General features: G+C 45.9%; 3 protein-coding genes across 23 annotated transcripts; 1 reads left to right on the top strand and 2 right to left on the bottom strand.

The window, feature by feature from the left end:
* Positions 1-30,215: 30,215 nt before the first annotated feature.
* AHNAK2 (AHNAK nucleoprotein 2) lies at positions 30,216-128,816 on the top strand. Of its 8 annotated transcripts, none has more exons than XM_083516541.1 (14): positions 30,216-30,285; positions 95,532-95,599; positions 97,121-97,216; positions 98,094-98,156; positions 99,433-99,574; positions 100,825-101,006; positions 106,104-107,778; positions 108,502-109,172; positions 109,881-110,387; positions 111,111-111,164; positions 112,581-113,450; positions 114,897-115,604; positions 116,313-116,834; positions 117,543-128,816. In XM_083516541.1, exons 1-14 carry the CDS (start codon positions 30,231-30,233, stop codon positions 126,273-126,275), a joined length of 14,346 nt encoding a protein of 4,781 aa, XP_083372667.1. In that variant the 5' UTR covers positions 30,216-30,230; the 3' UTR covers positions 126,276-128,816. The 8 variants fall into 8 exon arrangements, with proteins under 8 accessions (XP_083372667.1, XP_083372664.1, XP_083372665.1 ...); XM_083516538.1 differs by lacking the exon at positions 111,111-111,164 and adding an exon at positions 111,774-111,872 and having other exon boundaries at positions 109,881-111,065; XM_083516539.1 differs by lacking the exon at positions 111,111-111,164 and adding an exon at positions 111,774-112,194 and having other exon boundaries at positions 109,881-111,065; positions 112,903-113,450.
* A 3,298-nt stretch (positions 128,817-132,114) lies between these two features.
* On the bottom strand, positions 132,115-153,111 carry PLD4 (phospholipase D family member 4). 4 transcript variants are annotated; one of them, XR_014529491.1, is made up of 12 exons: positions 152,750-153,111; positions 152,226-152,315; positions 149,047-149,234; positions 146,362-146,545; positions 145,545-145,665; positions 141,436-141,563; positions 139,530-139,730; positions 139,209-139,348; positions 138,255-138,420; positions 135,218-135,314; positions 134,121-134,516; positions 132,115-133,851 (listed from the first exon to the last, which is right to left on the bottom strand). XR_014529491.1 is itself a non-coding variant. In XM_083518872.1 (11 exons), exons 1-11 carry the CDS (start codon positions 152,795-152,797, stop codon positions 134,290-134,292), a joined length of 1,590 nt encoding a protein of 529 aa, XP_083374998.1. In that variant the 5' UTR covers positions 152,798-153,111; the 3' UTR covers positions 133,901-134,289. The 4 variants fall into 4 exon arrangements, 3 of the variants coding, with proteins under 3 accessions (XP_083374998.1, XP_083374999.1, XP_083375000.1); XM_083518872.1 differs by lacking the exon at positions 132,115-133,851 and having other exon boundaries at positions 133,901-134,516; XM_083518873.1 differs by lacking the exon at positions 132,115-133,851 and having other exon boundaries at positions 133,901-134,516; positions 152,229-152,315.
* Positions 153,112-154,451: 1,340 nt separating this feature from the next.
* On the bottom strand, positions 154,452-239,644 carry CEP170B (centrosomal protein 170B). Of its 11 annotated transcripts, XR_014529077.1 has the most exons (21): positions 239,157-239,633; positions 233,627-233,763; positions 226,437-226,526; positions 221,560-221,638; positions 215,229-215,287; positions 211,069-211,207; positions 193,083-193,199; positions 192,074-192,550; positions 189,715-190,484; positions 188,671-188,850; positions 186,579-186,714; positions 183,733-185,505; positions 176,653-176,899; positions 173,500-173,659; positions 168,723-168,761; positions 165,844-165,987; positions 164,400-164,488; positions 162,608-162,701; positions 161,670-161,721; positions 157,440-160,503; positions 154,452-157,394 (listed from the first exon to the last, which is right to left on the bottom strand). XR_014529077.1 is itself a non-coding variant. In XM_083516769.1 (20 exons), exons 2-20 carry the CDS (start codon positions 233,729-233,731, stop codon positions 160,265-160,267), a joined length of 4,989 nt encoding a protein of 1,662 aa, XP_083372895.1. In that variant the 5' UTR covers positions 233,732-233,763; positions 239,157-239,633; the 3' UTR covers positions 154,452-160,264. The 11 variants fall into 11 exon arrangements, 10 of the variants coding, with proteins under 10 accessions (XP_083372895.1, XP_083372904.1, XP_083372898.1 ...); XM_083516769.1 differs by having other exon boundaries at positions 154,452-160,503; XM_083516778.1 differs by having other exon boundaries at positions 154,452-160,503; positions 176,653-176,794.
* Positions 239,645-257,154: the final 17,510 nt, after the last annotated feature.

Raw genomic sequence — 257,154 nt, 5'->3', positions numbered from 1 at the left:
AATGTTCATTTTCTTTATTTTATTTTCAAATCCTGGTTTATTTCAGGCCAGAGATACGGAACAACTACGTGATGGCAAAGTTCCTGGATGAAAGGCTGCCTTAAGGAGACAGCAAAACGTGCACCTATTTATTAATAAATAATATGACCCCACTGATGGGCTCCTGTTTTACGATGAATTCACATCTGCTTTCCTTTCATATTTGACAAGCTCGTATAGTTTTCCCTCATTGGAGTTTATAATGGAATCTCCGGTTTCCTGACTCAGTTAGCTTGTGAAGTTATATTTTCCTTGAGTCAAGATTTCGAGAAGTGATCATTAACCATCAAATTATATGTGGTCAATACATCAAAGGCACTTTGCTCTGACAGGAACAACTGCTTCCCCCCCCCCTCCTTTTTTAAAAAAATGCAGCAAAATTCAACTTGGGCAGGTGAGCGAGGAAAGAGAAGTAAGCTCCCCTGCCTTATTATCTTTAGAACAGTTATCTCACATGGCATAATGTCTAAGGTGAATCATCAATTGTTGGTACCCAGGCTGATCCTCAAATCAGTACCACATGGGAGAGCTGAAGAGCAGAGCCAGGAGTCCATCACATGATTTTGCAGTTCTATGTGCAAAGTCTCCTTTCTCTAATTTTGACAGAGGAGCAAGCCACAGAATTCTGAGGACACCATCAACTTCGTTGGAGTGGCCGCTGTTTGCCCCCACTTAAACTCTTATATATTGGGAAGTGGGTGGTGCTGTGGGTTAAACCACAGAGCCTAGGACTTGCCGATCAGAAGGTCGGCGGTTTTAATCCCCACAACAGGGTGTGAGCTCCCATTGCTCGGTCCCTGCTAAGGCCAACATAGCAGTTCGAAATCACGTCAAAGTGCAAGTAGATAAATAGGTACCATTCTGGTGGGAAGGTAAACAGCGTTTCCGTGCGCTGCTCTGGTTTGCCAGAAGTGGCTTAGTCATGCTGGCCACACGACCCGGAAGTGGTACGCCAGCTCCTTCAGCCAATAAAGTGAGATGAGCGCCGCAGCCCCAGAGTCGTCCATGACTGGACCTTATGGTCAGGGGTCCCTTTACTTGTAAAACTTGTAAATAATTGTAAATCAAGCAAAATATTGCAGAAACGGCAAAAGTCTTTGGTGCACTGCTCTGAGAATGGCAGTCACCAGTCATGATGGTGATGTTCTACCTCCACCGTCAGAATCAGTACTCCACAGAATGCCAGTTGCTGGAAAACACAAACGTGGAGGACGCTGTACCACTCTTCTTCTGCTCACAAACTTCCCATAGGTATCTGGTTGGCAGCTGTGAGAACAGGGATCTGGACAAGATGGGCTCTTCTTACATTACAAAACTTGGCATTGCAGTGATACCTGTTCAGAATGAGGGAAATGCTTCCTGCTCTCGCTCTGATTTGGCCTCATGACATGAGCACTTAGCCAAATCTGACGTTAGGATAGCCACCAACCAGGAAGGCCTGGAAAGGGGCTTAGATGAATTCATTGAGGATACAGCTATCAATGCCAACTAGCTATGGTGGATGTGGTCTGCCTCCACAAGTAGAGGCAGTATGGCTTTGAATATCCATTGCTGGGAACTGCAAGTTGGGGAAATGCTATTCTTCTCATGTCCTGCTTTCCAGCTTCCCATCAGCATCTGGTTAGATATTGGGAGAACAGACTGCTGGACTATACAGTCTTTGGCCTGATTGAGCAGAGCTCTTCTTAGAATCATAGAATGGCAGTTGGAAGGGACCCCAGGGGTCATCTAGTCCAACCCTCTTCAATGCAGGAATCTCAACTAAAGCATCCATGACAGATGGCCATCCAACCACTGCTTAAGAACCTTTTTCCAGGCTAAACAAACCCAGCTCCTTCAACCACTCTTCATAAGGCTTGGTTTCTTGTGCTCTGAACATCCTGGGTTGTACATTTTAATGTTCACATGAAATAATCTCTACAGAATAATGAGTATAGACCATTTTCGCATCACTGCATTCTTTAGGGAAACTTTGGGGGCAACACTTTTTCTAACATTTGCAGAGTTCTGAAGCAAATCGCAAGCCACTTATTTATCTTAGCATCTACTCTCCCCTCCCTCCTTTCAAAATCTGCTTTTACTGGCTATTCTGAACACTTCTGTCCCATTTACTTTACACAGAAGGCTATTTGGAGGAAAGGAAGCATCTGTCTTGATTTCTCATCTTATTCAATAGTCTAAGAGACATCATTTTATTATGCTGGTGATCACCTTCGACCCGACAAAATGACACACCGTCCTCTATCGGATTATTATTTCATATTAATCGGATTCTGGGAATAGAAGAAAAATGAGTGTTTGAAACAGAATGGACATTCAAGGCAATTGCTGAAAAGGTTTCTCAGTGGGTGTTCTCATTTGCTTGTTTCAAGAGAGCTTTGGTTTTTGGCATATATAATAGTCGCCTTGACTATTCAGCCATTTCTAACAAATCGGGGGAGAAAGAACCACAGAGCATGACTGGTGGAGATCAAAACAAGATATTGATCTCAGGCTCTTGAATGGGGAAGTGGTAGAGAGTCTGCCTTGGATGCAGAACGTCCCAGGTTGTGGGCTTGGTGGACCACAAGTTTTACATGAGTCAGCAGTGTGATGCAGCAGTATAAAAAGCAAATGCCATTCTAGGCTGCATCAACAGAAGTATAGTCTCCAGATCAAGGGAAGCAATTTGTTGTTGTTTAGTCGTTTAGTCGTGTCCGACTCTTCGTGACCCCATGGACCAGAGCACACCAGGCACTCCTGTCTTCCACTGCCTCCCGCAGTTTGGTCAGACTCATGCTGGTAGCTTCGAGAACACTGTCCAACCATCTCGTCCTCTGTCGTCCCCTTCTTCTTGTGCCCTCCATCTTTCCCAACATCAGGGTCTTTTCCAGGGAGTCTTCTCTTCTCATGAGGTGGCCAAAGTATTGGAGCCTCAGCTTCAGGATCTGTCCTTCCAGTGAGCACTCAGGGCTGATTTCCTTCAGAATGGATAGGTTTGATCTTCTTGCAGTCCATAGGACTCTCAGGAGTCTCCTCCAGCACCATAATTCAAAAGCATCAATTCTTTGGCGATCAGCCTTCTTTATGGTCCAGCTCTCACTTCCATACATCACTACTGGGAAAACCATAGCTTGAACTATACAGACCTTTGTTGGCAAGGTGATGTCTCTGCTTTTAAAGATGACTCTATTCTGCCTTGGTCAGACCACACCTAGAATACTGTGTCCAGTTCTGGGCACCACAGTTCAAGCAAGATATTTGACAAGCAGAGGAGGACAACCAAGATGATCAAGGCTCTTGAAACCAAGCCTTATGAGGAATGGTTGAAGAAGCTGAGTATGTTTAGCCTGGAGAAGAAGAGACTGAGTGGAGATATGATAGCCCTCTCCAAATATCCTAGGGACTGTTACATGGAAGAGGGAACAAGCTTGTTTTCTCCTGCTCTTCAGAGCAATGGCTTCAAGTTACAAGAAGGGAGATTCTGACTACACACCAGGAAGAACTTTCTGAGAGTAAGAGCTGTTTGACAGTGGAACGGTCTCCCTCAGGAGGTTATGGACTTTCTTTCCTTGGAGGTTTTTAAGCAGAGGTTGGATGGCCATCTGTCATGGATGCTTTCACTGAAATCCCTGCATTGCAGGGGGTTGGACTGGATGACTCTTGGGGTCCCTTCCAACTCTACAGTTCTATGATTCAACCCCCAGTATCTGCAGCTAGGGGTGGGAGACGTTCCCTACCTGAAACCCTAGAGAAGCCAACCAGCTTCTTCATCATAGGCAGCTTCCTGTGTTCCTGTGATGCAGAGCAAGTGAGCTCCAGTTCAGACATTTTGTCCTACACCCCTTCCATTGCCTTGCCTTGATTAAATGCCAACAGAGCATTTGTTAGAGGCAGTATTGCACAGAGTGTCAATGTTATTGGCTTTAACGGAGCACAGCCAAAGGAACCGAGAATTCCCCAGGGAGCCATGCCTGACTCCTCCCATCTTCGTGTGACTCATATCTAGCACTCCTCTCCCCTCCCTTCTTTCTGGGGATCATGGAAACCTTTGCTATAGAAGCCAACTCATCACTGATCTAACACTTGGCTGTACAACCCTGGGCAGGAACTGCGAAACCTCAGCAAAGGTGTGAAGCTGCATTGATGCCAAACAAGCAAGGCTGTTAAGGCCCATGAAAACTCGACAACATGGTGTGACAGTGCAGTCCTGTAGAGGCCTGTCCCCAGCAAACCACAAGATCCACCAACTTTAAGAGGTGGTGTCCTGCTTTGTATTGGCACGTCAGTGGTATCTTGCAAATGATACCTTTTTAAGCTGGGACGGGTGATAGCAATCTGCCCGTATTCAGTTGGCCTTCCTCCGTGCTGAGTCATTCCAGCCGTTGCAAAGACAGTTTTCCAAAGCCGCAGCAGCAACTATCTTCTGCTGATGAGTCAGTAAATATATCTCAGGTGCCTGCAATTATAAGATGGCAGAAAGGAGTCAAGTCATATGAGGAATAGCTTCTGGATGCATTTAGCCTAGAGAGAGTTTCAAGTGAGAGGGAAGCATGTTATGGGCCCCTGCAGGTTGGTGCTTTAATCTGGGGGCTCCTTGACCCAATAATAGTGCATGGATGGTGGGTTTATTCTGCTTTTGTGTCTTCTGCGATGCTTCCCAAGGCTCCCAGAGAAGCGGACATGGAGCAATGGATCCAAACTACAAGAAAGAAGATTCCACCTAAACATTAGGAAGAACTTCCCGACAGTAAGAGCTGTTTGACAGTGGAATTTGCTGCCAAGGAGTGTGGTGGAGTCTCCTTCTTTGGAGGTCTTTAAGCAGAGGCTTGACAACCATATGTCAGGAGTGCTCTGATGGTGTTTCCTGCTTGGCAGGGGGTTGGACTCGATGGCCCTTGTGGTCTCTTCCAACTCTATGATTCTATGATTCCCACATTAGTGCTTTCCAGAGGGGCTATAGCACAACAAATGTAGGAATAAGACAAACCAAGAAGTCGTGGTATAGATAGCAGGAAATCAAAAACTAAAAGGCAGCCACCTTTTGAAATGTGCTCTTCTCTGCATTTTGCAATGTACTTCTCCAGCCAAGCAATGCATACAAAAATGCATTTGCTAAGGTAAAGTGTGCATAAAAGTGCATATTTCAGTGCAAATAACATACAAAAAATGCACGGCATTAGGAGAAACTGCTGTGCAAAGATGTGTATATTAGGGGAGATTGCATACAAAAATGGATATATTGGGAGAAATTCCGTGGTGAATTTTTGTGGTGACTAAAACGAAAAGAAAATAAATCACAATCTGATGTGAAAATGAGGAGAGCTGAACTTAAGTTTGGAAAAATGAGAAACCGAGAAAAACTGAAATATGTGGATTCACCCATGCCATTTTTTTCCCTTGTTGGAATTATGTTTGCTCTATAACAAGATGTTCCAAGAGGCCTTGCCTGCTGCTTTTGGCTATAAATTCGTAGGGAGGTGTGCAAGGTCTGTTGAAAGGAAATCAGTTACAACAGTAAAGGAGGAGATGGCTCAAAAGATAAGAAGGAACAGGAGCACACTAGCTGAAACCTCTGAGAAAGAGGAGGCGCAGGCAGTTGGCCCTGTGCTAAGAGCGTTTGCTTTTGTTAACCTCCCCAATGAGGAATGTTAATTTGCCGCTGACTCGCTTTCATCAGCAGCTCACTGTGTGAGGCTCTTTTTCATTCAACAGATGAGAGAATAATATTACCCCATTTCTGCTTCTCCGGAGGGGGGTTTCATGCTGCTTTCCTCTGTGCAGATAATAATTAAGGACAAGAATAAACGATCTTTCGTGGCACCAGCCTCCTCTAGTTATAAACTGAATTCTCAAATTATATCTCTTTCCCCCACCCTCCTTCTCACACAGGAAACCCGATACACCTTTAGGAATTAATGATAACAACAACAATTTTCTTAGGTTTGCTCGGCTTCTTTGATCCTGAAAGATCTGATGGAACATCAGAAGGCCTTGCTGCAAGCACTTCATCATGTTAAATGATGGTGTGCCAAGCCACCTGGACCCTTGCCAGGGATGAAAGCAACTCTTTTCTCCAGAAACGTTGGGTGAAAATTGGGAGCTAAGACTCGCCCTCTTCCCCCCCCCAATCCTTCCAGATTCAGGGCCCACCTTGACTCTCAGCCTGCAACATCAGACACCCTTGTGCAAATTAATTGAAACAAACAGTGTAGTTTATTGTACAAAACTCACATATACATGTACAAAACTCACATTAGTAACGGATATGACCTCCACTGTTTTTAAGCAGCATTTGAACACGGTTTGGCATGGAGTCTACTAGTTTCGAACAGTCATTGTTGATTTTCGGATCCCTGTACCACACTTGAATCAGCGCCTGAATGAGCTTCTCTATAGTCATACAGTCTACATCATGGAGGCAACTTTTGCATAAAGCCCACAAATTCTCAATGGGATTGACGTCCGGGGAATTCCCTGGCCAATCAAGTACCTGTGTTTGCTGTTCTGTCATGAATTTCTTCACCACTTTCAATGTGTGACAGGGGGCTAGGTCCTGCTGCAATATCCCAGTACTGTCAGGATACAGAAAGCCAGTGTGGTGTAGTGGTTAAGAGCAGTAAACTCGTAATCTGGTGAACCGGGTTCGCTTCCCTGCTCCTCCACATGCAGCTGCTGGGTGACCTTGAGCTAGTCACACTTCTTTGAAGTCTCTCAGCCTCACTCACCTCACAGAGAGTTTGTTGTGGGGGAGAAAAAGAAAGGAGATTGTTAGCCACCTTGAGACTCCTTCAGGTAGTGATAAAGCAAGATATCAAATCCAAACTCCTCCTCCTCTTCTTCTTCTTCTTCTTCTTTTCCAGCTCTGAAATAACTCTCTTTCATAGAACCTCAATATATTGTGGTGAGCGCATCATTCCTTCTATTGGCTGCAGGCTTCCGACACCATAATGATCAACTGACTTTTCGTGTTTGTTTTGAGTACAGCATTATGAGTAAGATAGGAAACATGCTTTGTTTCAATTAATTTGCACAATACTAACAGCAATCTCGATTCTCCTAAACATTGTCCTTATGTTCCCCAAATGCACAAGAGAAAGATCTTTGAAGGCTTGGGAGAACCCCAAGGTTTGCTGAAATACAAAAGAGGGGGAATTACAGGGGAAATCCCAAAAAATAGCTTGATGCAGACTAGAGATGGGCGAATCTTCCAATTTTGGTTTCTCTCCATTTCTCATTTTTTCCAATCCTAAATTCAATTCTTTGTATTTCTACAGCAATGTGTGGGTTTTTATTTAAAAAAAAATCCTCACAAAAATTCACCAGCATTTTATAATTCCTCCTAGTCTGCACATTTCTGTTTTCAGCAATATACACATTTGCAAACAATTTCCCCTAATATGGTAAAGCTGTGTATTCCTCCTCCTTTCATTTTTATGCATCCTTTCCACTAACACATGCATTTTTGTAAGTATTGTTTTGTCGCGAAATTGCACCACAAAATTCAGGGAAGTGTGGATTTCAAAGGATAGTTTCATTTCAGTTCTTGGTTGGTTCAAGAAGCACGATTTAGGTAGCTTCTCATTAAAAGGCAAATAAAATTCTTTCCCTACCCAGTATCCACAATAGCCAGAGAATTCTGACTTGACTGTGGGGAGGCAGGATGGAAAATTTAGTGACAGGGGACCAGAATGAACATCTTGAACATGGGTAGGCAAACTAAGGCCCGGGGGCTGGATCCGGTCCAATCGCCTTCTAAATCTGGCCCACGGGTGGTCCAGGAAACAGCGTGTTTTTACACAAGTAGAATGTGTCCTTTTACAGTGGTACCTCAGGTTAAGAACTTAATTCGTTCCGGAGGTCTGTTCATAACCTGAAACTGTTCTTAACCTGAAGCACCACTTTAGCTAATGGGGCCTCCTGCTGCTGCTGCTGCGCCGCCGCCGCCCGATTTCTGTTCTCATCCTCAAGCAAAGTTCTTAACCCGAGGTACTATTTCTGGGTTAGTGGAGTGTGTAACCTGAAGCATATGTAACCCAAGGTACCACTATATTTAAAATGCATCTCTGGGTTATTTGTGGGGCATAAGAATTTGTTCATTTCCCCCCCAAAAAAATATAGTCTGGCCCGCCACAAGGTCTGAAGGACAGTGGACCGGCCCCCTGCTGAAAAAGTTTGCTGACCCCTGATCTTGAACAATGGTATCTGCAACACAATATGGGACTTAACTGCAACACTTTAATATGTATTTCTCTAGCTCGGTCGCCCCCCCCCCCTTTCTCTCTGTCTTTTGCCTCATTGAACTATGTGGAACTATGCAGAATGTAAGAAATAACCTCCATATGCACTATACATTTAAAAGCAGCATCATTCTATTATTATTATTATTCTCCCAAAGAAATTTGGGGACTGTGTTTTGTCTGAGATTCTTTCGGAAATCCCTATAGCCCAGGGTGGCTCAACCCTAGAATCATAGAATCATAGAGTTGGAAGAGACCACAAGGGCCATCGAGTCCAACCCCCTGCCAAGCAGGAAACACCATCAGAGCACTCCTGACATATGGTTGTCAAGCCTCTGCTTAAAGACCTCCAAAGGAGGAGACTCCACCACACTCCTTGGCAGCAAATTCCACTGTCGAACAGCTCTTACTGTCAGGAAGTTCTTCCTAATGTTTAGGTGGAATCTTCTTTCTTGTAGTTTGGATCCATTGCTCCGTTTCTGCTTCTCTGGAGCAGCAGAAAACAACCTTTCTCCCTCCTCTATGTGACATCCTTTTATATGTGACATCCAGTGCCTCTTGCCAGGGAACTTTAGCAAGGATGGGAAAGAGACTGGCCTTGGGGGTTGGGGGTCCTGAGGTTTCTAGGAGGCCACTGCCCCAGTTATCCAAGCACACCAATTCCCCCTGCTAATAACACTCCACAAAAAGTGGTACCCACATTCCTGAGTCTTCAGTGGGACTTTGTGCTACGTCAGCACATGACTTTGTCATGTGAAAAACACACAAGAGGGAGCAAGAGACCTTTGTCTCACCCACCAAATGCTATTCTTTGTAACGATTATCAATCCCTGCCGCCGCCACCGCCTTGTATTTCTCCCATATATGTGAGGCTAGCAATAAGTGCACATTACCCAATTTCCTGCACATCAGCATCTTGCTTGCTGGATATCTTTTTCTTTAATGCTGCTGCCTTAAGTGCCCATAAAAGTTTTCTATTTTAGAGTGGTCTTTTATGCTGATAATGATCCCCCAACATGTGAAGACCCAGTGCAGCCGCACCGATGGTGTGGTGGGGGCAGGAAAGACACAGCCACCCAGGCACATGTTGAGTAGAGTGGCACACCTGGGTGAGGCTGGCAAGGGGAGAGGCCCCCGGGCAGCGCCTAAACTGGCTGACTACTGGAGCCAGGCCTGCAGTCCAGCATTCTCTTCTCTCATTGGCCAGTTAGGATATGAGAGCAATAGCATCTGCCCATTCATGACCCCCAGCAAAGGGAATTCAGAGGCGTATTGCCTCTGGTGTCGTTAGAATGACTGGCAGCTGTTGATAAGCTAATATGCTTTTCAAAGGCCCTTCAAAAGCTTAAATAAAAAAATTCCTTCCAGTAGCACCTTAAAGACCAACTAAGTTAGTTCTTGGTATGAGCTTTCGTGTGCATGCACACTTCTTCAGATACACAGTATCTGAAGAAGTGTATCTGAAGAAGTGTGCATGCACACGAAAGCTCATACCAAGAACTAACTTAGTTGGTCTTTAAGGTGCTACTGGAAGGAATTTTTTTATTTTGACTATGGCAGACCAACACGGCTACCTATCTGTAACCTTCAAAAGCTTGTCTTCATTCTGATCTCATTGGGGGAGTGAAGAGATAAGCCCAGGGGTCAGCAACTTGCGGCCCATGGGCCAGATGCAGCCCACGAAGATCGTTTTACCGGTCCACGAACCGCCCCTGAACCGAGCCGCCCACTCAGCAAATCCCCTGCGCACTGCCCTAAACCAGCACAGCGTGGCATGGGGACTCACCGAGCACACCGAAAATCGCGTCTGCGCATGTCCAGACACTGAAAATTGCTTCTGCGCTCGTACGATTTTTGACGTCTGGGCATGCGCAGAAGCAATTTCCGGCACCGCGGACATGCGCAGACGCGATTTCTGGCGTCACACTGCTCCAGTCTGGCCCACGGACAATCTCTGTGGGAGTGATCCAGCCCATGCCCGGTAAACCTTGCCGACCCCTGGATACAGTGGTACCTCGGGTTAAGTTTGTTCCGGAGGTCCGTTCTTAATCTGAAACTGTTCTTAACCTGAGGTACCACTTTAGCTAATGGGGCCTCCCATGCCACCGGAGCACGATTTCTGTTCTCATCCTGAAGCAAAGTTCTTAACCCGAGGTACTATTTCCGGGTTAGCAGAGTCTGTAACCTGAAGCGTATGTAACCTGAAGCGTATGTAACCCGAGGTACCACTGTAAGCCACTTTCCCAGCAAAAACCAGGATCCCCCATTTCAGTCAAGGAGAAAGAAACCATACAGCTGCCTCGTATATGTTTAAGCAATTGTTTATGTTGGGCTTCAGCATGGGTGCCATGTTGAACAAAATATTGGAGGGCCACCTATTCTTCTGCCCTGCCCTTCTGTGGCGTGCACCTTCCTCCGCTGTGCACAACTGGGTGCTGGCCTCCCCTTTCCCTGCCCCACCCACTCGCCTTTCGCCCCTTCCCCCGCATGCAAGATTTTTCTGCCTGCTCATCTGCCTCCTGCCCTCCACCCCATCTCCACCCATCTCCCAATTGCCTCTCCCCAGCTGCCCCAGGCCCAGAAGTGATCTGAAATGGGTTCAGAAGCCAGAAGGCAAGTTGGGAAAATAGGGCAGTACCTGGCTGGGGGTGGGTAGAGCTGGCTAGCCAAGGGAGGGAGAGGCACCAACTTGCACAAGATATTGGGGGGGGGCACCGCCCCCTAAGAATTGGGGGGGCAAAGGTACCAGGATCCCCTAGAGTTAAGTGCCTAAAGCCCTGAGCGATGCAGCCAGAGTTCAGTAGGAAAACGTTTGTGACTCAAAAGTAAATCCTTGTGAATAGACAAGACATGAGAGAGATCCATAGTCAGATCCTACAATGTTTTCCTTTTTTTAAAAAAAATGCAACTGGAAGGAAAATGTATGTGAAGAATTGGATCAGGACCAAAATGCTGACAAGGGTGTAGAACCTGTCCCCTGCACCATATTCCCAATCTAAATTGCAGCGCGTGCCCCCAAAAGTTGTCTTTTGGTCTCCAGTTTGTACCTGTGGGTCCAAGCAGGGCAAATAGCTTTCATTGGTGGCTGTGGGGAGGGGCAGCAGCTTTTGACCACGAAAATGCTGAAATATACTCGGAATCGAGTGTGGATTTCACGCTCTTTATTCAGCTCATAGTGGTGAGGAATGCAAGTTCCCCCAGAATGTCTGCTTTATATACATTATTTACACAATGGGCCCCACGTGATTGGCTAATTCCGGGATTCTCCTGTAGGCCAGTCAGGCTGTGGATTCACTTCCACCTGGGGCTGGATTGGGTGGCTCCTGCGGACCAATCAGATTGCTGCATTCTGGTTCCTATTGTTCTAGGACCAATCAGACTGCTGCATTCTGAATCCTGTTGTTCTAGGACCAATCAGACTGCTGCATTCTGAATCCTATTGTTCTAGGACCAATCAGACTGCTGCATTCTGAATCCAATTGTTCTAGGACCAATCAGGCTGCTGCCTTTTGGATTCTATTCAACTCAGTACATAACAAATGCAATAGAGAGAAAAGCATTTTAAGAAGGAGAAATCATCCCCAAACAATGTGTTCCCAATCCAAGGTTGCTTTGAAAGTGGGATTGGGGGTGAGGACATGTAAATTGCCCACATTTTCCAGTATAGACCTTACTCTCCCGAAAGTGTGCGCAAAATTGCAGCCTAGCTACTGAAGCCAAACTGGCTACGCTGGATTTGAGCAGACCTTCCCCCTCCTTCTCCTCGATTGCCCACATTGTGAACAACTGAAAAACAGGATGAGGGCCTGAAGTCTGTCCCTGGTCCAAGGGATGTTTATCTTCTCCACTCTCCGTCTGTTTTCATGGAAACTTTTACTTCTGCAGCTCAACGTCAAGCCAATTTCCTTGCTTAAAGAGTTTTTGACCAAGGACGTCCTTAGGTGTGGGTCTTAATTGTTGCCGCCAGCTTCCGGAACAGGCTGGTCCCGGGAATGGTTTCCTAAGTGTAGCCATAGAGATGGAACCAAAAGCTGCCCAGTGGTCTTTCCCAACAACTTAGCTCCTTTGCATTGGAGTGAGGAAGAGAGTAACCTTTCCAAGAATCTGCCTGTTTTCAGGTTCTTTTTCCATCATCTGGTTTGGAGAATCTATCGCTGGCCATTTGCCAAACTCTTTATAAGGGAGGCTTCTGTAAATCAGATGACTCCCCCGGTCATTTGATGCTTCCATAGCCAATGTGTGCTGAGTCACGAGGATGGGGGTTACATAGTGTCGAGTTAACCAGGCAAAATGAATTACTCAAGAAATTCCTCTTTCAAGGATGGTTGGAAACCCTACTGATACATGTTTGTGTATGTTATGGTTTGTTGTTGTTGTGATTTAGTCATTTAGTCGTGTCCGACTCTTCGTGACCCCATGAACCAGAGCACGCCAGGCACTCCTGTCTTCCACTCCTCCCGCAGTTTGGCCATGTTATGGATTAAGAGGACATTATTTGAAAATGATATATCGTTGGTACCTAACACCAAGTAAACTGGCAAAAAAATGTATAAATCTAAATCAAACAAGTGCTGGAAGTGTAAAGAGAAAGAAGGTTCTTTTTATCCTATGTGTGGACTTGTAGTAAGGTTAAAGCTTACTGGGAAATGATATATAACGAATGGAAAAGGATGTTCAAAATAACCTTTGTTAAGAAAAAAAACCAGAAGCTTTGGGGGGGGGATTATACTTAAATTGCATAGAAAATTATTTATGTTATGTTATGTTACTCACCCAAAAATGGAAAGAAGCAGAAGTCCCAACAAAGGAAGAATGGATACAAGAACTTGTGGAATATGCAGAAATGGCAAAAGTTACCAGAAGAATAAGAAATCAAGATAACAAACTTTTTATAAAAGAATGGAAATGGTTTATGGAATATTTACGGATAAATTGCTAATAATAATAATAATAATAATAATAATAATAATAATAATAATAATTCATTATTTATACCTCGCCCATCTGGCTGGGTTTTCCCAGCCACTCTGGGCGGCTTCCAACAAAAGATTAAAAATACATTGAAACATCAATCATTAAAAACTTCCCTAAACAGGGCTGCCTTCAGATGTCTTCTAAACGTCAGATAGTTGTTTATTTCTTTGACATCTGATGGAAGGGCGTTCCACAGGGATAAAACAGATAAGAACATTGGCAGGATTATAGTAATAACCTGCAGTTTCATAAGAGTATATAGTTAAAGTAGATGAATAAATGAGCAAATTAAATGAATTTGGATATGCAGAAGATATTTCAAAATAAATTTAAGGAACCGCAGAAAGAGGAGGAAGGAAGTCACACTTTGAAATGTTAAAATGATTGGAAAAATAATGAAATGTATAAACTTGAAAAGTATAAATAAAAACTTTTTTTAAAAAAGATACATGTTTGTATATCATGGAGGCATCACAGTGAAGAGCGAAAGCAAGTACAGTGGTACCTCAGGTTAAGTACTTAATTCGTTCCGGAGGTCTGTTCTTAACCTGAAACTGTTCTTAACCTGAAGCACCACTTTAGCTAATGGGGCCTCCTGCTGCCGCCGCTCCGCCGGAGCACGATTTCTGTTCTCATCCTGAAGCAAAGTTCTTAACCTGAAGCACTATTTCTGGGTTAGCGGAGTCTGTAACCTGAAGTGTATGTAACCTGAAGCGTATGCAACCCGAGGTACCACTGTACATTCACAACCCATGTGGCTACACATTAGTGCCTTGCATTCCATGGCTCAGGGATGCTACATCCACCTTGCTCTTAAAAGGTTCCAGGTTAAATTCTTGACATCTCCCGGTAAGATGGGGAATAGCCCCTGTCTGAAACACTGGAGAACTGCTACGAATCAGTGTAGACAGCACTGAGTTATGTAGACCAATGTTCTGACTCGGTATAAGGCAACGTCCTAATTTCCTTTTTGATGTTGCTGTCATGTACTGGTTAGATGCAAAGGAATAGGGGGAGGCACCAGCTGATGATTCCCCGAGGGAAGAAGGCTCTGATACCGGTGGGACGACGTTGAGTGGTAAGATGTATAAGACTGAATCAGATAAGCGCTGGAGATGCACTGAGGTTGAGGGAATGTTCTTTCGTATGTGGTGGATCTGTTAAAGGGTAAAAGAGTATTGGGAAATGATCCATAACGAATTGGAGAAAATGTTTTAAAAAAACCAGAGTCCTTTCTGTTGGGGATACAGCGGTACCTCGCAAGACAAATGCCTCGCAAGACGAAAAACGCGCAAGACGAAAGAGTTTTCTGTTTTTTGAGTTGTTCCGCAAGACGAATTTCCCTCTGGGCTTGCTTCGCAAGACGAAACGTCTTGCGAGTTCTTGCGAGTTTGTTTCCTTTTTCTTAAAGCCGCTAAGCCATTAATAGTCGCTAAGCCGCTAAGCCGTTAATAGCCACTAAGCCGCTAATAGCCGTGCTTCGCAAGACAAAAAAGCCGCAAGACGAAGAGACTCGCGGAACGGATTAATTTTGTCTTGCGAGGCACCACTGTAACTCAGACTGAAACTTTCAGCTGTCAAAAAAGGTTATTTATGTATGCCACAACTGTACTGTAGGGACGCGGGTGGCACTGTGGGTTAAACCACAGAGCCTAGGACTTGCCAATCAGAAGGTCGGAGGTTCGAATCCCCGTGACAGGGTGAGCTCCCATTGCTCGGTCCCTGTTCCTGCCAACCTAGCAGTTCAAAAGCACGTCAAAGTGCAAGTAGATAAATAGGTACCGGTCCGACAGGAAGGTAAACGGTGTTTCTGTGCACTGCTCTGGTTCACCAGAAGCGGCTTAGTCATGCTGGCCACATGACCCGGAAGCTGTACACCGGCTCCCTCGGCCAGTAAAGCGAGATGAGCGCCGCAACCCCAGAGTCGGCCACAACTGGACCTAACGGTCAGGGGTCCCTTTACCTTTACTGTACTGTGGCCCATGTTTTGCTAGCCCCAAAATGGAAAACAAGTGATGTCCCAGCCAAAGGAGAATGGCAACCTAAGTTGACACAATATGCACAGCTTGCAGAGTTAACATATAGAATAAGAGAACAAGAAGAACATACGCTTAGAGAAGATTGGAAAACATTTACTGAATATATGGGAAATAACTGTGTACAGCCGAAAATGTTGGCAGCATTAAGATGAATTCAACAGTGTAAATAAGTTATGATGGATGTAATAATGGAATACTGAATGGTTTCTGTAAAATATGCAGGGATTTATGATGTGTAAAATGAACCGTGGAAAGAGAAGATGGGAAGACATTGATATTTTGAGGATGTAAAAAGGAGTACAGTGGTACCTCGGGTTAAGTACTTAATTCATTCCGGAGTTCTTAACCTGAAACTGTTCTTAAGCTGAAGCACCACTTTAGCTAATGGGGCCTCCCGCTGCTGCCACACCACCGGAGCACAATTTCTGTTCTCATCTTGAAGCAAAGTTCTTAACACGAGGTAATATTTCTGGGTTAGCAAAGTCTGTAACTTGAAGCGTCTGTAACCTGAAGCGTATGTAACTCGAGGTACCACTGTACTTTAAATTGCAAAAAAGAAAATTTATTAAAAATTATATACAAAAAAGCAGAGACATCACCTTGCCAACAAAGGTCCGTATAGTTAAAGCCAAGGTTTTCCCAGTAGTGATGTATGGAAGTGAGAGCTGGACCATAAAGAAGGCTGATCGCCGAAGAATTGATGCTTCTGAATTCTGGTGCTGGAGGAGACTCTTGAGAGTCCCATGGACTGCAAGAAGATCAAACCGATCCATTCTGAAGGAAATCAGCCCTGAGTGCTCACTGGAAGGACAGATCCTGAAGCTGAGGCTCCAAGATTTTGGCCACCTCATGAGAAGAGAAGACTCCCTGGAAAAGACCCTGATGTTGGGAAAGATGGAGGGCACAAGGAGAAGGGGACGACAGAGGACGAGATGGTTGGACAGTGTTCTCGAAGCTACCAGCATGAGTTTGACCAAACTGCGGAAGGCAGTGGGAGACAGGAGGGCCTGGCGTGCTCTGGTCCATGGGGTCACAAAAAGCCGGACACGACTAAACGACTAAACAACAACAACATATACAAAAAGAAAAAGACTGGGAAGAGGAGATGTCGGAAGCTGAAAAAGTAGCAGGGCTTAGTGAGCGGGGAGAGTCTGTGGCAGATCAAAGTCCAGAAGCGGAGGCAGAAGCGGAGGCCAGAGAGGAGGGAGGCCAAGAGACAGAAATGAGTCAGACTGATGGCAATCAATGGCTGCTAGCTAGGTTCCGCCTCCACAGTCAGAGGCAGAAATGCTTCCGAATACCCATTTGCTAGAAACCGCAAGAGAAGAGACTGTGCTTGTGCTCAGGTCACACTTCAAGATTTCCCACGGGCTTCTGTTTGGCCACAGTGGGAACCGGATGCTGGACTAGATGGGCCAGTAAGCTCTTCTTAGGTTCTTAAAAGCCAACGGACTGCTGGCAAGGGGACAGAAAGCCAAGGGAGGGGAGGGAGAAAGGAATGGAGTATCCTGGAACAGGGCAAGACCGGCAGGCTGGAAGCCTCACTCCCTGCTGCAGCTTTGTGTGCCAGGCCCCTCCTTCACTAGGAAGCCTCTTGCAGTTACAGTGGTACCTCGGGTTAAGAACTTAATTCGTTCTGGAGGTCTGTTCTTAACCTGAAACTGTTCTTAACCTGAAGCACCACTTTAGCTAATGGGGCCTCCTGCTGCTGCCTTACCACTGGAGCCCGATTTCTGTTCTCATCCTGAGGCAAAGTTCTTAACCTGAAGCACTATTTCTGGGTTAGCGGAGTCTGTAACCTGAAGCGTATGTAACCCGAGGTACCACTGTATAGGTATGAGCGACTTAAACCGCACGGTCACAGAGGAGGAAGGCTTCTGCTCCACTTTAATGTGTCAAATGACATTGTCTTCAGACTGCCTCGGGTTGTTTCTCTTTCGCTGGCCAGCAGTTTAAATCTGACATCCCTGGTTCCACACCCAAGCCCACGAGAATGATATAGGTAGCCTGGAGAGAAGGAGTTAATGAACCAAGCGGAAACGCACCTCCATAGAGCTCCCCTCCCACCCCCACCCCTAAGGCGCACTGGCAGCGCAAAGCATGTCTCAGCAATAAAAGTTCTTGTTCCCTGCAATGCTGGAATCTCCTTCAGAGGCTGTGGGAGTTGGCGAGGGAAGGACGGCTCTGAATGCTTAGAGGTTTGTGCCATCCGGCAAAATTAACGTTTGTTCGCTGCCTGCGTGCCGAATTTAGATGAGGATCTCCTGGGGGCAATCACAGCGCTTTCCCGGCGCTGCACGTACTACTAGCAGGGCAGCCTTGGCATATAATACAGGATACAGTACAGAAGAAAGGCTGTTAACCGTGTCCATCCCAGCTGAGACGGAAACACAAAAGCCACTGGCTTTCAAGCACTGTGGTATTCTTGCAGAGAAGCTGGTAAAATGTGAGCTAGATGATGTTGCGTGAATTTGTAGCTGGTTGACGGACCAAAGCCAAATAATAATAATAATATAATAAATTTCTTATTTATACCTCAGCCAGAGCCGGGCTCAGGGCAGCTAACACCAGTAAAATTACAATAAAAATATAATGGGGGGGACCACACAAAAAAAACCCCACCAATTTATTAAAATACAGGTTAAAATACAATTTAAAATGCAGCCTCATTTTAACGGTAGCCCATAGATCAAAACCATGTTGTTGTTTAGTCGTTTAGTCGTGTCCGACTCTTCGTGACCCCATGGACCAGAGCACGCCAGGCACTCCTGTCTTCCACTGCCTCCCACAGTTTGGTCAAAGTCATGCTGGTAGCTTCAAGAACACTGTCCAACCATCTCGTCCTCTGCCATCCCCTTCTCCTTGTGCCCTCCATCTTTCCCAACATCAGGGTCTTTTCCAGAGAGTCTTCTCTTCTCATGAGGTGGCCAAAGTATTGGAGTGTCAGCTTCAGGATCTGTCCTTCCAGTGAGCACTCAGGGCTGATTTCCTTAAGAATGGATAGGTTTGATCTTCTTGCAGTCCATGGGACTCTCCAGAGTCTCCTCCAGCACCATAATTCAAAAGCATCAATTCTTTGGCGATCAGCCTTCTTTATGGTCCAGCTCTCACTTCCATACATCACTACTGGGAAAACCATAGCTTTTACTATACAGACCTTTGTTGGCAAGGTGATGTCTCTGCTTTTTAAGATGCTGTCTAGATTTATCATTGCTTTTCTCCCAAGAAGCAGGCATCTTTTAATTTCGTGGCTGCTGTCACCATAATGGGGGGTGGGGAAACATAAGGGTCAGACTGAGTCCAAACCAAAGGCCAGGCGGAACAGCTCCGTCTTGCAGGCCCTGTGGAAAGATGTCAAATCCCACAGGGCCCTGGTCTCTTGTTAGAGAGCATTCCACCAAGTTGGGGCCAGTACTGAAAAGGCCCTGGCCCTAGTTGAGACCAGAGTGCTCGCTAATGGTTCCTCATTGTCCTGGGAAAAGGTGACCAGTGGGGTCCTGTCCTGGGAAAGCTGTTGCAAAAGAACAGGGCTTTCAGAGCACATCCCATCAGCAGATTGTCAGTGCCCACAATGAGCAGGGGCATAGCATGGGCAGGCAGGGGGTGGAGTCCCAGGCGCACAATTTTTAGGGGGCAAGAACCAGGCACACGCACCCCAGGGATCGCCATCCTGCCTTGCCTGCTGCTGGAGGTCTCTGAGCCCCAGAGCCCGGCCTTGCCTAGCCGCCATGTCCCCAGCCCCCTTGGCTGCCTGGAGAGCATCACGGAAATTTGCCTGCCAAGGCCTGGCTGGGCTCCTCACTGCACGGTCAGGCAGGAGAGCAGCGCAGCGCTGCTTTGCTTTGGTGACCAGCGCTGAGCTGGCGCAGGGGCTCCATGAATCCTCTGTGCCCTGCGCGCATGTTCTTGGCAGCTTTGGCAGTGAGGCTTGGCCTGGTGTGGTGTTGGCCTTGCACCCCCACCCCCCCACCACCGTCCCTGCCCAGGCACCAAAAAAGGATGCCACACAGCTGATAGGGAGCAAATGAAAACCTGCCAGCTGGAATCATTGTGGGATTTGCTGCCCCCACCTACCTGTCAAACTTGGCCCATGCGTGATGAGGGTGGTCAGGATCTGGCCTCCAGGCTAGTTATGCTCCCTTCCCTAAAATAAGAATTGGGGCAGATCCACACGATACACTTAAAGCCCATTCAACAGACATTTAAAGCCCATTACACTCATACCTCATGTTACGTTTGCTTCAGGTTGAGTGTTTTCAGGTTGCATCCTGCGGCGACCCGGAAGTACCGGAAAGGGTTATGTCAGGGGCTCAGGGACAGAGGCACAGGGGAGAGAGGAAATGGAGAGCGAAGGGGAAGAATCTGAGGGCAGCGGGGGGGGAGAATGACAGTGACCCGAGAGATTCCATGAGCTTCTCCAGCGAATCAGAAGATTCCCAGAAGGAGGCGCCGATGGTCAGGGCAAGGGGGGTCCCAGGGGGGACACACCAGAAACAAGGGGCCAGCGGGGACTCCCAAAGCAGCAGCGGGAGATCAGGACCAGCTTCCCCACCAGAGCGTAGTGGGGGGGGAAGAGTCCCATGTGTCAGGGCCAGCGTCTCCTCCAGCAGGGGGAGAAGATGAGTCAGGGCTGACCACGCCTCTATCGGAGAGTGGGGGAACGGAGGGGAGGTCAGGTCCAGCTAGCCCCCCCGAAGGGGGAAGCAGTGACAGGAGCAGTGTAACGGTCAGGAGGAAGGTTGCCGGCTGAGCGCGCGCGCCAAGTTCAAATGTAGAGGCGCGTGGGACAGCAGAAAACCCGGATTGGGAACCAGGTCCTAAAGCCCGCCGGAGGCAGGGGGAAGACTCAGGGGACTCAGCGTCAGAAGAGTCTAGGAAGGGCGAGACCCCAGCTGACAGGCGGGGCCAGAGGAGGAAAGAGCAAAGGAAGAGGTGGAGCAAGGCTAGAGTCTTAAACTGGTGTCTGGGGGGAGGAGATTCAGACGGAGCTGCAGCGTTCTAGAGTTTCAGACGTAGAGCTGCACGCTGCGGCTGTGAAAGCGAAACTGAACTTCAATAAAGACTTTTGTATATAACGACGAACTGGCATTGGTCCTTTGTGAGCTGGGACCTCGGGCAGCTCTGACAGGTTACTTCCGGGTTTTGCTGCTCGCACATGCGCAGATGTGCAAAATGACATCATGTGCATGCGCAAAAGCAGCGAATCGCAACCCGCGCATGTGCAGATGCGGGTTGCATTCTGCTCGTGCTGCGAACGGGCCTCCAGAACATATCCCGTTCGCAACCAGAGGTACCACTGTACTTTCCCCAAAGAATTCTGGGCATACTCTAGTTTCCCACTCACGGAACTACAATTCCCAGCATCCTTAGCGAACTTCGGTTCTACTAAAACGGCAGACTCCTAATGGCGCAGCCTTTGTGGCTCCGGCTCAAAACGAAACAGAGGCTGCTGGGTAATGCAGGGCCACGCTCTGCTCTCAGGCTCAGGGGGGAGCACCTTGTTGTCGCTCGATCTCTCCGATATAGCTGATTAAACCATCATGCCCCGGTGCCTTGAGGGACCATAGATGCATTTCTTGGCAGCTCAGGCATGGTTTTCCACAGCAGATTTCCTGTAGAGATTTAGATGCTGAACGTGAACAGCATGAAGTAGTGGCTATAAAAACTGACCCAGTCCGGAAATGATAAGTGACTCTGCAAATCGGGCTTTGGATTGGGGCAGCCAGCTGTTTATGGAGCAGCAAACATCAGTCAGAAAGAGTTTTTGCGTGACAGGAGGCAAGCAGTCTGCTGACAGAGAGCAGCTGTGAACACTGTTAAGAGCCTGCAGGATCAGTGGCCCAAGGTACGAAATGCACCTGGGTGCTTTGGAACTAACCTTCCCAGGGGCTGCTCCAGACCGTCTGTTTGTTGACCATTCATCCTGAGTTGCTTGCACAAAGCCTCTGTGGAGGTTAGACAAGATCTGGTTTTGATTTGCTCCCATCTCTTTGCAGGACAAAGTGAGGACAAAGAAAACAATGAGAGCCTGCTGGATCAGGCCAGTGTCCCATCTGATCAGGACCACAATACCTGAAGGACTGCCTCTCCGCATATAAACCACCCCTGACTTCATCATCTGAGGCCCTTCTTCTTCATGTGCCTCCTCCACATAAGGTCCAGAGGGTGGTAACATGAGAACGGGGCCTTCTCTGTAGTGGCTCGCCGTCAGGCACCAAACTAAAACATTCCTCTTCAACCAGGCCAATTTGGGCTGATTACTATTCCACAGTCTTTCCGATGTGTTTGTGGGAGGGGGGATTATTGTTTTGCTGTTTTGTCTGCCCAGGGCTAATGGCGTCACTTTGTTTGAGACGTGGTAGATTAAGGCTCCTGTGAGCAGAAACTGAAAATGGAATTGCTGGACTGTGGAAAACATCAGGGAAAAACATTTCACACAGAATTAAGAAGGTGAAAGTTGAACAGGCCAGTGGTTGTAAAAGTAAAGGGAAATTATATGAAGGATTAACATCGGAATGGTTTATTGATTAACTAAGAAATGCAATGTGATATTTTTTTTTTCAAAAAATGTATTGGTTTTCTCTTATAATACACAAACATAAACACAGAAGAGAACATTACATTTAACACAACATAAAAACTTAACAACAATAAAAGTGCAAAAGATAAAAGAAAAAAAATAGTTTTTTTCTATCCCTTAGCCTAATCTGTTACTTCTATGAGTTTCTTAATTTATCTTATATTGCAATACCTCACTAAATAATCTTTAAATTTCTTCTAATCTTCTTGTGTTTCCTCCTCTTTCTGGTCGCGGATTCTTCCAGTCAGGTCAGACGTCTCCGAAAAGTCCATCATCATCTGCCATTCTTCTATTGTCGGTATTTCTTACAATTTCCAATTTTTGGCTAATAAGTCTTGCTGCTATAGTGGCATACAAAAACAGTCTAACGATCTTCTTGGGCAATTCCAGTCCTGTTATTCCAAGTAGAAAGGATTCTGGTTTCTTAATAAATGTATTTTTCAACATTTTTTTTAATTCATTATAAATCTTTTCCCAGAAGTCTTTCACCTTGGGACACATTCACCACATATGACAAAAAGTGCCTTCTTTCTCTTTACATTTCCAACATAGGTTATCATTAGTGTGGTAGATTTTTGCTAGTTTCACCGGGGTTAAGTACCATCTATACATCATCTTCATAATATTTTCTTTTAATACAGTACATGCCGTGAGCTTAACCCCTCAGAAATGCAAAGTGATATTAGATGATCAGCACTTCGCGAAATTCCGAGCAACCAAAGATATAAAATTCGGCATTTATATTTGGCTTTAAAAAAATAATTGTATTGTAATTTGGAATGTTTTAATGTGGTTTTTATTGGATAATTAAATTGGAAAGCTTAATAAATATTATAAAAAATAAAAATATGGTTTTGCTGTTTTGTTTTACTTATTTATTTGTATTTCTCCTGTATTTTATTCCGTGAACCATCCTGAGAGCTTATGATGAAGAGTGGTGTATAAATGCAATGCAATCAATCAATCTCCATCCTATTCTCATGATGTCCAATCAGATTCCCGTGGGAATTCCGCAAGGAGGACCTGATCCCAAGAGCCTTCTCCCACCTGCCATTTCCAGCAATTGGCTGTGCATTCTTGTGATGTCATAACAATCATTGAGTTATCCTGAGTGGTTGGAACCACCCTTATGGCTAATTTAGGGGAAAGGAAGTCTCAACAGCCGGAGGAGGCAAAAGCACTGAACAGGGAGAGGAAAATATATGTATATTCATTGATATCTGTACTTATCAGAGGCAGGATTCTTTTCCACTGAAACTGCTAAGTTTCTTTCTTCCTCCAGTTGGAAACTAGGTACTATTCAGCACAGCTATAATTCAAATCATAGCCCAACCCTAAACTTAACGGGTGGCTTTCAGCAAAACTGTTATCTTGCAGGATTTGTTTATTTTGTAATCCTCTGCTTGTTAAAATGAAAATAGCTGATGGGGCTGTTGGGATGAAGAATGAGATAAGAATTCCAAAGCATTTCCCGGCCAAAGTTTGCTATATAAATTACTTGCAATCTCTTTTTTTACTGGGGGGGGGGGGTTTACAAAAGGCAATTTTCGAGATGTTCACCTGGGTCTATTTTATGCCTCCCCAACATATACCCGCAAGCAGAAAAGTAATTAAAAAGCCCTCCTAGTTGAAGGGGAAGCAAGTTTATATATCATCATCTAACACACACCCACACACCCCATATGATGGTTATCAAAGGAAAACTCTGGAAAACCGTTTTCTCATCTAAGCAAGCAAGGCATGGCAGGTTGGTGTGTTTGCTGGGATTTCCTCAGGGAGGAAAAAGGGGGAGGCGAGACGCAGGAGGGAAACGTTTTGAGGTTTTGCTCAAAGGAAATTCCAGGAATAATTAATAAAGCAAATAACGTTGCCTAAGGACCCAAGAATGCCAAAAGCCAGCTAACTGCTGTAAACAATGATCTCGCACATCGTGCTGATGTTCTAACCGGCTTCATCACTGTCCTACACTGTATGACACAAAAGCCAAATGGAAGCCAGAACAGAGTTGAGGGAGCTGGGGCACTCGAGCTGTTGCTGGACTCCAACTCCCACCAACCCCAGTCAGCGTGGCCGGCAATCAGGGTGGATGTAGTTGGAGTCAAGCAACATCTGTGAGGTTGCGCAGCCTTGAGACAGTGCATGGTTTGTCTTCATTCTTGTTCTTGTTTTCATTATGTACAGTGGTACCTCAGGTTAAGTACTTAATTCGTTCCGGAGGTCCGTTCTTAACCTGAAACTGTTCTTAACCTGAAGCACTACTTTAGCTAATGGGGCCTCCTGCTGCCGCAGCGCCGCCGGAGCCCAATTTCTGTTCTTATCCTGAAGCAAAGTTCTTAACCTGAAGCACTATTTCTGGGTTAGTGGAGTGTGTAACCTGAAGCGTATGTAACCTGAAGCGTATGTAACCTGAAGCGTATGTAACCTGAAGCGTATGTAACCTGAGGTACCACTGTATCTTGTCTTCTCGTTTTGTATCGTTATGTTGTGTACTGCCCTGTGATCCCAAAATTTAACAAATCAGAAACAGGAAGTTAACGAACGGGTTCGTTGGCAGGACACATAGAACCAGCTGGCGTGTCAAACCCCTGTTGGCAGAAGTGTCCCAGTGGGAACATGATTCAGCTTGTGGGCAAGAGAGCACAAGCACTGAGCACCTATGACAGCCCAGCCAAATGCCCCTCTCGGGAATTGCAGAGAAGTGCATCCTTTGCTGCTGGAGCAGCAGCATCATTTGAAGAAGAACAAAAAATAGGAGAAGAGATTGTTGCCTTGTTGGACATCTTGTGGTGGCAAGGGAGCAGGGTGCCTGCTCTCCTCTTAATTCCCTTAATGTTCTGGGGGTGATTTGTGCCCAAGTGACTTTTATTGTGGGGTAGGAGAGGGGGCATGGAATGGAATGAAGATGCCTTTGGGTGTCTTTCTATTGTATTTTGCAGTTATATAGATCATTTCTGTACCCCTTAACATACCAAGTTATCTCTAAGTGGTGTGCGGAAAACTAAAACAGCAGCAACAGACAACTTAAACACTGATAAATGTCACAAAAACACAGTTGCATAAAACTGTCACATCAGTATCAAATTACTAATGCATGAACTCAACATTGATTCCTTCTCCTTCTGCATCCTTCCCTCTCAGCATCCTGGCCCCCAGCCAGGATTCCACCCATCCATCCAGGACTCTCAGCCAGGGCCCAAACAAATTCAGAGCTCACCCATAAAAACCTGAGAATGAGGAGGGTTCCTGGAACCTGCTGACATCGCCCAAGTCTCCCACACTAGGCTTGGTTATGGAAGGGCAGGCACTGAGGCAGATGGAGAGTCCTCAGGCTGCCCAGAGCTGTGTACCACCCAGCAGTCAGCTGCACTCGCCCCATCCACTTCCAGGTGGTGTAGTGGTTAAGAGCGGTGGACTCGTAATCTGGTGAACCGGGTTCGCTTCCCCGCTCCTCCACATGCAGCTGCTGGGTGACCTTGGGCCAGTCACACTTCTTTGAAGTCTCTCAGCCTCACTTACCTCACAGAGTGTTTGTTGTGAGGGAGGAAGGGAAAGGAGAATGTTAGCCGCTTTGAGACTCCTTAGGGTAGTGATAAAGCAGGGTATCAAATCCAAACTCTTCTTCAGGTACAGCAGGTTTGGTGAGTTTCCCAGAGGGTCCCCAGAAAGGAAAAATAATATAATAATAATTTATCATTTATACCCCACCCATCTGGCTGGGTTTCACCAGCCACTCTGGGTGGCTTCCAACAAAATATTAAAAATACAATAAAATGTCGCCCCACCACTCACATTTCTTCCTCTAGCTTCTGCTCCAGCTTTTGGCACACCCATGTTCCTGTTCACACTGGTGTGCATTGGGACCTCTTTTTGCATGTGCCCAGGGTTTATTTTTGCCTGCGAAAAAAGGGGGAGGGATGCACAGACCCTCCAAGTATCCCTATTTTTCCAGGACAGTCCTGGATTTACAAAAGCCATCCCTGTTTCTGATTTGATCCCAGAATGTTCTGCTTTTCCTTAGGACATCCCTATTTTCATCAGAGAAATGTTGGAGGGTATGGAGTTATCTGACCCTCAAGACATCTGAAGGCAGCCCTATATGGGGAAGGGTTTTTTAAAAAGTTTAATGTTTTATTATGTTTTAATATACAGTGGTGCCCCGCAAGACAAATGCCTCGCAAGACGGAAAACTCGCTAGACGAAAGAGTTTTCCGTTTTGGAGGTGCTTCACAAAACGAATTTCCTATGGGCTTGCTTCACAAGACGAAAATGTCTTGCGAGTTCCTGTGGTTTTCCCCCCCCTTCCCCCCCTTTTTCTAAGCCGCTAAGCCGCTTATCAGCTGATGCGATCAGCAGATAAGCTGCTAAAAGCCGCTAATAGCGCTAATAGCGCTAATCCGCTAATCCGTCAATGGGCTTGCTTCGCAAGGCGAAAAAACCGCTAGACGAAGAGAATCACAGAACGGATTCTTTTCGTCTTGCGAGGCACCACTGTATGTTGGAAGCAGCCCAGAGTGTCTGGGGAAACCCAGTAAGATGGGTGAGGTATTATTATTATTATTATTATTATTATTATTATTATTATTATCATTATTGACATCCCTATTTTCATCGGATAAATGTTGGAGGGTCTGGATGCATTCCCAAAGGGCAATCCAAATCTTTTTTTCTTGTTTTCCCCACCCCCTTTCAATTCACACAATTCTCTTCCAAGCAACTGTTTGCTACAGATTGGTGGAAACCAAGGACAGTTGTGTGGCTTTGAGAGTGAGACTGCATGCGATATGCAACCACAAGTTGTGATGGGTGCAGCGCAGCCTTTTCTCTTAGTGATAAACCAGCAAGAGCAGCCAACTTGAAACCACACTTGAGTGGTGAGCAGCACCAGACCATAGAGTGATCGGGGCAGAACTGTGAAGTTTAGTTCATATTAGGGTTGCCATTATTATTATTATTATTATTATTATTATTATTATTGGACTTCTGCTCCCATACCTTAAACAGCTGCCCTGATTAATTGCTGATTATTGGCCGAAATGACTGGACTTCAATAATGTATTTCTAACTTTCATTTTATTATGAAAAATGTTAAAAGGTATATGAACCCTACAGTTTACCTGCAGCATCAACCTAACCCATATAATACTCATTGTTTAGTCGTTTAGTCGTGTCCGACTCTTCGTGACCCCATGGACCAGAGCACGCCAGGCACTTCTGTCCTCCACTGCCTCCCGCAGTTTGATCAAACTCATGCTAGTAGCTTCAAGAACACCATCCAACCATCTCATTCTCTGTCGTCCCCTTCTCCTTGTGCCCTCCATCTTTCCCAACATCAGGGTCTTTTCCAGGGAGTCTTCTCTCCTCATGAGGTGGCCAAAGTATTGGAGCCTCAGCTTCACGATCTGTCCTTCCAGTGAGCGCTCAGGGCTGATTTCCTTCAGAATGGAATAATACTCATTATGTAATGCCATGAACCTCACTGGATGATCTTGGGCCAATCACTGCCACTCACTTTAACCTACCTCACAGGGTCGTTGTGGACATTGAACAAGGAGGTGGAGAACCATGTGTATTGCCTTGAATTCTCTGGAGAAATGCAATAAATAAATAAAATAAAATGCAGTGGAAAATGATGACTCAGCTGAAGCAATTCTCGTGGGAAGGGGACTTGTAACACTTAGGATATAGGTTTCCGGCTGCCAATTCTCTCCTGGGATTTTCTTAACTTAAACAAGAGTTTGGCAATACAATCACTCTTTGCATTTCAGGGCTGGACTGCAAGTTGATGAATGTGACACCTGCATTTTAAAGTAAGAATTTAAAGAAATCACCGGCCACCTTGCCATTGTTTTACAGTGTTTGCCACTCTGAAGAGACAATAGAATGGGAACAAACTGACCAGGAACTGATTTATCAATAAGAATCAGGTGACTTTAAACACAAACTGAATGGTGATTCTCAGTGGTTCGCCTCCTGCAGGCAATACTCAGCTGTTTCTCTTGGATGACATATAAGTCTTCACATTGCTTAGCTACTCACTGCAATCACCTTATCAGCAAGGTCGGCATCATATGGAGCGCAGGGCCGGCTCTCCCATTGGGCAGAGTGAGGAAATGGCCTCAGGTGGCAGATGTGGGACAAGACAGGACCGTGTGTGATGCGTGGCCTGCTACAACAACCTGATGCCCTTGGGTGCTTTGGGGGCTGCCATCCCATCACCCGTTTCATATGCCAGTCCAGTCAGATTCTGCCCGTGGAATGGAGGCTGCCATCTTGTTCTGGGTTTCAGAAGATAACATCATCTTAAACTATATATCTAATTTAGGGGGCTTGGCACATGGTCAGTGCAAATGGATTCCCTGAGCCCTTACACCTGCAAAAAAGATTAATGTGGATACATTGGCTGAGCGGGGGGGGGGGGAGGCTTCCTTTGATCCATGGACAGACGACATGACAACCTTTGCAACCTATGAAAATTACATATGGACAAATGTAATGATATTTGGAAATTATTTATTGGAAGCATAGTGACTCATGAATGGGTGTATACACAAGGGACATAATAAGTCTATTTTATATTATTATAAGATATATTAATATATTAAAATATTATTATTATTATTATTATTATTATTATTATTATTATTAGATACTGCAGGGGGTTGGAATAGATGACTCTTGCGGTCTACCCCAATTCTACAATTCTATGATTCTAAAATTACATTTTAATGGTATTTCATTATTGTTGTTGTTATCAGGGCCAGATTTAGGTATGATGAGGCCGTAAGCTACTGAAGGTAATGGGGCCCTTTATATGTCCAGCTGTCCTTTGCCAACAACAAATTGTCACTGTTTTTTGTGTTGAATACAGTGGTACCTCGGGTTAAGAACTTAATTTGTTCTGGAGGTCTGTTCTTAACCTGAAACTGTTCTTAACCTGAGGTATTACTTTAGCTAATGGGGCCTCCTGCTGCCGCTGCGCCGCCACTGCACGATTTCTGTTCTCATTCTGAAGCAAAGTTCTTAACCCGAGGTACTATTTCTGGGTTAGCAGAGTTTATAACCTGAAGTGTCTGTAACCCAAGGTACCACTGTATATGCTATATGGTAATTTATGGACCTAACAGGTATCTAAAGCCATTTGCATGTAACAAAATATGCATTTTATCAAAGTAATTGTTGAACCGAAATACAATTAAGAAGAAGTATATTAATAGTGAAATACAATTAAGAAGAAGCATATTTGGGGGTAAGGGACGCGGGTGGCGCTGTGGGTTAAACTACAGAGCCTAGGACTTGCCAATCTGAAGGTTGGCGGTTCAAATCCCCGTGACGGGGTGAGCTCCCATTGCTTGGTCCCTGCTCCTGCCAACCTAGCAGTTCGAAAGCACGTCAAAGTGCAAGTAGATAAGGGGGTACCTGGAAGATACCTTCCAGGGGGAAGGTAAACGGTGTTTCCGTGTGCTGCTCTGGTTCACCAGAAGCAGCTTAGTCATGCTGGCCACATGACCCGGAAGCTGTACGCCGGCTCCCTCGGCCAATAAAGCGAGATGAGCGCCGCAACCCCAGAGTCGGTCACGACTGGACCTAATGGTCAGGGGTCCCTTTACCTTTATCTATATTTGGGGGCGGGGGCAAGAGAGTGGGGCCCTAAGCTATAGCTTGTTTAGCTTATATGTAAATCCGGTACTGGTTTCTTCCTTGCTTTCTTTTTCTGTTTTTCCTTTTCCCCCTTTTCCCCTTATTCACTTTAATCTGTTGTAAAAAATTTCCATAATTCGGGACTGAGCATAAGCAAACCCGCATTTAGGAAGCTTTGGCATCTCAGGGATTCGAGTTTCCCATCTCGCCATGCATCTCTGGCAATGGGATGACCCTACACCGTCGTCTGATCTTGGCGAGAGAGAGAGAGAACAACAATCGCATCCTCTCCCAGTGCGCCAGTTCGCTCGCTCAGCTTCTGGTTTAATAGGAGAGCCGCAGCCAATCAGGTGAGCGCATGCAGCTGGGCATCCTCAGCCCATTTCGCTGGGAGTCTTTTCGGTCCCTGCAAGGCGGCGGCGGCGGCGTCTCCACCCCTCACCACCACTCCCTTCCTCTGCAATGACCTAAAGCACCAGCTCTGCAAGGCTGCTGCGATGGAGCAGGATTGCAACGCAGGGCAGACCTGGACCGTCTAGTAGTCTCCAGTGACCGGCGGAGAGTGCCAGCAGTTTGCTCCCACCTCGAGCCACTTTTTCCTGCGTCTCAAAAACCTTCCATTTTCTGCGCTGGGACTGAGCCTACAGCAGACAGGAGGCTTCTTTCCTCTCTCTCTCTCTTTCTCTCCTCTCTGTCTCTCCTCCTCTCTCTCACATTGCTGAGCCAAGCCAAGCCACCAAGATGTGTGACTGCTTTCATCTAGTACTTCCAAACTGGCCGGGATCGCCAGGCAGTGGTGGGCTTAACTGTTTTTTCTACTTTCCTTCTGCGCCTCTGCTGCTGCCGCCGCTGCTGTTTTGAAATGCCTTTGCTAGCTGCGAACCCTCCCTCTCTGATACCCTCCTCTCCCTGCAGCTTCTTAGGGTGTGGCTTTGCCCAGATAACTGCATGCATCAGAGTTCAGAGCAAGCCTGGAAATATTCACACGGGCAAAACTTTCCTTCGCCTTCTTACAACGCGACAAAGTCACCTCTGAAATCGCCTGCAATGTGTACAATTAAGTCAAGTGCTCTTTTTGTGGTTCCTGTCAGAATATGTCAGGTTTTTTAAACTCAGACTGCATGGCTTCAGTTTCACTCCCCACCCCTTCCTTTAGCAGTCAGGATGCTGGAGCACTGTGCATGACAAAGCTGGCTTTTTGACTGCAACTGAAAATATGTGATATACACGCTTTGAATGTGTACTTTTCAACATTTCTCATGCTTACTGTCAAGAGTTTATGAGTGATCGCGGTGAAAGTTAATGGTTTTTTCAGGCACGGCATAAGGTCTAGCAGAGTTACAGTAATGCCACCATAAGCTTTTAAAGTTTCATAAATAATTTCAAACTGTGTTCCCATAATCCTCTTGAGGAAGGAAGTGGAATTGTTTTAAGCTTTTTTTTCTTTTCTTTTTTAAAAGGAGGTTTCAGGATTCAATCTTGTCTGGAAGCTGTGCTCCTAAATCCTCAGTATTGGGGGGAGGGTACAGGTGCCCAAGAGTGGCCAGAATGCACTCTGTGCATGCCTCAAGCTGCTCCTCTTCATTTCGTATTCCTTCATGTGTTTTTCTTTAAAGAGCAATATTGCTGAAGAATGATGGTGGAAGCAGGTTAGCAGGTGGAGTTTAGAGAGAAATGTTTAAGAGCAAGAATGAACAGAGAGCTGGCTAGAGTTTTATTTTCCTGTTTATTTTCTGACAAGCAACAGTGGCTCTTGACTTGTCCCCCCTCTCCCAAAAGGCAAAGTAGATCTTGTTATTTTTGCATGATAACCATCACCCAGTGTGGCATCTCCGAGAGAGAGAAAATTAAAAGGGGGAGGCAATGGCTATTGGCTGATTCATCCCAAAGGCAACTTTTCAGAAACAAGCGCAATTGTCTGGGAGGCAGGCAGGCTGGCTGGCTGGCTGGCTGCCATGTGTTTGATATATTGCAAGTGTGTAGTGAATAGACAGAGAAGGTCGGTATCAAATTAGAGTGCCCGATAAGTGAGATATTTATTTCTTGCAAGATAAAAGCAAACATCAAATCTTTTCCTGGTGGCTCATCTTGTGTTAGCCTTTTAGTGATTCAAAGTGTTTGCACACACAAGAAGACATGCCTTTTGAAAGACTGCAACTTGTGAAAAGCTTTCTGAGGAGGGTGGGGTGGAGCGATCTTAAGGGTGTGTGTATTGAATAATGCCTGGTTTTTTTGTTTGTTTTTTACAAGTCTCTTATAATCCTGTTTCCTAATGCGTTGGAATTTATGGGGCTGGCTTTATCTCCCCTTCCTTCTCATGCAGAGTAGTAACTTTTACTGATTACGACTCCATGGAGCTGGGGGCTATTTTTCCACAAGAGAAAAACAGAGCTTTAGCTCTTTCCCCTGACCCCAGGATAATATTTTGATTAGATGAGCATCATCCGAACAATAATATTTTCCAGCTTCGCATTTTACAACAGGGATGGCCGTTTGGCAACCTGAGGGCTGGATTTGACTCCTGGAGCAACTTTATCCGGGCGCCCCAGAGACCCCACCACGTTTTGATCAAGCTGTGATAAAAGGCCTTGCTCATAGTTTCACTCTGGTGCAATAGGAGCGACTCCATCTGTGTTTCATAAAACTCTATTGTATTGCTGTCTTTTCTTGTTTACTCTGGATGTAAGGAGGGACTCTGCTTCTCTTTCTCTCTCTGAGAACATTTATTCCTGAGGCTCCCACCGCAAGTGATGGTTTCATTTCTTCTGAGCACATATGCCTTATACTTGGGAAGCCTCTTAACTGCTAGGGGGTCCCACAGTTATTATAGAGCTCTCACCCGCACTATTCATTTTAAAACGGTATCATGCCACCCTAAGCAGTCATGGTTCCATGCCCTCCTCCCCTCCAAGTCATGGAAACTGTAGGAACTTGTTAAAGATGTTGAGAGTTGTTATAAGACCCCTGTTCCCCTCTCAGAGCTCCAATTTCCAGAGTTCCCGGTGAGAAGCGGGATTGACTATTATACCATTCTGAGAATTATCTCTCTTTGAGGGGAATACAAGCTCTCAGCATCCATAATAAACCACAGTTCCCAGCATTCTCCTTGGGGAGCCATGACTGTTTAAAGTGGTATGATACAGATTTAAAAGTCCAGTGGTACCTCTGGTTACATACTTAATTCGTTCCGGAGGTCCGTTCTTAACCTGAAACTGTTCTTAACCTGAAGCACCACTTTAGCTAATGGGGCCTCCTGCTGCTGCCGCGCCGCCAGACCACAATTTCTGTTCTCATCCTGAAGCAAAGTTCTTAACCGGAGGCGATATTTCTTGGTTAGCGGAGTCTGTAACCTGAAGCATATGTAACCTGAAGCGTATGTAACCTGAGGTACCACTGTATAGCAAAAATGGAGCCAAAGTCTGACTATCCATGAGAAGTTATGTCTTTTCTGGACGTTTCTGGGTGTTTTCATTGATGTTTCTGAGGCTATGTACACACCTCACAATTCAAACACATTCAAAGCACATAACTTCCCCCCCCCCAAAAAAAATCTGGTCTCTAAGTGTGGGAATTGTGGCTCTATGCTGGGTGAACTACCGTTCCCAGGATTCTTGGGGGAGGGGAAGTCATGTGTTTTAAATGTATGGTGAATTCACAGCCTGTTGTTTCCTCAGATTATGTGGTTACACAGAGCCTGGTGCTGTGATTTGAGCAGAAATGTGTTCCTGTTCGTCTTCTGCCATTGCCTCCAGTCTATGCTTGCCAGAACCCTCAGCTAAGGTCTTACTCACCTGGTTGCAGGGAAAGGCCGTAGCTCAGTGGGAGACGGTCCCAGGTTCAAACCTTGGCTTGTCCAGGGCTAAAACCCCAGAGAGATACTGCTAGCCGGTTCAGAGACTACTGAGCTCGTTGGATCGATATTTCAAGATATGACAGGCACCCACAATCTCCACTTTCCTGAAACAACTGAAAACATTTTTCTTCTGGCGGGCTGCCCTAGCTGGATAAATGAAACTTTTCCACACATATTTTGTATGGTTCTAGTTTTGTTTTACATTTATTTGTTGCTTTGTGCTTTTTAACTGTGTTTTATTTATTTTAATCTTACATCACCTTAAGACGATTGCATAGAAGGCGACAGATAAATTAATAATAATAAGAGTTAACGTTCCTATATGCACTAGTTCAGTTGTGCCAATCTTGATGGATGGGAAAGATGGAGTGTATCTTCACACAATTCCAATGGTGTGAGTCATGATAGCTCCCTGGTAGCAGGACGCCTCTTGCACCAGTCCTATCTATTTTGCATCTTTCACTGCAGACTGCAGGATCAGAGCCTTCATCTTAATTCCAAGCATTTGTGGCTTAATTGAATTACAGATCAGGCTGCCTGAGCAGTAGGTGGAGGTCTTGCAATAAGTTACCGTAAGTTGCCATGTTTTTGTAGGTTTCCTTTGAAGCAGAGATTAACGGCTTGTCCAGTGCCAAGGAGCCAAGAAAACCTAAGAGATCTGCTGCTGATTTGCTAATAATTGACCTCTCTTGCACCTGATTCATACCAAGGAGTCAAGGCTTTGCTGATAGGTAAAGGGACCCCTGACCATTAGGTCCAGTCGTGACCGACTCTGGGGTTGCGGCGCTCATCTCGCTTTATTGGCCGAGGGAGCCGGAGTACAGCTTCCAGGTCATGTGGCCAGCATGACTAAGCCGCTTCTGGCGAACCAGAGCAACACACGGAAACACCGTTTACCTTCCCGCCGGAGTGGTACCTATTTATCTACTTGCACTTTGATGTGCTTTTGAACTGCTAGGTTGGCAGGAGCTGGGACCGAGCAACGGGAGCTCACCCCGTCGCGGGGATTCGAACCGCCAGCCTTCTGATCGGCATGTCCTAGGCTCTGTGGTTTAACCCACAGCGATTTGCTAATAATTGACCTCTCTTGCACCTAATGCATACCAAGGAGTCAAGGCTTTGCTGATAGAAACCTGTTATTGCTTAGCATGAGTTACAAATTACTTCTAAAAGGTAGGGCACTCAAGCAAGTTAGAATTGCAGGCACATGCGCTAAACCCTGTCTGTGGTGCCTACCCTTTCCCCCAAATGTTGAGACCAGAGACCAGAGTATGGGTTCAAATTGGCCACAACTTTATTGCGCTTCAGAAGTGGGAACTTGGCACAGGCCTTGGCAGGTAACCCTCTCAGCCCGTCCGGCTGAGGATATGCAGGCTGATGAGATGCAGTGAGAGGAGACTGTAAAGCACAAACTTACACAGCATGCCCTTCCACTAACCTCATCCCGGGAGTTTGACCTACATGCCAACGCTCTAGGGCCAGGGACTCCCGGTTTTGCCCTTTAACAGGCCCTGCAAAAGCACTGCTGCAAGGGAAGGGAGCATGAATGCATCCCCCTTGACTTGATGATAGGCTAAAGGATACCTTGCCAAGGCCTAAAACCACCAAAGTTGTGGCGAAATGCTACAGGGAAGGCAAAACCTGCCAAAATTCATTCCCGATTCTGAATACAGCAACCATCTTATGACACGCAGCAGCGCCTGCTGACCTGGAACGCAAAATATTAGTCTGTAAGGGGAAAGTATCATTAACTTGACGACCGCTGACCAAGGATGGAATTATTTAGAGGCAAGAAATTATTAATTTGAGGGAGGGTGGGTGGGTGATCAAAAGGGTCAGCTTCTTTTCTTTGGCCTTAGCCCCACCCCCAGCCAGCCGTCCATTGTCCTCCTTGGCCGAGTGCAAGTCAAATGCCAACCCAAGCAGGTGAGAGGCACCCGTCCAGGTGAGCCCCCACTCGGTGCCACAAACCCCGCCCACCTGTAGGGAAGGGAGGGCGGAAATTGCAAGAGAGGGTGTGTGTGTGGATATTGTGTTATTGGGTTTTTTCCCTTGTATGATGCTCTGATCTCCCTAGGGAGGAAGAGCAGGATGAAAGCAGAAAGCAGATTTTAAATGAAATGAAATAAAATAAAATAAACTTGCACCCCAAACATAATGCTCCTAAGTACAATCACTTCATAACCATTCATCTGAGAGAGATGCTGAAAATTCAGGTTTATTATGGGTGGACTGGCCCATTGCTTTTTCCAGTCAATAATATAATAATAATTTATTATTGATACCCCGCCCATCTGGGTAGGTTTCCCCAGCCACTCAAGGCGACTTCCAACAGAATGTTAAAAATAGAATCAAACATTAAAAACTTTCCTAAACAGGGCTGCCTTCAAATGTCTTCTAAAAGTCAGATAGTTGTTTATTTCCTTGACATCTGATGGGAGGGTGTTCCACAGGGAGGGTGCCACCACCGAGAAGGCCCTCTGCCTAGTTCCCTGTAACATCGCTTCTCGCAGTCTATAGTTCAGGGATAGCCAACATGCAGCTCTCCAGATATTGTTGGACTACAGATCCCATCAGCCCTGTCCACTGATGGGATATGTAGTCCACAACATCCAGATCATACTGCATTGGCCACTCTTGGCATACTTCCAACTATTTTGTACTTGAGAGGTAAAATGTATGCAATCAGATCCCAAACCCTGCCTGCCTGCTTGCCTTCATTTATTTATTTATCTAGCAAAATTTAAATATGGCTTGATTGAAGAAGAAAGCTCTAAGCAGTTCACAGAAATATAAAACAAAACTTAAACATTCTCAATAAAAAAATAAAATAAAATTCTCAATTAAAAAATAGTTTAATCAGTATTTAATAGTATTGAAATCATCAGTAGCTAAAAACACACAAGAGGCAAAAGAGATGAAATAATTATACATGTCTAGACAGGCTTGCCCAAATAATACAGCAAAGGCGCTTGCCTGATGTCAAGAGGCAAGCAGTTCCATAGGTGCTGCCACACTAAAAGTTTGATTTCTTACAAGTGTGTGACAGGTGATAAATAGCACTTGCAACAATGTCTGTTCCACAGATTGAAGTGGTCAAGAAGGCATGTGTGGGGTAAAGCAAGCCGCCATTAGCAACCAGCTCATATTCACTGTGATACCAAATCAACTGTGTTCCAGCAGGAGCTGAGATTCTGCATTGTCTCCTGATGGAATGATGCTAGGCTGCTTGGCAAGGGAGGCCGTTGAATTAACCACCTGAGGTGTATATACCCCTCAAAGCCCAAGGCCTTCCCTGTAGTACTATATCTGCATTTCCATGTTAGTGTGACTAAGCTTGTCTGCACATTGTGTAATGTATGCAATAAACCTCAGTGTTACAGAGCACTGTAGTCAACAAGCGCTCTCTTTATTCATCACTTGGGCAGAGCAACATGCTTGTTTTATACTTAACTGGGCAAAATAAGGAGGAGATGTGCTTTTTGGTGGAATGATGCATTGCGGTTGCCAAGAGTTATGATTCAGTAGGGAAGTGGGCATCATGACTTAGTAATGATTCCAAGCTGCCCAAAAAAGTGTATTTGTGTTCTCTTAGTAGGTCGTTTAGTAGCAAGAAAGAAAAGTGCTGCCTTTTTTAAACCCAAAGAATTCATTCATTAATTTATCGCCAAAATCTCTGTATTGGTCCTTATTACAGGTATTGAGAAACGTGAGACAAATATAAGCTGCAGTCTTCTGTGCATTTGGATGCAAATCCTATGAACCTTTACTCAGAGGAAAGCCTCTTGAACCCGATGGCACTTCCTTCTGAGTAAAACATGGATGGGATCCAGCTGAAAAGCTGCCACTTCTTTTTAAAAGACAAAAACTTCATAATAATGAATTATGTACTTTGGGATAGCTCAGTTGGCAGATCATGAGACTCATCATCTCAGGGCTGTGGGTTCGAGTCCACCTTGGGCAAAAGATTCCCGCATTGCAGAGAGTTGCACTAGAAGACCCTCATGGTATCTTTTAACTGTATGATTCTATGATAACAGAGTGCAATGTCTATCAGGAACACTTGGAAAAGTCCAAAGACTAGTAATTAAACTGAATATTTGCATCATGTGCTATGCAAGTCATCATCTGTCTCAATAATAATAATAAGTCAATAGTGTGTTTACAGCAGGACTAACCAATGTGGTGCATGCTAGACATTTGGGACTACAACTCCCATCAGCTCCAGGCAGCATAGCCAATGGTCAAGGATTATGGTAGTTGTAGTCCACATCTGGCCATTGGCTGCCCCTGGTCCACAGCACTTTGCCAGAGGATCTGCACAGAGCAGCTCAGCGTTTGTCCTGCTGCACAATGCAATCCTATGCATAACTGAGTTCTCTGAGTGGTTTGCATGCCTCTTCAGAAGTAATTGAGCCAGTGTGGTGTAGTGGTTAAGAGCAGTAGACTCGTAATCTGGGGAACTGGGTTCGCGTCTCCACTCCCCCACATGCAGCTGCTGGATGACCTTGGGCTAGTCACACTTCTTTGAAGTCTCTCAGCCCCACTCACCTCACAGAGTGTTTGTTGTGGGGGAGGAAGGGAAAGGAGAATGTTAGCCGCTTTGAGACTCCTTCGGGTAGTGATAAAGCGGGATATCAAATCCAAACTCTTCTTCTTCTTCTTCTAATTCCCTCTGAGTTTATTGAGGCTTACTCCCAGGTAAGTGGGTAGAAGATTTCAGTGGGTGATGGTATTTCCCCAGTTGTCTGGGTTCCCTAGTTTCTTTCTGGCCACAGTTCAAGGCGATGGTTCTTACCTTTGAAGTCCTAAATCGGGATGGAGGAGACAGATTATGTTCCTCCAGATGTTCGATTCTGACTCCCATCATCAGACCATGTTGGGTGGGTCACATGGGAGCTGGAATCCAACAACATCTGGTCTGTACCAGGTGTGCTCCCTCTGCCCTGAGAAGGCTAGGAGCAAGATACCTACATATCCAGCCTCCGATAAGGACCTGACCATTAGAGACAGAATTATTTGCCACAGTATAGACGTGGTGTTCTAGGAGAGACTCTGCAGGGATCTGCAGGGCAGCAGCAGCAGCCAAGGTTCATGCCAAGAAATTGAATGGACCCGAGGTGTGGTCTATGCACAAGACAGAAAGCAATGCAGCCCAAGAAAGTTGACTCAGACTATGAGATCTTCTGCTATAAATGCGACAGAGAGAGAACAAGGAAAAATGCTCATAGCTGGCGTGGAACGCAATACAGCTTTAAATAGTACACAGCATTTGGAAAGGTTTGTCGTATGAATAATGAGTTTGCACAATGCTATAGTTACCCCAGATAAACAAAAACCAGGAATGTTGCTTCCTGGTCTTGGGGCAAAGGACAAGCTGGTGCCCTCCATTTCATGTGCAGAATCCAACCTGTTTGGCAATTGAACCGATGTCAGCAGCACTGACAGGGCTTCCCCTGCTTATTGTAGGGTCAAATATGGCTAGTGTTGGAAGAGATGCTCCTTTACGAAATTGGGTCCCTAGCTGTTTGGGGCTTCGTGTGCTAGTGCCCCGCAGCTCAGTGGCAGCCAATGCAGCGCTTCCAGGGCCACTGACATGTAATCCCATTAGGCTGCCCCCTTTACTGACCTAGCAGCTGCATCCTGCGGTAGCTGTGACCTCCAGACCATCTTCAAGGGCAGCCCCACATACAGTGCATTACAGTAGTCCAGACAGGACCAGAGCATGGGCAACTGAGGCTCGGCTATCCCATTCTAGCTGTAGCTGGCAAATCAGTCTAAAATGGGCATAAGCATTTCTAGCCATGAAGGCACACAACTCCTGCGATAGGTTGGAATCCAGGAGTACTATACTGCTTAAGAGTGATTGTGTCTGTTATGTACTGAGTTGAATAGGATCCAAAATGCAGCAGTCTGATTGGTCCTAGAACAATAGGATTCAGAATGCAGCAGTCTGATTGGTTCTAGAAAAATAGGATCCAGAATGCAGCAGTCTGATTGGTCCTAGAACAATAGGATTCAGAATGCAGCAGTCTGATTGGTCCTAGAACAATAGGATCCAGAATGCAGCAGTCTGATTGGTCCACAGGAGCCATCCAATCCAGCTCCTGATGGAAGTGAATCCTCAACCTGATTGGCCTACAGGAGAATCCCGGAAATAGCCAATCACGTGGGGCCCATTGTGTAAAAAATGTATATAAAGCAGACATTCTAGGGGAACTTCGATTCCTCCTCACCACTATGAGCTGAATAAAGAGCATGAAATCCACTCACGACTCCGAGTATATTTCAGTATCAATATTTCAATTAGACCAGAAAGGAATCAGCTCCCAGTGAGGAAGTTGCATGGAGCAGCAGCTGCATTTAAGCTGGATCCCAAGTTAATATTTTGCCAGAGCCAGATTATGAACAAATAAAAGCGAGATCAAAACCCTTGCCAACCAATATAAAGCGAAGTGTTTATTCAGAAGCAAATGTGCCAGCAAAAGGGAAGCGCCTTGCTAGAATTAAGTATGAAAACAAAGCAGACAGCCCTCCAATTGTGGGAGTATGAAAGAAGCTGACACCAGTTTCAAGCCTGGGTGCTTATGGGAAGCTTGAGAAACTGGTTTCGTTATGAAAAGAAAAGCCTTGTTGCTGATGGATTCCACTTTACCCCGCAGTGTGACGATTTGAAAGCAGATGAAAATGGATACAGATCACTGGCGGAGGAAGAGGAGTGCGGGGGGAGCGCATCGACCCCGGCAGCGCAATCCCAGTGGGGTGCCATCGCGGCTCCCCCCCCCGCCTGAGCTGGGTGCCCCGCCCCAAGGATGAGCGCCAGCCCCGCCCCACCCCGTCTGCTCTCCACACCCCCCGCCCCGCCCCTGGTGCCGGAGCATGAAGCTCCGCCACTGATACAGATGGTCCCACCAACATTTACCTGAGGCGTCTGCAGGGAGGGAAAAGCATGGATAACCTAATAAGGGAGAAGTTTTTCCAATGTGCACCAAGTAACTGCATCCATCCCTGTGGATGGCAGGATCTATAGCCAAACTAGATTGAATGGCTCCCAGTACATTTCCAAGCACAATTCAAAGTGTTGGTGCTGACCTAAACGGCCTCAGCCCAGTATACCTGAAGGAGCATCTCCAACCCCATTATCCAGCCCGGACACTGAGGTCCAGCGCCGAGGGTCTTCTGGCGGTTCCCTCCTTGTTAGAAGTGAGGTTGCAGGGAACCAGGCAGAGGGCCTTCTCGGTAGTGGCATCCGCCCTGTGGAACGCCCTCCCAGCAGATGTCAAGGCAATACACAACTATTTTACTTTTAAAAGACAACTGAAGGCGGCCCTGTTTAGGGAAGCTTTTAATGTCTGACGCTGTATTGTTTTTAATATTCGGTTGGAAGCTGCCCAGAGTGGCTGGGGAAACCCAGCCAGATGGGCGGGGTATAAATTTATTATTATTATTATTATTATTATTATTATTATTATTATTATTGGTGCTTTAGTTGACATTCCTGCATCATAGGGGGTTGGACTAGATGACCCTCAGGCACCCTTCCAACATGTATGATTCTATGAAAGAAGCGTGTTGAAGATGAGCACGAATGATTCCAGACTGGGGGAAACTACCATATTTTTTGCACCATAACACTCACTTTTTTCCTCCTAAAAAGTAAGGGAAAATGTCTGTGCATGTTATGGAGGGAATGCCTACGGGTGGCATGCCAACGGATTTTCCTCCTCTAAAAACTACGTGCGTGTTATGGTCGGGTGCGTGTTATAGAGCGAAAAATACGGTACATTTTTGTGCTGCAAAGGGGTTAGTGTGCATGCAGCCTCAGCTGACTTGTGAGTGATATGCCTTCCATTGAAGGAGTTCACCCTATAAGAAAGGAAATGCAAGCTCTTGAAATCGTCCTCCTCGTTTTATTTGTATGCCGCCTTTCCAGGGTTACAACCGTGCTCAAAGTCAACAGCCGGTGTGAAGGATCAGAGCCGCTCAGTATCTTGTGTGTGGTCCCCTAACACTTTGCAGACACGCTCCTAAAAGTGCAAAGCATGACTGTGACAAGCTGGGCAGGACTGAGAGGAGGAGGCAGCGTGCCCCACCCACCTGCTTGTCAGAAAAACAGAGAATTGGTCGAGAGTACATTTGGTGGCGGGTCTGTGCATGTTGGCTTGAGCTGCATGACACAGCATCCTGCCTCAAGCTCTGATAAAAAAAAATGCAATCTGTCTCCAGCCTTAATGCAAAACAACCAATGGCCAGTCACCTTCACATCCCCTATAATATAAATCAGAAGTGATGGCAGATGGGCTGTACAATCTGGGAAGATTTCCAAACTTTTTCTTTTTCTTTTTTAATAAAGTCGTTTAAACAGGCTTTGGCAGTGGGGTGTGAGCAGCACTGCAGATGTGCTCTCTGGATGAGGATTAAGCTAGAGGACAGGTAGGGAACAGAATCTGGCAGCAAACTGCTTGGTTTCCTTTATCCAGCTCTTTTTTAAATACACTCTGGCCTGGAGCTGAACCCAGATGTGATTAGGGAGAGGAGATAATGTCATATTTATCCCATTCTGATGGGCAGGAAACCCGGCAGTTCTGCAAAGGTACCGTATTTTTTGCTCTATAAGACTCACTTTTTCCCTCCTAAAAAGCAAGGGGAAATGTGTGTGCGTCTTACGGAGCGAATGCAGACTGCGCAGCTATCCCCGAAGCCAGAACAGTAAGAGGGATCACTGCTTTCGCTGCGCAGCGATCCCTCTTGTTCTGGCTTCTGAGATTCAGAATATTTTTTTTCTTGTTTTCCTCCTCCAAAAACTAGGTGCGTCTTGTGGTCTGGTGCGTCTTATAGAGCGAAAAACACGGTAACTTGCAGCAAGAGTTCTGGGCACACAACTTGCATTGTTGATATTTTGCTTAGACAAAGAATACTTTTGAGAATTTTCTCTGAATATTTTCCATCTTTTTGTGGTACCCAGTGTTGTAAACAAAAATTTCCCTTTTCCCTTATGGGGTATCCAAGAGCCGAGACAGAGTCCTTACATAGGTTCCCTATTAGTAGGAGAGAATATCAGAGGCCAACCAGAGAATATTGAGAAGCAAAGCAGCTAGTAAGCTTGATCTTTATTGATCTGTTGCAACAGGGTGCTCCCCTCACCCGCAGGGGAGAAGGAGGAACCCAGAACAATGGCGCACAAGGCCTTATAAAGACTTTTGAAATTGCCACCCTGTAGATCAAGACCACCCCCAGAAACATCATACATACATCACAGAAGGGGTGTAACCTAAGACCACCCCTCAGATACACCATACCTACATCACAGAAAAGGCGGTCTAAAACAGAAATTTGAATGTTTTTCTCCTGTCGTTGTTTATCTCCTGTCTGGCAGGTTACTTGACTGGATTGCCTGGAGAGCCTGGCTAGTCTTTTGTAATGATAAATACTTAGTTCCCGGGCCATGTCACAGGCTCACACCCTATTCAAACACAGACATACCCTTAAGACAGGATTGGTGAGGAAAGAGACAATGGGGAGGTTTCCCACTTTGACCTTACAGAGAAAACATTTGCTCAGTTTAGGAATCAAAATGGTTCCAGGTTGGTCTTCCTGTGCTGATCTATGTACGTGCTTGGTTGGTACACTTATGAACATTACCATATATCTAAGACCATAAAATTCCTATCACACCAGGTTGCCAAATACACAAACGGGCCCTAGTGTTTGTGCTTCTTAGGGTTGACAACATGCATATCATCCAAGTGCCCCTATTTTCCAGGGACAGTCCTGGAATTAGAAAAGCCGTCTTGGCTTCTCAATTTGATCCCAGAATGCCCTTATTTCCCCCGCCAGGGCGATAAGCCAGCACTTCTCCTGAGTAGCAGTGGCTGCGAGGGAGCATCCTGTTGCCTCTCCAGGTTCTCTCCAGGGCCACTGCCCCTGGCCTCCTCCCTTGGTCACCAAGGCTCAGCCCCTTGTGCCATGCTAGCTCTGAGGTACAGGCAGAGGGCAGTGCCCCCCTGGGCTGAAAAAAGGGGTAGCAGAGTAGAGCACTTTGTGCATTTGTTTCTATAAAAAAAATGCTTTGTGCAAGGAGTCTTGATTTTTTTATTTTAAAAAATGCTTTGTGCATTTGCATCTAATCTTGCCTCTTCTAAAATATATTTCCTTTTGTAAATATACCAGAATAAGACATTAAAAACCATGATGATCAAAACATAGATAAGAGTTTTTAAAACAAATTTGCATGTTCATTTAGCAAGGCACATTTTTGCACATAAACAAAACACAGAGAAGCGCATAAAATCCTGCCAGGATTTGCATTCTGACCGGCAAACCCAGCTCCGGCTTCAGAGAGCTCTTGCTATGGTTCCTGGGAGTATGTGAAGCACGCCAAGGACTTAAAATGCTCTGTATGAGAGCCAAGCTGTATTATTATTAATAATAAATATTTTAAGTGCCTAAAATAGCCGGGCAGTGTACTGAGATAAGATAAAAGACAGTCTCCACCTTAAGGTTTACAGCCTTCAGGAGGCTGGGGGACCGGTTGTTAAAAAAGAGAGAGGCAGCAGACCACAAGTGCTAAAAGCATCATTTGTGGGAAGTGAGAGACATTTGAAGGAGTTTTTTGTATAAAGCGAGTCAAGAAATAGCCATGTGTAAGATAACAAGGAGGAGGGGCTTCCAGTAAAAGGGAACATCAACTGGGAAGTGTCATGTTGGAAAGAGAAAACATGGGGCGTGGAGGGGATCAGAGCCAGCAGAAAGTAATGTAGCATTTAACGTATAAATGTTATTGAAACTGCACAGTGCATAACCAGATAGGACCTCCCTTGGCACTACTAGGCGAGGGCTTCAAATTGGTCTAAGGCGCTGATGTCTTTTGATGAAACCACAGGTGCAAGTCGGTGTTGTGCAAATTCTCTCACTCCATCAGTGCAAGGATTTCTGATGCACAACAGGACATTCTCCCTTCTCTTCTTCTTTTGCACACCCTTAATCTATTCTGAGGGACGCGGGTGGCGCTGTGGGTTAAACCACAGGGCCTAGGACTTGCCAATCAGAAGGTCGGCGGTTCGAATCCCCGCAACGGGGTGAGCTCCCGTTGCTCTGTCCCTGCTCCTGCCAACCTAGCAGTTTCAAAGCATGTCAAAGTGCAAGTAGATAAATAGGTACTGCTCCAGCAGGAAAGTAAACGACGTTTTCGTGCGCTGCTCTGGTTCACCAGAAGCGGCTTAGTCACGCTGGCCACATGACCCGGAAGCTGTACACCGGCTCCCTCGGCCAGTAAAGCAAGATGAGCGCCGCAACCCCAGAGTCAGCCACGACTGGACCTAATGGTCAGGGGTCCCTTTACCTTAATCTATTCTGAATGCTCTCCCAATCCTCTGCAACAGATTTTATAGAATCATAGAATTGTAGAGTTAGAAGGGACCCCCAGGGTCATCTAGTCCAGCCCCCTGCAATGCAGGAATCTCAGCTAAAGCATCCATGACAGATGGCCATCCATTCTCTGATTTAAAACCACAGGGAAGAAGAGTGCACAACCTCCTGAGGGAGACCGTTCCAGGGTCAAACGGGTCTTACCGTCAGAAAGTTTTTTCTGATGTTTAGCCAGACACTCCTTTCTTGTAACTTGAAGCCGCCGGTTCGAGTCCAACCCTCCAGAACAGGAGAAAACAAGCTTGTTCCCTCTTCAGATATTTCAAGATGGCTGTCATATCAGTTGCCTCTTTTCTAGGCTAAACATACCCAATTCCTTCTTCTGCTTTTTTGTTAAATCGTTTTTATTAATTTTCCAATAAAAAACTACCTATTAACATATCAAATCATAATCCAATAAAAATAAAATTAAAAATTAAGAAAAGATCAAATTATCTTCCAAATTATAATTTTTAATTTTGGGGGCTTCCCATAGTCTGGACCTTGAAGCATATCTCCAAATCTCAATCCTGCCTCTCGTCGTTATTTCCATATTTCCACACCTCGATTTTAACGCTCTAAACATACCCAATTCCTTCAACCATTCCTCATAATGCTTGGTTTCCAGACCCAGATTTGGGAGATTCTGAGGATGTGCAGAAGGTGTCCAATGGGGGTTGCACAATCACAATTACACAAGTGGGGATGCTCACACTGATGGGACATGACAGTTGAGTGCCACCCCTTTTTTTCGAGACTGTCAACTTATTTGTGTTTGATCCCAGAGGAGGACTCCAGTAAACTGGTATCCGGATCCCCCCCCCCTTCCCATTCTCCGGCACAACCCTTGCATTATTTCCAAATAAAGTGGGTCTTTATAAGTTGAAGAACCCTTCCTTGTCTACACTATAGATGAGGGATGGGGGAAGCAGGGCACTCCATATGTTGTTGGACTACAGATCCCATCATCACTGACCCTTGATCATGCTGGCTGGGGCTGATGGGAGCTGGAGTCCAGCAACATCAGGAAGGACACAGAGTCCCCCAACCCAGCATCAAACTACAGTTGTTGCTGCACTTCCATTCAAGTCAGGGTGCATTTTTAACCGAGAAAGGCAGAGCACGATCTGTAAGAAGAAGAAGAGTTTGGATTTGATATCCCGCCTTTCACTCCCCTTCAGGAGTCTCAAAGCGGCTAACAATCTCCTTTCCCTTCCTCCCCCACAACAAACACTCTGTGAGGTGAGTGGGGCTGAGAAACTTCAGAGAAGTGTGACTAGCCCAAGGTCACCCAGCAGCTGCATGTGGAGGAGCAGAGACGCGAACCCGGTTCCCCAGATTACGTGACTACCGCTCTTAACCACTACACCACACTGGCTAACTGATTTGAATGCCTGTTCTTCCCACTGGTTCACAGATACCATTTGCATACTTTCCAGCTTGCATTATCTGGGGATAAACGGAAAGCTATTACGTAACTGCTGGGTGATGACAGCCAGCGTTCTTGTTCTTTCTGCTGAAACACAAGAAGGAGAAGGTGGAGGCCGAGAGGAGTGATCTCTTGCTTGTGATCCTGTGGCATTGTTTCTGTAACGAGCTGGTAGATCAAAATGCTCTTGATTAATAGGGGTAGGGAAAATCAGGATTTGCAGTAATGTCACTTTGGAGAGGAGCCAGCTTCAGGGAGTGGAGCTGGAGTAAAGTTTCCAAGACTATGAGAGCAACACGAGAGCATGCCTTGCCACTGGTGGTGGGTGAATCTCTGTGGCTCAATTTGCTAACAGCATCGCGCTGATGTCAGAGGGGCAAAAACACAGCTAAGAAGCTCAAATCATGCATATAACTGACACTCTTCTTTGAAAATTAAACCAATGTCCAGACTTTCACATTGAAAAACTTTACTTGCAGAAACTTATAGATGAATTATAAGATAATATCTAAAGTCACATGCTTCTCCAAGCATGGGCTTACTTACAGTCTCTTCTTCTAACTTCCAAACAACTGTATTTTCCTTGCTTTCCAGAGCTCAGCACTTTCAGCTTTCTGTATCCCTGTTAAAGTTATGCCTTGCAGCTCCTATGAGATTCCCACTTTCACCTTCTCCTGCAGTTTTGCTCTCTTTCTTCCAAGTGCTCCAACACTCGATTCAACTTAGCAGTGTTCACAGTGGATTCTAAAACACAGTCATCTTGCCACACACAAAACAGAGTCTGTCCTTCACTGGATACCTCCCATGTGACCAACGTTAGCCAATCACATAAGAACTACTAGAGAACTCTCTAGAATTCAGCTACCAAGCAGTCAGATTTAAACACATAGTAATGCACACAAGCATTTACAATTTCAGGAATTAAATTACTATACTTAACACAGTGACTATGTTCTTACTTCCACTGTTGGAGGCAGAATGCCTCAGAATACTGGCTGGTTGGAGTCTATCAACATCTGGAAAGCTCTATAATGGCTGCCTTATGGTTATACGTGGGTAGATATATCTTGAGCAAAGTTTGGCAAACCTCCATAGCCAAAGGACTTACTGGGTAAACTTCCTCGTGCTTAGAAAAGGTGGGACTTTATTCTTTTCTTTTGCTCCTTAGTGCTGTCCACAAATTTAACAAAGTTATGCAAAAGTTAAAACTGTGGAATGAGTCGAAATCCAGGTATGAATTTGTGTACGTCGCGGAATTTGAAGTTACAGAATTTGAGTTAACTCAGTGCAGAATTTGTGTTTTGTCTGACTTCTCTCACTGTTTCATGCCTCTTTTTGACCACTTGAGGGACATACCTGGTGAGCAGTCTAGTTATATTGTAGAGAGCTACTGTGTTCAAATGGGATGATGCAACATTTCAAGGTGGGTGTGACCGCCATGCTTTCAGCATATGCACTAGTTTCAGTTTAAGGGACTAGGTGAACCAAACATGGACACCGAATTCGTATCCCTGTGATGTGATCAGTCATAAAATCTAGTTTACGTAACAATGAGAAGTGCTTGTCAGCAGAGGAGCAAATTGGGCCAGATATTCAGCTGCCGAAAAATGAGTATAGATTTAAGTTGGAGCACTGGTCTGAGAGCAGGGCACACCCACACCATAACTAACCGTCACGCCCCCCCCAAAAGCCTGGGAAATATAGTTTCTTTGGGGTGTTGAGAGTTGCTAGGAGACCCCCTATTGTCCTCCTAGATCTACAATTCTGAGTGTTCTTTGGGAAGCAGGATTGACTGTTACCAACTCTGGCAATTTATTTCCGGCATTGGCATGAGGTTGGAGCAGAAGACCTTTGGAATCTCCCCCATCCTGTGGTTCTACTCATTAATTTCCTGCAGTAAATGAAATGCAGATACCTTGTATCTCTGGGCACCCCTGGCGGGTCAGACCAAAGCCCCATCTAGTCTGGCATTCTGCTTCCTCAAGCAGGTGTCTCCAGGAAGTCCACAAGAGGGCATAAAGTCCTCTGCTGTTGTTCGCTGCCCGCTCATAGTCTGGGTGGCATGCCGCCAGTGACATACTAAGGCGGCGATTGCCTTATTTTGTTCATCAGAATATTTATATACTGCTGTACGATACAAAATAACAAATCGGTTCTCAGTAATATCTACATATAACAAAATCCTGTAACTATTTAAGAGACCATCCATTAAGTTTTATGGAAAGATGTTTTCTTAATTTCCTGAGTGAGGCTGGTGAAATAGAAAAAGTTTTCAGCAGGGATTTTAAGACCAAAAGAGAAGGTGGGTGCTCAGTCTCTGTTGGCAGAGCTTTCCACAGGACTGGATTGATGAGATTCTTAATAGCTCAGTCGGTAGAGCATGAGACTCTTAACTGCAAGGTTGTGGGTTTGAGCCCCATGTTGGGCAAAATTCCTGCCTTTCAGGGGGTTGAACTAAATGGCCCTCATGGTCCCTTCCAACTATACAATTCTATGACTCTATGACACTAAAGGCTCTATTTCACCAACTCAGGAGACAACCAATGACACTCCTACAGTAGATCTCAGTGATTGAGCTGGGACATAAGGGTTCAGGTGGCCCCTAATTCCTTATATAGCCAAGGAAGTCACAGTGCTCTACAGCAGAGCTTCTCTAGCAAATTCCAGAGTTCCCAGAAGCCTGATCCACAATAACCTGGAGCAGGGCTTTCAGTGTGGCTGCCCCTCTTCTGTGGAACAACATTCCTGCCATGATACAACAAGCACCTGCTCGCCGTACTTTGCAGAAACAAATGAAGACCTTTTTGTTCCAACAGGTCTCTGCCATAGTCTTCTACCTTCTATTCATTCTAAATTCATATTGTGGGGGGTTTTGTGTGCTGTTTTTAAGTGTTTGGGGGAGGTGGGGTGGCTTTTTTTCAATTAAGTTTTGTGCGTTGCTTTGACATATATGGGTGGAAGAAGATGCAGTCATACCTCGGGATGAATACACTTCGGGTTAAGCATTTTCAGGTTGCGCTCTGCAGCGACCCGGAAGTAACGGAGCACATTACTTCCGGGTTTTGCCGCGCATGCATGCGCAGACCACCAAAATGAAATCACGCGCATGCGCAGAAATGCTGAAATGTGACCCGCGCACGCGCAGACGTGCGGACATGGGTTATGTTCGCTTTGGGATGCGAACAGGGCTCCGGAATGGATCCCGTTCGCATCCCGAGGTACCACTGTATAATTATGGTACCTCTGAATGTGCTTCTATGCATCTGATCAGAAAGTACTGTGGTTACTGTCAGGGCCGTCTTAAGCATATCTGACACCGTGGTGCAAAGATCCCTTCGATGGTTCCCCCCCCCCCCGTTTCCCAGAGTTGCCGACCTTTTTAGGGAGGACGGCACTGCCAGCGACGCGCCCAGCTTTGCAGGGCTGGAGGAGGTGGGCAGTGGCTGGAGGGCAGGGAAGAGGGGAGGCTGGACGCAGTGGCTCCTGGCTCAGCTGGCCGCTTCATGCTATGGTGGCCATGGCAGGTGGAGGCTCCAGGCGTGGCGCTGCTTTGGCACAGCATGGCAGAGGCGGGTGAGGGAGGTGAGCTGATGCCGGGAGGCGCTGCGTCCAGCCTCCGCCTGTTCCCTGGCGCCCTCCAGAACTTAGTGCCCTTGCGCCCAGCACCACTAGCCTCTATGGGTAAGACGTCCCTGGTTACTGTGGCTAAAGCCAGGTAACTTTTCCCAGTCATTGTGCAGCAGAACATTTTCCAGCGGGAGTTTTTACCTCTTGGGATATAAGTCCTTCATCCGGCACACAAGAAACACAATTGCTGCACACGGTAGGCGACATGGCTTGCTTCATGCACACCTTAATGGTTACAAACAATCATTATGGCTCCATTATGTTAAATCCTTCCTGGGGCCCTGAAAAGAACAATGGGCAATGTTGTTTCACCGCCCAAGAGGATCGTGTCCACACCCACACAAATTGTGGGTCCTCCTTCATCAATCATAGTTTGTGCCAACAGACAAAAAGACATTGATTTGTCATGTTTATTCATAGTAAGTCCCATTGCATTCAGTGGGATTTACTCCCATGCAAACATGCATAGGATTGCAGCATAAGGAAAAGAGCACATTAAGATGCTTGTACATTCCTTCCTATATAGCACCCAGACTACCACGCCATGTGCGAGCAGTGAAGATGCTCAAGTCCGCAAAGAAGTCCTGGCAGAGAACACTTTGCTTCAGACTATACTGAATATTCAGAAGGGATATTAAGACTATGATTCTATGATTCTGTTCACTGTGCGTCAGAGGCGCCATGTGCTGCACTGTGCATTTAAAGCTGTATCATACCACTTTAGGGATATGGGTGGTACTGTGGTCTAAACCTCTGAGTCTCTTGGGCTTGCCAATCGGAAGGTAGGCGGTTCAAGTCCCTGCAACGGGGTGAGCTCCCGTTGCTCTGTCCCAGCTCCTGCCTACCTAGTAGTTCGAAAGCACACCAGTGCAATATAGATAAATAGGTACTGCTGCGGTGGGAAGGTAAATGCTGCTTCCGTGTGCTCTGGCTTCCATCATGGTGTTCTGTTGCACCAGAAGCGGTTTAGTCTTGCTGGCCACATGACCTGGAAAGCTTTCTGTGGACAAACAACAGCTCCCTCAGCCTGAAGCGAGATGAGCGCCGCAATCCCATAGTCGCCTTTGACTGGACTTAACCCTCCAGGGGTCATTTAACTTTACATATCACTTTAAATAGTTGTGGCTTCCTTCCCCCATGGAATCCTGGGAACTGTAGTTTTTTAATGGGCTGAGAGCTATTCCCGTCACTAAGCTACAATTCCCAGAGTGATTTAACCATCTTTTCCCATGGAACTTTTGGGAATGGTTGCAGCCACTCTGACTGAGGCTGATTGCAGTAAAAACACCTGGAAGGCACCATGTTGACTGTTCCTGAAGTCTTTGCTGGGGATGTTGGGCAATTCAGACAAAATGGAAATGGGAGCAGAAATTGCCAACATTCCCTTATTCTTCCTATGTCCAGAATGGAAACCAGCCCAGTGAATATTATTAGTATCTGTCATCGGTGTTACTTTCAATCTGCCAATGATGGGTAATCTATTATACCCCCCCCCATTCGCACTGGTTCCCCCCCTTTTTTTATGAATGGGGTAGAATAACGTAATTACACAACTGCTGCAGCAGCCAGTGAAACAAATAGCAGAAGGCAGTAGTTCTGGGCAGAAGGCAAACTACAGCAGAAGGGAAACAGGACTGTGTGCGAAAATACAGGGCAGAAAAGAAAACTATCTCCTTACATCCCTGAATCTAACCTCTCCTCCTCCTCTGGCAACTGAACTAAAGCTAAATTATGCATAACTGCATTTGCTCACAATCATTTCTCATAAGCCCCCCGCACCTCCCCACTATCTAAATTCAATTGCAATCTCCCCGAGCCAGAAGTATTTCCTTTTGCTTTATTTCATTCTGCTGGTACTATATAAATACTGAGCGGTATAAGGTTTCCCAGCTTTGCATGCAACAAGCTGTCAAGTTCTTTTAATGCCATTCTCATAAAGGGAGGAATTCTGCCAACTAACCAATGTTCGGTCCACATGTGTCCTTGATTAGATTAACAAAGTGATTTGTTGAAAGAGCCGTCTCTGTTGGCTCTGCGAGTTGAAACACCGCTTGATTTTAAATCGGGCTTTGCTGCTCTCAAAGCAGTAATTGGGAGGCATGAGTGCCCCTCTGACAAATCGGTCCAGGGGGGCAGCAATTAGTAGGTCCCAGGACATCCTTTTTGGACACACACATTTGCCACCATCTCTGTGCTTCCTCAAATGACCATCTCCATATCCACACCACACATTTAAAGCACATTCAACCCACAAGCACATGGTTCCCCCCCCCAAAGAATCCTGGGAACTGTAGTTTCCAGAACTACAATTCCCAGTATCCTCAGAAATCTGCAGTTCCCAAGATTCCTTTGGGGGCAGCCATGTTTTTTAAATGTGTGTTGAATCTGCTATAAATGTACAGTGCGGGTGTGAGCTGAGAGATTGAGGTCATTGCTCCCAGGTTCAGCCCCTGGCATTTTCACATTAAAGCAGCATTTCCCTGTGTTTTCCAGATGTTTTGGACTACAACTCCCATCAGCCCAACCCAGGACAGCCATACTGGCTATGGCTGATGGGAGTTGCAATCCAAAACTTCCAGAGGGCACCAGGTTGAGGTGGGCTGCCTTAGAGGAAGTGCTAGCAGAAAGACCTCATAACCGCTGCCAGACAGAGTGGACAAAGAGCTTCACTGGCATAACACAGCAGCTTCCTAGGTCTCCTGTCTTTATCCCAAAACTAATGCTTGTCAAACTTAGGCCACATCTGCACTACGGATCTGAAGCAGAATAGAATAGAATAGAATAGAATAGAATAGAATAGAATAGAATAGAATAGAATTTTATTATTATGGTCACAGACCAGTTCCAGGTCACTTACAGTATCAGGAAAATCATAAAACACAACATCTGAAGCAGTATCATTCCATTTTTAACACTCTTGGCTTCCCCCAGGGACCCCCAGGGAACTGTAGTTTGTTAAAGAGGCTGAGAACGGTTAGGAGACGCCCCCCCCTCCTTTCACCCTCATAGTGGTTTAACAATCAGTCCCTCTTCTGAGGAAACTCTGGTAATTATAGCTGCTCTGTGAGGTGAATTGGGGCCTCCAAACTATTCTCAGCACCCACAACCAACTACAGCTTTCAGGATTCTTTGGAGGAAGCCATGACTGCTGAGCGGTATAATTCTTCTTTTGATGTATAGTGTATTATTTGGCTTCAGAGGGTTGTCAGCAAACATTCCTGCTGCAATGTTTCACCTTGATTCCAAATTTTGATTAATCGGTGTCAAGCACCTTACCATTTCCTGTGTTGTGAGCAGGGCCTATATCCCTGCCAATGCCGCCTTGTTTCTGTTTTTTGTTTTTATTTATTGAATTTATATCCCGCCCTGCCTCCTGAAGGAGGAATGTTAAATAGTACTTCAATTACTCTGGATTACTCTGGCTCCACGTTGACTTTGCCTCCACTGCTGTGGAACCCAGGGCACTCAGCTCTGCATATGCAAAGGCATAACAAGTTATCATTGCAGGTTGCCAAGTGCCCTGGAATGTATAGTAGCTGGTGGCAAACCTGGAAGGACTGCATCTGAATTTCCAAAATGCAGGGCGGGTGGGATGAGTAATCCTATGAGAATTATAAGGTCTCAGATATAAAATAAACATTCATAAATGTACCAGGCAAACACATACATAAATATATAAACCACGTGTCTGAAATAGTACAGGAGAACAATCCTGAAGCCATTTTGACTCTCCCAAATTGACCTCAAATATTTCTCTGCAAGGAGGAAGGAAATGGGAAAGGCTCTCCCATTGCCTTTGGACTGTAGGGGCTTACACCTCCCTTTTCAAATACAGTCCGGCAAGTATCTGTTAAGCTGGGCAAACTATGAATATGCGTAAGAGATTCAGGAACTAAAGCATTTACCATCTCAAAGGAATGGCCAGGCTACCCAGAAAAGGCAATCAGATAAGGCATTATCAGGTATCCTGGCAGACAGGAGAGAAGCAAAACAGTAATAAACCTGCAGGCACCCAATTTGCAGAAACTCGCAGCAAACATTGCTCTGAATGCATTTGTTGTTGATGATGTTTAGTTGTTTAGTCATCCGACTCTTTGTGACCCCATGGACCAGAGCACGCCAGGCATTCCTGTCTTCCACTGCCTCCTGCAGTTTGGTCAAACTCATGCTGGTAGCTTCAAGAACACTATCCAACCATCTTGTCTTCTGTTGTCCCCTTCTCCTTGTGCCCTCCATCTTTCCCAACATCAAGGTCTTTTCCAGGGAGTCTTCTCTTCTCATGAGGTGGCCAAAGTACTGGAGCCTCAGCTTCACGATCTGTCCTTCCAGTGAGCACTCAGGGCTGATTTCCTTCAGAATGGAGAGGTTTGATCTTCTTGCAGTCCATGGGACTCTCCAGAGTCTCCTCCAGCACCATAATTCAAAAGCATCAATTCTTCGGCGATCAGCCTTCTGTATGGTCCAGCTCTCACTTCCATACATCACTACTGGGAAAACCATGGCTTTAACTATATGGACCTTTGTTGGCAAGGTGATGTCTCTGCTTTTTAAGATGCTGTCTAGGTTTGTCATTGCTTTTCTCCCAAGAAGCAGGCGTCTTTTAATTTCGTGACTGCTGTCACCATCAGCAGTGATCATGGAGCCCAAGAATGTAAAATCTCTCACCGCCTCCATTTCTTCTCTGAATGTATACCCTCCAACATTTCTCTGGGCAGCTTCCAACCTATATAAAAAACATAATAAAACAATAAACTTTTTTTTTTAAACCCTTCCCTATACAGGGCTGCCTTCAGATGGCTTGGGGGGGTCAGATACATACAGCCCAACATTTCCTCTGATAAAAACAGGGGTATCTTAAGAGAAAGCGAGACATTCCAGGATCAAATCAGAAACTGGGATGTCTTCTGTAAATCTGGGACTGTCGCTGGAAAATAGAGACACTTCGAACGGTCTGAGAATGTCAGGACAAAAGTTGTAATGACAACAGCAGCAACAATAGCAAATTCATTCACTTATATATTGTTGAATTGCACCATTTTGCAACGCAATGACACAGAATTGCAGAGTTTCAAGGCAGCTTGAGGGTCCAGCCCCCTACAATGCAAGACTCCATGACAGCTGGCCATCCAATCTCCACTTAAAAACAAGCTAGGCTTCCTAGCTCTTAAAGGCAGCTGTCCGACCAGCTTCTCACACTGTGTTTCAACAAGAACTTCCATCCTTCATGAAAACGCTCGCTGATTTGCAAATGAAATGGAAAAGACTTAATGACAAACACATGCAAAAGTGGCACGAACTGGAATGAGACGGATCCGCCTGGTCCTCCATTCATTCCAGCAGGCCCCTTTTCCGTTCTGGTGGTGGCTGCACTGGACCTTTTCATTTGGAGGGGAGGAGGAGTCATTTTCATCCCATGGGCCACATTCTCTTCTGGAAAACCTTCCAAGAGTCACATGACAGTGATGGCTGCACCCAGAGGCCAAAGTGGGCAGAGCCGTAATTATAAGTTTCGTGCAGTAGGCTAGTTTCTGCAAGCAGACACCTACACCTCCCCACGCCCTTCGCTCTCTCCTCCATCCAAGCAAGGAAGAAGCATCTATGGGTGGCCATCTGCCGTGGATGCTTTAGCTGAGATTCCTGCATTGCAGGGAGGTTGGACTAGATGACCCTTGGGTGCCTTCTGTTGTAAACAAAAATCTGCCCTTTTCCCCTTATGGGGTATCCAAGAGCCCATATAGAGTCCTTACGTAGGTTCCCTATTGATAGGAGAAAATAACAGAGGCCAAACTTTTATCACAAATTTTTATCTATCATTTTATCACCACAAACTTACCACACAGAAAAGGTGGGTGGTCTAAAACAGAAATATGAATGTTGTGTTTCCTGTCTGCCAGGTTATCTGATAATGCCTTATCTGATTGCCTTTCCTGGTATTCTGTCACCCATTGAAATGCTGATTCCTCAATTCCTGAGACAATGGGAAGGTTCCCTGACCCCCCCTCCCTCCTTGCAGAGAAACATTTGGTCAGTTTGGGAATAAAAAATGGTTTCAGGTTGATCTTCCTGTGCTGATCTATGTACACGATTGGTTGGTGCATTTATGAACATTTATATCTAAGACCTTAAAATTCTTATCACAAGTCCCACAACACTTGGTTATCTCTTGATATTGTAGACTTGGAACTGGTTCAGAATCATAGAATCATAGAGTTGGAAGAGACCACAAGGGCCATCGAGTCCAACCCCCTGCCAAGCAGGAAACACCATCAGAGCACTCCTGACATATGGTTGTCAAGCCTCTGCTTAAAGACCTCCAAAGAAGGAGACTCTACCACACTCCTTGGCAGAAAAGGGAGCAACTTCTCTATAAGGACAGATTCAACCTCTGTGAAGGAAAGAGAGTCTCCCACCTCTACTCCACTGTAGAGCACCTCTTACTATCAGAAAGTTCTCCCTGATATTTATTCGGAATCTCCTTCCTTGTAGCTTGAAGGCATGGGTTCGAGTCCTACCCTCCAGAGCAGGAGAAGGCAACCTTGTTCCGTCTTCCATGGGATAGCCCTTGAGATATCTGAAGATGGCTAAGACGCTGTTTGCTTTTGGGGAGATGTTTAAGTATTACGATTCTAGTAGTTTACAGACTATTCACTGCTTTGAATAGAAAAAAGACAAGTGTGCTAATTTTAAGTGTGCTCTATTTCTTTAGATGGCAAGGCTGTATGCACTCAGGTAATCCCCCCAAATTCTGTTGGAAGTGGTAAAGGCCTGTACAGTATCAAAGAAGAAGGGGGGAACCAACGCCTTTCCATGAGGTGTTCCTGAACAGTAGAACTCGGCATCAACAGAACCAACATTTGACTGTCGTTTGTGGCTCATTGATTTAAGTGCATGGAGAAGCTCAACAAGATAGCTCAGTTGGTAGAGCATGGGACGCTTAATCTCAGGGTTGTGGGTCCGAGCCCCACGTTAGGCAAAAGATTCCTGCAAATTCAGCGGGTTGGACTGGATGACCCTTGTGGTCCCTTCCAATCTACAGTTCTACGATTCGCCTGAAGTATTCGGCAAAGCCAAATGTAAGCAGGTTTGGGATTTAAATCCCAGAATTCAGGGGAATCATGCCATATCTTGCCACAAACGAGCAGCATGCATGCACATATACTTGCTATCGTATCTTGCGGCCTTTTGCTCTGCCGCCATAACATGCTGGCAGATCGTACCAAACTCCTGCATTCCTAGTGTGTGTTCAGCAATATTTGCTCTGGTTCCAATCTGAGTTTCGGGTGGGACAAAAAGGCTGAGCCACTGTGCTTCCTTTGAGATGATGATCCTGAGGTTTGTTTGCTTCTGGCATTTTATCAAAGAAGTTGATCTCCTGTTTCTTCCCCCCCACCCGCTGCACTTCCCCAAAAGGGGAATCACTGGAGGAGGGCCGGAACGAAACTTGAACAAACCAGTTTTCTACCAAATGCTAAGCAACATTTCTCACTTATGAGTATCTTGGATGCAGAACCAACACACCCTGACCTAGACTTGCAATAATATTCCAAGCGAATGCATATGCCTGGCTGCCGGCTCCCAGTGTTAATTGAACATGAATATTCCACAGCCGTAGGTTTTTAAGTCCTCAAAGTGTTAAAAAACTGCAGGAGGCACAAAATGAAGGCAATCCATTGCAGAGTTTCCTAGGAGTTAGCCCCATTCACCATAGAATCATAGAATTGGAAGGTACCCCTGCAATGGAGGGGAGCTTTCCCTGGGTGAGCTCGAACCACCAACCTTCTGGTTAAGAGCCAGACGCACTGCCCCATTGTGCAACAAGAGGAATTAGCATAATGGGCCTTGTTTCAGAAAAAACACATGGATAGGATTGGTGGGAAGCTGTTATTAGACAGGCTTAAAAGGGGGATTAACCAACATTACAGAGGACCCACCCATCAGGGTAGGATCTTCACACAATCCTGCTCACGGTGCAATCCTTCCCATCTCTGCTCAATGTCCCATTGAGATCAGTGGGGCGTACTGATCCTACCTAAGGTAAAGGTAAAGGACCCCTGGATGGTTAAGACCAGTCAAAAGCAACTATGAGGTTGCAGCGGTCATCTTGATTTCAGGCTGAGGGAGCTGGCGTTTGTCAACAGACAGCTTTCCGGGTCATGTGGCCAGCTTCTGGCACAATGGAACACCATGACGGAAACCATAGCGCACGGAAATGCCATTTACCTTCCCATCGCAGTGGTATCTATTTATCTACTTGCACTGGCGTGCTTTCGAACTGCTAGGTTGGCAGGAGCTGGGGCAGAGCAACGGGAGCTCACTCCGTCACAGGGATTCGAACCGCTGACCTTCTGATCGGCAAGCCGAAGAGGCTCATTGGTTTAGACTACAGCGCCAGCCGCATCTTAGTTTAGGTGTGCATAGGATCATAGCTCAATTTACAGGTGCTATCAACAACAACTAGTGAACCTGTCCCAGTGGCTTCAACAGGATTTCATCATGGTTGAGCTGGATCCCAGCTAGAATGTGTGTTTTTGCACTGTCCTGGCCCCAGTTGTGCGATGGTAAGGAAGGTCTGAAACACACATATTGCCAATCTATATGCTGATCCCACGCGGCCACGCCCCAAAACCTTGGGAGCTCCACCATCGCAGGCCCGCAGGTGTGTGATCCTTGCATCGCGCCAGGCAATGTGATGATGACTCATGCACGCACACACACACCTGCACACGTGGCCACAACAGGTATGCAAATCTGGCAAGAGACTGTGTGATTAGGCTGCAATCCTGAATCCTGAGTCCACTGGTGCTAAAATAGCAGGGTTGCAACAAATTTGCTGGATCAGCCTGAAAAAGGATGTCTAAAGGACACCATCGGTGGCAAGATATTTAACTATGGCCCTTGCATGTGTGCTTGTGTGTGTTCTTGGCTACGTGTGTGTTTGGTGAATACCGTGACTCATTGCCCTGAGGCCAGTTTGGAAATGAATCTCAGGAAGAGAGATGTTTTGTTATGTGCACTTTCGTTCCCAATGCATTTGCAGCCACAGGGAAACTTCTGCGCTCTCTCTCTCTCTCTCTCTCTCTCTCTCTCTCTCTCTCTCTCTCTCTTTTTTCTCCACCCCTGGATCCACATTGGTGCTTGCAAATGTAGGCTTAGAGACAGAGTCCGTATTGAAATCCACCCGCCCCAGTCTTCTCCCTCCATGCCTGAGGGTGAGTCACAGACTCGGCAAAAGGCACGGAGAGTTGCTCCAGCCCTGAATGAAGCAGTCCAGCTGTTGCCTTCCTGTAGGGGTGGGGTAGGGGGGTCGGAGCTGGATATCACAGGCTGCCTGAGCTGCAACTGCACCACTGAGCGTGGAGTGGGGCAGGCCAGGAGGACTCCTGGCGGAGACTACGAGGCAGCTCTCTTCCTAACCTGATGGGAGGAACTCCCTGCTCAGCCTGACTTCTGAGATTCAGCAACAACACGTTTGTTTTGCTGAAGTTCTGCGTGCCTCACTTTGCAGAGGGCTGCTTGGAGGAGCTAATCCCGCACTGGCAGCCTTTATCTACAGAACCATTTCTAAGAACTTTTGTTTCTTTGTTTTGGTAAGTCTTTTTTCTTCCCACCTTCTCCTGTTTTGTTGGGGTATGTGGGCTTGCAGCAGCAGACTGCAAACCCAGACTTGAGCTTTTGGGTTCGGGGATGGTTAACTGTCTGCATGCACTGCGATTTAAAGAGAGAGCGTAAAGATTGCATTCTCAAGCTGGACAGTGCTCCAAGGATGTGATGAGGAAAAGGTACGGAGAGTATGTTGTGCGCCCACCATCAAGTCTTGCTGTGTTGCAGAAGTAAAAAACCCAGAAATGAACACCTCAGAGGTTGTGGAATTGGGCTTTTGGGTAACTTTGAGGTGAGGGGCTTTTGATCAAAAGTATAGCAAACAGTGATGACTGAACAGATTACTTTATGAGTTCAGAGATAAGGGACAACTTTTACAGGTGAATGAGATCTGTATCAGTAAGGTTAAAAAAGTTTTCTGCTCAAGTTTTCTGCATGTTAGATTCAGAAGCAGAGTCCCATCAACTTCAGTCAATTTTCTTCCAGGGGCGTGTTCACAGGGTTGTATGCTGGCAGTGAAGTCTTGTGTGTATCAGGAGAGCATGGTGGCTCAGTGTGGAAGTTGAGCTCCAACGCCTTTGGTTCAGTTTTTACATATAAAGGTTAATCTATCAAAATCCAAAACAGTGGGAACCAAAGCACCTTCAAAATTTGCATTTATCTTAATTTTCTGAAGCAAATTAATTTTCTCCAACCAAATAAGGTTTGCAAAAAATGCATGTATTTAAGGAAAGTGTGCCTAAATAGGAATGCATTGGTGGAAGTAGCATACAAAAATGGATTATTAGGAGAAATTGCTTGTAAAAAAAAAAAGACAAAGTTGCATACATCAGGAGAAAGTCATACGTACTAAAATGCTGGATAATTTGCAAGATGATTGGTGGAGTGGGGGGGATTGCAAATTGCAGCACATATGTGGAGAACCAAATTTAAGATTTGGGGAAATGAGAAACTGAGAGGATGGGAATTGGCAAATCCTTTGATCCCTAGTCTCCATGTGCACAGAGCAAATAGGCACAGCCAGCACACATACACCCTAAAATATTTGAGAATGAGCAGGAGTGGTCTTGCTTGTCAATGGCTGGGGGTGAGGGGCCTGCTGCAGACTTAGCCCCATCCACTCGCTCAGCAGGGTCTACAAGTTACACCATGCAAATGAGTAGTTGTCATACAGCCATTCTGACCACTGCCTTTTGAGACCATGCGTGGAAGTCAAAACAGGCACTGCACTTGGATGTGGGAGAGGAAGGCGTGTCCCTCTGTATCTAGAACACTGCTGCCTTGCAGCCAGTCAGTTTAGGGCTGTTTTACACTGAGTGGCAGTGGTAGTAGAGTTTCAGACAACCATCATTCCCTGCCCTACCTGGAGATGCCAGAACTCGAACTCGGGACTTCCTTCGTGCAAAGTGCTGCCACTGAGCTTTGGGTCCTTCCACAAGGACATGCTGCCTGTACAGTTCCTTACAATAACCAAGCCTTCCCTACACACCCAGTTAGCTTTCAATGGGAGGGGGTAACATTGCAGCCTTCCCTTATAGAGTTGTCACAAGCACGGATTCCCCAAAGGTTTCCTACTGCCCTGAACATGCCCGATCTTGTCCAATCTCAGAAGCTAAGCAGGGTCAAGCCTGGTTAGTACGTGGATGGGACCCTGTCTGGGAATACTGGGTGCCATAGGCTTAGAAGCCTGGATAGCTCAGTTGGTTAGAGTCTGGTGCTGATAATGCCAAGGTTGCAGGTTCGATCCCTGCATGGGACAGCTGCGCATCCCTGCACTGCAGGGGGTTGGACTAGATGATCCACAGGGTCCCTTCCAACTCTACATTTCTATTATTTCTATAAGATGAGGCGTGGTTGGCTTCTATTCTGTTCTTCTGTTCTCTGCATCAATCTGTAGGGAAATTAAATGACCATTGCATCTCCTTGCAGGCCCCCTTTTAAAAAGAAAGGGGGGAAACTATGGAAAATACGTGCAAAAGAAATGTTAGATTTGTGGTGCTGGTCCATTCAAAATTAAACATTTGTGTGGCCTCATCCTATACATGTTGGCTCACAAGTGAGTTCCATTCAGTTAACTGGGATGTGTTCCCTAGTAAATGTACTTAGAACTGCAGACTTACAAAGTCCCTGCTGTCCCCAAAGTCAGTAAGGTGGGTGTTTGTACTTTTTGGTGCGCTGTGGATTTACTGCCTAAACCATGTTTTGATTTCAGTGCTTCGTTTTTCTTTTTGCACGTTCCCCAGAATACTTTTCTAGAAACGCAAGATAAAAAGAAGCAAACAGATATAACCTCCAGAATTTGCAGATGCTAGAGATAGGGCCTTCTCCGTGGTGGTCTCTCATCTGTGGGAGTCCTTCCCAGTGGGCAAACAGCTGGCCCTTCAGTTCTGGATTTTAAGTGGGCTTTGCAGCAATTGTTTCAAACTGCTTTTAGCTGCCTTGTCTTCTGGCGAATCACTTGGACGCGTTTTGACTTATCCCAGTGGCTCTCCTGCAGCTGGTTTGAAGTGTGTTCTAAATCGTAATGTTACCGGTCGCTTGGCTGGACTTCCCTAGCTACTGTTTCAAATTATGGCCCTTTGGTTGATATTGTGCTTGTGTATGTTTTATAGCTGAATAGTTTTATGTAAGCCACCTTAAGAGGGCTTTTTGGCCCGGAAAGGTGGCTTAGAGATCCTTAAGATTAAATAACTAGAGGACTCTTGCAGAGTTTCTGTCGCTGTTTGTACTGGAGGAAGAGAGTCATTTTGCTCGGCTCGAGGGGAGTTGTATATTTGGCTATATATTTGTATATTGGCTGAGGTGTATATTTGTTTAACAGAAGGGGGGTGAAACGCAGGATTGAAGGCTCTGCCCTGAGCCAGCTTGGGAGGTTTCAAAGCCTTTGGAAGCCAGATTTGACCCCAGGGCTTCCAGGTGCCTATCAGTATTGCAGATTCCATCAGAGCATGAAACAACAACTTCTGGTTTCCATGTAGGAATGGCAGGCCAGACAAACCCAGCCCAGCCTGCTCCTGTGCAGCTGGAGCTACAGCCATGAGTTTGCCAAGAGAAGCTCTTATTTTAACCTCTTCCTTGCTGCACTTTAGATGACTAGTGAAAGGACAGCTGCAGGGGGCCAGTCTGCAAGTTCATAAAAGCATAGAGTTGGGAGCAGGGATGGGCTCAGTGCACATTTAGAGTCGAAACTATTAAACGCACACTCTCAGAAGCAGCACACAAACTGAAACTGAAATTCGCACCTGTCTGAATTTTTCAATGCCGGTTTCCAACCAATGTGTACAGAAGTGCATACCTTAGGAGAAAGTGTGCATTAAACTGAAACTGTCAGTGAAATTCACATACAAAATGGCATTCTATCAGGGAGAATGGCTTGCAAAAATGTGTACGCTGGTCAAAACCACATGCAGAAATGTGTTTATTGTGATAAAATTACACTAAAACACTGATGGATGCTTATGATGGTTTTTTTTCTTAAAAAAACATGAATTACTGCAGAAATGTGAAATACTGAATATAAGGCTGGAAAAACGAGCAATTGAGAGAAGTGAAATCAGCAAATCCTTCCATTCGTGGTTGGAAGGGATTTTGGGGGTGCGCTAGTCCTGGCATGGGGAACCTCAGGGCCAGGGTCCAAATGTGGCCCCCTGAAACACTCTGTCTGGCCCTTAGAACTCTCCCCGCAAACCACACCCCTCACTGGACATGCTCTGCTTCCCAAATCTTTTTGCCCGGTTGGAACATGGCCCTGAACTCACCCCTTGTTTGGATGGAGAATAGAGGGGGCCGTGCAGAAACTAGCCTGCTAAAGTTCCCCAACCCTCAGTTAGGTTAACTTTTGGTCTGGCTGTCATGTCCTCAGATTTGGGTCTTCAAAGATGGGTCTGCCCTGAGCAAATTGTGTGCAAGGATGGGGTAGGATTTACAGCACAGAAAGGGCTGCGTTGGTGGGGGATCCAAACCTGGGATCTAGATGTGCTTATTCTCCCCACGCAAACCAAGGTTTGCTCTTGGCTCGCTGCTCTGAGCCTCTCAGCTGCTGTACTCCATGTCCTCCTTGACTGCCTTTGACCAGGATGTGTGCTTGAAATCCCTCTTGCTTGCATGGACGATGGATGGAGAGATGCAAGAGGGCTGTGGCTGGAAACCTCTGAAATGTAGCCTTCTGTACAAAGGTAAGAGTCACACCTGGCACCCTACCCTGCTTTTGCCTCTGGCCCTGTCCGCCACTGGCATGTGGCCCCTGGAAGCTTGCCAGGGAGGCAATTTGGCCCCCAAGTTGAGAAAGTTCCCCCACCCCTCTTCTGGGGCACCCACAGCTCACAATTGGTGCTGCTCAGGCAGGTGGCGGAATCCTATCTGGCTCAGCTCTGAAGCTGCAAGCCCTGGCGGAGGAAGAGAGTACGGGGGGAGTGCACCGCCGCCGGCAGCGCGATTCCGGTGGGGTACCATCACGGCTGCCCCCTGCCCACGCTGGGTGCCATGCCCTTGTGGGAGGCGCGCCATGCCTCGAGGACGCACGCCACACCCCTGCAGGTGGCACGCCACGCCCCCAGGACACATGTGAAGCTCCGCCACTGGCTGCAAGCTCCCCTGGAGTCTCCTTCCTGGTCAGTTCACCAAACATGTGTTTTACCCTCTCCAGCAATCTCTAGCTGAGCAGGCAGCTAGCAGACTGTCAGGATCAGTCAGACATCTGGCCAGCAGAACCCTGGCACAAGGCAGAAGTCTGGTATTGGAGCTCTGATCAAGCAAAGCTGTTTCGCGGCTATAGAGGACACTCCTTTTAAAAGAAATCATAGACCACAGAATTGTAAGGTTGGAAGGGAACACGAGAGTCATCTGGTCCTGCAATGCAGGAAACTTTGGCCCAAAATAGGGTTCGAACCCATGACCAAGAGACTAAGAGTCTCATGTTCTACCGACTGAGCTATTCAAGATGGATGGGTCTGGAACCCTGAAGGCTGCAGCCCCGAAGGCAAAAATCTCCACCCGGGGTCCACAGGAGAGGATTCTGTTCATTTCTGAAGGGAAGTGGATTTCCATAATTGGAAGGATTCTGAGGGCCATCTGGTCCAACCTCCTTGCAGTGCAGGAATCACAGCCAAGGGAGTCCTTAGCATATGCGCTGCTGGGGTGCAAAGATCCGGACAGCACCCCCAAGTCTGACAAGCGCCGCTGTTGTGAATGACAAGCGCGCCGTGTCTTTGGCAAATGAGCGCACAAAGTCGAAAGTCCTCTAGTGAAACAGTAGGTATACATTTTGTTTTTCTAGCTTGGTCAAAAGGATTTATTATTTCATAACAGGTAGATAGTTAAGAGCTTAGGCGACTTCAGCAGCAGGCGTCAGGCGCCCCCCAGAATTCAGCACCGGGGTGCCCTGCACCCCTCGCACCCCCTGGTAAAGACGGCTCTGATCAAAGCTAATACAAGCAGAGCTTTCACCACTGTGGCTCTTTTTTTATGGAATACCCACCTTGGGGAGGCCTTCCAGGCTCTCATCCCTCCAAGGATTTAGAAGACCGAGATTTTGCGGTTATGGGCGGCTCCCAGTGCGATGTCAGGCTACCACCCACAGCTTATCATTCTGGTGGTTCTGTTTTGATGGGTGGGGCAGGAATGGTTGAGTGTAACAGATGGGAACCAAACAGCTGCTAAGAGTTGGTAGGCAGGTACAGTTTTAAGTCGAGAAGCTGCAGGCAGGTGGCGATGCATAACCCTTCCCCTGCCTGCCGCTTTCCTCCTATGTCCCCTTCTCCCTGCTGCCTAATTGCCAGAGCAGAACAAATATGGTTAGTAATCTGGAAAGCAAGTCCTATAAGGAAAGATGGAAGCAACTGAGGATCTTCACTTCTCCAAAGTGAAGGCTGAGAAAGGACAGGCTAACCCTCTTCAAATACCCAAAGGGTTGCTACATAGGTAAAGGTAAAGGGACCCCTGACCATTAGGTCCAGTCGTGACTGACTCTGGGGTTGCGGCGCTCATCTCGCTTTATTGGCCGAGGGAGCCGGCGTACAGCTTCCAGGTCATGTGGCCAGCATGACTAAGCCGCTTCTGGCGAACCAGAGCAGCACACGGAAATGCTGTTTACCTTCCCACCGGAGCAGTACCTATTTATCTTCTTCCACTTTGACGTGCTTTCGAACTGCTAGGTTGGCAGGAGCAGGGACCGAGCAACGGGAGCTCACCCCGTCGCGGGGATTTGAACCGCCGACCTTCTGATCGGCAAGTCCTAGGCTCTGTGGTTTAACCCAAAGCGCCACCATAGAAGAGAGCAAAGACTTCTTACCTGCTTCCTGCCAAGGCAGGACTGGATCAGGGACAGAGCTATCTGCTCCGGTACCCAGAGCGGCGCACATGCTGTGCACCTGGGGGCGGGGCTAGCTGCCGTGGGGGCGCCACCCACAGCGAGTGGTGAGCATCCCGGGGGGTGCTGCCTACAGTGAGCGGCCCAGGGGGGTGTGTGACGATGTCACTCCCCTCAGGGAGGACACCTGGGGTGGGCCACACCAACTACACCCCCTTCCTCCACCAGTGGACTGGATCTAAGGCCATTTCAAGAAGGGTAATTTTGGTTGAACATTAGGAGACACCCCGATGTTTAATGGGAGAGCAGTTCACCCATGGAATCAACCTTGCGGTGGTGGGATCTCCCTTGCTGGAGGTCTTCTCTTTGGAATGCTCTGGGTCGGAATTCTGTGTATCAAGCAGTGGGCTAGCCTTCAGGGACCCCTTCAACTCTAGGATTTCCCTGCAAAACAGCACGTCCAGAAACTTAGCTGCGGCGGGGCAGGGTTTCGCAGGGAGAAAGTGGCAGGTGGGGAAGGGTTAAGCACCCCATTCCGTTCATTGCTTCTCTGCTTCAAATCATGCCCTCCCCACTCTGCTTTTCAACTGTTCAGCAGAGAACCAGATTCTCTGCAGAATGTCTCATTCCATCCTTAATGGCCAGATTTTACTTGATTCTGTCGTAGACTGCTGTGGGAGGGAATCATGTGAGCTTGACTCTTTCATTCCCCACAAGCCCTATTTTTCCTGGCATTCCCATTCAGCTGTATGTTAGTGCAGGTTTGGTAGTTGATACAGAGTAAGCCAGCTTCCTTTGATCTGTCTGCGTTTACCTCTTTTCTTTTCTTTTACTGTTTTTGGTATAGCACTTTCCTAAAGTAAACTCAGCCCTGTGGATGGGAGGCTTATATAAATCTTATTTGGGGCAAGTGTGTTAAAGATGATCTCAGCCACTACTTAAAAGCAGTTCGCTGAAGATGGCTGCATTCCAGTCTGCAGTACAACTGTTTTTCATGCAAAATGCATCAAGGGTATATATTTTTTTCCCCAGTCTGGGAAGAGTGCTGGCAAAAGTTCTCTTTGGGGATATTCTTCTGGGCCCTGGTGATAGGGAATATTTTAAAATTATAGTATTCATCATCTTGTTAGGTCAGTTTTTATTCCCAGCTATGAGGTCAGTGTGCCTTTAGTTATCTTTGGCCAGGTTTGCTGTTAATCGCCAGAATCAAGTCCAGCGATCAGAGGATGATACAGTGAAATATATTGAGGCCCGGTGATTGGAATTAGCATTCAGGGCAGAGCAGCTTATGATTCACGAAGTGTGATGCAGATCAGGAATTGTGGATATGTGAGAAAATAAGAAGAGCCTTGCTGAATCAAGCCAACACCCATCAATTCCAGCATCTTGCTATCACAGTTGCCAACCAAGTGTCCATTGAAACCCTGCAAGCAAGACCTGAGTGTCCATTCCTGGGTTTTCTGCAACTAGTATTCAGAAGCAACAGTGAAAGTAGAACATGGCCACCTGGCTAAGTAGCCATTGGTAGTCCTCTCCTCCTTGAATTCGCCCATTCCTCTTTTAAAGCCATTCAAAAGCAAGCCTGATGAGGAACAGTTGAAGGAATTGGGTATGTTTAGCCTGGAAAATATTTATGGGGGGGGGAATACGGAAAAGTGGGATAGATATAAGATATATGTTCAAAATGGTACATTTATGAACATTGTATATATATATATATATATATATATATATATATATATATATATGCTTTCGTAGATTTTCACGGGTACAGGAATGCAGGTTTTGGTGTCTTCGGGTGTCTTCCCGTGTAAGAGTTGGGGTGTCTAGGCGACGTTTCGACGAGGTCTCACTCGTCATCTTCAGGCTGGTGCTTTCGGCTTCTTGTTACTGGAACAGAGCAGGATCTCAGTGTTTGAGTTCCTATAAATACTGTTGAGGGGGTGTGGTGTATAGCCTCCAACGTTCTGGGCAGAGAGGAAGTTCCCAGGTTAGTGTGCCTTTTCTTCTTTTGTTCCTTAATTACTTGAGGGATATCTTGAGTGATTTCTTGAGTGATATTCTGAGTACCACTTAGGTGGGTCATTAAGTGTGGATTAGTTGCTAAAGCTTTCGTGTCTTGACCTCTTGAGCTTGTGAAGAGTTTTTCTGAGAAGATGGCTGTACTGCACTTAGTTGTGCTCTGGCTTGGCTTCGTGTATAGGGGCGAGCTGTGGTTTTGTGCCCTGTGCCAGCCAGATCTGTGTAGGGATTGCAGGGGGGTGCAGCATCCGGAGGTGCCACTATGGTTTGGCTACTGGATGGTGTCTGTAATTTATCTGTGGAGAGGGTCTGGGTTTGGGTCTGGTGTGGTTGATTGGTGATGGCGTTCTGTGTGCCTCTGGTTCTGGTGTCGGTTTTTGTGGGGAGGGCTAATTTCCAGATGTCTGGCAGGCGGGACGTGTCGTCACGCTTGTTCATGTTGTGAGGGTGTTTCTCTATCTCGATGGCTTCCATGATTATTCTCTTGTGGTGATGTTCCATGTTAAAGAGCAATTTGGAATCTGCAAAATTAATTTCGTGTCCTGTTTCTTTCATGTGTTGGAAAAGAGAGGAAGTTTTTTCTTCTTTTTTGACGGCATTCTTGTGTTCTGCGATACGTGCATTTATTCGTCTGTTTGTTTGTCCAATGTACGTGGCTGGGCAGACTTTGCAGGGTATTTCATAGACCCCTTGGTTTTCCAACTGGATTTTATCTTTGGGGTTTCTGAGGATATTGGCTATTTTTTGGTTGGTGCAAAAGGCTGTTTTGATATTGTGTTTATGGAGGATTTTGCTAATTTTATCTGTAGTGCCCTTGATATAAGGAAGGAGGGCCATGCCATTGTTTTCTTCTGTGTCTTGGTTTTTGGGGGGTGTTTCTTTTTGGATTAGCTTCGTAACCCTGTTTTGCTGGTATCCATTGGCGATTAACACATTTGAGAGATTCTGTAACTCAGTTGTCAAGTGGTCTTTGTCAGCCAGGCGTTTGGTTCTGGAGATGAGAGTCTTGGCTACGGAGTTTATTTGTGCAGGGTGGTGGTGTGATTGTGCATGTAAGTAGCGGTTGGTGTGTGTTTTTTTCCGGTAGATAGTGTGTCCTAGGGAGCCATCAGGTTTTTTGTAGATTAGGACGTCAAGGAAGGGAAGTTGGTTGTTGGCTTCTATTTCCATAGTGAATTGTATTTTGGGGTGTAGGCTGTTGAGATGTGTGAGGAAGCTATCTAGTTTTTCTTTCCCGTGTGGCCAAATTACAAAGGTGTCGTCAACATATCTGAGCCAAAGTTTGGGTTTGTGTTCTGACTTGTCTAAAGCATTGGTTTCAAAGTGTTCCATGTACAAATTTGCGATGACCGGTGAGAGGGGTGATCCCATAGGTGCTCCTTCTATCTGTTTGTATCTTTGTCCATTGTGGATGAAGTACGTGTTGGTTAGGCAGTGGTTGGTCAGGTCCAGGATGTATTCGGGGGGATTGTATTTGTTTTGAATGGCTGTCAAGGCTTCATTAATGGGCACTTGTGTGAAGAGAGATACAACATCGAAGCTCACAAGTAGGTCATCGGGATGTAGGTTTTGCTTCTTTATTGTTTCTATGAACTGGAAGGAGTTAGTAACGTGTGAAGCGATGGATTCTGCATAGGGCTGAAGTTGCTTAGCGAGAAATTTAGCGAGATTTTGTAGAGGTGAGCCTATGGAGCTGACTATTGGTCTGAGTGGTGTTCCTTCTTTGTGTATCTTGGGGAGACCGTAGAGTTTGGGGCATCTGGATGATTTTTCTCTGGGGATGATTCTTAGCTGGATTTCTTCACTGATAGGAGAGGCTTTTATTTTGGATTTGGTGGTTTTTTCCAGATAGGTGGTGGGATCTGTTTTTATAGGTTGGTAGGTAGGGTCTTGGAGTAGATTTGATAGTTTTGCTTGGTAGTCCGATGTGTTCATCACAAACAGATAGAAGGAGCACCTATGGGATCACCCCTCTCACCGGTCATCGCAAATTTGTACATGGAACACTTTGAAACCAATGCTTTAGACAAGTCAGAACACAAACCCAAACTTTGGCTCAGATATGTTGACGACACCTTTGTAATTTGGCCACACGGGAAAGAAAAACTAGATAGCTTCCTCACACATCTCAACAGCCTACACCCCAAAATACAATTCACTATGGAAATAGAAGCCAACAACCAACTTCCCTTCCTTGACGTCCTAATCTACAAAAAACCTGATGGCTCCCTAGGACACACTATCTACCGGAAAAAAACACACACCAACCGCTACTTACATGCACAATCACACCACCACCCTGCACAAATAAACTCCGTAGCCAAGACTCTCATCTCCAGAACCAAACGCCTGGCTGACAAAGACCACTTGACAACTGAGTTACAGAATCTCTCAAATGTGTTAATCGCCAATGGATACCAGCAAAACAGGGTTACGAAGCTAATCCAAAAAGAAACACCCCCCAAAAACCAAGACACAGAAGAAAACAATGGCATGGCCCTCCTTCCTTATATCAAGGGCACTACAGATAAAATTAGCAAAATCCTCCATAAACACAATATCAAAACAGCCTTTTGCACCAACCAAAAAATAGCCAATATCCTCAGAAACCCCAAAGATAAAATCCAGTTGGAAAACCAAGGGGTCTATGAAATACCCTGCAAAGTCTGCCCAGCCACGTACATTGGACAAACAAACAGACGAATAAATGCACGTATCGCAGAACACAAGAATGCCGTCAAAAAAGAAGAAAAAACTTCCTCTCTTTTCCAACACATGAAAGAAACAGGACACGAAATTAATTTTGCAGATTCCAAATTGCTCTTTAACATGGAACATCACCACAAGAGAATAATCATGGAAGCCATCGAGATAGAGAAACACCCTCACAACATGAACAAGCGTGACGACACGTCCCGCCTGCCAGACATCTGGAAATTAGCCCTCCCCACAAAAACCGACACCAGAACCAGAGGCACACAGAACGCCATCACCAATCAACCACACCAGACCCAAACCCAGACCCTCTCCACAGATAAATTACAGACACCATCCAGTAGCCAAACCATAGTGGCACCTCCGGATGCTGCACCCCCCTGCAATCCCTACACAGATCTGGCTGGCACAGGGCACAAAACCACAGCTCGCCCCTATACACGAAGCCAAGCCAGAGCACAACTAAGTGCAGTACAGCCATCTTCTCAGAAAAACTCTTCACAAGCTCAAGAGGTCAAGACACGAAAGCTTTAGCAACTAATCCACACTTAATGACCCACCTAAGTGGTACTCAGAATATCACTCAAGAAATCACTCAAGATATCCCTCAAGTAATTAAGGAACAAAAGAAGAAAAGGCACACTAACCTGGGAACTTCCTCTCTGCCCAGAACGTTGGAGGCTATACACCACACCCCCTCAACAGTATTTATAGGAACTCAAACACTGAGATCCTGCTCTGTTCCAGTAACAAGAAGCCGAAAGCACCAGCCTGAAGATGACGAGTGAGACCTCGTCGAAACGTCGCCTAGACACCCCAACTCTTACACGGGAAGACACCCGAAGACACCAAAACCTGCATATATATATATATATATATATATATATATATATATATATATGAATGACCTTAATTTTTTTATTTCAGTTAGAACGTGGTGCTGATAACAGCAAGGTTACAGGTTCGATCCCCGCATGCGATAGCTGCGTATTCCTGCCTTGCAGAGGGTAGGACTAGATGATCCTCCGGGTCCCTTCCAACTCTACAGCTCTATGATTCAACGACAGGATTTCCCAATCTGTCAACAGGCATTCAGTAGAACCCTGGGGCAACACTGCAAGAACAGCTATTCTCTCCCAGGCAAATATTAACTCTGCTTTGCTTTTGATGCGGTTCAATGGATGCTGTCTCCGCACCATTTAACTTGGTTGGTTTTTGGTAATGCCTTCATTGTTAACATGAAACACAGACAATAAGGCATGAGCCTCACATTACTTTTAAAAGCATCATTTGACCTGCTTAGAGTGGATTCACTCAAACAAGGAAGCAGCGTCTGTATGAAATTCAACCCATCAAGGAAGGCCATAGCCCAGTAGGTGCATGCAGAAGGCCTCCGGTTTGCCATGGCTTTCTCCCGAAGAAACTTGGGAAGTGTACTTTGCGTGGCGAGTTCCCGCCCCCCACCAGGATAAATAAAGACACGAGACACCATGGTTTAAGGTTAAATGGGCGAATTAGGCCACAACTTTATTGAATTCAGGAATGAGAGGCATTGGCTTAGGCACTGGTCCTAACGACTATCCGGCTCCAGCCCATTTGCTGGAGACACGGGGAAGGGTTAACACTATATCGGGGGAGTCTCCCGCTGAGGCACGTCGACTAGGAGCTCCCCCAGGACCAAACATTGGGGAGAAGGGGGGATGAAGTTTCTGCCTGTGATGAACAACAGCTGATGGACTACAGCTCCCATCATCCCTGACCATTGGCCACAGTGGCTGGGGCTGATGGGAGTTCCTGTCCAACAGTGTCTGCAGTTCCACAGGTTCCTCATACCTGCTGAATTCATATTCATGGAATTGTAGAGTTGGAAGGAACCCCGAGATCATCTTTCTAGAGTTAAACCATGCTACATGATTGGGGTGTGCTAAGCTCATTGTGTGATGTCTACATGTGGCCTTTGTATATGTTAAGCCCAGTGTGCTTGAATTACTGAAGAAAAGGTGTGCAGGGGCGCGGTCCTTTAAGAAATCCCAAGAACATGGGAATGTAGCCTATCAGCCTCTTCCCAGGCTAGTAACTTTTGAATGTTATTTGCAAGGGTGTATAAGGTCAGTCCTTATTCCTTTCTATGCTAAAACTCATAGGCTAGAGATCATGGGGTTTGGGTGCCAGTGAAAACAAACGACGGCACTGTCTGCCACATAATACAGTTTTAAACAAGGACTTCTGAGAGATTAAAATCTATCACTGTGCTCCGAAAGAGATACCGTTTCCATGTGACTGCCAACATTTCCTGTTCCTAGCAGAAGAGCATTTCCTGTTTCTAATATCAGCCCAATGCAGAAGGCCCAGCGATACACAAAAAATAAGCCTGGCATTTTGGAAAGAAAGACAAGGTTGGAATGTGTGTTGTTCCCTGTAGTTCAGGAAAAAGATGGTCAGTGTATTATTTTAATAGAACTGTTTCCATTATTCCAGAGGAGCTAATTCTAGCCATTAAACTGAGCTCTTGATGAGATTTATGAACCCTGGAATTATGCACGTAAACATCAACATTTCAGGCTTCCTTGAAAGCAAACAATTGTGTCATCATTGCGCAAGCAAATATGTGTAATTACAGAATCTGTGCTTCAGGAATTCTTGAGGAATTCATTCTTTGCAAATTCCTGAACAGACCAGCCTGATTTGCAGCTCCAGGACTAATGAGTGCACTACATTCCTCCAGATATCGTGACAGATATCTCCTCAAAAACTGTCCCCTTTTTTATTTTAAAAATCTGCATTTTGGAATAAACTACAGCTAGAAATGCATAACGTGAGAGAAAATATATATTTCAAATGCATATTTTTGCGAGAAAACGTGTATCTAAATATAATTTCTGTGCTTTTTTTATTTAAAAAAAATCGCAAATTAATGCAGAAACAGAATGACACAGACTTATGAATGAGCACGTGCAAAGCTGTTACAATCTGGAATTAGTTTTAGCCATCCATTGCTATGTATAATTAGAGTACAATATGTGCGTTGAAAATTGCCTTCTGTCAGATCAGACTATGCTTCTCTTGCCAATTGCTGTCTATTTTGATTGGCAGCAGCATGCCAGAGCCTCAGGTGGGGGCCTTTCACATCCCTTTTATCTGATATCCTTTTAATAGCAAATGCCAGGGAATGAATCTGGGACTTTGCACATTTAGCATAGTTACTCTGCCTCTGAGCTGCAAGTCTTTCTTCCTTCCTTCCTTCCTTCCTTCCTTCCTTCCTAGAATCATAGAATCATAGAGTTGGAAGAGACCACAAGGGCCATCGAGTCCAACCCCCTGCCAAGCAGGAAACACCATCAGAGCACTCCTGACATATGGTTGTCAAGCCTCTGCTTAAAGACCTCCAAAGTAGGAGACTCCACCACACGCCTTGGCAGCAAATTCCACTATTGAACAGCTCTTACTGTCAGGAAGTTCTTCCTAATGTTTAGGTGGAATCTTCTTTCTTGTAGTTTGGCTCCATTGCTCCGTGTCCGCTTCTCTGGAGCAGCAGAAAACAACCTTCCTTCCTTCCTTCCTTCCTTCCTTCCTTCCTTCCTTCCTTCCTTCCTTCCTTCCTTCCTTCCTTTTTCTTGTACCACTGCTGGCAAGATCATAGAATCATAGAATCATAGAGTTGGAAGAGACCACAAGGGCCATCGAGTCCAACCCCCTGCCAAGCAGGAGGAGCTTGTACAGCAAAAGTGTCAATACTGATACAGTCATACCGCGGGTTACAGACACTTCAGGTTGCGTGTTTTCGGGTTTCGCACCGCGCCAAACCCAGAAGTACCAGAACAGGTTACTTCCAGGTTTCGGCGCATGTGCAGAAGTACTAAATCGTGCTTTGCGCCATGCGCAGAAGTGCCGAATCACAACCCGCGTGTGTGCAGACGCAGAGCTGTGGGATGCGAATGCTGCGGGTTGCCAACGTGCCTCCCGCATGGATCACGTTCGCAACCCGAGCGTCCACGGTAATGTAGTAGGGAACGAACAGCACTTTAACTGTGTGGGAGCTGTGTAGAGCAGTGGTTTTCAACCAGTGTGCCGTGGCACCCTGGGGTGCCTTGAATGATGGTTAGGGATAGAATCATAGAATCCTAGAGTTGGAAGAGACCACAAGGGCCATCGAGTCCAACCCCCTGCCAAGCAGGAAACACCATCAGAGCACTCCTGACATATGGTTGTCAAGCCTCTGCTTAAAGACCTCCAAAGTAGGAGACTCCACCACACTCCTTGGCAGCAAATTCCACTGTCAAACAGCTCTTACTGTCAGGAAGTTCTTCCTAATGTTTAGGTGGAATCTTCTTTCTTGTAGTTTGGATCCATTGCTCCGTGTCCGCTTCTCTGGAGCAGCAGAAAACAACCTTTCTCCCTCCTCTATGCCACGGGCAACACTGGCCTCTGTCCCTGTTTCCTTCCCTCCCTCCTCTGATGCCCTCTCACATCTCTGCCTGCCAAAGTCTTGCACAGCTGTTTACTGCAGCAGCCCTAGCTACAAGCTCCCCAGGCAAATGGAGCCTCGGGGGCTGGCTAAGGGGTGCTGGCTACCAGGAGCTGAGGCGGGCCTCAGAGTAAGCAAGCAAGCAGACAAGGGAGCCCGGCCAGTCAGTCCACCATCCCTTGCTGTCAGGAACAGACAGACAAGTCCCAGGCCCCTGTGGGGCAGTGTGAGGAGGCACAGTTCTTTGGGGCTGGGAGGCGGGGTGGGAAGCTCAGAGACTAGGACTCTGAAGGAGAGGGGAGAGGAGAGGAGGCTGAGGGAACCCTCCACAAGGGAGGGTGTTTGAAAAAGGGTGAGGGGCTGCCAGCTCTGCAGGCAAGGGGTGACACAACTGGGTTCCTGAGCCCCACAGGAAGAACGTAGTTGTTCAAGGGAGCCGTGGACTCAAAAAGGTTGAAAACCTCTGGTGTAGAGGCATCCAGTGTCGGAGGGAAGGAACCAAAGGAGCCGGCCCTCTCCTGGCATTGATAAGGCAGGAGGGCTCAAACGCTTTAGGGGCCCTAGGGATGGAGTAGACATGTGATTCGGTTTGCATTTAATAATAATAATAATAAATTTTATTTATATCCCGCCCTCCCCAGCCGAAGCTGGGCTCAGGGCGGCTAACAACAATCAAATAATCAAACAGTCAACTAGTCACACAATCTAAAAATATTTCATTATAAAAATTAATTAAATCAAATTGATGGCAACCAATTAAGCAAAATTCTGTGCAGGTTGCCAGAGGAGGGAGTCAGGCTGCGCCCTGACCAAAGGCCTGGCGGAACAACTCTGTCTTGCAGGCCCTGCGGAAAGATGTCAGGTCCCGCAGGGCCCTAGTCTCTTGTGACAGAGCATTTCACCAGATTGGAGCTGCAGCCGAGAAAGCCCTGGCTCTGGTTGAGGCCAGCCTAACCTCTCTGAGGCCTGGGACCTTGAGGATGTTATTATTTGCAGACCGTAGGTTCCTCCGTGGGACATACCAGGAGAGGCGGTCCCGTAGGTACGAGGGTCCTAGGCCGTATAGGGCTTTAAAGGTTAAAACCAGCACCTTAAACCTGATCCTGTACTCCACCGGGAGCCAGTGCAGCTGGTATAGCACCGGGTGAATGTGATCTCGCAGCGAAGACCCCATAAGGAGTCTCGCAGCGGCATTTGAAGGCAAACATCCCTAATTCAAAACAAAACAAAATAATAAAATAAAATAATTCCTTCCAGTCGCACCTTAGAGACCAACTAAGTTAGTTACTGGTATGAGCTTTCGTGTGCATGCACACTTCTTCAGATACCTAATTCACAAATTCTGAAAGAAGACACAAAACAAAACACAAAACGCCCTTTGAAATTTGCCCCCTCTCAGAATTTTGCTGTGCAGTCCTCCAGCCAAGTAATGTGTACTAAGATGCATATACTAGTGTAAATTGTGCAAATAAATGCACATTTTAGTGAAAATAACATATCTGCAAATACGCATTATATTTGGGGAAACTGCTTTGCAAAAAATAATAATGTGCGACTTGGGCAAGATTGCCTTGGAGAAGAAATCTGTGCTAAAGTTAGCTGATGAATTTACATGAGGACTTCTTAAAAAAACCTCTCACAAACTGATGTGGAAATGGGAAGAATTGAATGTAAGGTTGGAAAAATGAGAAACTGGGAGGGGGGGAGAAACACCTGAAATTGACAAATCGGCCCACCCCTAAGAGTTCTGGGGACACGTGTATCAGCCTTGTCCCCCACCCCCAAAAAACCTTTTAGGAATTCAACTGAAGACAACTAGAATCTCTCCAAAGAATAGATCTTCATGTTCAATATGTAAAAGGCAAAAAGGGTCGGGACTGGTGTGCACAGGCAATTAGGGGGCTGGGGCATGCATCTCTACACAGATTGAGTAATCGTACATATATATTTTTTAATGTCTGAGCAGGGTTTTAGTAAGCTTGAGGGGAGGGGGCCTGGTTTGATAAAGTGTGCAAAACTCTGAGTTAGGGAAGGAAACTATAAATGCCTTAATATATGTGAATATATTATATGTGAATTTATTTGCCAAATGCTGTTTACTTCTTTTTGTAAGCTGTTAGCTCTCAGGCAAGGCATGATATTAGGTATGGGTCTACCTTTTAAGTATGCTGATTGATGCTGTGGGAAAACCCACAAGGATTTATTTATTGTGCGTGGTTGGCTGCAAACACGCTGTACATTTACAGCTCCCCATCCCCCCCCAAAAAAGAATAATGGGAACTGTAGTTTAAGGGTGCAGGAAACTGCAGCGCTGTGAGGGGGAAACTATAGCTCCCAGGATTGTTTGGGGGAATCGATGTGCCTTTAATGGGACTTAAGTATATGGTGTGTGCACAGCTTTATTTGTTTCTAAAGAAAGGACTTCCTTCAGCAGGCTGGCAGCCGTCCTCTTCAGGGATTACTGGCCACACATAAGGGGATGTTTTGTGTTCCTGAGAGAGGCTTTGCCCTCCCATTGTTCCTTTCAGCCTCCTCACCTTGAGAATTCTGCTGAGCCTGATTCAGCAGAATCGCCCACTAATTCACATACCAGTCTGTCAGGTTCCACGGGAGAGGTCTCCTTCTCTACTGCTAGAAGCAAAGATCTCAATAATGCAGGTGTGCCCAGTGATTGAGAGTTCAAATGTTGGCTGTTGAGGAAATGTTGTGATTCGGGGAGTCTCTGGCTCTGAAGCTGCTGCCCCAGTTCATACATTCAATATTCACCATGCAGAGCAGACTCATCACCATAGTCCAGGGGTGAGGAACTTCTTGTGGCCAGCAAGCCAGATCCTTATCTCCCCAACCAACCCCCACGATGGGCCAAATTTGACATTACCTCGACACCTGGCATTACTATGACATCAAGTGATGCTGCCCTTTGAAGCCCCAAATATTGGTTCTTCAAAGTGCAGCATGGGGCTGTTTGAAAGCCCTTTTGCAAGCAGCCTCACGCGCTGTCCATACGGGCGTCTGTATGGGCTGCCTCTTGCATGGCGACCGTACGGGATGTCGTGCATGCGCACTCCGTACTGGATGCTGCACATGCGCAGTCCGTAGGGACATTGCACGTGTGTCACTGGGCCATTCGCCCTGCTCCTTGGCGCCCTGCCCCGGGTGCTGGAGAGGGTTCCTCCACCACTACCTGAGAGGTGCCAGAACTGAGTTCCGGCTGACAAAACAAGCCCTGATAAAACATTTAGAAACATTTAGGGCTGCCTTCAGATGTTTTTTTGGAGTGTCTGCAGAGCCAGAGGCAAATGTGATCAGAGCAGCCAATGTGAAGGTACCATAGACCTGGCAATCCAAAGTACTTAAGATAAAATTCAACTCCTTCTTCCTCTGGAAAGAACCTACATTCCCCCAGCCTAGGAAAGAACAAGGAAGTCTACAAAGAGGCAGGGAAGGCAGGGAGAATGTGTTAGCAAACGGTTGGCAGATGACAAAATGCACACAGCAAAGAATCTTCTCCCCGGCTTGTATTTTGATTTCTTTCGCTCTCGTCTCCTCCAAGAGCTCAAGAGTAATTTCCAGTCATTGCAACTCCCTCCTGGCTGGGGTGGAGCTCTGGCTGTGCTCAACCAAGACGTCTCAGAGTGTAAATCACTCTCCTCTCCAAGCCTCTTTGCAGTGGCAAACTTCAGCTTCTGGAAGTAAGATGCCTTGCAGCCAGGAGGAGGCAAATGGCAGGCACAAAAATAGTAAGATGTCATGAAATAAAGACACCTTTATTTACGTTACCTAATCTTCTTGAATTGCAATGTTGAGCTTGTTGCAGAATTGAAAGACAGCATTGGGTGACGGCAGCTGAAAGACAGGGAAATATATGTACTGTATATGCTCAGTTACAGGTGTTGGTCTGCTGTAGTCGAAACAAAATACTGTATTTTTTGCCCTATAGGATGCACCTAGATTTGGGGGGGGGATAAAGGGGGGGAATTATTTTTTTTTTTCCCAGGCGCAGGGCTGGGGCAGGGGAAACCTGAGCTTCCCCCGACCCCAGCCCCCAGAACAGGCAGCTCTCCACAAGCCATGGGAGCCCAACGCGAAGCTTCTGGGTGCAACGCGAAGGCTTCTGGGTGCAGGGACTTCGCAGGGACTTCGCGCAGCTCTCCCACGGCTTGCGGAAAGCTTCCTGAAGCCTGGAGAGCGAGAGGGGTCGGTGCGCACCGACCCCTCTCGCTCTCTAGTCTTCAGCGAAAGCTTTCATTCGCCCCATAGGACGCACACACATTTCCCCTTCATTTTTGAAGGGGAAAAAGTGCGTCCTATAGGGCAAAAAATACGGTTAAAAAAATTCCTTCCAGTAGCACCTTAGAGACCAACTAAGTTTGTATCTGAAGAAGCGTGCATGCACACGAAAGCTCATACCAATAACAAACTTAGTTGGTCTCTAATGGAAGGAATTTTTAAATTTTGTATATGCCCCCAAATATTCTCTTTGGGGGCTTCTGCCAGCTCAGGCATTGCCAAACTTCTCAAACTTTATGAGTGTATTAAAGGCAGGGAATGCGAACCAGGTCTCAGGTTAAACTTCTGAAATCTCCAGGTAGGGTTGGGAATGTTCCTGGTCTAAAATCCTGGAGGGCAGCTGCCAGTCAGAAGCAGCTTGTCGTGTTCATCTTAGGGGAGTCAATGTTTTTTCAGGCCTGCTCCAAATTGAAGTCGGAGACCACTAGTCCTGGGCGAGAACAAGCCCCAAAGCCACATTTATGCCAACAGGGCTTCTGCTAGAAGCCCAGAAGATACTATGAGCCACCTGCTGCGAAGCTGAAATTACGTCAAGCCACCTTCACAGCCTATCAGTAAGGAGGTAATAAAACACCCACTGTCTGCATTTCCTTGTTCTTTTGACAACAGAACAGCTTCTGTGAAATATTATTCACCTCCGGCTGAAAAAGCTCCCAGCAGTGGAATTCCAACAGGCCCACAAAGCTTGCTCTTCTGGCATTTCTTGATTTTTTTCATTTCTAAAAGCAGGTTGTACAAGGTGTTTTTTTTAAAGAACACTTTCACTGCGAAAAAAACAGGAAAGCATCAGGGAAACAGCCCTGTCCTGTTATTTATGGGCTCGCCTTTTCCCCAGACTGTGCTTTAGCCCAACACCTGTTTGAGCGGCATTCATGCAATGGGAACAACTAGGAGTGTTGTCGGCGTAGAGTTAAGCTTCATGGAGTTCAATTTGTCCCAGGGCACAGGCTCCAAAGAATCTGTTCTCAGCACTAGGACTTCGCCCTGGGGTGTGTGAAGTGCTGAAAAAGATGAGCACCTCTGAATGTAAAATGAATTGATAGTAATCAACCACAAGCAAAATTGTTCTCCCTGAGATGCTAGTTTGCAGCTATGCGTTATTCTGTTTTCCACAGAGAAAATCATTTGTATTTGGAAAGAGTTGCAGCCTGACAGCAACGTGCTGAATGCACAAAAAGTCTCAGGTTAATAATAATAATAATTTATACCCTGCCCATCTGGCTGAGTCTCCCCAGCCACTCTGGGCGGCTCCCAATCAAGTGTTAAAAACAATACAGCATTAAATATTAAAAACTTCCCTAAAGAGGGCTGCCTTCAGATGTCTTTTAAAAAGAAGATAGCTGCTTATTTCCTTCACATCTGAAGGGAGGGCTTTCCACACGGCGGGCGCCACTACCGAGAAGGCCCTCTGTCTGTTTCTCTGTAACCTCACTTCTCGCAGGGAGGGAACCGCCAGAAGGCCCTCGGAGCTGGACCTCAGTGTCCGGGCTGAACGATGGGGGTGGAGACGCTCCTTCAGGTATACAGGACCGAGGCCGTTTAGGGCTTTAAGGGTTCAATCCTTGGTGAAGACTCTGAATCTCAGCGTTGTGGGTTTGAGCCAAAGATTTTGGGCAAAAGATTCCTGCCTGGCAGGGGTTGGACTAGAGGACCCGTGGGGTCCCTTCCAACTCAACCATTGTAGGGGCTGGCGTCACCCCGGGCACAATCAAGACACACTCCTCCGCTGCCTTTAAATGCTCCCCCCTTTTTTTCTCCTTTTGCTTCTCTATCCCATGAATCCTTTGTGCTTTTCTAAAGAAAAGGGAGGGGGAAGGCTTTTAAAAATGCCATTATCCAAGCTGACCTCAAAGCCAGGAGACCTCCAAGGTCAAAATGCTGACAAAACACAGTCCTGATAAAAGCTCTGTCCTCAGGAGCATTGTACACGCTGCAAACCTTTGGGAGGGGACAGAGGTTAATTTGTGAATAGAGGTTAGTGAGAAAACTGGGGACCAAGCAGCTAATGTCAACAAGGGGCTGTTGGTTTTTCCTACGGATGAGACAATGCCTTTGGAAAGTTTTCTTTCAAAAACCGAAACTACAGTTAAAAACTGATCTCATGTTGCAGAATGTGTATCTAACGGGGAATGATTCCAGATGCAGAAATTGCTTAATCATGTTTTCTTAGATTTCACCGAATTAGGTCCTCGATCAGACATAGCCAGATGCTTTTCCTTTCTTTCTCGGAACTAGCAAACTTTTATTGTTTTCCTTGGATGTAGGGTTGTTTAAAAGTAATATTTTCTGTATGCTGTAAAATGGTTTTAAGAACGTAAGAATTCCATGGCAGAATGACAACAAAGTACATATAGTCCAATATTGACTGGTGTGAATTATAGGCCAGAACATTGAATTATAGAATTGTAGAGTTGGAAGGGACCCTAAGGGTCATCTAGTCCAACCCCTTGCAATGCAGAAATCTCAGCTGAAGCATCCATGACAGATGGTCATCCTTCTAGAAGGGAAGGTTGCAGTAAAGCAGTAAATTGGCTTCCTTTGAACACTCTACATCAGAGGTAGCAACGAGCTGCCCTTCAGATGCTACAGGACCAAAAGTCACACCAACCTTGACGGCTGGTCAATCCAGCAGAGGCTGATGGGAGTTCGAGTCCCACAGCACTTGGTTATCTCATGATATTGTAGAGTGGGGAAAGGTTCAGAAAAGGCCAAGCGAACATGACCAAGCGGGTGGAGCAATTTCTCTACGAGGAAAGCTTGCAGTTTTTGGAACTTTCTGGTTTCAAGAAAAGGCAAGCGAGAAGAAGGGGGCATGATACATCATTCATGACATGGACAAAGCGGATCGAGGAAGGTTTTTCCTCCCTCTCTCATAACACTTGAAGATTCAAATGTTAGAAGATTCGAGACAGATGAAAGAACTTCTTCACACAGTGTGGAACTGAACTGTGGAACTCACATCCACAAGAGACAGTCGTGGTGGTCTTCAACACAAATGGCCCTAAAAGAGGACTGGACAGATTCATGGAGAATAAGACTGTCAATGGCTATTAGCCATGATGACTATGCTGTGCCTCCAGGATTGGAGTCAACAAAGCTTCTTCTTTTTTATAATAATATTTTATTGATTTTCCGCATTTTTAACATCCTCACAATATTCCTTTTTTGTCTCTGCTTATTAGGTTCTTTTGAACCTTTGAACTTCCCTCCAAACCCTCCTTGGGTTCTTTCTTTATCCCATAATTAACTGCATCTTTTACATTTTCTAAATCATTATGTCAATCAAAAGTAGAATATAGTAGAATTTCACATTCCTGCCAGTGTCTTTAAATTTTTACAGTGATCTTTTACAAATCTGTTCCAGTCCTTTTCAAATGCTTGGTCTTCCTGGTATCGGATTTTCCCCGTCAGTTTCGCCATCTCTGCATAGTCCATCAGTTTTGCTTGCCACTCCTCTTTCATTGTCACTTCATCTTGCTTCCATTTCTGGGCTAGTAATACTCAGGAGGCAGCAAAGCTTCTGAAATCACAAAAGGAAAGAGCACTCTTGTGTTCAAATTCTGCTTCAGGAAAGCTCTGGCAGGCTTCCAGAGAACGTTGAGATTCCTGGGCACAGAATTTGACAGCCACGTTTCTCCAAGGTTCTCGAATTATTATAAATAAACCCCTCTTTACCTCTTTTTAAAAATCATAATTTTGTGGGCTGTCCCTTTCTTTTAAGGGACACGGGTGGCGCTGTGGTCTAAACCACAGAGCCTAGGACTTGCCGATCAGAAGGTCAGCAGTTCAAATCTCTGCAGTGGGGTGAGCTCCCATTGCTCGGTCCCTGCTCCCATTGATTCATTGGAGTGGCCGCTGTTTGCCCCCACTTAAACTCTTGTATACTGGGACGTGGGTGGCGCTGTGGGTTAAACCACAAAGCCTAGGACTTGCCAATCAGAAGGTCGACGGTTTGAATCCCCACGACGGGGTGAGCTCCCGTTGCTCGGTCCCAGCTCCTGCCAACCTAGCAGTTCAAAAGTGCAAGTAGATAAATAGGTACCGCTCCGGTGGGAAGGTAAACGGCGTTTCCGTGCGCTGCTCTGGTTCGCCAGAAGCGGCTTAGTCATGCTGGCCACATGACCCGGAAGCTATACGCCGGCTCCCTCAGCCAATAAAGCGAGATGAGCACCGCAACCCCAGAGTCATCCGCGACTGGACCTAATGGTCAGGGGTCCCTTTACCTTTACCCTTTCTTTTGGTCATTAATAAAAAATAAAAAATGTTCTCCTCTGTTTCTGCATTCTTCTCCTTTTTTTAATGCTCACAAAGATTTGGTGCCCCAGAGGGTGTTTCCTTTCCTAGGCCTCCTCATATTGTTTCCTCGGTTCCCATTTTTCAGCCCTCGGAGACACAACGTTGCTCATAAACATGCTTTCGGCTGGTGGATTCATGTGTGGTTCTCTATAGCAACAAACAAAACCATGAGTCAGAAACTGGCATAGAGCTATAAACACGTTGTCCGTCCCCGCCCCCCGCCCCCCCCCCAGACATTGCCCAGCGTTTTCTTAATTTCTGTGGCATGCTGCTGAGTCCTGCTGTAGAAAATGAAGTTGCCCCTGATATCTACTCTGAGTCCCTAACAGAAGTACACCCCTTTTTCTCAGCCCTCCATCCCCAAGGGGAGGGGGAGGGGTGAACTGAGTCTGCTGAATTTCATTCTGTCATGCAATTTTTAAAGTTCTCCAGAGCCCCCCATCAGAAAATTTGCAGACGCCATGTCAGCAGCATTTTAATTTTGTGTTGCACTTGAATGACTGAAAAACAGGTTCGGTTCTTCTTCCTCACCCCATCCCACCTCCTGAACCCAACTCCTGGAAATTAGGAACAGAGGAGCCAGATGCAAAAGGGGACAGGATTCCTGCACCTTTAATAATTTACTAGCATGGCATCCAGCCAACCTAGGTAGGAAAATCACATAGGTACCTTCGGCTAGCCACTGGCCTGGTCCAGATGCAAAGTTCTAGATCCAACAGCTCACATGTTAGAGCAGATCCTCCAACTGTCCCTATTTTCCATGGACGTCCCTGATTTAAAGAAGCCATCCCACTTTCTGATTTGATCCCAAAATGTCCCACTTTTCCTTGTTGTTGTTTAGTCGTTTGGTCGTGTCCGACTCTTCATGACCCCATAGACCAGAGCACGCCAGGCACTCCTGTCTTCCACTGCCTCCCGCAGTTTGGTCAAACTCATGCTGGTAGCTTCAAGAACACTGTCCAACCATCTTGTCCTCTGTCGTCCCCTTCTCCTTGTGCCCTCAGCCTTTCCCAACATCAGGGTCTTTTCCAGGGAGTCTTCTCTTCTCATGAGGTGGCCAAAGTATTAGAGCCTCAGCTTCAGGATCTGTCCTTCCAAGTGAGCATTCAGGGCTGATTTCCTTAAGACTGGATAGGTTTGATCTTCTTGCAGTCCATGGGACTCTCAAGAGTCTCCTCCAGCACCAGAATTCAAAAGTACCGCTTTTCCTTAGGATGTCCCTATTTTCACTGGAGAAATGTTGGAGGGTGTGGAGTTATCTGGCCCCTGAGCCGTCTGAAGGCAATCCTATATAGGCAAGGCTTTTTGAAATGTTTAATGTTTTATTATGTTTTTATATATGTTGGAAGCTGCCTAGAGTGATTGGGGCAACCCAGTAAGATATGTGGGGTATAAATAGTAAAACTATCATTATGGAATGGGACGTCCCTATTTTCATTGGAGAAATGTTGGAGGGTATGTTAGAGAAGGAACAAAATCAGGCTTCAAGAGCTCTATCTTTTCCCCCTTTCCTATGCCCGCAGCAAAATCACAGTTTTGTGGTTTGGATGTTGCGAGGAAAACTTGATTTAATAGGTACCAACTCAGTATTTGGCAGATAGAGATCTCTGTAGTAGCAATTTATCTCTGGAACTCTCTGCCACAAGGAAGTGCATGTGGTCATCACACTTCCTTCCCTGGCAAAGAACCCCTTGCAAAATGACTGCTGCCTGTAAATAGTTTTAATTGGATTTTGGATAAATGTGCAATTAATTGTGGCTGTTTTGAATTTTATTTTGTTATTATCTTCCTTAGTGTGTCAGGCAAACCACTATTCTGAGTCATGCTTTTTTATAGAGCAGGGTAGGGGGCACTGGGGGTGAATATATGCAACCAAGGTGGCAGCGGCCCCCAAAAGTTCAGAAACCGCTGGTCTTGGGCAAATGTTAAATGTGTTTTCATCGCTGATGAGATTATATCTCATAATCCCTAAATGTTCTTCTTGGTCACTTGAATATGATTAGTTCACTCTGGGCAACATGACTGACTGTTGTTGAACATTCCTGGAACATAAAGAAGGTTTTTTGTTTGTTTGTTTGTTTTCCTGCATCACATGCTTAAGCAAAAGCACTTCTGGCCCAGCGTGCTTAGGAACATGCCTCGGAAAATGTCAAAACTCGCTTTCAGACACTCTGCCAATGTTTTGTGTAAATACAGAAGCCAAACCCCAGAATTCAATTGCAGACTATGAATGAGATTCATAAACTAAAATAAGAGCATATGAAGTGCTCTGCTGGATTAGGCCATAGTCCCATCTAATCCAGCAGCATCCTCTTCATCATTTTTTATATTTCATTTATGATTTTCAGTTTTATACATTTCAATAATTTTATAATCATTTTAACATTTCAAAACTCTACTTCCTTCCCCCTCTTTCTACAGTTCCCTAAATTTATTTTTTAATATTTTGTGCATTTCCAAATTAGCTTAATTTGCTCATTTATTCATCTTCTTTAAATATATACTCTTTTAAAACTGCAGGTTATTACAACAAACCTGCCAGTGTTCTTATCTGTTTACAGTTTGTTTGTAAATAGTCCATAAACCATTTCCATTCTTTTACAAAAAGTTTGTTATCTTGATTTCGTATTTTTGGGGTAAGTTTCGCCATTTCTCCATATTCCATAAGTTTTTGTATCCATTCTTCTTTTGCTGGGACTTCTTTCCATTTTGGGGCAAGTAACATTCTTGCCACTTTAATCGCATACATGAATAAATTTCTGTACAGTTTGGGTAGGTCCGTCCCTATAATTCCCAAAAGGAAAGCTTCTATAATTCCCAAAAGGGTTGTTGTTTTTTTACAAACTTTATTTTTAAACATCTTTTTCCATTCATTATATACCATTTCCCAGTAAGCTTTAACCTTAGTACAAGACCACCACATGTGATAAAAAGAACCTTCTTTCTCTTTACATTTCCAACACTTAATTAGTTTGGATTTATACATTTTTTGCCAATGCACTCAGTGTTAGGTACCATCGATATATCATTTTCATATAATTTTCTCTTAGACCGTAACATGCTGTAAATTTTATATCCATATTCCACAATCGTTCCCATGCCTCCATATCTACCGTATTTTTCGTCCCATAGGACGCTCCATCCCATAGGAGGCACCTAGTTTTTTGGGGGGAAATAAAGGGGGGGGAATTTCCTTTATTTGCCCCCAAAACCAGGTCGGGGAAACGGAACCAGGTCGAGGAACAGCGGGATGGCGGCGCTGCGCCTCCCTGCTGTCCCCCGAGCTTGTGGGGCTGGCCGATGTCTGCCCGGCGCAAGGGGCGCTCTGCTTCAGGGTTCCCCTCGTGCCGGGCGGCAGGCTGCTATCCGCAGCGAGGGGAGCCCTGCGGGGAAAGCAGAGCGCCCGGCGCTCCGGGGAGCATGCTGCTATCCGCAGGGCTGCCTAGGCTGCGGATGTGCACACCGACCCCTCTCGCTCTCCAAGCTTCAGTGAAAGCCTGCATTCGCCCCATAGGACGCACCCAGATTTCCCCTTCATTTTTGGAGGGGAAAAAGTGCGTCCTATAGGGCGAAAAATACGGTATATTATGGTCAATATCTATTGTCCAGTGTATCATTGAGGATTTTACTTGCTCATCCTTTGTCTCCAATTCCAATAATATCTTACACATTTGAGACAACAATTTTACATTACATTCCAACAGCTCTCTCTTCAGTTCTGATATTTGTTTTCCCAACATCCTCTTCTTACAGTGGCCAGCCAGATGCCCTGTGGGAAGCCTGCATATAGGGCCTGAGCGCAACAGCACTTAGTGGTACCTTGGTTTACAAACTTAATCCGTTTCGGAAGTCCATTCTTAAACCAAAGCGTTCTTAAACCAAGGTGTGCTTTCCCATAGCAGCGGGGGACTCAATTTACAAATGGAACACACTCGACAGGAAGCAGAACATGTTCTGCTTCCAAGGCAAAGTTCACAAACCAAAACACCTACTTCCAGGTTTGCAGGGTTTTTAATCCAAGTTGTTCATAAACTAAGCTGTTCTTAAACCAAGGTACCACTGTACAGTGGTACCTCGGGTTAAGAACTTAATTTGTTCTTGAGGTCCGTTCTTAACCTGAAACTGTTCTTAACCTGAAGCACCACTTTAGCTAATGGGGCCTCCCGCTGCCACTGCACCGCTGCTGTGCGATTTCTGTTCTCATACTGAAGCAAAGTTCTTAACCCGACGTACTATTTCTGGGTTAGCAGAGTCTGTAACCTGAAGCATATGTAACCCGAGGTACCACTGTACTAGGGTAAAGTGTGTGCATATAACTGTATATATTCATGCATAAAACATGCAAAAGTTCATTATGTCGGCAAGTCCTAGGCTCTGTGGTTTAACCCACAGCGCCACCCATCAGCACCTAAATAAGCAGGCCATGAGGGATGCAGCTGGAAGCACCGCTCCATGCAGTACAAAGCTTCCTCTTTCAATTTCTGCGGGTCACAAGGCTAGGCCAAGGTGATTTTTTTCAGGTCAGCTTGCAACCCCATCTGCTCATGAGCAATTGCAAAGTGTGCTTCTGTCAGCAGTGAGTCACTACAGAGAACACACACACACAGCACCAGAGAGAGTTTTCCAGACAAATAGGACTTTTATTTCTATTCAAGGACAGATTTGAACTCTGGTAGCTCCTTTTCTCTATAAATTAAAGGGCTGATTCTACCAATTGTCTAAACTCATGATTCCCATAAATACCTTGTCTCCAAGCTTCCTTATTAAATGCCTGGTTCTCATTGCCAAGCAAGTGTCAAGGGTTTTTGTTGTTGTTTTTTTGCAAGCAGTCATGCCATTTATGGTGATTTTTACACAGAGGCTAGATGTTTCTTCTCTAGAAACATCACCAATAAAACCAACAGACTCGTGACAACTTCTAAACTTACAGAAGTACATAACTCCCCCAACCGCCTGATTTCTCTGATCTTGTCAGAGTTCCTCTCAGCGTGGCCAATAACAAATTGTTGGTCTGGTCTAAAATAAAAGGCACCTCTTAGGACAGGGAGGAATGGACGTAGGAGGGAGACCAAAGCCGTAAGCTTTCATAAACACTGTTCCATGAAAATCTTGTGCCATAATAGGGGGTCTCCTAACAACGCTCAGAGACTACAATTCCCAGGATTCTTTGGGGGAGGGCCTGAATGGTTAAAGAGGCATGATACTGCTTTAAATGTGCTGTGGCAGATGGGACCTTTGAGTGTGTCTACCCAGCTGTCCTTGAGCTTTAACAGTGCCTTTTGCTCGCTTGGATGAAGAGGGTGTGCACTTAGAAACCGCTGGCTTCCATGTAGTTGGAATGTGGCCTCTTGCACAAGGGTAGCCCATTGGTTTCATCCCACATTTTTACCTCTGGGAATTCCCACTGTGTTTTGGCTATGCCCACCATTCACATGTGGGCGCCCCTGAAGGTTGCACCCAAGGAGATACTTTAGTCAGGCAGGAAAAGGCCCCACCTCCACCCCTGTACTAGACTCTAGCTGAAACAGAAGCACTAGGGCTGTCTTAAAGCGCTTCTCAAAAGTGCTGTTTGAAACAGCCACATACATCTTTCATGTAAAGGAGAAGGGGGCAGATGCTTCAAACAGCACTTTTGCAAAAGGCTTTAAACTGCACATTTGGCAGGTGTGCACATCCCTGTCCCCTTTTCAATCCTGTGATGACATAATGCTGTCATGTGATTGGCAGGTTGTTAAATATGGTCCACGGGGTTTGTCCCGAAACAATAAGGCTCCACCCACACCCATGCTAAAGGATAGGGAATAAGATGATCAACCGCATCTAATTGGCATATTTATTAGCCAGCAATCTCTTGTTTGGCCTTCAGAGATGGAATACATTGGCATAGAAATGATCATTCAACAGAGCACCCATGAGTCATTTAAAAACCGCTTTTTTAAGTGAGGATTTCATTTGACCAAGTGTGATATCAGTTCCCTCATGGGACAAATCCAGTCATAAGTAATTGTTTGACATTTCCCCGTTAACAATGGACACAAGTGTGCAGCTAATACATTGGGAATGTGGCAGGATGGAAAGAGGCGAAGCAAATTCTGAATAACAAATTACCAGCAACAGTTGCACAGCTTCTAAAACAGGAGAGGGAGTATTTTTTCAGCCTGGGGTCCACCTTCCCTTCTTTTTGTGGGGCCAGAGGTAAAAGTGCGTGTAACAATGGATGTGACTATCCCTTGTGCAGTAGATTGTGATTCAGCCACACAAAATTCAGAGGTTTCTACTCACATACACACTTCTCCATCCTCAGCCCAAGCGTTATCATTGCTCAAAGACAAATTCTAGTAAAATGTTTGAGAGGGCATGGATTGGGGCCAGTGAAGAGATGTGGCCTGGAAATAGGTGTGGTTGTGTGAGAGTCCCAATGGCCAGATAGAGAGCATGGAAGATCACATTTGGTTCTGGGATTGAGGTTCCACACCCCTGTTCCTTGGGATACCTATACAGTGGAACCTCGGGTTAGAAACGCTTCAGGTTACATACGCTTCAGGTTACAGACTCCGCTTACCCAGAAATAGTGCTTCAGGTTAAGAGCTTTGCTTCAGGATGAGAACAGAAATCATGCTCCGGCAGCGTGGCGGCAGCAGGAGGCCCCATTAGCTAAAGTGTTGCTTCAGGTTAAGAACAGTTTCAGGTTAAGAACGGACCTCCGGAACGAATTAAGTACTTAACCTGAGGTACCACTGTATAGCAAAATGTGATCTATACAGGATGGGGGGGGGACCTTGGCCCTCCAGTTGTTTCTGGACTATCCCCTCAATGGTTGGCAATGATGGCCGTCTCATCTCAGTAACATCTGGAAAGCCAAATGTTTCCCACGCCTGCTGTGTGGCGACTGAGCCTCCAAAGTCAAACTGATTTGCGCTTTTGGTGAAATCGGGCAACAGCAAAGGGATGCACAGAAGCCCCTCTGTGAAACTTTACTTGCCAAAGCTCTTTTGGGTACCCATGAAATTGCTTGTGGCACAATCCTAGAGCTATCTACTCACAAGTAAGCCCTGTTGAGTTTATTGGACTTTCCCCCCAAGTAGGTAGGAAGGCAGGCATAAGATTGCAGCCTTAGATGTTTCATCCGGGTTCCACACACATGTCTAAACATCCTTGAGATTGGGAGACCAATTGTGGCCCCACCTCGATTTAACACAATTAGAAGTTGCCATATACCTGCCAATGGGAGAGGAAGGAGAAACAAACCGGTGCTGCTTCCCCACCCCCCACCCCACTTCCACAAATGGGGAGTGGAAGTGACCTGTGACCCAGCAGATGTTTCCGTACTGCAGTTCCAACCATCCTTGACCATTAGCTATACTGGCCAAGGCTGATGGAATTTTGAGCCCAGAACATCTAAAGGGCCATAGACTTCCAACTTACAACACAGAACATCAATTTTCCCCCATTTAAATAGTATTTATGTATTTATATTAAATTTGTATACTGCTCTTCTTCCAAAGATCTCAAGGAGGTTCACAGCATAAAAAAATACAAAATAAAAACACAAAGGACATAATAAAAAACAAGAACAAAACAAACCCATTACTACACCATTCCTTCCATGAACATATTTTAAAGGACATAGTCTGTTAATCAGCCAAAGATCTGGTTGAAGGGGAATGCTTTTGTCTGGCTCCTAAAGATGTATCATGAAGGCGCCAGACAAGCCTCCTTGGGGAGAGTATGCCACAACTGGGGAGCCACTGCAAAAAAGACTCTGTTCTTATATTGTCACCATCTGGACCTGTCATGGAGGAAGGACACAGAAGGTCCTGAGGTTATGATTGATGGGGAGAGGTGGTCATTGAAGTCACTGCCAGACTATAAAATGCTTTTATTATGGTTTAGCATAAGCTGCATCACATGTTCTAAATGGTATGTCTTGAACACTGTAGTTTCAGAAAGCAAGTCCATTGCGGTTTGCTTTGGTAACTGAAGATCTAAGAGCTCATGAAAATGTTGCATTTTGTGCTATTTTAATATAGCATTAGGTTGCTACTTCCATTTGTAATTGGAGCTGAAGACCCTGAACACTGGGGAAAGCAGAAGATATTGAAATAAATTGATGTTGATGACATCAAGTGAGAAAACTATTTTTGTGTTCTTCGTACCACAGAGACAGCACATTTAGCCGACAGAGAGCCAAAGATTGCGCATCCCAGATGATGCACTTGGGAAAAAGAAAGCAATTATATACATTCATACATCTCGCTCGCCATTCAGTTCTGCAAAGTGGCCCTGCAGATGTTGTTGGACTCCAGTTCCCATCAGCCCCAGAAAACATTGTAAATGGTCAGAGATTATAGGATTTGTAGTTCAAAATAAAAAATCTGGAGGGCTACAGGTTGCCCAACCCCAATCTAAATAAGAGATAACATTTAAATACTGCATATACACACGTCCTCTTTTGTCTTCTCTCTCTCTCTCTCTCTCTCTCTCTCTCTCTCTCTGCGTGTGTGTGTGTGTATGGGTGTGTGTGCGTGTGTGTGTGATGGTCTTATGATATTTAAATGTTCTTCTGGTCTGTCTTAACGCCTACAGACTTCTTTCAAAACTATTCCCTTGTTTTGAAAGCAGTCCAGTGGCTACTGGAAATAGTTACAGCCACAAATTCCATCAATGCCTCTCAGAAGGAGGTTGACACAAAGCATCAATTGTCAGAGATTTATTTAAGGAGTGAAAACTCTGGAAATGTTGTCTGCATTGAAAAGTGACTAACCAGAGTGAGAGTTTTTACGTGTAATTTTGTATATAGGAAAAGAAGCGAGATATGCTCAGTGTGTGGTGTGGTTCGTTCTGATTTCCGGAAGCCTGATTTTGAGCCCCTTGTGGTGTGAGGCTGCATAGTCACAGAACAGAACAGCTGATGGAGAAAACCAATTCATATTCAGTCCTGCAAAGCCACTCACCAGGAAGAAAATGCCACAGATTCATAGGCGCCGACTCCATGGGGCTTGAGGGGGCCCGAGCCCCCTCAAAAATTCGTTTGGGGGGGCTCTGCCCCCCCAATAATCTCTGGCGCCCCTCCAGCAGAGCACCACCGCCGCCCCTCCCCCAGCCCAAAATGCACAGGGTCGGGCTGCATGCCTCCTGCCCTCCCTCCCGAGCAAAAGCTCCACCCAATTTCCTTCGGAGCTGATTAATAGGCGCAGCACGCTCTCCCCTATTCGCTCACGAGGAGGCGGCGCCACTTTATTTGCATATTCATGAGCTTATTTATTATTCATTAGCTTTCCCAGCCCCCCCCCCAATATTTTTTATAAGTCCGCGTCGCTGCACAGATTCATCCATACCGTTCATTTCATGTGGATTGTAAGATTCCCAGCTCTCTGTTGACCATATTACTTTCTCCTCCAAATCACTGCCTTCCCACGTTTGCCCCTTTCTCAATCCATATTTTCTCATACCCTGGCCTTTTCATAGTATCTCTAGTATGAAAAAATCCAGAGGTCAGGAAGCTTACTATCCACGTTAAACAACAGTATGGCTGGGCCCTGAGTAGATAGCCAACGTGATGTTTCATCAATAGCTCAAATCCGTGCCATTTGTGATCCAGCCAGAGCACACTAGCCTTGTATCTTGAGCTATGGTGCAGACAGGGAACCGTTCTGGACAACGTCCCAGGGGCCACATGCTGCTGGTGGAAGGGGCCAGAGGGAAAAGTGGGGCTAAGCAACAAATGTGACTTTCACCTTTGGACAGCAGGCTAGTTTCTTCTTCACTCACATGCCTCTCTGACCTTCATCCCGGCAAGCAAAAAGCATCATCAGAGATCAAGGTCCTATAGTAGTACGGCTAAATCGCTCAAGGAGGGTTCAAAGCAGGGCTGTGGCTAGGAACAGATAGAGAGACATATGGACCTAACCTTCCCCATCCCTGTCTTGCATAAAGGTAAAGGTAAAGGGACCCCTGACCATTAGGTTCAGTCATGGTCGACCCTGGGGTTGCAGTACTCATCTCGCTTTATTGGCTGAGGAAGCCGGTGTACAGCTTCCGGGTCATGTGGCCAGCATGACTAAGCCACTTCTGGCGAACCAGAGCAGCACATGGAAACGCCGTTTACCTTCCTGCTGGAGTGGTACCTATTTATCTACTTGCACTTTGACGTGCTTTCGAACTGCTAGGTGGCAGGAGCAGGGACCAAGCAACGGGAGCTCACCCCGCCGCAGGGATTCGAACCGCCGACCTTCTGATTGGCAAGCCCTAGGCTCTGTGGTTTAACCCACAGTGCCACCCGTGTCAAATCTCCTGATTTTGCAGTCCCAGGGAAACAGCAAAGAAGTTCAACATGTCCACGCTGGAGAGCTGCATTCCCCGAGGTGTGCAGGCTTGCTTCAGTCAGTGGTTCTCAGAGAGCAAGTCAAGAGAACCCTGAATGGGCAGTGCCTTCCATTTGTTTTCTCACTTTCCAACAAGTATATACCTTGAGTCTTCCAGAATGCAGCAACCCAAACCATTGGTACAATACAGGAAGCTGTATGTGCCTTCGTTCCTTGCGTTGACTGTCGGCAAGAAGTCATTTGTTTCAGCCAACCTATCAGGAGCACATATAAACTAGTTACATAGATTTGTTTTTATTTTGTTAAATTTATTTGTATGTCATTGATAATTGTTTTATATCATTTTATGTAGATAGATAATTTATTATGGTCAAAGACCAGCTCACATAACATAACACTATAAAAACTGTGTTCATAAAGATAAAATACACAATCAGAGTATCTGAAGAAGTGTGCATGCACACGAAAGCTCATACCAAGAACTAACTTAGTTGGTCTTTAAGGTGCTACTGGAAGGAATTTTTTTATTTTGACTATGGCAGAGCAACACGGCTACCTATCTGTAACAATCAGAGCAGATTGCAGCAATAGCTCATGAGTTAAAATTGAGATATATACATACACCCATACAACTGAGATTTGGGCTACCATAAAAAATTGACCCTGAGGCACCCCAAAGGGCAACTTCAGCATTTCCCTATTAAGCTATTTTATTCTAGAGGATGTTCTGTGCCTACAAATTTGGGCGCAGAATCTGGCTACCAGCCAGGTTGTCTTATGATCTTTGCCTAAGAGGAGAGAATTAAGTTTAGACTTGTCTGAAATATTGGTGAACCTCTTCAGCAAAGGATCAGTGGTGTCTCTACGAATCTCAACACAAAAAGGGCATCTAAAAAATATATGTTATAGCATTTTATGTACAACAGTTAGGGGTTTTTAAATTAAGTTTTTAATGAATTTTTTGCAAAAACAACAAATTGACATAACCCTCTAAATTCTCCCAGGCTTTGCACTTCAGAGAAATCCTTATCTGTGGACCCGAATGACTCTGTTTGCTTTGAGATGTAAATCCCTGGAACTGGATTTAAAGTGAGCTCTTCCAGATGGGATGGTCTGTCATTTTTCTCCTCTGTTCTCACTTGACGCTGCCCAGGAGCACAGAAGTGTCCAATCTTGGGTTTATGTCTGGCAGGGTGTGAACGGGTTAACTACCTGAAAAGTCAACATTTCTCAATTTCATTTTTTTAAATTGTTCATTTAATTTTTAATTTAATTGAGCACTTACTGTTCCCAACCCTAACCCTGCGGAAAGCCATCTAATTAGACTTTAATTTGATTTTGACCTGTTTTTAGGAGGTAATTTAATTATTGATTTTATACCAATGTTATATATCTGATGTTAGCCGCCCTGAGCCCGACTTCAGTCGGGGAGGGCAGGATATAAATAGAAGACGATGATGATTTTATTTTAAAAAGCAGGCACTGTTCAGACAGAAAGCAGTGTTCACATGTTGCATTCAGCGAGTGTACGAGGGCCACCTGGTATTATATTTGAGTAGTTGCCCATGGTGCCCACAGGTGGATCAGGACCACGTTGCTTGGGTTTTGGGGCATATTTCAATTCCATATCTGTTATGAGGTTAATAGCCTTTGTTTTTCACTCCTGCGGGTGGGACAATTGTTTGATGGCTTGTTTGATCATTCCAGCTTCGGGGAGACAACTCAGACCAGAAGACACTGAGGCTGACGGCGAGGCTGATGCAGAAGATGACTCTGTGAGTAACACCAGTTTTGCAGCCACCACTGAAATTTCTCAGCATCTTTTCCTTTACGACAGGAACCAAAAAGAACAAGAAGTCAAACTAAAGCCTGAGTTTAATTCACAAACCATACTGACTCCCTTTTACGCCCTAAACTGGAATAGAATACGCAATTTTATTTGAAAGTCTCCAGTCCATATTAAAAGTAACCCAGAGCAGAAACCTAAAAATTGGGATATGACTGCCTGGTACTTAAAAATAGTAAATATAAAGGTAAAGGGACCCCTGACTATTAGGTCCAGTCGCGGACGACTCTGGGGTTGCAGCGCTCATCTCGCTTTATTGGCCGAGGGAGCCGGTGTACAGCTTCTGGGTCATGTGGCCAGCATGACTAAGCCGCTTCTGGCAAACCAGAGCAGCGCATGGAAACGCCGTTTACCTTCCCACCAGAGCGGTACCTATTTATCTACTTGCACTTTGACGTGCTTTCAAACTGCTAGGTTGGCAGGAGCAGGGACAGAGCAACGGAAGCTCTCCCCATTGCGGGGATTCGAATCGCCGACCTTCTGATTACATATATTACATATATCTCTGATATATGTAATAAATAATGGTTTGCATAGTCGATTTGAAAATTTTGGCTGTGGAAAAAGAAGAAGTTAGGTATGTCCGAAGAGTCCTGCTGGATCAGCTGAAAAATCCACCGTTATGTCAGTGGCCAAGCAAATGACTTTTAAAAACTCACAGCCCTGGTATGAAGGCATATGGCCTCTCCCACTGTTTGCCCCCAGGAAATGTCATTCACAGGCATACCACCTTTGATCCTGGTTTTACTGCCACTGCTTTACAGATACACATCTAATTCTTTTTTTAGTTTTGTCAGATTTTGCTGTGGGGAAGGTGATGCACTGATTTCAAAGGATTCCCTTCCTCTGCTGCTTCCTCTGCTTAAATTAGGGATGGGGAACATTTTTTAAGCTAGTAGCCACATTCCATCAGGAAAAGTGGGGGGAGGTTGCAAATGCAGGGGAGGGAGAGAGCTAAGGGTGGACAGAGCTGCAGCCAAAAGTGGGCAGGGATACCTTAAGCTCTCTCTTTTGCCACCTCTTCTCTGGAAATGTCTGGCTTCTGTGCTGGGCACTAAGAAAGAGGCTCGTTTCCTCAGCACCCATTGCAAAAACATAGTGGGCTGTCAGAGGAACAATAGAGTGACCTTGGGGGTAGAGGCTAGGAGGAGAAACAGAGACTGGGAAGGAAGGGATGCAGGCTAGACAAAAACCTACCATGCACCAGAATCTTGGCCCTGATTTAAACTCTTCAAATTGGCAGCGTCCATTGTTCATCAAGTAATATTGACTAGGGGGTACCTGTCGATGGTGGAAGGGGCTCCCTTGAGACTGCTTCCCTTCATTGGGGGTTTTTAAGCAGAGGTTGGATGGCCATCTGTCATGGATGCTTCAGTTGAGATTCCTGCCTTGGGTTCCTTTTCATCTCTACAACTCTATGCTAAATTCTGTTGTTGTTCCACTCCTACAGGTCGACGAAGTGACAACTGAAAACATACGACCAAGACCACAAGGATCCTCTCCTGTTTATGAGTATTGCATAGAAGATGAATATTTTAACAAAAAGGCAAGACGCGACACAATGGGATTTTGTCTTTCACTGTTTCGCTAGTGTCAAATTCTCAGTTCTTTTGGACCATCGAGACAATGGCTTCCTTAGCCCTTTGAAGTTAAAGGCAAATGACATAGTGTTGTCCCAAATTCTAGAGGGAAAGCCAATGGACCATTAAGGCAGCTAAGCCCTGCAAGGAAAGAGTGGTGGTAGTGAGACCTTAATCACCATGATTATAAAGATAAGCCATCCCTCACTTGGCCGAATACTTGGCTAAGTACTTTGGCCCTGCCCTAGATAAAACCATTGAAACCAAGCATATATGGCCAGCTGGAACATCTGAGGAAATAAAAGTGTATTTGCCTGGTGACAAAATGGCCCTATAGTTTATTTGCATTTTATGTGCTATTTATTTTTGACAATTCATATACTGCTTAATTACACCTTCATTGCATATCTTTAGGCACCATGTGCCTCTCCACCCACCCAAATCTTTGGCTAATTAAACAATGTAGGGCTTTTTAAACTAAACATTGTTTTCTGTGCTATTATGTTATTAACAGTGTTCTGTATACCCCCTATGATCCTTGAATGAAATGCAGTATATAAATGTGAATAAATAGGTTTTTTTCCTGGTCCCTGTGTGTGGGTGTGTACACACACATACATATATATCTTTGAAGTCTGGAGAGAGGTGATAATTGTGTGCAGATAACTGATTATCGCATGTTTCAGAACCCTTGAAATGAATTGTCCAGCTATTGTTAACTGCAATGCCACTCCCACCACAGAAAAATAGCTAGTGACTACATAATGACAGATGTGTGAGAAGTTTGGCATGATCTGTGGAAATCCATTTTAGCTAACTTAAAAATTACACCTCTGTTTGCAGCTTCAGCAAGATATAGAGAACAGACAAAGACGGGATTCTTCTATCAAAATGAGTGATTCACAGGTGAGCTTAAGGTGTCTGATAAACACTAGGTACGCCCTTCTGTACAGAAGAGCATTGTTTCGGAGCACTACAAACTGAATGATCTTCTCATTGATACCTGTCCCTGGAAGGGAATGCAACCACAGATTTACAAATACAAGCTTTAACTGTTACTTGCCAAAGAATACTTCCCAAACTGGTTCTAGTTTGCGAAGCCACAGAGGGCCAGTCCATACAAGTCTTGGGTGTGTGTAAGTTGTATGTTTGGAAAATATGCATGTACAGATCCCTGCAGATAGGTACGCACTCACACAACTCGGTCTACACATGGTGTGGGTGTGTGCCTGAAATACGCATTCAAGCCTCACTGCAGGTGTGAACCAGCCTATAGACCAAAGTCCCCACCCACAGATTCTCACTTACACAGCGCTGAAGATTCTATGTATACATATCCAGGGCTCTGTTGTACTCCATGCTAAGAATAATAATTAAATATCTATGTCCAGGACATCCAAACAATGATGCATTCTGCAACCAATAATTGCATTATTTATTCTACAATGTTTTCTTTTCTGCTTAGTTTATTTTGGTGTTGCTTGTAATGGGATGGGAAGAGACATGGCCACTTTCCCCCTTGGAAGTCATCTGAAACTGGAAAACACTCTACCCAGAAAACCTTTATGTTGACTCTGAGTATGTGCAAATAAGCCCAGCAGTTCCACAGTTGTCAGTGTAGTTTGCTGTTTTCTGGATGCCAAGGGTTTCAACTATTCAGTATAATGTCACGCTGAAACCAAATTGTGTGGGAAGATCTCCACATAGATTTTTCACAATCAATCAAACTGTTTACCCAAGTTACCTTGGGGTTCAATTAATTTGCTGTAGAGCAGCCACACCTGTGAAATGAAACAGGATGTGCAGGTGGCTGGAGCTGCGAAGAATGATATTGAATATACCCGTTGTACACCTAAGTGAACATTCGTTTTTCAAAAGGAGCCGGTTTTAATAATATTCAAAGCATTGCAATAGTTGTGCTACTGTCTCTGGATGAGAGACTACTGACTTGAGGCGCAGTTAGTGTTCTGTTTTGGTTTAAAACCTGGATAAGGAAACTTTTTAGCCTTTCAGGGGCTAGAACATTCTAGAAGCTTTTGTAAATCTACACAATGCGCAGAAGTGCGCCTTCGATGCAACCACCCTTCAGCTGATGTTTACATGTTATGACAGGAACGGCTTGAAGTCTTCAACATACAGTATTAGAAATGAGTTTCGATAATGTACTTTTTGGTCCGACTAGGAATCTATGGAGGTTACCTTACAAACGGAAGTCGAATCTGGTGCAAGTGGATTTAGTGTGGCTGGTGGAGGAACCGAAGGATTATTTGTGAAGCAAGTGCTCAAAGAGTCCCCAGCATCAAAGTTATTCAGTCTGAGAGAAGGTACAGTAAAGTCTTATGTCACATTTATTTTTGTAAAATTAGCTATGAAAGTGAAACCTGGCCAGATGGGCAGGGTATAAATAAATTATTATTATTATTATTATTATTATTATTATTATTATTATTATTATTATTATTAACCTAATTAAAAAGTTAATTAAAATGTTGGTCAAATTTATGCAACCTTTTTTTTAAAAGCACATTGGACAATCTATAGAGGAGGAGACAGTGGGCTTTCTCTTTTTTAAACAAATGGCTGAACAAATAACAGTAGAAGAGCCGGGACTAACTTACTTACAGTGCAATCCTATAAATGTCTACTTAGAAGTAAGCCTTATTGAATTTAATAGGCCTTACTCCCAGGCAAGCTGGTATAGGACTGCAGTCTTAGTCCATTGGCTGTGATCTAAAATTATCTTGACGGATAGCCAGCTGTAGCTGGAGGGCTTAGAATCTGTAAAAAAAACAACTGTACAAATAAAATCCTGCTCATGAATGCTCACACAACCTAAGGGACAATTCAAATGATCAGATACAGCAGTTTTGTACTCCAGGGTGATCCTCACACACACGAGACAACAACCTGTTTGATGGTCACTTGCAACCTGGTTTTGTGAATGCATGCATAAAGTGCCTTCGCTGCAGGATTATCTGAAGATCTCTCTGAAAACCAGCTTGGCCACAATTCTGCATGCACAAGTTTGGGATGCTTGTTATTTCCATCATATGACCTGATTTCTTGCAGCAAGGAGAGCTCCGGTGTCCATGCAGAATTACTGTAACTGGAAATTCTATGCAAGATGTCAATACTAGCATTTATTTCTGGGAGATATTCTGTGTAAATATTTTCATGAGCAGGTTGTTGAATCAAGACAGTAGAATATGCGTTTTTTAATGTAAAAAAAATCCTTCCAGTAGCACCTTAAAGACCAACTAAGTTAGTTCTTGGTATGAGCTTTCGTGTGCATGCACACTTCTTCAGATACCCTTTTTTAATGGTACAACAGGCTCCTTTTCAACGGATTTAGAAATGGCCACATCATAGTTGTCAACGTTTCCCTTTTTTTAAGGGAAATTCCCTTATTCTGAATAGGATTCCTTGCAAGAAAAGAGAAAAGTTGACAGCTATGGCCCGGGTGGGTGGGTGGGGTGTTTGCTGTTGTTGATAGATGTCTTTGCATAAACAAGGCATCTAATTAACGAGCCTGATATTTTGACACCCAATTAGTTTCTGCTGCCTCTTTTCACAGGTGATCAGCTTCTAAGTGCCACGATCTTTTTCGATAATATCAAATATGAAGATGCACTCAAGATTCTGCAGTATTCCGAGCCGTACAAAGTACAGTTCAACCTCAAAAGAAAGCTCGCCAGGAAGGAAGATCTTGAAACAATGCATTTTGCAACACAATCCAAAAAAGAAAAAATGAGTCAGGTAATGCACAGCTGTAAAATTACACTTCAGATCAAGGCATGGATGTTGGGGGAGGTATTAAACTGACCATCACTTGTGTAATTTTAGGACAGTGGTCTAGATCCGGTGATATATTGAGCAAACCGAAAAGCATTTCTGCTAGACCAAGGTAGCCATGTCAAATTATCGCAATTTTTTCAACCCCACTGCAGCGCCTCTCCACTCCATTGCTGCACCACACATTTCTCCAACAGTGAGCCAAGAAACCTCCATCATGCAAACTAACACCCACTCATCTGTCTCTGGATCCAACCTTCAGGGGTGTGTTTTTTTTTAGTGGAAGTGAAATTTGAGGGGATGCGGCCTTTGAGGCATTGAATTATTGAAGCCCTTTGTGTGTGTGTTCTTCAGTTTCTGTAAAAACGCAGAAAGCCTCTCAGAATAGGGTGCAATCTCTCTCTCTCTCTCTCTCTCTCTCTCTCTCTGTGTGTGTGTGTGTGTGTGTGTGTGTGTATCACATTGGGTTGTCGGGCGTCTATTTATTATAATTTATTTATTGAATTTTATACCGTCCTATACCTGGGGGAGGGGGTGGTCCTCAGGGCGGTTCGCAGAATGAAATCAAGATATAAAACCACAAAATAAATTGTAAAAATAAAAACATCCCAATATCCCCCCCACACACACACATAAAAAAACACACTTTAAAAGGGCATAGGATGTCAGTCAAATGAACCAAAGGCCTGGTTAATGTCTTGAAGACTTTTTAATTCTTGAGCAGCCAGTCATTTAAATGTTTTTTGGGGGGTGAGGATTACTACTTTTTAAATGTGCTTATATTGCTGTATACTGACCTGATGTTTCATGGGAGGGTAGTATGTAAATACTTTTATAAATAAAACAGATACATAAAGGGGGTATTTTTAAGCCCAAGGACAACTTTCCTTCATCGACAACTTCCTGAGGGACCTGACAGGCCAGCAGTAGACAGGGCCTGAGGTAAAAGTGGGGGCAGCCATAGACATACTTTGATGAGGAACATGGCTCTTTGTATAGCAGGCCACATTTTTATCCAAAGTAATATGGTGACAGTAATAATAATACAACAAAACAACAACAACACAAACTGGCTTATAAGTATAAAACCAAATCTACTAGAATAATAGCTAGAATAGAGATAGACTTGTAACCATTCAAACAACAAACATACTAAGGTGCCAAGACAAAACGTGGAGACACTGTAAACCTTTCAGTGGATAAATGTACAATTCTATCTTAACAATGTAAACGTTATACAGACTGGATAAATGAACCGTTCAACAAGTAACGCAGGTCCAGTCATAGAATGGCAACCTCGTGCCGCCACAACAGCAAGGGTAGCACACTGGGAGAATATGAAAAAGTTTCAAAATACAGTCTGTATAATGTTTGCTGCACGTGTAATTTGTTAAAATAGAGTTGGTGGCTGTGTTTCTGGAACCAATGAGAGGAAATAAATTGCAGGAAACTCTGCAATAGTTGCTACGTTGAAATTGCAGAGGAATATTGTAACTGGAGGGCAAGAATGATGCCGAAACCAGGTGGAATCGGCACACGTTTTAAAAAATGCTGTGAAAACGTTTGTTGTTGGTTTTTTTAAAAAAAGTTTTTTTTTTGGGGGGGGGAAATGCATTGAATTTGCCATAGCTCACTGCCGCCATCTAGTGTCACATTTGTATAGTGCACTTAAAATGTTTTATTTGCAGCTGTATAGCTGAGTCCCCAGTCTAGCATCAACCTTTTGCTGATGCATGCGAGTAAAGGCATTTCAGCCACACCAACTCGCATCATCCAATGTCTTAGCCTTTTGCACCAAAGTGGAGTGGAGCCCTGGCCTCATCAGTGCTGCTGACAGCATTTTGTTTTCTGAGGAGACAGAGCCTACTCCTGTTCTGTTTGTGTGTGGTCAGCTGCTGTAATGCTAGGCCCGATCCCCAGGTTAAGGGGTTGAGAAACAGGCCTCCTGTCAGCAGCTTCACGTTGAATCACAGCACTTGACAAGCTGAAGACAACTGGCATATTAGTATGGTGCCTAAGGACACTTTTTTGGAGCAGAAGTATCCCTCCCCCCCCCCGAATTAATCGCTTCCTATGAAGCATCTCAAAGAAATTTCACGATACGATAAAAGCCACAAACAGAACAGCTGGTTACGTAAAGACAGTTGAAACAATTGCTTATATAAAAGCAATTTAAACAATTGCACATAGAAAGCGATTCCAAATAAATTCAAATACCAATTGGAATGAAAACCTCCACTTAGAAGGCTTGCGGAAAGAGGAAAGCCTTCAGCTGGCACAAAAAAACACAATAAAAACCAGACCTGTCTGATAACTGGAAGAAGTTCAGTGCTGCCACACTAAGGGCCTATTTCTGATATTGTGCAGAGCAGACATCCTAATATGATTGTGTCAGAAACAGAATTGTAGAGCTTGAAGGGACCCCCAGGGTTATCTAGTCCAACCCCCTGCAATGCAGGAATATGCAGATGGCCTATATATATAATAATATATAATAGTAATATTTTTATTTATACCCCACCTCAGGTTGCCTCAGGTGGCTTCCAACACACAAATAAATAACAATAAAACATCAGGTATCTGTGCAGGTATCTGAAGAAGTGTGCATACACACGAAAGCTCATACCAAGAACTAACTTAGTTGGTCTTTAAGGTGCTACTGGAAGGAATTTTTTAATAAAACATCAAGCATTAATAGTAACAATCAGATTCTATAGTACATAAAAAAGTCACAATAACTTTAAAATAAGAAATTTATATCAGATAAAGCACTATTCAATAATCCAATAGTAAACGGTAAAATTAAACATCAGCAGATAATAATTTAACGGTTTACACTTATCAATTCCAAGAAAGAATTACTAATCTATAATCAATAAAGTAACAGCAAATGCATAAAATAACAGCAAACGCACAAAACCATGTAAAAGGGTCAAACTGAGAAACAAGGACACACAACTAAGTTTTTAAAAAACTATCCCTGAACTCCTCTCTTCCCAGCTGCTTTTGCTGTTCTCACAGTCATGGTCTGGGAAAGGCTCTTGGGGACGGAGGTTGCGACAAGGCAGGTGGAAAAGCCATTGCCTGCAGAAAGTCTCTTCCCCCCTCAGTTCTTCCTCTGGAGCAGAGCAGGTCTCCTATAAATATAGGTTGTGGTGACCTATGGAACACAATGCACACTCCAGTTGTGAGATGCAAGGATGCAAGACAAAGGTCCTCTTACAAAGGGTAGGCTTATTATACACCCTTGCGCAAATTAATTGAAACAAACAATGTAGTTTATTGTACAAAACTCACATATACATGTAGAAAACTCACATTAGTAATGGATATGACCTCCACTATTTTTAAGCAGCATTTGAACACAGTTTGGCATGGAGTCTACTAGTTTCGAACAGTCACTGTTGATTTTCGGATCCCTGTACCACACTTGAATCAGCGCCTGAATGAGCTTCTCCATAGTCGTACAGTCTACAGCACGGAGGAGACTTTTGCATATAGCCCACAAGTTCTCAATGGGATTTACGTCCGGGGGATTCCCTGGCCAATCAAGTACCTGTATTTGCTGCTCTGTCATGAATTTCTTCACCACTTTCAATGTGTGACAGGGGGCTAGGTCCTGCTGCAATATCCCAGTACCATCAGGATACGTTTTTTCCAGCTCTGCAATAACTCTCTTTCGTAGAACCTCAGTATATTGTGGCAAGCACATTATTCCTTCTATTGGCTGTAGGCTTCCGACACCATTATGACCAAACTCATTTTTCGTGTTTGTTTTGAGTACAGGATTACGAGTAAGATAGAAAACATGCTTTGTTTCAATTAATTTTCACAAGGGAGTACACCTTCTCTTATTAACAGCTTCACACTGTGTTGTAGCGGCTAGGAACATTGCATCTAGGTTTCAGGAGGGGTACATCACTGGGGAATGGGAAAAGACTGCAAAATTGAGTAAGTTGTATTATCTACATGATATTTTTCAGCAAGTGTTTGTCACCTTGAATTGCTAGAGGGACCTAATGGTCAGGGGTCCCTTTACCTTTTTACATTCCCGGAAGCATGAGGCTTTTATGGAATGTGAATCAGTTGTTTTGGAGACTCGTGCACACTCCTGTTTGCTCTGCTTCCAGCGACCTCCCAGCACTGGTTTGTGAAGCCGTGCATGCACTACGTTGGCTACAAGTCACATCTGTCCTGTAGTTCCCTGAGAAATACTGCATTTTGATGTGTTTTCTCCCTAACCAGCTGCAGTCTGATTTGAAAATGTAAGCCATATGATGACATCCATGCCCCCTCTCCACTCACTGACGTGGGCAGGCAATGGGAGACTTGGAAAAACATCCAACCTTTTATCTCATTGTATTATGAAATAAGGGAGGCGGGTGGCGCGGTGGGTTAAACCACAGAGCCTAGGACTTGCCGATCAGAAGGTCGGTGGTTCAAATCCCTGCCACGGGGTGAGCTTCCGTTGCTCAGTCCCAGCTCCTGCCAACCTAGCAGTTCGAAAGCACGTCAAAAGTGCAAGTAGATAAATAGGAACCACTCCGGCGGGAAAGTAAACGGCGTTTCCGTGCGCTGCTTTGGTTCGCCAGAAGCGGCTTAGTCATGCTGGCCACATGACCCGGAAGCTGTACGCCGGCTCCCTCGGCCAATAAAGTGAGATGAGCGCCGCAACCCCAGAGTTGGTCACGACTGGACCTAATGGTCAGGGGTCCCTTTATCTTTTACCTTTATTATGAAAAAGCTTTAATAAAAATTATTATTATTATTAAAGGGAAATACACCCAACCATGCTGACGTGTGCGATGATGTCCAAATGTGGTTTGAAATGAAGCAGAGGGAAATCATCCCACTGTGTTTTAAACTGGTAATGTGTACACAGCCCAAGTCTCTCTGTTAATTTAGTATGTTTTATCGTTTTGGGGTTTCTTGTTGCTATTTATTCATTTAAACATTCTGATGTACATTGCTTTCAACAATTTTGAAGATGCAAAGGGGTGGGGATTAAATACATATGTAATAAGTACTACAACCATTTATTTTGGAAATTCTATTTCTCAGGGGAAGGAAGCACTGGAAACATCAGAAAAGACATTCACAGAAGAAGATAAAGCAGACTTAATTGTAAAACAAAGAGTTGGAAGACCAAAAAGATCCAAGAAGGACAGACTTTCCTGGCCAAAATTCCAGTCATTAAAAGGTAAAAAGATACTGGGGCAAAGGAGATCTCGTAGCACGTCAGACGCATACGAACATGCGATTCCGGATATTTCCCCAACAAGCACAGACACAGAATCACAATTTCAGCCAGAAGAAATTCATGCAAAAGTTAAAAGAGGAAGTCAAAAGAAACTAAGATTCCCCAGTATTGGATTCAAGATGCACAGAACTAAACAAGAACCAGAGGAGAGGACAAAATACGAAGTCAAACCTCTCACAGACTATGAAAATGATACTGCGCAGGAAATCCCAGAATTAATAACAGTGCAATATTCTACTTCTCGGGCTAAAGAGAAAAAACTGGAGGAAATACAGGAACCCAGAAAAGATGTTAAGGAAACAAAATTTGAACTGCCATACCATACAGGTAAATACCCTGAAGTTGAATTAACAATTAAAAAGACGAAAGAAAAGAAATCCAAATCCAAAGCCATCACAAAAAAATCAGAAACGACAGTGATAACAACACAGATAACAAAACCTATATTGCAAACCGGTGAAATACAAGATGTACAAATAAAACAGTTAACACCACCAAAACAACGAAAAAAGAAGCAAAAGGGATCCACAGAAAAAATGTACACAAAATTACAAATGGACAACGAACAAACAGAAAAAGAAAAAAAAGACATGGATGGCATCCAAGGAGTAATTAATCAAAATGAAGAAGATTCAAACGTCATGATAGCAACAACTGACATACGTATGCCGACAGCCAAAGCTTCTTTGGAACTTAAAACTCCACACATACAACTAGAGACACCATCAACTGATATGTCTCTGGGTGCTGCTGAGATTAAGAAAGAGGGCATGGAAACTACGTTTAAAATGCCAAAATTCCAAATGCCCAAACTTGGAACAGAACTGAAGGCTCCAGACTTAAAGGTTGAGGCACAATCGGCTGATATTGCTGTAGGTGGAGTTGAAGCTAATCTGGAGGGCACCGACAGTAAATTTACGATGCCAAAACTTCAAATGCCCAAGTTTGGAATGTCACTTCCAAAAGGGAAAGCCACTGCAGAGGGAGATATCACCTTACCTTCTGTGGAAGTGAATATCTCCAAACCAGAACTGAAAGGGGAAGTGACCCTGCCCTCTGTGGGCATCGAGACTGACGGGAAATTGCCCGCAGCTGAAATGAAGGCACCTAGTGTGGAGTTGGAGGTCGCTGAGAAGGGCAAAATCAAAACACCTGATGTCAAAATGCCAAGCGTCAAGGTCCCAAAAATAAAACCTCCTCAAGTGGGAGTCTCACTGCCCAAGATTGAGGCAGACATCTCTGCTCCCAAAGCAAAAGTGGAAATTCCAGAGGCAGAGGTCTCTGTTAAGGTACCTGATGCAGAAGGGAGAATCGAGAGTGGAGGGATGAAAATACACATGCCAAAGTTCAAGATGCCCAGCATGGGTTTCTCCAAACAAGAAATCAAAGGTCCCAAAGTCGATGTGGACGTCAGCGCCCCCAAGTTTGACATTGCTCTTCCAGACGTCAGTGTAACCAAGCCTGAGATCAAAGCAGGTGACATTTCAGCAGACATCAGCCTCTCGGCACCCGACATAAAGATTCCAAAGGGGGAGGCTTCCTTGGAACTGAAGGCTCCAGACCTCAAGCTTGAGGCACCATCGGCTGATACTGATGTAGGTGGCATTGAAGCTAAGCTGGAGGGCACAGACAGTAAATTTAAGATGCCAAAATTCCAAATGCCCAAGTTTGGAATGTCACTTCCCAAGGAGAAACTCGCTGCAGAGGGAGAAATCACCTTACCTTCTGTGGACGTGGAAATCTCCAAACCAGAACTGAAAGGGGAAGTGACCCTGCCCTCTGTGGGCATCGAGACTGATGTGAAATTGCCTGGAGCTGAAATGAAGGCACCTAGTGTGGAGTTGGAGGTCGCTGAGAAGGGCAAAATCAAAATGCCTGATGTCAAAATGCCAAGTGACAAGGTTCCAAAAATAAAGACTCCTCAAGTGGGAGTCTCACTGCAGAAGGCTGCGGGAGACATCTCTGTTCCCAAAGCCAAAGTGGAAATTCCAGAGGCAGAGGTCTCTGTTAAAGTGCCTGAAGCAGAAGGGAGAATCGAGAGTGGAGGGATGAAAATACACATGCCAAACTTCAAGATGCCCAGCATGGGTTTCTCCAAACCAGAGATCAAAGGTCCAAAAGCTGATATGGACATCAGCGCACCCAAGGTTGACATTGCTCTTCCGGACGTCAGTATAACCAAGCCTGAGATCAAAGCAGGTGACATTTCAGCAGACATGAAGTTCACAGGACCTGACGTACAGTTTCCAAAGGGGGAGGCTTCCTTGGAACTGAAGGCTCCAGACCTAAAGCTTGAGGCACCATCGGCGGATGTCACTCTAGGCGGAGTTGAAGCAAAGCTGGAGGGTACGGACAGTAAATTTAAGATGCCAAAATTCCAAATGCCCAAGTTTGGAATGTCACTTCCCAAGGGGAAAGCCACTGCAGAGGGAGAAATCACCTTACCTTCTGTGGAAGTGGATATCTCCAAACCAGAACTGAAAGGGGAAGTGACCCTGCCCTTTGTGGGCATCGAGACTGATGTGAAATTGCCAGGAGCTGAAATGAAGGCACCTAGTGTGGAGTTGGAGGTTGCTGAGAAGGGCAAAATCAAAATGCCTGATGTCAAAATGCCAAGCATCAAGGTTCCCAAAATGAAGACTCCTCAAGTGGGAGTCTCACTGCCCAAGGTTGAAGCAGACATCTCTGTTCCCAAAGCAAAAGTGGAAATTCCAGAGGCAGAGGTCTCTGTTAAAGTGCCTGAAGCAGAAGGCAGCATCGAGGGTGGCGGAATGAAAATACACATGCCAGAGTTCAAGATGCCCAGCATGGGTTTCTCCAAACCAGAGATCAAAGGTCCCAAAGTCGATATGGACATCAGCGCACCCAAGGTTGACATTGCTCTTCCGGACGTCAGTGTAACCAAGCCTGAGATCAAAACAGGCGACATTTCAGCAGACATGAAGTTCATAGCACCTGACATAAAGATTCCAAAGGGAGAAGCTTCTTTGGAAATGAAGGCTCCAGACCTAAAGCTTGAGGCACCATCGGCTGATATTGATGTAGGTGGCATTGAAGCGAAGCTGGAGGGCACCGACAGTAAATTTAAGATGCCAAAACTTCAAATGCCCAAGTTTGGAATGTCACTTCCCAAGGGGAAAGCCGCTGCAGAGGGAGAAATCACCTTACCTTCTGTGGACGTGGATATCTCCAAACCAGAACTGAAAGGGGAAGTGACCCTGCCCTCTGTGGGCATTGAGACTGACGTGAAATTGCCCGAAGCTGAAATGAAGGCACCTAGTGTGGAGTTGGAGGTCTCTGAGAAGGGCAAAATCAAAATGCCAAGTGTCAAGGTCCCAAAAATAAAAACTCCTCAAGTGGGAGTCTCACTGCCCAAGATTGAGGCAGACATCTCTGCTCCCAAAGCAAAAGTGGAAATTCCAGAAGCAGAGGTCTCTGTTAAGGTACCTGATGCAGAAGGCAGCATCGAGGGTGGAGGGATGAAAATACACATGCCAAAGTTCAAGATGCCCAGCATGGGTTTCTCCAAACCAGAGATCAAAGGTCCCAAAGTCGATGTGGACGTCAGCGCAGCCAAGGTTGACATTGCTCTTCCGGACGTCAGTGTAACCAAGCCTGAGATCAAAGCAGGTGACATTTCAGCAGACATCAGCCTTTCAGCACCTGACGTGAAGTTTCCAAAGGGGGAGGCTTCCTTGGAACTGAAGGCTCCAGACCTAAACGTTGAGGCACCTTCAGCAGATGTCACTCTAGGTGGAGTTGAAGCGAAGCTGGAGGGCACCGACACTAAATTTAAGATGCCAAAATTCCAAATGCCCAAGTTCGGAATGTCACTTCCCAAAGGGAAAGCTGTTGCAGAGGGAGAAATCACCTTACCTTCCGTGGAAGTGGATATCTCCAAACCAGAACTGAAAGGGGAAGTGACCCTGCCCTCTGTGGGCATCGAGACTGACGTGAAATTGCCCGCATCTGAAATGAAGGCACCTAGTGTGGAGTTGGAGGTCGCTGAGAAGGGCAAAATCAAAATGCCTGATGTTAAAATGCCCAAAATGAAGACTCCTCAAGTGGGAGTCTCACTGCCCAAGGTTGAGGCAGACATCTCGGTTCCCAAAGCAAAAATGGAAATTCCAGAGGCAGAGGTCTCTGTTAAGGTGCCTGAAGCAGAAGGCAGCATCGAGGGTGGCGGAATGAAAATGCACATGCCAAAGTTCAAGATGCCCGGCATGGGTTTCTCCAAACCAGAGATCAAAGGTCCCAAAGTCGATGTGGACGTCAGCGCACCCAAGGTTGACATTGCTCTTCCAGACCTCAGTGTAACCAAGCCTGAGATCAAAGCAGGTGACATTTCAGCAGACATGAAGTTCACAGCACCTGACGTACAGTTTCCAAAGGGAGAGGCTTCCTTGGAACAGAAGGCTCCATACTTTAAGGTTGAGGCACCATCGGCGGATGTCACTCTAGGCGGAGTTGAAGCGAAGCTGGAGGGCACCGACGCTAAATTTAAGATGCCAAAACTACAGATGCCCAAGTTTGGAATGTCACTTCCCAAGGGGAAAACCACTGCAGAGGGAGAAATCACCTTACCTTCTGTGGACGTGGATATCTCCAAACCAGAACTGAAAGGGGAAGTGACCCTGCCCTCTGTGGGCATTGAGACTGACGTGAAATTGCCCAAAGCTGAAATGAAGGCACCTAGTGTGGAGTTGGAGGTCTCTGAGAAGGGCAAAATCAAAATGCCTGATGTCAAAATGCCAAGCGTCAAGGTCCCAAAAATAAAACCTCCTCAAGTGGGTGTCTCGCTGCCAAAGGTTGAGGCAGACATCTCTGTTCCCAAAGCAAAAATGGAAATTCCAGAGGCAGAGGTCTCTGTTAAAGTGCCTGAAGCAGAAGGCAGCATCGAGGGTGGCGGAATGAAAATACACATGCCAAAGTTCAAGATGCCCAGCATGGGTTTCTCCAAACCAGAGATCAAAGGTCCCAAAGTTGATGTGGACATCAGCGCACCCAAGGTTGACATTGCTCTTCCGGACGTCAGTATAACCAAGCCTGAGATCAAAACAGGCGACATTTCAGCAGACATGAAGTTCATAGCACCTGACATAAAGATTCCAAAGGGAGAAGCTTCTTTGGAAATGAAGGCTCCAGACCTAAAGCTTGAGGCACCATCGGCTGATATTGATGTAGGTGGCATTGAAGCGAAGCTGGAGGGCACCGACAGTAAATTTAAGATGCCAAAACTCCAAATGCCCAAGTTTGGAATGTCACTTCCCAAGGGGAAAGCCGCTGCAGAGGGAGAAATCACCTTACCTTCTGTGGACGTGGATATCTCCAAACCAGAACTGAAAGGGGAAGTGACCCTGCCCTCTGTGGGCATTGAGACTGACGTGAAATTGCCCGCATCTGAAATGAAGGCACCTAGTGTGGAGTTGGAGGTCGCTGAGAAGGGCAAAATCAAAATGCCAAGTGTCAAGGTCCCAAAAATAAAAACTCCTCAAGTGGGAGTCTCACTGCCCAAGATTGAGGCAGACATCTCTGCTCCCAAAGCAAAAGTGGAAATTCCAGAAGCAGAGGTCTCTGTTAAGGTACCTGATGCAGAAGGCAGCATCGAGGGTGGAGGGATGAAAATACACATGCCAAAGTTCAAGATGCCCAGCATGGGTTTCTCCAAACCAGAAATCAAAGGTCCCAAAGTCGATGTAGACGTCAGCGCACCCAAGGTTGACATTGCTCTTCCGGACGTCAGTGTAACCAAGCCTGAGATCAAAGCAGGTGACATTTCAGCAGACATCAGCCTTTCAGCACCTGACGTGAAGTTTCCAAAGGGGGAGGCTTCCTTGGAGCTGAAGGCTCCAGACCTAAACGTTGAGGCACCTTCAGCAGATGTCACTCTAGGTGGAGTTGAAGCGAAGCTGGAGGGCACCGACGCTAAATTTAAGATGCCAAAATTCCAAATGCCCAAGTTCGGAATGTCACTTCCCAAAGGGAAAGCTGTTGCAGAGGGAGAAATCACCTTACCTTCCGTGGAAGTGGATATCTCCAAACCAGAACTGAAAGGGGAAGTGACCCTGCCCTCTGTGGGCATCGAGACTGACGTGAAATTGCCCGCATCTGAAATGAAGGCACCTAGTGTGGAGTTGGAGGTCGCTGAGAAGGGCAAAATCAAAATGCCTGATGTCAAAATGCCCAAAATGAAGACTCCTCAAGTGGGAGTCTCACTGCCCAAGGTTGAGGCAGACATCTCGGTTCCCAAAGCAAAAGTGGAAGTTCCAAAAGCAGAGGTCTCTGTTATGGTGCCTGATGCAGAAGGCAGCATTGAGGGTGGCGGAATGAAAATACACATGCCAAAGTTCAAGATGCCCAGCATGGGTTTCTCCAAACCAGAGATCAAAGGTCCCAAAGTCGATGTGGACATCAGCGCACCCAAGGTTGACATTGCTCTTCCGGACGTCAGTGTAACCAAGCCTGAAATCAAAGCAGGTGACATTTCAGCAGACATGAAGTTCACAGCACCTGACGTACAGTTTCCAAAGGGGGAGGCTTCCTTAGAACTGCAGGCTCCAGACTTTAAGGTTGAGGCACCATCGGCTGATATTGATGTAGGTGGCATTGAAGCGAAGCTGGAGGGTACGGACAGTAAATTTAAGATGCCCAAATTCCAAATGCCCAAGTTTGGAACGTCACTTCCCAAGGGGAAAGCCGCTGCAGAGGGAGAAATCACCTTACCTTCTGTGGAAGTGGATATCTCCAAACCAGAACTGAAAGGGGAAGTGACCCTGCCCTCTGTGGGCATCGAGACTGATGTGAAATTGCCAGGAGCTGAAATGAAGGCACCTAGTGTGGAGTTGGAGGTTGCTGAGAAGGGCAAAATCAAAATGCCTGACGTCAAAATGCCAAGCATGAAGGTCCCTGAGCTGAAGACTCCTCAAGTGGGAGTATCGCTGCCAAAGGTTGAGGGAGACATCTCTGTTCCCAAAGCAAAAGTTGAAATTCCAAAAGCAGAGGTCTCTGTTAAGGTGCCTGATGCAGAAGGGAGAATCGAGGGTGGAGGGATGAAAATACACATGCCAAAGTTCAAGATGCCCAGCATAGGTTTCTCCAAACCAGAGATCAAAGGTCCCAAAGTCGATGTGGACATCAGCGCACCCAAGGTTGACATTGCTCTTCCGGACGTCAGTATAACCAAGCCTGAGATCAAAACAGGCGACATTTCAGCAGACATGAAGTTCATAGCACCTGACATAAAGATTCCAAAGGGAGAAGCTTCTTTGGAAATGAAGGCTCCAGACCTAAAGCTTGAGGCACCATCGGCTGATATTGATGTAGGTGGCATTGAAGCGAAGCTGGAGGGCACCGACAGTAAATTTAAGATGCCAAAACTTCAAATGCCCAAGTTTGGAATGTCACTTCCCAAGGGGAAAGCCGCTGCAGAGGGAGAAATCACCTTACCTTCTGTGGACGTGGATATCTCCAAACCAGAACTGAAAGGGGAAGTGACCCTGCCCTCTGTGGGCATTGAGACTGACGTGAAATTGCCCGCATCTGAAATGAAGGCACCTAGTGTGGAGTTGGAGGTCTCTGAGAAGGGCAAAATCAAAATGCCTGATGTCAAAATGCCAAGTGTCAAGGTCCCAAAAATAAAAACTCCTCAAGTGGGAGTCTCACTGCCCAAGATTGAGGCAGACATCTCTGCTTCCAAAGCAAAAGTGGAAATTCCAGAAGCAGAGGTCTCTGTTAAGGTACCTGATGCAGAAGGCAGCATCGAGGGTGGAGGGATGAAAATACACATGCCAAAGTTCAAGATGCCCAGCATGGGTTTCTCCAAACCAGAGATCAAAGGTCCCAAAGTCGATGTGGACGTCAGCGCACCCAAGGTTGACATTGCTCTTCCAGACGTCAGTGTAACCAAGCCTGAGATCAAAGCAGGTGACATTTCAGCAGACATCAGCCTTTCAGCACCTGACGTGAAGTTTCCAAAAGGAGGGGCTTCCTTGGAACTGAAGGCTCCAGACCTAAACGTTGAGGCACCTTCAGCAGATGTCACTCTAGGTGGAGTTGAAGCGAAGCTGGAGGGCACCGACACTAAATTTAAGATGCCAAAATTCCAAATGCCCAAGTTCGGAATGTCACTTCCCAAAGGGAAAGCTGTTGCAGAGGGAGAAATCACCTTACCTTCCGTGGAAGTGGATATCTCCAAACCAGAACTGAAAGGGGAAGTGACCCTGCCCTCTGGGGCCATTGAGACTGACGTGAAATTGCCTGGAGCTGAAATGAAGGCACCTAGTGTGGAGTTGGAGGTCGCTGAGAAGGGCAAAATCAAAATGCCTGATGTCAAAATGCCAAGCGTCAAGGTCCCAAAAATAAAAACTCCTCAAGTGGGAGTCTCACTGCCCAAGATTGAGGCAGACATCTCTGCTCCCAAAGCAAAAGTGGAAATTCCAGAAGCAGAGGTCTCTGTTAAGGTACCTGATGCAGAAGGCAGCATCGAGGGTGGAGGGATGAAAATACACATGCCAAAGTTCAAGATGCCCAGCATGGGTTTCTCCAAACCAGAAATCAAAGGTCCAAAAGCTGATATGGACATCAGCGCACCCAAGGTTGACATTGCTCTTCCGGACGTCAGTGTAACCAAGCCTGAGATCAAAGCAGGTGACATTTCAGCAGACATGAAGTTCACAGGACCTGACGTACAGTTTCCAAAGGGGGAGGCTTCCTTGGAACTGAAGGCTCCAGACCTAAAGCTTGAGGCACCATCGGCGGATGTCACTCTAGGCGGAGTTGAAGCTAAGCTGGAGGGTACGGACAGTAAATTTAAGATGCCAAAATTCCAAATGCCCAAGTTTGGAATGTCACTTCCCAAGGGGAAAGCTGTTGCAGAGGGAGAAATCACCTTACCTTCTGTGGAAGTGGATATCTCCAAACCAGAACTGAAAGGGGAAGTGACCCTGCCCTCTGTGGGCATCGAGACTGACGTGAAATTGCCCGCATCTGAAATGAAGGCTCCAAGTGTGGAGTTGGAGGTTGCTGAGAAGGGCAAAATCAAAATGCCTGATGTTAAAATGCCCAAAATGAAGACTCCTCAAGTGGGAGTCTCACTGCCCAAGGTTGAGGCAGACATCTCGGTTCCCAAAGCAAAAATGGAAATTCCAGAGGCAGAGGTCTCTGTTAAGGTGCCTGAAGCAGAAGGCAGCATCGAGGGTGGAGGGATGAAAATGCACATGCCAAAGTTCAAGATGCCCGGCATGGGTTTCTCCAAACCAGAGATCAAAGGTCCCAAAGTCGATGTGGACGTCAGCGCACCCAAGGTTGACATTGCTCTTCCGGACGTCACTGTAACAAAACCTGAGATCAAAACAGGCGACATTTCAGCAGACATGAAGTTCACAGGACCTGACGTACAGTTTCCAAAGGGAGAAGCTTCTTTGGAAATGAAGGCTCCAGACCTAAAGCTTGAGGCTCCATCGGCTGATATTGATGTAGGTGGCATTGAAGCGAAGCTGGCGGGCACCGACAGTAAATTTAAGATGCCAAATCTCCAAATGGCCAAGTTTGGAATGTCACTTCCCAAGGGGAAAGCCGCTGTAGAGGGAGAAATCACCTTACCTTCTGTAGACGTGGATGTTTCCAAACCAGAACTGAAAGGGGAAGTGACCCTGCCCTCTGTGGGCATTGAGACTGACGTGAAATTGCCCGCATCTGAAATGAAGGCACCTAGTGTGGAGTTGGAGGTCTCTGAGAAGGGCAAAATCAAAATGCCAAGTGTCAAGGTCCCAAAAATAAAAACTCCTCAAGTGGGAGTCTCACTGCCCAAGATTGAGGCAGACATCTCTGCTCCCAAAGCAAAAGTGGAAATTCCAGAAGCAGAGGTCTCTGTTAAGGTACCTGATGCAGAAGGCAGCATCGAGGGTGGAGGGATGAAAATACACATGCCAAAGTTCAAGATGCCCAGCATGGGTTTCTCCAAACCAGAAATCAAAGGTCCAAAAGCTGATATGGACATCAGCGCACCCAAGGTTGACATTGCTCTTCCGGACGTCAGTGTAACCAAGCCTGAGATCAAAGCAGGTGACATTTCAGCAGACATGAAGTTCACAGGACCTGACGTACAGTTTCCAAAGGGGGAGGCTTCCTTGGAACTGAAGGCTCCAGACCTAAAGCTTGAGGCACCATCGGCGGATGTCACTCTAGGCGGAGTTGAAGCTAAGCTGGAGGGTACGGACAGTAAATTTAAGATGCCAAAATTCCAAATGCCCAAGTTTGGAATGTCACTTCCCAAGGGGAAAGCCACTGCAGAGGGAGAAATCACCTTACCTTCTGTGGAAGTGGATATCTCCAAACCAGAACTGAAAGGGGAAGTGACCCTGCCCTCTGTGGCCATTGAGACTGACGTGAAATTGCCAGGAGCTGAAATGAAGGCACCTAGTGTGGAGTTGGAGGTTGCTGAGAAGGGCAAAATCAAAATGCCTGATGTCAAAATGCCAAGCGTCAAAGTTCCCAAAATGAAGACTCCTCAAGTGGGTGTCTCACTGCCCAAGGTTGAAGCAGACATCTCTGTTCCCAAAGCAAAAATGGAAATTCCAGAGGCAGAGGTCTCTGTTAAAGTGCCTGAAGCAGAAGGCAGCATCGAGGGTGGCGGAATGAAAATACACATGCCAAAGTTCAAGATGCCCAGCATGGGTTTCTCCAAACCAGAGATCAAAGGTCCCAAAGTCGATGTGGACGTCAGCGCACCCAAGGTTGACATTGCTTTTCCTGACGTCAGTATAACCAAGCCTGAAATCAAAGCAGGTGACATTTCAGCAGACATGAAGTTCACAGGACCTGACGTACAGTTTCCAAAGGGGGAGGCTTCCTTAGAACTGAAGGCTCCAGACTTTAAGGTTGAGGCACCATCGGCTGATATTGATGTAGGTGGCATTGAAGCGAAGCTGGAGGGTACGGACACTAAATTTAAGATGCCAAAATTCCAAATGCCCAAGTTTGGAATGTCACTTCCCAAGGGGAAAGCCGCTGCAGAGGGAGAAATCACCTTACCTTCTGTGGACGTGGATATCTCCAAACCAGAACTGAAAGGGGAAGTGACCCTGCCCTCTGTGGGCATTGAGACTGACGTGAAATTGCCCGAAGCTGAAATGAAGGCACCTAGTGTGGAGTTGGAGGTCTCTGAGAAGGGCAAAATCAAAATGCCAAGTGTCAAGGTCCCAAAAATAAAAACTCCTCAAGTGGGAGTCTCACTGCCCAAGATTGAGGCAGACATCTCTGCTCCCAAAGCAAAAGTGGAAATTCCAGAAGCAGAGGTCTCTGTTAAGGTACCTGATGCAGAAGGGAGAATCGAGAGTGGAGGGATGAAAATACACATGCCAAAGTTCAAGATGCCCAGCATAGGTTTCTCCAAACCAGAAATCAAAGGTCCCAAAGTCGATGTGGAAGTCAGCGCCCCCAAGTTTGACATTGCTCTTCCAGACGTCAGTGTAACCAAGCCTGAGATCAAAGCAGGTGACATTTCAGCAGACATCAGCCTTTCAGCACCTGACGTGAAGTTTCCAAAAGGAGAGGCTTCCTTGGAGCTGAAGGCTCCAGACCTCAATGTTGAGGCACCATCAGCAGATGTCCATCTAGGTGGAGTTGAAGCGAAGCTGGAGAGCAGCGATGCTAAATTTAAGATGCCAAAATTCCAAATGCCCAAGTTTGGAATGTCACTTCCCAAGGGGAAAGCTGTTGCAGAGGGAGAAATCACCTTACCTTCTGTGGAAGTGGATATCTCCAAACCAGAACTGAAAGGGGAAGTGACCCTGCCCTTTGTGGGGATCGAGACTGACGGGAAATTGCCTGGAGCTGAAATGAAGGCACCTAGTGTGGAGTTGGAGGTCGCTGAGAAGGGCAAAATCAAAATGCCTGATGTCAAAATGCCCAAAATGAAGTCTCCTCAAGTGGGAGTCTCACTGCCCAAGGTTGAGGCAGACATCTCGGTTCCCAAAGCAAAAATGGAAATTCCAGTGGCAGAGGTCTCTGTTAAGGTGCCTGATGCAGAAGGCAGCATCGAGGGTGGCGGAATGAAAATACACATGCCAAAGTTCAAGACGCCGAGCATGGGTTTCTCCAAACCAGAAATCAAAGGTCCCAAAGTCGATGTGGACGTCAGCGCACCCAAGGTTGACATTGCTCTTCCGGACGTCAGTGTAACCAAGCCTGAAATCAAAGCAGGTGACATTTCAGCAGACATGAAGTTCACAGGACCTGACGTACAGTTTCCAAAGGGGGACACTTCCTTGGAACTGAAGGCTCCAGACGTGAAGGTTGAGGCACCACTAGTTGATGTTGATTTGGGAGGTGTTGAGACAAAGGTGGAAGGCATGGACAGTAAATTTAAAAGGCCTAAATTCCAAATGCCCAAGTTTGGAATTTCATTTCCCAAAGGTAAAGCCAGTGTAGATGGCATAGGCACCCTACCTTCTGTGGAAGTAGATGTCTCCATACCAGAACAGAAAGGCGAAGTCATACTGCCCTCTATGAGCATCGAGACAGATTTGAAATTGCAAGGAGTTGAAATACGGGCACCTAGTGCGGAATTGGAGGTCTCTGAGAAAGGAAAAATCAAAGTGCCCGATGTCAAAATGCCAAGCGTCAAGGTCCCCAAAATGAGGACTCCTCAGGTGGGAGTCTCACTGCCAAAAGTCCAAGCAGACATCTCTCTTCCCACAGCAGCAATGGAGAATCCAGAGGCTTCCGCATCTGTTAATGTGCCTCATGCAGAAAGTAGCATTAAGAGTGGCGGGATGAAAATGCACATGCCAAAGTTCAAGATGCCCAGCATGGGTTTTTCCAAACCAGAAATCAAAGGTCCCAAAGTCGATGTGGACGTCAGCGCACCCAAGGTTGACATTGCTCTTCCAGATGTCAGTGTAACCAAGCCTGAAATCAAATCAGGTGACATTTCAGCAGACATGAAGTTCACAGCACCTGACATAAAGATTCCACAGGGGGAAGCTTCCTTGGAACTGAAGGCTCCAGACCTAAACATTGAGGCACCATCGGCAGATGTCGCTCTAGGTGGAGTTGAAGCGAAGCTGGAGGGCACTGACACTAAATTTAAGATGCCAAAATTCCAAATGCCCAAGTTTGGAATGTCACTTCCCAAGGGGAAAGCCACTGCAGAGGGAGAAATCACCTTACCTTCTGTGGAAGTGGATATCTCCAAACCAGAACTGAAAGGGGAAGTGACCCTGCCCTCTGTGGGCATCGAGACTGATGTTAAATTGCCCGGAGCTGAAATGAAGGCACCAAGTGTGGAGTTGGATGTGGCTGAGAAGGGCAAAATCAAAAAGCCTGATGTCAAAATGCCAAGCGTCAAAGTTCCCAAGCTGAAGACTCCTCAAGTGGGAGTCTCGCTGCCGAAGGTTGAAGCAGACATCTCTGTTCCCAAAGCAAAAGTGGAAATTCCAGAGGCAGAGGTCTCTGTTAAAGTGCCTGATGCAGAAGGCAGCATCGAGGGTGGCGGAATGAAAATACACATGCCAAAGTTCAAGATGCCCAGCATAGGTTTCTCCAAACCAGAAATCAAATTTCCGAAAGTCGATGTGGACATCAGCGCACCCAAAGTTGACATGGATCTTCCAGACGTCAGTGTAACCAAGCCTGAGATCAAAGCAGGTGACATGTCAGCAGACATCAGCCTTTCAGCACCTGACGTGAAGTTTCCAAAAGGAGAGGCTTCCTTGGAACTGAAGGCTCCAGACCTAAATGTCGAGGCACCATCGGCAGATGTCGCTCTAGGTGGAGTTGAAGTGAAGCTGGAGGGCACCGACACTAAATTTAAGATGCCAAAATTCCAAATGCCCAAGTTCGGAATGTCACTTCCCAAAGGGAAAGCCACTGCAGAAGGAGAAATCACCTTACCTTCTGTGGAAGTGGATATCTCCAAACCAGAACTGAAAGGGGAAGTGACCCTGCCCTCTGTGGCCATTGAGACTGATGTGAAATTGTCTGGAGCGGAAATGAAGGCACCTAGTGTGGAGTTGGAAGTCACTGAGAATGGCAAGATCAAAATGCCTGATGTCAAAATGCCAAGAGTTAAGGTTCCCAAAATGAAGACTCCTCAAGTGGGAGTCTCACTGCCCAAGATTGAGGCAGACATCTCTGCTCCCAAAGCAAAAGTGGAAATTCCAGAGGCAGAGGTCTCTGTTAAGGTACCTGATGCAGAAGGCAGCATCGAGGGTGGAGGGATGAAAATACACATGCCAAAGTTTAAGATGCCCAGCATGGGTTTCTCAAAACCAGAGATCAAAGGTCCGAAAGTCGATGTGGACATCAGTGCACCCAAGGTTGACATTGCTCTTCCAGACGTCAGTGTAACTAAGCCTGAGCTCAAAGCAGGCGACATTTCAGCAGACATCAGCCTTTCAGCACCTGACATGAAGTTTCCAAAAGGAGAGGCTTCCTTGGAACTGAAGGATCCAGACCTAAATGTCGAGGCACCATCGGCAGATGTCCATCTAGGTGGAGTTGAAGCGAAGCTGGATAGTACGGACAGTAAATTTAAGATGCCAAAATTCCAAATGCCGAAGTTTGGAATGTCACTTCCCAAGGGGAAAGCCGCTGTAGAGGGAGAAGTCAGCTTACCTTCCGTGGAAGTGGATATCTCCAAACCAGAACTGAAAGGGGAAGTGACCTTGCCCTCTGTGGGCATCGAGACTGATGTGAAATTGCCTGGAGCTGAAATGAAGGCACCTAGTGTGGAGTTGGAGGTCGCTGAGAAGGGCAAAATCAAAATGCCTGATGTCAAAATGCCAAGCGTCAAAGTTCCCAAGCTGAAGACTCCTCAAGTGGGAGTCTCGCGGCCAAAGGTTGAAGCAGACATCTCCCTTCCCAAAGCAAAAGTGGAAGTTCCAGAGGCAGAGGTCTCTGTTAAGGTGCCTGATGCAGAAGGGAGAATTGAGAGTGGAGGGATGAAAATACACATGCCAAAGTTCAAGATGCCGAGCATGGGTTTCTCCAAACCAGAAATCAAAGGTCCCAAAGTCGATGTGGACGTCAGCGCACCCAAGGTTGACATTGCTCTTCCGGACGTCAGTGTAACCAAGCCTGAGATGAAGGCAGGGGATATTTCAGCAGATATCAAGTTCTCTGCACCTGATGTGAATATTCCAAAGGGGGAGACTTCCTTGGAACTGAGAGCTTCAGACCTACAAATAGAGGTACCTTCTGCTGAGATTACTCTGGATGGTGCTGCCAAAGCGAAAGGTGCAGATGAGGAGATCACTTTTCCATCTGTGGATATTTCTGTTCCAAAATCAGATGCTGACATCCAAGTACCAGATTCAGAAGGCAAAAATATTAAACGTGAAAGCTATGAAAAAGAAATTGTTGAAAAAGAAAGCAAATTTAAAATGCCAAAATTCAAGCTTCCATCATTTAGCTGGTCTCCAAAGAAAGAAGCAAGTGTTTCTACTGATATTTATGCAAATTTAGAAGATCCCTCAGTTCCAGTTCCAACAGGTGATATTGAATCTGAATTAACACTCACTGTAGAGGAAGGTGAAGTCCACATTGAAGACCTAGGGGGACATATATCTTTTGATAAAGACAGTGAGAAAACCAAAATCAGAAGGCCTCATTTTAGCATGCCAAAGATATCCCTTCCAAAAATGAAAAGTCATAAAGCAGAAATATCTGTACCACAGTTGCATGCTGACATGACAGTATCTACAATAGAGGATGAAGGAAAGATGTCACTACAAATGCGGGATACAGATATCAGTGGTAGTGATTCTAGAAAAGGCATTAAAATGCCCGAAGTTAAGCTTCCAAGCCTAGAACTTTCCAAACCAGAACTTAAAGTTCCAAAAATGGACATGGAAATCAGCTTACCTGAAAGTGATGTCAAACTTTCTATACCTGATGCCAGTCTTTCAGAAGCAGAATTAAAATCACTTGATGTTGGTGATAATGTTAGTAAAACAATGGCAGAAATTAAAGTCCCTGTGGTGAAAGGCCTAGAAGTAGGAGTTGAAGGACCGTCCACTGATATCTCTGTAGATGGAACAGAGATAAAAACTGAAGGAATGGATGGGAAGATGAAAAGGCCTAAATTCCAAAGGCCTAAATTTGGAATCTCATTTTCTAAAGGAAAAACTCCAGACACCGAGATTAGTTTACCATCTGAAGATGCAAAAGTTCCTCAGTTGAAAACGACTGCAGATATTGCAGATATTGCAGTAGAGGCTCCAACACTTGAAGGAGAAGGTGACTTAGCTGGTACAGGAAAAACCGGCCCCGAAGGGAAAATTAAAATGCCCCCAATCCCTAGAGCCGACATGAAGATTCCAGCAATAGACATAAAATTACCATCAGTGGGTCTTTCTGTGGCACAGCCAGAGACGGAGGCTCAAGATTTGGTTGCTGCAGCAAAAGATGCTAAATTTGAGGGAGATATAAAGACTGGAAGTATAGATGCAGAAGAAAAAGAAGGGCATTTCAAAATGCCAAAATTCAAATTGCCATCATTTAATTGGTCACCTAAAAAGGAAGCAAGTCTTAAGACTACTGCAAAGGAACCTCTGGAAGAACCTAAATTGACTATCTTATCAGATGATACAGATGCAGAACTAACAGCAGTTCTGTCAGAAGATCAAGAAGTCCACATGGAGCTAGATGCTGAAATAGCTACAAAAAAAGGTCAGATGAAAAGGCCTCATTTTAATATGCCCAAAATCTCCCTTCACAGGCCAAAGCTACCAAAATCGCAGGGTAGCCTGCCAAAAGTGGAGGCGGATATTACTGTGGAAAGAGAAGGGGCTTTGGTACACATACCTGATATAGAGAGCAGTTTTACCACACAGAAAGAAGAAGAAACTGAAATATGCATAAAAATGCCAAAGGGCACATCAAAAGTGGAAATCAAAGCTCCCCAAGTAGATACCGATATTAAAGTTGATATTAAGGAGCCCACCATAGATAGTTCAGTTGAACTGAAAAGTGCAGAAATAGGATCTGAAGGTGAAATCAATGTGGATAGTGGAAGTATGAAAACTGATGTTGCGGAGGGCACAATTAGAATGCTAAAACTCCAAATGCCAAAGTTTGGAATTTCGGTTCCAGAAGGAAAATTGCCAGAGACTGGGGTCACCTTACCCGAAATGGAAACTGAAGTTTCTCATCTACAAGCAACAAAAGACTTTGAGAGACTTTGCAGCGAAGCTCCAACCTTGGAAGTAAAAGCTGAACCTGCTGATGCAGGAATAAAGGTGTCAGCTGGAGAAATACAGCTGCCCGGAGTTGACATTGAAGTATCTGACATATCTGTTCTCAGCCCTGCTGAGCAGGATGCAAAAGAACAAGGAGAACATGAAGCAAAGTCTGGAGAGAGTCAAACTGAGGAGTCTCCAGGTTGGTTTAAAATGCCAAAGTTTAGGATGCCTTCATTTGGCCGATCATCTTCAAAGGGGAAAAAAGGTGATGCTGAAGGAGATGGCAGTACAGGAAAAGCTCCTCTTGCTGAAGTAGAAATAAAAGCTCCTGAATTGGCAACCCAGTCTCCCCATGTGGTTAGTGAATTGTATTCTGGACAGGACATTTTAGAAGGCAAAGTCATGTTTCCTCAGGAGGACATTACAAAAGATGGAGTTTCAATACAGAAGGAAAAGGACTTCAGAACTGGCCTGTTAATGGGGGAAGGCAGTTTTTCACAGGCCTCAGGAAAAGCTGATGATACAATAAGTCCCCTGGGGTCTAAAACTTATGCTGATGTAGTTAAGCAAGGTGCTGAAGGACAGATTATACAGATACATAAAACTTCATCCACTGCCCCCACATCAGAAATCAGTGTACCAAATGTGGATATTGACATGACAGTGGCTGAGACATATGCCACTAAAATTACTGTGGCTGGAACAGAGGAAAAAGTTGTTGCTATCATTACAGAGGCAAACGTCGCTGAGCAAAGCCCTGATGCAAAGACTGAAAAGGAGAGCCAAATAAAATCACCCAAAAAGGATATTCAAGGAAAAGAAAGCATATTCAAAATGCCAAAGTTCAGTGTACCTTCTTTTGGATGGTCAACCACAAAAACCACCAAGAAAGTTGATGATGCTACATCTGACTTGCAAGAGCCTGATGTTAGACCACCAGAAGTTAGAATGGATGTTTCAGTCACTGATGAAGACTTTGAAATAATAGAGTACCCAATAGAAGGCTTTGAAAAAGATATGCCCATGGAAGGAGAAGTGAAAGCAGAAGGGACAGATGGCTCAAGTAAAACAAAACCATCAAAATTCAAGATGCCAAAGTTTGGCAGTTTGCGTACCAAATCACGAAGTGCAGAAGTTGATGCTGATCCACCAAAAACAGAGGCTGAGGTGTCACTAGATAAAACTGAAGGACAGATATTTGGAATCCAGGCTCAAAAAGCAGAAGAGTTTGTTGACATGAAAAGTAGAAAATTCGACCTTGCGGAGAAACCAGGAGACACCACAGGCAAACAAGATTTTGAAGCTTCAGAGATAAATTTCCATATTCACAAACTTAAAATACCCAAGTTCACATACAGCACATCTGTAGCTGAAGGACAAGTGTTGACTTCAGAAGACACAACACACATGAAATGTGCTGCTACTGATACAGATGGTGATGGTGTCCCTCAACAAGAATTCAGAACTACATTCCTCGATAAGAAGGTAGAAGACATTGGTTGTAATATCCAGAAATCAACAGTCAGAATTACAACATTGTCTGACATCCAAAGAACACAAGTGGAAACTAAACTGCCATCTACAGATCCTTCTTTTGAGGAGACAACAACACTCATACAGAGGCCAATGGAATTCAACATTAAATTTCCTACAGAAAAAATAGACACCATGAACGGTAAAATCCAAAAATCAGTAGCTAAAATTACAACACTGACAGAACCAGATATTCAGACAACACAACTTGAGTGTAAACTCCCATCTACTGAGACATTTATTCAAAGTTCATCACTGCACATTGAAGGACCATACTTTGAAGGAAACGAAAAAAAGCTACAAGGTAAATCTGCGTTTGACTCCTGCGATTCTGAAAGTCAGGAATCTTTCTCAACTCAGATAGTGAGAGAATCAGAGATTCCTCCATCAGAAGTTCAAACTGCCACCTATGGGTTTTCTCTTTTAAAAGTGAAAATTCAGGAATCACTTGTGAACTTGGATATGCCAGTCAAACTGTCTTCCACAGAATATACGAGTGAAATGTTTGAGAGTAAAGATCACCAACCTTCAGGTGAAAAGGCAAGAGAAACAACACAAAAGACCAGCTTTGCTGAACTGAAAGTATCAGACAAAGGCCAAGAACTTACTGAAGAAGCATCTTCTACTACTAAGCTGACAAAGCTGAAAGCATTTGCAGTTGAAGTACAATCTTCTGATGAGTTTGCAGACAGTTCAATGATGTCTGAATCTGCTGTAGAAATTACCGAAGAAACTGAAGTTGCAAGTGCTGAAGAAGAGTCAACAACAGATCCAAAGGAAAAATCTGATAGTAAGAGATCTTCTGGCAGGTTTAAATTTTGGCTTCCAAGTCTTGGGTTTTCTTCCTCTGTTGATGACACAGGCGCAGATTCGAAACCTGAAGTTCAAAAACCATTTCAAGAAGAGACACAAGTCGAGGTCCCATCCACATCAGACAGTGACACTGCCAAACAAACTGAAAAAGCTGGGTGGTTTAGATTCCCTAAGTTAGGTTTTTCATCTCCAACAAAAAAGGGAAGGGAAACTGATAAAGTAGAAGAGACAGATCCAAAAGAAGAAAAACCTCAGGATGAGGAAAGTCCAACAGAAAAATCAGAAACTTTTTTTGATGCACAAGAATCCTTGCCACCTAATGAAACAGTCGCAGAGAGTGAAACCTCAGAGACCACAGCCATTGTTTCATCTTCCGCAAGAACTGAATTGATACTGCTAGAGAAAGGGAAAGCTCCACCCCAAAGCGTTCCTGAAGAGGCATAAAAATAAGATGGTTTCTTTTCCTTCAAAATTCAGGCATACATAAAAATGTGATGCAACACTTTTCTAGGCAGGTGAGAATTAGAAAACTCATTGCCTTCTTTCCAGCAAAAGAAAATAAAACATTACATTAAAAGGAGTGAAGAAATGTTTTGTTAAAAATTACAGTACTGTTTTCAAGCTCATTGAAATATAGAAAAATAGTTCCTAACAAAAACACTTGTTGCATGGGACATAAGGAAACAAAAATAGACAAAGGAAGCTACTGACAAGAGACATCCATAGTTCTAATGAAACCAACAAAGACCCTTTCTATTAATTTCCACAAGTGTTCCTTCTTCAGACCTACTTAGAGGAATAAAGACTGGACAAAAGTTTAAATATAATCATTTGAGAATCAAATCACAGCAATGATTTTGTTCTAGATTATTTGCAGAGTATTAGGAAGCTAGTGCTGGGAGAATTAGGAGACATATTTTCTTTTTTAGATTTTATTTTTTTAACTGTATTTCTGCTGCTATCTTATGAAAAGTATATATAAATATATTTTCATTATCTTTGAGCAATAGGCATATTTCAGGATTGTTTTGAAGCATAGACCAAATGGAAATAATACTGTAAATGTTACAATGCTTATTCTTCCTTTCCAGTCACGAAGCATCTTGCCAGTTTTCAAGACTATCAGTTAAACTGAAGTATTGGCACCTAAAAGACATTGCGTATCAGTCCTAAACATTTTGCAGAACAACATATGTAAATGTTACTTCTGAAATTTCTTTTTAATGACAAAGAATCTTAGCACCAGTGTCTTAAGATATATGTTAGCGTGCCTTTTGAAGTTTTATATATGTAAAATATCAGGACTAGCCAACATCTGGTCACCTGAGGTGAAAAGTAGCTATAAGAAAAATATTGCTTGCCTTCATGCTTGTCCTGTGGCAAGTTGGGTAAATGCATTTGCCACTGTACAGAAGAAGCAGTTTTAGCTATGCCCCTGCAAATCTTTTTTTCAAGCCTTTGCACTGGGGAGTCAAAAGCTGAACCCGGTACATGATGCACACAGCCAGTTTCCTACCGACTGGAGGCCAACAAACACAAAATTCCTGTGGCTACCATGCCTGTAACTGATTGCCTGAGCAGATCACATGTTTTATGGTGGATGCAGGATGAATACAAATGACTTACTATGTGAAAACTTGCCACGGTGCATATTTAATTGGTGCCTGCCAAGCGGCGAGAGTTTGACCCACACTCCCTCACATTTCTAATCAGGTAGAGAAATGCGGCAGAATCCCTCATGCAATTTTGCAAGACAAAACAAGCCTCTTCTGTTGTTCTTCTCTCATTATTGTGTGATGGGGGAGAGCCAGCTCAAGACATGTTACCTGAGGTGAAAGACAAGATGCCCCCCCTTCCCCTATTCCTCACACAGAAGCCAAGCAGACTGCCGACTGAACCTTACTGCAACACTGCCAGCAGGTAGAACAGTGCATCTGAGGGCAGAGGGCTCACCTACAGGGGACACAGGGCAATATTGTGGCACACACAGCTCTGTCCAACACCTTGCTGCTTGTCTCCACCACCTAGTATATGCCTGAGGCAATCGCTCCACTCTGCCTAATGGCAGAGCCAACCTTAGGGACCCTCCTGTACACATTTCGGCTGCCCGTGTGATTTCGAGCATTGGATTCGCCAGTGTTCTAAATTGTGCAAGGGATTCAGAAGGATCCCTGGCGCTGAAATATTTTTCTAAACGTGGAGGACAATGGTGTCAGTTGCCAGGTCATGACAGACTGGGTGGGGTAAGGTCCATGGGGTCATCCCCACTTCAGCCATATGAGGCATGAAGGGGGTTACAGTTGACGTGAAAATGCCTACATCATAAGTTATGACTTGCCAACCATAATCTGTATTCATTTGTTGACACTCATTCACCCCAGGGTGACTCATTCGCCCCAGTGTTGTTTTGTACCCTTCTGCTGAGCAGTAAAAGCAAACCCCCACAGGCCAGGTACAGATATGTAACCACATGATCACCAGTAATCACTCTCAGTCCAAAGACATGTGTTGGGCAGACCAAAGCCGTCACATTCATTAATCCATCTAACCATTCAAAAGCGGCATTCGTTGACTCCAATCTTAAGACAAGGGTCATAAGATCCAACTGTCTTGATAAAGAGAACCTTCTGACCACAACAGTACCCCTACAGAATGGGGGCTGAAGTGGCTTAAGGTGTGTACTTCAGTGTGACTGGATTGTAAACTGGCGTTCAAGTGACTTCAGAAATAAAACTTAATAGTCAGGCGTTTAGTGCTTGGATAAGAGATGGAAGGGAGCATATGTAAGTGGCTTTAACTTTCCTAAGGATATAGGTTGTAAATAGTTATTGTTTGCCTTTTGGATTATATGAATGCTTGCTACACGTATGCAGCCAACAAGATGGTACACACATGCCTGTGAAACATTGTGCTTATGTACGGCAATAATGTTGATTGTATCCTGGCAATGCTCCTCCTGATACAGAAATAAAAGTAGTACCATTAGTATTGTGATCGTCATTCTGATTCTGAAGAAATACTATCCATGCTAACATGCCGATGTGGCTATCTAAAATGTCTGGGAAAGTTGGGGGTTGGGGAATCTCTGGTTGTTTGGACTAGGATTCTGAGTTCATTTGCAAAAACAAACAAAACAAAACCCTAGAATGTCCCTGAGATGGAACTCCTTCCCTTCCATCTGCAGATTTGGGAATTATCTGCAAATCTGGAAATCTTCTCCTGCATTCAAGTTTAGCAGTCTGACAATGACTGTTAAGCCTGTACTGTAGATAAAGTCTGTAGGGGGACATGGGACAATTTCCAGAGTAGTAGGTGAAACTACTACTGTGCCATGTGAATTGCAGATGTCAGAAAATACCTGAGAACAACAAAACCTGAGTTGGGTGGGTAATTTGTCAGTCCTCTATTCTCTTGCCAGTTACAGCCCATTTATGTTGTGCCATAGATTTTAATGATAACTGCTTCAAGGTTATTTATTTGTTTATTACAATCAAGCCACATGTAAATCTTGTGACGTAAATAAGCGAATGATCGCTAGCCATCAGGGTCATTTTCCGGATTTAGAGAGTCCAGGGCAATATGCCAACTGGTCTTCCTCCCCACAAGGCAGTGTGGCACTGAGAAGCTAGAGGGAGTCAAATTGCCCTACCCACAGGGGTGGGCAAGTGACCGGGGTTGTTGTTGTTGCTGCACCGTGGAAGCTCAGGCCATTGGTGAACTCCCCCATGAAATTAGGGCCTTAGTAATGTCCAGCGGGTGGCACTGTGGGTTAAACCACAGAGGGCTTGCCAATCAGAAGGTCAGCGGTTCAAATCCCCACAACGGGGTGAGCTCCCATTGCTTGGTCCCTGCTCCTGCCAACCTAGCAGTTTGAAAGCACGTCACAGTGCAAGTAGATAAATAGGTACCACTCTGGCAGGAAGGTAAACGGCGTTTCCGTGCGCTGCTCTGGTTCGCCAGAAGTGGCTTAGTCATGCTGGCCACATGACCTGGAAGCTGTACGCCAGCTCCCTCGGCCAGTAAAGCAAGATACCGTATTTTTCTCTCTATAACACGCACCCGACCATAACACGCACGTAGTTTTCAGAGGAGGAAAATCCGTAGGCATGCCACCCGTAGGCATTCCCTCCATAACATGCACAGACATTTCCCCTTACTTTCTAGGAGGAAAAAAGTGAGTGTTATGGTGCAAAAAATACGGTAAGCGCCGCAACCCCAGAGTTGTCTGCAACTGGACCTAATGGTCAAGGGTCCCTTTACCTAATTTCCTGAAGATGTCAACCCCTGATGCAGCAGCAACAACAATTTAATGATATGCCAACCTTCTGACTGGGTTGCCCTGTGGCAGGGGTCGGCAAAAAATTTAGCCACAGGCCAGTCCACTGTTCCTCAGACCTTGTGGCAGGCTGGAGAAGCGGCACCGGGGAGGGGGAGCTGCAAGAATAGGCAAGGGGGGCAAGTAGTCCTCCTCCCCAGCCCCAGCTGCTGTGCTTACCTTCCCAGGGGCTGCCGCCACTGCTGTTTCTCGTGGGTAGGCAGAGGGAGCTTGTTCGCTCTGCTCTCTGGTCCACAGGAGCACCAGGGCAGTGGCGGCGGCGGTGGTGGAGGGAAGAGGGGCTGCTTAAAATGGTGCTCAGCCAGCTCAGCCCAGCCCCCTCCCTCCTCTAGGCAGGGCGGGGAGAAGCCAGGAAGAGGGAGGGAGGAGGTGCTGCCGCAGTGTGGGAGAGGGAGAGGGGGGAAAGGAATGGTGCGGGGGGGGATGGCGCAGCCCGAACGAACAGAATCCTCATACCGATCCACGGAGAGTCCGCCAGACAGATCCTGAAGGCAGTTGGGCCTGATCCGGCCTCCGGGCCTTCGTTTGCTGACCCCTGCCCTGTGGTGTTGATTAAAAAAGCTTTTTTAAAAAAGCCTTTAAAACCACAAAAGTAGAAAGTGTAAAAGCAAGTCCATTTAAAATGATATAATGCCACACAAGGAGGTTACTCAAAGCAGGTTGTTGTTTTTTAGAAAAGGACTTAAGTGTTCGGCTTTTCAGCTACCCTGGCCTCTATTCATTTCCAGATATCATTCAAAGTGCTTGTAATTGCTGTACACTGACCTGATATTTCATGGGAGGGTAGTGTATAAATACGTAGACCTTGGGCTTAAAAATATTCCTCCACCCCCCTTTATGTATCTATTTTATTTATAAGATACATAAAGGGGGGTGGAGGAATATTTTTAAGCCCAAGGACTACATTCCTTCATGGACTACTTACTTCCTGAGGGAGCTGACAGGCCAGCAGTGCTGGATTTACATATAAGCTAAACAAACTATAGCTTAGGGTCCCGCTCTCTTGGTGACCCCCCAAAAAAAATTAAAGGGGAAAAAACCTGGATGTACATTTCCAAAATATAAGATAAAAAACAAATAAAAGAAAACCTACATACAGCAACAGTGTTTTGTGTTGTGTAGGCGCCTATGATGTAAGTAATGGGCCCCGCCTGCTAGCCTGCTCCCTAAAATATCACTGGTTTGCTCATTTGTATATAGGGTGCCTACATTCTGCATGTGCAAATGGTTTTAGATACCTATTAGGTCCATAAATTACCATATAGCATATATTCAACACAAAAAACGGCGACACTTTGTTGTTGACAAAGGACAGCTGGACATATAAAGGGCCCCATTACCTTCAGTAGCTTAGGGCCTCATCAAACCTAAATCCTCCAAGCCAGAGCTGGGCATTGAAGCTGAGGATCACCTGGCAGGAATTCAGTTAGACAACCATAAGTTGTGGTCCAAGGAACTCTGGCTTTCACAGGAATTAACTTGGGGACAGGCTCCTCCACCCTATGTAAAGGTAAGGGGACCCCTGACCGTTAAATCCAGTCGCGGACGACTCTGGGGTTGCAGCGCTCATCTCGCTTTATTGGCCGAGGGAGCCGGCGTTTGTCCACAGGCAGTTTTTCCGGGTCATGTGGCCAGCATGACTAAGCCGCTTCTGGCGAACCTGAGCAGCGCACAGAAACACAGTTTACCTTCTTGCCAAAGCGGTACCTATTTATCTACTTGCACCTCGACGTGCTTTCGAACTGCTAGGTTGGCTGGAGCAGGGAGCGAACAATGGGAGCTCACCCTGTCGCGGGAATTCAAACCTCCGGCTTTCTGATCGGCAAACCCTAGGCGCTGGGGTTTAGACCACAGTGCCACCCGCTTCCCTCCATTCCACCCTATGTAGACATACCATATTCCCCAGATATCCAGATTTTTTTTATTTGTTTATTTATTTAGAAAACGTAAGTTTCTAGCATCTGCAAAACCCGAGATACGATGTCCACGTATGCCCGTGCCAAGGAAAGAACTACTGAGTAACCATTCAAACCAGGAAACAAGAAGAAGGATTCACTCTGGCCATAGTTTATAGATCTGGAGCAATAGGAAGATGGATCATGTGATCGAAAACACGTCTGTTTAGTTGAGGCTCATTCTGCATGGTGCCTCCAAAACACAAATCATCAAAGCAAAATATATATTCATATGGTTTCAACACAGAAAGCTGAGCACAGGTATATATGTGCAGAAAATAGGTGTAAAATGGCCTTATAAGTAGTTGGTGACAATATAAATACGCACATCACCCACACCAAAATGTTTATTTATCTATATTTACATAATTATATCCCACAGTAATGTATACAGAAAACATAATAAAATTTCCATATTCAAGCCCATAGCCAGCTTGGACACAAGATTAACTACGCAGGCCTGGATCAATTCACTTGACTTCCAATACAAGGCAGATATAACTATTAATGTTACTAGCCACCTTGAAATTCAAAGAACAGTAATACAGAAGGCCATAGAAATCTAATTTAATAAGCAACTCTTGCCGGCAACAGCAGACAAAGCTTTTTAAAATTGCTATTCTGCAGCTGCCTTTTTCAGGCAGAATTGAGGGTACAGTCTTCAAACCTTTCTGAAGCAGTGCTGATGAAGTCAGTTCTGAACTGAGAAACAGAATGTTAGTGGTTTATGAAGCACAGCTTTTAATGGGCGGGGGGGGGGGGAGCAGAGTAAAGGAGGCCATAATTTTCTCAAACATTGCCACCTTGTGGAATTTTGCTAATGCAACAATTAACCGGTTGCGTAACTCTATTTTGATCTCTGGGCTGCAATTTGAAATTGTACAAGCAATGAGTATTTGCAGAATTTCAGCGCAGTACAACTAAAGAATTAGCTTTCCCTTCTTGGGGTTTATTTTTTTGAGTGTGTTGGCTTGAAATCACTTTTTTAAGGGTGCAGACTAAAAGGCACACCACACCATAGAATAGCATTTATTAATAAGGATAAGGATCAAGTGTCGACAAGTGATGGCCAATTCTCATGTACCCTCTTATAATACATCTTCTAACCTAGCCATTAAACAATACACAATATTGGATCAAAGCTGCAGATACGCATAGCCTGGAGAGGATAAGATTTAAGAGGAGTCATTATAGTGGTCTTCAAATATCTGAAGGACTGCTGTGCAGAAGATGAAGCAGACAGGTTCTCTGTTGCTTTATACAACATGACTACAGTGGTACCTCTGGTTATGAACACTTCAGCTTACAAAATCCGCTAACCCGAAAGTTGTGAACTTTGCCCCAGGATATGAATGGCAATTGCGCATCAGAGGCGCACATGCAGCAGGAGGCCCCATTAGTGAAAGCGTGCCTCAGGATAAGAACGGTTTCAGCTTAAGAACGGACCTCCAGAACAAATTAAGTTCGTAACCAGAGGTACCACTGTATAACCAGTGAACAGAAATTGCAGGGAAGCATGTTTCAGTTAAACATTAGGCAAAACTTCCATGTCAAATAGCTCTTACTGTTAGGAACAGACTTTCTTGCGAGGCAATGGGCTATCATTCACTGAGTGCATTTAAGTAGATGCTTAATGGTCACCTTCCAGGGACACTGAGGTTGCATCCCGCATTGTAGATCCTGCACTGAGCAGTGTATTGGGTTAAATGACATCCAAGTTCCCTTCCAGCTATACAATTCTGTTAAGTTGTGGGTGAACATATCAGAAGACACAGCGATTCTTCAAACAGCTCTTGTTTATTCACAGGCCAGAGCAGAACTGAGCTGAAGGGTTCAGCCAGCCTGCTTATATAGAGCTCCACTACAACGCAACTGTAACCACTTTCTGTAACTATCCAATCACTGAATGTCACTTTCAATCCCCTATTTGCATATGTGGACCTGAGTGAAAACTATCTACAGTATCCCCCTGCTGGCCCAGGGTGAGAACTTCAGTACATAACAGATTCCATAAAAATGAAATTTGTGAACGGGACTACTCCGTGATCAAGGTTTGATACATCCTGAACTAAAACATTCATCATCTGGCAAATCCACAACGATCCTAAATTTCACACGCAGAAAGCTCATAACTGAATTCCCATTAGCTATAAAAAATAAAAATAATTTAGCTTTTAAAAGAACTTTTAAATCCATCTTCCCAAGCACAGTCTTTCTGCCCTGGCAGGTCTTCCATTTTTACCGAATATTTGGAATTCCAGTCTCGTTCAAAGAGAGCCCTCAGTTGTTCCTGTATTGTAGGGCTTCTCTTTGTGGCGTCTGTTGAAGACTGCTTGGCAACCAGCCCCACACCTGCCGTGATGCTGAAGTATTCTTCTGACCAGTTAGAAGTTCCTAGAGATGTATAAAATGCAGTGTATATAAGGGTGCGATTTTAATTTATCTAGTCACCCCCCCAAAAAAAAGCTCAAATTTCCCCATTGTGGCAAACGTATAAGACTTCTGGTTTCAAACAATTGAAAGCACTATTGCTAGAATATTCACTTGAAGCAAAAGCTGCAGAGTTCAAGGAAGAGGGAGAGGAAAGAGACTGAAACAGGCAGGATCCAGTGTCAAGAAAAACCCATAAGGACCCTCAAAACTAATGTGAATTACTAGGAGTGCTTTTTACCAGCTTATGGCTATTCTTGGACATGGTGATTCATGCCCTAGTAACCTCAAGACTTGATTATTGCAATGTGCTCTAGAGTGGAATCTAGACACATATTTAAAAATGTTTTTTTTATAAAAAAAAACTTTCGGAAAAATATATTGAATTTGCCATAAGCTCACCATCGCCATCTAGTGCCACATTAGTACATGTTTTTTTTTTTCTGGGGGGACGCAGGAGGACACATAACCCTAAACATTTTGTGAGTCTACGTTTGGCCTATTTGAGGGGCGGTATTTCAATATGAGTAGGAAAATGAGAGTACCCCTAAACATTTTTTTAGAAAAAAGCACTGCATTTGTATAATGCGCTTAAAATGTTATATTTGCAGCTGTATAGCTGACTTCTACGCAGACCACAATCTCTACCAGGCCACAACACTTACCAATATAGACTGCCTTGTCAGTCACCATATATTTGCTGTGATTCAGCCTTGCAAAGGGGATGTTTGTGTGATTTCCAACTGGAACAGTGAAGATTTTCTGGTAAGATGTAAATATAAAAACATGTCTACAATGAGTGAGAATTAAACACAGATGACTTTATGAGTTTCCAACAATTGCCTGCCTTTCCCAAGTAATGGAAATAAAATAGGAATAGCTTTTGGCTAAGCTAGAGTAGACTTTCCACTTCCATTCGCCAGTAAAAGAAAAAGGAAAAACCCACTGCTAAAAATTATAAGAGAGCTTTGCATTTAATAGTGCCTTTTGGGTGCACATCATCTCAATTGGCACAGATGAGGAGGGCAACGAAGATGGTCAAATGGATGGGAAAGAAGATCTATGAGGAAAGCTTCGAAGACTTTGTTGTATTCAGCCTGAAGAAGCACTCTTCAAACATAAAAAGAGCTGTCGCATAAAAGAGGACAAATACTTGTTCTCTGCTATCGCAGATGGCAGGACTTCATCTAATGGGCTTGAGCTACCGGAGGATAGATTTTGGTTGAACTTTAGGAGAATCCTGGTTTGGCAATGGAACCAATGGTTCCCTAGAGAGGACGTAGGCTCTTCATCACTGACAGTGCTTTTTCCCCAGGGCGTACTCAAAGGTACGCAGTACTAGCATCTCTTTTTGTTGTTGTTAAAAAGTGTGGCACTTAACTGTAATAACTTCATGGTGAGTACCTGCACCTCTTTTTCAAGGAAAAAAAAAAAACACTGGTCACTGGATATCTTCAAGCAGAGACTAAATGGATGGCCAGCAAGACCTTCTGCCACTCTCTGATTCTGTCAGTGGCCTGTTAAGTTGTGGGCGAACATACAGTGGTGCCTCGCAATACGAAATTAATTCGTTCCGCGAGTTTTGTTGTCTTGCGATTTTTTTCGACTTGCGAAGCACGGTGTCGGGAAAGTTTTGGAAAAGCTTCAAAAATCACCAAAGTCTTTAAAAACCTCAAAAAAGGCTACCACACCACGTTCTATGAGTTGCTCCTCGAAGTCAAGTCGCAACTCTATTAACGGTGTTAAGAAAAAGGAAACAAACTTGCAAGACGTTTCCGTCTTGCGAAGCAAGCCCATAGGGGAAATCGTCTTGCGAAGCAGCTCAAAAAACCCTTTCGTCTAGCGAGTTTTTTGTCTTGCGAGGCACTCGTCTTGCGAGGTACCACTGTATCAGACGACACAGCGATTCTTCAAACAGCTCTTCTTTATTCTGAGGCCAGAACAGAACTGAACTGCAGAGCTCAGTCAGCCTGCTTATATAGAGCTCCAGAACAATGTAACTGTAGCAACTTTCTAAAACTATCCAATCACTGAACGTCACTTTCGATCCTTGATTTGCATACAACTATCCAATCACTGAACCTCACTTTCGATCCTTCATTTGCATAACTATCTACAGTATCCCCCTGCTGGCCCAGGGTGAGAACTTCAGTACATAACATGGCCAAACCAAGACAGTTGTCCTGTCAAATGGTAAAGAGGTTTTTTTTACCACAGATCAGGTGGCCGTGACTGAATTGGTCATTTGTAGTGTCAAGCGGAGGTAGACAACGGGGGGCCCTCCACTGCAACTCCCATGGCGGCATGGCTAACGAAAGAGGATGTATTTATTTCATAAAATTGATATACCACTTGCTTGTAGAAAAAAAACCTTCAATGTGGTTTACAAAAAAGGATGTTAGGCTAAAATATATGTGCAGAGACACTGTCTGTAGTCACTATCTGTATCATCCTGTCAAAGAGCAAGAAAGATTTTACTGCACATCATGTGGTAAAATTACCATTTATATCTACACGATGAAAACCCATATCAACACAGCTTTTTAACCTGGATGTAAAGCACATGTACCAATGTGCTTTGAGCTCATTTATTTTTAAAACCATTTTGGCTCTGCTACATGAGGAGGAATGGGAAACATTTTGGCTCTGCTACATGAGGAGGAATGGAATCCGTGATCAGGGAAAAGAGACGGCGGAAGAAGAATGGAGAAAATTTAAAAGCTATCTTAAGGACTACTATAAACTTGATGAATGCTAGAATGTCGAGGTTTTCAGGAAAAAAGGGCTACAGTGATATAAGATTAGATTATAGAAAAGATCAAGATGACAGAGGTTGGAAAGGAATATTTAGAAGTTGCTAAAAAATTATGGACATTGGGATGCAGAAAGGGGGGGTATGGGGGAGTCCCGGAAAAGAGGTTTATGAAAAAACGTTATGAAACTATACGTGTTTGTATGTCTTTTTAGGTGTTTGTTTGTCTTTAAAAAATTCTGTAAAACCAATAAAAATTTATATAAAAAAAAGAGGAGGAATGGGAAACGATCCGTATTACTAATTTTAACCAAAATTTATTTTTTCTTCTTAACTGTGAGAAGAATTTTTTGTTTATTAAATTGTGGCTTATTTCCTGCTTTGGGGGGGGGACACACTTTAGGTTTAGCGATCTATAAGTTTGCTTACATTTTAAAATTTATTAATTTATTAATAAATTAATTATTTATTAATTTATTGATTGTTGACATTTGCCCATCATCATTGCTAATACCTAAGTTTACAGTTTTTACAGTAGGGGGAAATAACTTTTCAGCTCATTTCATCCTGAGATTTTTCCCCATCCAGCAATGTAACACTTCCTCTTTCCTTCTTGTGGCATTAGCACACACAACACAAAAAGTGCATTTAAGCATCACTCCCACTATTCCTATGGGAAGAGATCCTACATGGATAGGAAACAGAAGGAAAGCATTCTAAAACTGCAGTCCAGTTCTAGCCAGCGTAGGTTTTTAAAAAGTTGGCATTATAGGTGCAGAAAAAGCAACAGAGTCTGAGAGTTGTCATGTTCACATTTGACACTATGATATATGACCCAGAAAAGACCCTTAAAACTCAGTGTACAAGCTACATAAGTCACTGTCAATACCAGGAACATGACAGATGTGCATCTGTAAGGAGCCTATGGCCCAAAAGCATGCTTCTTTTACCACTTCGATTGTGATGTTGGCATGTTGATCACTAAGGACACTCAGTGACTCCAAGAAACGAAACATGGAAGAATCAGTATGGACCCAGCAGTTGATTAAAAGCCGTATGTGTATATTTTGGTGTAACGCCACACTTCTCAGAGCATTGTCGATGGGTGGCCAGTATCTACAAAAACAACATTGTAATTAGTGAAGGTAGAACCATAAGGGCAAATGGGTACTGCCCCATTAACCTCAGTTTCAGCCCCCCACCTGCCTGCCTTCTTGCTTACAACCAAGCCAGAGGGTGGTACTAGCTGTCAACTTCCTCCTGCTTCATCTCAGTTGCCCTTGTAGAACTTGGGAGGAGGATGGGAAGGAAGCTATTGGCTCTGGCTCCACCTACTGTTGGCCTCCTGCCTTACACCTCACCAGTCCAAGTGAACAGCAGCCACAAGCGCTTGTAAAACAATCAATGGGGAGTTTTATAGACACAAGAACTATTCAGTTTTGGGCTTCCTACTAAAGCAGAGAAGTAACAGCTTCTGGTGCTAGCTAGCTGTCTTTCACTACATTATTGTCCCATGAAGCCCAGGCTGACCTGCATTGCTTTTACAGTGTGACACCCCAAACCCTGTGTAATTTAGAGCTGGTGGTACAGGGAGCAGTCATACAACTAATTAGCAAAATAAAAAAATTCCTTCCAGTAGCACCTTAAAGACCAACTAAGTTAGTTCTTGATATGAGCTTTCGTGTGCATGCACACTTCTTCAGATACACTTCAGGGTGTATCTGAAGAAGTGTGCATTCACACGAAAGCTCATACCAAGAACTAACTTAGTTGGTCTTTAAGGTACTACTGGAAGGAATTTTTTTATTTTGACTGGCAGACCAACACGGCTACCTATCTGTAACTAATTAGCATTTAGCTAAGAATATAAAAGGGTGCACATATATTCAGGTTTCACTTCATACCTTGGCGGGTGTCTGAAGCGGCTTGTAGGGAAGTAATCCATCATGGAGACATAGACAAATTTTTCTGCATCGGAGATAACATCGAGAACTGCCACGAGATCAAAGGTGCGACCCCCTGGACAAAAGGAAGCAGGAGAAGCCTAGAGCAAAGGAAAAGTTTAATTACTACATCATCTATTGATCCCCATGTTTTTTCAATGAGAATAAACATTTCCTACAGAAGGTTTCACTGTAATCCTATGCACACTTAGTAGAGAGTAAATCCCACTGAATTCAGTGGGGTTAATCTGATGAAAACATGCTTAGGAACTGTCTGCTTACAGAAAAATAAGCTTCAGTGCTGGTTCCATTTAGCTGCACTTCCAAAGGACTGTGGCTGTTGATATTGGTAGAATAATTGTTTGGCCATGGAGATGGGATGGTGGCGTTTGCTTCCCCAAGATCCCAGTAGGTTTTGAAGGTTTTCCAGAGATCCTTAGCTAAGCAGCTGCAGTTGCTGATCAAAACCCCCACTTCTTTCACCTGCAGAAAGAGAGAAACTGGAGACCAATATGCCAAACCAAACCTGGAAGAGGAAGAAACAAAGTGAGGTTTGGCCGAAGGGATTGGCCTCTTTCCCTTGGCCTTTGCCCCACGCCCAGCCGGACGTCCTTTGTTCTCCCAGGCTGGGGCCGGGACGATAGCCACCCTGACCCAGGTGGGAGGCACCAGACCAGGTAAGCCTGCTTGGTTTAGCAAACCCCGTCCACCTGTTGGGAAGGGACAGCAGAAATTGTTGTTTTCATTCTTTCTTTGTACTGGTGTGGTAGTATATCTAGCAAGGGCATAAGTCTGAATGAAATCATAGAGCAAAATACAGAAAGCGGAAATGCCCTTTTACAAGTGCTTCGGAGCTCAGCAGTTCAACACCTCTGCAGTCGCATAGCACAACCTGGGTTCTGGGGATCGTAACCTGGAGAGCTGCTGCCAGTCCGAGTAGGCAATACTGTGCTATACGGGCAACCAGCCTGACCACAAGGCAGCTTCCTATGATAACGTGTGTGAAATATTAGAACTCTTGAGTTCTTAGGAACTTGTCAGGGGTCACCCAAGTAGGGTAACCCCAGAAGCAGGAGAGCTCTCTTGCATGAGAAGCTAGGCTTGTTGAAATTCCCTCTTCTATAAAACTATTAAAGAACCCCTGAGCGCTCGCTCTCTCTTTACCTAATCACTCCATCTTCACGGAAAGAGCAGTAACAATGGACTAGCTTTCCTGATGGATAAACCTGCCCACTAGAACTGATCTTTCTCCATAACATGCAACCATAGAGGGATGTTAGGTGTCTCCAAACAGCGGCAGAATTGGGCTCTCAGATTTCATCAGTGCCCTGTTTGACACTATAATTCAGTGCCCACCCACCACCCCACCTCTCGTACTCTGTTCTACAAGATTGTTTTGGCGCCAGTCTGTAGGGCAGCGCCTAGTGCAACTGCACCAGGCGCCTCTGCTGCAAAGGTGCAATCTGAGGTCCCAAGTGGGTGTGACATTGGAGATCTGGGTGGACCAGAGCATTTGGGAAAGGAGAGTTAACCATACGGTATGGGGAAATAGCAGCTGGGGTGGGGGGCTTTGGGGAAATAGTGCAGGGGAAGGGATTAGGCAGTTTTCCCTCAATGCCATACTCCCGATCCAAACTGCCCTGCAGCTAGAAGCGCTCTAAAAATTCAATTTGTAGATCTACCACATCATGTCAAGTTTGGCCCTTAGTTGGCACAGGATGACAGTGGCCCAAGAACCATAGCAATGCCATGTGTGAATGGAGTGTGTACCCAGAATCCTGTTCAACACACAGCCAAGCTGGAGCAGTGCCTTGGCAGGCAACAAGGAAAGAGTCCCCTCAAGGCAGAAAAATCTGAAAACCACCGATGTAGCGTAACAACTTGAGTGGCTATGGTTAGAAACAGAAATGTAGGACAAGCTCGTTTGCATCTTTAGATAGATAGTATAAGACTAACAAAATGTTCCGACAGCTGGAAGGAAAGAAGACAACTGAGCTTGGCCAGGTAAGCAGATGGACTCTTTAAGTTTTTATGTTCTCCCCCAAATAAAATCACCCGTCTTAACAGAACTGGTTCTCAGGATGTTTCCGTGCAAATTTAGTCATCTTGTTAAGTATTGTGAACTCAGTCTCCCCACTCCCACTCCCACCCCTGTGCCGCTTCAGCTTAATAGCCTTAAATCTCTCACCTGAGTCAGGGCTCTCCAGTCTATGTTGGCACTACCAAGAAATACGTGTTTCATGTCTACAATCCAGAATTTGGTGTGCATGACACCTTTGGTGAGCTGTCCAAAATTAATCCTTTTTATGTGGGCTCCTATGGAAAAAATGTTGTTGTTTTTTAAAATAATTTTTTTTTCTTCCAGTAGCACCTTAAAGACCAACTGAGTTAGTTCTAGGTATGAGCTTTTGTGTGCATGCACACTTCTTCAGATACACTGAAACAGAAGTTGCCAGACCCTTCTATATAGTGAGAAGGTGGGGAGGGGTATTACTCAGAAGGGTGGTGGGAATGGGAGATAGGCAGAAAGCTGAGATGAGCCTGTTGACGACTCTTAACGACTGCAATAGGTCTTACAGGAAAAGGCAAGGGGTGAGAAGGTGAGAAATGGCTTAGTCATGTATAATGAGATAAGAATCCAATGTCTCTGTTAAGACCAGGTCTCTCCTTGGTTTTAAGTTTGGTAATGAGCTGCAATTCAGCAGCTTTTCTTTCCAGTCTATTTCTGAAATTCCTTTGTAGTAAAACAGCTACTTTGAGATCTTGTATAGAATGTCCTGGGAGATTGAAGTGTTCTCCTACTGGTTTCTCTGTTTTGTGATTCTTGATGTCTGATTTATGTCCGTTTATTCTTTGGCGTAAGGTTTGGCCTGTTTGTCCAATATAGAGAGCTGAAGGACACTGTTGGCATTTGATGGCATACACAATGTTAGACGATGAGCAATTAAATAGTCCCGAGATGGTATGTGTGATGTTGTTGGGGCCAGTAATGGTGTTGTCCGGGTGTATGTGGCAGCAAAGTTGGCATCTGGGTTTATTGCAGGCTCTGGTGCCAGTGTCCGTGTTAAGTTTGGTTGTAGTATTATTGTGGGTTAGGAGTTGTTTAAGATTGGGTGGCTGTCTGTAGGCAATGAAAGGTCTTCCTCCCAGAGCTTGAGAAAGAGAACTGTCATTGTCCAGGAGAGGTTGTAGGTCTCTGATGATGCGTTGTACTGTTTTAACTTGGGAGCTGTATGTGATGACTAGAGGTGTTCTGTTATTTTCTTTTTTGGGTCTGTCTTGCAGCAAGTTCTCTCTGGGTATCAGTCTGGCTCTATTGATCTGTTGTCTAACTTCATCTGCTGGGTATTTTAGTTCTAAAAAGGTTTGCTGTAGATCTCTTAGGTGAGAGTCTCTGTCTGTAGAATTGGAACAGATGCGGCTGTAACGTAATGCCTGGCTATATACAATGGACTGTTTGGTATGTTTGGGATGGTAGCTAGAGGCATGTAGATATGTTTGTCAGTCAGTTGGTTTACGGTATAAGGTGGTGTCTATGCGCCCATCCTGTATTTTTATAGTAGTGTCCAAAAAATGTATTTCTTGCATAGATTGATTCATTGTCAGGTTGATTGTGTGGTGAAAATCATTAAATTTCTGGTGAAAGGTGTCCAGGGTCTGTTGACCATGTGTCCAGATGATAAAAATATCGTCAATGTATCGCAGGTACAAGAGAGGTTTGAGTGGGTAGGAGTTTAGGAAACGTTGTTCTAAATCTGCCATGAAGATGTTGGCATACTGTGGGGCCATGCGGGTGCCCATTGCTGTGCCGCTGATCTGAAGGAACAGGTCATCACCGAATTTGAAGTTGTTGTGGGTAAGGACAAATTGGCAGAGTTTGGTGGCAAGGTCCGCTGTGGTTTTATCTGAAATGGTGTTCCTTATAGCTTGTAAACCATCGTTGTGTGGGATGTTAGTATACAGAGATTCCACATCCATAGTAGCTAGTATAGTATTGTTGGGAAGATTATTTAAAGATTGTATTTTCCTCAGAAAATCTGTGGTGTCACGTACATAGCTGGGAGCACTGATGGCATATGGTTTCAGAACAGAGTCCATATAACACCCACTGTAATAGTGCCAATACCTGAAATGATGGGGCGTCCTGGATTTCCTGGTTTGTGTATTTTAGGTAGAAGATAGAAAGTTCCTGGTCGAGGTTCTGTTGGTGTGTTGGTGAGGATCTGTTCTTGGATGTGTGGGGGTAGCTCCTTAACAATCTTGTTCAGTTCTTTCTTGTATTCTTGTGTGGGGTCTGAGTCCAATTTTGTGTAAAAGGCGGTATTGGAAAGTTGTCTGTGAGCCTCCTGAATGTAGTCAGTTTTGTTCATGATGATGACAGCTCCACCTTTGTCTGCTTCTTTAGTTATAATGTCTGGGTTGTTTCTGAGATTATCTATGGCTCTCCTTTCAGCATGGTTTAGATTTTGTTGTAAGTGATGGTGTTTTCGGGTCACATCTGTTTGGATTCTGTGGCGGAAGCAGTCAATGTACAGGTCCAGTGTGGTATTGCGTCCATCAGGAGGGGTCCATGTGGAGTCCCTTTTTGTGTAACACTTTTTCGGTGGTAGTTGGTGGTCAGTGTTCTGTTGGGAGGGTGGTTGTTGTTCTCCAGTGGGTTGAGAGGTGTTGTGTTGTGAAGTTGTTGTTTGTTCTGATTTGTCTTGTTGTTGTGTGTGTTGAAAATACTCCTTCAGGCGTAAACGGTGGAAAAATGCTTCCAAGTCCCCGTAGAACTGGATCATGTGTGGGGATTTGGCAGGGTAGAATGACAGTCCACGTGAAAGGACTGATTCCTCGGCTGGGCTGAGTGCTTGCTGTGAGAGATTGACAATATTGTTGATCTTGTTTTGATTAGTAGCCTGTAGGTTGGAAAGGTTAGAGAGTTTCTTGTTTTTCTGTTTTTTCAGTAGCTCCAGTTGAGAGTGGTAAATGTTTTGTTTTTCCTTTTGGAACTCTTGCCAAGCTTGGTGGTTCCTGATAGAGTTGTCCAATACAAGGACTTCCTCCTTTATTAGCTTCTGTTTAGAGTAGAGAACGCTGATCAGATGTTTGAGCAGCTTCTTAGAGAAAGTGTTGCATAGTTTTCTTGCATATTCAGTGGGATACGTGGATTGTAGAGGGTTCTTAATTCTAAGACCCTTGGGTTGTTTTTTAAGAGATCGAAGAACTGTTTCTTGAGACGCTCTCAAGCCGTAACACACATTTACTTCACTGGAAGCCCTTATGCAAATTCACTAAATACCTCCTACAGAGTTGCGGGACTGAGGTACATAGTAAGACTGTTGATCTCAGAAGGATCTGGAAACCAAGCCTTATGAGGAACGGTTGAGGGAGTTGGGTATGTTTAGCCTGGAGAAGAAGACACTGAGAGGAGCTATGGTGGTGATCTTCAAATATCTTAAGGGCAGCCACATGGAGGATGGAGCAAGCTAGTTTTCTCCTGCTCCAGATGTTAGGACTTGAACCAATGGATTCAAGAGAGATTCTGACTAAACATCATGAAGAACTATCTGATAGTAAGAGGGGTTGGACAGAGAAACAGACCCCCTTGCGGGATGTACTCTCCTTCTTTGGAGGTTTTTAAGCAGATGTTGGGTGGCCATCTGCCATGTATGATCTAGTTGAAATTCCTGTAGGGGGTTCAACTAGATGACCCTCGTGATCCCTTCCAACTCTACAATTATATGTTTCCACGATTGTATGAAATATAATAACAAAACAGCAACTAGCTTTCAGAGGCAGTACGTAATCATCATGACTAGTAGGTGCTATGTACTGAAGTTCTCACCCTGGGCCAGCAAGGGGATACTGTAGATAGTTATGCAAATAAGGGATCGAAAGTGACGTTCAGTGATTGGATAGTTTTAGAAAGTTGCTACAGTTACGTTGTACTGGAGCTCTATATAAGCAGGCTGACTGAGCCCTTCAGTTCAGTTCTGTTCTGGCCTCTGAATAAACAAGAGCTGTTTGAAGAATCGCTGTGTCATCTGATATGTTCACCCACAACTTAACAGTAGGCTTCATTTAGTTCCCTCTTTGCTCACCTTTTGGTGTGCAACAAAGATATGGCAGTTTTAAGAGGCCCTGCAGCTTAATACTTGTGTAAGATTTTTAGTTGCTGGATTTTATGTTTTTTCAGTGGGATGGGGGGTTGTAAGCATCTTATGACTGTTTTCATGTATTTCGCTGCTGGGAGGGGGGTGGGTGGGCTGCTCTGCCAAAAGGCAGAACAGAAGTATTTTAATAAACAGTTACCTCTTTTCTCCAGGACTTCAAGATCAGTTGAATGTTTAGCCTTAGATGGCACGCTTGTTGCAATAAACACAGACACGTTCTTCAGAAGCAGGCTTTTGAATTTCTTGAGAACATCTTCACCCTACAGAAGGCAAATCACTTACTTGTATCGAACGAGGGGCGGCACATGCCAAATTCTGCATGGGAAATATCCCCCCAGATCAGGGGATGCGAGACTGGTTGGTTTGTCGACAACATGGTGGTAAAGTCTTCCCATCCTTGAAAATCCTGCCTACACACAGCTGCTGATTTTATTATTATTACCGTATTTTTTGCCCTATAGGACGCACTTTTTCCCCTCCAAAAATGAAGGGGAAATGTGTGTGTGTCCTATGGGGCGAATGCAGGCTTTCGCTGAAGCCTGGAGAGCGAGAGGGGTCGGTGCGCACCGACCCCTCTCGCTCTCCAGGCTTCAGGAAGCTATCCGCAAGCCTTGGGAGCCCGCAGGAGTTCCCGCCAGTCTCCCAAGGCTTGTGGAGAGCTGCCTGCATCCCAAAGCCCAGGGCGTGCTGAGTAGCGCACCCCAGGCTTTGGGCAGATATCCGCAAGCCTGGGGAGACCGGCGCGACTTCCCGCCGGGCTCCCTAGGCTTGCGGATAGCAGCCTGTTCTGGGGTCGGGGGAAGCTCGGGCTTCCCCCACCCCAGCCCCACGCCTGGGGGGGAAATAATTTTTTTTCTTTATTTCCCCCCCAAAAAACTAGGTGCGCCCTATGGGCCGGTGCGCCCTATGGGGCGAAAAATACGGTATTATTAAAAAACAACCCTTTCTTATCTCACCTGCTTAGACGATGTGTCATTTACTCCAAGGTCTTCTCCAGTCAAGCTCCAATAATAAGAAGCCACATGAATGCTTTCCTGGGTTATATTTAACAACTCCATCCATGCTTGGTATAAAGGCTTTGCAGCACTGCTGTTTGGTCCATAAGGCATGTCCCAAGGAAGGCTTTCCACTAGCTGGAAACTGCAAGAGGGAAGGGGTAGCAGAATACTTCGCAGTCAAAACAGTTGCCGCCAAGACAACCTGAGCTAAGTCCCCAGTTCACAGGGTAGACTTCAGGGTGAGAGAAAAGCTTGGTAACATTTTTTTTTCTGAATTAGCCACATCTGTATCATAATGTCAGACCAACCAGCCTTCCGGATTGTTTTCAAAATGGCTTGTGTAAAAGGCAAGATGTCGAGTCCCCTTGCCAGATTATATTTCACTTTTAGCTGCAGTAGTGGAAGTTAGAATCAGCCTTCTAGCGTGTGCATGATTGGTGTGCTAAATGTGTGCTAAAGAGCCAGTTCAGGAGTTCAGTGATGCATTCCAGCCACTCAGGGAGGGAGCAAAACAATCCCTCTGCTGTGTGTGTGTGTGTGTGTGTGTGTGTGTGTGCCTGCCTGCCTGCCAATTTTTGTGTGTCATAAGCGTAGCAAGAGTTGGTGTACACGTCAATGGGTTGGCGGCAGCCATCTTTGGCACACGGCCATCAGAGGGGTGGCCAACCCTTAAAACATCCCTCAGGCTGAAAAGGTTTGGCCACCCTTGACTGAAGGAATTTGCATACCACCCTTCGTAAACATTTATTCCAGGGTAATTTACAAATGAACGGGATAATATAGAAAAGATGCCCTTTGGCTTAGTAAGAGACATGCTGTCTGCTGCCTCAGATTGAAAGAAATGTGTTGTTCCGCTTGTGTCAGACAGTTTCTGGCTGCTCACACACAGGACAAGGGCTGAGGCCCAGTGGCAGAAGATCTGCTTGGCACACAGAAGATTCCAGACTCAACCACTGGTACCTCCAGGTAGGGCTGGGAATGTTCTCATCTAAAACCCTGGAGAGCCACTTCCATTGTCAGTGTAGACTGAACTAGATGAACCGATGGTCTGACTCCATATAGGGTAGCTTCCTATGTTCCAGGCTTTGCAATTATGCCAAAATTAACCTATCACATCCAAATTAGAGAAGGAAGGAGTATGTAAAACAAATTCATTCCAATATAGGTGACAGCTGTAATTTTGATGAGTTCCTTTATTCAATCACATACACTTTTCCCTATAATGAATGTGTGTGTATAGGACAGTATCTCTATTATAGATTGGTATTGATTTTGTATTGACTAGGAGAAGAGGGCCTTCTCTGTAGTGGCCCCCTTTCTGTGGAATTACTTCTGCCTTGAACTCGTACAGTCCCAACACTTTTGGATACTCCAGTGGCTTTTGAAGGCATCTCTGTTCCCAGGTCATTCCTGTGAGGTAGGACTGCCATACATCTTGATTTTCCCAGACATTACTGGGATTTCAAAGGCAGAGGGAATTTCCAAAAGGTGGCGCTTTGTCCTGAATCTCAGGCAAGTCAATAGAAAAATCATGGGATTTTTGGAGGTGTTTTTATTTTTAAAAAGCTCAACAACTTTCGGGGTGTCCTGGTTTTTACTTTTTGAAATGTGGCAACCCTATGTGGGGTGGAATTATGCTGCTTTTGCCCTGGATCACTGTTGTATCTTAGTTGTCAAAGATTTTAACACTGCTTTAATGTGTTTAACGAACGATTGCATATTTTCTTTTGTGCACCGCCTTGGAATGCTCTGTGAAAGTCAATATGCAAATACCTAAATAAACACACAATTTTTTTAAAAAAAATAATAAGTAATCTTACATGCTGTATCAGGCACATTCACAACACTTACATTTTAAAAAGAGAAAGGTGGCAGCTACTAGCCACAGCAAGTGTGGGAGTGGCCACCGGGACCACATAACACCGGTCCTGAGAGATCTGCATTGGCTCCCAGTATGTTTCCGAGCACAATTCAAAGTGTTGGTGCTGACCTTTAGAGCCCTAAACAGCCTCGGTCCTGCATAACTGAAGGAGCGTCTCCACCCCCATCGTTCAGCCCAGACACTGAGATCCAGCGCTGAGGGCCTTCTGGCAGTTCCCTCATTGCGAGAAGTGAGGTTACAGGGAACCAGGCAGAGGGCCTTCTCGGTAGCGGCACCCGCCCTGTGGAACACCCTCCCTTCAGATGTGAAGGAAATAAGCAGCTATCTTATCTTTAAAAGACATCTGAAGGCAGCCCTGTTTAGGGCAGTTTTTAATATTTAATGCTGTATTGTTTTTAACACTCGATTGGAAGCCGCCCAGAGTGGCTGGGGAAACTCAGCCAGATGGGCGGGGTATAAATAATAAATTATTATTATTATTATTATTATTATTATTATTATTATTATTATTATTATTATTATTCCATGCTCGAAGGCAGTGTGGCTCTGAATGCCAGTAGGTGGGAACTGCAAATAGGAAGAGTGCTGTTCCTTTTTGCGAGCTTCCCACAGGCATCTAGTTGGCCACTGTGAGAACAGGATGCTGGACTAAATAGGCCACTGGCCTCATACTGCAGGGGCACTTCTTAAGCTGGGACCAAAAAAGGCACTGGAAACACACACACACCCCAGAAAAAAAAACCCTTCTTTGCTTGTCTTACTTGCATGAATCATTGCATCTAGGGCTGCTGTCCTTCTCAATCACTCTGTCTCTTTCTGTGTTTCGGTCGTCGTTATTGTGGGTGTTGAGAACCCAGTCTTCCTCTCCCAGAGAAACTGCAGTGGAGGGTTTCATGACATGAATTCTTATCACAAACAGAAGCCCAGCCGCTGCAAGCAGTCCAAACACCTGGAACATGGAAAGAACGCGCATGAAATGTTGTCTGGCAGCACTCCTCCGAGCCTGTAGTGATGTATGGAAGTGAGAGCTGGACCATAAAGAAGGCTGATCACCGAAGAATGGATGCTTTCGAATTATGGTGCTGGAGGAGACTCTTGAGAGTCCCGTGGACTGCAAGAAGATCAAACCTCTCCATTCTGAAGGAAATCAGCCCTGAGTGCTCACTGGAAGGACAGATCCTGAAGCTGAGGCTCCAGTACTTTGGCCAGCTCATGAGAAGAGAAGACTCCCTGGAAAAGACCCTGATGTTGGGAAAGATGGAGGGCACAAGGAGAAGGGGACGACAGAGGACGAGATGGTTGGACAGTGTTCTCAAAGCTACCAGCATGAGTTTGACCAAACTGCAGGAGGCAGTGGAAGACAGGAGTGCCTGGCGTGCTCTGGTCCATGGGGTCATGAAGAGTCGGACACGACTAAACAACCACAACAAATGAAAGATGGAGGAGGGACAAAAGAGCCTTGCCTTGAACAGCCCAATAACATTCTGGTACTGCTGAGATTTAAATCAGGAATCTTGTAACTCCTGCTCTTAACCACACCAGCTCCTGAGATTGAGTAGCCTTTTGGCAATGTCTATTAGCCCATAGGAAGGTTAGAGTGTGAATCTGTTCCTTCATAGGTTTTATATAGTTAAGTATATCAGATTTAGGATTTCGATTCTATTCCTTCGGTACACACACATAATCCATCCTTTTACCACATCTGCAATTTGGGGAGGGAGGGAATGGATTTAAGTCTCATTTCAGTTCTCAAGCTCAAAACCAGTTTCATTTATTAAACAAAGTGAAACTCTGCTAACCATCCGCCTGTGTCATATAGCAGGTGGATGAGACTTCCTCTTTATATTTTCATCACAGTGCGGTTATAATAAAGTACAGGGAAATGTCAGCGCAGCCCACCTGCAGGGCTGGAAGCAAAACATTTTGCTGCCTGAGGAGGACTTGCAAACGGTGCCCCCTCTCCCCGCAAACCAAAGTGTATGGTACTCAAGGTTAGGTGGGTTATTTTGGCACCTGAGGCAGAAAACTCCACAAACACCTCTCCCGGGAAGTAAAAAATAAATTAAATAACTAACAATTTGCTGGGCTTTCATTAAACAACCAGAATAGGCAACCTGAGGCAGCCAGGCCACTTCACAGCGACCAATGGCAGAGGCGGCCCTGCCACCCAGATCAGATGATTCTGCTTGGTATCTAAATTTGCTTGCACCTCCATGGCTTTCCCTTTTGTATTATGCTAGCTAGACTGGGAGCCTGTGAGCAGGGACTGTCTTTTAAAAAAGGTTAAATGCTTTATACATAGTAGCAGCACATAGGAAGCTGCCTTATACCACTGGTCAGTATTGTCTACACAGACTGGCAGCAGCTTTCAGACACAGACTCCAGCACCGGGGTATGGCCCTTCTCCACTGAGCTACAGCCCTTCTGAGTAGTAGCAGTAGTTGCAGTAGAAGTAATCTCTTTTGGGGAGGTCATCAACCATTACTGATCTCCCTGAGGCAACATTTAGAACCCAGGTTAAACATCCTTAATTTCTTCAACATTTCATCATGGGCCCTGTTTGGGCTAACATTTGCTGTACTATTCAGACATCAGTTCCTGACATCAGATAATATATAACCCCCTCCCCCTTTGTCATGTACTGGCTGGATGCAGAGGAATGGAGGGAGGTACTAGCTGGAGAACCCCCAAGAGAAGAAGACTCAGAGCCCAGGGGTTGGTGGTGTTGTGCAGCGGGAGAAGAACTGGAGGAAGAGGCATCAGAAGCTGAAGAGGTAACGGGGCGTAGTGAGCAGGGAGAGTCTGTGGCAGATTAAAGTCCAGAAGCAGAAGCAGGAGAGGAGGGAGGTCAATAGGCAGAGATGAGTCAGGCCAGTGATGAAGCCAAGGTGTTGTCCCCCTCCTGGTGTGACAAGCTTCCCTCCCCTTGGGTTTCCCAGAACCAGCTAAGGTATGAAGAGGGACGAACAGAGACAGACATGCTGGCGGAGTCTCAGATTGCTTGGGAAGGACCCAGGAGAGGCAGCTATGGAAAGGCAAGGACCTTCAGTCTCCATAACTGCTTCATAGGGGCAAGACTTATGAGGAAGAGTTGCTTTGCTCATTAGACCGGGCATTCCTGAGCAACCTTGTTTCTTCTGGTAAAGAGTTGACTTCACTTACTCTGTGTGTTTTATTGCTGACACCCTTCACTGTGTAGCCTGAAGGTTGCTTCATCCTGTTCTCTGGCAACTCAGTAACAGGATTGTCCTTCTGCACCTCCTGAAATGGTGCCTGTCTCTTTGTCCTTCAGTAGTCCCTCACCCCACCCATCACATGAATGACGGTCAAGAGTCCAAGAGGAACCTGACACTGAAAGACTGGAGGGGACATTCACCAACCTATTCCCACCCCTCTCTGACCACCCTTCTCTGCTGGCTGATGACTGGAGTGAAGGAACCAGTTTTGAAGTAAGGTAAAGGTAAAGGGATCCCTGACCATTAGGTCCAGTCGTGACCGACTCTGGGGTTGCGGCGCTCATCTCGCTTTGTTGGCCGAGGGAGCCAGGTCATGTGGCCAGCATGACTAAGCCACTTCTAGCGAACCAGAGCAGCACACGGAAACACCATTTACCTTCCCGCCAGAGTGGTACCTATTTATCTACTTGCACTTTGACGTGCTTTCGAACTGCTAGATTGGCAGGAGCAGGGACTGAGCAACGGGAGCTCACCCCATCGCGGGGATTCGAACCACCGACCTTCTGATCGGCAAGTCCTAGGCTCTGTGGTTTAACCCACAGCGCTACCCGCATCCCTTTTGAAGTACAACCCTCCTAAAGACTTGACACAGAGGGTTATATTCTTCAACCACAGGACTAAGATTCTGTCTTAGTCAAGCTAATTCAGAGAGACATTTTATTCACCGCCCAGTAGGTGCAACTTGGTTTTATTCTGGTACTTACCACATTAATGCACCTTTGCTCGCTTGGGTGCGATTTCAAACAAAAGGGCCTGTTTGTCCTCAGTGGGTTCATCAGGGAGTGTTTCATGATCTATAACACAGAAACACATGGCAAGGAACTGGAAGAAATAGAGTGAATGGCTTCAGTGCTCCCAGAAAGTCTACTTCAGATGAAATTGCCTTCGGCAGAGTCAGATAGTTGCACCATTTAGCCCAGGGATGGGGGACCTGTGGTTGTCCAGGTGTTGTTGGACCCCAACACCCATCAGCCCACAGACAATATGACCAATGTACAAGGACAATGGCAGCTGGAATCCAGCAACCTCTGCAAGGTTCAACACACCACAGGTTCTCCACCAGATCTACCTCAGCTGGCAACAATTCTCCAAGGTCTCATGCTGGGGGTCTTTCCCAGGACCTGCTATCTAAGACCCCCTTCATTAAGAGGAGTTACTAGGGACTGATTTTCTGCACACAAAGACATGCCCTCTGTTACTGAGCACCCCAACCCCAACCATCTCTTACCTTCACTAATGCATTTAAGTAATCAGTGACCAATTGTCTCCGAATCATTCATAAATGCTCACCGTCTTAGGTCGTTCCAGCTAGAAGTCTTTCTACCTCCTTCAGAGGAGCAAGTAACACTCTGCTACTGTTTGAGCGGGGTTTCATCAACTGGCCACAAGCCGTGCGTGTTGCTTTTCCTCCCCCACAGTGCCACAAGTGGAACTTCCCCTTTCAAACCAGAATTTCACAGCTGCTAGATTTGAATAATAGAGACTATCTATCTGTGGCTATCTGTGCTACACACACTGCCTCAAGAAGTGAATAGTTTCGCATTAAATCTCTCCAAAAATGCCAGGACCATTGTAGAGGGATCACTGCCCTTAAGTGTATATACTATTGTCATCTCTGGTCAAACAGGTTATAATAAAATATTATTATTATTATTATTATTATTATTATTATTATTATTATTATTATATTTATTTATACCCCGCCCATCTGCCTGGGATTCCCCAGCCACTCTGGGTGGCTTCCAACAAAATATTAAAATACAGTATATTATTTTCAGCAGGTTTCTGAAAGGCTGCAAAAACCTAATTGCCAGAGTACTTTGTGGGATGAGAATAAACACCACAAGCAAATCATAGCACTTTGCATAAACAGGGGCTGGTCGGGAGGACGTAATTTTCCTCTTGAGGCACCCCTTTGCAATGCCCACGTTTGATGCCATCTAGCAAAAGCTGGTTTTAAACAAGATCCCAAATCAGTGCTCGATCTGGGAGAGAGCATGAAGCCACTGTAGGAGTTTAAGGAGTGGGGAAGGAATCGGGCAGCAGGGTGATGAATAGAAATGACACAATAGAAGGCTAGAAAGGAGATTACAGTAGTCAGGGGGGAGAGTTCAACAAGTAGGACCTGCAACAAAATGTGGAATACTTCTTCTGTTCAGGGTCCCAGCCACCCATCCCCCTTTCAAGAATACTCCATTCCATTCTGCCTCACCCTCAGATTTCCTCCCCCCCCCCGCCCCATCGACATGTGAACACTGAGCATGCTCTGTTCTCTTCAAACTGATTTTTCGCTCCCCCATCCATCGCTTTTCATCCCCAACTTCATCATAATTCTGCAACCTTCCTCTTGGGAAGTCCTCAAGGTTGTGGAGCAGGGCCAGTCAGGAGTGTGGCAGCTTGGGGAGATGATGCAAAGCTTAGATAAAGCCCTGGGGACCAGTTAGGGAGGCCTGGAGTACTGTGCTTGTTCCCTGAACCTGAGGTTCTCCACTCTTGTATCAAAGGATAAGGTACTAGCCATCATAGTCATCTAAGCCTTCCCCCAAATTTACATTTGATCCAGGTTGGCTGTGCTCCCAAAACTGAGGTGTATATATTTTTAACCCTTTTTCATCCTTTCCCTAACGTTTACAGTGGTACCTCGGGTTACAAACGCTTCAGGTTACAGACTCCGCTAACCCAGAAATATTACCTCGGGTTAAGAACTTTACTTCAGGATGAGAACAGAAATCATGCAGCGGCGGCGCGGCGGCAGCGGGAGGTCCCATTAGCTAAAGTGGTGCTTCAGGTTAAGAACAGTTTCAGGTTAAGAACGGACCTCCAGAACGAATTAAGTTCTTAACCCGAGGTACCACTGTATTTCAATTTATTAAAATTAAGTCTTAAAAGGACTTGAGAAAACATTTTTGGAGATGAAAGAAAACCTCTCGTGGAAAACAAAAAAGAATGATTTATTATAGCAAATTTATGATAAAATTATATAAAATAACAATTTATTTTGTTTTTAAAGACATCCACAACATCACCTTGGAACAAAAATATACAGATAAGTTGCCTATCAACCAAATGAAATAAATTACCTTTTTTTAAAAAAAAAAAAGAAGAAAAAATAAGGGAGGATGGGAAATGCCCCACTATGTACGAATTGACAGGGGTATTCTGGATTAAAATTATACAGAGTATTTCAAGAGAGGGTGTGGAAACGAAAGAAAAGACAAGTCACTGAAACAGTTTTGAATTATACAAAGTTGAATTTCTGCTATACAGCCCAGCTTGCATTTGTGTCGCATGCAGATGGAATGAATGACTCCATGAACAGTTTGTGTGTGTTTCTGAACAGCAGAAAATGATTTCAGCAGCATAACAACAGCATATAGTTAGGCACAATTCAGCAAGGGGCACATCAGAAAGTGAACAGGTAGTTAATGTACATTTTACAGCTGCAATGTATACATTTGCTGGATTCAAAATAAAAGAGAAAGACCTCGCATCAGTTTACCAATATCAGTAGCATCTATGCACTCATACACTTTTATCTTTAAAGTAGGAATCTGTAAACGTTTTCTTTAACTCATTGAAGGATGAGCCAGGGGCCATTCACACATTATGGGTTTTAGGTTTACACCTAAGACCTGTTAAGTGCATCCCAAAATAACGAAGTGTGTGTGAGAGGAAAAGAGGAGAATAGGTCTACCATGCTAATACAATCAGTGCACGCTCCCGTGACAAACCTTATTTTGCCTGTAATGTGTGAAGATTCCCCACGCCCCAGCTGATTTGCAGGTCAAGTTTTCTCAGGTTCATCAGCACAAGCCAATTCCACTTCCAACCTCCCCCCAATGGACATGTTTGGTCACTGAACCTGTGAACAAAGCTCCAGAATTTAGGGGTGGGGGTAGAACCCTGCAGGGTGAGTGTATCTCAAACATCTTGGGCTCATCATCTAGGCACATGCCGAATTGTTGGAAGAGAGTGTTTCGAACTTGTGCAAAGACTTTGACCTGGTTAAAAATGGCCCTGCGAATTGCCACTTAATTCAGCTTTGTCGTCATCAACAGCATGTGAGTGACAGGCTGCACATTATATGCTCAATGCAACCAGGTGTGCTCACTCTCTCGCTCTCAGATATATACATCCATTCCATCATTATGAACAACAAGAATGTAACATGTTAACATACCCAAAATAAAACTCACTCCCCGCCCCCCGCAACATATAGAACCAAGCTCAGTTTCCAGAAAGAATCCTGAGGCAAACTGATACCCACCTCACCACTTAATTTCAACGGGATATGGGCTTTTTATTTCTCTGAAAACTTACGAGCCAAAGATAGATGTTTAGCATAAACATTTGAAGAAGAAAAAAACAGAGCATGACAATACACGTGAAAACAGGAAGGGATCATTGAGCCAATGGATTAATCCCGAGACACTCTAGGAAAGAAAGAAACCACAAAAGTTGACACCCTAAAGTAAATAGGATCTGGACTACTCAAGAAGTATCAGGACAAAGACTTAACAAAGAGTATGCAGCATAAAACTGGGGATTTACGTATGTATATGTCAGAGGGACCCAAAGCTGGACAGAGTTTAGAGTCATAAGGTTTCCTCTTTGGCATAACTACATGTGACAATTTAATACAGCCCAGGCTGCAGGCCCTGTTTTGATTAACCTGTAATGCAATGTGCAGTAGGAAAACAGACTGGATCACCCTTTGCCACCCAGATGCTAGAGTCAAGAGAATATCCACATGTAAATGTAGTACCTGCCTAGCATGTGTGCACACAAAAATACCTCACATTTAGACCTGAATGACAGGACCACAGCCCAGATTTATTTATTTTTTTAAAAAAGGTAAACGACAGTGTAGTTTGGGTCTACATCTGTAGACCCTACGAAAGCATTACAACCTATGTGGGAATATCCAAGAAGTTGGCAGGTACTATCCTCCTTCCCTAAGGGTGTTCTAAGCTTGTTCAAACTAAGCCTGTGTTAAAAAAAAAAAATACAGCATTATATTAAGAGAGAATCACATTTAGACTTGGTGTTGGCAAACACAAGAGTTGTGTTGCATCTCTGTTTGATCATGGGGAAGAACTGGGGAAGTGATACGGTTGTGTAATCCAGCCACCTCCTCTGGGTTTGCTCATTACTTCAAAGTCCTGGACTAATGTCCTGGAATATATTACTGAATAACTTTATCAAGGGGGAGGCAAAAAAAAATTAATAATCTCTCAGCCTAAAAAGCCAAGTGGATACAAACATGCATTGCCCAGGTTATAGCCTCTTCTCAGCCTCTTGTGGGACAACCCAGTCTGAAGTAGGTGTTTAGGTGAATTTGATGTGCTCCACCATTCCCATGTGGTTTATTGATTTCACAGACAGGAACAATTCGGCTAATCACATGCCGAGATCAACAGTTGACATCTCCTCAACGTAAGCTGAGTTGGCAAATACCACCCCCCATGTGGAACTGAAGGTCCGATCCACACCATATATTCAAAGCACATGGCTTCTCCCAAAGAATCCTGGGAACTGCAGTTTGATGGGAATCGTACCTCTGGAAAGGCTAAAACTACAGTTCCCAAGAATCTTTGGCGGAAAGCCATGCCCTTTAAATGTATGGTGTGGATTTGACCTAAATAACTGAATGTGTAACTTGCTGGGTCCTTCTGTAAATAGAAAGAGCTTTGGAAACCTTTACTGCTGTGTCTCAACAGCAATGGCAGCATTCTAAGGTACACAACCAACTGATCTAAGAAAGACACATGCCATATAACTAAAACCAGTTAGACATCATGGATCTTCCACAAGCCGTTAGAGAAACACAGGGAGGCTGCATATGTTGTTCTCTTGCCAGACCACTTTGCCTCCTGCCATCTTATAGCATTGTTTTAAACAAATTCAATTTAATAGACTAGCCATCTTCTCTACTGAATACAGCCACTATCCCCAGGCCCACATTACCAGTAGGTTCCCACCTACAACAACAACCCCCTTTCCTAACCCCCGTCTACAGCAACTGGGGATCATCAGACTAACAGCGCTCCTCCCCCAGAAAATCATTCAGTTTCATTCATTTTCAAAAAGATGCACAAGAGATCTACCCCGGCAGCATTAAGACATTTTGCGTACAATTTCACAGACTTAGGATGAATACATGAAACCTACTGCTTCATAAATAGCTATTGCAGGGCTGTATGTACAGTCCTCTCTATCACTCTGGCAAGTGATGAAGGGAATTTGACTCCACATTTGCACCTTGTCAGGAACCCAACCAGACCGGGGAGTAGTGAAATTCTCCTTGTCAACTGCCAGGGCCATGCAGATAACCTGTTTGTTAACCAAGCAACACAACAAAGTAACCTAGCAAACAGTTGTTAGGATAAAGAGCATTACCTCTTTGCAAATGCCCAAGATGTTCTAACTGCAATTGCTTAGATTTCCTGTCTTCTCTCCTTACCCACATAAGTCCCATAAGAGATGGGGGTTAAGTATACATAACTGGGGGAGAACCTGAGACTACAGAAGTCAGTTCCAAAAAGAATTATCTTTCTACCACCAGAAATCATAGACGGTGCTGGTTTGCATCATTAGGTCCACCTAGCTTAGCCTTCCCCAGCCTTCCAGATGTTTTAGCCTACAACCCCCATCAACCCCCAGGAGTTGTAACACAAAATGTCTGCAGAGCATTGGGTTGGGAAAGGCCAAGCTAGTTCAGTACTGTCTTTTTCACAATAAAGACGCACGTTCCTTATTTTATTTTTTTAGCTACTTAGGGAAAAGAGGAATATTGTAATAGAAAAAAAATTCACTGGCATCTCAATAAGTGCAGCCCCCTCCCAGTCAGCAAGCACTAATTTGGCAAGTAGGAGTGGGAAATAATGAATTTTTTAAAATTATTATTATTATTTTAAAAATTGTGTTTTTATTAGCATACACCTCAGAATTGCTGCAAAACTATCCTTGGCCTTATCCGAGATTGTATTGGTGGAAGCATTAAGATCATTTCAATAATACTGTATTTAAAAGCCAGCCACTTCACTCACTTAATTCTTACTAGCCAGAAGGGCTCACATATCTGGATTCAACAGTGACAGGCTGGCCACAGTGCTTGAAGTAAACTGAGGTTTCAGCTGTTTGTGCGTGTTGCAGGAGGAGAGCGAGAGCAATACATTCACCATTACAGTTTGTCCAGATTTGCCAGCTCAAATTCCCCATTCATCTTGGTAGGAATGCTTGACACAACATACAAAATGGGACCAAATAAGGTAACAGAGACAACACGAGGGTGAACTCTGAACCCACCTATGGAAACCCCAGGTGGGATGCTTCTAAGACGGACTCCCGAAATCCACATTCATGCGATCAACGTAAGGCAGTACAAAATTGGAATCTCACCACGATTTGCGGCAACTTTTGTTATTGCCAGCCTGCATTTTGGGGTATTGCAGAAGGTGCCGTGCCTGCGATCAGTGATTGACAAGCTGCCAAATGATTGACAAGCTGGCCATTTCCTAGAGCACAAAAGAGTAGCCCAGGGTCTTGCTGGCTCAACAGAGCTGCATGAGACAATCCTCAATTTGCACCCCTCAAGCTCTATGAAGGAGGCCTCCATTTAGCATGCCTCGCAGGGTGAGGAACGAGGCTCAAGACAGGATTCCTGTGAGTGCAAAAAGCAGCTCAACTCTTACACTCTTCAACTTCCTGTGCATGTCAATGAGGTTTAGAAGCACAGGGTGGTGAATTATGATCAAAATCTTAATTGCTCACACATGGAATACTCAATTCTTTAGCGCCTTCAGAATTCTATGCTGTAAACAGGAGACTTTGCGGACTGCATTAAAAACACATTTTGACCACCCGAAAACTTAGTTATGAAACAACTGCCATGAAATAGTACAAATTTGGCAACTTCACTATACAAAATCCTGACCTTGTGACTAATTTGCCGCCTCCTCTGCACCTGAATTTCTCCCCCCACCCTCTCTTTTACCGATTACAATAAGGGAATCAAAAATGCGAACTTAATCACTGCCTCTCCATCATCTGTACTCTTTATTACACATTCCCAGAGGAATCGTAAAAGCTGTGTGATTGGAAGCGGAATGATTCAATGTCATCTTGGTTTCCTTTTTGGAGATGTTTGCAAGTTAACTACTCTTGGATCTCTGAAAGGAGAAAAAAAAGACTTCCACGGTGCATTGCTCAGCTGACAAGCATGGGGGGGGGGAATCAGTTTTGGCTGAACCATTTAACGATTTGTATTTAAAATTAAATATACAGCAACAGCCAGCCAGTGCCCCCAAAAGGTACATTTTCAAAACGGAGCCTCTATACAACTAAAACAGACAGCTATAAACAGGCTAAATACAGTAACATATCAGAGCTTCGGCAGTACAGAGTGAAGAATACGCAAAGCCTGTTTGCTATGGCACATTGGAGGAATTATGCATCACTTGCTTTCTGTTAAAAAACAAAACAAAACCAGAGTCTGCCTCTGTGCTGAGTATGTGCTGTTCCAAAGTGCTAGTCCATTTTTCCCCTTCCAAAAGGCCTATACATAGGCCCGCCACTCATGCTCACACAGCAGAGATTGTACCTTTTCTTTTCCTTTTCTTTTGTGCAATGTGTTAGCAATCTAAACAACTGCTCCACACGGACTTCCCCACAACCACTCGTACACAATACTAACACCACGGCAAATTACATACAAGAGGAAAAGCGACAGAAAACTTTCTTGCTAGATCACGTATTTCTCCCCATCCGGAACAAACGTAGTATCCTGCAGGCTAGCAGAGCCAAAGTTTGATTTCTGCACGTAACTTCTCTTCTTGACAGGAGACAACGCCTCCAACATGGACCCGGGAATGTTGTTAGCAGTCCTGATTTTAGCCGCCACAGACTGTGTTGTAGCAGAAGACATTTTGTTATTGGCGAGCACATCCAAGTTTCCACTTGGGTCAATGATGGCATTTATAACTGCAGAAAAGAGGGGAAGAAAGCCAAGTCAGACTTAAGATGGATTTATAGGGCTACACATTCTCATTCCTTCTCTCTCTCTCTCTCACCACTCAACGCTAACACCCAGTTACTTCACACTTGACAGCTGGCAGTCAAGCAGATCAAAGTCTTCTATTTTATTTTGTTTGTTAAGTATTATCTGTTTTATCACATTATTATTATTATTATTATTATTATTATTATTATTATTATTATTATGTTGGGAGCCACCCAGAGTGGCTGGGGAGGCCCAACCAGATGCGCAGGGTATAAATATCAACATCATCATCATCTCCAAAACAATGCCAGGTGATATAAAACCTGGAATGCAGGGAGCTGGGCAGCAGGTGGTGCTATAATAATATAATAATAATTTATTATTTATACCCCGCCTATCTGGCTGGGTTTCCCCAGCCCCTCTGGGCGGCTCCCAACAAAATATTAATGATAATAATAAATAAAAAACATTAAAACATCAAACATTAAAAACTTCCCTAAGCAGGGCTGCCTTCAGATGTCTTCTAAAAGTCAGATAGTTGTTTATTTCCTTGACATCTGATGGGAGAGCGTTCCACAGAGTGGACGCCACTTCCGAGAAGACCCTCTGCCTGGTTCCCTGTAACTTTGCTTCTCGCAATGAGGAAACCACCAGAAGGCCCTCGGAGCTGGACCTCAGTGTCCCGGTTGAACAATGGGGTGGAGACGCTCCTTCAGGTATACTGGACCGAGGCCGTTTAGGCCTTTAAAGGTCAGTACCAACACTTTGAATTGTGCTCGGAAACATACATATGTTCTTCTTTCCCTTTTATCTGTGGTTGGATCTACACTCATGGTTTATAATGTTAAGAAAGAGTTAAGGGATGATTTTCAAAAGGTAAGGGTCACATTACGTTTTGCTAAGAAGGTTAATAAAGCTGCAGAACAACCAGGAACCGAGCAGTAAGGGGAACGGCTGTTACAGAGGAATAACAATAAGGTAATAAATGTAATTTTTGCAGTATGCCCTGTAACGTTTCAGAACAGCATAGGCAATATCGCTCTAATGATGTTTAAAAAGGTCAGTGTAGATCCAGCCCAGCTCTTAGTACAATAAACTGCATTTAACGCAAATCAAAGAGAAACAGGGAAGTCAAAATAAGGCAAACCTTCTAGTTGTTTCTGGACTCTGCGGAGCTCCTTCAAAATAGAGCTGATTTCCTAGTAATAAAGAACGATATGTTTAGTAATTCAAACCCTCAAGGACTGAGAACGCGTTTATTCTATCAGTGAAAGCAATTTCTGTTTAGCTCCAGATCTGTTCAACTTCCCATATTAAAACATAAACTGGGGCAAAGCTTCTAAATTTGCCTCTATTTTTTTTTCTATTTAAAGGTTTTTAAAGTTATGTTTGGTTTTTGAAAGCTTCACCCCACCCGCCCTCTAGTAGTAGTAAAACTCAATATTTTGACCTTACAAATTGTGCAGATATTGCTGTTGACATTTAAGAGCAGCCATGTACCGGTACCCTTTCGGAAAAAAAGAAGTGTGAAAAAAGGAGACAAAATTAAGAACCAAAATCTGTAACGAGCCAAGTTTCGAGATTTCCGCTTCAGATGCACATTTCAATGAACGTAACAGAAGAAGAGGCTGCCTAGTCCAACATCATATTCTCAGTGGCTGAAAAGATGCTTAGGGGAAGATCTTGAAAGTGACAGCACTTTCTCCAACTGTGATTTCCAGTAACTGATCATCAGAGGCATAATCCTCTTACGAAGTGACTCAAGTTGGTGGTTATTACTACATCTAGTGGAAGCACTTTCCATAATTTAACGATGTGCTCCCTTAAGAAATTGCTTTCTTCTGTCTGTCCTGAACTATCCACCATTCAGCTTCGTTTTGCTGGCTGTCCCTGAGTTCTCGCATAATTTTATACACCTCTATCATGCCCCCCCCTGCACTCATTCTAGTGCCCTGCATTCATCTCAACTGTGCCATCAATAAATAAAAGAAGGAAGGTAGGTTTGCGCATGTAAGTCTAAGGGTTGCAGATCGACAAAGACTTCTTGTAAAACCAAGCACACAGTTCAGGGCAAATATTCCCCACCTTGTTTGAGGTCTTTAGAATTGGCACTTCATTTTCAGAGTTAATCTTGGCCTCCATCTCCTCCCATGTCCGCTCAGTATTCTGGAACAGAATTCTGACACACAACATAAGACAATATTTTGTCAAAAAAAGGAACATGCTCAGGAATAATTATCTCCAATACAGTAATAAACTAGGGTGGTGTCAGGGAACTGACATCGGAGACCAGCAGAGAGAGAAGTCGCCCCGATAGTGCAGGAGAGGGAACCAGCAAGGAGAGAGAGAGAGGGTTTCCGAGGGGGAAGGGAATCAAGGGGACACCAAGAAGAAAGGAGAGGATGAGAGCACTTTGGAGGGAAGGCTCAGGGACTCTTCCAGTGAGATCAGCGGGGAGAGTGCCGGACCACCACTGGGCACGCCTACTCTGCGCAGAAGGCTTCCGCGCAGAGAGGCTAGGTGGAGACTGGCTGTCAAGGAATTCTTATGTTGGAAAAAATTTAGGAAACACCCACTAACGGATTCTGCCAGTGACTGAAGCAGACGCACAGGAGGGCGCTTCAGTTAGGGAAAGGCTTAAACAAACAAGCAGTTTAGGAAAGTCGGTGACTTACACACAAGCAACTACAATTCCCATTACAGGTGGAGAACCTGGGGCCCTTTTGGTCTCCACTCTCTCTCTCTCTTTTATTATGTATTTTACCTTCTTCTTTTGTATTTGTATGTTGTGAATCGCCCTGAGATCTTTGGGTGAAGGATGGTCTACACTTTTAATAAATTAAAAATTAAATTCCAAGCTGATGATGGGGGTGATGGGAGTTGTAGTCCAACAACAACTGGACAACCACAGATTTCCCCACCCCTGGCTTATAGATTTCTACCTCCCACATCTGCCTGTCGATGCATTAAGATCATCCTTAGTTACGAGAAAGGAGATTTCAATGAAACATCAGGAAGAGCTTTCTGGTGGTTAAGAGCTGTTCGCCAGTGGAATGGTCTCCCTCGGGAGGTTGTGGACTCTCCTCTTCCTTGGAAGTTTTTATCAGAGGTCAGAGGCCACCTGTCACGTGTGATCTATTGAGATTCCTGCATTGCAGGGGGTTGGATTAGATGACTCTTGGGGTCCCTTCCAATTCTATAATTCTATGATTCTATCAAAGACCGTTCTCTGAGCTCCCATGCATTCTGAAGTCAGGGGCATTGGGAGGGAGGCAGCAGTTCCACTTTAGGCTTCTAAATGAGCCCACAGAAACCGCATTATAAAGAGAGGGAGGGATTGACATGTATAACGACCTGCTACAGTGCACATTCAGAAGGCCTCGAGGAGAATGTGCACATAATATTTCAAGAAGAAGAAGAGGAAGAAGAAGAGGCGGAGGAGGAGTTTGGATTTGATATCCCACTTTATCACTGCCCTAAGGAGTCTCAAAGCGGCTAACAATGTCCTTTCCCTTCCTCCTGCACAACAAACACTCTGTGAGGTGAGTGGGGCTGAGAGACTTCAGAGAAGTGTGACTAGCCCAAGGTCACCCAGCAGCTGCATGTGGAGGAGCGGGGAGGCAAACCCGGTTCACGAGATTACGAGTCCACCGCTCTTAACCACCACACCACACTGGCTCTCGAATTGTCCACATTTCTCTGGCAATATACAGTACATTATCTCTAACAGGCCTTGGGAAATGTGCAGATCTTGGCAGGCAAAAACCTTGCTATTTGAATCAGTCATCTCCTCAAGACCAGGAGCCTGAGGTAGCGTGCAACAGGGTTCCTCCACAGCTTCACCGCTGTGAAGTTTAGACTGAGGGCATCCACTCACTTCATTTTCTCCGCCAGGTTCTCTGTGTGTTCCCGGATGGTGTGGGATAACTGGGACACTGGATTCAGCATCAAGTTGTCAAAGATTACCTGAAACGCAACACCACAAACAGCAACATTTCGTTCAGCAGAAGCTGGTGTTTATCAGAAGTGATTCTACAACAGGATTAGACCCCTGCGTTTGGAGGATATATTCATGGTGTTTTCCCAAAGGAAACAATGTTTTGTGTTACTGACAACAGAGAAGGGATCAGGTCTTCTTGTAGAACAGCGGTTCTCAACCTGTGAGTCCCCAGATGTTGTTGGACTACAACTCCCATCATCCCTGAGCTCTGGCCGTGCTAGCTAGGGGTGATGGGAGTTGTAGTTCAACAACATCTGGGGACCCACAGGTTGAGAGAGGCTGTTGTAGAACTTCACTGGCAGATTATAACCTGATATGATAAGTGCCAATAGGCTGAATACAAATGGTTGCATGGGAAGCTTGGTGTAGACATTTAGAACTTCATAGGATCCTAGCCAATGTACTTTTTCCACACAAGCTGGTTTTAATCTGCTGAAGCAGATTTAAAATCCATGATTTTAAAAACAATTTAAAAAAATAATCACAAAAAAGGCTACTGCTCGATCAGCCAAACTGAAACAGGGATAGGAAACCTGTGGCCTTCTAGATTATGCTAGATTGCAACCAACATGATCCCTGACCATTGGCTCATGTTGGCTGGGCTTGATGGTATACCTGAAGGAGCATCTCCACCCCCATCGTTCAGCCCGGACACTGAGGTCCAGCTCTGAGGGCCTTCTGGAGGTTCCCTCACTGTGAGAAGTGAGGTTACAGGGAACCAGGCAGAGGGCCTTCTTGGTAGTGGCGCCAGCCCTGTGGAACACCCTCCCATCAGATGTGAAGGAAATAAGCAGCTATCTTATCTTTAAAAGACATGTGAAGGCAGCCCTGTTTAGGGAAGTTTTTAATGACTGATGTTTTAATGTATTTTTAATCTTTTGTTGGAAGTCACCCAGAGCGGCTGGGGAAACCCAGCCAGATGGGCAGAGTATAAACAATAAATTATTATTATTATTATTATTATTATTATTATTATTATTATTATTATCCAGGATCTAGAAAGTCATAGATTCCCCATTCATGAATTAAAACAAGCTGCTGATAAATGAGGCACAATTCATTTATTTTTGAAGAGCTATCATTTTTAACACTAATGCGCTGCTCCCAACCGACTGTCTACAACAGCGGTTGGAAACCTCCAGGTCCATGGGCCTGATTAGAACGCAAGACCTGAGCCCCACCCAGCTTCCTTACATGCCCTGGGGATCAGCTGATCAGCTTGCCTAGAGCTGTGCTCTATGCGACGTCAGGTGACTGACAGGTGGGCAGCCCTGTAAACTATCTGCTGTGTGGCTTGTGAGCACACTTGACAAGAACTTACCTCTTCCCTGTTTCTTATCCTTGTTTTCCTTGTGAGATCCTCTTCTCGGCTGTCATTCATATTTTGGTCATAATCGTGGAATCCCATTGAGCCAGGAGGCACCTTCTGGTAGTTCAGGCTTGCTTCTGGTATGTGCTGCACCAGCTTTGAAATACATAACGAACGATGAGAGAATTTATTGTATATCGCCGTTCGGGACAGAGGAATAAAAGTGTAGGGTAAAGCACATAGATCAGTGATGTCCAAACTTTTTTCAAAGAGGGCCAGATTTGATGAAGTGAAGGGCCATGAGGGCCGACCAAAGTTGACAACCTTTTTTATAGGATAGAAATTGTTCACCTTTTTTATAATTTTACCCCAAAATTATAAAATTATGAGAGTATTTTTGGGATTTTACCCCTGAAAATAAACTGCCACAGGGGATGGATTAAACCATCTGGTGGGCAGGATTAAGCCCCCGAAACAGACTCTGGGCATGCCTGACATAGGTGAACACTATGCCGTGCTTCATCTAGGCCGAACTACATGTTACATGTGTCCCAGGGAAATGCCTGGAAATGGCAGCCCCACCTCTACTTCTTTCCCTCTTTAATGCGTACGAACACCCTCCATGTGACCCAATGACATCGCACAGCCCGTTTTCCTGCCCCAGTTTGACAACACCAGCTACAACCACAAGAAAAACTCATAATGTGATGGTGTCCCATCACAGGTTGAGTAGGGAAGAACAGATTATCGATGCAGCGACACTTTCAACAGCATTCCTATGTCATGCGTCTTTTCAGCCTTAGCCATTCCAAAATTTTGAGGCCTTTTCCCAACGCCCCCATTAGGTTTAGTCAAAATTTCACTATCAAAATAGCACAAGGCATTCTGCACACCTTTTTCTATTCAGCTCACTGCTCAGTTAACCCGTTTCCCAGGCAGTTCTTACATTTGTTTGCATCTCTCCAGGGATGGAAGGAAAAAATGTGTTCAGTTCGCAATTTAACATGGAGCTACCCAACTCGCCCTTTCCACGCAAATACCCAAAATGTGACAACCAGTCGTTCACCGAATTTTGCGGTGCAGCTCTCCCACCAGCAAAAAATGCTTTCTTAAAGAAGTGTACATTGGGGAAAGTGAGGTGACAAAATGGTTCTATCAGTGCACAAGAAAGCATCAAATTTGGGGGGGGGGAGTGCTTGCAAACAAGAAAAGTGTGTATTAGGCAAAATTGCATAGGAAAAATGTGTACATGAGATGAAAGGGACACCAAAAATGCCTACAAATTTTCATGTGGTCTTTTTTTTTTAATGTAAACTGATGTGACAATGGGGATAAACAAATTGGCAAACGTGAAACAGAGAGAAACCAAAACAGACAGATCTGCACATCCCTACATCGCAGCTGAACTGGGTGAAGCCAGCCATGTGGCAGGCAAGCATGCTCCCAGTCTGCACATGCTTGTTGTCATGTATTAATAGCGCATATCAGCTTAGGTTACCATGTGCATAAACCTAAGGAACATACAACCCTTACCATTTTTCAAAAAATGCCCTTCGCATTGCAGGGGGTTGGACTGAACAGCCTTTGGGGCCACTCCCAACTATACAATTTTGTGATGCAGGAACATGCAGAAGAGGGAAAGGGGCTGCGCCCAGGGACCACGGGCTCTGCTTCCCCAATCTCTGCGTGTGGGGTGGGAGGTCTGAACGAGAGGCCTACGTGGGTGCAGTGCTAGGTTCCTTAAAGCAGTTTGGGATCCGTATTGTGCAGGGTTGCCAGCCGTGTGAAGGAAACAATGCGCATACAAACAGCCGGCTCTACTGTTAGGTATAGCTGCCTCAAGTGGCAGATGCTGGGGCCGGTGTGTGTGTGTGAAAGACACAGCTCTGTGACCACACAGTCTGCCCTAATCTGGCCTGTAGAGCTTAGGTGCAGCGATGGACACTGTCTGGTCCCCAGCGCTGAAGTACCGTATTGGCCCGAATATAAGCCGCACTTTTTTTTTCCAAATTCCAATCGTGAACAGTTAAAGTGCGGCTTATATTTGCAACCTTACGCTGCCGGCAAAGCGGTGCAGCTCTTCCCCCCCCCCACCCAGGAAGCACCCCAGGAGCGTAGGGCAACGGTGTCTAGCCCGCCTACCACTCCCAAGCCTCCCCCAAGCCGCCGAATTGTAAAGGTGTGGCTTATTTGCAAGTGCAGCTTATATTCGGGCCAATATGGTAGTACAATTCAGCTGTCAGTCCAGGCAGCTTCTCTATATGAAAATTGTCCTTTGTTTCATGCAGTCAAATGGCTTGAAGTAGCCCGGGATATACAGTTATATGCATGCAGGCTTTCAGTTCGGAACTTCCACCAAACAAGCAGAAATTGGGGCAGGGGGTGGCACGTTTTCTTTCGGAATGGGGCTATCAAGTTCACTCCACTTTCCACAAACCAGTGTTCTGAAAAGCCCAATAATGAAAAGGAAAAGATATCACAGGCCTGGCATAGGTGAACAGAACTCTAAGTGCATACATGCCATGTAGATGTTGTGTCAAACATACTTGGGTCATGGGTGGGGAAAGTTGGGGCAGGAGCGAGGAGGAATAATCGGCTCCCGATTGCATCTTTTCCTAATTGAACTTCATCTTTAATAAATGTATAACATAACCAGATCAAAGAAATGCAATTAATGCAATGCTAGAAAATGCAGGGAAGGAAAACAAAGGCAGAGAACGGTGATGCCATAAAGATTAGCCAAATAATAATATTTTTTTCAATTAAAAAAAAAACCCTACATCCCTAACTTAAAACATATTAATTTAAATGAGGTTTTTTGTTGTTGTTTTTTAAAAAAGCAACTTTAAGAGCGCTTTGAAAAGTAGAAATAAGTGGGATGGAAAATGCACCTGAGATGGAATTGCTGCCCGCAAAGATGAATGAGCAATCTGCATTTAAAAAAAAGAAAAGAAAAAGAAGAGATAGAAAGAGAGAGATCAATGTTGATCATAAGAGCAACAGAATCTGCACACACATATACAGAGAGGGTGAGCCAAAAGGCAAAAGTACAGAATAATGTAACTGAGAAAGCAAGAGGCGAATCAAAGAAGCGGCAATGTTATCATAGAAAGTTCAAACATAGCATTCAAGCATGCAAAACTGCCTCCTATTGAGTTAGGATCCATGTTGTGCAGAATTGTCTGTTCTGATTGGCAGAACTGATGGCGGCTCCTTCCCAGCCCTGGTACCCAAGATCCTTTTAACAGGAAATGACACTATGGTGAGTCAAGATTTACTAACCAAGGGATTCTCCGGGGGGGGGGGGAGACCATCACGAATGTGTGTAGATTAAGCTACCCTTCTGAAAAATTATGGAAAATAGAAAATTGTGCAAGATATGGCTTTAAGATGGCAGGGACTCTCGGTTGCTTTTAAAGAGCTGTGTTTAGACACCAAAACTGGACTGGAGCACAGAGAGAGGCACTCAGCAGATGTCCCAAAGCAACAGAGAAAAGCCCTTGAAGTGCTGCTAAAATCTTACACTGAGCATCTTTTAAGGACCCTGTAGGGTGATCTTTGGACTTGGGGTGGGAGTCAAGCCTGCAGGCTGCTGGACAGCAACTAGTGTTAAGGGAGGGAGGGACAAAACTCCCCAAGTAGACTGACAGCATCAGCCACGACCTCTTGTCTCCGGGTTGGTGATGGGAAAGAGGAAGCTTTTATTCTGGGCAGGGGGTGTCCCCCTTTCAGGTCCCAGGGTGAAATCCAAACCCACTTTGTGCCAGGCTGGGGAGGCTGGATTGCACAGAGGCACTCCACTGGCATAAAGTTCCCCATTATGCCCGCCAAATGTGCAGGAGGAGGGGGCATTGCTGTTGGCAGGTTTTCTGCTGCTGGGGGCAGCCAGCCAAAAGCCCCAACATGGGGGTGCAGAGTGGCTGAGCTGGCCCCACCCACCATCACAGGATGGCATTGGGTTCAATCCAGACCCAATTGCTGCACCATCTCCATTAGTTGGGGTTAGGATTGCACCTATAGCTCAAACAAACAAACAAACAAAACGTTCAGGTAGGGGTTATCATATTTTAACGGTGTTTTCCTTTGAACTTTAACATCTTAGTTCTCCAACCTTTCCAGCAGGTATCCTTATTTATAGAAACAAGATCAAGTCCCATAGTTTACAGACCACCACATGCATCTAAGCCAAGCTTGCTTGTATGAGAGTGGGAGCTACAGGGTTTCTGTTCCACCTACAATTCACTGCTATTTCAACCAGATTTTAAAGGTGGGGAAGTACAGCAGGTCTACAAAACACCACACACACACAAAGACTTCTCTATACTAATCTATTTCTATTAATATTTTACTTACAGGCAATAAAAAGTCCATATGGAACTGAGAGATAAGAGGGAGAATGGTTATTTGGCAGCTTCAAACAACAAGATCTGCAAGTAAGTAATTTAATAACCCAACGTTACCCATTCTCTGTTGGGAAAGTATCACCCTCCCAACTGAGTGCCCCAGGCTCTGCCTTGGTAAATCATAATATACAACCACCAGATGAACATAACGACAGAACTAAGGCCTTTCCAGTGGTTTACAGTAGGGGTTCTAAGTCCAGTGTGAGGAGGCCAAGACACTACATATACATGTATGATTATATTTCTACCCTAAGGTCATTGAGCGGGCTTCATGGCTGAGTGGAGATTCGAACTCTCGTCTCCTGGGTCCTAGCCCAACCCTCTAACCACTGCACTGTGCCAGCTGTATTATTAATTAGCTAAACTTTTCCTGTCTTTGCTTTCAGAGGTGCTGAATTGGATTTGTTGGCAGTACCCTTGAATAGCTATTGTTGCTAAAAAGAGGAATTGCTCTTCTCAAAACTGCCTTGGCAGAACAGGCTCCTCCTGCTCAGGAACTGAAGGGGGCAACCATCGGATGGAGGTCTCAAACTAGAGAGATGCAGGGCTGTGCAAGCGAAAGAGATTTCAGTTGCAAAGCAATCACGTTTAGTACCTCCCGGTTAACCATGTCCTCTGGGCAGTCCAGAAATTGCATTTCATTGAATTTAAATACCATCACGAAAACAATCAATATACCGTATTTTTCGCCCCATAAGACGCACCGGCCCATAAGACGCACCTAGATTTTAGGGGGGGAAATAAAGGGGAAAAAAATTATTTCCCCCCCAGGTGCGCTGCGCTAATCCAGAAGCTTGGGGCGTGCTGAGCTCAGCACGCCTCAAGCTTCTGCATGCCGGCAAGCAGTCCGCTGCCGCCCCAAGCCTCCCGCACCCGGCAGGAGGTCCCGCCGGGTGCGCGAGGCTTGGGGCGGCAGCGGACTGCTTGCGCGCACCTAGAAGCTTGGGGCGGGCTGAGCTCAGCTGGCCCCAAGCTTCTAGGTGCGCGCAAGCAGTCCGCTGCCGCCCCAAGCCTCGCGCACCCGGTGGGACCTCCTGCCGGGCGCGCGAGGCTTGCAGGCATTCGCCCCATAAGACGCACCCCGATTTCCCCTTCATTTTTGGAGGGGAAAAAGTGTGTCTTATGGGGCGAAAAATACGGTAAAAGCAGCACCTACATAAAATGAGCAAAAACCAGCGAACAAGGCAGCATAAGATCAATGCAACAACACTAACAACCAACCAGGGGAAAAACAAAGTAGTTGCAAGAACTAAAAATATGAAAAGGTCTCCCCGCTATCACTGAAAATTCCCAATGCAAACTCCAGGCCAACCTCTCTGGGGAGAGCATTCCAGGAACAAGGCACCACCACTGAGAAGGCCCTATCCCTAGTATCCATCCAGCTCACTTCACTAGGTGGGGGAACCTGGAAAAAGAGTCTCCAGTGAGGATCTTATAGTCCGGGCAGGTATGTACAGGGGAAGCGATCCTTCTGGTATCCTGACCTCAAGCCATTTAGGGCTTTAGACATTAATCCCTGTACTCTGAATTGGCTAGAAGCCATTGAAGGTGATGAAACATTGATGTAATGTCCTGATCTTGCCCCAGTCCCCATTAACCACAGTTGCATGCTCCAAGAGTTTTAGTACTTTTGTTTTCAAGAACAGGAGTCTGTTACCCCTTCCCTCCCTGTCTCCTCTCTCACTTCCTCCTGTGTTGAATTTCTGGTTATAAGCTCCTGGAGGAAGGGACCAATTTGCTCAAACTCTGTAAAGCATGATAATGGCGCTATGGCAGAGAATGCAGCTGGGAAGAAGTAGCTCTTACTCCGTCCTTAACTGAAAAGATACACGTTGCAGCTTTACATATGGATGTGCATGCAAAATGAATGATCGTGGAGTATAAAACTTGGATGTAATGTAGAAAAGCTAGCCGGTTACTGAATCTTAGTGAGAAAGGGTGTGTGTTTGTGGGGAGTGCACCATGTCATATAAAAATCCCAAAACGAAGGCTTGACTTTCAGTGGGGAGAGCTGACAGCAGAGTTCCAATATCCAGCACAAGAATGGAGATTTCCAATATCCAGCACCAGAATTCTTTGTGAAAGGGAAACTGATTGCAAAACATAGGGAGGAACAAGACATAACATCACGGCATTGTGCATGTTCCGACCCCAATCTAACAGCAACCAATAACCAGCCACAAGGAGTGGGAGCAGAGAAACACAGGGTGTGATGAAGACAGGTCACACATTTCATGTTGAGGGTTTCAGAACTCACAGGGTTAAGGAGTTCTGAGTGACGTCTCTTTCCTGAGGCGTGGTTACAAACACTTACGGGAGTGGTTTGACTCTGAGTGTTTCAGTCTGTCTGTGTACGAGGGAGAGAATGGGCGAGCTTTCGCCAGGTCTGATTTATGCTGTTACGCTACATGATTAAAGGCTAAGAAGATAAGGAATGCCTTGTGTCTGTTCTGAATTTATTACCCACACGCTGCAATTGCTTCTCCCGCTGTGATTGCTCTGCTACCGGCCAAAGAGGCAGAAGGACTTTTGGATGGGCACGGATGGTTTGCAAGCTGCGCAACGGAAGAGTGCTGGACTCCATGTTTGGCCTTTCGAGGCACTCATGGCACTTTTGGCCTCTTGGCCGCATATTTCAGGAACCAAACGTCACTTGGAGAAGAGGCGGAACTGGGCACAGGACTGCCGTTACCACCACCCCATGCCTGGCATCCCATCGCAGTCCCTGTTCCTGGTCCCCATTACTGGAAGCTGCTGAGTGGGTTGCGGAAATACGGCAGGAGTCTCTGTAACGAAACATTTTGGGGAGAACTGGTTTTGTGTCCCAACAGCTTTTGACCTCATTTTGCTGCAAAAGAAAGAACTAGCAAAAAGGGCATAGGTGGGGTGAGCTAAAGTTAATTTTACTAAATTGAGAGGGCTTGAGAGCGTGGCATGTGTTTTTCTTCCCCTGCTCCCAAGAAGGAGAGGAAATCAAGGGGAAGGTAGATGGGCCTTAGCAAGTACAGATTTTCTGAAACAGGGATGGAGTCGACTGGGAGCCTCTGCCTCAGCTTTTCCCAAACTTGGGTCTCCAGCTGTTGTGGGACTACAACTCCCATCATCCATAGCTAGCAGGACCAGTGTCAGGGATGATGGGAATTGTAGTCCACAAACAGCTGGAGACCCATGTTTGGGAAACGCTGCTCTGACCTAATGAAGCTTCCTCTAACCTCTGTATTTTGCTTGCATTCACTACCACATAGGTCTTAAGCCGCCGTCTTACCTCTTCCCTTGCTGATATGGTAGAGGCAGGGGTGTTAGGCACAGAACTGTGGGAGGTGCTTGGCCCCGTTCCCGATGAGCTCTGGGAATCTCCATCTCCAGCAACGTCATGAATCTCTCGAGCAAGGATCGCTACGTCCTTCACCAAGGTCTGGCTCAATCTGGAGGAACAGCATGGAGAACTTAAGGACTGAGGAACGTTCAGCTACAAAGCCATCATGCTCAGCCCTTGTCTTCATCTTATCTAGACAGGGGATATACAGTGGTACCTCGGATTACATACGCTTCAGGTTACAGACTCCGCTAACCCAGAAATAATGCTTCAGGTTAAGATCTTTGCTTCAGGATGAGAACAGAAATTGTGCTCCGGCGGCGCGGCAGCAGCGGGAGGCCCCATTCGCTAAAGTGGTGCTTCAGGTTAAGAACAGTTTCAGGTTAAGAACGGACCTCCAGAACGAATTAAGTACTTAACCCAAGGTACCACTGTACTCAAGAAAAAACTGAAACTATAATTCTCTCTCTCTCACTCACTCACTCTCTCTCTCACACACAAAGGGAAAGAGCCTTGCCCTTGAAAAATGCAATTTAGCTTTGCAGTTACACTTATTAAATTATCAAATTGCAGAACGTCTATTTTGCTACCTCAGGACAACACATTAAAATCTGGTTCTTGCATCATCTCTTCTGTTGTCTTTTGGGGGGGGGGTTTAATTGATCATCGTTTGTTTCTAACCAAAGGATTTATTAATCAATGACATGTAAATAAATTGGAATTTCCGAACACCTTTCTGCGATACTAAATGAAGCATGAGTTAAGTCACAATTTGATCAAAACTGTTACTTGTCATTACATGGAAATGTCAACTGTTAACATTTTCTTTTTAAAATGCCTAATTGGTGCAACAAAGCAGAATAAAGATAATCTCAGAAACTAGGCAAGTGTGCTCTGAATGTTCAGTTTCACTGATGAAAACTGGTCTCCTGAAAATTTATCAGCTAAAACTTTAGTTGATTAATTTACCAGCTAAAGGGATTGAATGTTGCAGTCCTGTTTTCTATGCAGTGAATAAGATTCCGCAGAAACATGCAAGGTTATAGAAATACGGTACCTTTCAGCTGTTTCCTTGGAAACAAAAAAGGCACAAGTGAGCTAAAATGGAGTAATATTCAGAACTGCATGACTAATTGAGTGGCTAGGTTTGTCTGGGGCCGAAGCAGTTTCTTCTGATGCCTCAATTACGTGATTAAGCCCAGTGTAAACAAGGGGGACTAATTTCCCTTTGAACCCTCACTTGCTATTCTAGACTGTGCCTCCCTGTTGATTCAGAAGCCGCGGCAGAGGCGGGAGGCAAAGACTGCAATTATGGGGCGGCCTTCTTGCAAAATCCGGCAGAGCACTTTCTGCCCCTGACGCCAGACGGATCACAGGCAAGCATGCAGCCTTAGCTTCTGCAATCTGTGAGAGCTGGCTTCTTAAGCAGAAAGTATTTATAGAACACAGAGAGCTGTGTAATGCTTAAGTTCCTGAAGAGCTACCATCCCAGCTGTGCCATTATCAAGAAGACAATGAGCCGACCGCCAGATTTATTCAGCAACTACAACGGCAAGATTGTGTAACGCAACCTTCCCACAAGGCTTCCCCGTTAACAGCTGTGCAACCTGAACTTTTCCTACGCGTTTTTTGACGCATACAATTTTTTAAAAGGAGAATGCTAATAATATAATACTTAACCTTATTATAGTGTTGAGGGGGATTATCATTATCTCAGTAAGCCTTGCAGCAACCTTTCATATTGGTAAAGAAAGTTGCCTTACACTGAGTCAGCCGAGATTGATGCTTACGCTACAATAAATCTGCTTGTTCTTAAGGTGCCAAACGAATAGTTTGGACAGTAATAGTTTGGAGAACAGGCCCTTTTGCTCAAGCACACAAAACCCTTCATTCCTCCCTTTGCATCATGAGCAACCAGGCTTCTAATTAACCATGGTTTCCCAGAACCATGGTTGCTGTCATATCCACCGTGGGTTGAGTCAAAACCAAAACCTATTGTCCTCCCAGACCTACAATTCCCAGAGTGGTTATCAATCACAGAATCCTAGAATTGTAGACTTGGAAGGGACCCCAAGGGTCAGTGGCGTAGCGTGGGTTGTCAGCACCCGGGGCAAGGCAAGTAATTTGAGCCCCCTAACCCGTGGATTTGCGCCCCCTAACCCGTGGATTTGTGCCCCCTAAACCTAACCCCCAGATGTTGCGCCCGGTGCGGCCGCCCCCCCCCCCCGCACCCCCCACGCTACGCCACTGCCAAGGGTCATCTAGTCCAACCCCCTGCAATCTCAGCTAAAGCATCCATGACAGATGGCCATCCAGCCTCTGCTTAAAAGCCTCCAAGGAAGGAGAGCCCACAACTTCCCAAGGGAGGTTCCTCTCTCCAGGCAACACTGGGAATTGTGGCTCTGTGAGAGGAACAGGGGTCCCCTAACAACTCTCAGCACCCTTAACAAACTACAGCTCCCATAATTCTTGGGGGGGGGAGCCACGACTGTTAGAAGTGGGGTGGGCTTTAAATGTCTTGTTATAGATTTGGGGGGCAGGGCTAAAGCCAAGAAATTAATAAATGGTAGGATTTTGATGATTTGGGATGTGAAGGGTGAAATACAAACTACAGAGGAATTCCTGGGCTAGAATATGCAAAATGACCTGGCCATGCTAGGGCCACTAAGAAGCGATCCAGGGCCATTGAGAGCCATTGGCAATGCAAGAGAGCTGTCCTGCCCTGCTGCCCTTGGTTGTGAACAGAGACTGGAGGTTTCCCAGTGTGTCCATCTTGGGCAGGCTGTCTGGAGCCGGAACTGGTCTGTGGCCGTAATAACAAAATAAAATATGTGTAGTGTGCATAGGAATTCGTTCCTTTTTTATTTTATTTTATTTTCAAAATATAGTCTGGCCCCCCACCAAGGTCTGAGGGACAGTGGACCGGCCCCCTGCTGAAAATGTTTGCCGACCCCTGAGCCCAGCTCTTTCCACCTTGCATAACACTACACAATATTTCCCCCCCCCCATTCATTCCTACCTTCTCTTCTCACCTGACCCACAGTGTGCCACCAATGGATTAGGTTCCAACGACTCAACACACTGCCGCAACCCGTCCCTCACCTGGCAATTTCGGCAATCTCCGCCGTCTGCGCGATGAAGTTGTAGGGGTCGTGATCGTCGTAGTCTTCGTCTTCCGTCTCCCTGCTGTTGCTGTGCTTCTGCTTATTGAGCCCGGAGCCCCGAGTCCTGGGCGTCTGGGTGGCTGTTGAAGTATGGGAGCGTTTGTGTTTAGGGGAGCTGTGGTTTGAGCCATACTCCTCCTCGGAAGTGGAAGTGTAATCTGAGCCCTGCGGCCGCCGCCTTGAAGCTTATAAGAAATGAATTGGTTTCGGGCGGTGGTGGTGGTGGGGAAGAAGAATAGGAAGGAGAGAAGGCAAAGAAAAAGACTTTTGAGATGGGCTTCAAAAGGTTAAGAAACAAACAAAAAACCGCGAATGCAAAAACAGCCCGAGGAGCAGGAGGAGCAGGAAGGTGAACTAGGAAACTCCTGTGCATCCCACCAAATGGAGAGAACTTTGGAGGAATAAAAAGATGGAATTGTTTGCATTTTTACTGTGAGTGAATACAGATGCCACCTTTTAAAAAACAACAACAACCATATAACGTAATCGCACTTCCGCATCTGATCTTTAATTGACTGGCATTCTAACTGCCGTTGGAATTTTATAGATTTAACGGGTTTTCGTTTCTTTCGCATTGCCCCTTTGTAAACCGATTAGGGGACTTCTGCAGTTAAGCGGCATATAAGTTGCTTAAACAGATAAATAATAAAATATGTGGCTCCCTTGACAGGAGCTCATTTGTAGCATAGGGGCAACCTGAGGGTCTAACCTGGGCCTCTCAGGCTTCCCCCACAAACCTGTCAGACTTGGTCCCATTGGCCAGATCCTGCCCCCCACTTCCGCCTTAAAAGCATTAGCAGGAAGACGAGTGAGAATATGGCACCACATGCCCATTTGGATCATGTCAAGGAACCTATGTGAGGACAGCTGGCTCCACCTTCAGATTTCTGCCAGACAGGCGGACGTTTGGAGGGGTGAAGCTGAGCAGACAGATGATAATGAGGGCTGTGTCTAGGGTGAAGCCCCATCACCCTCTTATTCAGACATTAAAGTTTTGTTTCTCTGGCACATGAATAAGACAAGGAAGATAAAGGCAGCCACACCACAATCGGGCAGAGAGAGCTTACCCTGTGGTCGCAGCAACAGTGGAGGGCTATTTCCACCAGCCAGTCAAATAGTAAGGAGAATTTTTTTACCACAGATCAGGTGCAGATGTGTGATCATTTTTTTGGCGAAATGGCCATTTGTACCCGCCCTCCGCTTCCACAAATTAACCAGTCGCAACAGAGAAGGCTGCTGCAATTCTATGGTGGCAAAATGTATACGCTCCTGTTACAAATTTCCTGTGTGGAAGGCACCTTGCGTGAATCCCTGTACGGAAGCGCCTTCCACTGGAGGAATTTTCCAGCGTGGGGTGTGGTCCTGAATGGCCACATGCACAGGAGGCCCCAGGAGGAACCGTCAGGCAGGCTAGACTCCCAGGTGTCCCCCCTCAGCAAACCACCAGTTCAGGTGACTTCATTTCCGCACAGGTTAAGGACTTCCAAGATGGAGAGCAGAAACAGCTGGCTTGTTTACACACTCAGGAAACCCCTGGTCTGTTTACAGAGATCCAGTGTTGTCATCCTTAATCCAGTGGTTCTCAAATTTAGTGATGGGCACAAATGGTATGAAAGGTGGGGAGTAGAGGGGCTGAGGTGCTTGCATCAGGTACATCCAAATACACTTTCCTCCCAATAAACGGATGAAGATGTGTACGAGTGAGTACATTTGGTCCATGTATCTCACAGTCGTCTTCACTGACTGGCAGGGTTTCTGGCAGGGAGTTTCTTCTAGCTCTAACTGAGGAGGCCAGAAATTGAACCTAGGACCTTCTGCATGCAATGCAGATGTTCTACACCACTGGGCTATTTCCCTTCTTGGCAGGTTCCCCACCCTGATTTAGGCCAGGGTCCCTAAAGCTGGAGCGCCCTCATACCACTCATGGCCTGCTTACTGAAGGAACGTCTCCACCCCCCATCGTTCAGCCCGGACCCTGAGGTCCAGCTCCGAGTGCCTTCTGGCGGTTCCCTCACTGCGAGAAGCCAAGTTACAGGGAACCAGGCAGAGGGCCTTCTCAGTAGTGGCACCCGCTATCCTGTGGAACGCCCTCCCACCAGATGTCAAAGAGAAGAACTACCACCAGACTTTTAGAAGACATCTGAAGGCAGCCCTCTTTAGGGAAGCTTTTAATGTTTAACTGACTGCTGTATTTTAATACTTTGTTGGAAGCCACCCAGAGTGGCTGGGGAATCCCAGCCAGATGGGCAGGGTATAAATAATAAATTATTATTATTATTACTTACATTCCAAAAAGGCCTTCCTGAACCTGGTACCCTTCAGATGTTTTGGACAACAACTCCCATCAGCCCCGAAGGCATCATAAAATCATAGAATGGTAGAGTTGGAAATGACCACAAGGGTCAACTGGTCCAACCTCCTGCAGGAATCTCAACTAAAGCATCCATAACAGGCATCCAACCTCTGCTTAGAAACCTCCAAGGAAGGAGAGTCCACAACCTCCCAAGGGTGGTTGGATGGCCATGTGTCATGGATGCTTTAGCCGAGATTCCTGCATTGCAGAGGTTGGACTCGATCACCCTTGGGGTCCCTTCCAACTCTACCACTCTATAATTCTATGAGTCTGTTCCATAAAAGATCTCCTGATTGAAATTTGCACAATGCTGGCTGGGGTAGCCCAAAATATGTGAAAGGCATCACGTTGGAGAAGGTTCTTTCCAAATAGAAGAAGAAGAAGAGGAGTTTGGATTTGATATCCTGCCTTTCACTCCCTTTAAGGAGTCTCAAAGCGGCTAACATTCTCCTTTCCCTTCCTCCCCCACAACAAACACTCTGTGAGGTGAGTGGGGCTGAGAGACTTCACAGAAGTATGACTGGCCCAAGGTCACCCAGCAGCTGCATGTGGAGGAGCGGAGACGCGAACCCAGTTTCCCAGATTACGAGACTACCGCTCTTAACCACTACACCACACTGGCTCTCAATATATCATAAGCTGCCTTCCAGCAAGCCAGATCACTGGCCCATCTATTATTGTCAACTCTGACTGGAAACTGCTCTCCCAGGGCTTCAGGAGACAGGGGTCTTTCCTAGCCCTCTTGCTGCGGATAGAACCTGGGACATTCTGCATGCCAAGCAGGTGCTCTACCACTGAGCTAGGGGCCTTCCCCCTGAACCTCTGCCGCATCTCTTGACACCCAACGAAACAGCCATGCTAAGTTACTATATGTGATTATTTGCCTTGAGATAGAACAGTGGCAAATTCAGAGGCCTGGTGGTTGCAGAGGGATCTTCCCTTACTTTTGACTTGCTTCATGCACACCATTTAACAACTCCATGAGTATTAATTGCCTCGGGATTATCGACTGTGTAAACAAGCTCAGCCAAGTGAAAGAGGAAACTTCAACCAGAAGGGCAGCCCCATTTGGAGATTGCTCACATCATGTTCATGGTCGTAATTATTTCCATGAGATCCCTGGGTTTGCCCTGCAGCATTTATACGCCGCATTTGGCTGCAGTTTACAGGCAACACCCTTATACACCCAAAACAGATGTTCCTGGTCAAGGGGAGAGAAACCACTCATTTTGTTTCCCTGGAAATTCTTTTACCGGGCTACGGAAAGATCCTTTTTTCAGCTTCAAAGTTATTGTGCTTTATCAGAGTGCACCAATTCTGATAAGTGATTATCAGCGGCTTTGCGGTGTTTACATTTCTCCATGTTGACTTTTTTCTCTTATCCATTTGCTCACGAGAAAAAAGACACATAACTGGGAAGCTGGAACACTGTCGTCTGGTTTGCACAACACACCACACCAAACCTTGGCTTAGTGCTCTTGCACAGGCTCTGGTAGAGGAGACTGCGACCGCTTTGCTCACCCCTGGTCATTCTGCTGCTGTGCAGAGCCCACAGGAACATATGAAACTGCCTTAAACTGAATCAGACTATTTGAGTCAATCTAGCTCATTATTGTCTACACTGACCGAGTCTCCAAGAACTGAGGCAGGGTTCTCTCCTGGCGACGCTGGGATTGAACCAAGGATCTCCTGTGTACAAAGCAGATGTTCTACCCCTGAGAGCGCCTGGAGAGAGCTAATCCACAAGCCTGGCTTTGGAAGGCACGCTAAGGCAAAGCGTGGCATAGCTCAGCACAACAGTGGGACAAGCAGCGAGGAGCAAAGCGGCCACAATCTCCTCTCCCAGACTCTTGAGTGTGTGTGTAAACAGTGGGGAACCTCCAGCCCATGAGCCAAATTGGGCCCACCAGCCCTCCCCATTTGGCCCAAAAGGCTGTTTCAGCCGAACCACGACCAACATGCTCCACCTCTGATATTTTATATGACATCAGGCATGGGAAAGGTAAGGACGAGGCTTGGCCAAAAGGGGCTTTGCAAGCCCCATGCTCAGTGCTCCCCAAGTGACAAGCACAGGGCTTGCAAAGCGCTTCTGCACTGCCCCAAAACAAGCCAATTGTCAGTACTTGGGATGTGCTACCCAAAGGGTTTTGCAGGCACAGCCTTTCTGCCAGGGCCTGCCCTTATGTGTCCCACACCTGGCACCATATATGACATGAGAACCAAGCATAACGCCTGCACAAGGTCCATAACCCCTGTGGAATTAGTAGGTTAGTCGTGTTAGTCGTATACTGATGCGTAGTAACTCCCAAGGTTAATTTGGCACTAAAACCCGGTTAGCCGTTGGGGCAAAGGAAATGGAAGACAAAACCAATTCATTTGGAACAAGATTAGGCACGGTTAGGATGGGCCGTCGTCTCTCAGCAAACATGACTCGGCGGTGTTCCTCGAGGGAAGTCATGGCGATTAAACCACTTCAGCTCTGCAGTACCAACAATGCACACCGCGATCCCCACTTTATTATGCACACAGCACCATTAAATCACAGTGTCATCTGCAAAGTTTAAATCATTGTAGCGGTGAACGGCTTAAGCATTATCCAGCAACAAGCGGCAGCTACCCATAAATTAAAAGGAACCCAGGACTCAGCCACTAGGAGTACAGCAGGTCAAAGGAACTTCCTGCAATCTCAGTTTGTGCTTGTGCTGAATGAAAAGTAATAGGAATTAACTCCTGGGAAGAGGGGGAGGTCAGTTTGCAGGATGCTGTTGGGAGTCCCATTCCTATCAGCCTCAGTCAGCATGGCCAATGGCCAGGGTTGTTTGAAGCTGTCCCGAGAACACCTGGAGGGCCAGACATTCCCCAGCTGTGCTCTACATCAGATGGACTATTTTCCCCATGTTCAATGCAGATGGGTGGGGAATTAATGCTGGGCGACTCTTGCAGCTTGCAAACGTCTGACAAGACATATGATTACTAGGGTTATAAACCTTTTTTACAACCTCGTGTTCCTGTAGATTAGTTAGATGAACTTTCCCCTAAAAACAAAGGAATGAACTGTCATTTCCAAATCTTTTGAAAAGAAAGGTGACCCCGAAATCAATAAATCATTTTTTGTATATGTAACTCTACAATGTATTATGTTATATACATAGCACGTACACAGGAAAAATAGGGCTTGCAAACTTTCTAATACTTGTACAATGTTTTGTACAATGTACATTATTGCTTAGAATCAATCAAGGTTACAGTTTGCCTTTGTTTCCGGTGCAAGCACCATAAAGTTCCCGCATCACTTTGACTGCACATTCTACACACTGATTATTTCTTGGTATCTGGAGCATGGATGGCTCCTGCTTCCAGTGATTCTCCAACACAGTTTCAGGAAGTTCCAGGCAGCTGTAAAAGTTCTACACAGTTCCATACACTTATTAAAAGTGCTAATACTAATATGAATAGTAACGGTTACATATATGGTGAGCCCAACTTTTCATTTTGGGGTGACCCGCCTTTTTTTTACCACTGAGAAAAATTAGTCCCTTTTTCAGTGTTTCTAAGCAAAAGTTCATCCCTTTATGATACAGGAAATTGGGGGGGGGGGGTTGGGGGGGAGTCAAAAAGTTATAACCCTAATGATTACATGTATTGTGTCCCACCCACCCAAAATAGACATACAAAACATTTTCCTCCGAAGATCTGACTTTATGTAGAGCGAAAAAAATAACCTACTGAAGATAGCCTTGCGAAAAGAAAGTTCTGCAAAAATTGCTGGTCCCCAAGTATTTTACTAGCCTAAGAAATGTTTGTGACTGATTAGCACATTGCTGGCTGAAAAGTTTCAAAATCTAACCTTCCTGCAATTCCACAAGTTCCCCTGTCTGGTTGCCAGGAGAAGATCTGTACTCACCGCAAGCGACGAGGCAAGCCTGGCGTAAGAACAAGCAGCTAGTGAGTATTCAGAGGTCACAGAGCAAATCAAAGCAAGGGCACTGAGAGTATATAATAATTACCTTATTGCAACAAGCCAAGAGTCCACCCCAGTTCAGCGTTTTCTGTCTATACCACCAGATGATTCAGGAAGCTATCAAGCTGGGTTATGCTAGAGAATTACCAGATGTTGGGCTATCAGAGCTTCTGCATTGCAATGGCAGCCAAATTTCGCCACAGATACAAACCAAGGGAGAAGGCAACTCTCTTTGGGTTATAAAATCCCAGCGCTTAATATTTAAAAAGTACAGGGCTCTGTATCTGTTGCAAAGGGCTGCAGATTTATTTCCAAATTGTTTTCTTCTGGCTTGGAATTTTTTTAATGGAAAACACATGTGGAAACATAGGAAGTTGCCTTATAGCATAGTCCAGGGTTTCCCAAACTTGGGTTTCCAGCTGTTTTTGGACTACCAGTTCCCACAATCCCTGGGAGTTGTGGTCCAGAATCATCTGGAAATCCAAGTTTTGGAACCCCTGCGCAGTCAGACTCTTGGGTGCATGTAGTTCAGTAGGGTCTACACTGACTGGCAGCAGCCCTCCACCATTTCAGACAGGTGACTTTTCCCCAGCCCTACCTGGAGATGCCGGGGATCAAACCTGGGGACCATCTGCACGCAAAAGAGATGCTCTACCTCCAAGCAATGGCAGAATCAAGCACTCCACACACACACAGTTACTCACTAGAAGAAGAGGAGTATTTGACACTGCTGGAGCGTGTCCTGCTGAAAGGCTGCTTCGAAGCAGCAACTGCTGCCGCCGTTTTCCTAGCAGCGTTCCTGGCTTCCGACACGGGGGGCTTCCGGGTAGAATAATACGACTCTGCGCTGCGCCCGGAGAACGTCGGCCTGGTTGGCGCGCTCTCCGAGTCGCTCGGCACGGTGAAAGACCCCGCCCGTTTCCTGGGCATGGCCAGGATGTCGAGCCTCGACAGCTTCTTGGCCTCCGCCGGCTGCTTGGAAGGCGCCGCCGTTCCTTCGTGGTGAGGCGTCGCTTTCTCGGTATCGGCGCTCTCATTGTCCGAGGTGTCCCCCAGCCGGGCCCGGCGAAGTTTGGAGGCTCTAGTGGGCCTTGGGGTAGACAAACTATTGGACCTGGTGAGAACCTGCTGGATCTTTTGCACCGTGGGCGTCACTTTGCTGTGCTCCTCTTTGGTGGACTGCGAGAAGGGCTTCTTCCTGGAGATAGGCCTTGAGGTGGATTGCTCATGGTCAGATGAGGCGATTTCATTCGCCGGCAGATATGGGAGGCTGCTACTTCGTTCATCATCTGTATAGTCCAGGGAGCCCCCGGTCCCTGGGCTACGCTTAACTTGGAAGCGCCTCGCGTTTTCGCCTTTGCTCCCTGCCTCAAGCGGAAGAGTTTTCCGCTTCTCTGAAAGCCTCTCCCTTGCGCTGGGTTGAAGACTCTGATCTTGGGCAGAAGGCGTGGGAGAAGTCTTCTCTTTTTGGGAGGTTGTCACGGGTTTGCCCTTCGGCGAGTGGCTGGGTAAGTTTTTGCCGCTCACCAAGCTGACGGTGCTAGCTGTGTCCACGTCAGATTCTCCGGACAAGGAGTCTTCCAACTGCCCCGGCGAATTCTCCAGAGTGTCGAGCTGGTTGGTTTGGCAGAGTATTTTGGCTTCCAGGGCGGCCAGAGCAGTTTCGGTATCTTTAAGGAGGAGGTGGGTGTCTGGGTTATAGTCCATGCGATTTGCTCGGGTGACATCGAGATCTTTGAGCAGAGGGTGGCTTGAGATATGCGGCAGCCGGTTTTGAGGAACGTTGCTGCTCGATTTCTCTTTGGTAAAGCTTTCCTGCCGGACAAAGGACGACGCTTCTTTCGCAGCCGCGACTTCTTGCTCTGGAAGTGGAAGCCCCTGGTGCAACGAAATCACCATTTTCCCATTGGAGCTGACGTAGGTATTGCTGACACCTTTGGCCGCCGGCTTCCCACACTTGAAAAGAGCCTCTTCTTTTTCCGCCTGAGTAGGAGAAATGCTGGAAGGAAGTTTCGAAGGAACCCCGACTTCCTCTTCATCGTCGCCAATATAGAAAGATGTCGACAGCGGGTCACTGGAAGCTCTCAGACCTGAAAGTTTCGGCACTGTGTACTGGTGGTTTTTGGCTTTCACGTTTTCCGCCTTTCCCTGGTTCTGCTCCAGTGTTTTGGTGCTGTTGTGGCTCTTCCTGCGTTTTTCCAAGCCAAATCCGTCGTCAGATTTGCTGGCGTCACTAAGGCTATCGGGATCCAAATCTTCCCGAACCACCAGTCGGCTGGCAGGATCCACAAACATTTCTGCTACGTGGCTGTTAGCAGTGTTCCTTGGTGAAAGGTCGGAATATGCCTCTGGACAAATCAAAATGGTTGGCGTTGGGCTTTCTGGCTTGTCACCAGGAGGGAGCTGAGGAAGAAGACGCCTCGTCCGTAACGCCAGGGAGCTCTCAGACTCTGCCACTCTGGGACCGCAGTCCTTTTCTAAGGGGAATGAAAATGCATTTACTGAGACTATGCAGAACTAGATAAATTAACAGGAAGGGTTCAAAACCTGTGGGATCAGAGATTCTTAGAAGACTGGAGTAAATATACGAACTATTTGAAAAGTAATTGTAATGAACAGATTACGCTAGTAGGACTGCAAGAAGTTTTGTAAGGAGGATTATCTGAAATATTGCAAGAAAGACTATGAAGAGAATTATAATTAAGAGTAATAGATAATTATAATTAAGAGTAATAGAAAGACTATGAGGAGAATAATAATTAAGAGTAATAGAGAAATTAAGAAATGCAGAATAAGTGATAAAGAACAAAAAATCATCAGAGGTGTTGACAGAAGTCTAAAACATTGTATAAGATAAGAAGTTATGTTATATGATTGTTGGAAATATGTTTAAAAAACCCCCAATAAAAATATATACCCCAAAAAAAGAAAATACATTTACTGAAGACAACAAAAAAGGCAGTTTAGTGATGATGATGATGATGATGATGATGATGATATAAAACCTTTCATCAAAAGATCTCAGGACAGTTTACAACATAAAATTACAATATAAAAAACACGAAATGCAGTCATACCTTGGAAGCTGAACGCCTTGGCTCCCGAACGATCGAAACTCAGAAGTGAGTGTTCTGGTTTTCAAACAATTTTCAGAAGCCAAACGTTTGGCGCAGCTTCTGATTGGCTGCAGGACGCTCCTGCACCCAATTGGAAGCCACACTTTGGTTTTCAATCGATTCCGGGAGTCTAACAGACTCCTGGAACGAATTCTGTTCAAAAACCAAGGTACCAAGAATGTTTCCGCCTGGCGCCTAAAGGTGTATAATGAAGGCAACAGCTGAACCTCCCTGGGGAGAGCATTCCACAAACAGGGGGCCACTGCAGAAAAGGCCCGTTCTCGTGTTGCCCCCTCCAGACTTCTCAGAATAGAACATTGGGCCTAAGCATCAAGCAGCGGAAAGAGGAAACACGAACAGGGGCACTTGTCACCTGTCCCTTTTTAGGTAAAGTCCTTTGGCAATGTGAAAATGACTCCAGGTGCTGTACTTACCTATGCCAGCCTGAGAGAGGGGCCCCTGCAGGTGAGCATCCCCAACTCCAGGAGCAGATCCTGAGTCTGTATAGCTATCTGCAAGGCTTGCCCATCTCGATACCCATTTCTGACCACCTTGAGATGCCAGAGGTAACTGCAAATAGAGAGAGGAGGGGAAATCCCACACCTTTCATACAAACGCTCATCATAATGCACAGTATTTGGCCATTTTGTTTTTGGCAACATTTGCTATGGCTCAATTCCCAGCAGGAAATGCTATGCTATGCCAATATATAATCCTTGAAAAGAACTGATACAGTGGTGCCTCGCAAGACGAAAAGAATCCGTTCTGTGATTCTCTTCGTCTAGCGGTTTTTTCGTCTTGCGAAGCAAGCCCATTGACGGATTAGAGGATTAGCGCTATTAGAGCTATTAGCGGCTTTTAGCGGCTTATCAGCTTATCGGATCAGCTGATAAGCGGCTTAGCGGCTTACTCGCAAGACATTTTCGTCTTGCGAAGCAAGCCCATAGGAGATTCATTTTGCGAAGCACCTCCAAAACGGAAAACTCTTTCGTCTAGCAAGTTTTCCATCTTGCGAGGCATTCGTCTTGCGGGGCACCACTGTACCTGGATCCACGAGCCTTCTGTAACCAGAGGGGCGCTATTTGTCTGCTTGGTTTATGTTGAAAAACTCAAAATCACCCTTCATTAAAAAAGATCCCAGGGCAGTGTACAATTGGATACAACCCATCATTGCCTGAGGATGTCTACAGAAAACAAGCATACATTATGGGGCAAGACTCAAGTTATTATTTGTGCTAGCATGAGCTGGCGGAAGTTCTGCTATCACAATGGGGCTTTCCTCCTCCCCGATCTCCCCCTTGGAACTGGCTTGGAGTGGGTGGGAGAATGTGCAGAACAGCGCACAGAGGGAGGGGAGGGGAGATCTGGAACGCAGAAATTCTTGAGCCGATGGAACGATGCTAATGTGCAATGCTGAATTCAACCCTACGTGCCTACTCAGATGTAAGCCAAATTTGGATCCAACAGGATTATATTCATTTATGTATTTCATTTATTGGGAAAAAATATATACACTGATTAACTCGACAAAAGGCTCTTAGTGGTTTATGTAGAGCACGGTTTCCCAAACTTAGATCTGCATATTTTTTGGTTTTTGGGGGGACTACAATTCCTAACATCCCTGACCATTGTGGTCCCGCTAGCTAGGGAAGATGGGAGTTGTGGTCTAAAAACAGCTGGGGAACAAAGTTTGGGAAACCCGGATACACAGCAATATAAAATATTTGTTGAAAATGCTGATAAAATCAGATTGACATGAAATCATATCAAAATATAAGCAAAATCAATAGCTTTAGAACATAGATACAGATATATAATCAAATTGCATGCCTGTACAGGCTTGCCGAACAAAGAAGTTTTTAGCGGGTGCCGAAAGCCAGCTAATTAACTGTTGTTTGGTAATTTTAAATTATTAAGGTTTCAACATGCAGGCAGGGCTTGTGTGTGCCCTCTGTTCCACCTAGGCTCAGGAAAGCGCTAAACTCTGCTACCCGTATAAATGATGCAAATATATCTACTTATTTCACATAATTTATTCTATTCCTGCAAAGCATGGAGAAGAGTAACAAGCTATGAAGGGCACTGAAGTCTTGTTCCCTGATCTCTTCTGCAAAGCCTGCACCGTCGCCAAACTGCCTTGGGCGATTTAGCAAGATTTACAGTTCCATTAGGTTGCAAGCCTGCAGGCAGGGCTTCCGCATTATTCACCACGCAATACTTGGGAACAAATAGTGATTGTTACTAGCAAAGTCTCGCTCACTTACTTTCACCTCTAATAAAACCGCTAGTCTTTTTTCATGTAACTTGTTTTTAAAAGTTTGCTTCTATAGGTATTTTTAACAAGTTTTTTCTAAATCGCTTACAGGTCTTTCATTTGAGGACCAGTCAATGAGGTCTACAATTTTGTTCAGTAAATAACAAAACGAAACCTTCGCAGGCCACGAGGGCCAGAAATAGGCATGCGAGTTGCCCTCAAGCGCAAGGAAAGTCAAAGTGAGAGCTGGGCCCTTCACACATTCACTGTACCTGCATCTCCGCGTGATGCTCACTGGCAACTTTGGAAGCGATGACCTGCATCATGGTAACCTTGGGGCTTGAGCCATTTTCGCCCATCAAGTGAGCCAGCTCCTCCTTCTCACCTTTTATGACGGGCCTGAAGGCAGGGGAAATTCTGGAAAATACCGGAGACTCCAAAACGCCAAACACCTGATAAACCCAAGAGATGGGGGGGAAGGCAGCTTAAAACAGAACAGTGAATTTCCTATCCACGAGGTCAACAAGCATTACATTTGTGATGCATGATCCATGTGACGGTCACCTCCAGGCTTGACTACTGTAATTCGCTCTACACGGGGCTGCCCTTGAAGCTGTCCCAGAAACGCCCGCGGGTGCAGAATGCTGCAGTGAGGCGCCTCACGGGGTCTCTGCCATGGGAGCATATTCACCCAGTGCTTTTCCAGCTGCACTGGCTCCCGGTGGAGTACAGGGTCAGATTTAAGGTGCTGCTTTTGACCTTTAAAGCCCTTCACGGCCTAGGACCCTCATACCTACAGGACCGCCTCTCCCGGTATGCCCCACAGAGACCCTCAAGGTCCATAAATAGCAACACCCTAGTGGTCCCGGGCCCTAAGGAAGTTAGATTAGCCTCAACCAGAGCCAGGGCCTTTTCAACACTGGCTCCGGCCTGGTGGAACACTCTGCCTCATGAGACCAGGGCCCTGCAGGATCTGATTTCTTTCATTACATTTGCCCTGGGCCTTGCTCTGTTTACACCAATTGCTGCAACTATCAAGGGGCCTTCTCGGTAGTGGCGCCCGCCCTGTGGAACGCCCTCCCTTCAGATGTGAAGGAAATAAGCAGCTATCTTCTCTTTAAAAGACATCTGAAGGCAGCCCTGTTTAGGGAAGTTTTTAATATTTAATGCTGTGTTGTTTTTAACACTTGATTGGAAGCCGCCCAGAGTGGCTGGGGAAACCCAGCCAGATGGGCGGGGTATAAATAATAAATTATTATTATTATAAGGGGGCCAAACTACGCAAAGTTCAATTTTCCGAAGAATGGCAGGCTCACCTGATCGATCATTTTCCGAGCCTCTTCGACTTCTTTATCTTGCGACTCCGTCTCAATGGTATATGTGCCCGTTTCACTCAAGCTGTCGTCTTCCTCTTGCTTCCTCGCTTTGACCAACTTAGGATCGGCTGCCACTGGCTCAGGGACTATTTCGGGCGCTGGTGGCGGCAGTGGCGGCGCTACAACCCGTGGGGTGAGCGGCGCCGGTGTCGGGGCTGGTTTCTCCACGCTAGCCTTCCCAGCTTGAGAGCTCTCCCTTAAACACTCGGCAGCAAAATCCTGAGTGATCTTTGACTTTCTCCCCACGCTGCCATGGTTCTTTCCAGAGGTCCTCGACGACGAGGAGGAGCTGATCCTCTCCTCCGTCTTCTCCCGCTTAAAGGATCCGGCTCTGGGGGCTGTGAAAGAGTTGCTTGGCCCCTTGGTTCCCGCCGCAGGCAGATGGGATGAGAGCACAGAGCTCCCTGGTTTCTCCGCGGGCACTGTAATCTTGCGCTTCTCAATCTTGGTCTTCAAGGCGGGGTCCACGTCGTTCTGGTTGGACTGGCCGCTGTGCGTGAAGGACTGCGACCTCTTCTTCCGAGGCGTGTCGTCGTCGAAGAACTCGATGACAAAGGCTTGCTGGTTGTGGAGCATCTCCTGGGGGTCGCGGCGGATCTGGCGCTGGAGCCGGGCTTGTTCAGCCAGATGTTCTTTACTAGGTGTCTCATCCTCTTTGGGGGCTACTGGGTCTTCAGAGTCGCTCTGAGTTCCATCTTCATGCCTGTTCCCTGCAAAGTGGATGTGCAATTAGAGTTGTCCTGGGACAGAGAGTACTTACTGCTGTGCCACTGCCCCAAACATCAACAGAGGAGCCCATCTAATCCTGCATCCTACTCTCTCAGTGACCAGCCAGATGCCCATGGCAAGCCAGCAAGCAGGACCTGGGTGGCCCAAGCACGTTCTCTCCATTTGCGATTCCCAGCAACTGGGATTTGCAGGAATACTGCCTGCAGCAGGAGACGCAGAACATAGTCATTACAGCTATTATCCAATGACAGCTTTATCTTCCATGAATTTGTCCCCTCCTCTTTTTAAGCCATCCAAGTCGGTGGCCATACCTACATCTTGAGAATGTGAATTCCATGGGTTAACCATGCACATGGTTTATTTCCCTTAGGAGACAACTTGTTTTTTCTGAGCTTACTCAGTGAACTGTCCCCCAGAAGGGCTTCTAATCTTTTCTGGGTGGAGGGATACAAGGAAAGCAACCCTTCCCCTTCCTTGCCAGTCTCCCCACTTCCAAGCGGACCTATGCTTCCAAAGGACAGGCAAACTCCTGGCAGAGAAGACTCGTTGAGACCACAAATGGTCTTGCAGACTTCTGTTTAAAGGTAGACAACATCTGCTGCTGGGGTTCATGGCTTTCTGTGCCTCCCAGTTCATGTTTGTGAGGAGTCACAGGACCATAGCTGTCAACTTACAGATTTGAAAATAAGGGACTAGCAACCTCGAAAATAAGGGATCAGCAGCCAAAACAAGGGATTTTCCAAGCACAGGTATGTTCAACTTCTGAGCCAAAGGCAGAAAGCCCAGCCAGAAGCCAAACGAAGCCTCAAGCAGTGGTTCCCACAGTGCAGCAACCCGACAAAGGGGATGCAGCAAGGAAAACCACCGTCACCTCTCCGCTGGGAAGCGCTGAGCAAAGGCGAGTCCCCAGGCAATGCAGCCGATTTGATCAGCACAAGGCATGCAAGCTCCACCCCCCAGTCGTTCTTAGACTCCTTATTGGGTGAGCAACGCAGCCAAGCAACACAGTTGGAGCCTCCCTCCTCCCTGGCCGGCAGGGAGGGAGGGAGAGGAGCTGCTTCCTTTGAAACCCGGGAAATTTAAGGGACATCATCAATAAGGGACAGCAGCGGGACACGGCGCTGGGATAAGGGAGTTTCCTGCCAAATAAGGTTGACAGCTATGCACAGGACACTACAAATCCCATGAACCCTGGCGGGATGATGCTCCCGAGCATGCTCACTAGCATAAGCAGACCTGCAAGATTTCTTGTGCACCCAAAAGCAAGACCACCCAGCTCCAAGAAACTCCTCCCTCGCTTTGGGAAGAGTAAGTATCCTTGGAAGGATGGGAAAAATGGAACAGAAAGATGGCTGGTAGCAGGACAAACCCCATGACGAACAAGGGCCTAATGAAGAGAATGAAACTCAAGTTCACAATGTAGCAGGGATTTCCAAACTGTGCAAGTTCACATTCCAAATGTCTGCAATTTCAAATGCGCCCCATCCCTTCAAAGAAGAATAAGGAAGGCATCTATAGCCAACGAACGCCCTGGACCACAGCTAGCAACTCTAGCAACACTGGCATTTACCTTTCAGAGTCCTGACGTGAACTGGGAGGTCGCTTTTCGTACTGTACACGTCCTCTCCAGGGGACGGCCTCCTCATGAGACTCGGGTCGTTCTGCACCAGCCAATCGGCCACTTTGCTCTCGGCCGAGATCATTTCGGCGTGGCCCCCTTCTTTGCCGAGGTTCCTTCTCTGCCTGAGCGAAAATTTGGTGACGTGATCTTTTATCTTTATTTTACCCGGGGTGCAGTCGTCAAACTCTATGGTGAAAGAGGCGTGGCTCTGCACGACGGGCAGCGCCACCGCGTCAACGTCTTTGGTGGGGATTTCGTGGACTTGGGCCTCTGGAGTTTTCACCGGCTGCTGGAATTCTTTCGTCGGGATTTCAAAGTAACTAGGCTCCCTTCGGAAGGCGTAGACAGAGTCGCCTTGAGGATCGCTGTAGCCGGTGATGTTCCCATTGATTTCCTCCACGTGCTGACCTATGTCTTTTGTTCTCTCTGCGGGGTAAAGGGGGAAGGGAGTATTATTTATTCTTTTAATTTGACATCAAAGCTTTTTATTTTTATTTTATTTAATACTTGCCTTCCACTTTTCCAACAACAAACACAGAGCAGAAAGCAGCTCACAACAATCACAACAGAAGCATAAAAAAACCCAACAGCAAACATCACAATATCAAAATCAAAGTCTATGTAGAAGTTTTGAAAGTTTCTACGAGTTTGAATCCGTTTTAGTCTATTCTATTGCAGTTTTAACTTTCTGTAGGTTTTAAAATATGGTTGCAAATATTTTAGTGATCATTTTATTTCTTTATGCCTTGAAGTGTCCCCCCCCCCACAATCAAATGGTATATAAATTGTTTGAAATAAATAAAATGAACCAAACACAGTAGCATACAACTAAAGCACACAACAGCAGCAAATTACTCAAAATGAATTAATACAATTCAATAAAGTCACAGTTATGTAAAGTTCCTATTCACACTATTCACCCTTAACTGTTGAAAAGAGAAGCAGCAGGTATATTTACCTGGATACGGCTCTTCTGGCCTTCTGTCATCTGCTGACTCCAACTTATTGTTTTCATCATCTTCCCCCCACCATGATGGCTGGCCGTAAAGGGGTGTGCGGTAAGTAGTTGTCGTCTCTGGAGGTAGAGAACACACACACACACACGGCAGCATTAGTTTGCTGGCAGCTATTGCTATCAGGTTCAAGATGCTGGCAAAGGGACGCCTACTCCAAAAGACACCTTTTAGAAAACTAAGGGCAACAATATTTAATGAAAAGTGTTCCATAAACCAACTGCTCACCGCTTAGGCTTCTGAAGTAGTCAGACTGGCTTTTAAATGGTGCTACCAAATGCAAAAGGGACACGGGTGGCGCTGTGGGTTAAACCACAGAGCCTAGGACTTGCCAATCAGAAGGTTGGTGGTTTGAATCCCCACGATGGGGTGAGCTCCCGTTGCTCGGTCCCTGCTCCTGCCAACCTAGCAGTTCGAAAGCATGTCAAAGTGCAAGTAGATAAATAGGTACCGCTCCGGCGGGAAGGTAAACGGCGTTTACGTGTGCTGCTCTGGTTCGCCAGAAGCGGCTTAGTCATGCTGGCCACATGACCCGGAAGCTGTACGCCGGCTCCCTTGGCCAATAAAGCGAGATGAGCGCCGCAACCCCAGAGTCGGCCACGACTGGACCTAATGGTCAGGGGTCCCTTTACCTTTACCAAATGCAAACTTTGGTTCCAAATCTTGGTTATTTGGAATACCTGGCAAGCTAAATCATGGTTCACTTGAAGACACGTACCGTATTTTTTGCACCATAACACTCACTTTTTTCCTCCTAAAAAGTAAGGGGAAATGTCTGTGCGTGTTATGGAGGGAATGCCTATGGGTGGCATGCCTATGGATTTTCCTCCTCTAAAAACTACGTGCGTGTTATGGCCGGGTGCGTGTTATAGAGCGAAAAATACGGTATGTAACCTGATTTTTATTTTTTATTTTTTTAAAAAAAAATCATTGCAAGGCATATACTGAAAACACAGCACAACACACAGTCAGAAGTCTAAAATGTAGACTATTATTTAACCTAGACCAACCAAAAAAGTCTCGATTGCCTGCAGAAGTCCTTTATTATTATTCATTAAAACAGTACCAGTGAGTTTTAAATGAGTCTCTGCGTCTCTGTACTTCAGCTAGCAGTATTTTGTTTGGTCACTTTCTCTGTCAGGGCCAATTGCCAAACTTTGTTAAAGCCAGTTCAATAAGGACGCCCGTTCCAAGTCTTTCCAAAACCGGGCTGTTGACAAGTCCTGATGCTAACAATGTATTACCAATAAGAGATTTAAACGAGACAGATATATACAGTGGTACCTCGGGTTAAGAACTTAATTCGTTCCAAAGGTCCATTCTTAACCTGAAACTGTTCTTAACCTGAGGTACCACTTTAGCTAATGGGGCCTCCCGCTGCCACCACACTGCCGGCGCACAATTTCCGTTCTCATCCTGAGGTAAAGTTCTCAACCCAAGGTACTATTTCTGGGTTAGTGGAGTTTGTAAACTGAAGCGTCTATAACCTGAGGTACCACTATAGTTTTAAACCTGCAGAAGGCTTATAAGTATTCTTTTACCCATCCACAGATTTCTTACAGCACAGACAGAGCAATCCTACATGGGGTCAGGAGAGGAGTGGCGTGGTAGATCTAGCATCACATCCAAAACCCTGCCAGTTCACACCAGCCAGGGAGATAGTGGCTTAAACCATGCATGCAAATGGGCACATGGGCGCTTAAATAAACAGCTTCAGCTACTTGAGAGCCATTTCCCATGCAGAAATAAGCAAGGGGAACAGGAAATACAGGTTCCTTGGTGTTAAGTCGTGGGTTGACATAGCAGGCGGCACAGCGATTTCTTCAAGTAGCTCTTTATTATGGTAAGCTGGAATAGAACTGACTTGCGAACAGCTCAGCCGGCCTGTATTTATAGGCAGCCGGCTGTCAACATTGTAACCACAACAGCCCAGAGTTCCCGCCTAAAATAACTGCCGTGGACCTGAGTGAAAACTATCTACAGACCTGAGTGAAAACTATATACAGTATCCCCCTGTTGGCCCAGGGTGAAACTACACTACATAACACTTGGGCTTCCAGTCATCATAACACACCCCACTAAAAATACACACAAGCACTTATTGTCATATTGGGAGAGCCGTGCAGAATCACCTCTGCATCCCAACAAGCAAAAAGGTACTCTTACAACTGCTTCCTTTGTGTAGCAAATTCAGGCTGCACAAAGACATTCGCTCTGGGGGACTGGCCCTCCTAGTAACCCACCAACCCCTGAACTTTATCTTCAGAAGACCGAGGTTGGTTTGTGGGGACCAGCATAAGTGGTTTAAAAGGGGGGTGAAATCTTCAGCACAGGGGCCTGCTTCAGCCTGACGTGCTCAGTGACTGATTTACGTATAAGCTAAGCAAGCTATAGCTTAGGGCCCCACTCTCTTGGGGGCCGCCAAAAAAAATTAAAGGGGGGAAAAACTGCATGTACATTTCCAAAATATAAGATAAAAAAACAAATAAAATAAAACCTACATACAGTTAGAGCTTAATCATTATTTCACTATTAATATACTTCTTAATTGTATTTCACTATTAATACACTTCTAAATTGTATTTCAGTTCAACAATTACTTTGATAAAATACCTATTTTGTTATGTGCAAATGTCTTTAGATACCTATTAGGTCCATAAATTACCATACAGCATATATTCAACACTAAAAACACTGACAATTTGTTGTTGACAAAGGACAGCTGGGCATATAAAGGGCCCCATTACCTCCAGTAGCTTAAGGTCTCATCAAACCTAAACCCAGCCCTGGACATGCTATGTACCCTTTTAAAATTATAATTCACACCCCAAGAGTCGAGGATAAAGCAAGCAAGAACTTGAAACACATAATTACTGCTCTCTTTCTGGATGCCTCCCCTGAAATCTCTTTCCATGATGTGTACCGACTTGCCCATCCTTCTTCCATCATTATTAATAAAAGCAACGCTTTTTGTAGCACTTTAATCTCACAGAAGACTGCTGTACTCTACTGTTTTGCCATAAATCAGGGATGGGGAAGCTCTGGCCCTCCAGATGTGATTAAGGACGATGGGACTTGCAGTCCGACAACATCTGCTGGGCTCCAGGGTTCCCCATCCTGGTCTTAAACCACTGCTTTGAGGTAGGTCATCATTATACCCATTTCACAGATAGGAAGAGGGCCATTAAGCTCATGTTCTGCTGGTGGGCTTCCCAGAAGCAGGTGGTTGGCCACCATGAGAAAGCCATGCTGGACTAGATAAATCTTTTGGTCCAATCCAACAGGGCTCTTCTTATGGAGACCAGGGGGCAGGGGCCGGAAGGGTCAGGTTAGAAATTACTCTACACTGGGGACAGGCAATATGGTGCCTCCAGATCAGGGGTAGGCCGGATGCGGCCCAATCGCCTTCTCAATCCTGCCCGCGGAGAGTCCGGGAATCAGCGTGTTTCTACACGAGTAGAATGTATCCTTTTATTTAAAATGAATCTCTGGGTTATTTGCGGGGCCTGCCTGGTGTTTTGACATGAGTAGAATGTATCCTTTTATTTAAAATGCATCTCTGGGTTATTTGCGGGGCCTGCCTGGTGTTTTGACATGAGTAGAATGTATCCTTTTATTTAAAATGCATCTCTGGGTTATTTGCGGGGCCTGCCTGGTGTTTTGACATGAGTAGAATGTATCCTTTTATTTAAAATGCATCTCTGGGTTATTTGTGGGGCATAGGAATTTGTTCATATTTTTTTTCAAAATATAGTCCGGCCCACCACACGGTCTGAAGGACGGTGGACCGGCCCACGGCGGAAAAAGGTTGCTGACCCCTGCTCCAGAAGTTTGTGAGGAGGAGGAGGAGGAGTTTGGATTTGATATCCCGCTTTATCACTACCCTAAGGAGTCTCAAAGTGGCTAACAATCTCCTTTCCCTTCTTCCCTCACAACAAACACTCTGTGAGGTAAGTGAGGCTAAGAGTGTGACTAGCCAAAGGTCACCCAGCAGCTGCATGTGGAGGAGCGGGGAATCGAACCCGGTTCACCAGATTACGAGCCCACTGCTCTTAACCACTACACCACACTGGCTCTCACTTGTGGACTCCTAACTTCCATCATCCCTGACCACTGACCATGTTAGCTGGAGCTGTTTTTATATTGTGATCCTCGGGTGAACGGTGTTATAGAAATTTTAATAACAACAACAGTTTGTGCTTTTATATTGTAAACCACCCTGTGATCCCCAAATGAAGGGTGGTGTACAAACTGAATGACTGAATGGGCCCATGGGCTAGAGGTTCTCCACTGCTGTGATAAGACCATCAAGTCCAGATTCTAAAACCACCGAATTGCACCACTGCAATAGGGTTTCCGGGAAGTTTCCTATATCCCAAGCACTGATCTCACCTGGACCTGCGGAGGCTGCATTCATGCCCTGGAGCCAAAGGTTACAGCCTAAACCCCCTAACCCACAGCACAGAAGAAGCCTACGTAAAGAGTCAACCGGCAGTGCCTGAAGCTTCAGTGAAAAGTAACTAAACAGATCTGTCGTCCTAATTGTATTAGAGCCAGTGTCTCCGAGCCTGGCTCATTAGGCACCCATCCGCCGCCCCAACCCTCTGCCACAACTTTTTATGCCAGCCTGTCCAGATGGCTCCAATTCATTCAGGCACTTTTCTTGGCTCATCAATCTAGCCAGACAGCCCAGGGAGGGCAAAGTGGGGAACAGCATCCCTTTAAATGACAGGATCGAGGTCACTAGTCTAGATAAACATTGAACTGTTGGGTGGCGGCAGCAATGCTACAAACACCACACCGACATTTGGGGGCGGGGAGGGAGAGAGAGTGGGATTAACAAGATAAAAATGGGCAAGGAAAAATGAAGAAAAGAAAGACCAACAGAGCACCGCCAATCAAAATTATCAAGTTCCAGTAGATTGTATTTAACCCAGCAAAGCATTATGGGAGTTCCAGAATAAGGTGTCATCCATCATGTATATACTAATAATGAACTTAATTCTCCAGGAGCCAATTATTAGGTAGCCAAAGAAGGGACAAGAAGATGATGGGGGAGAATCTCAACATTTGCAGAAATACAAGAAAAGTTGGGTGGTAGAATCAAGGCTTGAGAGGGGAGAATCCACAAGACTGTGCGTGTGTTCAGTGGAAAACTGGTGGCGGAGGGAGAGATGGAATATACTGGGGGGGGAAGGCATGACTAGCTCACACCCTGAATAGGAGCACTCCATGCTGCAAAATTTGGCTGCAGGTCCCATTTGCCATCACTCACAGCTCAAGACACTCAAGGACTTCCTCTCCCCTTAAGAACCAGCCTGGACCCTGCAATCCTCCTCCATGGCCCTTCTTTGCATGTTTCTCCCACAAGAGGTCTGGAGGGCAGCAATATGAGAACGGGCCTTTTCTGCGGTGGCTCCTTGTTTCTGGAAAGCTCTCCCCGGGGAGGCTTGCCTGGCACCTTCACTACATATCTTTAGGAGCCAGGCAACAAGGTTGCTCTACAACCAGGCCTTTGGCAGAGCAAACAATTGGTTTTGTATTGTTGTTCTTATTAGATCAGGAATTTTTGTATGGGGAAGTTATTGTATTGGGAAGTTTTTAATGTTTGACGTTTTATTATGTTTTTATATCAAGGGAAGTAATAGTGCCACTGTATTCTGCTCTGGTCAGACCTCACCTGGAGTACTGCGTCCAGTTCTGGGCACCACAATTCAAGGAGGACACTGACAAACTGGAACGTGTCCAGAGGAGGGCAACCAAAATGGTCAAAGGCCTGGAAACGATGCCTTATGAGGAACGGCTAAGGGAGCTGGGCATGTTTAGCCTGGAGAAGAGGAGGTTAAGGGGTGATATGATAGCCATGTTCAAATATATAAAAGGATGTCACATAGAGGAGGGAGAAAGGTTGTTTTCTGCTGCTCCAGAGAAGCGGACACGGAGCAATGGATCCAAACTACAAGAAAGAAGATTCCACCTAAACATTAGGAAGAACTTCCTGACAGTAAGAGCTGTTTGACAGTGGAATTTGCTGCCAAGGAGTGTGGTGGAGTCTCCTACTTTGGAGGTCTTTAAGCAGAGGCTTGACAACCATATGTCAGGAGTGCTCTGATGGTGTTTCCTGCTTGGCAGGAGGTTGGACTCGAAGGCCCTTGTGGTCTCTTCCAACTCTATGATTCTATGATTCTATGATTCTATTCTATATGCACTGGAAGCAGCCCCAAGTGGCTGGGGAAACCTAGCCAGATGGACAGGGAATTATTAATAACAACAACAACAACAACAACAACAACAACAACAACAACAACAACAACAACAACAACATAACAACATACCACTGAGCCATCCCGATTTAAACAGGGCACCCCAGAAATTCAGAAACCACCCTGGCTTCTGAGTGGATCGTAGAATGTCCCATTTTTTGGTCCAGCGCTATGGTGCAAGTCAGCTTGCTCCTGTGAGAGCTTGGGACCAACCCCCCCCCCCCGAGTGCCCCAATTTGGATCACCTGGATGTTGGAGGGTACCTTATATATGCATTCTGTGTTTGCACATTTTAAATTTATTCTGTAAACCACACTGTGAACTTCAAATGAAGGACGGTGTATACATTTAATAAATAATAACAATAATCACTGAAGTTAAAGCAGCTTTGTCCCACGAATGAACAGTGCTGCCTCACCTGAGCCACGGACGGTTTCTTCCTGGCACTGCCAGCACTGACTGGCAGCATCTCTTGAATCCACCTCCCTCGAGTCACAAGGGGTTGGGGGGCAGAGTCCTTCCCAATCCTGGTACTCCTGAATTTCCAGGATGCCCTGTTTGGTTTTTTGGATTGAACTCTTTTGTTCAAGCTCATGGGAGAAGGAATTTGAGGGCCACTGGGGAAAACAGTGCTAACAAATCCATGGTACAAGCTGATTGCAGGAGGGTGACAGCAGGGTTAATGCACAAAGGCAGCAAACTGCGGTTTTTGGGACTTGAGTGGGTGACGGCAACCAGAGGGCGCATCACACACTTGAAAGGGCACAACGTGTTGGATGCGCTTTACATCTATGGCGTGCAAGTTCTGTGGAGTTTGGAATTCCCCAGCAGATGTGGCAGAAAGTGGTAAAGAAAAAGAGGTGGGGAGCCATTATCCATAACTGGGACGGGAGGCCAGGAGCCACGTTAGATCAACCCAGCAGTGCGTTAGGAGAAGCAGAGCGGCACCCAACCCCCTCTCTGTCCCACTAAAAAGTCAATAAAAATAAAATGAGTGATTGCCAAGAGGGCACTGCACCAGCTCTCTCCAGACAATGAACTTGAGTGCTGATCTAAAAATACCGTCTGGGCAGATCAGAGGAAGGAGAGCCAGGCATTGAAATAAGGGCAGTTGTCCCAAGAGACGGCTTTTAATTGATGGTTCCTGCAGCTTTGATCATGGCAGCGGCTCACTCTATTTTCTTTGAAACCAAAATATTTCTGCACATTCCCCCCCCCCAAAAGTAGCACACAAACACACACACATACGAGTGCCTGGGCTGCCAATGGAAGTTTTTAAGTGACCCCTCTCCCCCCCCCCCCGGACACACCCCAAAGAAAGGAAAAGCATCCTTCAGAGAGACAAAGAAAAAGTGGCGGATTGTAACAAAGGCATCTCTCTCAAAATGAAAATCCATACCACTGCAGTCTAGCCTTTCCCCCATTCATTATTAACAGCTTCCATCTCCAGCAGACACAGATAACGAATGGACTGGCAGTGAGGGGAAAAAATAGCAGAAAAGCAGGGTGGGGAATCTGATTCAATCTTTGATGGTTTAAATCACAGGTCTTCAACGAGGGGGTCGGGAGCTAAAGGTGGATCATGGGGTCACAACACCAAGTGGATGCTGTCATGTTGGACTCCAGCGAAGGCCAGCTGGACCAAAGGAGCATTACACATGGTGTCCTGGCCAGGGCACGTTCCTCTGATGAGACACTCATTCAGTTTCCATGTGTACTGCAAGTGCTTGTGAAACATGGACCACTTATAAAAGCCATCTCCAACTCCTCGAAAGATTCCATCAATGGTGTCTCCAAAAATTTTTGCACATCACTTGGGAAGACAGGCAAACTAATGCCAGTGTACTGGAAGAAGCAAAGATCACCAGTGTCGAAGCAATGATTCAACATCAACTTCGTTAGGCTGGTCATGTTGTGCAGATGCCTGATTCTCGTCTTCCAAAGCAACTACTCTATTCTGAACTTCAAAATGGAAAGCGTAATGCCGGTGGTCAACAAAAGAGGTTTAAAGACTCTCTCAAGACAAATCTAAAAAAATGTAGTATAAACACCAACAACTGGGAAACACTGGCTTGTGAGTGCTCCAGTTGGAGAACAGCTTTTACCAAAGGTGTCATGGACTTTGAAGACGCTCGAACTCAGGACAAAAGTGAGAAATGTGCTAAGAGGAAGGCACATTTGGCAAACCCTCACCATGATCAACACCACCCAGAAACCTATGTCCCCACTATGGAAGGACATGTGGATCCAGAATTGGCCTCCACAGTCACTTATGGACTTACTGTGGAAACCATGTTCATGGAAGACAATCTTATTTGGCTACGAGTCATCAACAAAGAAGTAGTATCATAGAATCGTAGAGTTGGAAGAGGCCCTTGTGTTCGTCTAGTCCAGGCATAGGCAAACTCAGCCCTCCAGATGTTTTGGGACTACAACTCTCATCATCCCTGACCACTGGTCCTGTTAGCTAGGGATGATGGGAGCTGTAGTCCCAAAACATCTGGAGGGCTGAGTTTGCCTATGCCTGATCTATTCCAACCCCCTTGCAATGCAGGAATATGCAGCTGTCCCTTACAAGGATCAAACCTGCAACCTTGGTATGACCAGCACCACACTTTAATCAACTGAGCTATCCAGCTTAAAGAGCAGGGCTTTTCAGCAGGTATGTATTTCTGGCCAACCACTGCCCCCACTTTCCTATTGCTATGCCTAGAGTGAGGAAGCTCTGCATGGAGAAGGGATCACTTTCTGGCCTCTTTCTATGGCTTTCTAGACTTCTCCTGGAGTGAGCAGAAGCTGTGGTGGGGAAGTCTGGTTGCCTGGCAGTTTCCATCATGGCAGTTGCTGCGGGGTTCAGAACATGGTGAGGGGGGAAAGTAGGTGCTCAAGCCTTCCCCCTCTCCACCTGTCCCTCAAGAATTAGAGGGGCAGTTAATCTTTTACAGCTCAGGGGACGTCCAGTCGCCTCCTCCAAGAGTCCAGTCACACACAGAGATATGCTCATTCACATATTTTCAGACACACATCACTCTCGCTGGTAGGAGAGGAACTGCATCTCGAACTTCAGGGATTAAATCAGAGATTTGTCCTACCGGCCACAATGTACCAGCCACACATCCTTTGTGTCCAGGCAAAACAGGTATTGCAGGGTTTTTTAAACAATACCAAAGCCTTCTTAGCAGAAGGAAGAACAGGAGAGAGATGATAGATAGATGATAGATAGATAGATAGATAGATAGATAGATAGATGATAGATAGATAGATAGATAGATAGATAGATAGATAGATAGATAGATGATAGATAGATAGATGATAGATAGATAGATAGATAGATAGATAGATGATAGATAGATAGATAGATAGATAGATGATAGATAGATAGATAGATAGATAGATAGATAGATAGATAGACAGATAGATATAGATAGATGATAGATAGATAGATAGAGATAGATGATAGATGATAGATAGATAGATAGATAGATAGATAGATAGATAGATAGGATAGAGATAGATAGATAAATGATAGATAGATGATAGATAGATAGATAGATGATAGATAGATTAGATAGATAGATGATAGATAGATAGATAGATGATAGATTGATGATAGATAGATAGATGATAGATAGATAAGATAGATAGATAGATAGATAGATAGATAGATAGATAGATAGATAGATAGATGGATGATAGATAGATGATAGATGGATGATAGATAGATGATAGATAGATGATAGATAGAGATAACACAATAAGAGCACATCTCTTTGAAAACCACATTCATTTCTCAAAAAAAAGTAGGGGGGAGATAATTGTTAATGCTAAGCAAATTTAGCACCTAAGCAAGTGAGCCCCATGGAACAGAGTGAGGCTATTTCACAGTAGATATACTTAGGGCCACACCGCGGTTTAAAACAGTATTTTGGGCTGACCAAGAGAACTAAATCACTTCATACCTGCAAAGTATCCACAGCACTGACTGCCAAAGTCCTGTGCTATTCCACAAATCACTTCCAAAAGACGCAAATTTGCAGCCAGCTTCCGTGCATAAAGGAAAACAAATGGTAAAACCTACCTGGGGCTCAGGAGAGAAGGAAGATGACTTCAGAGCTGCAGGATGAGCTCAGGGGCAAATGATGTGCTATACTCCTTCCTAATCTAATCAGGGGGATCAGCTAATTCCTAAATCGCAAGAGGACAGAGCTCTCTTTTCCAATCTGTTTTTATGAAATGAAAACAAAATATTGCAAAGCACCGGCAACTGACGATTGGCAATTGAAACAGACTTGGGTCTCAATAAAAGTTCTCAGGGCTGTGGAATGACGCTTGCTGAAGCTGGCTTCTGCAATGTATTGAGAAAAGGTAGCAAAATAATCATCATCTCATACAAACTTTCACTGTGTTGCTTTTTTCAACATTTTACAAAAACGTATTGCAGGCAATGAGAGGGAATGAAAGAGGCTTTACTTGTTTGGATTCCTAGCGTGGTTCTCCTGGGCTCTCAACTTCCAACAGAAGGAAAACAAACAAATGAAATTTGCTCACCTCGGAGCTCGCTTCAATTTGCTAGAAGCAAATTACTAAATACCTATAGGCTTAACCCAGCAGTTTTCCTTCCAAAGCTTCTTTTCCACCATGACTGAGTAAGCCCACTTTTCTGCTAAAGGTATTATGTTCTTTATTCCATTAATGATTTAAACCCACTTCCAATCCTCAAACTCAGGGAGGGGGACGACTAAAAGGGTCTACAAGAGCCAGATTGTTGGTGTAATGCAAAACCACACACCTGTTGCACGAGACTTTCATTAACGGATCAATGCGTTGAGAAGAGTGCAATACAGCCCTCGTGGGATCGTTGTACTCCTTCAGAATAATGAAGAAGGGATAACGTAGAAGCATAGAATCAGAGTTGGAAGGGATCACGAGGATCATTTAGACCAACCCCCTGCAATGCAGGAATCTTTTGCCCAACATGAGATTCAAACCCACAACCCTGAGATTAAGAGTCTCACAATAACACAATGGAATTCATAGCAGTGGCAATTAACTGAACATTTATTCAAAACCCCATTAAAACTAATCGGTTTAATAATCAACCCAACAAAAATGATCAACTATTTATTGTTTAAATTTGTATGTTTCATTCAAATACCTTAGGGTGGTTCACAGCCTGGAACATAATCGAATGCATCCCCCACATAAAGCCCTGTACAGTTCAGGACCACAGCAACTGAAGAAACCCCTTTGCAGGAGGTCTTTCTCCAGGTGAGCATCAGAAGTGAAGCAGGTGCCTTCTCAGTGGTGGCCCCACAATTATGGAATGCTCTCTCTAGGGGAGGCTCACCTTGGGACTACTCTGCTAGCTTTTCTGGCACTGAAGACCTTTTTCATATTTTCCCAGACTACTAAATCTGTATATTATTATTATTCCTTCCTTCCTTCCTTCCTTCCTTCCTTCCTTCCTTCCTTCCTTCCTTCCCCTCGCCTTTCCTCAAAAAGAGATTCCCGGCCTGTGGAAAGCAAGCAATTTTAGACCAACGGATTCCAGAACATAGAATGTGCCTGAGCCTGATATCTAAATTTGTGAGTGACCTGGGCAGTGGCGTAGAGTGGGTTGTCAGCACCCGGGGCAAGGCAAGTAATTTGCGCCCCCTAACCCATGGATTTGCGCCCCATAACCCCCAGATGTTGCGCCAGGTGCGGCCGACCCCCCCTGGACCCCCCACGCTACGCCATTGCTCCCATCCTCTCATAGCTGGAGGTGCCGGCGACTCAACCTGGGGGCCTTTTGCAAGGAAAGCAGCACTCTCCCATGCAGCCACGAACTGTAGTGGACCGGCTCTTTTGAGAAGCAAGGCGGCCTCGGCTGAGGGACGTGGCTGGTCTCTGCAGGGGAAGGAAAGGAAGAGACCGCGGGGTCTTTTTCTTCCAGGCATCCGTCCAAGAAGGTTTAAACCTCGCTCACCAGAAGAGTTGCAGATCCAGCCGGGGCCGCGCGCGCTTTCCTGAGCGGGAAAGCAAATGCGGGGGAAAGTCTCCTGAGAGGCGCCCTCCCTGCTCTCAGAATGGCGGGATGATGAGAGGCGCCCTCTAAGGGACAAGAGACCCGGGAAATCCACCTCCCACTGAACTGAGCTGGGGTGGGGTGGGGGGACTTAATTGGAAAGAGGATCACAGCTTCCTCGAAGGGAGCCTTTGACCTTGAAGCTTGCTGCTGGCAGGGTGGCTTTTTGCGGTTGCCCCAATTTGGGGCGCAAATACCCTGCGGCTTCGCCCCCCCAACCCCTGCAAAGATGCGGCTTGGGGGGCGCGCGTGCGTTTCCACCTGACTCTCTCCCTCGGCCCCTCCCCGGAGTGTTGCAGTGAGAAAGGGAGAGTCTCCCGCTCGGCTGCCGCTGTTTCTCTCCACGTGTCCGCCGCCAGAGGCAGCAGCGGTAGGCAGCCGTGCCTGTGTGAGCAAGTCTGGCGGCGGAATGGTGGTCTGGTGCTGCGGCTGCCGCTGGGCCCTGGCGGTGGTGCCTCCCGGCGCGCTCTGCCTGGGCGCGGCGCTCAGCGGGCTCCTCAGCTTCGGCTTCTTGGCCGCGGCCCTGGTGCTACAGCCTGCGCCCGAGGCTCTTCGGAGACCCCGGAGGCGGCGAGTGCGCCCCCTCAGATGTTGCGCCCGGTGCGGCTGGCACCCCTGGCACCCCCCACGCTACGCCACTGGACCTGGGACAAGTAAGTGCTCAAGCCCTGGAGCCCTGTTCCGCCTCAGAAGTGAATGGGGGGTGTAACATCAGATGTTGTAATTGGCAGATATTATGAAGCCTCTGCATTGGCGAGGCATGGCAGAAATAACAGGGGCCTCACCTTTACCTTTGCCCTGTCAGTCTACCATGTTCCACCTGCACTGCAGGGCTCCCGTTGAAGTCCTTATTCTGGTGGGACGACATCCGCACAATACACTTAAAAGCAGCATGACACCACTTTAAACAGCCATGGCTTCCCCTAAGAATCCAGGGAACTGCAGTTTGTTAAAGGCGCTGAGAATTGACAGGCAACCCCTATTCCCCACACAGAGCTACAATTCCCAGAGTCGTTTAACAATCAAGGAACTCTGGGAATTGTAGCTCTGTGATGAAAAATAGGCAACTCTCTGCACTCTTTGCAGAGCTCCAGTGATGCTTTGAGGGGAGCCATGAGTGTTAAATTGACGCAACAGTGCTCTGCAGCAGGGGCAATCAGCATCAGGTATGGTTGGACTACAACTCCCATCAGCCTCAGCCAGCAGTTGATGATGGGAGTTGTAGTCTAACAACATCTGGAAGCCCCACATTGGTTACCCTGCTCTGCAGCCTTAACAAACTGTGGTTCCCCAAGGTACTTCACATCACTTTTACAACACACACTTCCAGATCTGGCTACAGCCTCAGTCCAGTATATCTGAAGGAGCATCTCCACCTCCACCGTTCTACCCGGACACTGAGGTCCAGCACCAAGGGCCTTCTGGTGGTTCCCTCACTGCGAGAAGCCAAGTTACAGGGAACCAGGCAGAGGGCCTTCTCGGTAGTGGCGCCCGCCCTGTGGAAAGCCCTCCCGTCAGATGTCAAAGAGATAAACAACTACAGTACCAGACTTTTAGAAGACATCTGAAGGCAGCCTTGTTTAGGGAAGCTTTTAATGTCTGATGCATTACTGTATTTTAATATTTTGTTGGAAGCCGCCCAGAGTGGCTGGGGAGGCCCAGTCAGATGTGCGGGGTATAAATAAATTATTATTATTATTATTATTATTATTATTATTATTATTATTATTACTACTACTACTACTACTACTACTACTACTTGCCCAGGCAGGTGGTATGGACAGACATCTGCCCATACACCAAAAATGCATGGCAGGGAAGGCAAGACCACATCTATTGGCCATGGCTCCAAACACCTAGCACCCAACTGGCCACACCCCAGGCACCCACAGGTGCTGCAGCAATGCAGCTTTACACACTTAGATCCTCTTCTTAGTAATTTTAAACATAGAACCATAGAATTGTAGGGCTGGAAGGGACTCCCAGGGTCATCTCGTCCAACCCCCTGCAATGCAGAAATCTCAACACACAGCCCCCCATCCAATCTGAAACCATACTGGACCCTGTTTAGTTTTGCAAATGTGCAGGCAACAGACGGGCACAGCCAACAAGCTCGAAAGCAGCAGGATGGCCTGCAGACCTGTAAAGTTGGGTTCCAACAGAACTCTGAGCATGCCTAAACATCCCACCAATTTTCAACGGAACTACTGCAAATGTTAGTTTGCAAGGTGCATAGTCAACATGGCAGCCTTCCAGATGGTACTGCGCTGAAACTCCCATCACCCCCAGCTAGCACGGCCAATGGTCAGGTATGATGGCAGCTGCAGTCCAGAATCTGGATGATGGCACATTGGCTGCCCCAGATGTAGGCGAATTTGTGTAATCTCCAGCAGCCGACAAGATAAGACGGGCAAGGGATGCGAATTAATTACTCTGGGGATTGACACGGGAGGGCGGTTGTGCTTTACAACGGCACGGCAAGGATCTGGCTCACATGACAGCTGTTGCCACTGGAAAGTTTCCTTCGGGGCTGAGAAGACAGTCGCTTCCTTTCACCTTTGTCTGCTGTCGCAGCTCATCACGGGAAGCGGCTCCTGCTGAACGCAAACTCCTGGCTCGCTCCGAGCAATGCAAAACGGAGCTTGTCATGTCTGCCGGAGACGTCACAGGTAAAACTGACAGCCACCAGCCACACAGGGGTTGCTCACCCTTATATTTTGCCCCTCTCTTTCCACGATTTAAAGCTCAATGTCCAAGTATTTATATTTGTATTTGCCCCGAACCTTCCCCACAGAAACCAGCTCTTTTAAGCTGAATCCAAGCAAACATCAGTTCGGGTTTTCCTCGGACTGACGATCGAGCTTTAAAAAGAGCTGGGGGTTTTTTGGCAGGGAATGCTCAAGGCAAAAAAGGGCTCTTGGACCTGGAGCTTCAAATCATAGACTGTGCCTGGAACGAACGGAGGAAAGGTAAATGGAGACAAGCCCCGAAAGGGAGGAGGTGTGCCTTTTGAACACAACACATGAATGAAAAAGAGGTAGTTGCATGCCTGCGAACTCTCAGCTCAAATAAAGAACCAACTCTCTCTCAGCTCAAATAAAGAACCAACTCTCTCTCAGCTCAAATAAAGAACCAACAGGGAAAGCATGGCTATAATACCTGATCCCAGCTTAGAGAGGATTTTTGCAAGGACAAATACGCCTGCATGGAAGATTAAGGTCACGAGAAACTGCCGTCACTGAGACTAGCCTCCGTAAGTCCAGCAAAGGATCCCTTTCCCTTCCCTTTGCAACTGAGATGGGCTTTAAGGGCGAACTGAAAGGAGACTCCTGTCAGTCTTAATCATAACAACAATTGCATTATTTGCACCCCGCACATCTGACTGGGTTGCCCCAACCACTCTGGAGCAGCCTCCAACAAATATAAAGCAGAATAAAGCATCAAAACTTCCCTGTGCAAGGCTGCCTTCCTTCCTTCTAACGCACAAGGGGTTGCCAGGGCAACAACTGGCCTTCAAGACAACGCTAATAATAGGTGGTTGAGGGGAGAGGAAGGGGTCGGTCGGTCTCTTCAGCTTTCACCACCCCTTTCCCATAACTTTTGGAATATCGCTTAAGCTTTACTGAGGTGTGTGCATTCTTAAAATATAATTACTGTATGTTCTGGTGTATAAGATGACTTTTGAACCCCAGAAAATATTCTCCAAAGTTGGGGGTCGTCTTATACGGCAGAAAACACGGTAATTCAATTAAAGAGCAACTACACTGAGCTATACTCCTCGGCCTAGTTCTCCTCAGACCCTTTCCAGACATTTATTCTATTTATTCTGTTCTCCACACCAGCCTTGCCTCAAACTGCGGCACTCCAATAAGAACTTGAGAAGGGTCTGGCTGCTAGATCAGGCCTAAGGCCAGGCAGATGGCCAGGAAACATGGTGCGAGCCTGGAATTTCCACCATCTCTTACCATTGGCCATACTGAGCAGGACTAATAGGAGCTGGAGTCCAGCAAAAACCAGAGGGCACCTGCCACTCAAGATGGCGGCCTCTCAGGCAATGCCAGAGAGAAGCCTTTCTTCCCACCTCAGTGCATGATGAAACTGGGTGAATGATTTGGCTTACGGGCTAATCCCCAGAGGAGGGAATGCCTGGAATCAAGAGGATTCGCGTTTATTTGAAAGTGAGATTTTGCTTAACCCTGAAATAGAGAAACATGAGGAAAACAGGGGGAAAGGGAAGGAAGAACCTGCCTTGTATTTGATGCAGTTCGATTGCGCCCCATTTATCAGAGATTTAGGGTTGTAGTCAGTGCTAGTCACACTGAAAAGGAACAGATATGACTAACCTAAGTCCATCAATGGGTCGACTCAGTATGACCAGCACCAAATGCAACTTTATTATTTATTCCTTTTATTATTTCTTTATACTGCACCTTTCAACAATGCTCCCTATATAGGTGGGTTTGATAAAAGCGTCGACATAAGAAGCAAAACGGTGAGACAATGCAGAACAGCTAAAAAGCTGCCTTAAATATCATGCCTGTATATCCAGATAAAAAGTAATCAAAGAAGACCCTCTTAAGAATAGTAACATGAAGAGAGAGGGCTGCTGGATCAAGCCAGTGGCTGATTGGATGTCTGTGGGAAAGCTGAAAGCAGGATTTTATCACAAGAGCAATCACCTCTCTGGCTTCCAGGAACTGCTATTCACTAGCATTAATAATAATAATAATAATAATAATAATAATAATAATAATAATTATTATTATTATTATAATACTGCCCTTCATCCACCCATCACAAGGAGGTTCACAATATAAAAACGCAAAAATACATACCATAATAATGAACGAAAACAATTTTTAAAAACCCACAGTTTAAGTTTTGCTACCTCCGTCCATGGAGGCAGAACAAAGCCATTCTGGCTGGTAGCCACTCATAACTTTTTCCTCTGCAAATCTGCCAAAGTTCTCTTTTAATGCCACCCAAGCCCATCGCTGCCTCCTGTGGGAGCGAGTTCAAATCTCACGTAGATCTCATTTTGGCATGGGTAAGGAGAGGCAATTTGGGGCGTGGGTGGCGCTGTGGGTTAAACCACAGAGCCTAGGGCTTGCCGATCAGAAGGTTGGCGGTTCGAATCCCCGCAACGGGGTGAGCTCCCATTGCTCGGTCCCTGCTCCTGCCAACCTAGCAGTTCGAAGGCACGTCAAAGTGCAAGTAGATAAATAGGTACCGCTCCGGCGGGAAGGTAAACAGCATTTCCGTGTGCTGTTCTGGTTCACCAGAAGCAGCTTAGTCATGCTGGCCACATGACCCGGAAGCTGTACGCCGGCTCCCTCGGCCAATTAAGCGAGATGAGCGCTGCAACCCCATAATCGTTCGTGACTGGACCTAATGGTCAGGGGTCCCTTTACCTTTTAAGAAGAGGCAAGGTTACATTGCACCAGATCCACGATGGCAACCCCACACTCCTGCTGAACAGCTAACTTCTAATCACTGGCAAAATCAAGACTTGCAACAGAGAGAGAGAGAGAGAGAGAGAGAGAGAGAGAGAGAGAGAGACTCGTTTCGGTGCCCGGCCAACTGGTTTTCCCATACAGGTACCTGTAATTGCTTTCTTCTCGCCTTTCTCCAGCTTCGCTTGGGGCGACTCGGTCTCTCCGCCGTGCTCCAAAGGCTGCTCTACCCTTTTCATGACTGCACTTTTGAAGCTCATCTGCAGCTGGCTGGTGTATTTCTCATGCTGAAGGGCAAAAGAGAGACACACAAACGTCTATAGCGCAAAGGTGGGGTGGGGGGGAACCCTTTCCCAGCCCAAGGGCAACTCTCCCATTCTGAGCAAGCCTTCGGGGGCCGCGAGACAATTTTTGGGTAGAGCAAAATAAGTGTTCAGTTTATTCACGGGCAAGCTTATTCGCACACTCTCTAGCCACTATCCAGGCAAGCAAGAAGTATTGTCGGAGTTCAAGGACAGGGCGGGATTTAATGAAAATTTAATTTGATGAGGCCCTAAACTACTGAAGGTAATGGGGCCCTTTATATGTGATATTTCAGGGAGCAGGCTAGCAGGCAGGGCCCATTACTAACATCATAGGAGCCTCAGGAACACAAAACACTGTTGCTGTATGTAGGTTTTATTTTTATTTTTTTTATCTTATATTTTGGAAATGTACACTCAGGGTTTTTTCCTTTGATTTTTTTTTGGGGGGAGGGGTGGCCCAAGAGAAGAAGAAGAAGAAGAGTTTGGATTTGATATCCCGCTTTATCACTACCCAAAGGAGTCTCAAAGCGGCTAACATTCTCCTTTCCCTTCCTCCCCCACAACAAACACTCTGTGAGGTGAGTGAGGCTGAGAGACTTCAGAGAAGTGTGACTAGCCCAAGGTCACCCAGCAGCTGCATGTGGAGGAACGGAGACGCAAACCCGGTTCACCAGATTACGAGTCCACCGCTCTTAACCACTACACCACGCTGGCTCTCGAGAGTGGGGCCCTAAGCTATAGCTTGCTTAGCTTATACGTAAATCTGGCACTGTTCAAGGACACATTCCAGCCAGGCAAAAACAAGTCAAGGATGGTGAGAGGTGTGACTTGGAAGTATGTGTGGGCACAGAGGAACAGCTGGTGTGAACACCTGCAAACAGGTTGATGTGAACACTCAGGGCATGGGTCTGAATGCATATGAAGCTGCCACTGGGACAAAGCAAAGCATCTCTGGGACTAGTCGGTGCTTGGATGGAACTGTCTGGCCCATTGGGGGGGGGGAGACACACCCAGAATCAAAGAAGTTTAGAATTGAAAAGGAACATCAGATTCATCTAGTCCAACCCCTGCAATGCAGGAACATTGAAATTGAAATTAATAATTTGTCATTGTTACAGTGTGAGGATTAAATAGGAATGGGGAAATGGAAAAAAAAAATGGTAGTACCGTATTTTTTGCTCTATAGGGCGCACTGGACCATAGGGCGTACCTAGTTTTTGGGGGGAGGGGGAATAAAGGGGGGGAATTATTTTTTCCCCCCCAGCCCCAAAGAGCAAAGAACTCCCGCCGCGCTCTGAAGACTTGCAGATAGCTTCCTGAAGCCTGGAGAGCGAGAGGGGTCGGTGCGCACCGACCCCTCTCGCTCTCCAGGCTTCAGCGGAAGCCTGCATTCGCTCCATAGGACGCACACACATTTCCCCTTCATTTTTGGAGGGGGAAAAGTACATCCTATAGAGCGAAAAATACGGTATTTTGCGGGGGGGTGCAAAAAGGCAAGAAGCTTGAGGAGAAATGGAGCTTCTTTGCAGTCCTGGGGCAGTGCCTATAGACACCATGGCACCCTCAGACCCCTTATTTTTAATATTTTAAAAAACTGACGGGGGTTGGACTTTTGAGGTGGTCTGCCTGCTTGGGGAGCCTGCCTACTTGTGTGCGTGCATGTTTTGTTTTTTTCTGGGGGTTGCAGATGTTCTGCCTGTTGTTGTTCGGAAAGGCGATCATCGCTAGTTTTTCTTTCTGTGAAATGGGCTGTGTCTGTGTGTATACATGGCAGCTTCCTGGATTTCTAAGAAGGCTGGAGACATTTCTTATAACCCGTTGCTGAAACAAGCCACTGTTTCCAAATACACCCCCCCCCGATCTTTTGTAGAAGCTCTTTTGCCCTGCCACAGAATTCACACAAAATCTCCAATCTGCACTGTTGTGTTTCTTTCTTACGATGTGCGTATTATTTTCTCAGGCTCGGGCAGCCAAAACATGGCCCGAATCCTGCCCGACAACTTTGCCTGAGCCATGGACTTTCACAAGAACCTTGTCATTGGCTGGCTTTAAAAGAATAAGTAAGTGAAATTGCTAATGCTCATGACTATGGGCCAAAACCTTGACAAGGGGAAGAAGGCAGCCTATCCTATAGAACAGGTGGAGATATATAATAATCAGCGAAGTACCAGTCTTGGCAAAACACGGAACTGCCAGGTGGGGATTAACTCTGATCTAAGATTGTTTCAGCATACTGCACTGGGTGTTTCTCATGGGAAAGCTCTGAAATAAATGGGAGTGGTGGTGCAAAGGTGCATCTGTGCTTTTTGCACAACACCTGTTCTCATCAACAAGGCTGAATGAGAAGCTCAGAATGAATTGTGCACACCACACTCACTCTCCTCCACTGGGGGTTTCTAAGCAGAGGTTAGATGACCATCAGTCCTGTATGATCTAACTGAGATTCCTGCATTGCAGGGGGTCGGACTGGATGACCCTTGGGGGCCCCTCCCAACCCTATATGAACATCTGGAAGGCCAAATGTTCCCCACACCTAAGCTTAAGCCAATACTATCTACCCAGATGCAGGGGGAGAGTCCGTTTGCATTTCTTAGCGCAGAAAGTATTGATCTGATGTGTACAGATCTTTCCTATTCTAATTGATTCAAGAGGGTTCTGGAAACTTCTCTGTGTGAAAGAAACAAGCAGAAGGTTCGTGGTGTTTGGGTTATGCCTTCCGAGAAGCTGAGTGCAGCTGGTTCAGTTATCTCTTTCAGTCAAGGTCATGCTGACTATAAAAGTAAGGCCAGAAGGAGTCTGGGCTTCACTTTCTCTTTCTGTCTCTCTTCCTTCTGGTGTGGTGTTCTGTACATAGTACAGTGGTGCCCCGCAAGACGAATGCCTCGCAAGACGAAAAACTCGCTAGACGAAAGGGTTTTTCAGTTTTGCGTTGCTTCGCTAGACGAATTTCCCTATGGGCTTGCTTCGCAAGACGAAATGTCTTGCGCTTTTTTTTTAAAGCGGCTTGAAGAGGCGCAGTTGCGACGGACCGTGCTTCGCAAGACGAAAACATCGCAAGACGAAAAGACTCACAGAACGAATTCTTTTCGTCTTGCGAGGCACCACTGTACAGTGGACGCTCAGGTTGAAAACGTGATCTGTGCGGGATGCACGTTCGCAACCCGCGTCTGCGGGTTGCAATTTGGCGCTTCTGCACATGCGCAAAGCGTGATTTAGCGCTTCTGCATATGCGCAACTGCCGAAACCCAGAAGTAACCCGTTCCAGTACCTCCGGGTTTCGGAAGTACCGAAAAGGGTTACGTCTGGGTTTTGCCAGTCTGCAACCCAAAAAGACACAACCTGAAGTGGCTGTAACCCGAGGTATGACTGTACGCTTAGTGTTAAGGTTTCGTGTTATTATAAGTTATTGTAAATTTAAGTTAAGTCTGCTGCAACTGGATTTCTTATGGACAGTGCCAATCCTGATTGTATTGGATTTGTGACCATTATGCTCATTTGCCTTCAGTAGCAGTAAAGCTCTGCTAGATGAAATATTAATTGCCTCTGGTCTATTTTTGGGGAATCCTGCAATGTGTTTAAGTTTTTACTCTGCTAACTATACGTTGGAATCTGCTCTGGATCAATATTGAGTAGAATTCCCTGACACTCTCTACAGGCACAGAAATGACCTTCCCAATATCAGCTGATCTCGTTATCCACGGAAACATGCAGAGCATGCATCCCACCACTGAGCCCCGCAGACCCTCATTTCTACTGCTAGGAGAGCTATCAGAGGCACCAGATCCCACGCCTCCTATGAATGTGGGAAATCCCATTTCCCCGACGCCCGTTTTGGGGGATTTTGCAAGCTAAGCAGCAGAAAGAAAATGGTGTCGAGCCACTCATGCAATCTCCCTGAGCTGTAGGAATAGTTCACTAGCGCAAGAAGCGTGTCATAAATAGCCCCCCTTATTCTCATCCTGCCCCCCCCCAAACAAACACAAAAAGGAATGCAAATTCTCACCTTTAGTGCTTCTTCTGGGACCTTGTGTTGGATGTGTTCGAGCACATACATGTTGGCATGTAGAGAACACGTTAAGGAAAGAGGCAGAGGGTTTTTTTTGCAAGATTCATCTAGTGTAACATTATTAGAAGCCAACGGCAACTCCTCTCCCAACACGGTCATGTCAGATGATTTCAAAGGAGCCATAAATAAACATTCATCGTACAGCGGCTGGAAAGGGAAAGTGTGTAAGGGGGTGCAGATTCGCCATCTGTGACAAGACTGGTTTGCGATGCGGTGCATATGTCAAAACTGAACATTGCTGTTATAACTGAGGTGCAATCAAATTTTCCCACTCCCGCCAGTGGGGAGCTATCAAAACATCTGCAGGCCTGCTGTTCCTGACAGCTGGGGTGGAAGTTGCAGAGCAGGATGATCAGCCCCAGATCAGGCCCGATGCAGTGATGCAACAGCTTGGGATCCAGCAGATCCCTGGCCGTCTCAGCACAGGCCCAACAGAGCTTTAAGATCTTCCAAGGAGATCCTGTTAGTCATCCCATGACCAGGAGATTATCACTTATCGATGAGGAAGCCGGACGTCTAGGTTGTAGCACCCATCTTTAGAATACTGTCCCCCTGGTTGTTTGAGAGGAAGACAGACGCTAGCTTTAGATGCCTCTTTAAGAAGTTTACACAATATTTCAAGGTCTTCAATTCCCAACTTTCAATCATACACTGCCCAGTTTTACTTATAATACAGTTTTATTCTGTTTCTGCTTAGTTTTTAGGTGTCATTTGTTACTGTTGTATATGTACATGAACGGATATAGATCCCCCATCCAATTATATCTGCCGATTATGATTTGCATAAAGAGAGAGAGAGAGAGAGAACATTATATAAATTCTACAAATCAATGAAGAAAAGGAAGTCACTGCATCTTCAAAAGGAAAAATAATACACAACACACCAGCTAGGATCACCTCGCAGCCAAAACTTACATCATTTCTACAAGGAAGTAAAACAAAAACAAAAACCTCAGGTGGTCAAGAGAGGAAAAACAGGTGATTCAGAATCACAGGAGGAGAAAGTTTATGTGATGACATCATTCCTTTCTCCCTGCCTGCCTCTTCCCCCCCCACACACACACCCTTTCTGCCAAGTCCTCTTACACCTATCCATCCAGCTGCAATTAAATTAAGCTATACTTCAATTGGCAAGGAGGACACTTGAGAGTCCCTGAAAGGCTGCACCAATCCAGGGCATGCCCTTGCAACACACAGAGTGCATTCCATTCATTTCAAATGAGTTAGTTCTCCTATGAAGGGTTGCTCACACTAAAAGATTTTTATTTTTATTTTTATTTTTTGAAGAAGAAGAAGAAGAAGAAGAAGAAGAAGAAGAACCACCTAGGAAAATCCCTGCTGGATCAGACCAAGCATTCGGTTCTCACAGTGTAAGGCCATCCAAGTCAATGGTCATCACTACTGCACAGAGTTCGAAAAACCAGGCCTCTTCACAGACATAAATGTGGCACCTTAAAGCCAGGTTATGGGTGCAACAACAGAATGTCTAGGCGTGCCTTTTAAATAACAAGAATACAAAACTGAAAATGAATGAACTGCAGCTAAAATTTTACGTTTGTTTAGTCCTTCCCCCGCCCACCCCACGTAATATTCTTGTATTCTTCTCCAGTCTTTGGAGAGTAGCTGGAAGTGGGGAGGCAGAAAAAGGTCCTCCTTTCCTTCCACTCTGCAATTTTTATCTTGAAATCTTAGGCGCAGTATTCCGCCCAGAGCTCAGAAAATGCCCACATTACTGAAACTCCCTATCGCAAAATGTGCCTAGAACAGGCACCCCCGAACTTGGCCCTCCAGCTGTTTTGGGACTACAATTCCCATCATCCCTGACCACTGGTCCTGTTAGCTAGACATGATGGGAGTTGTATTCCCAAAACTGCTGGAGGGCCGAGTTTGGGGATGCCTGGCCTAGAACAATGGGAGTTTCGAACACTGCTGCACAGACCATACGTCCCTGCTTGGTCACTGCTCAGCAGAGGCGGCTAGAAAGTGCACATCCGCCCCCTTGACCGCCATGTTGCCAGACACTGTGGCACATGGGCACTGAGCTGTCCAGCTTCCAGAATCACATGGGTAGGGCAGAGTCGCTGCCAGAGGAATCCTTGGCTGGGCCTGTTCCACTCCGTGCAGGTGAAAGGCAGCACCCTTAAGAGCAAAGAGGGGGAGAGGGGGATGTTTGAGAAACCCAGCTACGGGTGGTCCAGGTTTGCTCAGGTGACAAAAAGGCTTTCCAACCATGTCCTGGGCCCCTCAATCTCTCTCATCGCCAACAAAAACTAATAATAGATAAAGAACCTACCCACGTGACGCTGACACCAAAACCTCGCACACACACCATGTAAAAATACCAGAGTTTGCTATCTGCCCCCTTTCTCTCTCTCCTCCTCCAGCCTCATACTGTCTGTAACATTACAGTGGTACCTTGGTTCTCAAACTTACCGTATTTTTCGCCCTATAGGACACACTTTTTCCCCTCCAAAAATGAAGGGGAAATGTGTGTGCGTCCTATGGGGCGAATGCAAGCTTTCGCTGAAGCCTGGAGAGCGAGAGGGGTCGGTGCGCACTGGCCCCTCTCGCTCTCCAGGCTTCAGGAAGCTCTGCGCAACCCTCGGGAGACTGGCTCCGAGGGTTGCGCAGAGCTGCCTGCAGCCCCGGGATCAGCGCAGCTCTGCGCGGCCACCGGGAGCCGGGCGCGAAGTCCCGCCCCGCTCCGGATGGCGGCACAGAGCTGCCTGCAGTCCCGGGATCAGCGCACTTCTCCCCATCGCCAGCCCCACAAGCTCGGGGGACAGCGGGGAGGCAGAGCGTGCCTTCCCACTGTTCCCCGACCTGGTTCTTCCAGCCCCGCACCTGGGGGGGGAATAAATTTTTTTTCTTTATTTCCCCCCCCAAAAACTAGGTGCGTCCTATGGGCCGGAGCGTCCTATGGGGCGCAAAATACGGTAATCCATTCTGGAAGTCCGTTCCAAAAGCAAAGTGTTCCAAAAGCAAGGCGCATCTTCCCATGCAAAATAATGCAAAACGGATTAATCCATTCCAGACTTTTATAAACAACCCTTAAAACAGCAATTTAACATGGATTTTACTATCTAATGAGACCATTGATCCATAAAATGAAAGCAATAATCAATGTACTGTACTATAAAATAAATAAGACAGTATTGTAGATGACAAAAATAAAAATTAAAAAAAAAATCTTACCTGCACTGATGATAGTCATTGTTTGGATAGGGGGCTTTTTTATCCATTTCCGCAGTCACACAATCAATCAATCAGCAGCTGAACTGGGTTCCACACAGTCACAAAAACAAATTAACCGGAAAAGCCTCAAAAATGAAAAATAAATAGCAAAAACAAAAGCACCAAACTTAATCCGTTCTGGAAGTCTGTTTGACTTCCAAAATGTTCGAAAACCAAGGGAGCAGCTTCTGATTGGTGCAGGCACCCCAGAAACAATAGCCGACAGCCGCATCAGACGTTTGGCTTCCAAATAATGTTCAGAAACCGGAACACTTACTTCTGGGTTTTTTGGCATTTGAGAACCAAGGCATTTGTGTACCAAGGCGTTTGAGAACTGAGGTACCACTGTAGTCCCATTGAATCTGTAGAAATGGCTCTATGAACTGAAAGCAGAGATGCTATAAGCACTTTTGTTACTCAATCTGTATTTTTTTATTTTTAAGGAAGAAAGGAAAGGCTTCCCTGTTTGTCACAATCAAGAGCAGGCTAAAATGAAAGTTCAGAGCTCCACCATGAATTTGGTGCCCATTGCCCAGACAGGCTCCAGGTTAAAATGGAACATAGGACTGTATCCTGGGAGCTTTGTGTGCAGGTAGACGGTGGAACACCTGGGTTGGAGAGAAATGAGAAGGCAAGGCAGGCACACGAATAAAGCAGCACTGTGCAAAAATGCATCTGCCACACCCAGACACCAGGCTCTGCCTCCGGAGCAATAAGTATAGACGCAGCACAAAAGATTGCCCCGTCAAAAGCACAACGAACCGTTTTAAACGGGCAACATTGACACAGCTCACATTACAGCTGCACAGAAGAGCTGGCTTGCACTTCACCGACAGAGGAGGGTGGGAGGTTTTTTGGGAATGTTTGGAACCGCAAGAAAGGATTGTGCATGTTGCTTTTAGAGAGAGGGGAACAGACCAAGGACAAGGGCACAGTTGGGGAAACCGGCCAGTTTTTGTCGCGGCCGGCAGATGCGTCGCCTTCTGCATGAGAACACTGCTGACTCAGGCAATGCGAAAGATGGTGCGAGCTATAAAGAGCTGAACGAGAAGGGGACAGGCTGAATGCTTTTTTGGAAAATGCCCATTGGATGGTAGGGAGGGGACGGAGTAAATTGCACCAGGTCGCAGGAATTAGGCATGCAATTTCATCTGCAAAAGATTCCATTTCAGCAAAAGGTTCTCCCCAGCCCTGCAACCACCGCTGCCCCTTCTCTGTCTCTCTCCCTCCGACACAAACACACCACAAACGCCAAGGCCTGCAGAGAGACCCGTGTCTGCTGCCAAGATGCACTGAAATGCCAGCCCCGCCACACTATTTGGGAGAGAGAACCTTGCTTGTCCACAAAGCATGTTAAAGCGGAATAATGCCCGTTTTTGCACTCGACAGAAAACACAGTGTTGAAATGTAGACGAATTTAAGAAAAAATTAAAAAGCCAGAAGTGGGTATGGACCATGGGGTAATTCAGGAACCTGCTTAAAAATCAATGCCTTGCTAATCAGGAATTTTTTGCCCATTGACCTGATTTTAGCATCAAGGCTGTTTAATGAAAGGAGGTCGATATAAATTGGGGGGGGGGGGAATTGGCTGGAGGCACAAGTCACACCAGAGAGCTGTTCTGCAACACCACCATTCATTGTACATCTCGCAGGATAAGCAAAGTTTAGCACGCACACCCCATTTACTCTCAGTACCAGCGTAATATTATTATTTTACTATTTTATTAAATTTATAATAATATAAATTCATATATTTATATTTCATATATTTATATCAATACAGACCAGATGGTTTTTCCCCTGTGGTCATACGTCCTTCAAACCCACAACATGGCAAACAAATCATAAAAGGAAAAGGGCATGGACCAAAAGAATCTCGGGCGTCATGAACTCACCAAATGGCACCTTAAACCTGAATTGCAGTTGCCACCATGGAATGTCCAGGTGCTTTTTTCCCAATGGGAATTGTTATTGTTATTATTACTTTCATGTCTATACCACTTTATATTTTAAAGAACAAATCTCAAAGCAGGTTACAATACCTTAAAACATCAAACGATCCAGAATTAAACCAATTCAAGCTTCAAGGAAAATATTTCACATCCTACTCTTCCAAGTAACGTTTTGCTTTCCCCAGTTGCCAACCTGGCATCCATAGAGGTCCACATGGTCGCAAAACACACCCGGCTAATTTCTAACACAGGTCCCAGCACACTAGTAGTCATTGCTGCAGGCTAGTAACCTCTGGGGGCTTATTTACAAGGCTGGTCTACTCCAGCTGACAGCAGCTGCCTGGATGTCAGGCAAGAGATCTCTCCTGGCACCTGCTAACCTCAGGTGTGCAGGATTTAACCTGGAACCTTCTTCAGGCAAATCAAGTGTTCTATCACAGAGGAAATGGTCCATCCACCTGCCAATTGTTATTAAAAATCCTAGCCTGGGGGACCTAGAGCACACACAGAAAGCGATCGCAACACTGGTAACTGGCTGAAGATACCAGACAACTGGGAGACGATGCTCTGATGAAGAGGTTAAAAGCCCAGCCTCAAAAGCTTCTGCAGCTCCATCTCACAGATGTTTCCAAAAGAGTTAAGCAATTGCATTCTTTCCCTCTGGAGCTGATGCCAAGTGAAAGTTTTTTCAACTGTTTGGGAGGCAGGGATGGAAAGCAAGAGTGCTGTTGTTGCCAATTTAGGGGGATCCAGAGGGAATTCCCCACTGAAGCCAACAAAATCCACTGTTTGGCTTTGCTCAAGGCCAGGATGCAAACATTTTTTCATGTGCCAAATGTCCAAAAACCTCCAAGAGACGGAGGGTGAAATCTAAAGCAAGCTCTTCCATGAGAGTCTCAAGGAAAGAACTTTGCTTTCATATCCTGCATTTCATATCCTCAGAGTGACCTATATTAACTCACTGTCCAAATACAAACCACCACAGGCATTGGCGAGGGGGCAGGATAACTCCCTCAAGGCACGCACGCACACGCACACGCACACACACACACACACACACACAGCACGCCCAAAAAGGATATCATAGCCGAAACGGATCACATCGTTCAGTCTTAGCGTGATGTACTTCTGGTCTGGAATCCGCACATCATTCACAAAAGTCTGTGGAGAAGAAGGGCAAAACGTCATTTAAAAGACTGTTGTTGTTCTTAAAATTTGTATGCCACCCTGCATCACAGGGCAGTTCACAACAGAAAAATACAAAATGAGAATACAAAATACATAAAACAAAACCAGTAACAAACCAATAACCTCCCTCCCACAAACATACCATTTGTGGGCCTGAATATAAGTCTCACTCCCTCCCCCCCAAATTCCAACAATGAAAAGTTAAAAGTGCGGCTTAAATTCATGACCTTACAAAAAATGGCTTTTACGATATTGCTGCTGAAACAGACCTACGGTAAAACAAAACGGGTGTGAGTGCTTGCAGAATTTTAAGGGAGTGTCTTATATTCAGGTGCGGCTTATATCCGGGCCAATACGGTATTTAAAAATCCATAGAATGCTAATGAGTTGAATGTGTTGGGGCAGACAAACATTTTCACCTAGCATTTAAATATATGCAAGGAAGGTGCCAGGCAAGCCTCTTTGGAGAGATCATTCCACAAACGGGGGGCCACTGCAGGAAAAAGCCCTTTCTCATGTTGCCATCCTCCAGACCTCTCAGATGATGATTGCAGGGTTTGGGTCGGTTCAATTGCGGAGAGGCGGTCCTTGGGGTATTGCCGTCCTGAGCCATTTAAGACTTTATAGGTCAACAGCAGCCTTTTGGATTGGGCCTGGAAATTAACTGGCAGCCAACGAGGCATCCTTCAGATGTTGTGGACTACAAATCCCATCATCCCTGACCACTGGCTGTGCTGACTGGAACTGAACAATACCTGGTTAACCGAACACCACACTGACTAACCCTGCCCAAGCAATGCAACAGACACCCTTTACTGCGATTGCTGCAATGACAGACACACACACACACACACACACACACACACACACACACACACACACACTTTATCCGCCTTGAGAAAGATTCAGAGAGATGCAATTGGTTTTTGCTGTATTTATTGAACAACCCATGTGCAGAGAGGCTTTCAGACTATTCACCCAAGCAGAGTACGAATTCTACACATCTGCAGGCAGCCCATGGAATCTCAAAGTGGTTTCGCCTTCCTTGGCATCACAGAAAGGAAGAGACTCTGAAATTTGATAAGTGGAAGATGCTAGAGAGCAGCCGCCGTCTAGTAAATGTGTTTGCTCTGAACTTTAGAGCCAAGTGTTCTCAGACGTCGGCCTGGTAAGCTTTCATAAGTCAAGACCTTGGGCTTTTGAAATAAAACCTATTTGAGGCCCCACGGAGATAACAATGACAAAGCAGCTAACACAGACAGTTCAGCTGGGAAGAGCTATGTTCGTTCTAAGCCCAAAGGTGGGCAGCACAGGAAAATGGGGAAAGGCCATAAGATCTGTAATAGAGCATAGCCATAGCTGTCAACCGTTCCTTATTTGGCGGGAAAGTCCCTTATCCCAGTGCTGTGTCCCTTATTGATGATGTCCCTTAAATTTCCCGGGTTTCAAAGGAAGCAGCTCCTCTCCCTCACTCCCTCCCTGCCGGCCAGGGAAGAGGGAGGCTCCAGCTGTGTTGCTTGGCTGCATTGCTCACCCAATAAGGAGTCTAAGAACGACCAGGGGGTGGAGCTTGCATGTCTTGTGCCTATCAAATCGGCCACGTTGCCTGGGGACTCGCCTTTGCTCAGCGCTTCCCAGCGGAGAGGTGACGGTGGTTTTCCTTGCTGCATCCCCTTTGCTGGGTTGCTGCACTGTGGGAACCACCGCTTGAGGCTTCGTTTGGCTGCTGGCTGGGCTTTCTGCCTTTGGCTCAGAGGGCAAATTCAACCATCGGCACTGGTCTAACCGTAGTCCTTGCCCGCTGTGTGGACCAGAATGAAACCACACAGACTGCATTCTGGGGACCAGACATTCAGCTCTGTTTTGTATCCTCGACATAGCCCTTTCCAATTAGGCCAGCCAAATGGATCTGCCGCTAGCCAAGGCCAACTAATTGGAGCAAGCCTGGCAAACGCCTGGGGTGCCAAATTCCCAGGGGTACCTAAGCTCCGTTGTGCAAATGTCTTGTAGAGAGAAAGTTATGGCCTGTACTTCTGAAGGACAAGCACAGAGGAAGCTGGGCAGTTCCTTGGGCTGGATAAGATCCTTCTCCTCCTCCTCTGCTTTGCATAGCTTGTAAAAGCTTGCGGAATTCAGATTTCTTTCCCTTGTCATTTTCACGCAGCGGCAGCTTGTGGCTGCTGGATTAGTTGGGGGTGCAAAGAGGGCACAGAGACAGGTCTGAGTTGCTCTGCTTTTGTCTCCCATGCCAAGGGCCAGAAAGAGAAGCCTAGGCAGCCACATTTGACCCCTGAGGTTTTTCACCCAAGGCACTACTGGAGGTCTGCTGCAAAGACAGCTTCCGAGACCCTGCCCTGAACCTAAAGTACAAAGCCGCTCTGCTCAGTCAAGGGTGTGCACGTGCAAAGAAACAAATGCCTTCTCTCCACCCTTAAAATGCAAATACGTCGCAAACATGTGCTGGCACGCTGGAAAAGCCAAGCCACGTACAGCTGCACTTGGATTTGGAAATCCAGAGCACAAGCAATCTTTTGCAGATGGGACTCGCACAGCAAACAGAGACAGGAAATTATGTGCCGCCGTATGTTGCCACAGCGACAGCACAGATGTAAAACAGTGGGGCTCGCACAAGGTGAAGAAGGGGGTTTGGAGAGCCAAAAGAGAGAGCTCTGTGCACCAGGACATATCTGAAATCATTTAAAATCATTTCACTATGTGCCTTGTGCAAGGTACATCTTTTATGCAAGCTAAGGCCTGTTGAGGACATCAATAACTCTGCTGGGTGGATCCCTTACCTACAGAGAGGAGATCTCATGGGCTCAAACACTCTGTCCTGCTTCCTTCCTCTCTTTCTTCTTTCTACCCCATCCCCTTTCATTCTTGAAGCTAACCATGGGGCAGCGTGGTTTTGCTATAACCACGGTTGTGCTCCCAATCTCAATTTGAAACAATGCTTCAGAAGTGGATTTCAGCTTTAGAAGTGTTAGGCCAGGGTTTCCCAAACTTGGGGCTCCAGCTGTTATTGGACTACAACTCCCATCATTCCTGACCGCAGGTCCTGCCAGCTAGGGATGGTGGGAGTTGTAGTCCAAAAAAAAGCTGGGGACCCAAGTTAAAGAGCTGCCATATTCATCTAGCCCCAGCAACAAGGTCTAACCCAGGGATGGGGAACTTCTAGCCTTCCAGATGTTGTTGGACCCCAACCGATTATGGGAGATGGCGTTGATGTCCAGATCTGTACATGCGGTAGAATACAGGGGCAAAGTAGCTGGGAGATTGTCAACCTGGGAGATAGTCATGCATGAGTCAGTGGTTCTGCATGTATCTCTCTATATGAAATACTTGTATTTCCAGTACACAGTCACATTGACTGAGTTCCTCTTCCTTACAGGATCTGTAAAGTCACATTCCTTTTCGGGAAGAAGCTCAGCCCTCAGTTCTTTCATTTCATGCCATTGAAAAATTTTCAAAGCTCCTTTCTCCGAAAAGCTTTTTTTTTTTTTTTAAGTGTTTATTTAGTTTTCAAAAGTTTATATACTTTACCACCAACAATACCTCTGATTTATCCGTGGTTTCTCTGAAAAGTTGTCTTCTTTTATTTCAGAGGTCAGGTCTTATTTCTTTAGCGATAAAAACTTCCAAATGTTTTCTGATGGAATTACTCCCTTACTAACAGCCCATTTTTTTAAAAAAATAAAATGCTGCTGTTTATTTTATTGCAGGCAAACTCCGGCCCTCCAGATGTTTGGGACTACAATTCCCATCATCCCTGACCACTGGTCCTGTTAGCTAGGGATGATGGGAATTGTAGTCCCAAACATCTGGAGGGCCGGAGTTTGCCTATGCCTGTTTTATTCCTTACCAGCAGGCGCAGATGCTCCATAGAAAACTATGCACACAGAGAGGAATAAGCAGTATTCAACAAACCTATTTTGCTACTATTAGGGCTTGTGCAATGGCATCTGCTCCAGAGGGTTGTGAGTAAACCTAGGACATATTTAGGCTGCATACAAGGGGAACAGAGGGAGGGAACCGCATCGCATAAGGAGAAATCCTTGTGCCAGCAGAACATTCACCTTAGCAGCACACTGAATGCAACCCAAAGCTTTCTACTAAAATTACAAATGAAGCTGCCGGTAAGGCCAAATACCTTAATACAAGGCGAGTCGTAATACAGATAGATAGAATTTAATTTGGACGACAGAAATATCTGAAATACATCAATTGGGAACATAAGAAGAAGAGCTCTGCTGGATCAGTTGAAGGGCAGTATCCTGTTTTCACTGAAGTCAACCAGATGCCTATAAGAAGCCTGCATGCAGATGGTCCTCTGACCTGATCCAGCAAGCTCTTCTTAAGTTCTACAGCAGAAGACGCAACTCCGAAGTCTTGTTTCAATGCACGAGAAAGCAGAACAACCCTTGCCAGCATTGCTACCAGTCAAAATGTCTTTCAGGCCTTTGCAGAACTTCCATAACATGAGGAGGAGGAGGAGAAAAACTGAATGTCTGGCAGATCTAGCCAAAGACTATGAAGCATCTATGGAGGTACAGCTGGGGCTGGACAATCCATTATACCCAGGGGTTCCACCAAAATAGGCTCACTATCCTTCCATGATTAGCACCAACCCTACGGACTTCGCGCTGAGATGCTTCAATAGCCTTCAGCACATAGGTCTCTGAAGCGCTCCCAGCAAAGCAAAATGGAAACGCACAGCCAAACATCAGCAGGAATGAAGCCGTCCCACCCAGCAGCCGACTCCCTTACTTACCCCATTTAAGCTTCCCAAATCCTTCACCCAGTGCTCATCTTTCTCCTTGTCGTAGTTGATGACGGCATGTTGCTTATCCACACTGCGAGACTGGGGGAAGGAAGGCAGAGTTTTGTTTTAATAATATTTAATTTTATTTTTTTACCAACAACCAAAACACAAACAGTGAACCCCCCCCCCAGGTGTCTGATACACTGGGTATACATAATCAATAATAAAGTATTCAAATCAACCATATGTACAATTCTATATACCTTTAACACTCCTCCCTCCACAAGGTTTATTTTAACTTTTAACATTTTAATTGCCCCAAATTGTTCAAACCTACCCAAATAATTCAATATCTTCTCAAACCAATCCTCCTCCTTCTCACTGACCTTAAACCCTTTCATTTTATCATAGAATCATAGAATCATAGAGTTGGAAGAGACCACAAGGGCCATCGAGTCCAACCCCCTGCCAAGCAGGAAACACCATCAGAGCACTCCTGATATATGGTTGTCAAGCCTCTGCTTAAAGACCTCCAAAGAAGGAGACTCCACCACACTCCTCGGCAGCAAATTCCACTGTTGAACAGCTCTTACTGTCAGGAAGTTCTTCACAGTTAGATATTCTAAGATTATAATAGTTTTCAATTTTTTCCTCCATTGGTTCACCCCTAGCGGAAGGGGGTACATCATCAATTGCATATCATTTTCAGACTGGAAAACAACAGCAGCAAATGCCAATCGTATTCGCTGAATCCATTCTGGACAAAGGGCAAATAAGAGAGCACAGGTAATTTCTGCTCCCATTGACAACATCCCTAGTCCAGAGTTTTAACACCTCATCTGCATCTGTCTAAGAACAAGGCTACATCAAAACAAAACAAATGTCAAAAAGCAGAGCCATGTTACTTAATTGTGTGTTTTAGGGGGACTTCACACTTCACAGCACATAGCAGCCCCTGGTGCACACAAAGGACTTTGTATAAATTCCTAACATGAGAACTTGCAGCTTCTAATTTGCACAGGGTAAACATTGACACAATCTGCACCCTGCCGACCCTCTCTAAATAAATGGACAGAAACAGGAAGTTAGTCAAAGCCTCTGTGCATGTTTTCTTCTAATAGGGCACTCCTTGAATGTGTAATTAAAGCTTCGCAGATGCTGAGCAGGTCTTTATATTTCTCTGCCGCAACCCAGAAGCAGGACCAAGGCCCCAGCACCAGCACCACTCAGCAAACTGACAGGATGGGGGGAAATGGATGCAAGGAAGGTTTGTTAGGAATGCAAAAGCCCTGAATACAGGAACATAAGAGCCTGCTGGATCAGGCAAATGGCCCATCTGGTCTGCCAGGATCCTGTTCTCACAACAGCCAAGCAGGTGCCTGTGAAAAGCCTGCAAGGTAGACACAACCACACTCTCCCCACTTGCAATTCCCAGAAACTGGTATTTGGAGCCACGATGCCTCTGACAGTGGCATAAGAAGGTGTTAAGTGATGGAGAGCTCCTTTCCATAAACATTATGGGACACTGTCTGCCCTTTAGCCTAGCTATCTGTCTCATCCAGCATGCTGCTACAGTGGCACGGGGCAGGGAAGCTCAGGTGTAGGTGCCAACTGTGTCCCTCCAGGCCCCTATTTGGCCAGCGTTAGAAATTAGCTAGGTGCCAGGCGCGTTTTTGCGGCAGGCACAGGTCCAATTGCGACCAAGTGGAGATCTCTGGATGCCAGGCTGGCAACTGGGGAAAGCAAAATGTCACGCAGAGGAGGATCTGAATTATTTTCCTTGAAGTTTGAATTTGTTTTATTCTGGACTGTTCTATTTGATGTTTTAATGTGTTGTCAACCACACTGACAGTGGTTTTTGACCAGTGTGCCGTGCCACCCTGGGGTGCCTTGAATGATGGTCAGGGGCACTGCAGGCAACACTAGCCTCTGTCCCTCTTTCCTTCCCTCCCTCCTCTGATGCCCTCTCACATCTCTGCCGCCCAAAGGCTTGCACAGCTGTTTGTTGCAGCAGCCCTGGCTACAAGTTCCCCAGGCGAATGGTGCCTGTGGGGCTGGCTGGGGGGTGCTTCCCAGGCCCCTGTGGGGCAGTAAGTGGAGGCACCTCTCTTTGGGGGAAGGAGGGTGCAGCTCAGAGACCGGGGCAACAGCAGCTACTGCTGCCCATAGGACTCCCAAGGGAGGGTGTTCGAAAAGGGGTGAAGAGCTACCAGCCTTGCAGGCAAGGAGTAACCTATTTTGTTCAAGTTGGTGCCTATGGTGGTAGCAAACTCCACAGTTTAACTATGCGCTGTGTGAAGAAGCCGTTCCTCACCTGTCCTGAACCTCTCACCACAACAAACAATGCAAGCAACACGAAGACCAGTATACTAGATACCACTGCAATTCTTATTGCATGATATACATGATTTAGTACAACAAAAACGCAATGTGTAAACTTGTAAATATCCTCATGACCACTGCTCCATGTGCATTTTTCTAATCTATGGGTTGTGCTGAAGAAGATTCCAGCGAAACAGTCAGATTATCCGGGATCACTGTCCTACGTTGTTATTCACTTACTACTTCAGCACCATGAACGCCTAAAAAAAGTTTTACCTTTTAGCCCACAGGATAGCATCTATTATTTTGTTTCAACCATAGACTTATTATACTTCTACGGACTTTCAAAGATTGACAGACGTGTGTTCATTTATTTCAAATATATTAGAGAATTTACAAGTGTACACATTGTGTTCTTGTTGTACTAAATCATGTATATCATGCAATAAGAATTGCAGTGCTATCTAGTACAGTGGTACCTCGCAAGACGAATGCCTCGCAAGACGAAAAACTCGCAAGACGAAAGAGTTTTTCGTTTTTTGAGTTGCTTCGCAAGACGAATTTCCCTATGGGCTTGCTTCGCAAGACGAAAACGTCTTGCAAGTTTGTTTCCTTTTTCTTAAAACCCAGGGTGCATTGCTTGAAGAGGTGCAGTTGCGACTTGACTGTGCTTCGCAAGACGAAAAATTCGCAAGATGAAAAAACTCGCAGAACGAATTAATTTCGTCTTGCGAGGCACCACTGTATACTGGTCTTCGGGTTAATTGTATTGCTTGTTGCGTCAAGTTTGCAACGCAGGGGTTTGTTGTTCTGAGCCTCCCTGCCATTCAGTTTCACCGGACGGCTGCGAGCTGTAGAATTACGAGGGAGAGGAACGCCCCTCTGTCCTCTTTCTCTACACACATTTTACATCCTTCTGTAATTGTCGTGAGTTATCTTCACCATCAAAAGAAAGCTACTATCAGCTGAAAAAACTACACCTTGAAGGCAGAAAGTGTGCATTATGGGCAGTGGGTGTCAAAACCCTACGATGTTTCCCAGAGAAGCTGAGGGGAATGTGCCGACATGAATGAATATGATTTTACACTGACTCGTAGCCTTGGTTTCTTGTGCAATTCATAGAAACGGAAGGAGTTGCCTTACTCCAGGAAATACTATTTGCCCCTCCAGGCCAGGATCCCTCAGTATTGCGTCCTGGTTCTCAAAGGTCACAGGGAGATGTCTTTCACATGCTCCACAGTCCTTCAACGGGGGACTTACTTCTGAGTAGGCCTGGTTAGGACTGTGCTGTAAGAGCACTAACACTTGACAAAACATATAAAACCAAATACAAAGCTATCGTTTCAAGCCAGCTGGTGCTTCTCAAAAAGGCGCTGCAGTCGTTTAGGAATGGATGTGGCATTTGATGAATTGCATCCCATCCAAATCTACTGCTTAAAGGGTAAGTTATCTATATTTCATTGGGCAAATAATTGCATGGTATGGGCTATTCCAAACATAAACAAGGAAGCAAAGCAAGGAGGTGGATGTAGCGTCTCCAACTGCTGCAACCTGCCTTGAGACTTTAGAGCGAGAATGATAGGTAATAATTTGAAATAAATGTTTTTTTTACGTACAATGGCACAGATCGTTTTTCTGGATGAAAAGTGGGGGGGGGGCACACAGTTCCCTTGTGCTCAAAAAAATATGCATATATGCAGACATATTTCTCTATCAGTCCACAGGTTGCCCACTGAAAAAAGTCCAACTTATATCGCTCCTTTTCCCCCTTTGTGCCGTCAATCATGGTTCACGGATAGGATAAGGGCTTTGGGGGCAATTTTATTAATTTATTCATTTCATGCCATGCCATGTCATTTCTATCCCACCTTTTACTCCAAGGAGTTCCCCTTCCACTTTCTCATTTAATCCTCCACAACAACCCTGACAGGTTGGTTAGGCTGAGAGGCAGTGACTGCCCCGAGGTCACTCAGCAAGCACAATGGCGAAGTGGGGGATTTGAACCCTGGTCTTCCAGTCTGATGCCCTAACCAATGATCCTGGGATGCTCCCGTACCTGTCAGCTGCAGCACAGGTGGCACCCAAGCATCCTAGTGCATTTGGGTAATTTTAATCTTTGGAATCTTTTAATCTTTAATCTCTGGGAGAAGAGCTTCTGCTTAGCATTCTATGCAAAAGGCGCCAGGTTCAATTTCGCCAGGTAGGGATGGGAAATATTCATTGCCTGAAACTCTGGAGAGCCGCTGCCAGTCAGTGCAGACAACACTAAGCTATATGGACAAAGTATGAGGACACAGTATAAAGTCCTTACCCGAATACTTAACTTCTGCATCAGAATATTCCTATCCTGCCTTTGGAACAACAGCAAAGGCAGCTCACCAATTTCAAAATCCAAATAGCCATTAAAACAAATTTGCAAAACGAAAACACAAAAACAGAAGAGGGACATAAAACAACCCATTTGTTAAGCGGCTTCTAACATGCACCTAACCTTCAATTCCTCTTGCAGCATACAAACTTTCCACACACACGATCTTTGGGCATCATTATACTTTTGTTTACCGGATCCCGAATAAATGCAAGACATGCAGCTTCAGTCCTGTGCAGTTCCATTGGTTTCAATGAGGCTTACTCCCTAGTAAGCCTGTTTAGGGTAAGCCTACGGCACCTACAGACACTTTGAGGGAGACCTGCCTATCCCCTCCACAGAACTTCTGGCACCCATGACTTGATCTTTTGGCGCAAGCACACAAGCCCGGAACACTGAGTGGACATGTGCGATCTCTGCAAGTCTGGGAGCATTTCCAAATCTAAATACAACACTCAAAGCAGACATCCCACTGCATTTCTGGCACACAAAGAGTGGCAGAATTCAGCCTGCAACAGGCGCTAAGCACCTACCCTCCCCCAGGAAAAGAGCAAATGCATGCTCAGTTTTCCCCTAAATATTCTAATCACAACCTGAAATTCAGCAATACATGCTTCTTAATCCTCACAAATATTTTAAGTATTTCCAAGCCGTAAAGTAGGCCCAAAAGGTTTCCTGAAAGATTAAACCTTTTTTCCCCAACAGCAAAATTTATTTAAATACCCAAGCTTCGAGACTACCACCTTCTCCAGGCTCCATATTTCCCCCAGCGACCTATCTAAATTCATGGATGAAATCAAAGCAAACAAGGGTTAAGTACAGAATGTGTGCAGAAGAACGATGCTGAGCACCCACTTACAAATGCTTTTTTTTTTTTAAGCTACACATGCAAGTTGGGATGCTTGCTTGGATGAATGGAACAGTTATAAAGATGAATGAAGAAGTGCTGAATCAACTGAATGGTGTTAATCCATTCATTCTTATACTGTCCCGTCTTCCAAAGGAGCTCATCAAAGGCCCTTCTTCAACACACACAGAGAATTTATCCTAACAAACCTATGGGGTAGATTAGGCTGAATGACAGCAAGCAGCCCAACATCACATAATAAGCTGAGCATCTGAGAGGGGATTTGAACTTGGCTGCCCCCATTCGAAGTGCAACACTCAAACCACCACATCACGCCAGAAATCACAATTTCTGTACTCTTTCACTGCTGATTCACACAAGGTTTCCCTCAAGGTTTTCTTTCTAGCAGTTTTGATCACTGGGAAAATACATTAGTTGGTGATATATCGCGAAGCTGAAAACCAGCTATCGCCCAGCCCCAGTCCTGCTGCACAAAAATCCATGTCTGGCTACACTCTCTGCCTTCCACGCACCTTCCTTTATTTTGAGCTTCCTATATAGGCACCTGGTTGGCCACGCGAGAATTGGATGATATGCCATCGGCCTGATCTAGTTGGTTCTTCCTTGTGCTCAGCATAATTTATCCTAATTTATTATTTATTGTATTTATGAATCTCACCCTTCCTCCAACAGAGCCCAGGGGCAGGGTATGAGAAAAAAGATAAAGAACCAGTGATTTAAACAAATACAGAACTGAAATATTCATAAGAAGAACCTTCGCTTGCAGGGGGGGGAGCGTGTATTTTGCTGCCACTGTAGAACCATCAAGTCACAAATCCTTGTCGATCTACTTCCGGTTGCCCAGAGATCTACCCATAAATCCTAATCTACCTTTCGCTAATCTAACTCATGAGTTTTACTAAGGCGCCTCAGGCAGATTCCTAGTCAATCAGTCTTACTATTTATCCCCTGCTGAAATACGGGGATAATGTTTAATTATTTATATTGTAAGAAAATTTATAAACCTCCAGTGCTCTCTCGCTCGCTCGCTCTCTCTCTCTCTCTCTCTCTCACACACACACATGTATATGTATGTATGTATATATTGTGGTGCTATACAAAACAACCATCAAAATAAAAAAGTTAAATAAAATTTAAAAAATACAGAGCAAACAACCACTCCTGGATCAATTCTGTAAAAACTCTCAAAGAAATGAAAAGAAAGAAAAAAACATTTTCAGCAGGTGATAAAATACCAGGATTGTAGGTGCCAAGCTAATTCCAACAGGAACAAATCACTGGTGTCACCATGCTAAAAGTCTTTGTCCGTATAGAAATAGAGCAACTACGAATACCACCAAATTTTGAGCACTCAGATACGCTCTGTACATAGACCCATAGCATTTTCAGTTTGGGGGCACATGCTAAGTTCTACTATTGCATTTGGAGTCTCAAGAAAAATCCGTATTTGAAGCACTCACACTACTTCAACAGTAAAGTCAGGACCCTTAGCAAACTAAAGTTCCCGAGGTCTCCAGAACTGTTAAAAAGTGTGTACTACAAGTGTTCTAAATGTATGAGGGGGCGTTGTGTGTCCTTGCTCTTTTTCAGAGATAAAACCCAAGTTGTGCTAATTATGAGAACGAAGGCATAATGACTTACCTGGAGCATCAGCTCACAGTCTTCTCTGCCAACAAATATCATCTCCCGAGGGAGCCGGTGGCGAATGCCTGCACTGCTCACCAGAAACCATGACGTCACACTCATTTTGGTGTTTGGCACTTCAACTTTTCACCATCCTAGATGAAAGAGAGAAAAAAGTTCCAGGAAAAAAATGTGGACCAACAAAGGCAAACAAACCATGTCAAGTGTTAGGAGCACAAAAAGCATGACCACTAATTCCTTTACCACAGCATATGAGAGCAGATTTCAAGATCTACTTTGCTTTTTACTAATACGCAAATATCTATCAACTGGAGCATGCATTTAGGATTGAAGCATCCTGAGCCCAGGAATTTGTTGTGGGTACCAAAACTGAACCGAGATCACAGTCACAAAAACCCGCTCCTGGTTAGATATTTTGATATTGCCATTGTTAAACAACTGGGAGTCAGAAATCCCTGCGGATCTACTTCGAAATCACCCAGAGATGCACCAACAGTATAGGTTCTAATGTACCCTTTGCCCACCTCTGGTCCCCCAGGTGCAAGTGTGCAGAAATTTGGAGCTGCAGTTCGGCAACATTTGAGATCCAGATATTCCCCAGCCCCATTCTTTGCTGACCAAGACCAGTTCTCCAAGGTTTCAGACCAGGGAGTTTCCCAACCTGGAAATGCTCGAGAAGGAACCTGGGACTTTCTGTGGGCAAAGCAAATGTTCTACCACTGAGCCAGGGAGCCTCCCAACTCTGGTAGTTCACAGAGTTATTATAAAAGGGAAATGGAGAAAATATCCACCCAAAGCCAACCAGGAAGACAAACAAAGGTTTGCTGAATTTATAAACCACTTCCCACAACGAAAAGTCCTGAAAAGAATAAAAAAAAGCCTATTAAAAACACAGAACAAAAAGAGCTACTCACTGGTGATGTCCGATTGCCGAGGAAAACAAAACAAAAACAGACTTTGCCTGGCACTGAAACATGGCAAAGTTGGCACCAGGAGGGCCTCTCCAAGGAGAGTATCAGTGGTGTGCAGAAAAGGCCCCTTCTCTCATCACCATCCTCAGAGGTGACACATGAAAAAGGGCTTCCGATGACAATCTCAAAGCCCAGGAAGTTCAGTATGAGCCAAAGCCCACCACCTGGAATCATGCTTAAAAGCCCTTGAGCTTGGGTCTTGAACACCTTATAGCAGTAGTTTTCAACCAGTGTGCCTTGAATGATGGTCAGCGGTGCCACGGGCAACACGGGCCTCTGTCCCTCTTTCCTTCCCTCCCTCCTCTGATGCCCCCTCGCATCTCTGCCTCCCAAAGGCTTGCACAGCTGTTTGTTGCATCAGCCCTGGCTACAAGCTCTGCAGGCGAATGGTGCCTTCCCAGGCCCCTGTGGGGAAATTTGAGGAGGCACCTCTCTTTGGGGCAGCGGGAGCAGCTCAGAGACCAGGGGCGGCAGCTGCGGCTGCCCAGAGGACTCCCAAGGAGAAGAGAGGAGGCCGAGGGAACACTCCCCAAGGCAGGGTGTTCGAAAAGGGGCAAAGGGCTGCTGACTCCCCAGGCAAGGAACGACATAACTGGGCTCCTGAGCCCCGCAGGGGTACCACAGAAAAAATGTAGTTAGTCAAGGGAGCCATGGACTCAAAAAGGTTGAAAACCTCTGCCTTATAGACTTTTTTAAAAGCAGCCTTTCTCTTGGCCACGCTGAACTTTCAGTGCTAGGAGGATTTACATGCACAAAGCATCCAAGAAGCTGAACACAAGAGGAGAACGGAGGCAAGGAAAACGCAGAATGCTCACAGAATTCCGTGCACAACATCCACACACGGAAACAGGCAGAGCAGGTCATACGGAACAAGCCAGTCTATGTCTCTGAGATAGATTAGAGTTGAGTGCCTTCCTTCCTGGTTACCACCTGCGCCTCACCTGGAAGGCCCACTTGATGCTCTAGGGAAAACCAAAGTACAGAGAGGCATTTCAAGTTTTGACCTATAACCTGATCCTACACCTTTAACAGCAGACTGACACACAGGAATTCAGCACTCTTCCCACTCCTTATCTCCACACCTGTGGTTAGAGCAAGGATGGAGCACCTGTGATCTCCAGGTGCTGTTGTTGGGCTGCAAGTCCTACCAGCCCCAGCCAGCACAGCCAACAGGTAGGGGCTGTAGTCTGATCTCTGGAGGACCAACCCATCTCATTCTCGGTGAAGACTGTTGGACTGACTGGAGGGAGCTGGGCTCAAACCCCCACTCAGTCATGGAGCTCCTTAGGTGACCTGGAGTTGTCACTAGCTCTTAGCCTAGTGCCGTGGCTCAGTGGCTGAGGATCTGCTTTGCAGCCAGAAGGTTGAAGGTTCAATCCCTGGCATCTCCAGGTAGGAATGGCCTCAGTCTGAAACCCCAGAGAGCTGGTGACAGTGTGGGACCAGTGTGGACCAGTGTTCTGACTCACTATAAATCAGCTTCCAATGTTCTGTCTTATAAATGATGGCTCAGCTGGTAGAGCATGAGACTCCTCTTAATCTCCATGTTGGGCAAAAGATTCCTGCGTTGCAGAGGGTTGGACTAGATGATTCTCATGGTCCCTTCAGATTCTATGACTAGGGGAAGAGAGACCCTGTGTGCTGTCCTGAGCAACTTGGGGTGCAGAGTTCAAGGCTTAAAATAAACCCCATTTGTTTATTTCAAAGCACTTATAAACTGCGGAATATTCAAAACCTCTAAGTACGCACAATAATCCAAACATACGAAAGCAATTTCTAAAGTGTCATAAAAACAGAGATGAAAGACAGACATCTGGTCCAATCTTATGGGTCAGGGAAAAGCCAATACGTATATATTTTACGTGCAAGATGTCCAAAGCAATTGACGGGTGATGCTTATTTTAAAAGGTAATAAATAGATGTTTCTGTGTGTTAGGCTGCTGTGAAAGTGGGGGGGGGGGGGAATAAGTGTCAAGCCTATTATGTTCCAACTTCCTAGTTTTTATAAATCCCCCTGTAAGAGGTGGGGCAGGAAATTTAACATATCAAGGGAAAAGGCTGCCTCACCAGTGAGCTGATAGAGGAAGGAAGGTTCTCCTGCATGGAAGATTTCACTTGTAAATTTGCTCCCTTTGCGCCTCACTTAATTCAAAGCAGCTCCCCTCCCATGCCTCCATCTGCATACCATGCAATGCTCAATGACTGAAGTAAGTACACTTTTGAATAAGTACTCTTGTTCGTAGGCTATCCAGCTATTGCTGTCTTAAGGTGCTGGATCTATCTGCTAACGTCCCTTCCTGTTAGGTGGATTCGCAAGACACTACGAATCAAGGGCTGAAGTGAACTAAATTATTGCACCTGCAGAACAGGACTTTCACACCCCACGGTGTTGCAAAATCACGGGGAACCACCAGAGCAAATTTATGGGGCACACAGGGGGGAGAAAGAGAGAGAAGGGGGCCATCCTGTTGCACAAGGACAAATGCTTGCACTGATGCAAGGTTAGCCTTAGCACTACGTTTTCATAGAAATGTAGAGTTGGAAGGGACACTTAGCCCAACCCCCTGCAATGCTGGATTTTTCATGCAAGTGCTTTGAACATTCACGAAGCACTATGCGAAAGCTAAGTATGACCCTAAGAAGCTTCCTTATGCCACAGGTCCATCTAACTCACTGCCTAAATTGACTGGCAGGGTCTCTCCTAGCCTCACCTGAGGATGCGAGGGATGGGTCCTGGGTCCTTCTACATGCCAGTCAGATGCACTGCCCCTGAGCTATATAGCCCTTTCCTGGGAAACTGCTGAAACCCAGGCCTCACACGCTGCATTTTCCCACTCCCTCTTCCAGTGCATGCTAGGAGCTGCAGGGGCATGTTGGCATCTGTTGCTAGGAGGAAGGGAATAAACACTCTGGGCAAGAGCCCCCATTGGCCCACAAAAGCAGACACAAGTCAGAGCAGCGACTGAAGCCTGCAACTCTATTCTCTCTCCCCCCCCCCCCACGTTTTTCATTTTTCTTTTGCTCGGCGGCTGTAGCTTTAATCAGCTCGCCCTAACCCTTAGCAGCAGATTCTGCCACAGCTAATGCTTATTATGGACATTTTGCCAGCAGGAGGGGAAGATTTAAAGGAAAACACACAAGCCAGGCCCACAGATCGAGCCCACCATAAGCCACCTGATTCTTTTTTCCCCGTTTTCTTTTTGTTGCAGGCTTTAAAAAAAGAAGAGGAGGAGGAGGAGGAAGGGGTGAGAAGAGGAAAGGGGTTAGTAAATGAAGCTGCGTGATTGGGGGAAAAGCATTACAAGAGGAGGAGAACGAGAGAAGACAGCACACATAACAAGCAAGAGGGAGAAAAACCAGCTCCAAAAGATGGTTAGCATTTGGGTTGCCTGGTGCTACCAGATGCCAGTTCAACTGGCTGAGCCAGGCGATTCCTCCCAGATCTTGCCACCATTACAAAGCGACTGCCAGCAGCTATCCACACCCAAGGAAAGGATTGGGGGGGGGGGAATCCGAAGCTTCGCCACCAGCCCTACCCAATGTGCAACAATAAAGCCGCCAGCCAGCCAGCCAGCCGGATAAATCTGTCTCTCTTTCGAGGGGTGGGGGAGCATTCAAACCTCCAGGGGGTTGTGGACAGATAAGTCGACTGGAGGGACCCTTCGTCTCTTTGTTTAGGAAGAAGTCTGGGGCTGCAGCAGGAATCCAAGCTGGCGAGCGGTGTGAATCCCTGGGAAGGGGGGGTGGTATTATTTTGGTAGGAAGCTAGCAGGGAGCAGCAGAAGATAAAGGGTATCTCCTACCTGCCACGCTGGATGCACTGACATCCCCCCCCCCCCCATTATCCAACAGCTGAGACCCTCTCCAAGGCTCCGGGGACCCCATTTGGGAGAGGACTTGGCCACAATCCACCCACAAGCTCCTCGCTTGGCCTCCCCTTGCCTTACCTGGGCTGGGCTCTGTACTTGCTGCACCAGCGGCCATCTCTCAATGACACCTCCCCCATCTGAGATGCTCCCCCTCCTCTGTCCCCATAGATGCACCCGCTCCCATTCAAAATCTGGCCTCAGTAGCAGTAGCAGCAGCAGCAGCAGCAGCAGCAAGCCCACCTCCTTTTGTGTCTGAGAAAGATGGGGAGGGGGGGGGCCTGGCCAAGCTCCACCAATTCTATACACCCCCTCAAAATAAGAATAAGAATAATAACAATCACCTTCCAAGAGGTCTGCTCTCCATCCCCACCTCCTCTCCCCAGCCCCGATCCTGCAGCAGAGGGAAGCGCGCCTTTCCCTCCTCCTCCTGTGCAGTCCCCGCATGCCCGGCTCTCCAACCCCGCAGACAGGCAGGCCCTTGACCCGGCCGGGCTGGCAAGGCGCATCGCAACGCGGCCAGGTGCTCCCTGCGCCTCCGGAGGCCGCAGGCCAAAGCCCAGCAGGCGCGATCAGCTGTTTCCTGTCTGCGGGGCGGACCTGCGCGCCGGCCTGCCCGCCTGCCTTCCCCGAGGGTGGGCTCCGCCTGCCCCGACCACCACCGCCACCCCTGACTCGGCGCAGCCTTACCCGGCGTGGCGGCCCCCGGCTCTCCGCCCTCCAACGCTGCGCCAGGTGCGGGGCGCCCGATCCAAGCCCCAGGGCGCACCGTCAGCCTCCCCTAGCCTCTCCGGATCCGGCGCTGCTGGGCTTCTGCCATGGCCGCGCACCGAGGGATCGTCCTTTCTCTCGCCCCGGGGAGGAGGACACAAGGAGCGCCACCGCCGCCCGCGCTCACTTGCACAGCAGGTTCCAGACGTCAGGAGGCGGCTCTTCGCTTCCCTCGCCCTCCTCCTCCTCCTCTCTCTCTCCCTTCCCTCCACCCCTCCCGGTACTCCCAGCCCAGCCCTGCCCTTCCCTCTCGGGCTGCCTCCTCCGACAGCCAAGCCGCCAGGTTAGATCAGGTGACGCCGTCGAGGCTTCTCCGTGGCACAAGCGTCGTGCGCGCCCGTGCGCCCTCGGCGGCTTGGCGCGGGTGGCGGCGGCGGTGGCTTCCCCGTCTCTCCCTCTCCCTCCCTCGGCTAGTGAGGAGTTTGGTTGCGACGGCAGGGCGGGCGGAGCGGAGCCGAGCGCCCCGGGGGCGGGCTCGGCGAGGAGGAGCAGCACGCGGCCGCCTTGCTTTTGCTTCTTTGAGCCCTAAGCGGCGAGACTGGAAGCTGGGGGGGGGGGGAGAGGAGAGGTGCCATTTCTTGCTTTCCAGGAGAGCGCCAACTTGAATAAAATACTATTCTGCCCCCCCTCCCGCGCATAAGCAACCACATGTCACCGCACTCCCACACTATTTGAATGGCAATAGGCCTGGCCATTAACTTTGGGGGAGCCCAGCCCCTCAAATATTTTATTGGGTGGGGTGAGCGCGAAGGGACCTCAGCCCCTAGTCGTTGGCTCTTATCTATCTATTCATCTATCTATCCATCTATCATAGGCACAGAGGCTCTGGGTACCCACAAAATTCCCCATGAAGGGGCTGGGTACCCACAATCGTGGGGTCAAGTTGGCACTCTATCTATTATGAAAACCAGGATGCGGCCCCCTTTGCTAGTCGCCAGAAAACTGGAGGATGATCCAGGTCAGTGAAAGGGTGTGCGGGAATAATCCAGCAGTTCATGTTAAGTTTTTTCTGTTCCCCATACATGCATCGGTTGTGGTGGGTCACCATCATAAATAGGGCTGGTGTAGTTCTCACCTTTGAACACTGCTAAGCATTTTCTCTTGTCTTGGCTGGGTAAGCAAACCTTTCTACCTGTTAATAATTCTACACACCACTTTGTGTTGCACTTGGTAAAGTAAAGGTAAAAGACCTCTGGACGGTTAAGTCCTGTCAAAGGCGACTTGAGGCGCTCATCTTGCTTTTCAGGCCAAGGGAGCCGGTGTTTGTCCACAGACAGCTTTCCGGGTCATGTGGCCAGCAGGACTAAACCACTTCTGGCACAACAGAACACCATGACAGAAGCCAGAGTGCATGTTAATGCTGTTTACTTTCCCACCACAGTGGTACCTATTTATCTACTTGCACTGGTGTGCTTTCAAACTGCTAGATTGGCAGAAGCTGGGACAGAGCAACAGGAGCTCACCCCGTCGCAGGGATTCGAACTGCCGACCTTCTGATCAGCAAACCCAAGAGGCTTGGTGGTTTAGACCACAGCGCCACCTGCTCCGTACCGTTGCAGTTGGTATTGTGACCTAGAAAAAGTTGGCGCCAAAAGATCTATGGATCAGCTGGGGTGGTTAATCATTCCTTAAAATGCATGCTTGGCATCCATCCACGTGGAATCACAGAGTTGGAAGGGACCCTGAGGGTCATCTAGTCCAGCCCCCTGCAATGCAGGTATCACAGCTAAAGCATCCATGGCAGGTAGCCATCCCACCTCTGCTTAGAAACCTCCAATGAAGGAGAGTCCACCACCTCCCGAGGGAGACTCAAGGTGGCGTAGACGCTTTCCTCTTCCTCATTGGAACTCTGCAACAACCGTGTGAGGTAGTTGAGGCTGAGAGGTAGTGAATAGCCCAAGGTTACCCAGTGAGCTTTTTAGGGTCTCTGAAGAAATCGAAGAAAAGTGGTTTCAAGCATTTCCATGCGCCTAACACCCTGGCAGGGGACGCGAGTGGCACTGTGGGTAAAATCTCAGCGCCTAGGACTTGCCGATCGCATGGTCGGCGGTTCGAATCCCCGCGGCGGGGTGCGCTCCCATCGTTCGGTCCCAGCGCCTGCCAACCTAGCAGTTCGAAAGCACCTCCGGGTGCAAGTAGATAAATAGGGACCGCTTACCAGCGGAAGGTAAACGGCGTTTCCGTGTGCTGCGCTGGCTCGCCAGATGCAGCTTGTCACGCTGGCCACATGACCCGGAAGTGTCTGCGGACAGCGCTGGCTCCCGGCCTCTAGAGTGAGATGAACGCACAACCCTAGAGTCTGGCAAGACTGGCCCGTACGGGCAGGGGTACCTTTACCTTTAACACCCTGGCATCTTCAGTTCCAGCTTCATATGAGCCACAGCCAAATCAGATAGCTTAGATAATTGACTTTTCTATTGGGGCTTGTGCACTTTGCTTTCACATCACCTTTCCATTCAGAGGGGCTTTCCTGACCGTCGCAGCGCCTTGATCTCCTTTAGTGCCATAGTGCTACCAGGTAGGCAGCCTTGATGTTGCTGCCATCCAGCTAATTAGGAGAATATTTTTGGGCCCAGTGATCTGGTGCAGGGATTAGCTGAGCAGGTTGGAATTCCTCTCAAATCAAGTTACTTAGCCGAGCCCTGTGACAGAATCACTTGGAATGATACTCCTTGACGGAATGTATTTAACAGCGATCAAGGAGGGATTGGGCTAATCTTTGGGGTTTGCAAATCTATGCAAATACTTCGTTAACAAAAGATGCCATGTTTATAATAAAAGAGAATAGTTGTAAGTAACTCATTTGTGTATTATTGTGTATTATTATTATTTTTAGTCTCTGATGGCGTTTGTTGAAAATTTGTTGATTGCAATTATATCCCACTGTTTTTTCCAAGGAGCTCAAAGTGGCACACATGGTTGTTGTCCTCCTCCTCATTTGATCCCCACAACAACCCTGTGAGTTAGGCTAGGTTGAGGGGCAGGGACTCTGCCAAGGTCACTCAGTAAGCCCTAAAATGAACTGCAGTGTTGGCAAATGTCCTCCTTTGGTGGTTCTCCTTGAGATGGCTGTTGATATCCTGCTTCCTAGTGGTAAAGATGAAGCCAACACAGTCAAGAGTTCTTTACAACAGTGACTCTCTGCAGACTTTCCTGGGAGTAAACCTCATTAAAACACAGTGGGACTCATTTCCTCATAAACACGCATTGGCTTGCACTGTGCATTGTCCTTCTCCCTTAGGGAGTTTCTAGACAGGGGCTTAATTTGCCGAGGGGTCACTGAGATATCACAAGTGGGTTCTTAGCAACCGTTGTTAGGTTATATATATATATATATATATATATATATATATATATATATATAAAATTCCCGCCCCCAGGGTAAATCTGGATTAAATGGGAGGAAAATATGTGCTGCCATTTTGAAGACAACACGGTCATATAAATGCTGCAAACCATGCAGTCATGATGAGCACTGATCCCATAGGTAAAAGGTAAAAGTAAAGGACCTCTGGACAGTTAAGTTCAGTCAAAGGCAACTATGGGGTGCAACACTCATCTTGCTTTCAGGCCAAGGGAGCCAGCGTTTGTCCACAAACAGCTTTCTGGATCATGTGGTCAGCATGACTAAACCACTTCTGGCGCAACGGAACACCATGATGGAAGCCAGAGTGTATGGAAGCACCGTTTTAAATTCCTGCCTCAGCGGTACCTATTTATCTACTTGCACTGGTGTGCTTTCGAACTGCTAGGTTGGCAGGAGGTGGGACAGAGCAAGACCCCGTCGCACGGACTTGAGCTGCCGACCTTCCGATTGGCAAGCACAAGAGGCTTGGTGGTTTAGATCACAGCGCCACCCGCATCCTAATAATCCCATAATAAATACCTGTCTGGAAGCACCCTTCATACTAGAGAATGTCTCTCAGGGTCTAGGTTTAGCACCCCTGCTTTAAGAATGAACAGGCAGTCACTAGAGCAGTCCTCTGCAGTTTTCTGGTTTGCCAAACCCCATTTGGGGTATATCATCAAGGCATATTTGGGGTATATCACCAAGGCATATCATCAAATTATTGCTTCCTTAATGCTGTTTAAGTGGCTAGTCAATAAATCCTTTGTTGAAGAGATTGCATGTTGAGGAGATTGTGTTGGCTGATGGGAGGTGAAGGATAGAGAAGATGGTCATTTGATACCAGAAGATCTCAGGTCTGTGGTTGGTAAAATTAACCTACCAAATCTCTCATTGTCATGTAGTGCAGTTTGTCAGGGAAGTTCAGAGAAGTGCTAAAGGCGACTGAAATCTGGTCTCCCCCCGCCCCCCCAAAAAAGAGGACCTCTTCTATTCATTCCCTATGATATGCATGACAGCATCACTGGCGTTCATTAACACCACTACATAAACAAGAGTTGTAATTTTCTGCCCTTGGGGTGGCATACATTTGAAAAGAAATTCTGCTTCATTGTCATGGACTGGCTGGATACAGAGGGGGGAAAGGCTCAGAACCCAGGAAGGAGGTGTTGAAAGCTGAAGAGGTAACAGGGTTTAGTGAGCCAGAAGAGTCTATGGCAGAGCCGGGAGGGGGGGGGGTAGGAAGGTCAGGTGGTACCCGGTGTGGAAAATTTCTTGTCACCCCCCACACACACACACATTGTGTGGGGGTTTTTTGTGGGGGGTTTTGGCCTGCAAAAATGGTTTTACGTCATTTCATATTTTCTTACAAAGGGATGTGGATTCTGGGCCTCTGATAACAAGTAGGCGACTGTGGACAGATACTTAAATCTACAGGATGGATTGTGTTTTGGCTCCACTGAATTGAAATTTCAGCCTTCGTGACATATGAAAACGGCCAAGTAAACCGTTATTTTCATGGAGGAGGGTCAAGATATTAACTGATATGCATGAGATTTCAGATATAGCCATATAATCCCCAGTGTAGTAAGATAAGACCTTTGGAGCAGGTATTTTAAAAAAAAAAACGTTTTTTATGAACCGCCCTAGCAGGGAAGTAATTGTTCCTTGATAATTTGTCACACAAAAACAACCATGATGGCACCGGGGCTGAATGCCCCCTGCCCCCCCCTTCCTACGCCCCTGTGGCAGAGAGAAGTCAAGAATCAGAGGCAGAAGCTGAAGGAGGGAAGCCAGAAGGCAGAGATGAGTCAGGCTGGTGAAGAAGAATGGGTGTCTCCCCCTCCTGCTGCGTCCAGCAACCCTCACGACTGGTCTCCCAGGACCAGGAGAGGGGTGAAGTGGGAGGAGCAAAGGCAGGTGTGCCAGCGTAGTCTCAGATTACTTGGGAAGGACCGGGGGGGGGGAGCAGATTTAGGCACCTGTGTGAAGGTGGGGACCTTCAGCCTCCACAACTGCCAACAGAGAAGAGTTGCTCATTAGGCACTCCTGAACAGACCTTGTTTCTTCTAATAAAGAATGTACTTTTCGTACTCAGTGTGATTTATTGCTGGCTTGCTCCTAACATTCATGAACCAAGGTTGTTGTTTTCCCCCAGCCTAAAAAGTTCCTCTACATTCAGAAAGGAGATACCTGGCTGACAAGCTAAGGCAGTGCGCACACTATACTTTTACAGCACATTCAAAACACATTCCTCTTCCCCTCAAAGAATTCTGGGCATTGCAGTTTGCTTGCAGTTATAGTTCCCCACAAACCTTAACGCACTACAGTGCCTGGAATTCTTTGAGAGGAGAAATGTGCTTTGAATGTGAAGGACAAAAATGTTTTCACCTGGCGTTGGAAGGATTGCAGTGTGGGAGCCAGTCAAGTCTCTTTAGGGAGAGAAGGCTAAGTCTGTAGACTCAGCAACGCGGTCCCTGCCAGGGGCCCAAGACCTGTGGCACCAACCTCACTCGGCCTGATAGAGCCTGCCCTGCTTTTTGCTGCTCCCGCCTCCCAGACATCTTTCATTTGTTTCCTCCAGATCTCCCAAGATACCGCTGGCTACCACCTCTGTTCTGAGTCACTGACCTGCTTGTCATACTCTCCATTTCTCAGATCTTTCATTAACCACCCAGTTCCCTGTGAGCCATGATGATGATGTTGTAGTAACTCGCTATTACATTAGCACACCACGAACTGCATCGTTTTCTATGGACGTGCATTGCAGTTTCCTTTTATCCAACGTTGGAGCCACTTCGCTTGAAACTTAACTAGATTTAAACAGGCTTTGCCACCCAGCTGAGCTTAATTTAGTCTTCTCACTCAGCAATGGGCAGTTTCAAATTGGAATTGATGGATAGAATAGAAACTGGAAAAGCACCAGGGGGGTTTATTTATTTTGATCTATTTATTGTTTTCGTTTCTTCATACCCGCCGGCCCCCCAGTAAAATAAATTTTCCAAGAATGTTGTTGTTGTTTAGTCGTTTGGTCGTGTCCGAGTCTTCGTGACCCCATGGACCAGAGCACGCCAGTCACTCCTGTCCTCCACTGCCTCCCGCAGTTTGGTCAAACTCATGCTGGTAGCTTCGAGAACACTGTCCAACCATCTCGTCCTCTGTCATCACCTTCTCCTTGTGCCCTCCATCTTTCCCAACATCAGGGTCTTTTCCAGGGAGTCTTCTCTTCTCATGAGGTGCCCAAAGTATTGGAGCCTCAGCTTCACAATCTGTCCTTCCAGTGAGCACTCAGGGCTGATTTCCTTCAGAATGGATAGGTTTGATCTTCTTGCAGTCCATGGGACTCTCAAGAGTCTCCTCCAGCACCAGAATTCAAAAGCATCAATTCTTCGGCGATCAGCCTTCTTCATGCTCCAGCTCTCACTTCCATACATCACTACTGGGAAAACCATAGCTTTTACTATACGGACCTTTGTTGGCAAGGTGATGTCTCTGCTTTTTAAGATGCTCTCTAGGTTTGTCATTTCCAAGAATAAATTTGCATTATTACAATAAGTGCAATAATACAACTCTGGCCAGTGTAGAAGTTTCAGCACCAATAAATATTTTTAGCATAAAGCGTGTATCTGCTTCAGGTGCAACCTGAACAATGAGGGCTATTTTGTGGTATTCCTCTGAAGCAAAGGAGGTGAAGATGCTACCAGAATCATAGAATTGTAGAGTTGGAAGGGACCACAAGGGTCATCTAGCCCTGCCCCCTGCAGTATAGGATTCCTCTGCCAAATGTGGGATTCGAACCCAACACCCTGAGATTAAGAGTCTCGTGCTCTACCAACTGAGCTATTCCTGAATTTAAGTTGCCTGGTCCTGGGCCTTTGGACCAGCTTCAGTGGACATGGAATGTCAGCAAGGAAAAGGAAATTAAAAAGCAGGGGATGGGGTGGAGAGATGATCAGGGAATACGCCACGCTGCAACATTTTGTTGCAGATCCCACTTGCCGTGTAAAAACCCAGCTGGAAGGATAGTCATTTTGTGGGCGGTAATCCTAGAATCTGCTGCAGAGTGACGCCTGGCTTTTGTTTAAAACAGGTTTGACATAGTCCTCCTCCTGTTATGGTTGCCTGTAGGGAACGAGATCATTAATCATGCATGTGCATCCGAAGGTCATAATCACTCAGGACAAGGCAGTCTGTGCAAACCAGGATGAGGCTACTGAGTAATATTCATTATTTATTGTCTAGCCCTTCAGTACAGGTATCTCCTCCCTTCCCTAGGGTAATTCCACACACACACACACAAAACGGCTCCACCCCAACACACACATACTTTTTTATTTATTTACTTACTTTTCTTGAGGATAATGAGTGGGATTTACAATATCAAAAGTTCATGCATGGGAGAGCCTGATTTTAAAAATGCATTCTGCTTTGCATGTATTATTTTGGACGCAGCTGGAGGATGCTGAGGGTTTATCATAGTTGCTTTTTCTTTTCTTTTCAAGGAGCAGACGACCAGTGTTTGACACTCATCTGGTGTTCTTGAGCACACTCCCTGGGGTCGTCCTGGCCTCTTGTGGCCTGCTTGTAAAACTGCATTATTTATTTATTTCATGCATTGATAATAATAATAATCATCATCATCATCATCATTTATTCCCCATCCATCTGGCTGGGTCCCCCAGCCACTCTGGGCGGCTTCCAACCAAACACTAAAATACAATAACCTATTAAACATTAAAAGCTTCCCTAAACAGAGCTGCCTTTAGATGTCTTCTAAAAGTTTGGTAATTATTTTTCTCTTTGACAACTGGTGGGAGGGCGTTCCACAGGGCAGGTGCCACTACCAAGAAGGCCCTCTGCCTGGTTCCCTGTAACTTGGCTTCTCGAAGCGAGGGAACCGCCAGAAGGCCCTCAGTGTCCGGGCAGAACGATGGAGGTGGAGACGCTCCTTCAGGTATATTGGACCAAGACTGTTTAGGGCTTTAAAGGTCAGCATCAACACTTTGAATTGTGCTCAGAAACGTACTGGGAGCCAGTTTAGGTCTTTCAAGACCGGTGTTATATGATCCCAGCGGCCACTCCCAGTCACCAGTCTAGCTGCCGCATTCTGGATTGGTTGTAGTTTCTGGGTCACCTTTAAAGGTAGCCCCACATAGAGCTCATTGCAGTAGTCCAAGTGAGAGATAACTAGAGCATGCACCACTCTGGCGAGACAGTCTGCGGGCAGGTAGGGTCTCAGCCTGTGCACCAGATGGAACTGATAAACAGCTGCCCTGGACACAGAATTGACCTGTGCCTTCATAGACAGCTGTGAGTCCAAAATGATTCCCAGGCGGCGCACCTGGTCCTTCAGGGGCACAGTTACCCCATTCAGGACCAGGGAGTCTTCCACACCTGCCTGCCTCCTGTCCCCCCAAAACAGTACTTCTGTCTTGTGAGGATTCAACCTCAATAAGTATATTATATATATATATATGCAGGTTTTGGTGTCTTCGGGTGTCTTCCCGTGTAAGAGTTCCCGTGTAAGACACCCGAAGACACCAAAACCTGCATTCCTGTACCCGTGAAAATCTACGAAAGCATATATATATATATATATATAATTCCAACAATAAAGCACGTAAAAGCTGTTCCAAGTGGAAGAGAAGGGCATGAATTTAGCAAAAGAGGTGACATATCATTTTTGTAACCTGCTTTGACCCCCCCCCCCCAATCAAGTGGTAAGGTAAAGGTAAAAGGACCCCTGACCATTAGGTCCAGTCGTGACCGACTCTGGGGGTGCGGCGCTCATCTCGCTTTATTGGCCAAGGGAGCCGTCGTACAGCTTCCGGGACATGTGGCCAGCATGACGAAGCCGCTTCTGGCGAACCAGAGCAGCGCACGGAAACACCGTTTACCTTCCCGCTGGAGCGGTACCTATTTATCTACTTGCACTTTGACATGCTTTCGAACTGCTAGGTTGGCAGGAGCAGGGACCGAGCAACGGGAGCTCACCCCTTACGGGGATTCAAACTGCCGACCTTCTGATTGGCAAGTCCTAGGCTCTGTGGTTTAACCCATATTTCAAAAAGTAAAAAACTGGGACACCCAGAAAGTTGTTGAGCTTTTCTTTTGCTTTTTTACAAATACACCCCAAAAAATCCACCTTTGAAATCATGGTAATGTCCAGGAAAATCTGTACGTTTGGCAGCCCTATGTACTGAAGCTAGCTTCTATTACCTATCTTTGAAGGAAAATAATGGACACCAAAGGGGCATGTCTATGGAGATACATTTATTGAGAAATATAAGCTGCCTTGCTTAACCAGCACAGCTGTCTTAATTGCTTTCTCGGGTGGTCTTCAGAAAACCTCACCTTCTGCCCAGTGGTTTCACCCACTAACTTCTGCCAGCCAACTTCCACAGGGTTTCATACTGTTGGTGTGTTGCCAAAATAAACTTGAAATGAGCCTTGAAGCACGCCTAAAACATCCGCTTAGCCATGAGAATTCTCCTCAGCCACAGCTGTCTTTTATCGGGGCATATCTGGAGGAGATACCGTGAATTGTGAGGCAGTCAGGGTTGGTCAGTGTGTGCCATAATAAGCCTGTGAGTCTGTCTCTCTCTGGCCAGATGGCTGAAGGGAGCAGAGATCTGTAATAGTTCTGCAGGCCACTACTGTTATGCAACTTGTAATGTAAATAATAAAGACTTTAGAGAAAAAATTGGATGAGTGAGGTGGTTATTCCTGTCACGAGAATCCACCAAGAGAGGGGTGGACTGCTGCTGCTGCTGCTGCTGCTGTGAAGATGTAGGAAGACTTTCTGAGTAACTCTTTTGAGAGGAAGAAAAGAACCCCAAGAGCTCACACATACAACTGATATTATTCATATAACCCGCTTAAAAGCCATTTGGCCATGTGAGTGGTACATAAATTAATCAAAGATGGTGATCTATTCAGGAATATCAACCAATTTCGCTTTGCATATCCCTTCCACGCTCAGGCACACACATTTTGCCTCTGCCACATTCAAAACCTCCACTCATTCACATTTATTCCCAGGCTTCTACCCACAAATTTCTACCGACTTCTGAAGGTGAATTTCAGCCACCTTCCATCCCCAGACACCAGCCCCTTCAGACAGATTGGTTGCATGGTCCTAGTTCTTCTTTCTTCTATGGCAATCACTCATAGCCGAGTAAGCTTGTCTTCCGTGAAAACGGTTTTAACAGTGAGTCCGTAAGTGACTGTGGAGGCCAGTTCTGGATCCACACGTCCTTCCACAGTGGGGACATAGGTTTCCAGGTAGGAGTTGATCACGGTGAGGGTTTGCCAAACATGCCTTTCTCTTAGTTCGCTTCTCCTTTTTGCCCTGAGTTCGTACTTCTTCAAAGACCCCAACACCTTTGGCAAAGGCTATTCTCCAACTGGAGCACTCGCAGACCAGTGTTTCCCAGTTATCACTGCTTATACTACATTTTATAAGATTAAGCCTCTTTTGTTGTCCACCAGTATTTCGCTTTCCATTCTTAAGTTGAGAATAGAGTAGTTGCGGTAGTGGCGCCTGCCCTGTGGAACACCCTCCCATCAGATGCCAGAGAAATAAACAACTATCGGACTTTTAGAAGACATTTGAAGGCAGCCCTGTTTAGTGAAGCTTTTAATACTAGATGAATCATTGTATTTTAATATTCTGCTGGAAGCCATCCAGAGTGGCTGGGGAAACCCAGCCAGATGGGAAGGGTATAAATAATAATAATAATAATAATAATAATAATAATAATAATAATAATAATATGTTGTTGTTGTTGTTGTTACTATTATTACTACTACTTTGGAAGACGATAATCAGGCATCCACACAACATGACCAGCCCAGCGAGATTGATGTTGAAGAATCATTGCTTCAACACTGGTGATCTTTGCTTCTTCCAGTACACTGGCATTAGTTCGCCTATCTTCCCAAGTGATGTGTAAAAAATTTCAGTGCTGGTACCAAGTAGCTCACTGTACAAAAGGTAAAATGTAATCCCACTTTGGCCCTGTCCACCACTGGTATGTGGCCCTCAGAAGCTGCCCAGAAGAAAATGCGGCCCTCAGTCTGAAAAAGATTCCCCACCCCTAACTTCATGAAGATGAAGAGCACCTTGAACTTTGGCTGGGAACAAGTAACAGTGTCCTCAGCTGGAAGATGACTCATTCTTTGTGAGAAGCTGGGAGGAGACCAAAGACCAGGGCTCTGTAAGTACAACAGCTTCATTTACATAACAGAAGCAAGCAGGCTGGTTTGTGTCATGGAAAAACACAGCTGGGAGAATTATGCAGTCCTGGTCCACCCACTGGGCTGCAGGGCACCAGGTAGCCAAGCCCAGAAAGAAAATCGGCTGGTATTTCTTCCCTGTGGCTCAGAAGTTCCCAGGAAGGCTTTAACCACAACTTTGGCACTTTAGTACGAAAAGGGTTCCCCCAAATGAAATCATGTTGGGGCATAGAAGAACCCCACAACGTGGTGGCCGTCATCCAAAGATCTCAGAAGCCCATTAAACACTTATCCAGCAGCACCAAGAATGGTGTTTGTTTTATCCATTGTCTCTAGACATACACTTACACAGTCAACATTCAAACATATTACTTAATGTAACCACTCCACTGAGAATACTGAGCGGTTGGAATAGGGAGGTCTTGATTTTGGCCATTAACATAGTTAAAGAAAGGGGTCCACGTTTCTCAGAAAGGTGTCTGTATTCATTATGCCTTTAATTGCTCTCCTGTGTCTGGTGAGATGCTCAGACATTGCTATATCCCAAATATCATTTTCCCATACGTCTGTTCAGGGGCATTTCAGTCCGGTTCTTCCATTGCTGAGAGATCACTAGTGGCGCCACGGTCAGTAAGGAACCTACTAGTTTTCTGTGGCACAGAGTTGCTTTTAAGTTTTTTATTCTTTTACACGAGATTGCCTTAAAAGAGAGACACACACACACACAGAGAGAGAGAGATTGCCTTATCCTACTCAGATATCTAGAATGACGGCATTTGAGGTTTCTTACAATCAAGCAATACGGTATATAGTTTTATGAAATGAATGAATAAATCAATTGCCTTGAGATAGCAGTTAAGAATTGTAGAGCTGGAAGGGACCACGAGGGTCATCTAGTCCAACCCCCTGCAATGCAGGAACCTTTTGCCCAACGTGGGTCTCGAACCCACAACCCTGAGATTAAGAGTCTCATACAGACTTTTCTAGGGTGACGCCATAAAGAGCTAAGCACTTTTGCCGGAGTAGCAGGCAGGCAGGCAGGCAGGCAGGCAAGGCTTTCCTCTGTAAATCCTGCTCCGTGAATCTTTTTCTCTCTCCCTTCTTCTGCTACTCTTTCTGACAGCGTTTCATTTTGCATACGCTCTGCCCTCGAGTGAGAGCTTGAGCTCCTAGCTGCTAAAGGTCCGTGTCACTCTCTGTTCCATCAGTCGCTCATCGTACCATAGATACCCAGCGCAGGCGTCTTTGGAAAATGGGTCATGCTCGACATACGCTCTTCCGCTATCTGTCAGGACCCATCCGCCTCTCCCAAGCTGCCTTGCAAAGACATCGAGCATCTGAGAACCCTGGTTCACTTGCTGGCAGGATTCTGAGCGACCCTGGTTGTAAGTCCAAGCCTGTTTCAAATCCAGGGCACATCTTGCCCAACCCACAGGTGACGACGGCCGTTGCTGTTTGGAGCTAGTGGGACAAAAATCAAGGAGGCCAACAGTAGGTGGCGCCAGAGCCAAAGACAAGTGGAGCCCCTGGACAAGCTTTAGGTAAAGGTAAAGGGACCCCTGACCATTAGGTACAGTCATGACCGACTCTGGGGTTGCGGCGCTCATCTCGCTTTATTGGCCGAGGGAGCCGGCGTACATCTTCCGGATCAAGTGGCCAGCATGACTAAGCCGCTTCTGGCAAACCAGAGCAGTGCACAGAAACGCCGTTTACCTTCCCGCCAGAGCGGTATCTATTTATCTACTTGCACTTGACGTGCTTTTGAACTGCTAGGTTGGCAGGAGCAGGGACCGAGCAATGGGAGCTCACCCTGTTGCGGGGATTCGCACCGCTGACCTTCTGATCAGCAAGTCCTAGGCTCTGTGGTTTAACCCACAGCGCCACCCGTGTCCCTTTAAACTTTAAATGAGCTTTAAACTTTCCTATAGGGAAAGCTTGCAGTGTTTGGGACTTTAGAGAGAAGGCAGGTAAAAGGTGACATGCTAGAAGTATATATAATTATGTGTGGCATGCGGAAAGTGTATAGACATTTTTCTCCCTGTCTCATAACACTAGAACTCATTGACATCCAACAACGAGGAATGTTGGAAGATTCAGGACAGCTAAAGTACTTCTACACAGAGCCCTGGGGCTGGGCAATATACTGATATAACATCCAAAACCAGTTTGCAGTCCATATAGTGATACTGGTTTCAAATTTTTTGACCTGGCGATATAGCGCGAATCATGGTGGGTGTCAGGAGTGCATGCAGGAGCCAGGCCCTGTGACCAATAGGACTTTGCAGGACTGGGGCCTTCCTAAGTTTGTTCTGAAGAGGCAAGGCACGGCTTCATAGGTGAGGCCGATTGGTAACTCACAGCACCTGGTGGCAAGAGCCGGGAAGGGATATAAGGTCAGCATTTCCCTTCGGCTCTTTGCCACAGCAACACGTTCCCTGCCTTGCTGCATTTGGCTTCTTGCTTCCTGATTCTTGAACCTCGGCTTCTTGACTCCTTGCTTCAAGATCCTCGGACCCTTGACCTCATGACTCCTTACTTCCTGACCCTCGGACTCTTGGCTTCCGGACCCCTGTTCCTGCTCCCACCCCGCCATCTTGCCCCCGGTCCTGAAGTCCCCTGCTGGGACTTCAATCGCCTGTGAACTGGACTGTGACAGTGGGTGGGTGGGGGTGCTATGCAAAAATCACAATGTAGGGGAAACTGTGAAGCCAGCCAATGCTCCTCTCGATTCCTGCAGCCCCCTGCTAACCCTGCCAGCTCAGCCCTCCCCTGCCTCCTGCGGGGGGGGGGAGTGAATCACAAGAGCAGGCGCCAGCAAAAACTCATGATGCAGGAAAAACCATGAAGCCAGCCAATGCCTCTACCGAGCTCCATCCTTATTTCAGACATGGTGATATACTGTATTGGTATATTGTGATGTTTAACTGGTGATACAGTATATTGTTATGTTGTAAATCAGAAATCGCTCAGACCTACACAGCACATAGTTAAACTATGGAACTCACTCCCACTGGAAGGAGTGATGGCTACCAATGTAAATGGCTTTTTAAAAGGTCCCTATTCCTCTCCTGCCAACCTAGCAGTTCAAAAGCATGTCAAAGTGCAAGTACAGTGGTGCCTCGCAAGACGAAAAGAATCCATTCTGTGATTCTCTTCGTCTAGCGGTTTTTTCGTCTTGCGAAGCAAGCCCATTGAAGGATTAGCGGATTAGCGCTATTAGCGGCTTTTAGCGGCTTATCTGCTGATCGGATCAGCTGATAAGCGGCTTAGCGGCTTAGAAAAAGGGGGGGGGAGGAAAAAAAACCAGCAGGAACTCGCAAGACATTGTCGTCTTGCGAAGCAAGCCCATAGGAAATTCGTTTTGCGAAGCACCTCCAAAACGGAAAACTCTTTCGTCTAGCGAGTTTTCCGTTTTGCGAGGCATTCGTCTTGCGGGGCACCACTGTAGATAAATAGGTACCGCTCCGGCAGGAAGGTAAACGGCGTTTCCGTGTGCTGCTCTGGTTCGCCAGAAGCAGCTTAGTCATGCTGGCCACATGACCCGGAAGCTGCACGCCAGTTCCCTTGGCCAATAAAGCGAGATGAGCGCCGCAATCCCAGAGTCGGTCACAACTGGACCTAATAGTCAGGGGTCCCTTTACCTTTATTCCCCTCACAGAACTACAATTCCCAGAGTTGCCTGGGAAGAGAGATGGATTGTTAAGCTGCTCAGGAAATTGTGACTCTGAGTAAGGAATAGGAGCCTCTGGACAATTCTCAGCATCCTTAACAAACTACAGCTCCCAGAATTCTTTGGGGAAAACCTTGACTGCTTAGAGTATATCATAGTGCTTTGAATGTATGATTTGAATGTGCCCTGCCACACCCATCACCTTTGGCCATGCTGGCTGTTGGGGGTCTTGGGAGCTGGCCGTGGAGGGACACAGATTCCCCAGCAATTTGCTTGGGGATGGGGGCAACTTGCCTGACCTTGTATAAGACAAGTTACTTCTGCAGCCATGCAGACAGCTCAGGAAGCCAAGCACTTTTGATTGCTGCTGAAGCCAGCAAAAGCAGAATCCATTCCGCTGAAAAAGCCATCGGTATGCAATTTAGTTGCTTATTTAGTGCCTAGAACGAAAAGATAGCTTGGAAAGATGGATGCAAATGCAGCCTGAAGTCACTGCTTATAATTTACCATTTGCATTGTGATGGGGGAAAGGCAGTCTCTGAGAGGACGAGGAGTGCATACTCGGCATGTAAAAGATCCTAGGTTTGATTCTTGGCATCCTCCAGTTTAAACATGGGTGTCAAGCAGCCAGAGAGGTAGAGTAGACACAGGATGAATAGGCCAGTAGCTAGGAACAGCCCAAGACATTTTGCTGCCTGAAGCAGAGCAGCAAGCAACATTTCTCCTGCCCCCCGCCCAAGTCAAAGCATCGTTAGATTATTAGAATAATGCTGTGTGTGTATGTGGACAAAACCCTGCCTACAAAGCAATCTCAGTTTCATGCAAAGAAATTGCTCTGAAAACTATTCAGAAATGGCATCTTATGCCTGCAGCATATTAAGCCAATGCCCCACTGTGTTGCAGCAGGAGCAAAATTAAGGGAACTTTCCTCCACATGTGGTGGCAATGCGACAAAGTCTCCTGGGGATTTCATCTTTGTAGAGATTTGTGAAATCAAAGCCCAACACCTACAGAAAACCAATGAACTAGCCCTGTTGAATTTATTTCAAGGTGAAAACCTGCATGTTCACTTAATTCCATTAATTGGATATTTACTGGTTGCGGCCAGGTCTGTGGTTGGCAGTTTTTGGAAGGGGCAACTCTCACAATATGGTGACAGCAAATGACGTGGCAGATTTCTTTAAATGGACAATTTACAAATAAGCTAAAAATGGCAAGGGAGGGGAAAGAAAAAAATCACAGACAAGTTTATGGCAGAATGAGTAATTGAATCGTAGAATTGTAGAGTTGGAAGGGACCCCAAGGGTCATCTAGTCCAACCCCCTGCAATGCAGGAATCTCAGCTAAAGCATCCATAGCGGATGGCCATCCAACCTCTGCTTAAAAACTGGTACTGTTTTAATATAAATATGAAGACAGACAACAGGGGTCCTCCTAGCATTTAAAACCTTCTAGCTGGTTTGAGAGCTTCAGTATGCTGATGACAAGGTAGTGTTGTGCACCCTCAGAGGATGACCTCCAAACCATCCTAAATATCTTTGCAGAAGCTTACGAAAAGCTTGGCCTATTGCTCAACAGCCAAAAAACCAAAGTGCTGCACCAACAAGCACAAAACAACCCCTCTGCAGTGCCACAAATCCAACTCAATGGTGTAACATTGGAAAGTGTTGATCACTTCTCCTACCTCGGCAGTTATCTTTCCACAGCGGCCAACACTGATGCCAAAATCCAGCATTGCCTGAGCTCTGCGAGTGCAGCTTTCTCTCGATTGAAGTGCAGAGTGTTTGAGGACCAAGACATACACAGGGAAACCAAAATGCTCGTTTACAAAGCTATTGTACTACCAACTTTATTGAAGGCTTGTGAAACATGGGCCATTTATAAATGCCACCTCCAACTCCTTGAAAGATTCAATCAACGGTGTCTACAAAAATTTTTACACTTCACTTGGGAAGACAGGCGAATTAATGCCAGTGTACTGGAAAAAGCAAAGATCACCAATGTTAAAGCAATGATTCTTCAACATCAACCTCGCTGGGCTGGTCATGTCGTTTGGATGCCTGATTATCGTCTTCCAAAGCAACTACTCTATTCCGAACTTAAAAATGGAAAGTATAAGGCTGGTGGTCAACAAAAGAAGTTTAAAGACTCTCTCAATATAAATAAATAAAAAAATGTAGTATAAACACTGACAACTGGGAAACACTGGCCTGCAAGTGCTCCAATTGGAGAACAGCCTTTACCAAAGGTGTCATGTACTTTGAAAAAGCACAAAAATCAGAGTGAAAAGGAGAAATGTGCTAATAGGAAGGCGCGTTTGGGTATGAGTAGGAAATATGAGTAGGAAAATGAGAGTAGCCCTAAACATTTTTTGGAGAGGGGGGAGAGCACTGGGTTTCTGCATTGCAGGTAGGGTTGCCATATTTTTCAGGAAGTAAAAAATCCAGACACAAAAGTTGTTGATACTCAAACAAACACTTTCTGGTTCTATTGGCAAAAACCCGGACATTTCACCGATTTTTCGAAATTTCCCACAGATTCTCACTTAGAATTAGTTGGCTTGACGTGCCATTGGCTCTGTCTCCCCTTCTCTGCCTTCCAGCCAACTGTGCCAATGAGTGCCAGTCACCACCGGGTGGCAGCGAAGAGAACCTACTGCAGGG

The sequence above is a fragment of the Podarcis liolepis genome (assembly GCF_965112155.1).
Source record: "Podarcis liolepis genome assembly, chromosome: 1".
Classification (NCBI taxonomy): domain Eukaryota; kingdom Metazoa; phylum Chordata; class Lepidosauria; order Squamata; family Lacertidae; genus Podarcis; species Podarcis liolepis.
This window is presented reverse-complemented; position numbering and strand designations above follow the sequence as displayed.

What these genes read in the sequence shown, in the direction of transcription:
- AHNAK2 (XM_083516535.1), top strand. Translation starts at nt 30,231, where the DNA reads ATGTGTGACTGCTTTCATCTAGTACTTCCAAACTGGCCGGGATCGCCA. An exon ending in GTTATTCAGTCTGAGAGAAG is followed by an intron (nt 99,575 to 100,824) that starts GTACAGTAAAGT and finishes CTCTTTTCACAG; the next exon opens with GTGATCAGCTTCTAAGTGCC. An exon ending in AAAAAGAAAAAATGAGTCAG is followed by an intron (nt 101,007 to 106,103) that starts GTAATGCACAGC and finishes TCTATTTCTCAG; the next exon opens with GGGAAGGAAGCACTGGAAAC.
- PLD4 (XM_083518872.1), bottom strand. Translation starts at nt 152,797, where the DNA reads ATGATTCGGAGACAATTGGTCACTGATTACTTAAATGCATTAGTGAAG. An exon ending in TGAAGTCCTGGAGAAAAGAG is followed by an intron (nt 141,564 to 145,544) that starts GTAACTGTTTAT and finishes TTTTTTCCATAG; the next exon opens with GAGCCCACATAAAAAGGATT. An exon ending in TGACAAGGCAGTCTATATTG is followed by an intron (nt 134,517 to 135,217) that starts GTAAGTGTTGTG and finishes ATACATCTCTAG; the next exon opens with GAACTTCTAACTGGTCAGAA.
- CEP170B (XM_083516769.1), bottom strand. Translation starts at nt 233,731, where the DNA reads ATGAGTGTGACGTCATGGTTTCTGGTGAGCAGTGCAGGCATTCGCCAC. An exon ending in CGAGAAGAAAGCAATTACAG is followed by an intron (nt 193,200 to 211,068) that starts GTACCTGTATGG and finishes CTCTACCTCCAG; the next exon opens with AGACGACAACTACTTACCGC. An exon ending in AACCTGGCGGAGAAAATGAA is followed by an intron (nt 162,702 to 164,399) that starts GTGAGTGGATGC and finishes GTTGTGTGTCAG; the next exon opens with AATTCTGTTCCAGAATACTG.